We start from the raw sequence: 288358 nt of genomic DNA, 5'->3' as shown, positions 1-288358 counted from the left end.
GTCTTCATCCAGATAAAAAAAATAGATTTAGTATTTTAAATTGACATACATTTTGTTTGTGTTATTGATATATGGGGGGTTGGTGTTGCGTTGGGCCGGTGGTGGGCCGGTGCGGTAAGAATTTTCCGGTAGATTTTAGTGCCCCACTCCGCCCCTGCCTTGATCTGTCACATTCCATCTCATCTAGTCTCGATTTGCCTCACTTCTTCTAGTCTGAATTTATTGTCTCTTCTTGTGTCTTCTCACCTCTCCTTTCATCTTAAATCCCACTTAACTGCCCCCACAGTGCTTGTTTATCTTTTCCCTCACTGCAACACACACATATAGAGGGAGGCAGGGAGGGAGGGAGATGGAGGTCACTGAATTTGTCTGAGCTGATGTTGCTGTCATAACTGATTCCCTCACAGCAACACTGAGGATGCACATGAGGTGTCTGCTTTCAAAACATGTCCTGTATAAGGTATAAAGGTCAGAATGATTTCAGCACAGACCTACACCATGCACTTTCTTTAAACTGTTGTCAAACACTTTAAATTTCATACCAGGAACTCTCAACAAAGGAACAAAGTGGAGATTGCAAACATGAAATATAAAAAGCTGGAACCATTTACTAAAGTTTTCAATGCTTTTATGACCAACAGTTATTTAGAATTTAGTTTTCTCCCCACTTTGGCATGCTCAATTCCCAATGCGCTCTAAATAATCGTGGTGGCTTAGTGATTCACCTCGATCTAGGTGGTGGAGGATGTATCTCAGTTGCCTCCATATCTGCGACAGTCCGCGTATCTTATCACGTGGCTTGTTAAGTGCATTATCGCGGAGACGTAGCACGTGTGGAGGCTTCACGCTATCCTCCGCAGCATCCATGCACAACTCACCACATACCCCACCGAGAGCGAGAACCACATTATAGCAACCACGAGGAGGTTAACCAAATATAACTCTACTCACCCTAGCAACCGGGCCAATTGGTTGCTTAGAAAGCCTGACTGGAGTCACTCAGCACTCCCTAGATTCAAACTTGCGACTCCAGGTGTGGTAGCCAGCGTCTTTAATTGCTGAGCTACCCAGGCCACCATTAGAATTTGTTTTTAAGAAAAGCTTAAATAAACAAATACTCATACCCGCATTACTGTACAGCTGAAATCACTTCAACATCTAAGATTTCAAACAGGCTACCAAGACTTGAAGGTAGAGCCGTGAGAGACTTGGAGGGTGACACCAGGGAACTTGGTACCCAGAGAGTAGCCGGAGACTCAAAGGGCCAGGGTGGAGCCGGAGGCAGGGAGGACCAATGCGACGCTGGAGGCTCAGAGTAGCAAGGTGGAGCTGGGGGATTGGAAGACTGAGGCAGAGCCAGTGGGGCTGAGGACCACGGCAGAGCCAAAGGGATAGAGGTCCCCGGTGGAGATGACTGATCAGAGGGATGAGGTGCAGCCAGAGGATCGGAGAGCCAAGGTGGAGCCAGGTGACCGACAGACCAAGGAGGAGCTGGAGGGACGAGGGACCCCGGTAAAGCCAACAGGCTGAAGGACCCCAGTGGAGCTGAGGGAACGTAGAGCCGAGGCGATGTAGAGCGATCGACAGTTGGAAGGCAGAGTCCAAGTCTCGTAGGGTCCTGACGGGGTCGGAGGATCGAAAGTTCCCCTTACCAGATCATGAGGAAGCGTCCATAGGGTGGGTGCAGGGGCGGGAACCATCTCCAGGTCCAAATGCTCAGATGTGGCCATGACAGGGAGCAGATTCAGGCGTGGCTATGAGGTGGAATGGAGCAGGCTTAGGTGTTGCTGTGACATGGCATGAGCAGACTCAGGATCCGGAGCAATAGATGCCGCTAGCTAAGCGACCATGACGAGGAACTCTGGCTCGGCGGCCATGACGTGTAATTCTGGCTCGGCGGCCATGTCGTGGGACTCTGGCTTGTTGACCACTGAGGGACCTGTGACTGCCAGACATCAAATAGGAGATTGGCTCACTCAATCCAAAATGGAAACAGTCTTTGAGGGCAACCTCATTAAAGACAATCCGGCAGGCCAGAGCGCAGAGGTCCTCCACATAATCCTCCAGGGGTCAATTCCCCTGATGTAGGCATAGGAGTTGAACTGCTGGGTTCATGGTAAGGTCAGGTATTTTTGTAATGATGCTGCTGGTGCTGGCAATGACAAAGACGATTACAACGAAGTGAAGAACCCAAGTGCAAATTTATTCCAACTGTGAAATCCAAAAAACCCTAACTATAAATGTGAACAAAATGCAAAACATGAACTTGCCTGTAAACTTGAATTGACATAAACTAGACATAAACTTGACTTGAATATAAACAATGACTTGACCTAACATGTCAAGTTTACCAAACACAATACCTGACAAAGGAAAATGGAAATGAAAATGGAACATGTCAAGTTTACCAAACACAATACCTGACAAAGGAAAATGGAAATCATGAGGGCTTAAAACATGGACAAGGGGTAAAACAATGAAGAGGGAACCAATGAACAGACAGAACTGATAACAAGACAATAAACCAATGAACACAAAACACATGAACATAGAGGGAAACAGGAATCACATGACTAGGGTACACATGACATTCAAAATAATAGACATGAAATACATGAACAAACACATCAAACATTATACATCTCATCTCAATTTGCCTCTTCAATGTATGTAATTTCTTCACATCTCATCTAGCCTCCATATGACCTTATTTGTCTCATCTCTTCTCATTTCAATTTGTTTCTTCTGTTCTCTTCTCACTTTGTTTCATCTCATCTCATCTACTGTAGCCTTGATTAGTTTCACCTCATCTTAAATTGTCTCTTTACTTCTCAGTTGGCGTAATCTCTTCTCATTTTTTCACATCTCATCTAGTCTCAATTTGTCTTAATTTTATCTCATCTCTTCTTGCCTTATCTCAGATGGTCAGTTTGTCTTAGCAACTCTCCCAGCCCTTAACTTGGTCAGGCTGGAAGACCACCTATAAACAGCTAAGACCAGCTTAAACCAGCAAACCAGTTTAGCCTGATTTAAGTTTTTTTTTCATAATTTAATTCATAAGTGCACCATCATCATAAGCGAGAAACTCATCAAGTCAGATCAGTGGATACAATGTGATGCCACAATAAATCTCCAATGATCTGTGTGTTTTGGAATGGCCGTTCCTTTGATTTCATTTATTGAAATTTATATTTGAATTCCTGGATCATATTGTGTTTAGATCATTCCAGCTATAGAAAGAAACTTATTCCTAAGTTAAAACCCAGGTCACCTCCCCTTAATAAAATACAACATAAGTGATATATGCTGGGGAAGCAACCTGTTCACATAAGCCTGAATTTCAATAAGGATTTTTAAAAGGATGCTTCTCCCCATCCTCTTCTGTAGAGCACAACAGACAGAATGTTAGGCACTGACAGCCTCAGTCACTTTCATTGCATGGAAGAATTAAGCAATTAAAATGAATTGTGGCTGAGGCTAACATTCTGCCAAAGCAAGTTTAGGAAAAACATGAAAAACATTTTTGTGTGAAATATTTCCTTAAGTAGAAAATGCACTGACAGAAATCCCAGAGATGGCCACTGTTTTGTGTCAAATAAAGTGCAAGTATATGGGCAGTGTGGAGAAGTGGATAAAGGAGTTTTGTTTAGTGCAGACTTTACCTTGGTGCTGTTGGTGGCGATACAGTTGACTCTCCCCCATAAGCCCCCATTCCCCATCTCTGTACAGTCAGCATGGAAAACACATTGTTGCCGCAGGCAACCAAGCCGGTGACTTGGTGGGTGTTTTTTTTCATGGATGACTGAACGTGAATCATCTCTCTCCCACAATTTCCACTCCCTCTTCTCCACCTACAGGTTGCAAATTTGGACTGATCACTGTAAATCCAGCTGCAAAAGAGTGTCATCCCCATTTAAAAAATGGAATAAACATAAACATAACCAATTTCACAGTTGAAATTCTGCATACACTCACATAAACACAAATATATCAAAGATACATTTCAATTCTGTAGCAAATTTAATGGATAATAAAGTGTAAACTAAATCAGAATCTAAGTCCATGTCCACACTAACTCAGTTTTCAGTTTCCTAACTTAATCGTTTTACAAAAGTACTTTCCGGTAAATAAAACTCCTTTCTAATGTGGATGAGAGGCTTAAACATAGCATAATTAATGCGTTTATGATCAAAAGCGTATTAATGTGGATGTGGCCTAACTGAATCAGAATTTAATTGAACTGAATCAAAACGAATCAAGTAATGAGAATGTACTGTAAATGGGGAAATCAGTGCCCTACAAATCCTAATATTCATACCTAGACTCACTCACAATGTGAATCCAAAGCTTTTGTGGAACCAGTCTTAATGTAAAGGCTTGATTACACTGACATTTTAGACAAAGTGAAGCTTCATGTGTGTTGTGTGAAAAAGCATGAGTCAAAGAACATTTATGTATACCTGACATATGGCCTCTTTATGCACTGATTTATGGTTCAGCGAGCTGAAATGCTTGGCCACAAGCAGATAGAATTAGAGGCCTAATACCAGCCCCATTAAGACATAAAACATAGTGCTCATGTCATTCACCCACTCAGAGCTCTGCCAGAGGGTGTAAAGACCTGTCACAACATATGAGTACTCAGAAAACCTGTCATATGTCTGATGGGCTTTTACCAATTCCCTTTGAAATACTATATATAACATTTTGATGTTTGAAGTTAGTGCTTCACGAGTTTCCTTTTCTGAAGATAGGCCTTCTATGGTGTGCACGGTCTCATCTATACTTTACCGCCCTTCTGACCCAGGGCATGGCTTCAGATGGTTGAATGAGTTTTTAGGTCAATGAGAATCTGTGGGAGGAAAATTGGGGATGAAAACTCACACACAGGCTTTTGAAGTAATGTGTCACTGGCCATGACTCTCTTAGGCCCAGTGGTATGATTCATTTCTTGATAAATATTTCAACTGACTACTCTCTTCACTTATGATCAATGTAAACACACTCAGGTTATGTAGACCACACCTGTGTTAAAGAGCTATATACTATAGTGGTTCTTCAAGGATTTTGCTTCAGAACCCAGATTTTACCCACCACAGAACATAAATTGTTTATTATTTGCATATCCTTAGATTAAAACATTTAAATTAATTAACATTACTATCCACTACATAGACCCAACCATATTTAAAATGATTAATATGGCAGATAGGCTACATATAAAAATTGACAATTTTGTAAATGCATAAACAAAAGTGTGATTACAACATTTTTAGTTTGAGTGTTTGGTTTCTAAATGTCAATTACATCACGATGGTTTCATGCTCTTAGCAGCCAATAATTCAAAACACTGTGGTTGGGATAAACAATGTTTATCTTCGTTGCATGTGGAAGCGTTTTCCTGTCCTTCTGAAAAGTTGATAAATCTATTTATTTTACTATCTTACTTACACACTTTTACACTTGGTTAGTTTGCATTTAGCATGGTGTTTAGGTCATGTAAGTATCAACTTAAGTATCTAAAGTACAAGTAAATCGCATCAATTACAGCACAGCTAATTATACACATGACAACTCAATTGAGTGCCGTTGCAGTGCTGGAGTCTAAATTAGGAGGATTAAACTCAAGAACTGCTCTGAGCAATATAGTGAGCGAGTGAATGAACTACTCATCTGGTGCAAAAAAATAAACAATATGAATTAATAATGCATTTAAGTCATGTCAGAATTTTCATATTTACAAGATGCAAATGAACACCACCACAAATTCATAATTACTAGTGGGATTTTCTTGGAGCATGACTTTCCAAGTTGGGAGCATGACAGTCAAACTGTCATACTGTAACTGTTTTACAAGTGGATGTTGACTGTACAGTTCCGATTGTAAGCATTTTTTGTACTATTGATGAAGAATAAAGCTTGCCAGAATAAAATATTCATTTAGCCAGTCTAAGGCTTGTGCAACAACACTACATTTCCCATCACTACATGTTGTCGCACAAGAATGATAAAATACACAACTTTTACGCAGCTTTGCTCTTTATTTTGTTGCATTGGTGCTAAAAAAGCTTCCTGCCTTTGTCATTAAGACAAAAAGTGAGAAATAATTATGAAATGGCTAAACAGGCCCATTAATTCTTACTAAAATCACTTGAATGTACACTACATCCTTATTACTACAAACTTTGCATTAGGACTTGAATGCAAGCGACAATATAACAGAAATAGTCTTCATACTGGCTATGTGTTGCATGTACTGTATGTGGATTAAACATATGATATTTCTGAAGAATAAATTGTAATTTTCCATCACAAATTGGAACATTAAAGGAGGGACCTGAGCCATAGTGACAAGAATAGAGACTTGTGGTTGAGCTCTTTTCATTTGGGCCAGTAAGCAACCACCCAATAACAACCAAGAACACCCTAGCAACTGCATAGCAATATGCTAAAAAGCACTGAGAACACATTGGCAAGAACTCAAAACACCTAGTTTTGCTTAGGCAAGCACCAATTACATTTTGTTGAGAAAATGTACAAAAATTATTCACCTGTTACTGTATCTGTATCGGTTTAAAAGAGTTTTTGCAAATGTTATTGTTAGACATTCTCATGAGCACATCTGGTCATTATTCATACACATCGTATCTTTGTTAAATGTTAAAGGTAACTGCATTTGATTGACTTTTATATGAACAGGTCTCCAGGAAAGACAAGAGACTTATAGCACGTAACTTAATCATTATTTCACAACATTCATAATATTAAAGTGAAAGCATATCAAATTAATTCATAGTACAAAACACAGATTAAAATTTACAAGAGCACAAGGGCTCTTTCAGGTTGGCATGGGGTGGCAACTAAAGTAAAAGTATTGCCCCTCCATCTGCCACCCACCATTTGGTATCCCAATGTATAAAATATAAATGTAAGTATACTAGAGCTGATACTGACTTTATGTAGGAGTCTGCGACTGATTGTGTGACTGATTACAGCTGCGGCAAATCGCTTGTTTGGCAGCCATAGTTGTAATTGCCAAGTCCACAGTTGCTGGTTATGTATATGGGCTCTTCCAGGTTAAGGTTTATTGGGCTTATTTTAAGAATACAGTAATTTTTTGGGCTTCCAAAAGGGAAAATAGAGGTAAAATGTGAATTTGCCAGTAGTTACCACACTGTAAAATGTTTAAATAAAAAATCTGTTAAATTTACGGTTAAAATTTGGCAGCTATGGTTGCCAGAAATTCACAGTAAAAAATATGGTAATCACGTTTCAGGCTTTATGGGATATAATTTTGATGCCTGTATATTTTACAGTACATTACCGTCATTTATATTATTAAATAATAAACTTGATATATTAACCTTCTGAAACTGTAAAAATCAGCTTTTCACTTTATAATGTATTGTTAATCACCATATAAATTACTGAAGAGCACATGATGACATGCAGTTCATCAATAGAGGCCCTTCCAGGAGCAATGACCAATAAACATGTAGAGACAGTGCTCAGTGTCACTCACACAAACATTAAACACCATCAGGGTAACACATGTGAAATTGAAATAATGTAGTTAACATTAACAAAACTACATCAAATATAACACAGAACACATCAATTTACATAACTGATATTGAAAATGAGAAGAAACATAACTATTCCCTTAAAATATAATTAAATGTGATGGGTCAAGCAGGGAATTCATGGATTGCCCGATTATTGTTTTTTACCGTAATTTTAACAATAATTTATCATAAAAATGACATGTACTCTCTTGTTAAACATAATATAATTTTTCCTGTAAGTCATAATTTTTACATCTAAAAAAAAATATTTTTTCAACACTTTACCATAATTGTATTGTCTTTTTTTAAATATATGAAACTTTTTACAGTATATTTTAAGGTAACTGCCCTTTAATCAATTAAAAAAAAAATTATGTAGCACTTTTACAGTCTTTTACAGTTAAAATCACAAATTTTTTTTTACAGTGCAGGTCTTCACTGAATGATATGATATGATGCAATAATACAGATATGGCAGGTTCCATTTTTATACTACCCCCTTGTGAACAAAAGTTCAGTTTGTACAGAGAACATTTTTCCCTGAAGAATAACAGTGAAAATGTCAAATAGTTTTTTTGTAGCCAAGAATTCAGTGTATGTGGCTATACAGATATACTGTATAATTTTCAAAAATAAATCTACTACTCTGAGAAATATGTAATTTTTAAGAGTAAAAAGTGTAAGTAACATTTAGAATCTGTGGATGGATTTAATAAATAATATCTTGGTGCTCTGTAATTTATTTGTATTGTTATGAAAGAATGCAAAAAAATGCTTTAAAGTTATTTTAATGGTAGGAAAAAGATTACTTTGTGGCCTCTCTGTGGAAATGCAACTATTGCAAATTCATGGGCTTTTGTAATTTTATGAATGAGCATTTTTTTTCCTCATTACTGTATATTCCCCAATGAAGACAATACAACACCCACTGTCTGGTGCACCCTGCCCTTTTGATTTGCGAGAAAAAAATCAGACTGCTTTTTGAATATTTTTGACCGATTCAAAGCAATTAAATTAAAAAGTTTCTACTCAAATGCAACTCGCTTTTGGCACCATTCTGTGGACATTTCACCAGAAAACTGGAGCTCACACGTGCCCATACAATCAGCAACACTTCCTGCTTCAGCCATTAGGGACAATGGTTCAAATTGTTGTAAATACAGACGGATTTCAGCAGCAGAACGTTTGACCTACTGTCATTGAATTCACAGTGTTATCAGTCTGGTAAAAACACGTTGAATACATTTGATCAGATCAGAAAGCGTTATCTTCAAGGAATATTACAAGGAACAACTTTTGATAAATCTTCCACGGTCTTTTGCCCATTCTTCGTATTCACGCTGTCTCTAACCCCACAGGTGAGAGTTGCAAGCCTAATAGGATTTCATTCAATGTCCTATTTTGGATGTTGTCATGGAAACCTCCCCAATATCAGTATGTGAATTCTGTTTGTCGCCGAAGTATCATGGTAAGGAAAAACAGAAGGCCATTGTGTGCAGCCCTGGGGAGTGGCATTGATATTTGCTTTGCAGGATTCACTCTCATCTCTATTATAATAAGATCCATGGCAGAGTGCCTCTACACAATATCATCCTCACTTCTTTTGAAGACGTGTTGTCCAGGAGTGATTCATCACCAAAACTGTGGGGACTCAATAGGTGCTAGGTGGACAAAACTAAGCAGGACATAGCCTAAAAAGATAGGAAAAACTCAGATTCCAAAAGAGAACATAATTGGAATGTCTCATTGATGGTCCACCTTCCAATAGATGTTTTGGCTTCATGCCATGGGGTAATTTCCATGTCCTCCTTGGTGCATTTGAGATGTGTGTGTGTGGGGGGGGGGCAACAGGCACAATCCTGCCGCACACAGTGCAAACTGGTAACCAATATTATACAGGGTATACTAGGGTAAAGGGAGAGAGTGGTAAGCAACAGGACAAAGAGTCGAGCAAGGATCACAGAACAGAGTGAATGGCGATCAGTTGCCGCTCGCTCGCAGCAAGCTGGAATCAGATCAGCATTACCATGGAACAAATCAAGGCATCCATGGCAACGCTGATTACGCAAGCCAGTGACACCTGAACCCAACAGAGAGAACATGCAATCATAAAGTAGAACAAACCAGCGGACTCACAGAGACTGTGACAACATATAATCTGATAATAATTGCACCTGCTGTTATATAATCTGACCTCCAGTGCACTTGCTGTGAAGTGTAAGGAAAGATTTTTTTTATTACAGCGCACATTAAAGAACACACACTGGGGGGGTTCCTCAGTACAGGAGAATTTCACGTGCGAAAAGGTAAAATTTGGAAAACAACTGAAAAACACATTCAGAGTGACAGCACCTATGTGGGCAGTTCTTAGCCAGAATAAGCAACCAAGTGAATCAGACTTCATGCCTATATTCAACAGTCTGGCTACTTGAGACTACACTGTCTAAGAAACAGCAAGACAATTTCCCATTAGCAACAACCTTATTAAAAATATGAAAACCGATTCTGTTCATTTGGGATGAACCTTTCAAATTGTAGGTTATCATAGAACCTCACCCATCAATTTCCCAAAGTATATTACTTACATAACACCTCATATGTATTTGATAGGGCAAACAGGTGGTGAACAGCCCCTTTATTATTAAGGGACTTTGCTCAAATAAGGAAAGGTGTGTATGCTGTAAAGCCAGACTTTTACATGAGTGTTTATTGAACTCTCCTCATCAGATGACTCAGGTTGCCAGCTGTCTCTCTTCTCACCTTAGTGTGGACAGGTGTGGGGCCACCTGCCACGCACCTGCTGCTTACACTGTCCTGCTGTGCAGGTGCACTACCACTGGATGAGAATAGGCCAACTTAATTTCATTCCATCTCTCCATCTGTGGCTCTTGCTCTACCTGGACAACTTCTCTCATGTTTGATGTTTCTGTTATATCATACTGACATCTACATTTCACTCCCTTCTAATCTCAAATCTCTTTTATTGTTTCATTTTTATTAATATTATTACTTGCCCCCAACAACAGGTATGAAAAGTTCACCCAAAACTTAAAATTCTGTCAAAATTTACCCATCTTTGAACTTACCATGTTGTTCCAAACCTGTATGAATTTGCTTACCACACACACACACACTTAGAGGAACACAGATGTCAGTCTATCACACACAGATCTCCCTGGCCGCCCCACACAGATGTTCAGGTACATTACATTTCATGTTGACAATCTTGCTGTGAGAGCCCAGGTCTCTGACAGGGTCTCTCACATGAGAAGAACAGGTCAAGCTGATGGGAATCTGGGACACGTCTTTCCCTCAAAACACACCTGTGCTGCTGAAAACTCCCACATGACATCTCTCACACCTGGAGCATGGCCAAAGTGCCGGTCCTCCCTTTATGCAAACTATGCAAGTTGCGAATGGCCCCCGATTCGCCAGGGGGCCCCTATGCTGTAACAAATGTTTAAAGCTAAACTTCGTAAGATGTTTTGGTTCAAAATTAACAAATTTACATTACTAACTGAGTACATAAACAACCACTGTTCAAAACAATAACAAAATCATTTGTATTTGGAACAGTCGAGTTCAATTTGGTGCAAAATCGCTGGCTTATGACGAACATCCTTGCATCATTACATCATGTCCGTGAACGTAGGCAACGTATTTTAGTTTACTGTGATATTTTGTGCATTGCATAGACATACTGTTGTAGTACTACTGTTCACTTGCATTATCAACTGACACTTTAAAATAAAATATAAAAATAATAAAGTCTTCCATTGAACTCGTATCAGCCATATCATGAGCATTACCTCTTAAATTGATAAGTGTAGTACAATACAAACATTAGTTGATAAAACACTTAAAAACATTATATTAAAATATGAGTGCAGTGTCAGAAAAGTGCTATAAGTGTAAAATTCATTCATTCAAAACATGTGAATTTGAGTGTTGTTTATCTTCATCAAAGCAAGTCATATTTCAGTTTTAAATGTTTAATCGTACAACATTATATCAACATTATAATAGCACGGTATGACTCAGGATCTGAAGGTCATGATCACACACAGGCAAAGCTCAAATCATGAGATTCATTCGCCTGAAGAACAGTGCAGAAACACGATTCACGTAAAGTGTTCTTCTGCAAATTACTTTAAAGTTTAAGTTCAACCACAGATGTCACTAGATAGCACAAAGTTACATAGTGCAGCTTTGTGCCCCGGTAAATAATACATAACATAGAAGTAGACACGGCTATGTTTTTTATGCGAAGCTGCCCATCCTTTATGGGCATAAATAAGGAGGAAAATGTGCCAGGAATCTGAAACAAGAGAGCATGAATGTATTTTTCAGGCAATTTTAATAATTTCTTAAGGGATGCTTTTCAATTATGTTTTTTCAATGAAACTGCTCAATGAGTACATTACAGATACTATAGTATAATTTTCTCTAAAGCTGTTTTGAAACGACATGTATTGCGAAAAGCACTATAACAAAACATTTTAATTATCTATTTATCATATCCAAATTTCTTTACATGATCATTACATAATTATTGTACTGCTCATAATTCAGATGACCAGCTTCAATATTACAATGCCACATCCAACACAAGTTCTCACAATTTCAGGAGTACTCAACAAAGCATGCAAAATAAAAATGTGAAATATTTGTTTTAGAATGTAATAAATAAGTTTATACTTGGTCAATCATGTGAGCTATACTGAATATCATGTCAATGTTTGAAATAACAATATCTATTACAACTTTATGTCCAAAGTTTGCACCTTTAGAGAAATATTGAGGATTCTTGTATGTTTACATATTTCTTGAGGGAAAAAATCTTTCATGTATTCTGGTACAATTTGCAGTCGGAAAAAACATTCAGCTGTAAAAGCTGTTATAACACACACACAAACAGAGAGCAACAGAAAAGAATGGTTCAGTCTGATAAGTGAAGTTTTATGGCAGGCCAACAAATGTATAAAGTCTCTCACAGTACAATCAAAGTATAATGTCATCCATCATGATTGTGACATGTCAAAAGCGATTCTGTCAGCACTCTCATTTGAAGAAGTTTTATGCAAATAACCCCTTAAGGATTCAACTGAGATCACAGAGATTTTCTCAGATAAAGAGGAAGATCTGAGGGAAAAAATGAGAGACAGATGTAACTGATGATGACTAGACTATATAATGTTACTCTGACAGAGTGGGAGACACATTTAGTACAATAAGTCAAAGCACACCAACCAAACAATGAACAGAGAGTGATTAATATATGCTTTTTATATTGTATGTTCATAGCACAAACCCTAAGTATGAGCAATAGTGGTACTTGCCTTAGTAATACAGGTTATAAACAAAGTATTGGCTTTGATTGCTGTAAGTTTAGCAGGTAGGGATTTGAAGGCAGTCTTAGTTTCAGTCTTTATAGAGAGTAAAAAAAGTGACCATATTTTCAAAAGATGCCTCTTGTTTTTGCATTTTAAAAGACAAGGACTTGTTAACCTGTTAACCTGCACCCCCACTCAGGGGCTCACAGCTGAAAATGACATACCTGAATTAAAATAAATATAGCTCCTGAGAACAGTGTACCACAGGCACAATTAAGGTCTCTTTGGAAAGAAGACACTTGGCACTCTACTAACAATAAATCAGAGTTGATAATGCTCAAACAAATAAAAAGTTATAAAAGTTGAAGTGCCTCATAAATAATGTGAACTTCAAAAATGTTTTATTATTTCATGTACAAATATATAAAAATAGACCTGGAGGAATCCAATTAGGTAAAGGATTGAAAGCCACAAGTCTCATCAGTTTATATTTCAAATTTGAGGAAGATATAATGAAAAATGGGGTTCCTGCAAGCTTTTTTCCAAGACTATGTCAGTTCCCTTTCTCCCTTCCCCGCGTGAGGCACATCCCCAGAAATGACATCCCCAAACTAAAATAATTGTAGTTACTGAACAATTTGCTCTACATGCACAATTTAGACATATTTAAAAAGAAGACACTTTGGAGTTTATTACCCAAATGTAAAAGTTGAAAAAACTTACACAGACAAACATTTATAGAATTTAAAGTGTCTTGAAGATAATTTGTACTGCAAGTAACATTGCATTATTTTATGAAAAAATAAATGAAAACAAACCTGGAGGAATCCAGTTAGGTAATTGATTGAAAGCCACAAGTCTCATCAGTTTATATTTCACATTTGAGGAAGATATTATGAAAAATGAGATTTCTGCAATATTTTTTCCAAGACTATGTCCAGGTACCAAGAAGCCTCCTTGGATATCTCAAAAAGCAACCTAATGACCAAATGTTATGAAGGGTACTGCAAGCTATTTTAGTCATCATATACACTGTTCCATGCTTTTTCAATTATAAAATAATCCACACAGCTGTTGCATGGGAAAGAATGGAAAGATAATTAGCACCGCATGTCAAGTAAAAAATTCTGTATAGTTTTTATGTGGCTGGCCATTCAATCAACAATCAAACTGATGGGCAGTCGTTTAGACAGCATTCATAAATCAACAATCAAACTGATGGGCAGTCGTTTAGACAGCATTCATAAATCAACAATCAAACTGATGGGCAATCGTTTAGACAGCATTCATACTAAAGGTCGTCCATACAATCAAACTGATGGGCAGTCGTTTAGACACGTATAATGTGTGCATGTTACATAGCAACTCACCGATGTAAAATTGGACCATCTTTTCCGTCCTCAAGCATATCACCCTCGACGCTGTCTTCACTCTCCTCAATTTCGTTATCGCTGCTTCGAGTGATCGCAAATAAAACATCTTCAGCAGAAAAAACTTCTTTTGACGATCCATTTGATGAGATAATCCGTCCAGTAAGTAAGACGCGAAAACAGATGTTGACTGGGGAACCGTCTTTTTACTATGGCTTGTTTGTTGTCAAATGACGGGGTGTGGTCACAGCCTACGCCGCAGGTTAGCTCCTCAATAGAGAGTGGCTGATTCAAATAAATAAAAAACATCTTGTTCAGCGAGGAATTTAGACTTCCCGGTATCGTTGGAATCGTGCACTGCTTGGCTACATTTTCTATCAGTCATATAATTTCAATTCGTTCATTGGCTTTCTTTTAAAGACAAAATAATAGGATCAGCATATCATGACGTCAAAAAACTGACCGCAGTGTTTGGATATTTTGACCTATATATTGCCTATCTTTGTATTTGTGTGTGTGTGTGCGGTCTTAATTTGTTCATTACACTCTAAGCAACACACCCATATAACGCTCGCTACCGGAGTCTGTTTTTATTAATAATTTTATTGCATAACCGACAAGTATGATACTTCACCCTGAAGAAACTCGATGTAAACAAAGGAATAACCATCGATGTTACAACGTTATTGTTTCTTTGGACTAAAAATGCTCTATGGGATGTTATTCAGTGGACCCTCACCTTTCCATTCAATCTGGAACTTTTAGCAGTGGATGCGTGTGTGGCTCGTTATTACTGACACTACTGGTATGTACTCCGCTTTTGATTACGTGTGTTTTGATCTGTACTGCTTACATAAATGCAAGAAATACATTCGTTATAAGCTTTTCATCGAAAAACAGAGCTCTATCATCGATGCTTGAGGCTTACACCTTTAAAATTATATATAGTTTGCCAAGATTAATGATGTTCTTTCACGTTAAATCTATTCATAAACATTAAACTTGTGGGGGAAAAAAACTCTTCCGTGCGCTGGCGCTCTGGCAAAGGTTAACAGGTTAAGACATGCTGTCAAGACACTGCATTTCCTCATGGAGCAGAGTGCTTAGCTCAGCGTGTGTGCTTTATGACATCAAAAGCTCTACTGCCACTTATAGGACAGACAGGGAAATGCAGTAAGGGCAACCTTCATAACCTCAAAATGACTCCAGGACCTTTACCACTTCTTAAACTATTTCAGACAATAGATTTCTTAAAGGTGTTAAATTGCAAGCATATGAGAATCTTTAGCTTTTAAAGAAAGGTTTTTGTCAGGATTTCTGCAAGTGTGAGCACTGAAATGGATGGCATAACAAGAAAATACATGTTAGTGTAGAACAAGAAAGGAAATAACTGGACCCATGGGTGAATGAGTGAATAGCATGTATACCATTAGGATTGTAACACTTTTTTTTGTGCATATATATTCAAGGATCATGTGATAGAATGATTCAACTAGGTTCCAAAAACTTGACATACAGGTGAAACTCGAAAAATTAGAATATCGTGCAAAAGTTCATTAATTTCAGTAATTCAACTTAAAAGGTGAAACTAATATATTATATAGACTCATTACAAGCAAAGTAAGATATTTCAAGCCTTTATTTGATATAATTTTGATGATTATGGCTTACAGCTTATGAAAACTCTCTACGCTCTCTACGCTCTCTACGATCCTCCGACTCTAGCCTTCTTGTCGTCCCTCGGCATCGCCTTGTTTCGATGGGGGGCAGATCATTCAGTGTTGTAGCACCCAAAATATGGAACTCTCTACCCCGATCACTCTGTTCTGTTAACACTATCTCTGAATTCAAATCCATGCTCAAAACTCACTTATTTGCTGAATGTTATAACTCTTAAGTTGTACTGTTTTTTTTTTTTTTTCCGCTGGGTGCTGTCCCATCTACCTAACCTTCTCATTTTCTGTACCTTCACTGTTATCTACCTGCTGTTGTTTTGTCTGCTGTCTTTGTCCTCTGCCTTTATTGTTGCTTGTCTATTGTAAAGCGTCCTTGAGCTCTGGAAAGGTGCTATATAAATAAAACTTATTATTATTATTAAAACCCCAAATTCAGAATCTCAGAAAATTAGAATATTGTGAAAAGGTTCAGTATTGTAGGCTCAAAGTGTCACACTCTAATCAGCTAAACACCTGCAAAGGGTTCCTGAGCCTTTAAATGGTCACTCAGTCTGGTTCAGTTGAATTCACAATCATGGGGAAGACTGCTGACCTGACAGTTGTGCAGAAAACCATCATTGACACCCTCCACAAGGAGGGAAAGCCTCAAAAGGTAATTGCAAAAGAAGTTGGATGTTCTCAAAGTGCTGTATCAAAGCACATTAATAGAAAGTTAAGTGGAAGGGAAAAGTGTGGAAGAAAAAGGTGCACAAGCAGCAGGGATGACCGTAGCCTGGAGAGGATTGTCAGGAAAAGGCCATTCAAATGTGTGGGGAGCTTCACAAGGAGTGGACTGAGGCTGGAGTTACTGCATCAAGAGCCACCACACACAGACGGGTCCTGGACATGGGCTTCAAATGTCAAACGTCTTACCTGGGCTAAAGAAAAAAAGAACTGGTCTGTTGCTCAGTGGTCCAAAGTCCTCTTTTCTGATGAGAGCAAATTTTGCATCTCATTTGGAAACCAAGGTCCCAGAGTCTGGAGGAAGAATGGAGAGGCACACAATCCAAGATGCTTGAAGTCCAGTGTGAAGTTTCCACAGTCTGTATTGGTTTGGGGAGCCATGTCATCGGCTGGTGTTGGTCCACTGTGCTTTATTAAGTCCAGAGTCAACGCAGCCGTCTACCGGGACATTTTAGAGCACTTCATGCTTCCTTCAGCAGACAAGCTTTATGGAGATGCTGACTTCATTTTCCAGCAGGACTTGGCACCTGCCCACACTGCCAAAAGTACCAAAACCTGGTTCAATGACCATGGTATTACTGTGCTTGATTGGCCAGCAAACTCGCCTGACCTGAACCCCATAGAGAATCTATGGGGCATTGCCAAGAGAAAGATGAGAGACATGAGACCAAACAATGCAGAAGAGCTGAAGGCCGCTATTGAAGCATCTTGGTCTTCCATAACACCTCAGCAGTGCCACAGGCTGATAGCATCCATGCCACGCCGCATTGAGGCAGTAATTAATGCAAAAGGGGCCCAAACCAAGTACTGAGTACATATGCATGATTATACGTTTCAGAGGGCCGACATTTCTGTATTTAAAATCCTTTTTTTTATTGATTTCATGTAATATTCTAATTTTCTGAGATTCTGAATTTGGGGTTTTCATAAGCTGTAAGCCATAATCATCAAAATTATATCAAATAAAGGCTTGAAATATCTTACTTGGCTTGTAATGAGTCTATATAATATATTAGTTTCAACTTTTAAGTTGAATTACTGAAATTAATGAACTTTTGCACGATATTCTAATTTTTCGAGTTTCACCTGTATATGTGAAGAATTGCATTTTAAACATCCTAAAAAATGTGTATATTATTCAAGTTAATTTATGTGTGCATTTATTTATTTATTTAAATTTTATTTGACAGGGACAATGCAAACAAACATAGTGTCAAAACCAAGCATGTCACTAATGTGTTGCACATAAAGTTTATAGCTATAGCTAATTTTCAACTCCTGTCCCTGGAAGGGCTTTTATACACAATAAAATGTACATGATTAACTACTTAAATAAAAAATAAATAAATAAAAATAATAATAATAATAATAATATAAACATACATACATATCATGTACAACTTTTATAATAATTAAAAATGAGTACACTTTTGGTTTATTTTTAACCAGTTTTTAAGCCTGGAAGTGAACATCTTAAAGTCAGGCACAGTCTTGATTTCAAAAGGTAATGAGTTCCAGAGTTTAGAACTATTCACAGAGAAGGTCGTCTGTCCAAAGCTGGTCCTGCAGTATGCTATTTTACAGTCATGATTTGTGGAGCTCCTAGTGACTCGGATGTTGTCCTGCCTCTCAATAAATGTACTTAGTGGCTCAGGTGCTAAATGATTAATGCACTTATGTGTATTTGAAAAGTATTTGTGCTCTATTAAAAGTGACTAATTAAACAATGGCATGTCTGTCTGCATTTAAGTACTATAATATACTGTAATATCATACAAAATAAGGTTAAAGATATTAGGTGTATATGTATATACAGCATGTATTTATACAGTATACAGAGTGTGCAGAGTTCATATCAAAGATCTGATCTTTGGCATTATGAAGAGATGTGTTAAATAAGTGTATCTAAATCCTCTTTTAGCACTGACAATCATAATTAATCATATAAACCTGAGTTATTAACATATATCTGCTGGAATCTGTAGGGAGATGTGGAGCTGATGTGGCAGTTAAGAGCAGACATGGAAATAAACTCCTCACACCCTGGCATGCCTGAATGCCTTGCATCATATTTTGTCTTGTATTGTAAGGAACATGAGAGTGTCTGGCATTAAGCAGAGCAGAGTTCTCATCATGTCAGTTGCAGCCGTGTAGAGAATGAGTCTAAATTACACACATGCCTCACATAAACTCCTTCCACTGCCATAATAAAACACACCTAGCACCAATAACACTTGCTCATGGGAGTGTAAAGAGCTAAAAACCGCAGTGACGGTCACATCAAGCCTGACAGACTGCATGTGCTGTGCGTTGTAGGAATTGTTCACTCAAAAATTAACCCTTGTATCATTCCAAACCTGTATGCTGTTCTTTGTCTATTAAAACCCAACATTTATTTCAGTCAACAATTTTCGTCTGTTCCTCATACAAAGCTATGCATTAAGATGACTTAGAATATAGTGAATATATAAGTCATATAAACTACTTTTATGGTGTTTTTTGTCTGTTTTGGAGCTTGACAGATGTGGTCACCATGAACTGTCCTTGTATGAAAAAGAGCTGTGTGAAGATTCTTCTAAATTTCTCCTTGACAATTCCATGGGAAAATAGCAACACAGGTTTGGAATGAAATGAGGGGGAGCAAATAATTACAGAATTTCCATTTTTGGGTGAATTATTCCTTTATTCGTCCAAAACCTCAAAAAATTAATTGTGCTGAAAGCAATTTCTACAGCCATTCTTAACCATGAGAAGTGGGTCATATCCCCTATCAGCCAGCTGGACCTGGACGAGAGCCTGAAACCAAGGTTCTGATCTTATCGGGCTTGTGGCTAAATTACTCGCTCTCTTGGTCTCTTTTCGAACCACTTAAAATGATTGTTAAGATCCACTCTTTTGCCAGCGATAATACGATAAAAAAAGAATGACTTTGCTAAGCAAATATAAATCAATTTACTCAATAATCAAGTGGTGCCTGGTGCATAGAGATTAGGAGTGTGTGTAAAAGTTGACAGGAAAGAAGTAGAGGAAAAGGAGGGGGGCAGTGAGGTGAATATCGTTCCCAATCTGATCCTGTTTGTCATTAGGCAGTATTCTACAGTACATGTTAATGATTTATTAGTACTGGAGCACATTTGGGGCAGATGTCCAGGGGTGGAAAGAGTACTGAAAAATTATTATCAAGAAAAAATCTTTAAAAATGTAGTATGAGTAGATTAAAAGTACCCGTCTTAAAATCTACTCAAGTAAGAGTAAAAGAGTAGCTCATTTAAAAGTACTCATGAGTAGTGAGTATTGATTACTGAGTTTGCCCCTTTATAATAAAAACTCTATGCTGCAATTTAAGAATGTAGCACACATACCGTAATTTACATTCCCTTATATGGCTGTTTGCCAGAAAGAATAATATATAGGTATTTTATAGGTGTTTATGATTGACAACTTTTAAAATACATCACTTATCTATGATACTGTAAACACTACATGAATCTGAATTAAAAAATAAACAAAAGGGTGACATGATTACAGAAATAAACAGATGAAAGTTATTTTCAATATCAATGTATGAAACAATTATATTAAAATCAGTTTGTGTAAGATCTAAATGTTCCTTAATACCAACAAGAAAGTTAATGTTGTGCATAAAACATGTTCAAAACAATGCAAGTAATGCAAATAAAAATTAAAACTTATGAAAACCCACTAAAAAAGCAGGGTCACTTGGTGCGTTATGTCCCTCACAATAGAGGCGGTAGAGGTTGTTTGGTTCAGGGGCCACATCATGCTTCAAAGGAATAATTCACACAAATTTTCTCTTCATTTACCATTATGCTATCCAGGATCTGTATGACTTTCTTGTGCAAAACACAAATTAAGATTTTTAGAAGAATATCTCAGCTCTTTTGGTTCATACAATGTAAATGAATGGGTGCCAAACATTTTGATGCTCAAATTAGCATGAAAGTAGCCTAATCCATGTGACTCCAGTGGTTTAGTAATTTAGGAGCGAACCCGCATTAGCGCTCAAACAAACCTGTCAATCAAATAGCACGCAGCTACAGAGGTCAGGAAATAAAAAATCAATCTTTTGTATTTTATCTAGATCAACCAACCAGTGGTTATCTTGCTATTGTGATTCATGTAATGAACACCCCTTTTCTATAAACATAGGCTAAGTATAGAAAATTACTCAAATGTTTATCATTGATATTGATCTATCTTTTAAATTTTTTTTTAGATAAACATTGAGTGTTTTATCGCCCAGCCCTATTGATAACATTGCCTTAATCTCTCACATCAACCCAATAATCTCAGTGATGGATAGGTCATTTACAGGCTACATTATAGACACACAGAATCTAGAAAGCGGAAATATTAAATTTACCTCAATATATTTCTTCAAATTTGAGGCAGGATTAATGCTGATATCTGGCATGAGCAAGTTAAACTCACATGACACAGTCATACAATTTTCACTGCAAAAAGCCCTTTCAGGTCTACAGCTGCCGATCAAGTGTGTGATTTGATTTGACAGGAGTCACGAGACTCTCTCTAGCCAATCATGTTGACAGATTAAAATAAAATCATGACGGGGAAGTAGCAAACACAGACGGTGGAAAACTAGCGCAGCACTTAAAATTAACTCAAGTAAAAGTATAACATTTTTAAACGACTTAAAAAAGTACAATTCCTGGGAAAAACTACTTAATTACTATAAAGTGAGTATTTGTAATCTGTTACTTTACACCCCTGTAGATGTCTATGCACTGCTTGGCTGGCGTGAAGCAGATGTCTGTGTATGGCATATCCCTGAAAGTACTCAGAACTTTACCTTACCTTGGCAAAATCGCTTTGATGCTAGAGGGGTTGAAACTGTCATGTTTGCATACACAACATTGCAGCTACCTGCATCAACACACATAAAACTACACCTTCAGGCCTCGTCAATGAATGGCCACAACTGTGATTACATCAGCTGCAGCTTTCAGCTGCTGTCCTTGACTCAGATATGACTTGTTCACTGCCTGTGTCAACTCCTGGATTTTAACTTAATAGGGTTAGCTTAGACACAACTTATGTTGTTCCAAACCAGGAGATGTTAGAAGAAAGGGTGATGCACAGTTATGTGCATGAGCGGGGCTTATGATGTTTTCAGCACTCTCACAGCCTTTTTTTACAGACATGGTTCAGGTGCGGGTTCCTGGGCCTGCTTGCTGGTCTCTATGCAGGAACCAATTACATCAGGGGATGTAGGGGAGCAGGATAATGTTTCGTCACTATGGTAAAGTTTTCCCAAACAACAACCGTAGCTACTGTCTGCAGCAAGGAGTACTTCTTCACTCTATAACAACAATAAAAAACCAACAAAATTATCAGACATCAAAAGCATTCAGCTAACACGACGAAATGAGTGCTCTGCTTGCGATATGGTATTTACGAAGATCTGAGATAAACTAGAGAGATCGTAAAGGAAACAAAATACTCTACGAGAATGAAGATACAGCACAAAATGATGCACGGTGCCTTCATTTGGACAATTGACAAAATTATAAACAAACTGGAAAACACTTAAGGGAGGAGAGGGACCATAAGAAGGACATAAGCAAAAGTGACAGTGGACGGAGCAAAACATTTTTGGACTCGGACCAGCCTGCTAACTTTTCTTATAGGGTTGTCATGTTATTTTGTGCATTGTTTTGTTCTGTAAGGTAGTTTTTGACCTGGTACTCACTAAGTTTCGAAGATCGCGGCTATCTGTTAAGTAAAACGGTGGGATTCTCAATCAATAATATTATATGCTATGGCACAATTCCAAATACAAACTTCTGCTACACCAATGTAATAATGATTCCATTATAACAGTTTACAGAACTTAGCAAGTTATGTTATAGTTTGTACAATATAATGTAATTACATTACCTGTCATCTCTAGCGTAGATGTCTTCTCTGACAATCTTGAGCAATTTAAAAACGATGGATTTCATTAATCTGTATGTTAAAATGTGTCCTCAAAGACAAAACTAAAAGCTGTATACAAACACACTGTTAAACACCATGTTTGTTTATGTTTGAGGTAGTCACATGAAACTACCACATAGACAGTAAGCCGCTATGTCACTGTTCGGCTCTCAGGTCATTGGCCAGTTTACTATAGGCTCCAGATTGACCTGGCCTAGAACCAGCGGAGCTGAGAAAGATCACAATTTAAATGGAAAAGGGCTATCAGAGCAGTTTACATGTATTGAGAAATCAAAGTACTGCAGGTTCAAGAATTTGTGCAATTCCAAACATTAGTAAACTATTGTAACAGTTCAAGGATGGACAAGGAGGAGGTGAGAACCGGCAGAACAGTAAACATAAACTTTAATGTCAAACTTAACTTAAAACAAAAATAAACAGACACACATTCAGCAGCCACATGCATCTCTCTTGAACTGACACCTCCGGGTCCCCTTTATCTTGCTCTCCAACTGATCAGCTGATTCAGCACCAACCGGCCGGCTGGCCCGGCCACGCCCTCCTCCTCGTCACACTCCTCCCTGGAGAGGAGACGCTGCCCTTCCAGCCGTTCTGTCAGCTGGTGGTCCACCCAGCCTCCTGTAGAGGAAGAGATGAGGGGAGGCATGGGGAGAGGCAAAGGGTGAGTGGAGACACGGAGAGAGAGAGAGAGAAGAGAGAGAGAAGAACTTGCTCGCCGGCTCCCGGATGCACTTCAACCGCTCCTCAACCACTCCTCAACCGCTCCTCAACCCTCTGGCGGAGCGAGTCCTCCAGCCCTTGGCGGATGGAACTGCTTCTCCCCTTCTTCAGCGGACAGCAGCGGTTCCTCCGGCTCTCGGCGGCCAGCAGCGACCCCTCTGTCCCCATGCAGACGGCCACAGCTGATCCCCTGGCAGATGGCAGCGGAAAGGACTCCATGACAACATATCCCTCCTCCTTCTTGGGTTTCAGCACCACTGTAAACATAATGGTGATTAGCCATGATGTATAGGTTGGAAGGCGATTTTCAGCCTACATGCCGGAGGACAAGCTTAAGGCAGCTAAGATCGATGAGGTGTGCCTTCTGGATGACGGTCTCTCCTTAGATGGTCAGGATACGGAGTACCTGTGCAATGAATACAAAGATGGCTGTGAACATCTGAGCAACCAGAACTCGCCACTCAGCAATGGCACCAAACCAGACACTGCATATGGCTCGCCCCTTAGCGAAACCAGCAATCACCTGGCTGACTTTAAAAAGACCTCCTCCAAAGATGGGCAGGATAAAGAGGAGGTTGAAGACATGGAGACAGACGCAAGACTGTCCTTGAAGGACAGCCTGGCACAGATGAAAGCTGTCTATTCAAACCTGATTTCAGATGCTTCCTGGTCAAGTATAACTAGAGACATTATAAAAAACAAGGAGGTTAGTGCTAGCAGCACTACAAGAAGTACTCCAAGCAGCCACAAGGGGAACAATAGCATTGTAAACTGCCATGCAAGTAATGGTACTTGCAGTGGAGCAAGCTGCAATTTGACATAAACCACCACTTTAAACAATGCCAACAATGGAAATATTAATGGTGCTAATAGTGGGGGTGATGCATATGACTGGCACTAAGCAGCCCATGCTAAAACCTTACAGCATTCTCCCTACCACCTCATGCCTGAACCAAGCCTATTCACCATATTGAAGCTTAACGTCAAAACAATAAACTATATGGGCCTGAATATATGGATACCAGAAAGTTCAGATGTAAGGACTGTAGTGCAGCCTTTGACACACTAGTAGGTCTCACAGTGCACATGAATGAAACAGGCCATTATCGTGACGACGATAAGGATGAGGAGGAGAGGGGCAAAAATGTTCCAAGCCACGGAAGCGATCCTTAATGAAGATGGAGGTCAGAGAAGATGCTCATAAAGTCCTGAAATGCATGTATTGTGGCCACTCATTTGAAGCCCTGCAGGACTTCACATGATCAAAAAAGAAAGCAGACAGAGGAGAGAGAGACGGGCTCACCAGCCCCGGACACACCACCAACTGGCCCTCAGCTTGCTGTACTGCTTCCGACCGTGACGCCGAGCGATGGCACTGGACCCCTCAGTAGTCCCTTTCGGATGCCAGTTGATGCAGCGCTACAGCGCTACCGGATGAACACTCCCTCGGCATCCTACATTCAACATATTGACTACAAGTACTGATTGTCTGCTTCCCATCTTATCAACCCAGACCTTGATATGTGGCATTGTTAGGAGATGATCAATGTTATTTGCTTCACCTGTGAGTGGTCATAATGTTATGGCTCATCAGTGTATATATAATGTATATACAAATTAAATAATCAGCATTGTAAAAGACTGAATTAACATGAATTTCAAAATTTCCCAGTATTGAACAGAAAGTCTGTAATTCATAAATACTTGAACCTTTTACTCATATTATTATGCTGATGATTTGCAAAGAAAATATTTTTATGAAATAATAAGTAAAAAAAACTAAAAGATGGATTTTCACTAGAAAAGGATTTTGATTTAAAAAAAAAAAAAAAGCAAAAAATGACAGAAAATAATTTAAGTGCTCACAAAAAGTTAAATGTAGGCCTACAAATAACAGTGATATTTTCTGTAGTGGTCCAGTGGTTTGTTCTTTGCTTTTGATGCGAGTGGTCCCGTTTTCAAAACCCATTCAGTTATACATTTTTTTTTATAAACAAAGATAATTGAAACCCCATATCCAATACCACGAAGCAAATACAGATGTCTGCATGCGGGGAATGCTGTCTCGAGTCGCTCTTGAATATGCCACTTCTACCAGGGTACACTACTGAGTAGAGCGAACTATAAAACTATTTTAAAGGCTTAAAGGTTGAAAAAAAGGTTGTTTTGAGCAAGTACACTCACTAAATGGAAACAGAATGTGTGAAATGGACAAACAAAACTGGACCAGAGCATACAAGAAATGTAACGATTTGACAGAATTGTTTTATTTTTTTATATACCCTTCCAGACCAATTTACCTCCGAACTATAATCAATTTCTAATAGTGGCCAATAAACAACAAGCCACCTACCTACCTACTGTGAGCACCCACATACAGTAACAACACTCTAAAATTCACTAAGAATATCCTTCCAACCTTCTAGCAATGCCCTGCCAACCACTCACAACTCCCAAGCATGGTGGTGGAGAATTTTGCGTAGGCAAGCATCATGCATTTTCTTCTGAAAATTAAAAAAAACATGTGTTTTTTTATGTTCACTGATGCCCCTGTTGTCAGATTCCACTAAAGAAATTAATGAGATAAAATATGTATGGATTTATGGCATTTCCATATACAACAACCCAATACAGATTATTTGTTCATTCATTTCAGCTTTCCCTTAATGGGTTTTATATAGACAATTGCCATTGCTTGTTTATCCTTAGCTTTAACTAACCTAGCTGACATTTTCAGTCTTTCAATCAATAAGGATCATTTTAAGGCTTGAAAATGCAGGTTTCCCTCTGTGAATTCACAGAGTGAAAAATTGGCGTTCTAACATGCTTGTATAAAGTATCATTTATTAAAGAGTAATGGTACAAAATAATTCATGGGCACAGAGAGCGCTCCTCAGTAACCCGTAGTGTTGGACCACACACTCGGAGAGTATGGCAAACAGTGGTATGCATCTGAAACTGCTCCAAGTGAGACCAGCTCAAGGTTACACAGGAAGTTCAAACATTCCATTACAAAATGCCCTTTGTTTGGGAACAACACACTGGACCTGTTTGGATGAGTGCTGTGAAGTCAGAGACTAAAGTAGGGACATTTTAAGGAATTTTCCACAGTGCAACAACCACTATTCCACTTGTGGAATTATAGCTTAAGTGAAGCTAAAATTCATCCGGTCATAAATAGCCCACAAATCATTTATTTTCACACATATACACTGTTTCTATCACTCTCCACCGAGCAATTTATGTTAAATGAGCAATTTCATTAGAATAATGTATTCACAGATCATGTCTAAGCATTAGCATGCCAGTGAAAGTGAGTGGGGGGATTGTCAGGAATGTGGCTTTGAAGAGATACTCTAATGAAGTCTAACTGAGCCGAGTTTGCATTAAAAGCAAAAGTCCAGAGCAGTCAGACAGTAGAGTGAGCCCGCATGGGCTTCAAATCAATAGCACAGCTCACACATCCCTTTTCACCAAACCCAGCAAAAGGCACCCCACTGTTATAAAATTAATGAGGATTTTTCTCCCAACATTAACGTTTTGCAGATAAACAGATGACAAGCTCCAGAAAGAGAGAGCGAGGAGAGAAAAATCTAGTAAATTCTTCATCAAAGATATCCCACGTTCCAAAAATAATTGTCATTTTTTGCAGGCCGAAGGGCTAATGAAAGTTGAGAGAGAAGAAATAATCCATGCTACGCCTTTTATGTCTAAGCTTGGATTTGTGGATGGGCAGCTCTGAAGTAGGGAAAAAATAAAGTAATATATACATGTAAAAGCTTTAAGTCCAACAGCACTGACTTTATCTCAATATATAATATTCCGTTGACAGGGATAATGAGCTGCAATCAATCATTAGTCTTTAATGCTAGAACTCAGATTCTCAGTCTTTGAAATATGTTCACGATGAGTTAATGTGGATCATTCATAATTGAATGGCTTTACGACCAATGACACTCTGGAGAGTAGTGCATGCTGTATTTAAAGACAATGAATCGGCTTTGCTGGACTGATTGATTCATCCTTTGATTGATTGATTGATTGATTGATTGATTGAAGGTGAGACGTCTTAGTCTCTTCAAGTGAACAGCTGAGGGGCCACTTTACTTCCTTGAGAGGACTGTCTAATCCACAGCTTCAAATGTTACTCAAAATATTAAAGGCTCTGGTATATATCGCTTTTCTGCGTTCCAGACTGTGGTGATGACGAAATTTGAGTCACACTTACTGTGCGCAGAACGATCAGCAATGCAGTAACCAAAGTATACTTAGGCCTTACCACTTAAAGACAAGACCATTATGTTCAAATACTGTAAGAACATTGTCACATATTATCTGTATGCAAGGCAATATGAACTATTACTTAAAATGCTAATTTAAGGCTGGATTTGCCTTACTATGGATTTGCAATTATTTGAAGCTGTGTTGTTTAGCACTAAAAACAATGCAAGTTCTCATGTGACCATGTTTGCCACTGTGAATGAGCAGTGAAAACAATCGCTAACTCCCCTGAGTACTTCCACTTGGGGGAATCCCCGCCGCCATTTTGGAAGTGTGTTCCACTCCGTTAAGTGAGCCAGAGAAGCTTTGATTTTGACAGAGGAATTGAGCCTTCTCTGATGTACACTTCAGGCAGCTCCATATCCCACAATGCAACTCTAATGTATGGTGGAAGTGAAGGTAGGTCAATTAAGCAGTTTAGAAAAGTTATATTGAGACTTAACAGCATAAGCTACATTAAACTGTTTATCACACAATAATAGCCTATGTGTTTATTGCTATGTTAACATTTTCATTTGTGTAAATATTGATGAATCCTTTCTAACAATTCATTCTAATGAAAAAAAATAAAAATAAACAAACAAAAAGTATACTTAAGCCTCTGAAAACATAGTTTTCTCAAGTGCAAAAAAATCACTAAATAATTCCACAAATTGACATCAGCCTTCAACATGCTCCAAGTGATCAAGGATTTAGGCTGTTGAAGTTAAACCCATTGCATGTCTTCTGTCAGTAGTGGACACTAGCGGAACATATATATATATATATATATATATATATATATATATATATATATATATATATATATATATATATATATATATATATATATATATAATTTTTTTTTTTTTCCATGTTAAAGGAATGTTCCAGGTTCAATAAAAGTTGAGCTCAATTGATTTATTGATTGATTACCACATATTTTTGTTTGAATCGTCCCTCCTTTTCTTTAAAATAAAGTTACAGTGAGGCACTTACAGTGTAAGTGAATGGGGCCAATTTTTGAATGTATACTCACTGTTTCAAAGTATATATCCTCAAGACACAATTTAAACAACTTTAGCTGAAATAATACACACGTTTTAACAGAAGAACAGCAAGTGCTTTTGTAAAATGATAAGCCTCTCATTTTTGTTTAAACCCCCCAAAAATGTAAACCCAGATTTTTGCTTTATGAATGAGTCAAACCTTTTTTTGTGGTAATCAACATTATGCCACAAATGCTGTCGAATAAGATTAACTTGTATTGAACCTGGAACATTCCTTAAACTCATGCAGTTAAGTAACGTTAATGAATACAACCTTAGGCTACGTCCACATTAATCTATTTGATATTAATAATTAATAAATATATTTGAAAACTGCGTTTTCATTTTTCAAACACTCTGTTCACACTGCCTTTATTCAAGCATTTTCCAAAAGTTGCTCATCCACAATGAAATGTATGAAAATCCCTTTACTGTGCATGCGAAAAATCACCGTTGCATGTACTGGCTGAAACGCAATTGTCCTTGCAAGTGTTCTGTCGCCGGATTCCAGTAAAGTAAACTTCCCATCGCCTAAAGGAATGCAATGTGAAGGTTGTACAAAGCAGTATCTTTACCAGTGCTATCAAAGTGAATGTCAGCTATAACACAGTCTGCCATCTTGATTATTTTGGTTGAATGGATCACATGACTGCACATGACAACCAGTACCTCATAGTTTTCTGGATATCTCCGTCTTCTCCGTCCACACTACAATGTGAAGACAGAGTTTCAAATTTATCCACTTGGGAGAGCACTTTAAAAAAAGCTCAGTTTTCACAGTGTTTACAGACTGAAACATATTAGTGTGGATGTAGCCTTAGTGTAAAGTGTTACCCAAAAACATGCTTATTATTTGATTTGAAAAATTGTCTTATTCTTAATTCTTATTTTTGAGGTGGGAATAAACAAACAACGTTTGATGTTATTGACGTACTAGCCACCATATTTAATTTCAGCTCTTTATAAATGTTTTGATTTGATCTGATAGTGAGTAAAAAAATGTATTACTCGGCTCTTTGTAATACCTCATTTTGATTGGTAAATGGCGGCATCTAGTGGTGTGATATGTCTGAGAAACAACAGCACATCTTGGGATTAAGTTGTATCAGACCGGTTATCCGGGTATTGTGATTCATCTTTCCTACTTTCCTTATCATTCTGCGATCTCTACAAGTACATAAATAAAATAATTTCAACTCATATCAATATTTTATGTCCAGTTATTTATTTATCTGGCAAGCAGTCTGGTAATTATCTGTATAATGAGCAGTCATTTTCGCAAAAATTAACACCAACAGAACTCCGGACGTGGAATTCAGCTGTTTAGCTTTTTCTTTCTTCTTACATCATAACATAATTTCAATGAAAATAAACATTTAATGTCCATTTATTTATTTATTTAGTTAGAATCTGTGTAAGAAGAGGGATAATGCAAAGTCAGCCGGTTATTTTGGCAAAATGAACCACTTCAGAATGAAACAAGATCTGAAAACTATAAACTTGTAAACTAATAACTATAACTTGTCAAACCATGGTTACTGTGCAATAAATGGCGTGACCCCGAGGCCACAGGTATGTCATAACATACATTGAGACATATTTCCTCTGCTATTAGAAGGAAAAATAAGTAATAATAAAACTGATTATAATGAAAAATGACACAATGTACGAACAGTAAGATCATCAGGAATCTCTTGTACTGTATATAGACACAGCAGAGTGAGCAAAACAACAGCTGTCAGTATGAGAGAGGTTGTCAGAAAGAGAACGCCAAGCAAGCATACAAGGAAATGAAATACAGACATAAGACAGAGGTTGCTGAAAAAGCATCAAACTGTCCCTGGAGGGCACGCACGCACGCACGCACACACACACACACACACACACACACACACACACAGGCATTTGAGAAGTGCAGTGACCCAAATATAAAAAGGAGTAAAAAGAGCATTCAATAAGGCCTAGGGAGAAATGCCTAGAATCCTGGAACATTACACCCTTTCTGAACCTGACATGCTAATTTAACTAGGATACTTTAAACTTCTGTTTCTCCTGAGTGTGCTTTAAATACAGTCTCTCCCAGCAAACTGACATAAAACGTGGTGGTATGAGGTTGCATATGCACTTAAAATAATACATTTTCCTTCTCTTTTCTGTCTCTCGCTAATGCTCATAATGACGGAGCTATCTTTAATGTTTACAAAAATACAGAGAGCAGAGTTAGAACCAGGGGCGTTGGACTGGGGGGGGTAAAGGGTACCGAGTACCCAGGGCCCGAGGCAGGGGGGGCCCCTTAGAAGTCAGTTTTCTATACATACATATTTGGTACGGGGGCCCAGCAAGATGGTTTGTACCCAGGGCCCAAAATTTGGTGCTACGCCCCTGGTTAGAACAATGGTTGCTTTTCCTCACTTAAATGAACTGCCACAAAAACAATACATCACACTCCTTCGCAACAATCCAGTACACAAAATACAGCTTGAGTTGAAAGGGCAACAGACCACTTGATTTTCTCACAAATAAAAACATTAAATATTAAAATAATGTGCATGGAAATCAACTAGCACATTTGCAATTTTTTCCTGGACGATGTATTAATTAGGGGAAAGAAAATGATTGACAGAAAATATTGTCGTTCTCTATTAATTGCAGCTTCATTCTTTTTACAAAAAGTAGTGTTTATTAAAAGATTTATAGAAATTAATATTTCTTCCTGGACGCTGTATTAAAGCTGTTTTTATTGTAAGCGTATTAGGGGAGTTTTTTTTTTTGTGTTTGTCCACCCTGTTTTTCAATAGTTTTTTTTATGTAAACAAGCTTTAGGTGGACCTCTTAAACCACTGTGCAGTGTCTCATGTCGAAGCCCCACTGAAAAAAGTATTCCATATTTAAAGCTGAAATGTCCTGTTTTTGGCTGGTAGAAAGTTGGCAATCTATTCAGGCAACCAATGGGTGTGGTGTGGTATGTTCAGGAAACCTGTAGTGAAAACAGTCAAAACTATTTTGTTTGGTTATGCTAGTGGTGCAGAAATTAAACACTTGTCATTAAATGGATCATGACATACTCTTGTTGAATTTTAGTTAAGTTTTTTGCACCAAACAGTCCTAATTTAGTCATATATAATAATTTTTCACCCTGTCTCTGGCCCTCTGTCTGAAACACTCGGTTTTAATCTGCCTGGCCCTTTAAGACTTCAATGTAAATGCCCACTGTTATGAGCTAACATTGTGATGCTCTTCCAATACAGGCATATTGGAAATGCAATCTGAAGAAAATGTTCCAACTCCACACAACATTAAAACAAAATTTCAGGGTTTACACATAGCGCAGAAAAACCATAAACTATCAAACAGTCATGACATATGAAATATTAATATGAAATATTCAATAAGTTTTCCACTTCCTCACATGGAAGAAATGTTTGCAGATTTGAGGGGGTCAACTGTTTTTTCAACACTGGACCTTCAAAGCACCTATCACCATGTATTTCTTCATTAAGATAGTTGCAGCCTAACTTCATTCATTACCCATGAAGGCTTATTCCTTTACAAAAGAGTACCATATGGACTGGCGTCAGGGCCGAGTTGCTTTCAGAGACTGATGTCTACCATACTTAAAACTACCATACACTTACATGTGTTCAGTGTTACCTTGGTGATGTCATTGTTTCAGGAAAGACTGTTGAAGAACACGACAGGATCTTGAATGCAGCAATTCAACGTCTTGAAGCAGCTGGACTTAAACTAAACTTGGAGAAATATCACATAAGACAGACAAAGCTGTCATTTTTAGAGCACACAATTTCAGCTAAAGGACTTCAGCTGGATGCTTCTCATGTTCATGCAGTTTTACATGCACTACCACCAACTGATATTCCCAGTTTACGCTCTTTCCTTGGGCTCACATCGTGGTACTCAAAATTCATACCTGACTATGTTGCAGTGGTCGAGCCTCTCAGAGCATTACTTCGAGGATCATCTTTGTTCACCTGGACATCTGATGCACAGACCAGTTTTGAGCAAGTTAAAGACCTCATAATTAACTCTTGATTCGCTCTTTGACCCTGAGTTACACACTATCGTTACAACCGACGCCTCTAACTATGGTCTGGGCGCTGTTCTAACTCAAATGCACCTGGACGGGTCTGGAAAGACTGTTGCTTTTGCATCACGCACCTTGACACAGGCAGAACGCAAGTATTCTACAATTGAGAAAGAAGCGTTAGGGTGTGTATGGGCAACAGAAAAATGGAGAACTTACCTCTGGGGGCGACGTTTTACATTACATTACAGACAGACCACAGTCCACTCACAACCCTGCTCACTTCCAAGGGACAGGGACGAGCAGGATTTTTTGATGGCAGTGGCCTCTTTCAGCAGGATAATGCACCCTGCCACACTGCACACATTGTTTGGGAATGATTTGAGGAACAAGATGAAGAGTTCAATGTGTTGCCCTGGCCTCCAAATTCAGCTGGTTGAAGTATTCCCTTACCACACCCTCCACAGTTTTAGCATGTTTTAGCAAAATTTGAGGGCTTTTTAGACAGTCCCTTACCAACTGTAGGCATAATTCCCAACTAATATCAAGGTTAAATTAATGATCTTGAATGATTTTGCGGTGACACCATCGGACAAGCTTATATACTGGAACAAATTGCATCCAGTATTGAATCAATACGGGATGCTTAATTTCATCTTTAAAAATGGGACAATCCCATATTTTATGAGATGGGTGGCAACCCTACCGGTGTGCGACCACCTTAAGGATCAGAGAGCAGGTGGAAAATTGCCATGTAAAAATAAATGATAACTATTTTGGTAAAAAATCAAATAAAAAAACAAAAAAAAAACAGTCTAAAATGATAAGAAAGCTCCTTCAACATTTCTCAAAGAAATCTTTTTTTGTCCTTTCTCGGTTTGACACATTTGGTGTCACACCCCCGAAAACTGCTCCCACAATATAACACATAGACTGTGTGGAGCCCTTCACAGACCTCTCAGGACACAAACATGTTACATATACCCAAGTGAGCACAACAAATGATATTTGGGACACATCTGTTCAAATGGATAACCCACAAGCAACAAACATCGACAAATATTGCTGGCATGTGCTGTGCTGCTATGAAGATGGACAAGGTGAGGTGCTTAATTCCTTCATAGACAGAGATAAAGGGAGACAGATCCCAAACCACAAATCAATAAGCGATTCAAGCATGGTTGTGGAATGGCAGAAATATGTTTTAAAATTCCAAACAGTGTCAGAACAGGGATTGAGGCATGGAAGAGCTTAAAACGGAGTCCTCGGCTTATAAGCTTGATTGCAAATCATTTGCCCATCAGATTTGACACTGTCTAACCAATGATCTACTCTGTGTGTATGTGTGTGCGTGTTTCACAGGGCTGATATAATAAACTCACAATGTCATAAGATAAATACATGTCAAAAGCTAGAATTACACATCGCTAAGCAGGTACAACCGCAAAACTAATCTGAATATGGATGCTGGGTGACCGAGGATTGACAAACAGTTTGCTGATTGGTTGAGGCAGATTAGAAAATTGTTTTCTCAGCTTGCCTTAAACCCAGCCATATATCCCACATGTTATCATCTACATCTGGTTTATATAATGGTCATATTTTCACAACAATTTTCAAATTCTCTGGACATAAAAAACAAAAGTGAAAAAGTTAATGCACGAGAGTTTTGGAGCTGACTGCCAACCTGCACAGAGAGTCATATAAACATAAACATTATGAGAGATCCCTCAGTACATCATACGTTGACTGTTTTTCTTGACATGATGCAATTGTAAACAACTGATGACAAATACTTAATACAATATTACTTAAGTTAATCCAACATCACACAGTAAATCCAAAATCAATCTCTTGAGTACACTTAAATGCAAAGATTATGTTTGTGAAAACAGATGAGCATTAACAGGAAAAGTATGTTACAGTGGCAACAGCAATGTTGTTTGTAAAATGAGTGATGGAGAAAAATGTCATAATAGAGTCATGTGACCTGTATTTCCACTATACAGTGGCAATAAAAAGTATGTGAACCCTTTGGAATATGCTGGTTTTCTGCATTTATTGGTCATATATTTTTATCTCATCTTCATCAAAGTAGTGAGTATAGACAAACATAATGTGCTTAAGATAATAATAAGTGAACCCTTGGATTTGATAACTGGTTGATCCTCCTTTGGCAGCAATAACCTCAAACAGCGTCTCCAGTAGCTGCGCATTAGACCTGCACAAAGTGTACATTTACATTTACATTTACATTTATGCATTTGGCAGACGCTTTTATCCAAAGCGACTTACAGTGCACTTATTACAGGGACAATCCCCCTGGAGCAACCTGGAGTTAAGTGCCTTGCTCAAGGATACAATGGTGGTGGCTGTGGGGCTCGAACCAGTGACCTTCTGATTAACAGATATGTGCTTTAGACCACTACACCACAACTGCACATTTTTGACCAATCTGCATCAGCTCAGCCATATTCTTAGGATGTCTAGTGTGAACAGCTCACTTGAGGTAATTCCACAGAATGTTTATTGGGTTAAGGTCTGGGCTCTGACTGAGTCACTCCAAAAGATGGATATTTATTTTAAGCCATTCTGTAGTGGATTTAATTTGATGTTTAGGGTTATTGTCCTGCTGCGTCAACCAACTTCTACTCAGCTCCAGCTGGCAGACAGACACCCTGATATTATCCTGCAGGATATCTTGATAATCTTGTGAAACCATTTTTCCCTCGATGATGGCAAGCAGTCCAGGCCTCGAAGAAGCAATGCAGCCCCAAATCATGATGCTTCCTCCACCATACTTCACTGTTAGGATGATGTTTTCATGTTTGTATGTAATGCCATTTTTACGCCATTCATAGTGCTGCATGTTCTTCCCAAGCAATTCAACCTAAGTTTCATCAGTCCACAAAACATTTTCCCAGAAGCGTTGTGGAGTATCTAGGTGGTCTGTGCCAAACATTTTTGTTGAAAAGCAACGGCTTCCTTTGTGGTGTCCTGCCATAGACACCATGCCTGTTTAATGTTTCCTGTATAGTAAACTCATGACCAGAGTTGTTAACCAGTTCCAATGATTCCTTTAAGTCTTAAGCTGTCAATCTAGGGTTCTGTTTTTACATCATTGAGAATTTAGCTGTGTGCCCTTTGAGTCATCTTGGCTGGACAGCCACTTCGAGGGAGAGTAGCCACAGTACTAAATCAACTCTATTTATAGACTATTTGTCTAACTGTAGACAGATTAATATCTAAGCTTTTTGAGATAACTTTGTAACCCTTTCCATCTTTATGCAAAGCAACAATTCTTGATCATAAGTCTTCTGAGATCACGGGGCTTGGTCCACATCAGAAGATGTTTCTTGTGAGAAAAAAAATGCCTTAGCTTTTAAGAAATTTGTTGCAAATGAAATAAACTCTCACTCCTGGTTCAGGATTTCTTCCTCGAGTTCCATCATCATTTCATGTCAGTGGTCAAAACAGCTTTCTGTGCTTTTGCACCGCCAGTTGCACTAGTTGATAACTGCAGCAGCTCCTGACACATGATCCAAAGATCATATTTTATTGGTCTGGGCATTTCATCTATTGACAGAAACAAACTGATAAACTTATATAAATAGATATCCATTGTTTTGACAAAAAATGTTAATCACACCAAAATACTGTGGCGAATATTCATGTTTGGTGTGCGAAGGCCTTAACGCATTTATTTGTAATTATTGTAATCAGATTACAGTTACTGACATTTAAGTTAACTACTTTTAAGTACATTACTAGGGTTAAACATATTTCTAATTAATCTTTTTTTATGTAATTATTTACGTAAAATACATTTAAAACATGAATTATTTTCAGATAAATGTTTATTTGTCCCCCTAAGTTATTGTAAGTGAGAAATGAATGGTACTGAGTGTAAGATTTGTGTGCAATAATGAAGAAAGAGGAAGTATAGACATTATTTTGAAAGGTGCTATAGAATGTAACATAAAAGTAAAATAAGTAATATGATTTTTTTTAAATGAAGTAATCATTAAAGTAATCGGATTACAATTTTAGAATTAGTAATTAGTAATGTGTAGTGGATAACCTTTTTGAGTAACTTACCCTACATTGTTTATCACAATACGATGTTAATACATTTTTAATACATTTCCTAATGTGTTTCTAGCCAATAGAAACAACTTGGTTCATGAATAAATAGTAAAGTCCAGTGATTAGTGTCTGTACAGCCTTTTGGGTTTCCAAAAAAGAGAAGATTGTGTGAAATATATGCCCTCAGTTGCAATTACCATTCAGCTAGCAGCTGGTGCTATACAGTTCTGCACACAAATGTGACAGATTGCTGGAATGTTATTTGGATTGCATTAGCTGGCCCAGCTTAACTGACTTCACATCAAATAAATATGGGCAGGACAGCAAAAATGATTTCAGCCCCCTTCAATCCAAAGGATTGGTGTCACATCAAAACAAGAATCACACTAACACACGTTAGTTTTTCTATCATGGTGGAGACTTTCCATTGACCTCTAATAGGGCCATAATCCCCACAGACATTGAGTGGTACCCCTTGAATGGTTTATTTAGATTATTTACTTATGTATTATTTATTAATTATTACATTTGGTCACCCCCTGATGCTAATATGTGGGCACCGCCTTGACTTCTGTTGGTTTTATATTGCAGCTAATAAAATTTTCTATTCCCTAGCCCTGCTCATAAACTTAATCCTCAGTCAAACTGTCATTCTAAGAATCAAATAATAAAATCATTTTATTATTATTATTTTAATACAAATAAAATCTTCTAAAAGGGGCAACCTGCAATTGTTACCTTAAGAGATATTTCTGCCTGATCTAACCCATAAAACTTGTTTTTTAGGTGTAATCTATTGTTGATTCAGTGATGGTAAATCATATTTTCTGACTTTCATTTAGATTTTACAACATGAAGCACATTTTTAAAGGTTTACATTGTTTCCCTATTTTCATTATAAAACACAACTGTGCTCTTCAAAGGTAGTAAACCTTTATGCCTGTTGTAGTCTACATTGAATAGGGTATAATATGAATCACTTACTGTACTGAGATATACCCCCTATTTAAAAAAAAAATGTTTTTTACATAAATGTAAATATAATCCTATGTTTACCATTTCTAAAAATAAGTAAGCATACAGTGTCATATCAGATCCTGGGGAAAAAATATTGGACAGAATAAGACTTTAAATGTCTATTCTCTGCAGACAGACACAGGAATACTACTGTATCTTGAATAATGTCACACAACCACAATTATTCATTAGTGGCCTAAAAATATTTCCTCTTTCTACTTTCAGCTTCCAAATGGCAGCCTCAAAGAAAATCTGTATTCTGAGGCTTTAACAGACAGGCACACATTTTTAAACCCGCTACCAGTCAAGAAGCTGTTATGGTGAACAAGGCTCTGCCAACGAAACAAAGACAAACATTTTGACTGGAGATTACAGTTATAGGCTTGCTGGAAGTCTGTCACCATGGTAACGAATGGAAAAGGGTTGAACTGCCCCCTCTGTGAGCACTGAAGATGAAACAGACATTAAGCTAATCCTCCACCTTATTAAAATGTAAAGTCAGCAAAAGAGGAACACATGCCAGCAAAGACTGTGTCTGACTGGAACAGAACTCAATATTTTCAGTTCCTCTCCACCTCAATGCTTGTGTCTCTATATGTATTAGACAAACCTTACAATACATTACCATGGTTTTACTATAGTAACACTAATTATAACTATGGCTGTCAGTGTTTGAGATGTTGTAAATTATTAATACTAAATCTATTTGGGCATTGAGGGAAGCTACAATAGTATTTTTCATTACAAATAACATTGTTACATTCATCTAACCATAGCAATGAAGAGCCATTCAGAATTATACCTATATTTTTACTATGGCCTTACTAAAAATACCACAGTTACAGTATGATTACTATGCTATTGTATAGTTGTTTTTCATGAGGAAAATAATCACTTCAATTTGCCCTCACTAGCACTTCAATGAGCATTTGTAACCCATTTTGCCTCTGTAAAGTGATGTATATCGTATGTGATGTATGTACAGGATACTCAACAAGAAAAATATGTATGCAAGTTTGCATCCACTTTTGAGGAGGTTTTTGATAGGTATAAATACCCAGAATAGACATTATAAGCATTACATTGTCATAATAAATGAGCTAAGAGAAAACTGTAAAACATGTCAATAAGGAATGTTGTATATTAATAATCAAATACTCAGTGATAACCCCAGTAATGCTCCTATCTGATCCCTGCTAACCCACTGTGCCAGGGAGTTCAGGCTAAGACAGCAAGTTAACAGAGAGCTCAATCTACTCACCAAGGACAGCAGTCGGCCGAAACAACCCCCAGCCTGATCCCTCGCCACGAGTCTACAAAGCAGCTGTGCTCAAACCACTCTTTAATAGAGTAAGCAAGGTAGCAGTCTGGTCATCACAAATTGGCATGGATTTCAGCATTGCTTAGTAGGGCTATTAGGATTACCACTCCCTGTAAACAGTGTCTGCTTTATCACACATTGTCACAGCTGTTATCCTGCAGATTCTGTAGTTGTGTGGGTCAGACTATGTGTTTACACACCAAGTAAGAGGATCATAAATCATAACAGTTTGATATGTGGCACTTTTTAAAAAAAAAAAGGTTATATTTACACGTCAGGTTGTGTTGATCTGTATATGCATCTTATTCGAAGTCAACCAGAAATTGTGCAAATTCAAGTTTTCATTAGCGAAAACACAAAAAGAGTACAAACATGCCCAAGAGATACATTTTATTATCTGTATCAGCTAAATGGGGCAGATACATTTGCATAATTTTTATTTATGGGATAAAAATAACCTGGAGATCACACATGACAATACGTTCAACAACACTTCCAGCTTTGGCCACTGAGGGGAATTGGTTCAAATTTCAGTAAGCACAGACCGATTTAAGAACTTTTGACTTCTTGTTGCTGGATTCGTTTGATCAGTCTGGAAATTACACAATGTGATCTAAAGCATCACAACTGCAAAATGTCCCCAACTGAACTTGATTATCTAAAATTAATTTTAGTGTCATAATGCAATTGACATTTTCTGAAGAAGTTCAGCAAATACAAGGTAAAGAGGGTTAGATTTAAAATATTTAAATGTTTTAAAATTTTCAAAAGCTTTCAAGTTTTCTGAATGTGAACACAGCATTGGACAAATAGTTCAGATAATTTATAGTCTTGAAAAAAGTGCAGAACATTCTGATGATGTAATTCAGCCGACTTTTTTATCAATAGAACAGGGTAAGGCTAATTTAAGCTTGTCTAAAAATATAATTTGATTCCTTTTGGTAATTAATTTTTTGATTATTTAATGCTTTATTATTTGGTAATTTATTTAATTTAATACAGGGAATTTTTTGAAAGTAAACTAAACAATAATTTAATAGAATTGGGCTGTTAGTGTTCCAAAAAAGCACACTGATGTATTTCTCCTAGTACTGTGTATATTTATTTTTCATTTAAACATCTTGGTTCACAGAAATGATATGTTTTTTGTATTGTGGGCTAATTCTGTGACTGCCGACTATTATTTTGAATGGTGTATAAAAGCACCTTTAATAAATAAACGGATGTCTACCATGATTAAATTAATCGCAAAGAGTGGCCATTAAATTGTTCTCCGTGCACATGTCGATGTGCATGATACAAGATATTTGTGTTGGCACTCCTGGAAGTGTCATGTTTGCATGATCTAGGCCCTATATGCCGTTAAAATCAATCCATAAATAAATTGGCTTTCAAGGATGTATACCATCGTCATGATTTACACAGGCTTAATGATTAGGGTAAATTCTGTCATGTGACACTACATTTTTGCGTTATTGCCAATTTTCTCAAAAAACATCTTTCCAAACCAGTTTTTTGGCGACATTTAAAGTATCCGAGTTAAAATATTATGTCGACACTTGTGAAATTTTTGCGATAATTTAAGTAGTTTTTCAGTTTATTCTGTTTTGTTATTTTCTCTGTGTTCACGAATCTTCAATGGAGGATTCCTTGTGTCTGCCCGTGTGTCAGCAAAGTTTTGATTTGATTTGATTTGATTCTTTATTGTCATTGTCACAATACAACTAAATTTAAATGCTCACCAATCAGTACATCATTCATACATTTATAAAAACTACCCCAGTATACCCACATACCCACATAAAAGTACATTATATCATTGCACATCCCTTTTCCAGGCAGTTGTAAACAGTATTATTTCATAATAAATTAGCAGTATTAAGTGTAGTAATTGCTGTTGGATAAAAACTGTGTTTAAATCTATTTGACCTTGTTTTAACTGATCTAAAACGTCTGCCTGATGGCAACAGTTCAAACAGAGAGTGTCCAGGGTGTGAAGAGTCCTTTATAATGTTCTGTGCTTTTTGATGCACCTGGAGCTGTGTAGTTCTTCCAGTGTGGGGAGAGGGCAGCCGGCAATTTTTTGGGCCGTGTTGATGACCCTCTGCAGCGCTTTCCTCTGAGCCACTGCGCAACTGGTGTACCATACACAGATGCAGTATGTAAGAATGCTCTCGATGGAGGCTCTGAAGAAGGACACCAGCAGTTTCTGTGTGATGTTATACTTTCTGAGTATTCTCAGGAAGTAAAGTCTCTGCTGGGCCTTTTTCAGTAGCTCAAAGGTATTGGCGCTCCAGGTCAGGCCCTCCCCAATGTGGACTCCCAGGAAGCGGAAGTCTGTCACTCTCTCTCCACACAGTCCCCGTTAATGGTTAATGGTGGAATGTCCATTGTCTTTCTCCTGTAGTCTATTATGAGCTCCTTTGTATTTGTGGTGTTATGGAGCAGGTTGATGCCCCTGCACCATGCTGTCAGCCGCTCCACCTCGTCCCTGTATGCAGACTCATCCCCCCAGAGATGAGCCCCACCACTTTGGTGTCATCAGCAAACTTCACAATGGTGTTGCTATGGTGGACGGGTGCACAGTCATGTGTGTAGAGGGAATAGAGCAGGGGGCTCAGTACAGAGCCCTGTGGTGAGCCAGTGCTAAAACTCAGGGCTGTGGATGTATTACGGCCCACTCTGACCCTCTGTCTGCGGCCAGAGAGAAAGCTATATATCCACATACAGGTGGAATGTGGAAGCCCCAGGTCGCCCAGTTTTACCACCAGTTTGTGTGGGAGGATGGTGTTGAACGCAGAACTGTAATCCACGAAGAGCATTACATAAAGAGCATAAACTGACTGCCTTCCAATCTGCTGGCGTTGTTCTCTGCGAACCCACTCTTCACGGATCTGCCCATTGTGTGGCTATGGCGCGCACTCATCCCAAAACTCCTTCCTTCAACTGCAGCTGGTGCCGGAATCTCCAGTCTTCACCAGACAGTTAAAGTTATCATTTATTGTCAGTAAATCATTTAAACTGTTCCTCTGCTCTTGGGTCTCTTTGTCTCGCTCTCTGACAGACACTTGAATCATCTTTTTAACATGCTGAAAGTGTGCTTGACTACATAGTGTATCTGGATATATGCCTAGTTAACTCTTCTCCATTTTATGAATATTTGATGAATTTCTACTACCATGATCAATAAAAATTGTACACACACATTTTAAATTAAAATTCCGTTTAATGCCTGCTTCCCCTGATGGGAAAGTTAATTCCAGGCAAACTGCACATAATTTTGTGACTGAAGCGCAATCTATGAGCCTTATTTACATTGAAAGGAAAAGGAATGACAATGGCTTAAATTATATACTCTTGGTGTATCGCTATTTCAGTGTTGATTGCACCTGCTTAAATGAGATTGCAGGTAGTTTGTGATGTAAGATGCAGAATTTTGCGTTGAAATACCAGACGCAAAAGTGTTGGACTGTTTAGTGACTCCACCCCACATTCTCTTTCAGTCTCATATGCACACAGTTTAGCTGTAAGGCATAGATCTGTTTAATTGAAGTGTAATCTGTCAACTACTGTATCTCCAACAACACTGCATGTAAATGAATGAGCTATACTGAAAAATTGAAAGTACACCTCCTTTATTCTAAATTAGTACTTTTCTTGCTCCTTAATCCTGAGAAAACACTTCTCTTGTTTTTTTTTTTTCTTTTTCTGTCAGTCATTTTTAGGAATGTTAATTTTGCTGTTAATCTCAAAAAGGACAGCCTATATTCAACTATGACATAAAGTTATGTGAACTGCGAAAAGTTACACAAGCTACTGTGGCTAGTGTTGGCTCCTCATTGAAAACGCTCTGAAAACTCCAAATGTAAAGGTCTAAAAAAACATTTCTGGATAGTTGACAAGATGTTCATAAACTTTTTTAGTTCAACATCTATGTGGCAGCGCCCGTCCGGGAGAGAAAAGCGGTAAGGGCGCTTACACCTGAGCTAGATTATGTCTAACACCGGTGTCTAATTGCAGTAGCATGAGGAGAGCGGCATAAAAAGCAGCAGACTCAGAGCCTCGAGAGGGCGAGCCCGACACCAAGGCCAAGAATAGAGTTGTGTAACGTAATTTGATGAAGCTGTTCAAAAAATATATATTAAAAAGAAACCTTACCTTTGAAGCCGACGCTGTTTCCCGACTCTTCCTTAGTGGAAAGTTCTACAATCTAGAATTTAGGTTAAAGTTTAAACTATTTCATAAGGGAATGTATAGATTATAGGTTCTGAAAGTTTCTTTAGGTTTCTTCAGTTTTTATTCAACTTTTTGCTCTCAATACTTAGGAAACACCTCTGGTGTGCCAAGCGAATGTTTCAAAGTACAAATAATCCATAATTAGTTACTTTGGTAATTAAAATGGCATGCATAATAATTCTAAAAGAATTCGAAATAAACAGCAAAAAAAGAAACGTCCTCTCAATTTCAACTGCTTTTATTTTCAGCAAACTTAACGTGTAAATACTTGTATGAACATAAATAGATTCAACAACTAAGACATAAACTGAACATGTTTCACAGACATGTGACTAACAGAAATGGAATAATGTGTCCCTGAGTAACACTCCAAAAAGTGTTAGCTGGTGTGGCCACCAGCTGCAAAGTATCTGCAGTGTATCAGATCACAGACCTTTGCTGGCCATTGCAGAACACTAACATTACTGTCTTGCAGGAAATCATGCACAGAACGAGCAGTATGACTGGTGGCATTGTCATGCTGGAGGGTCATGTCAGGATGAGCCTGCAGGAAGGGTACCACACGAGGGAGGAGGATGTCTTCTCTGTAACGCACAGCGTTGAGAATGCCTGCAGTGACAACAAGCTCAGTCTGATGATGCTGTGACACACCGCCCCAGACCATAACAGACCTTCCACCTCAAAATCTATCCCGCTCCAGAGTACAGGCCTCTGTGTAACTCATTTCTTCGATGATAAACGCAAGTCCGACCATCACCCCAGGTGAGACAGTGATCCTGTCAGGTACAGCGAATGTGGGTTTGTGCCCATAGGTGACGTTTTTGCCGGTGATGTATGGTAAGGACCTGCTTTACAAAAGGCCTACAAGCCCTCAGTCCAGTCTCTCTCAACCTACTGCGGACAGTCTAAGCAATGATTGTGCGCTCCTGGTGTAACTCGGGCAGTTGTTTTGCTGTGATATTCAGATGTACTGATCATGTGCAGGTGTTGTTGCACGTGGTCGACGATCCACTGCAAGGACGATCAGCTGTCTTTCCTGTCTCCCTGTAATGCTGTCTTAGGCGTCTCATAGTGCAGACATTGCAATTTATTGCCCTGGACACTGGATATCTGAGATCTGTATTGTTTACAGATGCACAAACCACAGTTACATTGGTTCTTCTTTAAAGTTTTTGGTGCAAAGAGCAATACTTAGTCACAAGCTTTCAATCACCTGGGGATAAACAGACATAGAACTTAATTCATAGATCTAAATTATCACTAGCATTTCTTTGAATCATCCTGTTCCTTCAGCCCCTGTACCGCACAAATAATCTAAAGCGTTCATTATCCATGGAGCTGCAAATCAATGGCAACAATTAATTACCAGACAAATGGACCTCCATTAACCATAGCCATCATCAGAGCAGCCCACCCTTTTATTAGTTATGCTGATGATAATAAATGTAGACTCATCAGTCAAGCCTAACTCAAAGAACAGCTTCTATTTCCCCAGGGCATCCAGCAGGGAAGATCTATAGCTCAGGCTGAGTAAATAATGGATGGGACAGAGATAAACATGAAATATCGGTGGGTAAACAACTTTGATTAGAAGTCCTTCAAAGACCTTCAGTTGAGAGACAGTGTATGTGGGCATGAGTGGAAGCTAAGTTCTGTATCAAGTTCTTGATGTAAACTAGCCAATCATTAAACCTTTTGCAATGACTTTTGCCTGGTTAGTTTAGATGTTTTTGTACACTTCAAAACCTGGGTGACAAAGACATCTGAACGGGAATGCATATTTTATTGCTCCAACAAAGATTTGAGAGTTTATGGAACATGTGCAAATTCACCACTGATTAATTTCACATGCAAATTAGTCTTGTGGCAAACTTGCGGAAAATTGTACATTGTTGCAAAAGGTTTGCTGCAGGTTCACCACTACAGGTGAAGAGCTGCAAACTTCTGGTAAACATTTGTGGCGAATCACAAGTTCAATTGCATGTGAAAATAATGAGTGGCAGATATGCCGCAAATTTGTGGCAAGTTTGCCAGAACTCTAGATTTTTTTGTAAGGTAACCATGCCCTAAACCCACCCCTAAACCTAACCACCAGTGGAGTACAAATATAATCATAGAGAGAAAATGGAATGTCTGAATCACAATGGGGTCGATGTCATGGTACTGGAACATTCGGTAGCAGCATGTCAAGTTCCTATGTGATCATGTTGACTGGACAAACAGGCTTCTTTTGAAAATGTTTAATGCGTTAATTTTTCATAATCATGATTAACACATTTACCATTAATACAGCATAAACCATAATAATCCCACCTGGAGTCATTACACTGACGCACACCACAAACACACACAACAGCTCTTCCCTTTCACTGATTAGCATTAGTTGATGTAAAAAAACTAGCCCAGGATGGATCTTGTGATAGAAATCAAGTATTTTCATCCTATCTAATGCACATTTTCATTACCACAGAAGCACACCAAGTCTTAACTATCACCAAAATGCAAAATAAGACATTTGTCTCTGTGGCATCGGGCCGTGATCGAGCATCTGTCGGGAGAGAGAGTGGTAAGGGTGCATACACCTAAGCCAAATTATGACTTACACCTGTCTCTAATTGTAGTGAGATTGTTGAGAGCAGCATAAAAGGACCATGCCAGTGCCAGATCGAGAAAGAGAGACTTGGTCGAGAGCCTTAATGTGAAGCTAATGTGTTATTGTGAAGCTGATGTGTTATTGTGAAGCTGTCGAGTTAGTGTGAAGCTGTAAACCAGAGAACTTGTCAAATAAAAGTTCCCTACCTGTGTTTGAAGAATCCAGCTCCCGGTGTCCTTCCTTTTTACAGTATCCAATCATGTTTCCTGTGGAGTTCATAATGGCTCTTGACGTTTGCATTGACGTTCTGACACGAATCATAAATGCAGCTTCACGATTGCTGTAAGAAAGCAGATAGCCACAGTCTACCAGCAGATTAATATTGTGGAGGAGGAGTGTTTAAGAGTTTAATGCACATTGCAATGAATATGAAACCTATAGGGAGACTAGTTCTTTCAATTAGTCAAACTCCCACTTAGACTTTGGGAAACATTTAATGTTACTTGAACTGATGCTATTTTAGTGAATTTCTACATTTATCCTTCAGAAGGCTTTGTTTGGAAAAAGTTTATAAAGTATTTTATTGTTACATATTGTTTTGTTTTCTTTACCTAAGATAGAATTAAATGCATTTGACTGGAAAATAAGTATACAAGGTGTCATATTTCAGAATTTAAAAAATCTGCGATTAATCACGATTAACTAAAAAAGCCTATGCGATTAATCATGATTAAAAATTTAATCGACGGACAGCACTATTTAAAACTAATCGTCATGTGCTTTGGATGTGACATTCTTTATTTACAACCCCTAAAGCTAGCTAAGGAGATTGTTGCTTTCTATGTCACTATATTAATGTTACAAATGTATTAATTTGTCAGGCTGTCCCTTGTAAAAACAACGTTGCAATAGAAACAGCCTACCTACTGATTTCTCATCTGAGAGTTGACTACTTCCATGATGTTACCCTCAACTAAATTGAGGCTTTGTTCACCTTGGGTGCTTTAGTTTGTTTAGGAGAAAAAAGGTCAGCTTCTAGGCCGTTAGTCTGCTTTTCCTAATGACTGCCTTGCTGAAGCCACTGTACCTCCTACTGAATCTGCCTGTTGATGGAGGGCCCATTTTTGTCAAATTTTGTAGATGGACATATTTCTTATTGTTTGACGACATTCAGTTAGCTTCTTAGAATGTAGATTGATAGAAGCATTAATTCCTGTCACACACATGATGTGCTCAAACTCAAAATTGCTGTGGGAGTAACTTCACTGAATGTGAATCACGTTCACTGAGGGAGTAGGTTCTCTGAAACTGTGAATCACAATGGCTGTTTGACTGTCAATTGAAAAAAAAAATCGTTTTTTTTTTTTTTAACAATTTGATCAATAGAATAAGGGCTAAGTGTGGTCACCCATAGCCATTTTCCACAGAAATGCTACTGGTTCTCGTGCCAGAGCCTGTGGTTGGCAGGTTCTTGGCCAGGAGAATCTAGAGCTATTGCAAACCGGCCTGCTTTCCCCTGACTTGAGAACTAAATGTTGAAGTAACGGGTTATGTGGCTGCATGGAACACATGACTATCTAACCTGCCCACAAACAAACATAATGTGACAGTGTTTGTTTTAGTTTAAACATACAGATTAATTCAATCCAATGTTATTTGGATTCAGCTCAAGATGAGATGTAACAATTACATAATTTTGTATGAACTTTATAATATGGCTTAACTTGCTAAGTACTATAAAATGTAAGAGTTAAATGATTAATAACAATGGTGTAGCAGATTGTTATATTTGTATTTTTGCCATAGCATATATGTTTACGTCTTGACTCAGAATTCCACCAGTTTATAGTAAGCCTCGATCTTTCTAATTAAGTGAGTAGCTGGCTATAAATCACCTTACTGAAAAAAATGCACAAAATATGACAAGAAGATAAAGCTCACTAAGTTGGCAAATATAATAACCTACCAGCCATTCTGTGTTTGTCTCACATGTGTCTGTCACTGAATTCAATGCCCCGGTTAAATAGCTGGCTGGTCAATGTCCGAGCATAGAGTCTAAGACATTGCAGTGAAGAGTTTTATAGCTCTGCCCACTGCCTATTTTGCTAAGGTCCTTCTTCTGGTCCCTTTACTCCTTTTCAAGTTTTTAAATTAGTTTATGATTTGGTCATATGTACAATTAAAGCCGGTGTTCATAATTTCTTGTATCTCATCGTAAACAACTTTTTTCCCCCTCTAATTGATCTTAGATATCTATAGAAGACTCTATCACAAGTAAAGTGTTGGTTTTCTCCATGGAAACGGCTGAATGAAAAGTTTGAAAGTTTTTTTTGTTAGCTAGCCAAACTGTTGTTGTTTGTAAAACTTTGCCTGGTGATGACATATCATTCCACCCTCCGCCCCCCGGACAAAATTGGTTCCTGCTTAAAGACCAGAAAGCTTTTAGGGCTGGAGCAAAACCATTTTTTTCACCCCTGAACTGCCTTTTCTGCAGTAGATATGCATAGAACAGTTCAAGAAATGTCACTGGCCAAGGAACCAGCCCCCAAACTATTTTGGTGGAAAAGAATCAGTGTTCTAAATACTGGGACAACTTTAAACAGTCAACTTACAGTCAATGTAGTGTTGCCCTTGAGGGAATTCTACCAGGACAAAGACCTTGTGGGAATGTGTCCAGAGCCTGGGTACTTTGCTCCCAGCAGGTACTTTGAATTTGACAACTGGCTTATGGTGGGTAAGTCTTGTAACACCCACCTTTCCATCTAGGATCTTGTATTGTATGATTTGGCACCAAAGAGCAAAAACCTGTTTTCACTCATCTGTAGCTGAACAGGAGATTGAATGTTGTTGATTCTGTGTGGTCCCCCTGGAAAAAGCAATTTTTCCACATTCTGAGACATTTTTCATTTACCTAGTATATGTTCATCTGATGGTAAATAGCTTACCCTGTGCAGAGAACCTTCAAGTAATTTGCTTTTAGAGACAGCTAGTTTAAGTTTACTTTGGCAGGCAATAGGCCACAGTTTCTTCCAACTCTATATCTACCTGCAGACTGGTGCCTATTATATTGGACTTTTTAATGTCATGATCTCCCACTTCTCCCTTCCCAACCACTGGCCAAGCATCCACTGGGTGATTTATTTGAAAACTGTCTCTGAAACTTTCTTTGAATTGTTCCAGCCATCAGACTCAGTGTCAGTTGGTCTTGTGCAATGTTCTTGGTTCATAATCCCAATATCTTTTGAAAAGTTAACAGAGATACAGGATAATAACTATTATATTCTCCTCCTCTTACAGTCTACACTTTAAAACTGAACCCATATTACTAAGGATATACTTTTTCATAGAATACAACTTTCTAAAATGGCTCAGTAGAATTTTCTTATCATAGTAAATTACAGAATAACTTCTCTTTTTGAAAAAGTCCAGTAACCTACTTTCTGTTCCTCACTCAAGCACAAACCCCCAAAATGTTTAAATCTATGCAATTTGCATACACCATGTTAATAAGTATTCACTACAGGTCAGTTACGTAGGCCAGAAGCACCAGCATTGCCTGCACCCTGCATCTCTGTTGTGCTATATGGTAAGATACACTGCCTACAATGCCAAAGCAGAATAATATATTTTAATGTTAACCACCACGTAAAGGGATACTCCAAAAATTAAAAGACAAAATATGTTAGACAGGAAGACTCAGTCAAGGGTGTAGATTGGGGGAGTAGTGCAGCATGAAGCATTGAGCAACAGGGGGGGGGGGTTGCATGTTTTAGATTATTCAGGGGCCTCAGTCAGCATTCACATAAATTGCATGCAAAATGCAGTAAAAGTAAATGGTGACTAGTATTCTCCCTAAGATCTACTTTTGTAATCTCTTAAACTGGCTGGGTGATGTCACCACACGGCACCATGTTAAATGCAAGGAGCAACTTAGGGTGAACAGCCTTGCTCAAGGGGACAATGGGAATGGATTCATCATGTATTTATCCCCACATGAAACCTGTTTACAGTGAAAAAAAATTCCGTGACTTTCACAGTGTTGACATAGAACAGAAGGCCTACTATGAACATATTACAAGAGAAACCCCCCTTGATTTAAGTGCCTTGCTCAAGGGCACATTGGTGACACTTTATGACTCACACTTTATGTGCATAAAACCAGCAATTTGCCAGTTAACAGCCCTGAGATTTAACCACTACACCACAATTGGTAATTGTTTACAAATTTGAACCTGTACCTGGTTCATTTGTTAAAAGAAATGAATAAGTCAGGATTTTTAAATCCAGAAACTAACATGAAAATGTTCTCATACAGGTACATCTGCAAGCTAAAAAGTGTGAGTAGGGGGCAACCAGCACATGTGGAGCACTTACCTCAGTACGGGGGCCTAGTGACGCCCATACCGGGGCGGCAGTGAGCCTCTCCGAAGACTCAACGGCCGCTAGGCTAGGGAGGAAGAACGTCCAGGGTTCACACTTCCTGCGAACGCAACTGGGGAAAAAAGCGCACGTCTTCACCTCAAGGGAGGGGAAAGGCGCTATGCACAAGCAATACACCCGGCCAGCTGACCCGAACTTACCTGTTTGTATCACCTGATAACACACGGGACGAAACTGGCTCAACCCTGAGGTTATAGAACCTCGCAAAGGTGTTAGGTGTTGCCCAACCCGCGGCTCTACATATGTCTGCTAGAGAGGCGCCATGAGACAATGCCCATGAAGCCGCAACGCCCCTGGTAGAATGGGCTCGTAGGCCAGCAGGGGGCGGCACATGCTGGGCGTGGTATGCCATCGTGATGGCATCGACGACCCAGTGGGCGATCCTCTGTTTGGAGACAGCGCTTCCCTTCCACTGTCCGCCAAAGCAAACAAAGAGCTGCTCGAAGCTTCTAAAGCTCTGCGTGCGGTCCAAGTAGATGCGAAGAGCACGCACCGGACACAGCAACATAAAGGTTGGGTCTGCCTCCTCCAGGGGCAGCGCTTGCAGGTTCACCACTTGATCCCTAAAGGGGGTCGTGGTAACCTTGGGCACATAGCCCGGTCGGGGTCTCAGGATGACGTGAGAGTAAGCCGGACCGAACTCTAGGCACAGTTCGCTAACAGAGAACGCCTGCAGGTCCCCTACCCTCTTGATGGAGGTGAGCGCCGTCAGGAGGGCGGTCTTCAGAGAGAGCGCCTTTAGCTCTGCTGACTCAAGGGGCTCAAAGGGAGCTCCCGAAGGCCCCGAAGGACCACGAAGAGGTCCCACAAGGGAACGAGGCGCGGCCTGGGGGGGTTTAACCTCCTCGCGCCCCTCAGGAACCTGATGATCAAATCGTGCTTCCCTAAATAATTACCTTCCACTGCATCGTGATGTGCCGATATAGCGGCTACATACACCTTCAAGGTGGAGGGGGACAGCTGTCCCTCCAACCTTTCCTGCAGAAAGGAAAGCTCTGATCCAACTGCGCATCTCTGGGGGTCTTCACCACAGGAAGAACACCACTGAGCAAACAGACGCCACTTCAGGCCGTAAAGACGCCTCGTTGAGGGGGCTCTCGCCTGAGTGATCATGTCTACCACCGTGGGTGGTAGGCCACCTAAGTCTACCGCGTCCCGTCCAAGGGCCAGACATGGAGATTCCAGAGGTCTGGTCACGGGTGCCAGATGGTGCCCTGACCCTGAGAAAGAAGGTCCTTCCTCAGGGGAATTCGCCGGGGGGGCTGTCGCGAGGAGCGTGAGGTCCGAGAACCAGATCCGGGAGGGCCAATAAGGGGCCACTAAGAGGACCTGCTCCCTGTCCTCCCTGACTTTGCACAACATCTGTGCAAGTAGGCTCACTGGGGAAACGCATACTTGCGAAGCCCCGGGGGCCAGCTGTGTGCCAAGGCATCTGTGCCGAGGGGGGCCTCGGCCAGAGAGTACCAGAGTGGGCAATGGGAAGATTCCGGGGAAGCGAACAGGTCTACCTGCGCTTGGCCGAATCGACTCCAGATCAGCTGAACCACCTGGGGGTGGAGCCTCCACTCTTCCCTGGATGTAACCTGCCGCAACAGCGCGTCCGCTGTGCTGTTGAGGTAACCTGGGATGTGAGTGGCCCGCAGTGACTTGAGTCGGTGCTGACTCCAAAGGAGGAGACGGCGGGAAAGTTGCGACAAGCGGCGAGAGCGTAGACCACCTTGGCGGTTGATATACGCCGCCGCGGCTGTGTTGTCCGTCCGGAGCAACACGTGCTTGCCCCGGATCAACGGCAAAAGCCTCCTCAGGGCAAGTAGTACTGCCAGCAACTCGAGGCAGTTGATGTGCCAAGACAGTCGCGGGCCCGTCCAAGGGCCGGCGACTGAGTGCCCGCGGCATACGGCACCCCAGCCCGTTGGGAGGCATCTGTCGTAACCACGACGTTCCTGGAGACCTGGCCTAGAGGAACTCCTGCCCGTAAGAACGCTAGGTCTGACCAGGGGCTGAGAGAGCGGCAACACATATGCATGACAAGGACGCAGTGTGTGCCGTGGCGCCATGCTTGTCTCTCGACTCGGGTCTGCAGCCAGTGCTGGAGTGGTCTCATATGCATCAAACCAAGCGGTGTAACCGTGGCTGATGATGCCATATGCCCCAGGAGCCTCGGAAAGGATTTCAGTGGGACCAACGTGTTCTGTCTGAACATACGCAGACAGCTCAGCACTGACTGTGCGCGCTCGCTGGTGAGATGCGCCAACATTGAGACCGAGTCCAACTCCATACCGAGAAAAGAGATGCTCTGAACCGGGACGAGCTTGCTGTTTTCCCAGTTGACCCGAAGCCCCAAGCGGCTGAGGTGCCTGAGCACCAAGTCCCTGTGAGCACACAACATGTCTCGCGAGTGAGCTAAGATTAGCCAGTCGTCGAGATAGTTGAGGATGCAGACGCCCGCTTCCCTCAGTGGGGCAAGGGCTGCCTCTGCGAACTTCGTGAAGGCGCGAGGGGACAGGGACAGGCCGAAGGGGAGGACTTTGTACTGGTATGCCTGACCCTCGAAGGCAAACCGGAGAAAGGGTCTGTGCCGAGGAAGGATCGAGACATGAAAGTACGCGTCCTTCATGTCTACCGCCGCGAACCAATCCAGATGCCGGACGCTCGCTAGAATGCGTCTCTGTGTAAGCATCTTGAACGGGAGTCTGTGCAGAGCCCGGTTCAGAACTCGCAGGTCGAGGATTGGCCGCAACCCGCCGCCTTTTTTGGGTACGATGAAGTAGGGGCTGTAAAACCCCTTCTTCATCTCGGCTGGAGGGACAGGCTCTATTGTGCCCTTCTGTAGAAGGGAGGTGATTTCTGCACGCAAGGCAGCGGCGTTCTCGCATCTCACCGTGGTGGGACGGACGGCGTTGAACCTGGGCGGGCGCCTGGCGAACTGAATCTCATAGCCGAGTCGGACTGTCCTGATCAACCAACGCGACAGGTTGGGGAGCGCGAGCCACGGCCCCAAACTCCGAGCGAGAGGGACCAAGGGGACTATAGCGTCGGACGTACCGGCAGGCGGGGCCTCGCGACGGGGCGGAGCCCGGGGTGCTGAGTCTAGGGACATCGAAGCACTTACCTGGCTCCTTGTGACCGCTCCCGGAACAGCCTGGGACGGGGGAGGAAGAATTTTGTCCTCGTGGTCCGCGGAGACCGTCGGCTCGGGGGCGGGGTTGTGCCGCGGCTGGGCGCGTGGAAGCGGAAGACCCGGTTCCAGGGCGCTGTACCTGCCAAAGAGAACCGGTGGCCGGCCGTTGTGATAACGACGGCCGGGGAGACTGGAAGTGGAGCCCAGGGGCTGAGGAAACTGCTCTTTTTTTGAAAATGTGGGTAAAATAAATTTCAAAAGGAAATAAGGATTCTCCACCCGCCCCTCCGGCGGGGGAGGGAGTGGTCTGCTTACCAGCTCCCGAAGTGCAGTTCCCTGAGTCCCAGGGCTGCCCGTCTCAGGGGCGCTTTGAAGCCTTCTTAGGGTTCTTGGCGGCCGGCCGTGAGGCGGGGGGCGTCGCCGTCCTGCGGGTAGCTCCGCGCCGGGGCCGGCCCCGAGGGGCGTGCTGTGGCGGAGCTGGTGTTGGTACCGCAGGGGGATGCGCTGGGTGACGAGCAGACGGGGTGCGGGGCCTGTAGCTCCGCCTGGGCAGGATATGCTGTATAGCCTCCGTCTGCCTCCTTACCGTTGTAAACTGCCGGGCGAAGTCTCCAACGGTGTCGCCAAACAGCCCAACCTGGAAGATGGGGGCGTCAAGGAAACGAACCTTGTCAGCCTCTCGCGACTCGACCAGGTTGAGCCATAGGTGGCGCTCCTGGACCACCAAGGTGGACATCGCCTGCCCGAGAGCCCGCGCCGTGACCTTCATTGCCCGGAGGGCGAAGTCGGTCGCCGAACGCAGCTCCTGCATTAGACCCGGGTCAGGACTACCCTCGTGTAGTTCTCTAAGTGCCTTGGCTTGGTGCACTTGCAGGAGTGCCATGGCATGTAAGGCGGAGGTGGCGTGTCCAGCAGTGCTGTAGGCTTTAGCCGTCAGAGACGACGTCAGCCTACAGGCCCTGGACGGAAGCGTTGGGCGGTTCCGCCAGGTGGAGGCATTTTGCGGGCATAAGTGCACCGCGACCGCTTGGTCCACCTGGGGAATCGCCGTGTAGCCCCTTGCCACCCCGTTGTCGAGGGTATTGAGAGCGGAGGAGCTTACTGCTCGTGTGCGGGCAGTGAAAGGCGTGCGCCACGAGCGCGTAAGCTCCTCATGCACCTCCGGGAAGAAAGGAACGGGGCAGAGCGTGGCCGTAAGCGGCGCTCCGGCCCCAGGAACCAATCGTCGAGCCGCGAGGGTTCGGGGAGGAGCGGAGGGTTCCACTCCAGCCTGACACTCGCGGCTGCCCGGGCAAGCATGGCTGTCAGCTCCGCGTCAGCCTGCGAATGAGCCGCCGCACCCGAGGGTGGGAGCTCAGCCGAGTCTTCAGCGTCAGACATGACCAACCCGCTCTCCGATGCCGCGATCGAGATCTCATCGTCGTCAGGCGCTCCGAACGTGATCGCGGGTCCGCTATGAAGCGAGCCGGCAACCGCGCCCCAGCACTCGGTTGGAGCATACGAGCGTGGCGGGGAGTGGGAGGTCCGTGGGGTTGTACCCGGCGGAGAGGCTCCCACTGAGGTCCCCATATCGCCCCCAGCGCTAGCCGACACCGCCTCATACCCGTAGGTAGAAGGACCGAGTCGGGGAGCGGCTGGGGTGCCCCCGCGCTCTTACGAGTGCGAGGCGCGACCGCAGCGTAGCCATGGGCATGCTCTCGCAGTGAGAGCATGAACCATCCACGAACGCTGACTCTGCGTGGGTAGCACCCAGGCACAAGAGGCAGCGATCGTGGCCATCAGACTGGGAGAGAGAACGACCACAACCAGGAAACACACACAAATGGAAAGACATCTTGAAAAAGACGCTACATATACCAAATATCCTACAATATGCATTATTTCTCATAATTGGGGAAGAAAAATTTTGCTTTTATAGACACACAATTGTGAACAACGTGGCACAGACATCACATGATATAAACTTTCTTACTTTAAAGTGTGCATTTGTTTCCTCAGTCACGCACCCCACGTCTGTTGTGAGAGTGCTTGTGTAATCTGAGACAGCCTCTGTAAAATATAAGGTATTATTATTATAGTCATTATAATTGATTATTAAATTCCGTAATCGATACATCAAAGTTTCAGCATGAAAGTTCTGCATTTTTACACACCTACATACCATTATTGAGTGTAAAAAATAACTAAATTATAATTTAATATGGTGTGGCATTTCCATACCTTGGAACACCCTCTGCTCCATCAGAGGGGCACCACAGCAAAAGAGCATGAGCTCAAGCCTCTAGGGCCACCTACTCTGCACGTGCCTGGATGTAGTGCTAATCTGTTTCCAACAACCCTTAAATGCATGACAACCCTTTCACAGTAATGAAGTATGCCTCCCCACAGCTTCAGTGCAGGATTACAACTGTTGTTTCTTAAAAAGGTCTGATGCCTCAATTTAATATTTTATATTAATAATACCATGATTCGGCCCAAAGACTGTCCTTGTTTACATCTGTTAAGCACAGGGACATTTGCCTGTTGACCAATAAACGTAAATAAACTACAGTAATAAAGTATGTCAGTCCATGACCAGATGGAAATATGTAAGTTAGGAGAAACTATGATTGCCTGTTGTTCTTGTGCATGGAGTGAGTGAGAATTAGAATCATTCTGAATTCAATATCTTATTTAAAGTTTAAACATATTAAAGCACTTTGGAAAACATTCTTGTCATATGTACAAGCCTTGGTACACAGAAAGGTCTTTCTTTTTCTGGCTGCAACCCGACATAACCTCAACCTTCCATCCCCATACACAACCACGCTCCGCAGTGAGTGAGTAACCCAAAACATGTAAATGAAAGCTAAAAGAGCCCCTAGACTAACGTCAGCTTTGACATTCAGTGCTGCTTTTCCAAAGACAAGGGAACGTGACATCTGGATACTGGATACCCACTTCTGCTCTCTGGGTCAGCACATTCCAACCCTACCGCCCATTCAACATGGGGGTTCACGTCAAGAGCCTGTATCTGCCATAACAGGGTCAGGAAAGGTTTCACACTCATATGCATACACGCCACAATGAGGAAACAGCAAGGCAATGCCAAAAAAATGTTTTTTTTTAAATGTGAAGGACAATAAAGGAAAAAACGAGATACAGAGAGTGAGAGAGATGGAAAAATAAATTGAGTCATTGTTATTGAAGTGTCCATCTTCAAATATGAAGTGTGAAATGTCTAATTTACCAAATAGAATTTGGTATGCCATTGGTTGGACAAACACATTTTGGGATACGAGAATGTATTTTAACATCACAAAAATGGTTTACCCAAACATTTGAATTCTGTCATAAATTTCCTATGTCGTTACAAACTTGTATTATTTTCTTTCTTATGTAGAACATATAAGGATATTTTTTGGGGACGCATTCTTTACGTTTTCACATGAACATGAAAGCCACTGTGAACAAGCTTCTTGCATAGTGCTCATGCAAGTACAATGGATGTCAAGATTTTCACTGAAAAATGCTTAAATTTCAGGTTGTTTCTCACCAAAAGCTACTGTATTCCTTCACAAGACTTGGAATGTAACACACGAGTCACATGGACTACGTTTATGATACATTTGGATCCTTTTTTAAGCTGTAGATTAAGTCATACTGCAATATTCATTAAAACATGTTTGCGTTCAACATAATAATATATTATGACAGTATTTGCATCATTGGGTGAAATATTCCTTTAACAAACACAAATACAGAGTACAAAATAGCCATTCATATGAAAATGTGTAATTCAATTAGGGCTGTCATTGGTTTCAAAAAATTATGTAATTAATTACATGATATGAAGATTGAATGAATTGCAATTATTTGCATATAATCAATATTTGCAGAGAAAGGCCCCCAAATAACAACAATTCAATAAATAATGATTCAATAATTATATTTAAATCATTATACATTTATATAATAAATATAATCCATCCATCCATCCATCGTCAACCGCTTATCCTGTGTACAGGGTCGCGGGGGGCTGGAGCCTATCCCAGCTAGCATTGGGCGAAAGGCGGGGGACACCCTGGACAGGTCATAATAAATATAATAATTCACATAATTAAAATATCTTAAATTATTTTGGGAGAAAATTAAAGTATTGATAACTTTATTGTTTACCTCAAGCTTGAATGGCTTGTAAATGATTAATTGTGATATTTTTTTAATGCGTTATTTTTTTTATACAATTAAACAAAATGAATGAACGCATTAAATTGACAGCCCTAAATTAAATACATGAGATAACCTTACATTTTTAAAGATCAGTACCCTTGTGACTAACTTTCAGAGACCAGATGTGTAAAAAAACTTCAACATGTGACATTCACAATCTACCAATGGCAACAAAATTTGGCATTGTGGTAACCAGTCCAATAACATACAATAGGCAACAAATGGGGTTAGATTAAAGCTCCAGTAAGCCCCAGAAACACATTCAGATGGACAAACAGTGATAAATAGGTAAATATGTGATCATACGTACAGCTTAAGGTCTGGGGAAATAACTAAATGTGATAAGTGAAATCCAAAAGTAATGGAATGGGCAAGCAAGGGTAAAAGCAGGCTTTACAGGATTTTTCTCTCTGTCTCTGACTGACACACTGGAGATACAGCATTAATGCTCCCTGCACCATCTGGCCCCTGTGAAAAGAACAACACGTTTCTCAGGGGATTTCAAACTTATCTGCCCCAGGATTATAGGGTGCCATCTTTGATTCATATTCAGAGCTGCTTTCTAAATATTAATGTGCTTGTTATGTTATGTGTGACTGTGTGGGTGGAGAGGTAGAAGACAAGTGAAAGATCAGGGAAGTCATGGGTTCTTTATAGTCTGTGGTACAAGATATGATCGGTGGGGCAATCAGTACAGAACAGCACAAGAATGTTCATATGCTCGACAAATTGCAGTGCTAATTAAATACATAAACACTGTAAGTGTGGAATGATTGTTCAAACATTTGGTGATGTAAAAGCAAACTGTAAACAAAGCAATGCACAGAAACCTGATACATACTGGCAAATACTGTTAAAAGTATAAACACCACTAGCAAAAAAAGTAACCCGAAAAGAGCTATAGTATTACCATGTTTTTTTAGTAATATGCCAAGAAATGTTTTAATAGGGAGATGAGGCTAGCGTCCTAGAATCGCCCCAGCAAATTACCATAGTACTACAAGCAGATAAATCAATCTACAAGAAAAATTTTAATCTAAAAATGATTTACATCAGCTTTAATATGTAATTGTTTTGTGGTGCTGCTTGTAAATAACACATTGTTTTTGTCACAAGGCGCGAACCATGAACTATCAAAATTGTGTCTCTGAGCAAAACACTTAACCCCAGTTTACTCTAGGTGGACTATTACTGAAATAAGTGTACTGTAAATTGCTATGGATAAAAGAATCTGCAAAGTGACTTACTTACTATGTACTGATGATGTCAAAATTACTGGTGTCAGGATCCTGTCACCTTTGTTTTTGGTTGCTTTCCTTGCCATGTGCTCTTCTGTTTAGTCTGTGTTTCATGTTAAGAGATTGGTGCCTGGATCCGGACTCTTCGGTCTGGTTCTGTCTTGTTTCTGAGTCGTGATCCAGAAATTCAAGCTCCATGTCTTGTTTTTGTGAGTACATGGTTTCGTGTTTGGTTTCGGATCTCTTGCCATGTGCTCTCCTGTGTCTTGTCCTTAACCGGCCCCCTTGTTACCTCATTATTAGTTAATTTGCTTAACCTGCCTTCCTCATTTTCTTTCCTATTTAACCCCATTATGTATTTTGTCTTGTGCCAGTTTGTTGTGGATGTTCCTGTGAATGTTTCCCTGCCAGGTGTCTGCTTCTCGATTCCTGTCTGTCCCAACCCTGTGTCTCCAGCCCAGCCAGTACTCCCTTCGCCTGGACTGTTGAGTTTTCCCTTACTGGTAGTCTTGTTGGTTTTCTTTAGTTTTAAGTTTAAATAAAGCCCAACCTAATTTCTGCATCCGAGTCCTGCCTTTTCACCTACCCTAACCTGACAGAACGATCTGGCCATCACAGGACACAGCAGAGGCAACATTGTTTTTTTACCCTGCTCCTGTCCAAGAGGAATTGGTCTCCCAGGACACCGCCTGGGACAGACGCCCATTGGCATTTATGCTATTGAACTTGCCATTGGAGACATTACTAAAACAGCACTTTTTGTCTGGCTTGGACAAGTCGTATCATGCTGAGGAGCTAGTTGATTGTATGTGTTTTTTTTGTTTGTTTTTGTTTTGGGCCTTATTGGGATTTGGTTGACTACGTCAGTCGATTCTTGCAGAGATGGAGATTCTCCCCAAAAATTGGAATGGCAAATCTCACAATTCCTTTCAACCTGCACCCTGTTCTTCCCCTGGTTCTTCTCAGGCTTCATGGTACCGTAGGAGGAGGAAGCTTGCAGCTGACCACCAGGAGATAGAGGTGTCCACCACCACGGAGATCATTCCTTCCCTCTGTCAGCATCTACAACCACAGAGGTCCTTCCCCAGTTCAGCTGCCAGTGTTCACACCCACGGAGGCTATTCCCCTGTCACCGCCAGTGCTCACGAACAAGGAGGCCGTTACCTGCCAGTGGCCACAGAAGCCGGTGCACTTCCGCAGCCAGTGTCCCCGGAGCCTTCCAGGGCTCCACCCCCTGAGCTACTCCCTACTGCCCCCTGTCCAGCGGTCACCACCCAGTACAGTGTCACATTTGTCTTGTCTTTGTGAGCGCATGGCTTCGTGTTCGGTTTCGGTTCTCTTGCCATGCGCTCTCCTGTCTCTTGTCGGCTTCGGTTCTCTTGCCATACACTCTTGTGTTGTCTTTTGTTTGAGCACATGGCTAATGGTGGCCTCATTGCCATGTGCTCTTCCTATCTGTTGTTTTTGGTGTGAGCACATGGTTCTTATTCAGTTGTTTGCCATGTTCTCTCCTGTCTCTCGACCTAACACCACCCCCTTGTTACTTCCATCAATACGTATCCATCAATTCGATAAATGTCATACATGCATTTTACTATACACACACAAATGCCTTTCAACTGAAATTCTGAATTAAATTAATGTGCACCTATTTGTACAAATAGAGACATATTTGTGAATACAAATGTTCCTTTTTTGTTACATTTTTAGACTTTTATTTGCTGTTTTTACCATGGCCGACCCACACACAAACAACTACTAATGAATAAGTCCTAAATTCATCCATAAGTGTGGTTACATCTACCCATCAATTTGGGAAAACCTCATAAATCTTTATTTAGTTGCAAAAACTGTGATTAATCTGTACAAAAGGGAACATTTATATTCACAAATATGTCTATTTGTACAAATAGGTGCACATTCATTTAATTTAACAGCCACAAGTTGAAAGGCATTTGTGTGTGTAGAGTAAGATGCATGTATGACATCGAATTGATAGATAAGTGTTTATGCATTTGTGAATAAACTATATACTTCCCATATAGGACTGCTTTCAAATGGTCACACGCTTATTTGAGTGTGTTCTCCGTTTCTCATTTTATGCTGCAAAGGACAATTAATCTAATTACAATCCTGATAAGTCCCTGTGATAATTAATCTGCAAAAGGATGATTTCATTAAATATACATTCTGCGTGTGCTGTGTTCTTCAAAGTGAATGTGTGAAGCCGCTCATACTCTGAAAACACCACATTTTCAGAGAATTGCGTGTTGTGCTTTTTATATTACATGACAGAAGAAAGTGCACATTCACTTTGAAGCACACAGCGCCTGCTGATTATATATTTATGTAATTAAATCACAGCATTTTGCGCTTTAATAATCACACTGAGCCATATAAACAATGTCTTATCCAGAGGGGTGAAACTAATGTCAAGAACAAATAAAAAGGTAAAGCCTTCACGTCAAAATAAAAGCTTGACACGTGAAATTGAAGAAATCGCAACAGAAATGTATTACTACTGTATAATTGTAGTTCAGCATAATCTCACAAGCAAGAGTGCTGTACATACTGAAGTGCTCATCAATGTTTTAATTTATAATGTGATGCTCTGTTGTGTAGCAATTTATTTGACAAAATAAAAAAAGAACAATGTTGTGTTTTAGATTACGCTGTGTGGATCTTGGTATTGTGACAACCCTAAAAGTAATTACCTAAAAAAAAAAAAAAAAGTTTTATAGGTAATATGCAGTAAGTAATATACATCGAGAAGGTCATTGTAATGTACAGTGTTACCCTTTATGCTATCTGAAAAGCATATACTTTACATGTATACTCTGGATTGTAGACTATGTATACTATACATTTACAAAAGACCAATCAAATGTGAGCACCGTGAAATTAAACCTGTTTGTTTACTTATCTTTATTCATCTGCGAAAGATTTAATAACTAATCTAAACCAATTTTGTTTATTTTACCCAAGTTTGCATGGAACGATATACATTGACTGGCATTATAATGCAGCTAATTTCCCACTATTGCATTAATGTCATTTATCTGACATTTATCTGACATTGTGATGAATATGACAGACCTTTCAGGCTCTAATATCCTAACATCACAGGCTTTTGATGTTTGTTCATTGCACTCCGACCAAACAATTTCACTCAGCTCTTTTGAGAAACAGGCTTGCATTATTTCTTAATATCTGTTGTTGTGTTGGAAGTCTAATCATGAATGACATTTCTGTGTTGCAAAGGCTGTTGGGCTCCATGCATTGCAAGCCCCCCCTGAAGTAATCACCGTGTTAATTAAAACAAGGAAAAATAAATCATGCATTAGTATGTCTCAAGGTGTCTCCACAATATAATCTATTTTTAACTGCAACACAAAGAGTGAGACCACAATTAACCTTCATATGTACTTTGGACCTCAGAGCAGGCGATAAGGCAGCCCTAAGAACAGCTAGAGCCAAACTGTCACGGGCAATCAGAGAGGCAAAGCGCGCACACACCCAGAGAATCCACAGTCACTTCCAGGACAGCGGTGACACGCGGCGCATGTGGCAGGGCATCCAGGCCATCACCACCTACAGGACAACATCAGTTGCCTGTGACAAAGATGCCTCCCTCCCAGATGCGCTGAACGACTTCTACGCTCGGTTTGAAGTGCAGAACGACGTGATGGCGAGGATGTCCACCCCTCCTCCCAACGACCAGGTGCTCTGTCTTACCACGGCAGATGTGAGGAAAACTCTACGTAGAGTCAACCCACGTAAGGCTGCTCAGAGGATGCGCAGACCAGCTAGCAGATGTTCTTACCGACATCTTCAACATCTCTCTGAGCAGCGCCGTCGTTCCAACGTGCTTCAAGGCCACCACCATCGTCCCCATGCCAAAGAAGTCTTCAGTGTCCTGCCTCAACGACTACCGTCCCGTCGCACTTACACCCATCATCATGAAGTGCTTCGAGAGGCTCGTCATGAGGCAGATTAAGACCCAGCTGCCCCCCTCACTAGACCCACTGCAGTTTGTGTATCGTTCAAACCGTTCAACGGACGATGCCATCACCACAACCCTCCATCTGGCCCTCACCCACCTAGACAATAAGGACTCATACGTTCGAATGCTGTTCATAGATTTCAGCTCAGCATTCAACACAATCATTCCCCAGCACCTGATTGGAAAGCTGAACCTGCTGGGCCTGGACACCTCCCTCTGTAACTGGATCCTGGACTTCCTGACTGGGAGACCTGGCAGCAATGCACAGCTCCAAATCACATCATCAAGTTCGCCGATGACACGACCGTGGTGGGTCTCATCAGCAAGAACGACGAGTCAGCATACAGAGAGGAGGTGCAGCGGCTGACGAACTGGTGTAGAGCCAACAACCTGTCCCTGAATGTCGACAAAACAAAAGAGATGGTTGTTGACTTTAGGAGAGCACAAGCTGAACACACTCCGCTGAACATCGACGGCTCCTCTGTGGAGATCGTCAAAAGCACCAAATTCCTTGGTGTTCACTTGGCGGAGAACCTCACCTGGTCCCTCAACACCAGCTCTATCACCAAGAAAGCCCAGCAGCGTCTCTACTTTCTTCGAAGGCTGAGGAAAGCACATCTCCCAACCCCCATCCTCACTACATTCTATAGAGGGACTATTGAGAGCATCTTGAGCAGCTGCATCACTGCCTGGTTTGGGACTTGCACCGTTTCGGACCGCAAAGCCCTGCAGAGGATAGTGAGGACAGCTGAGAAGATCATTGGGGTCTCTCTTCCCTCCATCAAAGACATTTACAAAAAACACTGTATCCATAAAGCAACCAGCATTGTGGACGACCCCACACACCCCTCACACAAACTCTTTACCCTCCTCCCATCTGGCAAGAGGTACCGAAGCATTCGGGCCCTCACGGCCAGACTGTGTAACAGCTTCTTCCCCAAGCCATCAGACTCCTCAATACTCAGAGACTGGTTTGACACACACGTGTCCTGAGTTGCACTTTAATTACTGTCACTTTATAACTGTCTGCTACCTCAATAACTGCTATGTGCATAGAACACTATCTCATAGTATGTTATGTTTACGTTTTTAGAAACTGTCATCTTTTTGCACTACTGAGTACTGGTCGGCGCTGCACTGTCTATTGTCCTGTTCATTGTCAGAAATTTGTTGTACTGTCCCGTACTTTTTGCACATGTTTGCACATGCACTTTATATAGGTATATATAGGTTTTTTATATAGGTATTTTATTTCGTTGTGTTGTCTCATGTGGTCCTGTGTTGGTCCTTTGTTGTTTTTATGTAGCACCATGGTCCTGGAGGAACGTTGTCTCGTTTTGCTGTGTACTGTACTAACTGTATATGGTTGAAACGACAATAAAAACCACTTGACTTGACTTAAAGTATATGAACTGTTACAACAGCTGATATTAACACAGATGAGTGATAGAGAAAGAGAGAAGGTTAGGGATAGATGAATGGATAATCATAAAACAACAAATGGGCAACACAAAGGTGAAAACGTAGACACAAATTTGCCAAAAACAAATGGAAGTACAAAATTATGCAAACAAATTCTACTTGAAAAGTGACTGTTTTAGAGAGGAAGCACAACATGTCCACCTCCATGTCTGTTTGAGTGTCTAACAGGAAATGACTAATTAACAGACAGTCCTTGGGATAAGTCATTACTGAGAAACCAGAAATTCAATTTCTTCAGCACAATACGAAAGCTCGTATAAAGTAGAAAAGAAACATCCTGAAGAAGCAAATGCAAGATTCTTACTTTTCTAGTGCAATAAGTTTTAATTTTCAAAGAATCCAAATTGTTTTTTGACATAGACAGATCCAACATAGAAAAGAATAATGTTCTGCAAAGCTTAGGTTTTAGGCCTTGTTTCTGTTGAAATTAAATGCTGCATTAAATTACCATGTCATGTGTTAGGAATGCAGACGAGGAGTGGGGATTTAAATGCGGTTCTTTATTAATAAAAAGTGAAGGCAAACAAACAGGAACAAAAGAAACATCCACGAGGGGAAACAATGAAACAAAAACACGGAGACGTCCAAGACGAACACAGGCTGGAGAAACATCCACGACGGGCAAGGAAAACATACAGGCATCAAAAACAGTGAAACATTAACATTCATCAGAAACAATCGACAGGGGAATGGAGAAACAGCAGGGTTTAAATATACAGGAGACATGATGATGACAAACGACAATCAGGTGAGAACAATGACACAGGGCTAGCAGTGATGAGGGCCGGGAATCATGGGACGTGTAGTTTTTTACAAAGGGAATAGGCGTTTGAGACAAAGACTAGTGAAACACAGGGCAGACAACAAGGGAATCGTGACATCATGTGAATGAATAGGACTTAAATATTTATCTGTTTCTCACCCAAAGCGATCGGATCACTTTAGAAGACATGATTTTAACCACTGGAGCCGTATGGATTAATTTTATTATGATTATATTTGACTTTTGGAGCTTTAAAGTGCTGATCACCATCCACTTCCATTGTTTAGATCTAATGAGCTGAAATATACTTCTAGAAATTTTCATTTGAGTTCTGCTGAAGAAAGAAAGTCATACACATCTGGGATGGCAGGAGGGTGAGTAAATAATAAAAAAAAAAAAAAAAATTTGAATAAAGTCTGTACGTTAAGCTGTTTTGGGCTAATTAATTGCAGAATTGTATACTTTGAGATGGGGGTTTACAACAAATGCCTTACCAGAATATTTGAATAATATCAATGAAGTGCTGCATTACTAGCACTGTAATAAATTTCAACTTCCAACATCTTGCTAGGGCCCTAAACTGTGGCTTAAAACAACAAAAAGCAACACAAGACAAAATGAAAATCCTCTTCCACAGTTGGATCTTGAGTCTTTTGTCTTCAGTAGGACAGAAACAAACAAAAACACTTATCTACAAAACTGCTTCCTAACATGGAGTCCTTAACAGAAGTTCAGGAGGAGCATGTTCATTTAATCCAACCAATTAACATTGGAGTAAGCGTATATAAACTACCACTTACCTCTATCTGTCGACCATATATACAGTGAGATTCATGTTAAATCCTGAACACACAAACTAAAAGTGGCAGTTATAACAGAATGCACTGGGTGTGGCGCTATTGAGTGTGGACACAAGTTGATCACATTTGTTGCAGAAACGGTTTTGTCAGTACGTTCAGATGGACACCAAAAAAGCGGGTTATTGTGAGAAAGCTGGGTTCCTGTTTAAATGTACTGGATAAGCACCACACTTCACTCTCGTATATGTGCATCTCGTCAGAAAGCAGTGTCCCCGTAGCAACGTAATCCCCGTGATGCTTCTGTAAACAACAAACATGGCATCCGAGAAAGACTTTGCTAGCTGAGGTAAGGGACATTCCAACATTTAAACTGGTGTGTATTAATGAGTATAGTTTACCGAGCACGTGGATATGCTTGTTTATCTCAACAAAAAAAATTGTTACAATATAAACATGATAACTATTATATGTCAAGTGTTTATATTCGTCCTGTATGTTTACTGCACCAGTCTACTTCATTAGCGGTTTCTTTTTCTTCACTTTGCGTGAGCTTAAATTCTTTCATTCTATTCTTTTTTTGTTTAAATATTTTTTTTAAAACACAGGACATGATAAGCTTGTTTTGAATATAATTTCAAGCATGTTTTTTAACGGTGACTAAAACGTTTTTTTACAACGTCTCTTTCTGATTAATTACCTTCATTTAAATAATAGAATATTTGAATGTAAATTTTTTATGAGCTTAAATATTCAAATACCAAATTATTGATGAATTCCCATCCCTAATAAACACTACAAGAAAAAAGAAAAGGGAGACATGATAACAGAAATTAAGATTAAAAATTTATTTTGAATACACTGATCACAATTTTAAATCATAATGTATGAAACAATTACATTAAAATCAGTTTAAGTGTAGGGCCTAATTTTCCCTTAATGCCGACAGAGCGTTATTGTTGTGCATAAAACATGTTCAAAACAATGCAAGGAATGCAAAAAAAATGCTAAATAAGCAGGATAACTTGGCACGTCATGTCCTGCACAATAGAGGAGGTAGAGTAGAGATGGGAAAAGATGCTTGGTACAGGGGCTACATCATGTTTAAAAATGAAAATTCTCTCATCATTTATTCACCCTCATGCCATCCTGAATATGTATGACTATCTTTCTTCCGCAGAACACAAATTAAGATTTTTAGAAGAATATCTCAGCTCTTTTGGTCCATACAATGAAAGTGAATCGGTGCTAAAATATTGAAGCTCCACAAATCACACAAATCAGCATAAAAGTAGTCAAATCCATGTGCCTCCAGTGGTTTAATCAAAGTCTTCAGAAATAGAATTATAAAGTGTATTTGATCATTTAGGCGCTTTAGTGCTCTCGGAGCACACGCATGTAAGCGTACAAACATTAACCGCCTGTCAATCAAACAGTGCGCAGTTACAGACGTCAGGAAAAGTCCATTTGAACCTACAGCATACATTCCAACCTGTGGTTGTCTTGCTATCATGATCGCTGAAATGAACTACTTCTAGATGTATAACATAGGCTAAATATAGAACACTTCTCAAAAGTTTGATCGAGGACGTTTCTCTTTTTTACGATAAACATCTAGATCATATTAATCTCTCACAGCAGCCCAATAATCTCAGTGATAGATAGTTAAATTACAGGCTACATTATAGACACAGAATTTAGTAAGCAGAAAAATGAAATTTGCCTCAATATGTTTCTTCAAATAAACTCACATGACACAGTCAAGCAATTGGCCTTTTTCATAGCAAAAATCCCTTTTAGGTGCGGTCATGATATTCAGGTGTTGAACTTTGAGGCATTCTCCACGGATGGCGGCATGGTGCCAAATCTGCAGCTGCTGTTCAAATTTGTTACATGTGATTTGATTTGAAGGCAGACACGAGACTCTCGTAGCCAATCATGTTCATAGATAAAAAAAAATTCAGGACAGGGAAGTAGCGGACACAGACGGTGGAAAAATAGCGCAGTAAAAGTACAGTTACAGCATTTAAAATGTACTCCATTAAAAGTAAATGTATACAATTTTTAAACGACTTAAAGTACAAAGTATTATTATTGGTGAAAAGTCATTAATTACAGCAATGTGAGTAATTGTAATTCGTTACTTTACACCCTTGCAGATGACCTACTATGCGCATTTGCCCTCATCAGATAAGCTCACATTTTCAGCAAATCTGCCACAGCAGGTCACTATTTTCTTATTTTCGTGGCAACAGCGGCTGCCAATTGAACTATTGTTTCCGCCATGACTTTCTTTGTAATCTTTCCTCAATGAAGCAGACCCCGGCATTGAAGCTGCCTCCACAAGCGGCCATTGCTTCGCTGTATACCTGTAGTACAGCTCAATATGGTTGTATACAGGTCCTCTCATCTTAACTTCTACCCGGAGCGGTGCCTCCACGATTGGACGGTGCTCTGGCTTCACGTCACTTGAGCTCTATCACAGCTTTAATTTGAGGCAAGGGAATCAAAGATCAGCATTGATTTAAAACGTATCCCAACACACTCCAGTTTCAAAACGGTTCTCCCGCTCAGGCGTTCAATTCCTCTCAGCCCTAATTAGGCTACCTTGCTGTGCAGCCCATTTTAGGGTGCATTTCATTAAGAAGCGATCATCCTTACGCTCTTTTCCCTTTGAAGACTTTTCAATCCACTGTGAGGCTAAATGGTGTGGGGCTTTCGGAACTCACCTTTTAAGCCTTTTTATTTTCAATGTTATTTTAGCATGACTATCATGATTGTTCTCCCTTCAAAATGCCCTTTAGAGGGTGATTTATTCCATTCGCAATACAGGGCAAATCACGCAATAAGCAAACTTCCTTTCAAACGACCGCTACTCTAAATTACAAATATCTCTTAAAACCAGAGCGACCTTTTAGCATAAGCTCACTGCCACAGCAGCATTCACTCTGACCAGGCTACAGCTTCCTATGGCTGCATATAGCTTCTGTATGCGTGTTCTGTGTTCTGTAAGCAGTGTGTGTCACGTTTTGTATCTCAACTTAATTTCGAAAGGTGTCTCGCCTCCTTGTGGCATTTGCGATCACCTTGCCATGCAGCTCTGATAACCATGCAGCAAGCGCTTTCTTCAAACTTTACTCAAATGTAAAATATTTACGACTTTCCTCCCGCATACCAGGACGAATGTTTCACGCAGCACTCCACACAATCTTTAAGTAACATGTTGAAATCAGTGCCAGATGTATATGGTGTCCATAGTATATTTTAAAATTAAATTCTCAGGCACAAACTCAAAATAATTTTGTACATCCCCGTCATAACAAGATGAGTCATCTTGTCCCAAAATAATACAGAAATAATAAAATTTCTCACATTACGTTAGGAGATAATCTACTAAACTTAAAACCATACGTATAAGATAAATAATATCAGACCACGGACAGTCATTCAAGTACTTTAGTTTCATGTGCCTTTTAATTAAATGACAAATCACCACTTTAAATGATGTTGCATGTATGCACATACGTAAGTGTTTGATCGACATACGAAAGCCATCGCGTCACAAATGATCCATAAATGTAATCCAATGAATTACGTTTTTCTCTGTATCCTCTGCCCCTGCTTACAATTGTAAGAAAATGAGAATACTATCTTTCCACTACAATTTACTTCACCTCCTTTATACACCCACTTGGACCTAACGATCAGCATTATGGCTGCTCATGCACTTCTATTACATAAATGTTTAAATGTTATTCCCTCTATGGCCCGCAGGCCTCCGATAGCTGTTATTTATGCCTAATTTTGTAAACTGACCAAGGCCACTGAATTTAGCACTGCTACTCCACCAATAATTAGCAGTAATAATTTGAGATATCACAAGTGTCAATTTCATTCCCCAAAGGTGTCTGCAGATGCTAACATTCGTTTTTTCTCCCTCAACCAGTATTTTAACATGGCTACTTTATTTTAAATGTATCTGCCTTGCAACACCTAATCATGCTACACAATCTTAAAGTAATGTCTCATTAATCAACATTATCATAACTTAAATCCGATTGCTATACACCTTTTCGTCAAATTTCCTAAGTTTGACACATCTTTATAGAAATGCATCTACAGGGGATTCCACAACAGCGAAAACACAGCAGTGGTTCCACCCCTATCCCCCACCAGAGCTTCTTTTACCAATATCTCATTTACCATTCCAGATCAAACACTCAACCACTACAGCAGTGCTTTAAACTCTGCTCCTGCAGGAGCACACCTTTTACATTTCTGGCACAACTATTCATTAAATACCCTAATTGCCAGTGCCTCTTAATGCTAGGTGTTTCTACAAATGCATAATTTACAAATTACATTATCTGTAAATGCTGTATTATCCACAAACACTATTGCTCCAAGAAGCAGCAAGCAGTGGTAGCCATTGTGCCAATGTTTCTGATAATGGAGACACCCAGAGTACTAGGCTCGGCTGTGATCTCAGCAGAATGCATATGCATGCCCAAACTTGAGAGCCTGCTAGCCGCAATATTAGCTGCTGACTGACGTGATCTATGTTTGACCACGCTTCGGGTTTCTTTGGCCAAATTCATTAATGGTTCAAATACTAATCTACTGCCACCACAGTATTTTAACATGCTTCTGACAAAGCACTTTCGTCTATGCTTCACCGCAGCTATAATAAGCCCCAATTGAGAAGTGCTAATCCACTTCTCCTCCAATGCATATATACTACCCCAGTTCCTCACTGCAAATCCACTCCTCAGGCAGTGCGTTAAAGCCTGGTGACACCGCAACCTCAATGCTCCTGCCATTGACTCAATCTCTGATTCTATATCTCTGAAACAGCATAAACATTCTGTACAGGTGATGCAAACATATGCGATGAGTTTTTCTGATTAACCATCTCAGATTATGCCACTTCTGCATGAAATGAATGAATGAATCACTACCCACTTTAGTGATTGACAATTGGGCTGCTTCAGGTCGCCCATAAGCAGGCTTCTCAGCATCAAACATTTTCATCCGAATATAGTATAAGCTCTCCTGTCGAACGCTGTGCTTGAAGATCAAGCCCATGCATATCACAGAGTGAGCTCTCATTTAAATGTAGTGTAAATTATTTTACAAGAAAACATGGACCATTCCTGTCGTATGCTGTGCGGTCCCGTGCTCAAGAATTCTACCTTTTCGTATCGCAAAGCGCGCTTGTTTAATATACAGCATTAATCATTTTCACATGAAACAGGAGCTCTCCCATTGAAATTTAGCCATCTGTCAAAACATGATGTTCCGCTCATTTCCAGGGCTTCTAGAAAGCTTTCAATTCTGTAATTCGAGCACTGTGCTAGCTCTCCTTTTCGAGCATGGTGTGAGTTACCACACTCAGGCCATGGGCTCCCCTGTTCGAATGCTGTGTGATCTTCCAGGCTTCAGCCATGGGCTCTCCCATTTGTGCGCCATGTGGACTTTCACAATCTTGCTGTGGGCTCACCCATTCAAATCGTAGTGGGGGCTTGCCCGTTCAAATGCTTCCTGGGCTCTCCCATTTGAATCGCAGCGAGGTCTCTCCCATCCGAAGGCTGTGTAAGCTAACTCACGTTTACCTTCTCTTCATTCAATGATTACATGAACATGTGAACTCAATAGTTTGGGAGGAGCATGTTATTTTATTCCAACCAATCAACACTGTAGTAAGCGTATATAAACCACCACTTACCTCTATCTGGCGACAGTTCTTCTGGCATCCCTCTGCCACATCAACTCCAACTTCATGGTTAGTTGCCACTAAATCAGACATGGGATGCCTCAGGCTCGGGTCAAGTATCAAGCTCAAGCCCTCCAAGATGGACAGCGAGCCACATATGTTTACCTTCTCTTCATACAAAGATTACATTAACATGTGAACTCATGAAATGACATTATTGCATCCTCCATATTCATTGCATCTATCCAAAGAAGCGGTATTGGTACTGTATTATTTTAGAAGATCTGGAGCCATGCAGTCTCTTGGGGTTCGTACTGAGTGGCGGAGACTCATCCAGGACGTAATTGTCTCGAAAAGATCCTTCTGCTGCGAAAGCTTCTATGGTAGTGACTTGACCCTTCATCTCAATCACCCATTCAACAATGCTCCAAACCATTCACAATCATTACCCTCCATTACCCAGCAGCCCCTGCTGTAATGCTACCGCATCACATTCCAGAAGGGCTCACACGTGCACACACATACAAAAGACCAGGTGACATGATGACCTGTTAAAAGTATCTCATCACACAGCCTTTTTTAATATAGAGGAGTGTGAGAGGAGTGGGACTATAGGAGATTGAGGTAATGATTCTTTGAAGTGTCAGGAAGGTCAGGTGAAAGCAGTGTTTGTGACTCTACTCCATTCCAGCTGAGAGAGGATTCAATTATCTTCATCCAGACCAATTACATGCCTACTTCTGTGACCCGTGGACCTCAACTGCATTATTCAGATGTACTCTTAAACATGAGTGACACGATGAGCTAGAAAGAGAAGGATTCATCTGAAAACAGGGACGTATGCATGCCAGAGAACAGTGAAAAGTGTGATGCCTGAAAGAGTCCATGCGGGGGTTTTGATAATTATACCTCATGTTCAACAGAGCAGAAGATTTACATCCAAACTGATAGAGATCCAAATGATAGCCAACTGAAGACCACAGAGCATGACGGGTCAACCCGACATGTTGTAGGCAATCCAAACAGATCTGTGCTCAGTCTAGTCACAACTTCTTTTTACATTGTCTAAAGAAGATTAAGTGGTGGTTGCCTCCGCAGAACTCACCACCATAATGCTAGGGTGTTGTGGATGGTTGCCAGGGCATTCCTCTACTATGCAGTTGACAAGGTGTTCAGAGTGGTTTTTAAGCAGTTGCTAGGAGTTTGCTTACTGGCTTTAAAGTACGAATAAGAAGTACTCAGTATAATAAGATGTATAATAATCAGAAATTATACTTAAGTGAAAGTATGAATACTGCATGAAAATTTTACTCAATTTAAAGTCCCAAGTATCCAGCTGAAAACATACTTGAGTGAAAGTAAAAAGTATTCACTTTAAACTGTACTTAAGCATTAAAAAAGTTACTTTTTTCCTAGCTAGAATGAAATCAAGAGAGGAGATTGTGTGAGAGAGAATGTTGTTAAAATTGAGTTGTTAAATAAGTCACCTTTTTACTGTCTTTTTACTGTCATATTTCTCCCCCTGTGACATTCGCAACCTGGTCAGAGAATCACAACTACATTTTTGCAAAATTATTTTTATGTGACCTGTAGTACATAACACTGCAATTTCCTGATAGAATGAACACTAGAGGTGCTTAGACAACAATGACTTGTATCCCCTTCACTCAAATCTTAAGTAAAACAGCAAATTATCAGTTCATGAACACTTACTTTTCATCCTTTTCCTCACACAATGCTATCTTATCTAAACAATTTTACTATAGCGCATGACTGATTTTAACATTTACATTACATAATCAACTACATTTACAAGCTTGTTTAAGTGTGATCAAATTGTGCAGTAGCTCAACTGATAGTGTGGCATATGCAATACAAAGGACCAGAGTACAAGTCCTGAAGAGCATGCGAGTCGACACATAAGCCGAAAGTGTCATAGAAGCATCACAAAATGACGTGGTTGCTTCAGAAATTGTGTTTTCATGTCACATTTGCTTTTTCTGACACTATTAGAAAGGTCCTTTTTTATTTCGATAGAACATTAACCTTAAAAACCACATCTGTTCTGGAGAACATTTAACTCACTTTTATCGCCACACAGTGGACATTTCACCTGTGCATTGCCTTGATGCGTGTAATGAACAACGTAATTTATTTTGCAAAAACTTTGCCACAGTCGTGAAACATTGCATGGGAGAAGGCACTCACAAATTGCGATGTCAGGGCATCCAGCCAGAGAAAGATAAAAAACAAAAAAATAATCAAAATAGCTTTGAAGAAAATGTGTAATGTTTCTGGTTTTGTAAATGGTTTTCTGAGGTTTGCTACCAAACCTTGTTGTTGAGCAGACTGATGAATTCAATAAAATTCATAATTAAGATTTACTCAGATTATATCATTATTATCATCATGCTGGTTTTATAGTTATTATTATAATTAATAGTTGCCTAACAACAACTACAATAATAAATCAGCAAATAGGAAGTAAAAAAACATATATGTATATGATTTAAATGTGAAGGTAAGTGTAGGAATCAATGATATGTACACATTTATTTACAGAAGACTTTAATTTTTATATATATTTGCCACGAGAATGATCATTTTTGTCTTCATAACTGTCAAATATGTAGAAGTAGCAGGCATTCAGAATAAAGTTTAGGACAAAAACTGTCAATGTTTCTCACTTCCTGCTCAAAGTTTTGAATGAATTCATCACATTCAGTCGGGCGGTCACATACAGTCTAGTCGCACAAATATTTCAACGTATCTGAAGCTCAAATCAGATCCGAAATTCTGCCTCTGCCATTGGTCGGAACTCCCCACAGCCGTCGTGCGATACTCCATTTAAAATGACAGACATCTATAATTTGTTGGATGCAGTAAAGGGCAGGTTTTAAGTCAAATGTACTTTTTTTTCTTTGGAAATGTAATTAAGTAAAAGTACAAGTATTCCTTTTAAATTGCACTCGAGTAAAGCACAAATTCCCAAAAATAAAACGGGATCATCCAGTTTATAAAGATCAGATGGCGTCACGGCTAAAGAATTTAAGAGTGTTAATTTAACCTTGATATTTGTTGTAAATGTGGGTAAGGGACCATCTAAAATGTCACAGATTGTGCTAAAACATCCTTTATTCTACAGCTCCAAAATTGGCAGTCCTACATATAGAAGACGAGAGCACAGAAGTACTCTATTATATGCGTGGTTGTTCATTCTTTGGATCCCATTTGTGTTAAATTATTAAAATAATCCAACTATAATCTCCAAAAAGAGTACGCAAGTAGTGAGTAAATCGTTACTTTCACAAATTATGTAATGGATGTTAACTACCTACATTCCATTACAAAATACACATTTAACATGTATTGCAGAGTTATTATCATTATTATTATTAATGGAAATTCTGTCATCGTTCACCATCATGTTGTTCAATACCTGTATGACTTTCTTTCTTCCATGCAACACAATAAGGAGATTTTAGACAGAATGTTAAACTTGGTCACCATTTACTTTCAGTGAATATGTGTTTTTATATATATATATAAATATTTTGAAAGTGAATGGTGACCGAGACTGTCAGTCCCTAACATTTTGTCCAACATATTTTGTGTTACACAGAATACAGAAGGTCACACGGGTTTGGAACAACATATGGGTTGGGAAATTTTGGGAAATGTTGGCACCCATTCACTTGCACTGTATGGATCAAAGAAGCTGAGAAATTAATCAAAAAATCTTCATTTGAGATCAGCAGATGAAAGAAAGTCATACACCTCTGGCATGAGGGTGAGTAAATAGTGAGAATAGTTGGGTGAACTATTCTTTTAAGGGCTCTTGTCAGATCTGGATGAATTTGTCAATAAGGAAAGAGGTTTTGAAACCTTTCTATTAATTATTATGGTGGAAACGTGAACAATGTCCCACAAAACTATTTTTATTTTTCACGCTGCGGAGCATAGAATGTGTTTCACTTTGAAGAGTTTGATGTTGTAGCTGTGAAGGACTCGGCTTGAGTGATAGTCTGTGACAGCGCACGCAGCTATGAACTTCCGCTGTCGTAAAAGTCCCATTCAGTAATCTCTCAATAAATTAAACATTAATTAAAATTAAACCCAGTAAATTAACAACAGGACAACAGTCAATTCGCCCATTGTAATGAAGAAAAGTAAAAAAAAAAAAATAATAATTTTAAATTGACTGTAATATTTAATGTGTTTGTTCATATGTTTCGTGTTATGTGGTCCACTGGTCATGTGATTTCATATTTACCTCCATGTTTTCATTGGTATATTGCCAGTTTACCCTGCCTTACCGAGCACTTTTCCATTGCCATTGTTTCTTGATTCATGTTATGACCATTGCCTGTTTTTCTGGATTCACTGCTTTTGGATTACCCTTTGTTTTGTTTGCCTGGTTGGGTTGTCTATTTGGTTTATTGGATTTATCTGCCTGCTTTACGACTACATCTCTCTCTCTCTGCCTGCTATTTTGGATTGTTTGCTTGTGTCTATTTTAATAAACTTCCTGCACATGGATCCTAACACCGTCTCCGTGGCCAGTTCATTACAGAATACTTCGCCTCAGTGTGCTCCATGCCACGTACAGACAAGCTTCTGTCTACAGCGTGCAAGGCTCACCTCTGGCCAACGAACCAGCTTGCAGGCCTTGTTCATTCCAGAGCCATCTCACACTGGTCTATTTGAGGTGGAATTGGTTCCCGCCATTGTGCCCACCCTTAGTTCTCCTGAACAGGCAAGGGGAACTTGTAACCCTCTGACCAAACCTAGACCCTTCGATCCCTTCACCTGTCTATTTGGTTCATTGGATTTATCTGCCTGCTTTATGACTATATCTCTCTGCATGCTGTTTTGGATTGTTTGCTTGTGTCTCTTTTAATAAACTTCCTGCTCATGGATCCTAACACTGTCTCCATGGCCAGTTCATTACATTTACTTGAGTGAGAGTATAAAGTACCCACTTTTAAACCTATTCTAAAAGTAAAAAAATTTCAAAAAATTTACTCAAGTAAATATAATGGAGAAAATGCATTTGGAATCTGTACATTAAAGTAATAGTTCACCCAAAATTTTTTCATTCTCTCATTTGCTCACCCTCATGCCATCCCAGATGTGTATGGCCTTCATTCTACTGCAGAACAAAAGCAAAGTTTTTTAGCAAAACATCTCAGCTCTGTAGGTCAAAACAATGCAAGTCATCAGAGTCAAAATCTTTGAAGCTCCAAAAAGTATAAAAATGCAGCATACAAGTAATTAATACGAACTGAGTGGTTTAATTAATGTCTTCTGAAGTGATACAATAGGTGTATATGCTGTGTCTACATCAAAGTTGAATGTATTACTATACACGGCATAGGAAAAGGGTAAGAGAAAGAGAAGGGTACAGAATTAGTGATTGTAGACATCTTGTACTGCTGTTCTGTTCTGGATTGAAAGACAACTCCTCTCAAAGTAGTCTGGTGACATTCTGCCATTTATTTCATTTTAAGTCCGTCCTACATTACAACAAATTGCCGACAAAGTGTTCAGCATATATTTATTGACGATGCCCCATTTCCAGAATTATTTCTGCCTTGCCCTGGTGAGCCCAACATTCCATTCCACTTATTAACTTTCTCGCTCTTCAGTGCACCATCCACGGCAAATGGTTCAATAGAACACTTTAACAGGGTACTTAATGAGTGTGTACAGTCTGCTATTGTACAATCCAAGCCATGGAAATACACTGTTACTGACTTCCTTCAGGTCTATTGCTCCACCGTGCATGTCACCACTGGGGTCTCACTCATGAAGTGCTACATGGATGCTAAATGTAGTGCACGTACAGTTCTCTTTAAAAAGGGAGACATAGTTCGGGTGCACAAACTTTTTCATTTGCCAAAGGGACATTGCAAAATCTCTGACCCTATAGAGATTGAAGAACAAGAGGGTCCAAATCCCTACTTAATAGAGGATGGAAGGAAATGGCACTCCTTGCACTTGACATGAACGGATCATGTACCTGATCCTACCTCTGTCCTGCCATAGGAAACTTCTTCCTTTGATACAGTGGAGAACTCCCAGCAGAGCGAGGGTTATCTTGTAAGAGCACGCCGGCCTCCCTCATGGCTCAAAATCTACGAGACTTGAACACATACACCTCACATTACCAATACATGTTGATGTCAGTTATCTGTTATAGTTATGTTAAAATTCAAGCATTGTTGATGCTTTCGTTAAGTAGTTATGTAGGATTCCACTAAGAAATGTTCATGAGGAATATGCATGTTTAGCATAATGGTAAAGTACTGAATACATTATAAGTAAATTGCTTAACTATAGATATTTCTACTGTATAGTTTTGTTGGTTGTAATTAGTTAATTCCTCCCCTTCCAGGCGGCCGGGCTCCACTACGCCATATCCCTCCTCCTTCCCGGATTTTGGCACCAGTGTAAAGACATTTAGGGAAAATAGAAGGCGAGAACCGGCTTAACAATATAAATAATATTTAATTAAATAAAAAGACACACAAACACACACAGGGTAGCTACTCGTAAACGCTCTCTCTCTCTCTCTCTCTCTCTCTCTCTCTCTCTCTCTCTCTCTCTCTCTCTCTCTCTCTCTCTCTCTCTCTCTCTCTCTCTCTCTCTCTCTCTCACACCACCGTCCGTAGTTGGCCTTTATCCCTCTCGGAGGTTTGATTAGCCTGATAAGGGGCCAGTTGTGTAGAATCACGACCCGGCCCCGCCCTCCACCCGGTCACAGATGGCCACTATGGGGTAGCATAGGGAAAGGGTAAGTGAGAGAGTAGAGTAGAGAGTTAGTGATTGCAGACATCTTGTATTGCTGTTCTGTATTAAAAGACAACCACTCTCATAGTAGTCTGGTTCCATCCTGCCTTTTATTTCATTTTAAGTCCATTCTACATTACAACAGCGTGAGAGAAACAGATCAATATTTAAAACTTTTTCAACTATTAATCTGGCAAATATAACAATACTGTTTTTAGAGCTCATAAAGCACCAAACACAAGATGTATATAATTAAATTTGTTTCGAAGGGCTGTCATTCAAAGAATTTTAATGCTGAAAAAACCCTCAAAATGGGTGTTAATGTCAAGCCCTGCCAAAAATAATCACCCCCCAAAAATAATTATTTAATGTTGTTTAAAACCCATACTTGGAATAGTATGCACAAGTTCCATCAACTACTTTTATAATATTTTAAAGTCAGTATTCACTGTCATTGTACTAAAAAGTCGGACCGGATATTATAAAAAAATATCCTTTTGTGTTCTGCAGAAAGAAAGTCATACTTGTGTAACGGTTACCCTGTCTTGTCTCACTGTTGCCCTTTGTTTGTAATTTTGTCACTTTTGTTATTCCTTAGTTTTCACTTTTGTCACCCTTGTACCTCCATAGTCTTGTTTTCCCTCGTGTTCACTGTTCATTGTTTTCACCTGCCCTTGTTAATTTGCCTTTGGTTTCTGTTAATCACCTTGTCACCTAGTTTGTGTTCTGTTTGTTCATTGGCCCCTTTTCCCATGTTTTTGTATTTATATCCTGGTTTTGGTTTAGTCCTTGTCTGTCGTTGAATGCTGTTGTACGTAGTTTGTGCTCGCTCCCATGCCTGTGTTCCGTGTTCCAGTTCCTGTGTTTTCGTGTTTTGTTTTCATTTGCCCATCGTGGTAGTTTTGTTTATTCCATGCCTGTGTTCCCGTGTTCCAGTTCCTGTGTTTTCGTGTTTTGTTTTCATTTGCCCATCGTGGTAGTTTTGTTTATTCATGCCTGTTTGTTTCCTTCAATCAAATAAACCCGCATTTGGATCCTCATCCCTTGTCTGACTCCGACCTCATTCGTTACAGAACGACAGACCACACAATGGATCCAGCGGTTATTCGGGCCAACTACCGGTTGCTCAGCCTCAAACAAGAGGACCGCCCTGTTGAAGACCACATCAGCGACTTCCTCGCGCTGGCGAAGTATACGGACTTCCCGGACTCAGCCCTGGTGGTTTTCTTCAGGGACACTTTACACGGTTCAATCAGGGAGCGTTTGCCGCCGGCTACGCGTGATTGGACTCTCCACGACTTCCTAGAGGCGACCTTACTGGTCTGCGGCTTGCTGTACACCGTGGGCTTCGCCGAGAAGGACCCTACCTCTCCACCCACTGTGGAGACCCTTCAGCCGTCCAGGGCTCCTCCTGTCACACCTACCCCGGTCTGCAAGCCAGAGCCTACGCCTGCACTGGCAAGCGAGCCTGAAGTCACGCCGACCAGGAACAGCATTCCAGCGTCGCCCGTCGCCTTCCATGAGCCAGCGCGGCCCACTTCGTCTGCCCGGAGGAGGAGAGAAGACGGGCTTCCGCCTCCCGGCCCGCGCCAGCCCCGGTCTGCGAGCCAGAGCCCACGCATGTCACGGTGAGCGAGCTAAAGCCCACGCATGTCACTGTGAGCGAGCCTGAGTCCTCGTCAGCCACGGTGAGCGAGCTAGAGCCCTCGCATGTCACTGTGAGTGAGCCCTCCACCGTCCCCAAGCCAGTGTCTGTAGCCTCAGACGTCAGTGAGCCAGTGCCGTTAGCCTCAAACGTCAATGAGCCAGTGCCTGTAGCCTCAGATGTCCCTGAGCCAGCGCCTGTAGCCTCGACCGTCCCTGAGCCAGCGCCTGTAGCCTCGACCGTCCCTGAGCCAGCGCCTGTAGCCTCGACCGTCCCTGAGCCAGCGCCTGTAGCCTCGACCGTCCCTGAGCCAGCGCCTGTAGCCTCGACCGTCCCTGAGCCAGCGCCTGTAGCCTCGACCGTCCCTGAGCCAGCGCCAGTGGCCGTGACCGTCCAAGAGCCAGCGCCAGTGGCCGTGACCGTCCAAGAGCCAGCGCCAGTGGCCGTGACCGTCCAAGAGCCAGTGCCAGTAGCCAGGTCCGTCCAAGAGCCAGCACCAGTGGTCGTGCCCATCCTAGAGCCAGCACCTCTCGAGCCTTCCAGGACTCCTCCTCCCGAGTCTTCCAGGGCTCCGCCTCCCAAGTCTCAAGTCTCTCGAGTCTTCTAGGGCTCCTCCTCCCAAGCTTTCCAGAGCTCCGCCTTCCGAGTTTCCCGAGCTTTCCAGAGCTCCGCCTTCCGAGTTTCCCGAGCTTTCCAGAGCTCCGCCTTCCGAGTTTCCCGAGCTTTCCAGAGCTCCGCCTTCCGAGTTTCCCGAGCTTTCCAGAGCTCCGCCTTCCGAGTTTCCCGAGCTTTCCAGGGCTCCGCCCCTCAAGCCTCTCAAGCCTACCTGGGCTCCGCCCCTCAAGCCTCTCGAGTCTTCCAGGGCTCCGTCTCTCAAGCCTCCCGAGCTTTCCAGAGCTCCTCCTCCTGGGGCTCCGCCTCTCAAGCCTCTCGAGCCTTCCAGAGCTCTGCCCTCCGAGCTTTCCAGGGCTCCGCCCCTCAAGCCTCTCGAGCCAACCAGGGCTCCGCCCCTCAAGCCTCTCGAGCCAACCAGGGCTCCGCCCCTCAAGCCTCTCGAGCCTTCCAGGCCACCGCCCCTCAAGCCTCTCGAGCCTTCCAGGGCTCCGCCTCCCGAGCTTCCTACGGCTCCGCCTCCCGAGCCTCCTAGGGCTCTTCTCCCCGAGCCTCCTGCGGCTCCGCCTCCAAAGCCTCCTGCGGCTCCGCCTCCAGAGCCACCTGCGGCTCCGCCTCCAGAGCCTTCCTCAGCTCCGTCCCCGGAGCCTTCCAGGCCTCCGCCTCTAGAACTGCCTACGGCGCCACCACCCTCGGCTCCACCTCCTGAGCCATCCTCGGCTCCACCTCCTAGGCCTTCCTCTGCTCCGTCTCCTGAGCCTCCTGAGCCCCCCTCAGCCCCGCCTCCTGAGCCCCCCTCAGCTCCGCCTCCTGAGCTCCCAGAGCCCCCCCAGCTCTGCCTCCTGCTCCTCCAGAGCTTTCCATGGGTCCGCCTCCCTTGGCTCCGCCTCCTGGGCCTCCAGAACCTCCCACAGCTTCGTCTCCAGAGCCCCTCTCCACTCCGCCTCCGGGACCTGCCCCTGTCCTGAGGTTGCCTCCCAGGCCTCCTGGACCTGTCCCTGTCCGATGGCCACCTCCCAGGTCCCCTGAACCGGCCCTTGCCTTGTGGCCAGCTCCCGGGCCATCCGGACCGGCCTCTGTCCTGTGGCCACCTCCCAGGCCCCCCGAACCGGCCCCTGCTCTGCGACCATCTCCCAGTCCACCTAAACCCGCCCCTACCCGGTGGAAGCTTCCAAGGCCACCCGACCTGGTTCCCAGCACACACCCCCAGAGACTGCTAATCTGCCCTCTCGCCCTCCTTTGTCTGTCTCCGTGTCCCTTGTGCCCCCCTTGGCCTGCCTGTCCACCCCTCATTGCTCCCTGGACTGCCTGCCTGCCCCTCGTCGCCCCCCGGACTGCCGGTCTGCCTCTCGTTGCCCCCTGGACTGCCTGTCTGCCCTTTGTGCCCCCTGTCATTTGTCAGTTGTTCTTCCTGTTTTTTTTGTTTTGTTGATCGTCTGGTATCCGATCCTTGAGGGGGGGGGCTATGTAACGGTTACCCTGTCTTGTCTCACTGTTGCCCTTTGTTTGTAATTTTGTTACTTTTCTTATTCCTTAGTTTTCACTTTTGTCACCCTTGTACCTCCATAGTCTTGTTTTCCCTCGTGTTCACTGTTCATTGTTTTCACCTGCCCTTGTTAATTTGCCTTTGGTTTCTGTTAATCACCTTGTCACCTAGTTTGTGTTCTGTTTGTTCATTGGCCCCTTTTCCCATGTTTTTGTATTTATATCCTGGTTTTTGGTTTAGTCCTTGTCTGTCGTTGAATGCTGTTGTACGTAGTTTGTGCTCACTCCCATGCCTGTGTTCCCGTGTTCCAGTTCCTGTTTTCGTGTTTTGTTTTCATTTGCCCATCGTGGTAGTTTTGTTTATTCATGCCTGTTTGTTTCCTTCAATCAAATAAACCCGCATTTGGATCCTCATCCCTTGTCTGACTCCGACCTCATTCGTTACAACTTGTTTGTAATGACGTTAGGATGAGTAAATTATGACAGAATATCATTATCGGGTGAAATATTGCTTTAACAAATGGAAAGAGTGAGACATTATTTAACACTTTAAGCACTGAAGGTGTTTATGTCATAAAAAAAATGTATTCCATACATAAACAAAAATACTAAATTTGGATAAACAGTACATAAATGCATGGAATCATTTATATCCCTATTATTCCCACCCACCAAACCAGAATTTGTCCCTCCCCCACCCCAGTGGTCAAAATAAATACAAATAAAGGACTTAGATACGTATATAAAAAAACACAAAGAAAAAAAGTGATTATCCACATAGAAAATATTTTTAAATGACTACATACAATGAAACGACATCATCTCTCTCCCCTAACCATTATTGAAATCCTCCAGGAAGGCCAAATATCTGCCCCATTTCTTCCTGTCTGCCTCCATGTTACCTCATTTGCTCAAAAGCCTCCACCTTGCCCAATTCGGTGCACCACTCCTGAAAGGAGGGAGAACCAGCTGCCTTCCAACTCCTAAGAATTGTTTGCTTCCCAATCATCACACTGTATAGAACCAGCTTATTTATATATTTGTAATTTATATCAATGACTGTCCCATTCCCCAAAATACACAGTATTGGGCAGAGAGTAACGTCAGTATCCAAGACCTCACTGATGAAGTTCAGGACTTCTGACCAGATCTCCTGAATCATCGCACAGAACCAAAAGGCATGGTCTATGACAATACAAATGCTGCAACCGTAAATATCTGAAGAATTGAGACCTTGGAATCCCAAATTGCTTTATAATATTAACAAAAGATCTCAATACTTTTTTGTACATGTCTCCAAGCGTAGCAACACCCCTCTCAATCTACTCTGCCCAGCAAAAGGGGGACTTATCAATACATCATTTAAGTATTAACAATATGATTGAGGCAACATTCAAATAAATATCCGGATTGAACATGCGGGAAACCTTTGACCACACTGATTGCAAGTGCAAAATGACAGGACGAGATTTTACATTTGACAGGATGAGAATTTGTAATGGTGAAATAGGGGCAAGGGCCTCTAGTTCAATGCAAAACCTGGGAGGAGCCATCTCCAGTGGGAGTGTCCAATGTGCCAAATGTAGCTCACCTCACATCAAATGAAACCCACCTGTCCACATCCCTCGAAAACATTTTTATTAAAGAGTAATAATTAACTCTAATTAAATCAGTCACTTGATGGAAATAAAATTCCCAAATACGTACTGCCCTGCTTGGGCCACTGGAAGGTGCCCGGCTGAAAAGCTGCGACAGGGCAATATGCTGTCACAGCCAAAGCTTCGGATTTAGATCAATTAACACTGTATTCTCAGAACTTAGAAATGGAATTATTAATTCTGTGGAGGCAAGGCATAGATCTAGTAGGGTCGGAGATGAATAATAAAATATAATCTGCGTGAAGCAAAAACGTATGCACCACACCTCCCGCAACCACCCCTGAAAAATCATACACCTTTCTTATCGTGGCTGCTAATGGTTCCAGGGCAAGACAGAACAAATAGGGGGAAAGAGGACAACTCTGCCGGGTGCCCCTATCCAGAGTAATGGTATCTGAAATTAATCAATTTGTTTGTACCGCCGCTACCGAGGGTCTATAAAGTAAGTTAATCCACCCAATAATATCATTTCCGAACTCATACATTTCCAAAATCTTAAAAAGATAATCCCATTCTACCATTCATCAAACACATTTTTTGAGTCAAGTGAGATGGCAGCAACCGGAGTCTGATCATATACCACTGACCACATAATATTGATGAAACGCCTAATGTTATAAGAAGAGATGTGACCCCAAATAAACCCCACCTGATCTACATGTATAAGAATGTCATAACTTAATCGGTTAGCCACATTTTTGGACAATATTTTTACATCAAGCTGGATCAGGGAAATTGGATGATAACTCTTACACTTGCTTGAATCTTTGTCCTTATAATAAATCAGATTGATCCAGGCTTTTGTCATGGTTGGCAGAAGCTTTTCATTCTTTATTGATTCCATATAAACTTCTAACAAAAGTGGAGCCAGTTATGATTAAAACGATTAAAACATTTCTGTGGCAAAGCCATCTGGACCCAGAGCCTGTAGGCAAGGCCTTAATTTCCTCGCCATGCTCCTTCAAGGTTATCTCAGAATCAAGAGAATTGTTTTGCTCAGTCGTCAGTTTAGGAAGTTCTAATGGTTCCACAAAATGTCTAATATCTTCATCAGTAGACGAAGACGTGGAGCTATAGAGATAGAATTCTTTATAATTCATTAAAAGCATTATTAATATCAATAAAAATGTCACCACCAGCAGATTTCACTAAGGGAATATATCACTTCATATTTCTAGCCAGAAGTTTTCCAGCTTTGTCCCCCAGCTCAAAGTATACTGTCTTGGCCTGAATAGCCAAAAATCCACCTTCCGTGACTAAATACTGTTATATCTTTATTTCAGTCGGGTCAATTCTCTGAGGCCATCAGACGACTTTCAGAACTTTAGCTCTGCCTCTGCACTTTTAATATTCCCTTCCAACTCCACGATGTTTTGATGAATGAGGCATACTGTATGATCAGACCCCTAAGTACTGCCTTAAGTGCCTCCCAAGCCACGAAACACAGAGGATACTGAGGACCAGTTGGTCTCCATATAAACATTGATTTCAACCTTTAACATTTGTTAAAATGGCAACTAAATGATTTCTATTTCTCTGCATGTGGCAACACCTCTAAACTCACCAGGGTGTGATCTGAGACTAATATGTTTCCAATTGAGCAATCAACAACAGATAAAATGAGGGATTTAAAAATCTATTCTAGAATAAATCTTATGTACTGATGAAAAAAATGTATAGTCCCTATCAGGTGGGTTCAAAAGTCTCCAGATATCTGTAAGGCCAAGATGTTTACACATCATGTGAAGCGTCATTGTTGCTCTAGGGGGCATACACACTTTTGCATAACTATGATCAAGGACTGAGCCGATGAATAGATTAAAGTCTCCTCCCAATATTATATCATGAGGGGTGCCAGCAGCTTGCAACATCCCTTCAAGATCTATAAAAAAGCTGTGATCATCAGTGTTAGGTGCATAAATATTAGCCAAAATAAGACTTTGCCCCTGAATTTCTGCTAAATAAATTTAATGACTCTTCATAATTTATCTTTAATCTGTTTGAGACATTTGATTTGTAGATGTTTACTTATCAATGTAATGACTCCCCTGTTCTTACTTGTGCCAGCACTATAGAAAACACGTCCACTCCATATCTTCAAAAAAAATTCAGCCTCCACTATATCATATTTCTTACATTTAAGAAAAGAAATAGCCTTCCTTCTTTTTATGGGGTGCCCCAACCCATTCATATTCCATGTGGAGTCACACAATCCACTCAAATTAACATTTTACATTTTGACATGTTAGAAAAAAATTGATTGTGTGTCAAAAATGTAATGATAAATTCCACATTCCACATTGGTTCAACAAATAACCCCCAAACTTTCCCCAGAAAAAAAAAAAAGAAAATCGTGTGCATTAACCATGTGCACGACAGCAACAACCGGCATCCGTCTCTCTAAACTCAAACAGTCCATGTTATGAGAGCCCCCGCGACAACTTTACCATCGGGTTCCTCAAGTCCAGTGTTTCTATACAACAATTTACAAAACAGAATTACACAACAGAAGATAATCAATAAAACAAACTCCAGCCATTAGGAGGGATAAACACAAGGAACCTGTAAATTCATTCACATAACTGTCCCGAAGGTGTGTTCCTCCACAAAATAAACTCCAGCCTCTAGCGGAACCAGTACAAAAAAAATAAAAAAATGTATTAATAAAAAACAAATATAAAAAATATATATATAAGATATGATCCTACATCTGCACTACGGCCGCAGGCCAAATGCCATAGGTGTGATTATTGCTTATATACAACAGTTCAATGAACAAGTACATTTTTAAAAATTAGGAAAAATTTAGTAGTCGTAAAATACGCATTTGTGCATGGAACTACTTTTTTACGTGACGGATCAGAATCTGCTTGAAATGCGTTCAAGCCTCTGTTAGCAATTCAAAAATGTCACTTCAGAAATAGTATCACGGCTTGTGCTGTTTCGAACAAGTTATTGGATAAACAAGGATGGATGTGTGTGTGTGTGTGAGAGAGAGAGAGAGAGAGAGAGAGAGAGAGAAAGAGAGAGACGGAGCATGTGTGATCACCTGTTGCCACACCCAAGCAGAGATGCTGTCAGCTTTCTGAAGGTCAGATTTCTCAGTGGAAAAATAGCATCCAAGCAGGGGTATTTCTCCCTATTTCGCAGTGGCCGGTGTGCAAGAGTCGATCACTATAGAAACCGCAATGTTCTCCACCATTTTAAACAGCACCCATTGTGTAATTAATCTGTTGTGTCTCTCAGCTGTGATGAGCCGAAATGCTGAAGTTGTTCATTTAAAGCCTTTTAATGCTATTTCCTAGCTTTAGTAGTGTAGTGTAGAAAGTGTAGTAAGTGATCACGAAGAGCTGTTGTATGTAAACGGCTGATGCAAATTCACTTCACATCACCTAACTGGCTCATATTACACACAAAAATGATCTTTTGCCATTGACTGCTGGCTAACATATGTAATGTCATAAAAAAAGACAAACCATAGCTCTTAACAGATCTGCACTGCTTTAGTTTAGAACGGCATGAACACAAGCGGAGTGATACACACACAGTGAAGCGTCGGAGTGCTGATGGTGTCCATCAATGCTCATGGAACATCTCTCGTCCAATCAGATTCGAGGACTGGAACTGCTGTGTATATATTAGGGCTGTTAATCGATAAAAAAATGTTATCGAATTAATTACATGGTGTCCCGATTAATGAATTGCAATTAATCGCATTTAATCGCATATAAAAATATTTGCTGAGAAAGCCCTCATATAACAATAATTCAATATATAATTATGAAATAATTATACATGGTTATCTTTAAATATTTAACAATTTTCTATATATATATATATATATATATATATATATATATATATATATATATATATATATAATAAAAATATTCAGATAATTAAAATGCATTACATTCTTGTGGCAGAAGAGTTAATCATTGATAAGACAATAAAAAAAGACAATGTATTGTTTACTACCATATTATTGAACATAAGCCAATCATTGGCACACAGTTCACAGCAATCCATTTCACAATCAGTTAGAGATTTATTATGAGGGCTTGTTTAAGGACTCGTCAATGTACACCTGCGTCAGACATGCTTGTGTAGCGTCTCGGGTGCGTTGCATCATAAACATGCATTTTAGGTCACTGTGTCAAGTTAAATATAGTTTAATACTTAGAACATATCTTGAGATCCCTTAGTTAAAATTTGCGCTCCATCAAGTGTTTTGAAGGCAAGAACATAACGTCTATGTTGTGGTGTCTGCTGAAGGTTGTTTTCTTCACTGTATAAATTGTGCATTGCCCGTACAGCTGAAGTTTCACTTACTGCCATCTGGAGTAAACAGGTTGCATTGTTCTGAGACTCTCAGCCTAAGAAACTGCTTAAAAATAATAACAATTGAGCCAAAAAAATTACTTTTTCCCCCCTATTTTTTCTTATTTGACATTATATATCTTTGGGTGTAAATAAGGTGGCTCCCAAAAACTGCTTTTGCTTTGTTCGGAATCATGATAACTGTGTCTGAGAAAAAAGTTGTGTTGATATGACCAAAAACGACAATCAAAAGTTATAGCATTGCAAAAACTATTTATCATAGTGTCCAAAAACATCTCCATGCATCCAAATGCCACTCCAAACAAATAAAACATAATATTTGTAAATAAAAACAAATTGCACATGCGAACACAACAATGACTAAAGGTATGCATAGCATGGAGACATGATTTTAGCAATGCATCATTCATTTCCAAGGTGCCATTGGAATGCAAACACGTGTAACATTGTGTTTAGTGTGGATTATCTAATGATCGAAGCATCTGATTACCTTGTGTGTGGGCTTGTTTGAAAGATAATCACCTCTAAATAATGGTATGTGATATTTTATGTTCCATTTATTTTGTGTGAAGTTATGAGTAAAAATGCGACACAGAAGCAACACTGACATAATTGTCAAAGACATACTTAGCTATTACTTGTTTTATAGCAGATAAGCTGGTTGTATTCTACTCTTTGATAGCTTTCCAAAAACATAAGACTGTAGTTGTTAATATTTTGAAGATTATATATTTTTTTCATAGGCCCATCCGAGCTTAAAGGGTTAAAGAATGTTCACAGAATGGTTTTTGGCCCCCAGTGTTAGAAACAAGTGGTTAAAATGTATTTTTAAGAAGGCCACTGATCTTATCAATCCAACATTGATTTGAACAAAAGACAAAGTCAGAGATTTCAGGTTTCACTATACTTTTGGAGACATTAGGATCCTCAGAGTGTAGGCAAAACGTTACACACATTCACACAAAATGTAGAGAATGGCTCAGGTGGGCGTTTATGTCAAATAGAATATGCAAAAAAACGTATAATTAAACATTGACTAACACTAGCGCATTGTAGCACAAATGACCTACTACTTTCTAAACTGTCCAAATATGCAATAAAAGGCCAAGCATGTTATCTTTTAAGTTTGTCTCTAGACAATAGACAGCTGAGAAATGGTCTGCTATGCAAAAGACTTGAGCTGTGATTATTTAAAGATGTATATTAGAGAGCACATAAAAGGTCCACATTTATATGAGCAGGTAAAAGCTTAGGTTAGAACAGCCAAACAAATATGAAAGTCAGCCCTATCACTGTCCAAGCTAAATGCCACAGAGAAAAGCTGCTCTAGATGCAGGCGTCTTAGACAAGGTGATACTATACAAATACCATAAACTGACAACAAAGTCATAGGTTATTTGTGTGGAGAGTGTGTGTAAGCTTTTGGTATTGTGGTGTGGACCAAATGTCCCTACAAATATAAACTTTAAAGGTGCAATATGTAAAGAATGTCATGTAATATGTATATTGCCAATGTGTAAAAACAATTTGCCCTTCCTGGACTTCCTAGGTTGCCTATAAAAGCCTGTAGACTGATTTTCATGGGAAGGGAGCGGGTCGCTTTTGCCGTGAAAATCCAAATGATGTGACGTTTATGCGCACTCCCGAGAGCCTTGCTTCAGTAATTGCTTCTCTTCTGCTATTCAACAGTGACAACAAACTGCAACACTAGGTAACGTTATCTTAGAGATGGAATCCAGCAGACGTCCAGCTCCCAGCACAACACCAACTCCAACACAAACTCAGTTAGCCAAAAAAAATAAAATAATAATAATAAATTGTCTACTGAATCCAGTCTGGCTAAGTGGGAACGTGATCGTTGTCAAACGAAAACTAGTCGACAGACAGACAAACATTGGTAGAGCATTTGATTCCTGGAGATACCTTTGTTCAGTTTTGGGGATGAAATGAATGCTAGACTGTGTTCTATATAATGCAAAAAGCTCCATTCATTAGTGTAGCGTAACTTGGTTATACAGAAAATATTTACAAACCAGTATTATAAAACAACAACACATCGATTAATCAAAATGACAGTTGTGGTGGAATCACAACAAAACTGAATTGTGTCAACATATTTATAATGTACAGTCTATTTTATAAACAGATACTGTCATCATCCACCAAATTTAGCTAACAGCTATTGATAAAGCTGGCTAGCTAGCTAAGATGACATAGGCTATCATATAAATGAAGTCAATATATCATGCAAAGAAAAGTGATTACTTCAAACTACAGTCTTGCCTATATCCACACTTTGTTTTAGCCCTGTTCCAGCACTGGAGAGTCAAATATAATATACAGTCTCAAAGTTTGTAGTAAAACAATCATAACTGTCATTTTAATTATACTACCTCATCTGTCAGCACGATGCAAGTGAATCCTGTTGTCTCTTTGTATGTTACTTCATTGTTTTGGTCGATGCTCGCATCTCTATGGAGTGTGTGCATGAGCGCTGGCTGCAGTTCACTTAACGGCCACAGGTGTCATTAATAACAAGGGTTTCTTAATCGTACATATTGCACCTTAAAAGAAAACTTAATGGTCACATTTTAAGGAACAGTAAACCCACACATGAAAATGATGTCATCCATCCATCCATCCATCTGTTTATTATAGCTACCAACAAGTTCTCTCATTAATTCAATGGAAAGAAGGCTTGTTTTCTCAGTGTAAAATCCTTAATTTGCCAGAGAAAGGTTATCTTACAATAATATGTTTCTGTGACAGACTGGAACAAGCACAGGCATGATTAGAGCTCTTTAGCTCAGTTCGATATTCTGCCAAGACCTGAAGAAAAACAGCTGGTGAAATATTGAACTATGTAAATATGGAAAAAGAAAAGCACTGGTGTATATTTTAAATGTAGGGAAAGTCTTAAATTGATTGTTTTCATTCACCCTTGAAAGTCTCAGTGGTGCTGGCACTGTGAGCACAGGACACGTCTGGCTAATATGTATTTGATGAAACATTAATATTCTTCAGACAGCTTTTGGAGTGAGCTTCTGAGGAAAGAATATGACCTGAAATTGTGCTTAATAGCAGCTATGAAAAAAACAATATATGAGATTTAGTGGACTAGTGCAGATTTTCAAAATACAACTACATGAAGTATCTAGCCAGATATGATTATGCATCTATCTATCCGAATGTCTGGGGGGACAAAACACAAATGAGCAACAGGGCGTTGGGCCGCCCAAGGATCATCGATGCGCGAGGGCAACTAAGGCTATCCCATCTGGCCCGAACCGGCAGAAGGTCTACTGTGACACAAATCACAGAACATTTTAATGATGTTTATGGGAGGAACGTGTCACAACACACAGTGCTTTGCACCCTGCTGCATATGGGGCTGTGTAGCAGCCAATAATGTAATAACTACCATTAATGTAATAACAGCCAATAATGTAATAAATGTTTTTAAAAAAATTATTAACCCAGCCAATAATGTAATAGCCAGCCAATAATGTGAAAACTTATTACAATATGGGCAAAAGTTATTACGTTCTTGGTTCAGAAATTGTTTGGTCAGAATGCCCATGATGACCCCTTTCCACCATTGAAAGTGCCTACAATGGGCACGCGAGCATCGGAACTGGACCTCAATCCAATTGAGGATCTGTGGGATGTGCTGGGCCAACAAGTCCAATCCATGGTGGCTCCACCTTGCAACTTTCATAATTTGAAGGATCTGCTGCTAATGTTTTATTGCCAGATACCACAGGATAACTTCAGGTGTCTAGTAGAGCCCATGCCTCGACGGGTCGGCACTGTTTTGGCGGTACACAAAGGACCAATAGCATATTAGGCAGGTGGTCATAATGTTTTGGCTTATCGGTGAGTGTATGTAATATATTTAAGCAATATCACACGAGCAAGAGTACAATATGGCCCTCCATCAGCACTGTTGTGATTCGGCCGCAGACACAAGGCCGCAGGCAATCACAGCAGTGCTGATTTAGGGCCATATAGCACGATTGTGAGTGAATGTATATGTATATATATATATATATATATATATATATATATATATATATATAAACATTTGCAATTTATCTCACATTAATAAGATGTTCTCTTAAATTGTTTTGAAGACTAATAAAATCTTCAACAAAATTGTATACAAGGAGAAAAAGCTGTGTGGAAGCTACAAGATTGAAGTAAAATTAGTTATGCTTAGGGCCATAGATATTATATAGAGACTATATGATGTCTATGCTTAGGGCTGGGACAACGTATAAAAATACGTCGACGCAAAATATGCGCGTCGATTCGTCAGACCCAAAACAAAGATGGCGGCACCGGAGAGTAGTAGCAACACGAGTGGCTCCTCAGACTATCAGAAGTGCAAGGCGGCACGCACTCGTTCCTCTAAAGTATGGGAATTCTTTAATTAAAAGGAAACAATTCCGTGATATGTCATCTTTGCAAAATGGAGATGGCCTTCCATTCTAGCACCACGGCAATGCACCAGCACCTGAAGAGGCGCCACCCGGCACACACGCACACGCACACACAGTATTCTTAAAGAGCAACATGCAGGTTGAATTTATAACTGAATTAATACTTTATATTGTCTGCAGAGGTCTTTTAAAAACACATATGTAGAAATTACTAATGAAATCTCATTTGATGTAGAGATTTTGATGAAAATGTGCTAGGCTCTGGAATACGCCTTTCCCGCTATAGCAACGCATCATATGATGTAGGGCGAGGCAAATCAGAGCCTGAGGCAAATAAAAGAGCTTGTGGTCAGCTCTCTCATTGTTGGGTGTTGATGTAGTTAGAGCAGTAGTGAGAGACAGAAAGTTTTAGAGAAGCCATAATGGTAAATTAATGTGTTTGTGCTGGTTGCACAAATTCCAGCCTGTCAGGACATCGTGTCCATCATTTTCCTTCAAGGAAAAACAAGGCTTTTCGGTCTTGGGTGCGTTTTGTGCAGGTGAAGAGAGCAGACTTCACTGCCGCGTCTGTTACCACACACTCGGTCGTTTGTGGCGCACATTTCACACTGGAGAATTATCGACCTGGAGATTTGTTGGAGTCTCGGATGGGATTTCGGAGTAAGGACGATGCTGTTCCCTCGGTGCACTCGATGGAATCAAGTCCACCGTCAAAGTTTACACCAGATTTTGGCGCGGGCGGGACTGGAGGACCAAGTGCTAACGTTAGCAGACATTCTGTGCAACGAAAACGAGGACTTAGCAGAGTAAGTCTTACTTTTAATTATTTTAACTATTAATTTGTGTAATTTCGTAATAATAATAGTATAATATTTTTATATAATATATTTTTTATAATATTAAATATTTAATATTTATTTAGTATAATAATACAGAGAGAGGGAGAGAGACTGAGCTTTAGGACAGGTTGTCGTAACGTAATTGTCTGCCTTCTGAAATGAATTTAGTAGTTTGCACAATGCTATAGCTATTGGCAGGAAGCTAGCCCAACTCTCCCGTTTCCCCCGCATTTCAATTCAAACTGTTCTCCGCCGCCCTCCCGTCTGATTTTGTATCCCCGTGAGGCTAACGTTATACTCTCCAGTAAATTGCAAGGTCCAAATGTATTACTCATAATTATAGGCCTGTGGGCCATCATAGGCATGTTCGTCCACACTGGAGAACTCGGTTTCTTCATTCGCATCCATTGTAACCTGAGCTTGACCAGACTCCTTGGCCATCGTCACTTCCGGTTAGTGCTTTATAGACGCGGAAGTTATTTTATCACAATTTATCTCAAAATATCGTTAATGGCTAAATATATATTACTCCAGTTCAGAAAATCTAGTTGTTTTATCATCAACATACACTATGCTATATAGGGGTGTCCAACCTGCATGTTGCTCTTTAAGGTGAAAGGAAAGTGTCAGAGTGTAAGTTGTTATTTGCATGTGAATGAAGATGCTTTTTTTCAGTAAGCTAGGCCTATGTTCAACATAAATGTTGAATTCTGAATGTTTATTTTTATTATTTATTTTTTGTTGGAAAATAACTTTCTGTATTAGCTTAAACCCCCGAAGTTTACAATAGTTACTGTATTCTTTCAATAGCTCTAAGAAAGGGTGGCTGGGTGAGCTTTTTATTTTTTTTATTGAATGCTAGACATCAGAATGCATTATTTTGCTCTTGTACACTTTTACTTGAATTTTATTTTTGAGTTTTGAGTTTATGAAAAAGGTGAGTGGCAGAGTGTATTACTATGTTGTTGTTATTTTTATATGAATGAAGAATTAAAAGATGCACTTTTTTCAGTAAGCTAGGACTATGTGTTTTCAACATAAATGTTCAATTCTGTTGGTTCAGGAAGGACGCCATGACAGGCTGCTGGCTCCCACTGTCGCTGTTAATTTTTATTTTTTGTTGGAAAAGCACTTCTGTATTAGCTTAAAGCCCTCATGTTTACATTGGTTACTGTATTCTTTCAATTGCTCTAAACAAGTATTTTGGGTGACCTTTTTATTATTTTATTGAATGCTAGACATCAAGTTGTTGTTATTTTAATCTGAAAGAAGAATTACAAGATGCACTTTTTTTCAGTAAGCTAGGCCGATGTGTTTTCAAAGCTTCAAGGTTTTACTGAATGTTACCTCTGACTAAGAATGCATTACTTTGCAATATATGTTTATTGCTCTTAAAATTCGAAAATAAAAGACTATACAAGTGGATTCATGTTATGAATTCATGTTTTTTTTTTCATTCAGATATGTAAATCAACATGTATAAATTGCTACTAGTCCATTAATGGGGAGATAATCGAAATCGAATCGGACTGGAAAAATGAATCGTTAGATTAATCGATGCATCAAAAAAATAATTGCTAGAATAATCGTTTAAAAAAATAATCGTTTATCCCAGCCCTATGCTACACAATTATGTGAATTATCTAATTTAATCAAGGGGGAAAAAAAAAAAAAAACATGAGAACTCAAAATTATAAAATACACACTGTAATTCACAATCTGTCTTGCACTAGTTGTAAAATTACACATTTGACATGAAATGTTTTCAATTCCAACCAGTTGGCACTGTTTCTCTGTTGTGAATTAAAATATGACAGTTAAAAGAAAAAAATAAATAACGTGAGAACAGAAATTCAACCAAGCAGTGAGCCAACAACAGCACAAGATATCAAATATCATACCTCAGCTGATCTGTTTTACCTGCTTCTTATGCCATTACAGATCCTGTTTAATTTAAACATCAAACAGAAAGCAGACGATTGAATACATAATAACAGGCACCTCCTATAATAGCAGGCTGGCAAATTCCCATGAAAATGACTACATTTTATGTATAAACAAAATGTACAATTATTATACTTATATAAGTACAATTAAATGCCATCTTTTTCTTTTCCTCTCGCAAGATGAAACTGTCACCACAGTCAGCGGCAGTGCACGGCACACTTCAGGTCATTGGGATCTAAGCATCAAACACCATTATGGGATCTTTGTTGAAAGCACATTTTATTCTTTTTACCAAGAATGTGACTATTTTAGCTCTATAAAGCAGGGAATAAAACTGCAGAAAACACAATTTTCATGATTCAACGAGAAATGTAGAGTGGGTGTGTAAGACTAAGACTCTTTGATCATTAGATGTATTGTCTTTGATCATTAATGTGAGGCTATCTACATTAGACTGTATTTTGGGACTTTTTGTTGACAGTCACCTCAGTAATATGATGGAGAAAAATTATGTTTTCTTAACTGCAACCCTGATATATAATATAGCTCAGTTTTGGAAATCGGTCAGTAGACACTATATTCAGTGCCGGCTTGAGTGTTCATTGCAGGCTCTGCCTATCCACCTTATTTTGCAACGCAGAAGGAAGCACCGGCTGCATTTCTGGCAAATGTGACAAAGTTCCGCTGGAACTGACCACAGTGTAAATAACTAGAAAGTTACAATACAAGAATTTAGTGATATGGTCTTATAAACTATCACACAATCACAGGATGTACAGCAGAATTACATGCCAATGTTGGATAATTTTATAACGTTAGCAATTATAGTAAAAGAGTAAGTAAATCATTCACTTGTTGCTGTGTTGTTGTATTGAAGCAACGGTTATAAAATGTGCTTCTTTCTTTACCGAGATCGTAATGATGCAGTTTTTCTTGTCTCCGCTTAAACCTCTGTTCACATGTACCTGCATAACCTCCGATGATGCCTTTATTTATTTATTTATTTATTTCCAAAGGCTGTTTCATAAGCCATGCTGAATACGAGATCTGAGTGTCTATTTACTATACACCCCTAAGAAAAAGAGAATGCTTTCTGACAATTGTGCATTTATTATTTTGCCAATATGAAACAAGATGCCGTTTTAATGCAAAGAAATTTGAAGCAACATACTTTCTAACCAGCAGAAAATCATAATTAATGATAATAATATGTCACCATTTATTGCCAGACTGTAATATAAATCAGCATAATTGAGTATTTGTATAGCTAAAATAGCTGGAAGTGGCTTATACTGGAAGTGGTCCACATTCAAGGCTGATCATGGTGGTTCCCTAGTTTTGCCGAAAAATAAGGTGGATATTTTTGTTTAAAAAGGTAAATTTTCAAGTTTTGTTTTCATGAAAATATCAATATATTTAAGATGAAAAGGACTATAATAAAGGGACTTAATTAAACATGCACCCTTACAAGGATTCTTGTTTTAACCCTTTAGTGTATACATCAGGTCTTTAGTGAACAGGGATCTCATTCCACCCCCTGTACCTTGTCCATTTTTTGGAGTTATGCCCAAAACTCTTTAGTATTACTCAACCTTTGTCTTCAGAATAGTTAAAAAAAAATACTCAAAAAAGGAAAAATTGCAAAAAAAACCACATAAAAAATAAAATTATATATATATATATATATATATATATATATATATATATATATATATATATATATATATATATGATATTTTTTACTATATTAACACAAATTACTACTCTGTCATGTTGATTTTCTGTGTGGCAATGGTGAATTATCAATATACCCTATGCATGTACACATACAGAATATACATGCAATTTGTTAATCAAGCTGCCACTGATGTGTCAGTGATTGATTTGATTTTTATTTGACATTGCTATTTGACAAAGAAGCAATGTGGAAGGAAACTATAGTAAGTGAAACACATGAACAGGATGATTTGGATATTTGTATTTGGGTGTATTACTGAAATTATGTTTTTCCTCTATTAGACTAAAAAGTATCTAAAGACCAGAGTGTGTAATAATGTTTGGTGAAACACCTATGCATTTAAGGGTTAATGAAAGGCCACTATATAACTACAAGCAAGGTGAAATGTTGTGACCAGGTTATTGAGAAATGGGGTTCCAAGCTCTCATTGGTGTGGGATTAGCAGCATGACCGATCCTGTATGTTAAGTAAACAGGAGACCCCATGACTCATAATCCCCAGCAAGGGTCTCAGTGCCTTTGGCCACGTCTGCCCCAAAGCCAAAGGGACTCCAGCTGCTACCCAGATAACCAGTTAATCCCCTCAGCTCGTTAAAAACTCTTTTATCTTCAACCAGCTCCATTCCAAACAACTTCTCTCTACATTTCGACTAAAATTCAAAGCGAGAAAAAAAATCAATGGTTTGACCAAAACAGCACAACCAGCCATATCAGAGTACCATAAACATGCCCTATAACTATAACACACAGAAATCCTCTAATCCAGCAAAAGGTTACTGTCCTCTCTTTTCTGTTCCTGCCAATCCCCAATCAAAACCTGTCATGTTCATGCAAGTGACAGTCACTGTGCAAATCATTGGGGATCCTTCACATAATATCTATCTAAATTCACCTTAAATATTGTAGCCAACTATTATCTGTGTACCTTCAGACAAAAACTTTAAAATAGAGGTTTGTTAAAAAATCCTAAAGGAAATCAATGAATTGAGAGAAATATGATGCTTCTCTTATCAGCACCCCTAGAAGAACAGAGGACACACCAATGGCATTGAGGAGTCAGGATATAGTGGATCAGGCCAGGGAGGTAAGGTTTATAAACTGCTAATGCTGGTGCCATCTCATCTTTAATCACCTTAATACTGTCCTGCAGCACAGATAAAAGGAGAAAGTATTGAGAAGAGGAGAACTCTTCAACGGGGAACAGTGTGCATGGGACAAGAACAGAGGAAGCTGTTACATCACCCCAACCCACACAAAGAGCATTAATGCTAGATTTATGCTGGACTGATAAGGGCCATGTAGTCATTTAACCTTCTGCATGCTCACACAGTAGTAGAAGTAGAGCAGAGTAAAATTCACTTAAATTACAGTAGAGTATTAGAGTAGAATAAAGAAGAATAAAGCAGAATAGAGTAGAATAGAGAAGAGCATAGTTGAGTAAAGTAGAACGGCGCATTGTAGAGTACAAAAGAGTACTAGAGTAAAAAAAATATAGAATAAAGTTAAAAAAAAAGAGTAAAGCATAGAAGAATAACACAATAGTAGAAGAATTGCTAAAAGACCTTCTTACACCAACATGATTTTCCAAACTGGTCAAGAGTAGAGTAGAGCATAGTAAAGTAGAGTATTAGAGTAGAATAAATAAGAATAGAGTAAATAAGAGTACAGTAGAAAAGAGAAGAGCATAATAGAGAACAAAAGAATACTAGAGTCGAAAAATATAGAATAGAATAAATAAAGAGTAAAGCATAGAAGAATACAGTAGAGTACTTTAGCAGAATAAATAAAAAAAATGTATAGTAAAGCAATGTTGAGTAGAATAGAGAAGAGCATAGTTGAGTAGAGCATACAACAGTACAGTATTAGACTAAAAAATAGAATAAAGAAGAAGAGAGTAAAGCAGAGTAGAATAGAGAAGAGCATAATTGAGTATAGTAACATAAAGAATATCATAGTTGAGTACAGTAGAGTATTAGAGTACAATAAAATACAATAGAGTAAATCAGAGTAGAGTAGAATATTAGAGTAGAATATAATAGAATAAAGCAGAATAGTGAAGAATAGAATAGAGTTGAACTTAGTAGAATAGAGCATAGGTAAGTTGAGTAGAGCATAGTGGAGTACTAGAGTAGAATAAATTAGAATAAATAAGAATTCAGTAAAGCAAATCAGAGTAGAATAGATCAGAGTAGAATAAAGCATAGTATAGTTGAGTAGAGCATAGTTAATTACATAAGTAGAATAAAGAACAGTTAAGCAGAGTAGAGTAAATTAGAGCATAGTAAAGTTAAGTACATCATAGTAGAGTGCTAGAGTAACATGAATAAATGAAAGTTGAGTAAAGAAGAGTTGAGTATAATAGTGAAGAGAAGAGTAGAATAATGCAGAGCATAAATGGTAGAGTTGAGCATAATAGAGTACCAAAAGTGGAATAAATTAAAATAGAATTAAGAAGAGTAGAGTAAAGCTAAGTAGAATAGAGAAGAATAGAGCAAAGCATAGTAGAGTACAGTAGAGTATTAAAGTCAAATAAAACAGAGAAAGAAGTGTATGATTAAGCAGAATACAATAGAAAAGAAGAGTAGAGGAAAGTAGAGTTGAGTTCAAAAGACTAGTATATACCAACTTGAATGCCTGTCAAAACTGGTTTATGCTGGTTAATAATGGTTTGGTTCTTGTCTAGCCAGTGGGCTAGCATTGCCATGCTGCTCTCCAGGAAAACTTAGCTAGTTTTCCAGCATGGTGATCTGGTTAATCTGGTTGACCAAGTTTTCTTGCTGATTAAATTAGTAAAGGGCCATGACATGCCTTTTTTATTTTAATATCTTCCTTTGGGTTCACTTATAATATGTTTGGTTTTTTTGGCAAAAAAAACTGCCATATATTTGTAAAACATGATATTTTTCCATCCTCATTCTGACCCTCTGTTAGAAATGCTCTGTTTTGGTGCTACCTCTCCTTTAAGTGATGACAGTAAACGGTTATATTAATGTATGTTTAACCAGAACCAATGTATGTTAATGTCTCTGCTCTTGACTGAGCTGCTCTCTCCTTGCTATCTCAATGCTCACTGCTACTGGGCGGGCTACAGAAGTCATTAAAGGTAAAGTAGGCGTTGATGTGTTGTTGTATTGTTGTGGAGGTGGTCAGATGCAAATGTCTACCACAGTATGAAATCACAATAAGAAGGATGTAAAGAGTTGTTTTGGCTGCTTGGTTTCAACAAATGCTCTTTATGCAGTGAAGAGAAAGTTTTGAGTTCTGAAACTTACAGTATGTTTTTATAGTACAATGATGTCTTACATGTCAAAAGATCAAGCAAAATCGTATTACTAATGTCATCATGTCCCCTTTAAGCAGCAGGATCATGCTGTTAATGTGGTCTTGCTGGTTTAGCGATCAGTTGTCTGCAGTTAAGCAGCCTGGTAGGGACAAACCAGCACAGCAGCATTCTACATCTACAACACACTGGTCTTTTCAGCAAGGAGCACAGGGTAGAATCAAGTAATCCTACAAAATTTTAGTGTGCTACTCAGTTTGGTGTTTTGATTTGGTGAACAGTGCAGTGAGAGATATCTCTGAATCCTCATTCTGTTTTGACTTAACCCTATTTGCCTATCTCACACTTTTCATTTTCATATCCTCATAAAGCTTAGGCTGGTAATTGGCACTTGGCTAGCATGCATGGCTGAACACTTTGAGCAGAAGGAAAGCTCCAAATGGGACATTAGGATAACACACAGGACCTTCCATGAGTAATCAATCATGTAGTTCTCCTTGTAATGCAAATTATTTGTTTATTGGTTCCGAATCAATTAGCAACACTCATTAATTAAGAACAGGGTGATCCAGGCGACGCCAGAGCAGTGCGTAGATATGCAGACTGTGATTAATGGTTGTATAAATATCTACTCTCACGAGACACTGCCTAGATATGTGTGCTTTTGTGGTATGTGTTTATAAAAGTAATTGCGGACACTTTGATTGATTGGTATAAAAACCTGGTAGAGTTCATCCCTCTGCTCTTTTGTTCTGTAAACTGGACCAGCACTAACCAGCACTGAAATCCATACTGGTCTAAGATGGCCTTTTCAGCAGGGTTGTTACAAAAGTTGCACAAAAGATTACAACTTAGAATTAGCATCAACATGATCACCTAAAACATTTTAATGTTCACCAGTGTGTTTTATGCATGTTCATTTTTCACTTCAGAATTGAGCAAACTAGGAAGAAAAAGTACCTAAATAACAGTCTGTGCACCTATAGTAACCTCCGGTGACAGTTGCAATACACACACCCACAATTTCACTTCTCTGCAGTTTTTTCACACCTTACTTGTGAAAACTCTGCCTCCTCAGGCTACCAACTGCTCCCCTGCTGCAGAACAAGAGCATATCTGGACTGCCAGACACCACCACTGAGTCATGCTAACACTTACACATTAGCTCAACATTTCCTCAAGACAACATAGGCTGCTTCCTGTAGAGGTGGATGCACACAAGAGAACGATTTCTTCATTCTGGTTTAACATGCTGTCAGGTTTGAATAACTGGCCTTTGATCAGAGGCCTCTTGATCTTTGCACAAACACCATCGAGGTTTGTCATGCATTCCTCCCAAATCAAACCCAAAAGCTGCGTGTTAATTCTTAACCAGTCTAGTGAAATTCTAGCGGAAGTCCAAGCTGAAATAATTACCCCCTTCATTGAAGAAAAATGAACCCACCCCACCCCTTTGCTACAGCAGAAAGTACCACCAGGGCCTCAGAGTTCCCTTATCACCACAAGTAATAAACATTCCATTCCCTCAAGCTTCCTGTGCGAGTAAATGAAAAGCAGACAAAAAATAAACAATTAGAAAATATCATGCATGCTTTGAACTCTTTTTATCCAATGCTTTCTCAATGCTGATAATAAAGCAGAGGTATTACATGCAAAACAATTAATCCTTTGTCTGCAAAAGGGCTTGCCGATATATAGCTCCAAAAAATATTATGTTAAATATTTTTTCAGTCTTTAGACAATATTTCGATATATATCTCAACGTATCTTTGAAATGGCTTGAAAGGTTTTTTTGTTTGTTCGTTTTCTGTCAGAAGACCCATAATTTAAACCAAGTGGAATAGTCATTAGCCACGTTTTCACTATCGGGCCAAATTAGGACATGCTTGTGTGTGCCAGTTGCGTTCCCACTGTCACTTATGGCACTTCATCGTGCGTACTTGGGGCTTTTAGGGCCAACGGCCATCGATTACCCTTGGACCAAAGAAGGCCAGCTTGAGTTTCCCTCTTGATTGTGAACAGGGGAGGGGGGGGGGTTGTATCATTATCACTAAGGCGGTGTATTAAGGGTGGGTTTTAGGGCAACGCTGCAGGGCTATAGAGTGCAACAGTCTGGTTCTGGAAGTAAAAATCCCATTAATTTATCCCATAGACAAATTGATTTTCAGCGATAACTTATAAACCTTTAAAGGTAGACTTATCACGAACTACGAGGTTGTTCATCGATGGTATATGCTTCCATTAAAGCATCCGTCTGTTTTCAACTTCATTGTTTATAGATCGTGTTTCATAGTGGAATTCATGGTAAACCACCACATTACCCATGGTACATCAAAGAAAGATCCACCAAACAGGGAACTGCAGCCAACGAAACCCGTGAAACGTGCCTTGGAGCAACTGCACGCTCCCATGATGCACTGTGAATGACGGAATCAAGTTGGTGTGTCTTCACCCTTAAACTACTTATCTATTTGTACATATAAGAGTATTTTGTAATAAATGTAAAATATAGTGTTTCTATACATAATATCAACAACCTAAAGTCAAAAGTTTTACTTACTATCGTTTTTTTATTCAATTACATTCATGGGATTGTAGTCCATGCCCTCAAAAAGACTGTAAGTACACAGTCTTGTACCTTTGTCTTTTTGTCAGATTTTCCAAATACATTTTTGCCCAAAATAAAGTTCTTTAAGTTGTGATTCATCTTGGAGCTGGTCTGTTTGGTCCATGGTTTACAACTCTTTTATGAAGGATTTTATGAAAAGTCTATGGAAGAAATGAATGGAAAAAATACTTCCGTAACCCAGACGGATGAAAAAGTGGACAGGCACTGTTGCTGTCTATTAGTCCGATGGTGAGATCAATTCTGGTCTTGCAGCTCTGGCCCTGGCCTAATAATGGAAAAGCAGCTATTGATGGCAAGAAGAAATATTCAGTAAAAATTAGGGCTGTTGATTTAATATGTTAATTCAGTGTGATTAAAGCAGCACTACGTAACTTTGTGCACTCTTGCGAGAGATCTGTGGTTAAACTGCGGGAAAACACTTTGCGTCCGTCACTGCTCTTCTGGTGGATGAATCTCATGATTTGAACTTACCAGGAGACATCGCCTGTGTGTGATCATTACTCTGAGATATTCACTCAAAGTGCTTTAACATAGTGAACAGGGGACTCAATCATCACCAGTTACTAGTATATTTTAATATGTTTATTCAAGTGTTTTATCTACTACTGTTTGTATTGTACTACACTTATCTATTTAAGAGGTGAAACTGGTGACGGATGATTCGAGTTCAATGGAAGACTTTATTATTTTTATATTTTATTTTAAAGTGTTAGTTGATAATGCAAGTGAACAGTACTACTATAACAGTATGTCTATGCAATGCACAAAATATCACAGTAAACTAAAATCATAAACAAGGATTCAATAATGATGAGGATAAAATATACTTTATTAAACATGAACATTTCCAGCTTAAATATGCAATATAACAATTACAAGAAGTACATTTCAGATGTCCTAAATATTAGTAAACATGTCACAGTAACTTCCCCCACCAACGTAGAAACATCACAATCGGTTAGCACACGAGTAATGTTCGATTCATACAAGAATGACAAGTAATATTAGCTTCAACATCCCTACCATTTTCAAGCATTATAACAGGTAAACAACTTTAACAAATGGATAACAGACCATGCAGATTGCTGCCACGCTGTCCTGAACTGTGTGAGTGTGACTGACCGAACTGAATGTAGTTTCCCCAGACAGAACACGAGACAGCTGGTACTTCTTTCACAAATCTGACAAATCTGACCTGACAGCTCAAAATACAAATATTTTAATAGGCTTACCATTGTGAATTGGAGCAAGGTAACAACATTTTTTTGAACACTGATTGTTTATGTACTTCATCAATAATGGCAATTTGTAAATGTTTAACCAAAAAATCTTACATAGTGCAGCTTTAATTACATAAAATATAACGTGTTAAAATAATAATAATACTAAGAATATTCCTACAATCAGGGAAATTTAGACTTGAAATACCACTTGTTTTCAGCAGGGGGCAGTAAGCGAAACTCCAACTGAAAAGGCAACGAACAGCTGTACAGAGTTACAGATTACAGGTGCTGTACAGATTAATCGTTGTTGTATCATGTAATTATATTTCGAATTCAAAATTTGAATCGACTGACAGCCCTAGTAAAAATATAGTTAAAAATAATCAATACATAGTAATAAACTGTACCTACATAGATTTTAACCAAAATATTTAAAAGCATGTAAAATGCCACATCAGTATTACAAACTCTTAATGATAATTATATTATAGGTGTTTAAATCAAATACACTATTAAAACATCTGTGTTTACACTTTCATTAACTTGAGTTTTTAGGAACATGAAAGTGATAGTTTACCCAAACATGAAAATTAGTGTTGTTCCAAACCCGTATGGCTTTCTTTCTTCCGTTGAACTCAAAGGGAAATTTTATGCAGAATGTATGCAATTGCCATTCAATTTGCATTTGTTTTCAGTACAATGAAAGTGAATGGTGAGTGAGGCTATCACTTCATTTCAGTTCTACAAAAGAAAGTAAAACTGGGAATAATATGAGGGAGTACATGATGACAGATATATAATCATTTTAATGTGCAAATAAATACAACATTAGAATCATCACAATCTTGGCAATGTTGGTTTATATTTTGCAACTTTATATTGGCAGCAAAATAATTCCAAATACATTGTTAATATTCTATATATAACCCAGCGGTAGACTGCTCAGATCCTATTCACAAGCCTGTAATATAGCAAGTACTGGAATTAAGATTATTTTCTGCATGGTATTAAAAGAACAATTATTCAAATAATTAAAGCAACCTTAAGCAGTCTCACCTCACTCCATACAAGGGCACACAGTGCATCTATTCACACATGTGCATACGCTTTCATGCATACACACGTTAAAGAGAGAAATGGGAAGCATATGGCTTTTGTATGTGGCCTTGCAGATGGATAAGGCACTGATTATATTTGCAGGGGAGATGTGTTTTTCCTGTGTGCCTCTTTTCACACTGGTGCCCTATCTAAATATTGAATCATATAAAACTGTAAAGACACTATTATCCAGAGGATTCAAGGCAATTTGCATATTCATCAGAATTAATTAAAATTTGTTGCTGTCTCTATTTTTTTCTTTATTTTCAGCGCTCGAGGGGGGCAAAAGACAAAGAGGGAAACAATCAGAATTCACAATTGTGTGTGTGTGAGAGAGAGAGAGAGATCTGACATCATCACAACTGCAGTCTCGAGTCTAGGACAGGAAAAGTTTTTTTTTATTTTAATTTTTATTATTATTATTATTATTAAAAATCAAGCCCCGAATCCCTATAATGAGTTATATTAAAAATTAAGCAAACATAGTTTCTTTCTGAAAGGCTGGCTACTTTTGGAGATTTGAGAGAGTTTAGGTACCTTTTCAGAAGAAAATGTTAATTTCAAATGGTGCCCATGCCACATGCTAGCCACACAAAGGTGGATGTTGTGTACAGGCCGTGATGTATGAAGCAGTCAGTCAGTCTAGCTGAATAAAAAAACACTTAAAGTAAGGTATTTAGGGACACATGACAGGTATTGTGATGAGTTGATGACAACTCTTTGTCGCACTTTCTCAACAGATCTTTAAAAAAGTTATGAAGTTGTTGTTATAACACCAAGCACTACTTTTGGTGCTCTGTTTACGTGTGAGAATGTTAGAAAGGTCGCCATGTTATTTTGGCAGCAGGGCTTTGTGTCATTTTTCAGGTTTTGTGCAAGTGTACCATTTAAACGAAAAAGGCAAAGTGTCAACAATGGCGCTGCAAATTCTCAAGCTGCCTCAAGTGAACTCTTGTTCTTTCTCAAGAACTGTCAGGTTTTTTTCTGTGAATGCAGCTGCCTATATCCTGCTTAAAATCACAATAAATAAATACAGCTTAAACCTACCCAAGACAAGCTAGACCAGATGAGTACCAGCTTGGCCAGGCTGGGAAACCAGCTAAAACCAACTAGACTTGCTGAAATTCAGCTTGGCCATTCTGGGAGACCAGCAAAAACATTTTAAATCAGCTAAGGTCAGAAAGACCATCTGAAGACAAACTTGGCTAAGCTGATAGACTAGGTAGACAAGCTGAGCACCAGCTTGGCCAGGCTAGTAGACAACCTAGGCCATCTTAAACCAGCTAAGACCAGCTAAACCTGCTGAAATTCAGCTTGGCCAGTCTGGGAGACAAGCTAGAACATCTTAAACCAGCTAAGACCAGTTAGACCTGCTGAAATTCAGCTTGGCCAGTCTGGGAGACAAGCTAGAACATCTTAAACCAGCTAAGGCCAGGAAGATCAAATGAAGACCAGCTTAGCTAGGCTGACAGTCCAGGTAGACCATCTGAAGATCACCATGGCCAGATTGAGAGACCAGTTAGATCAGATGAGCACCAGCTTGGTCAGGCTAGGAGTCCAGCTAGACCATCTTAAACCACTTAAGTGCAGCTCGACCAGATAAAGTTCAACTTAGCCAGGCTGTGACACCAGTTAGACCAGCATAAACCAGCAAGACTAACTGAACGCCAGCTTGGCCTGGCTTAAATACTTGCTAGACAAGTTAAAGGCCAGCTTGCATGCTGGAAGACCAGCTAGACCAACCAGCATAAAACAGCTAAGATCAGCTATACCAGCTGAGCACCAACTTCTTCAGGCTGGGATACCAGCAAGATCATCTGAAGACTAGCTTGGACAGGCTGGGGAACAAGCTAGACTTGCTGAAGACCAGCTTGATCAGGCTGGGAGACTAGCTAGATCAGCTTAATCTAGCTATTACCAGCTGTAGGCTGGTTTTAGTTGTTTTATTTTTATTATTATTTTATTTATTTATTTATTTTTGTAGAAAGAGCTACCAGGATCCTTCCCCATGAATGCAGATACCTATAGCTCCACTATAAAGGAGTCAGCAGCCATTGTAAATGCATGTGGTAATACCATAGAGCCTTCTGACTAAAGCCAGTCCGAGCAGCCTGTAGTGTTCCAGAGAGGTTGTTGTTGCTGAGCCAATCTTTAGCCCTTTAAGTGTTATCTTCTTTTATTCATGCTTCAGATGTTTATTAGCCTTACAGCTTCTGACAAGAGTCTCTAGGGAAAGACAGAGAGGTACGCAGCAAGGAACAGAGAGATAGAAGCAAAGAAAGTGAACAAGCCATCTAGAGAGGGAAAAAATGAAAGAAAGAAAAGAGCAAACATAATATGTGCATTAGTCGAGCCCAGATCTCACAAAGGACAGTCATGTTCTGGGTATTACAGTCATGAATACTGCATTGCCTTTTTGTAAATGTGGCGTGCCAGAGAGTGTTGTCCTCTCTATTCATTCCAGCTCTCTATGCACAGGGGTGAGACTCAGTGCCTGTCCAGTGGGAAACAATGAAATAGTGAGTGTCAAAGTCTCGTGGTGAAAGCTCTAGATGCCCCTCTGAAACCCTGAGAACTAAGTTGAGCCAGAGAGTCATGACATTTGTAAGGGACTGAAATTGAGAAGGATCCCAGTCAAACAATAAAAAATGTTACATTTATAACTGAGGTTTAAATTATCTACAGTTGTTTTACAAGTACAACTATATAAGTGAGCTAGAGATCATTGATGAAGATCCACATACTAAATGTCTTTAGGTCAGGCAAATCCATTGTCGCCAAAGGATTGCCAGAGGTTCACCACTAGCGTTGAAGTGCTGCAAATTCTGGGAAATATTTGTGGTGAATCAAAAAGTAATTTGCATGTGAAAATAACGAAAAGTTTGCAGCAAGAAGGGCAGTGGAAAAATCGGTTAGTAGTGCATTAGCTTAGGTCTGCTTTTCTTTGCCATTATTGCATGTCTGGATTGAGTACTTGTCCAATATGTCTGTAACGGGGCACTCTTTTAGGAAAGGAAAGCCACAGAAAAATGCAGGATGGAAAGTTCCAGATAAAACACAGCTTGCAGAACACACACACACATACACACACACACACACACACACACACACACACATATATATATTCTGAAACCCGTAAAACACCACAGCACAATACATTCAATTCAGCTCTCATTCATTTGTCCAGACAATGTATCAAGAGAAATCGAGTCATGTACTTGAAAAATTTGACACTTCTTTCTAATTCCTACAATGTCTGTGGTATGAAGAGAATGGTGTGAGCACGGAGGGTAGGGGGAGGAGAGCTGTCCTCACATGACACAGGATTAGGACTTCTTTCTCCTTGGTTTTCTCTCCTTCAGTCTTGCTCACACTTTGCCTCTCTCTCCACCATTTATTTATGTTTTGCCTCCACCCTAGGATTGCTGGAAAGCGCTAGGCCTAATTTATGTGTTCTCCAGCACAAAAAACAAGCAGCACAAAAAAGCAAGACCGAGACAGGTCTTCTTGTGTTATCATCAACTCATTCATTGTCACAAATTTAGCTAAAACATGACAGATGACTTTACCAAGTGAAGAAACAAAGAATGTGCAATATTGTTGCCCATATGCAAGAAAGAAATAAAGAAAGACTAGTTGGAGTAGTAAGGGTCCAGGGAGCTTGTTTACATGGGAAAACTATTGAAAAATAATATGGGTGGACACAAAAATGTGATTGGTGTGAACGGCCCCTAATATGCTTACATGAAAACCACTTTAATACAACGACCAGGAAGAACCAGATTTATATCAATCTTCACTTTTAATAAACACTAATTTTTGTCAAAAGAACAAAGTTGCAATCAAAAAAGAAAGACATTAAATCTGTCAAGCATTTTCTCCTCCACAATTAAGCTTAAGCCTTTTATGTTTTGAAAGCTCAGCAAACCGGCTTTCCATTTAAAATTGGGAGTCATTAGTTTGTAGACAGTTTATGACTAGTGTGTTAAAAATAGTGTACATCACAAAAAATATATAATTTGGCGTTCCAAATAATTTGCCCACTGTCTTAGTGCAAGTCATAGCGCTGTCAACCATACATCATAATGGATTTTTATAGGAGAGAAAATGCTTAACATGAAAATAATGCATTTCTCCTTGGGTAGTGTGTCATAGTTTTGTCAGTAAACAGAATATCTCATAAGGGAAATTAAAGAAAATCACATTAAAGGAATAGTTCACTCAAAAATACAAATTCTCTCTTAATTTACTCATCAGATTACATCATTTATCCCAGATGTGTATGACTTTCTTCTGCAGAACACAAATTATGATTTTTATGAGAATATTTCAGCTCTGTAGGTCCTCACAGTGCAAGTGAAAGGGTGCCAAAATTTTGACTTTTCAAAAATCACATAATGGCAGCATACAAGTAATCCATACGACTCCAGTGGTTAAATAAATATATTCACAAGTGATATAAGTGTATGTGAGAAACAGATAAAAATTTAAGTCAATGTTTGCTATAAATTCTTCTCCTTGCCCAGTAGGGGGGCATATGCAAGAACAACGTGAATCATCAAAACACAAGAAGAAGAATGTGACAGTGAAAATTAAGTGGACATTGACTGAGCAGGGACCAGAATTTATAGTAAGAATTGACATAAATATTGATATTTTTCTTTCCCACATCCATCATCCATAATTTTTGAAGACATGAACTTAACCACTGGAGTCATATGGATTACTTTTATGCTGACTTATGTTATTTGTGAGGGGACAAATTAGGTACATGTGTTTCTATGATATTATCAACTTATTCAACTCAATGCTAGTTGGTAAATGTTTTTGAAATAAGGCAGTAAGTAAATGGATATAAACTGTACCCTGCTGAAAAGACAAGCATTGCTGGTCACCAGCTAATGTTGTGTTTTAGGTGCTGGTTCCCCAGCATGGAATGCTGGTGCGCATGTGTCCCCGCCAGGCTTTTAAACGAACTTAACCAGCTACATCAGAAAGACCATGCTGGTCAACAAGCTTCAACAGCAAGCTTAAGCTGGTGAAAAGCATGGCAATGCTGGTCCCCCAGCTAGTCCAGCACCAAACCAGCACTAACTAGTATAACCAGCCCAGACCAGCATGGACGTTGCAAAGTTTTCAGCAGAGTATATATAACACAATATATATAAGCAGGAAAAAGCTCAGACAGTGTATAATAATGTATAATAACACTTACAATGTGATTCTGAGAAACTGCAGCATTCCTTTGAGAAACATGATTGGAAACAGAACTAACTTAATTAAATGATCCTAATTAGATTTCCTTTACTCCACCTCTACTTTAGAAGAGCTTTATTTCATACTCCCATTTTGCCTTAAAGAATGAGAAGCACAGCTAAAATATTTCCCATTTTCCACAGCATGGTGACTCAAATGTGAGGACACTTCACCATTCGAGCCAGACAATTAGCCAATCAGGCTGCACATATCCTCTTCAAAATTACCCATTTGTCACTCAAAATCTTCCTGCTCCTCAGCACGCTCACGGTTATTTTCCACTCCTTCTCGGCCCGCTGCTGGGTCATGGTGCGGTTGCCAGCTGCTGCAGTTGTGGGAAGCACCGAAACACTCAGTTCACAGGCTGGTTTTTGTTTTTCTTTGCTGGTGTGACACAGCACATAAAGGTCACTTCAGAGTGTGTGCATGGGCAATAAAGTAAAGAGAGAGAGAGTGCTTTCATGCATATTCAGAGTCTAATGAATAAAAACATCTTAAACCAGCTTAAGCTGGCCTGCTATAGGGTTCCTGTAGCTCAACTGATAGAGCATGGTACTACCAATGCCAAGATCATGGGTTTGATTCCCAGGGAACACACAAACTGAAAAAATGTACACCTTTAATGCACAAGTTGCTTTGTGGGAAAAAGCATCTACCAAAATGCATAAATGTAAATAAATGTCTGCTGGTTTAAGATAGCTTTGCTTGGTTTAAGCTGGTCTTCCAGCCAGCTTAGATGAAAAGTGCCCCTAACCCTTCTAAAAACAACCAAGAGACCAGCAAAAAAGCTCAGGCTGGTTTAAGCTGTTTTTATTTTTCTAGCAGGATGCTACAAAGAGATTCTATGAAGTGAACTGCCAAATATTTACAGTCAATACACTGAACTTTGTTGCCAGCATGATTCCAAGAACTCCTACACCTGTTTGCTGGAGCAGAAGCAGAGATGTTACACCTTATTACACTGACAGCTATCTTTGATATATTGGTTCTTTCCTGTTAGCTTTTTGTCAGCCTGGCTTCATCTGGCTGCAGCATTCTGGGATTTTACTGGGGCATTAGCAATACTCAGCAGCCTGGTGGTGTTTACCTGGCAGTGGGTTCATTATCCTTTGCCAAAGAGGTCACACATATGGCAAACATTACTGTATTCTGACTGGCACAGGCATGTCTCAGCAGCGCCCATTCACACTAGTACACTAGCACTCATTCCGATGACACTGCATCAGGCAAAGAACCATGCCACTGTGCCATGCACTTAAATCTGGCATGTGTGTGTGTGTGTGTGTGTGTGTGTGTCTGTATTTGTGCATGTGTGTACGCATCTGGCAAGCATAAAGTGGTCAGAGTGCAAGGCATAAAAATTTGTAGATTCTAATAAAACAAACACCCTGAAATACAGCAATAACTGACGGGAACATGGAATGGCACACTGAAACCATGTGGAAAATCCCTCTGTGCCAGGTAGCCTCCATACCAACTCACTGAGCACATCGCCACCACAGGAGAGGAAACCAGGGCTGCTGTTTAAACACTAACTGACCAAACTCAATTACCCCATCTTGCACACTCACTGAGTCTGTTCTGATGTTCTTGTAGGGGAATTTGGAGAGGAACTTTCTTGCTCTTTCTATTTCAGTCAACCTCTTGCTGTATTAGTCGCAAACACCAGGGTTGGGAGGGTTACTTTTAAAATCTATTCCACTAAAGATTACAGAATACATGCTTATCTTCAGTAACGTAATCTAAATACTTTGAATTACTTTTTTTTTTAGCACTGGCAGATATTTTCACCTTTTTATGTCCTAGTGTGATGATTAAACCACAAATGGATGTGATTTTATTTTTAAAAATGCCTCCATAGTCTTCAACAGAAAGTGAATGTGAGAAGCCATTGCTTGGTCAATACAACCATGTGCAATATTCAATCCGTCATTTTTCCAACAGTTGTTTACAGACAGATTGTTTCACTTTTTATTGAATATATATCATAATTCCAGTGGGTCAGAAGTTTACATTCACTAAGTTAACTGTGCCTAAGCAGCTTTTAAATTTCAAGAAAAAAGCCTTTAGGTAATAAGCCAATTATCTTCTGATATGCAAAATGGAGTCAATTGGAGGTGTACCTGTGGATGTATTTTAAGGCCTACCTTCAAACTTAGTGTATCTTTGCTTGACATCATGGGAAAATCAAAAGAAATCAGCTAAGAGCTCAGAAAAAAGTCTGGTTCATCCTTGGGCACAATTTCCAAATGCCTGAAGGTACCAAATTAATCTGTACAAACAATAGTACGCAAATATAAACACCATGGGACCACTCATCATACAGCTCAGGAAGGAGACACATTCTGTCTCCTAGAGATGAACGTAATTTGGTGTAAAAATTGCAAATCAATCCCAGAACAACAGCAAAGGACCTTGTGAAGATGCTGAAGGAAACAGGTAGACAAGTATTTATATCCACAGTAAAACAAGTCCTATATCGACATAACCTGAAAGACTGCTCAGCAAGGAAGAAGCCACTGCTCCAAAACTGCCATAAAAAAGCCAGACTACAGTTTGCAAGAGCACAAACATGTCCTGATGTCTGATGAAACAAAAATGTAACTTTTTGGCCAAAATGTCCAACGTTATGTTTGACGGAAAAATGTTAAGTTGCAAGCCGAAGAACATCATCCCAATTGTGAAGCATGGGGGGTGGCAGCATCATGTTGTGGGGGTGCTTTGCTGCAGGAGGGACTGGTGCACTTCACAAAATAGGTTGCATCATGAGTATGGAAAACTATGTGGAAAATATTAAAGCAACATCAAGACATCAGCCAGGAAAGCTTGGTCGCAAATGGGTCTTCCAAATGGACAATGACCCAAAGCATATCTCCAAAGTTGTGGCAAAGTGGCTTAAGGATATCAAAGTCAAGGTAATGGAGTTGCCATCACAAAACCCTGACCTCAATCTGAAGCCTGTGTGATCAAGGAGGCCTACAAACCTGACAGAGTTACACCAGTTCTGTCTGGAGGAATGGGCCAAAATTCCAGCAACTTACTGTGAGAAGCTTGTAGAAGGCTACCAAAAACGTTTGACCCAAGTTAAACGATTTAAAGGCAATGCTACAAAATACTAACATAGTGTATGTAAACGTCTACTGTGATGTACTACTGTGTAGCACTGTATTTGACCATAATAATAATAATAATAATAATAATAATAAAATAAATACTAAAAACAAAACTTAACTAAAAACTCCAATGGTATGTTAAAAAGTAATTGTTCTGTTTTCATTTTTTTAATTCTATTAATTCATTTAGACATTTTATGATAAAATGTAATTAAACCTTAAAACTCAGAATTCAGAGAAAATAAAATGGAAAACAGAATTTGGGGGGAAAAAAATGTAATGTAATTTGGAAAAAAATTAAACAAATTTCCTAGGGCCCTATAAATATGTAACACTGTTACAAGTATTCCATTATTCCCCAACCCTGGCAAACAAAAAACCCATGCACACAAACAAAACAGAGTTAGCATTAGGCTTGATGTTGTTTTTACGTATCCATTATCAGAAGATTTCCCGATGATTATCGATAGTGGGAATTTTTCAGATATAGATAGGGCTACTCATTGCACAATAGTATTTGTTTTTTTAAACATATTTCTCAACACAACTTTGGTAAAGTGTGAGCGGCAGGATTGTTTAAAGTGGGTTGCACACCAGATGCATCTGGCAGACGATATGGCACATTCTAAAATACAAAAAATTATTTTCTCTTAAGATACATACACACACACACACACACACACACACACACACAGAGACTGTGGGCTCGCCGTCTCCGGAGGCTGTTAAAAATTCTGCAGCGTCACGTAGCTCGACTCTCATAGTTTTCCTTTATAGTCTACCCAAATCATTATCAAGATACAAAGATTATTTACTCTAGTAATTACTGGATGATATATTGTGTATAACTATCTTTCATAGAGACTACACAATGTATTTTCATTTACAAGTATGTATTTTTGTGGTTTGACAGCTAGAATGAAAGACCTATTCCATGCTACATACAAAGGAAATTGCATATTAAATGTTGCCATTGCCAAGGTTGGGGAGTAACGAAATACATGTAATGGGATTACGTATTTAAAATACAAAATATAAGTAACTGCATTCCACTACAGTTACAATTTTGGTATTTAGAATACAGTTACATTCAAAAAGGATTTTGATTACTGAAGAGATTACTTTGCATTTTGTCATTTGTTTAATTTAATATTTAGTTCTTACACACATAAATGATGCGATCGAAAGTGCATTTGAACAGTGGTGACACACTTTCTTATGATGTGTTACATTCATACCAGCAGACAGAGAAGTAACTTTAAAGCAGACAGAGAAGTAACTTTAAAGCAGACAGAGAAGTAACTTTAAAGTAAGTTTGGAGCACAAGAAATATAAATTAATCTTTGTGTAAATTGCCAGCTTTACGCTAATCTAAAATGCTATTTCTTGCCATCTAACATGCACATGTTACCACGATCATATTTTCTTTTTCTAGTAAGACCTTTGATATTTAGAGAAAAAAATCGGATACTTGATAATAATTGTTTTATTGTTTTCCTGTAAAAATATAAAAAAATCCTTAAAACAAGATCAATTTGCTTTATCTTGTTTTAGAAACAACACTGCATAAGATATTTAGGTTTTTCAGAGAATGTATTATTAACATGTGTATTTTGTCTTACTGTACTGGCAGAGTTTTTATAGTCAAAACAAGTGAAAAATCTACTAGTGCTGAAGAAGTAATCCAAAGCATTTAGATTACGTTACTGAAGATAAGTAATCTAACGGAATATGTTACAAATGAGATTTTACAGCATGTATTCTGTAATATGTAGTGAAATACATTTAAAAAGTAACCCTCCCAACCCTGGCCATTTCTTATTGTTCAGTTTGCAGTTACACCAGTTTCATACACTAACCTGCAAACTCATCAATGTCACTTTGTTAATTATTGTAGTACAAAAACCTAATGTGTGTGTGTGATATCAGATCCCTTTTACATAGTGGAGCCAACAGGCTTAGCCTAAAATAGCATAGCACAGCGGTTCCATAGACATTCTATTTGCAGTACATTGGTAGAGAGACAAGAGGCCATTTTATTTAATGGATGTCTATGGAGGAGATGCTTCATTATGCTGAATAAACTGCTTGAATGAATTGACCACCTGTCCAGTTCTCTTCAACATGTTTTAAACTAAGCAATACTTTTGGAATAAAGCATGTGTGGAGTTAACAATGATAAAATTGCTGTTTTAAATGAGAAGACAAAAAAATCTTGCGACAGGTAGGTATCAGTTTACGGTTCTCACCATTTGTTTGTTTGGTATCCGCAAACGGTGACGTAGTAACATGCTATTGACCATTACGCTCTCTGCAGTGTTAAAAAGGGGAGGTTGTTATCTCTTTATAGAAGATCTCTGGTGATATCTGTGCCTTGTCCATGCCACAACCAGCTTCAGTAAATTAGACCTCTTGTGGTCTCTCGAAGCTATTATTTCACACTATATTAAAATGGAAGGCAATTGACAAGCGCAAAGCACAAACATTAGGCTTCTAATTTTTGTGTTTTTAATAACACTTCTACACAGCTGAAATTAATATATTGATGCTTCAAAGATGTATCTTTGCAAATGCAAATAAAATGCAGATCAATAATCGAATAAGACATGTGTACAAGAATATTAACCTTGTGGATCTTTGGCTGATTATTTAACTGTGACTAAGGAACATTTACTATGTAAGCAGGTCCATTGTCCTTGCCATGTTATAAGGGTTATGCTATTAGTCATGTCTTTTCACCAGCTAAGGCTAAATAAACAGGAGTTGTAGGGAAATTATGGATGCATGACCAAGAATATTAAAAGCTACTTGCTACTGCTAGTAGGTGGTACTATGCTGTGTTCCATTCAAAGTGAGGTGTGGGATATAAATTGATATCTCTGTCTGACCATAGACATTCCATTGTCCAATGATAAGGTGACGTAAGGATACAAAACTCCAGTGCTCCCATTAGCAATGCTAGCATTTGTTTTATAGGTGTATGATTGTCAAAATAGAATAATTGATTATTATAATGTAAACATTTGCTTAAAAACTTATATTATATTGTGTATTGTAGGAACATTGACTCATCGATGCATTTTATTTGGATACAAATTACTGTTTATCATTAGCTCTAAATTTCCATGGGTGCCACTAGCATATAGCAAACAGTGTAAAACCCACAAAATCAAAAAAAAAAAAAAAAAAAAGGGGGTCCTTAAACCTCAAAGAAAACAGCAAATTGCTCTGTGATGATACTGGGAGATTTGCTTTGAAATAAAATTGCGTAACACCACCCACCACAGTAAATCGTCCTGACATTTAAGCTTGGCTGAACACAAGAAACACTCTGCAAGGGGCCATCTTCATGTTTCACAACAAATAGGCTGGCCTATATACAAACTTATATAAGACACTATGCCAACTGTAGACAGTTACTTAACATTTAAGAGAGAAATAAATTATTGTAAAAGAGTAGGCAGGAATAAGTGTATAGGTCAGCTACCACGTCTAAAACTGTCAGTGTGAGCAAGGTGTATGAGCAATGCTGCACGCGTTGACAGGGCACTATATTGGTCAAAGGGGAGTTAACACACAAGTTTCCCTGAGGCTTGTAAAGTTCAATGAGTGCTCAAGATATCTGTATGCTTTCTATCTTCCAGAGCCCTAAGCAACCTGCCCTATATAGACATATATACATGCACCATAACAGCCCAGAGTGTTTATACAAAAATAATAATTGCATTGAAATAAATGTATACACCTCACAGGCAGTGCATATGCCCTGTTGAGATTGTTCACTCTTCACTTTTCATGCTGTACCACCATAGAGCATAGATCAAAGAATAATGCTGCTTTTAATAAACTGCATCAGAGCCCTACAGGCTAAATATGCATTCTGCGTTCTGGGAAGCAAATCTCGATACACACCTTCAATTCTTCCTGGCTTTCCACACTCATTTCACTTGCAGGCACCTAAATATTGGCAGACTGGCACACTGCCAATGCCTTGGCTGGATTTCCATTGAGACTTTGTGTATTATCTGTGAATGATGCTCCTCATGATGTCTGACTACTACTTCCTCTTATCGGTTATAGCTAGGAGAAAGCAGATGACTTCTACCTGCAGATCATCCATGCAGTGCTCAATTATGTTTTTCCTGTTTATGAATTAATTATTTGACAGTTGTCTAAAAGGATTAAAATATAAAAAATAAAAAATCCAATTTGCTTATTTTTTTCTATTGGTAATCGATTAATAACCATAACTTATAAACCATTAAAGACAGACGTACCAGGAGCTCCAAGGTTGTTAATTGATGGTATATGCTTCGGTTGAAGCCATCAGTCGGTGTTAATTCACAGTATTTTTAAAAATCAAGTTGAATAATGGAATTCCTGGTGAGGAACTACACTAGCCATGATCATGAGGGGGTAAATCCACCAATGAGATAATTGTAGCAAACAAATCATTGCAACAGAGCTCTGCAGTGACTGCCCACTTCCATGACGCACTGCGAATTATGCAATCGGTCGTCCTACAGTACACTATCAAACTACATATTTCATTATATCTGGATATTTTGCAAAATGCTTTAAATATATTGATTCTAAACTTTTAATGAACAACTTTAAATCCATATTTTATATGTCCATAATTCATTATTTGATTAGGTCATGCACAATGCTTCATGGGATTGTAGTTTTTTCCCTCTTTAAAGACCAAGTACACAGTATTGCACCTTTTTCTTATCAAATGCTTTTTTGCTTTGAATCAAAGTTTGTAATGTAGTGATTCACCTTGAAGCTGATTGGTTTGGTTCATGCTTAGAACACTTTCATGATGGATTTTAATGCAATCTCTATGGAGAAATTGAATGGAAAAACGCTTCTGGAACCAAGATGGCTGAAAAGGTGGATGGCCACCATTGCACTTCATATCACACCTTTCCTCAAAAAGCCACATGATTTGAGATATTCATGTCCATTTCACAAATAGCGCAGGACAAGTTACATGCTGATCTTTGAAACTTAAGAGTTAGAGGTTTGTTCAAATCCCTAACCAATAGTAATGCTTGACAACATCGAAGCGTTGCTTCATGATACCAGGTGATTATTCACAATAAACAAAACAAAGGACTGATATTGATTTGTCACAAAAATCTAGGCAGATTGTCCAACCCTTGAACATTTTGCCACTCCAGTTCAATTACTACATCGAAATAGATGCAGCCATTCCAATGTACCAAGCAAATGGGGTGGAAAAACATTGCTATATTTTGTGAAGACAGAAATAAAATAGAGAATGTGTGCTGTAAAGCTCATATGCTCTCACTGTCAAACTGATGTTCAGATGCTCTTAGAGGTGGTGTTAAAAACAGTGTTATCGAGGCACCACTTCTCATCAACAGAATCCCCTCAGGTATGACCTGTGCATCTCCTTCATTGTAGATCCCTCTTGTGGATTTGACAAGTTACGCTTCCAAAGGCTTCCACCCTGAAGCAAAGGAACTGTCTCTGTGGAACAGCTCAATGAGATTCTCATTCCGGACCGTGGCACTCAGAACCCAATCTGAGCATTTATTAGAGGCGTCAGAGCAATCAGAAGACCTGTGATTGCAGCGAATGAATGAATAACTGATTTCCAGAGGTTGGGGTTAAAAGGCTCAGGAGGCCCTGTTGTGGGCGCCAGGGCCTCAGTGAGAGTTGCTATTGGCATATGGATTCGGAGGTGAATTTCACACTCCACTAGGAGCAGTGTCATTATGATTCGCTTACCCTCTCTCTCTCTCCTTCTCGATTTCTCTCTCTCTCTCTCTCTCTCCTCCAAAGCTTTTGGAGCTCCAGCTGAGCAGAAAAGCCTCAACCCAAAAGCTTAATTACAAATCTACCCTGAGGAGGAAAGGAAAATATACTCTTTCTTCCTCACACACAAACATAAACACACATGCCCACATTTATGGCACATATTTACACTGTTTGAGGCAGTTTTCAGAAAATACATGTACAGTGGGGTCTAAACATCATACACAGAATATATCATATGCTTCTTTTTTTAGTAATTATTTTATCAGCACAACAATTTGAGTGAAAAGTTCACTCTAAAAAAATAATTTTTGCAGGTCGTTCAGTATACTTAAAATATACTTAAAAGCAAAACAATTCTAGAACATTTAGTCACAACTTGATATCATTGCATTCCATCCAATTAAATGTGTAACTTTTAAGTTTACTTTATCAATTTGAGTTGGGACTACATAAATACTTTTTGTATCATTGATGAAACTGGGCAGGAGATTTCCATTTCCCAGCATGCTTTGCCTGGGATTGGCAGGGGTGAACAAATGTTGAAATTAAGTGTTATTTGATGCATTTGAGCAAAATGAGAACAGGAGATTGACCTGGTATATACTAATGATTAATACAATTAAATTAAATTGGAACAAAAACAAAGTATTAAATAACACATTTTTTAAATGAGTTTGACTAACCTAATGAGTAAAACTACTATAGTACATTGATTTGACCTAATTTAATTAATTTTTTTGGGCTCAATAAAAATGACAATTTGAATGAACCAAATTCAATTGCTTGTAAAAACTCTCAAATTCAATTAAATAAGGGTAATGACTTCATTTTATGAGTGTTAGAGAAGTTTGACTTGCAAAACAACTAAATGATCCATGTTATCGCAACATGATTTCAGAGTGTTCCAAAGAGCATCTTGTGTGCTTCAATAAAAATCTGACCTTTTGTTCAGTTACCAAGATTAATTTCACAAATTGGCTTAGATTTGATTAGTGACCTAAAAATAGTGCCGGAACTTATTTCTTTTTTATCATAACATGACATGACTGTTTCAAATGGTTTTCATCCTATTTATTTCTAGGTTTAAATTAAATTTTTAGTTAACCAGATTTTCAATGTGGTTGCAGACTTTTGGCCCCCTCTGTATCAATGGGTATTGCTTAAAGCAAATACATTGATTCTTTTTTTTATTAATATGGAGGCCAAATCAAAACAGAAACTTTACCACACCAAAACAATTTCAACATTTATTGTGTGAAAATTATTTCTATACATTTTTCTAACATTAATACTGTCCAACAGTTGTGGCATCATTTTACCACACCAAACAGTTTTGCCTCTAACAAAGTTATTTCAAGGTTAGTGTACTTGTTAAAAAAGCCAACATGAGTGTCAGAGAGCATGCTTGAGATTAGATGGAAGACATGAAAACACAAGAAAACAGAATATTTTTATCATTTTGAATCAAGCTCTAATTTTGCCAAATTTCCTAAAAAGGGAGAAAATATTATTTAGTTGTACTTAGGACATATCAGCTACGAAATTAGCACTAAAAAGACAAAGGAGTAAGAATTAGAGATGATGTGGAAATGACACTGTGGTGGGAATATCAGAAAAAAAATGACATCTGTGATTGAACTATACTGTTAGACATTTTTAGTAGACAAATTTACAAAAACACAATAGTGAGAGTGTTTTAACAAGAGTTTAATTTCAAGAAGTCCACAGTGCTAAAAGTGCCCAAAGTTGAAGAAACATTTAAAAACATTAGAAAGCCTTCTTAAAATGTCCTCTCAAAGACAGCTAAATTAGTTCAGGGATGGACTGGTAATTTGGCATTTTCTCGGTGGGCCAACGCACTTTGGGGCCGATCGGGTGAACAGAGCGGGCCAGCGGGTCGTCCGCGAAATGGGCCGAATGGGCTGCGATAAGCTAAAACGAGCCGCCATGTTATGCAGAACAGACCACAAAACGGCGCTGTTTTATGCAGAAAAGGACAGTGAACACACCACCACTTTTGGGCCAGTTGCTATGTAAAATCCCAGGTCCAGCCCTGAACAAGTTTATTCCCCAGACCCAGCCTTGTGACTTATTCAGACAGTGACAGCAAAACTCAGCCTTCACATTAACCAGTAGCAAACCCCAGACGATTTTATCGTGGAAAACTGTGAACTTTCCCTGCCAATGTACGCATCTGCTTCTTTTGAGTGAGATTGATCGTGCTGATGAACGCAACACTCATCATAGCCTAGCCTAATTTTTCATCCTTATGAAAAGTATGGCAGAAAACGTAGACACGCAAAAAGTGACTTGATTGGGAACAGCTTGCACATCCCCATCCTGACAGCATGCAAATGTATTCTCTGGGTCATAACGATACTTTCCTTAATGAAATTAATTGCAATCAGAGTCTGCTTACTCCCCGCACAAGGACAAAGGCAATTAAGGTCACCTAGCAGAGCAACCTCGGTCAAGCAGCTCCCATGCAAATTAGATGCAAACTGAAAACTAATTAATTTGGCCTCTTGACATTACCAACAGGAATTGGGAGGCAACTGTAGGCAAATGGAATGCAAATGACCAGATCAGGGACCACTTTTGAAAAAAGCTAATTTTGTCTCTGTGGTTCTCAGGTAGGGCAGGAAGGTGCTTATAGACACCACACAGGAAATCCAGGTTCATCTGCCTCTGTTAGTGCAACTGGAGTGTTATGCGTGCAACTGGAGTGTTATGCAGACAACAGCTGGTCTGTCAGCACATCTTATCACTTAAAGCAAGAAAGTGCTAGTTTCAATGAATGCTACCTATATGAAATACATTTTCGCATAAACAAAAAATGAAATTCTTTGTTTCTCATGCAGATGAATAGGCATTTAAAAACTCATGTATGATGGCTTTACATGGTCACTAAAGTTTCAATAGCATCATGTAGTAGTAGCCATCTAACTTGGAATAACTATTCTACAGCACCATTCTTTGATGCATTTAAATAAAATTGATCAAGAGCCAAGATCCATCTTTTCATTGAATTGCCTTGGACTGTTCCAAAGTTATGAACTGGCCACTCACCTGGAGAGTGCTGCATTTCTGTGGCATTACAATTTAAACTGGCAGTCACCAGCTGCTGCTTATGCAGGGGGCACACATTACCTCATCTTCACACATTACCTCAGAAGGGCAGGGTCTGTGCATGAAAGAGAGATAAACCATTATGCCAAATGTCAAGTGCCCTCCAAAAATTTTAAAAACACCTATTGAGCCTATTTGAATAGTGTAAGGAATAATGATTACTGTAGAATTATAATTTTACTTTGCTTACAACAGATTTCATGCCCTATAGCATAGTTTTAAGATATAAGAGGGCTTCTAATGCATCACAGAAGGAATCCTGATCAGGTTTTAAATAGTTCAATCCAATAAGAGCTATTGGAGGTCGTTCTGAAGACGCTTCGAAACTCAACCCCTTGACATAACTTAATTACACTATATATACTAAATACACTCATATACATACATACATGCATACATACATATACACACACACACATATATATACACACATATACACACACCAATCAGTCACAACATTAAAACCACCTGCCTAATATTGTGGACATCCCCCTCGTGCCGCCAGCATCAACCCCGCATCCCAGAATAGCATACTGGAGATGCTATTCTTCTCACCATAATTGTTCAGAGCGGTTATCTGAGCAGGGTTGGGAAGGTTCCATTTCAAAAGTATTCCACTAAAGATTACAGAATACATGCTGTAAAATGAAATCTGTAACTTATTCCATTAGATTACGGGGGCTTGAACTGGGGACCTACTTGGTGTGATATAACAGTGCTACCCACTGAGCCACCATGCCACTCATCTGAAAAACAAATCTGTTTCAAGAAATCTTAAACAACTGGAGAAATCATGGAATTAATTGTGCAAAAAGGGAGGAAACACTGGTTGTCCCAAGGGAATTCATCACAAGGGCTCCATCACAGTAACTATATTGTTCTGAATCAAATGTCCAAATGGATGTTTTCTCTAGCAGTGGGGTATAATGGCACAGAATGCCAATCCATGTTAACAATTTTTATTTTTCCTGGGCAAAGCCAATTATCGGAACCATGAGCAGCATAGCATTTTTAGAAATAGCATTATAATTTTGGATCTCAAGGTGGCGCTGTCCTGAATCTTTGAGTCCCTTCAGAGCATGATGCCAAAAGACACATACTGAGTTTTGCAACGTTACGCCAAGTCGTTCGTAAAATACGGCATTTTATGACTAAATTCAAAATGTCCGACGTAGGAATTTTTCATATCGCTGGACTCGCTATACCCCAATGAATCTAATGAGACCATGATGATTTTGACAAACTGTCCAGAAGTTAAGCAAAAATTAGCTTTTTCATATCTCGTAACCACTAGGTGGCACTGTTCCAAAAATGAGTAGGCACCCTTGAGTCACGGTGCCTATGACAAATAAGTTTGGTATGAATACGCTAAAGCAGTGTTTCCAAAACTGGGGCAGGCATACCCCTGGGGGTACAATGGGGGTACACGAATGACATTGAGATTTAACGTTCATTCAATTTCATCAGTCTAAAATAACATTCAAACCCAGTTTGTGTATTTCTCACTGGCAAAAATTATTTTGTGAGCCCTCTAGAGTAGAAACACCAAAATGGTTTTGTCATAAAGTCAGAAAAATATGCAATGAAATAACCAGATATTTTGCAGTTAAAAAATGCATTTACTCATGCGTCGTGCGTCACACAAGTAACTTTTTTCGTCAGCCCAGTCCAGTGCACACATCCATTTTGGCGTGCTCTTCATCCAATTTGTTTAAGCGGCATTTGAAAACGGTATGGTTTATCAAAATTCTGTGAATAACTTTGTCGAGAGTGCCTCGATGCAGGCCAATTTTCGTGCAAATCGGACTAATGGCCTAGGACAAGTTCGAAAAAGTATGTTTTTCTGAAAACTCAAAATGGCGGAAAAACTTTCATGAAGGAAAATGAATTGTCAATAGGCAATCGAATTGTCTTTAGCCAAGGAATAAATATTGTTTCTAGGACTCATGGTTCAAAAGTTATTTACATAAACATAAAGAGTAAATTTGGGCAGTTGGTGGCACTACAGGGTTTGAGGTAGAGACCCAAATTTGCTGTGGTAACAGATCAGACTGTTCTCTATCTGTGTGCCAAATTCCATAACTTTCCCTCAAGTTCTATGGGCTACCACAGACTCAAGAACGGAAGAAGCGGAAGAATAATAATAAGAAAACAATAAACCTAACTTGAAAAATACACAAATGAGTCAAAACATTATGACCACTCACAAGTGAAGCAAATAAAATGTATCATCAAACAAGGCAACATGTCATGGGCTGGTTAGATTAGATGGTAAGTGAACAATCAGTTCTCATAGTCAACTTGTTGAATGCAGAAGAAATGGGCAAGAGTACAGACCTAAGCGACTTCGACAAGGGCAAAAACGATATGGCCAGATGACTGGGTCAGAGCATCTCTGAAATGGCAAAGCTTGAGGGGTGCTCACAGTCATCAGTAGTAAATATCTACAGAAAGTGGTTCGAGGAGGGACAAACCAAACGGCAACAGTGTTTTGGACGCCCAAAGCTCATCGATGAGTGAATGCAACGAAGGCTGGTTTGAACCGACAGAACTGTGGCATAAGTCACATAAAATGTTTACGATTATTACAGGAGGAATTTGTAACAAAACACAGTGCATTGCACCCTGCTGCGTATGGTCTGTGTAGCCGCAGACCGGTTAGAGTGCCCATGATGCCCCCTGGCCACCATTAAAAGTGCCAACAATGGGAACGCAAGTGTCAGAACTGGACCTTGAAGCAGTGGAAGAAGGTCACCTGGTCTGACGAGTCCCATTTTCTTTCACATCTCATGGACAGGGATGGCACAAGGATGCACTGTGGGAAGACAAAAAGCCAATGGAGGGAGTGTAATGTTCTCCTGGGTCAGGCCATTTATGTGGACATCGACTTGACATGTGCCACCTACCTTAACATCGTTGCAGACACGGTACACCCCATCATGGCAATGGTATTCCTTGATGGCAGTGGCCTCTTTCAGCAGGATAAAGTGCCCTGCCACACAGCACACATTGTTCGGGAATGGTTTGAGGAATATAATGAAGAGTTCAAGGTGTTGCTCTGGCCTCCAAATTCCCCAAATCTTAATCTGATTGAGCAGATGTGGGATGTGCTAGACCAACAAGTCCGATCCACGCCAGTTCCACTTCGCAACTTATTGAAGGATACTTGAAGGATCCGCTGCTAATGTCTTGGTGCCAGATACCACAAGACACCTTCAGGGGTCTTGTAGAGTCCATGACTCAGCACTGACCTGCCGTTTTGGCGGCACGCGGAGAACCAACAGCATATTAGGCATAGGTCATAATGATTTGGCTCATCAGTGTATACAACATAAGGATAGTCTAGTGTCAACATAAAACAAAAATGTTGACAATTATTTCCTTTAAATGAGGCAGAGCGTTTTTGTCAATAATGCTAAACAAGTGGGGTGTGGAGTAATAATTTATGTGACAAGCATTCTAAATATGTAATTTAGTCCACAAATCAGGTATCTGTATATAAAGCAGTCATTTGTGCATTTCACATAAACGATGAGATTAAAGAGCGAATGAACGCTTTTCATTTGTCAGACACTTATCAGAAGCGACTATTGCTGGAAACAGATTTTTTTTCTCCTAAGAAAAAGACCCCAGTTATCTCAAGTGTCTCCTCAAAAGTTAATACAGATGTATTTTGTATTTAATGTGATTACAATGATAAATTTGTTACAGTCCTGTTCTGCAGTGTTTGCATAGCAACAACAAGCTGCTGTTATTTGTACTGTCCACGACAGACACACAGTAGCAAAAAAGGATCCAGTTAAGTCATCTGACACACTAGTGAAACTCAGAAACAGAGAGAATGGAGGGCAGCCTGCTTCTGATTGGCCACATAAGATATGGCAAACCGCAGCGTTGCGCAGCCCTCAGCCAATCAGCTTCCATCAAAACATGGCGTGTGCTTTTATGAATGAGTTGCAGCGTATGCAGTGCTTGTGCGCACGTGCGTGATGTCTCTACACTGTATAAATTTGAGATGTTTCTCTAATGGATTAACTGTAGAAAGGCATTCAGTAATCAAATATTGTAGTCTGTCTGCTCCAGTACCCCATTAAACTACATGTTTTTTTTTTTTTTAAACAATCCCTCTAAAAGAGTAGATCATGATACAACAGTTCATCAGGCACATTGCAAAAATAGATTTACGTTGCTGAAATTTCCCACTGGAGTTTGTGTGGACTACAGCAGCCAGTGAATCGAGCATTACCTCAAATGCACACATGTTAGTTTCCACATAACAAATGAGAACAGTTGCAAGTCATTTGTTTCAACTGCTGGATGCATAGCAGAATCTGAATAACTGATAAAATCTGTGACTTTCCATGAACCTGGTGTCTGGCAAGCAAAACTGGGGAATTAGGTTAAGTGTGTCTGGGTCCTTTTTGATGTCTCAACAGTGCCCCCTACAGGCATAATCGGAATTAGACACTCAAAACTAATTACATCATAGATTGCCAGCCCCATTCAGACCCCCAAGTTGCCTACGCTCAGACAAAAGACCAGACAGCTACAGAGCTGAGGCGCTTTAATCAAAGTGTGGAGAGATAAGGGACATCTTTAGAAGAACAAGTCAGTCTGTTTTGTCTGACAACACTGTCTGCTCTATAGTCCTCACACAAAAAGTGAAATTAAACACTTAAAATCACCCGCACTTTAGGACACAAACAATAAATGAATGTCTGTCTTTTTTTAAGGTATGTAGGGGATCAAATGAGCAAGCACAAAATAACTTTTTGTATTAAAAAAAAAAAAAGTGCAATTACTGCAAGGCTGACGATTGCTCATTGTTTTGAAGGCAGCAGTCTTGAGATCTAAATGGCATTGATTTGGAGCCTAGACCATTTTCAAGAATGTGGTGGGGAGACATCTGTCTTTTATATGAAGAACGTGCCATCTAATGGCAAAAAAGGGAAGGACAGTCATGACTAACTGGCATCATTGATTAAATGTAATGAGTAAATTGAGGCATAGAAATATATTATTTCCTTTTAAATCGGTTCAGCACATAGTATTACAAAACATAACTTGCTCAATCCTCCAAATAATTTAAATCCCTCAACATACCCTTTCAAAAGCCACTCTCCTCCATAATGACATGGCACACTACAGGAAGTACTCCATTTGTGCACAAACACTTCAAACTTATAAATCCACATCTATGATTATGTAGAAATCTACATAAATAGAGATTTTGTTTGGAATGTGCATTACAAGCCCATGTAGATCAAATACAATTGGATGAACAAATTCTGAAAGACAGGATTACTATGGAATATAAACTCCGCAAAAAAAGAAACATCCTCTCACTTTCAACTGCTTTTATTTTCAGCAAACTTAGCCTGTAAAAATGTGTATGAACATAAAGATTCATACATATTCATAGCATCAATAAAAGGGGAATGAAAATGAAGTCTTTATCTTAAATACTGCAGTGCATATCCTCCTCATGGACTGCACCAGATTTGCCAGTTCTTGCGGTGAGATGTTACCCCACTCTTCCACCAAGGTACTTGCAAGTTCCCGGACATTTCTGGTGGGGGTTGTCCCTAGCCCACACCCTCCGATCCAACAGGTCCCAGACGTGCTCAATGGGATTGAGATCCGGGCTCTTCACTGGCCATGGCAGAACACTAACATTACTGTCTTGCAGGAAATCACACACAGAAGGAACAGTATGACTGGTGGCATTATGCTGGAGGGTCATGTTAGGATGAGCCTGCAAGAAGGGTACCACATGAGGGAGGAGGATGTCTTCCCTGTAACGCACATCACTGAGATTGCCTGCAATGACAACAAGCTCAGTCTGATGATGCTGTGACACACCGCCCCAGACCATGACGGACCCTCCACCTCCAAATCTATCCTGCTCAAGAGTACAGGCCTCAGTGTAACGCTCATTCCTTTGACGATAAACACCAGCCCGACCATCACCCATGGTGAGACAAAACCACGCCTCGCCTGGCAAAAAGTGCTCTTCACTGACCTGTCTGATCCAGCTGAGGTGGGTTTGTGCCCATGAACGACATTGTTGCTGGTGATGGTTGGTAAGAACCTGCCTTTCAACAGGCCTACAAGCCCTCACTCCAGCCTCTCTCAGCCAATTGCGGACAGTCTGAACACTGGAGGTGTTGTGCGTTCTTGGTGTAACTCGGGCATTTGTTGTTGCCATCATGTACCTGTCCCGCAGATGTGATATTCGGATGTACCGATCCTGTGCAGGTGTTGTTACACGTGGTCTGTGTGCGCGAGGATGATCAGCTGTCCTTCCTGTTTCCTTGTAGCGCCGTCTTAGGCATCTCACGGTTGCAATTTATTGCCCTGGCCACATCAGCAGTCCTCGTGCCTCCATACAGCATGCCTAAGGCACGTTCACGCAGATGAGCGGGTACCCTGGGCACCACTCTTGTTGTTGTTTTGAGTCAGTAGAAAGGTCACGTTGGTGTCCCAAGTTTTTCTAACTGTGACCTTGCCTATCGTCTGTAAGCTGGTTAGTGTCTTAAGGACCGTTCCACAGGTGCATATTCATGAATTGTTTATGGTTTATCGAACAAGCATGGAAAACTTTGTTTAAACCCTTTACAATAAAGATCTGTAAAGTTATTTGGATTTCTACAAAATGATATTTAATATACAGTGTCCTGAAAAAGGGACGTTTCTTTTTTGCCGAGTTTATATTACACAAGGTATTTAAAAGGTTCAGCATGCCATTTCCAAGTTTTACTTTGCTCTACATTCTTAATCATCTGTTATTCTGAAATAATTTCAGTCAGCCAACCAACTCATAACCTTTTCACTGGTTCAGCCAGTTGCAACGGACAAAGTAAAAACATTTCCTCGTGGTGATGCGAAGTTAATATCCATTTAAAATAACGTGTTATTTACCACTTTGATGAAGCATGAGAACAAAACCATGTAAAAAAAACTTTTCTTTCCATCTAAAAGGACTAACCAATCAGGAGGCTTGAATGTGCAGAAATGCATTACTTTATTAAAAATTTGCAAATAATGTGCAGGTCACAATCCACATATAAAACACTTCACAAAATGTTCACGCACACAAACCACCTCCAACTGAAATAAAATAAAAAAATACATTTCTGACTCAAGACGAGCCCTTGTGTGAGAAGGTACAATGCTACAGAATCAACTTATTTGCTTGTCTAATTTGTTTTCTCATAATACCCACTTTTTTTTTTTTTTACATTTCCAAAATGAACAAACGCATTACTATTAGTACACAGTGGGCCTTATTCATGAAACTGAATTGTGCAAATCGTTCATAAATCCACATCCATTTAAGTCAAGACAATTCCTTCACAAATGATTTCATATATATATATATATATATATATATATATAGAATTGTTTGCAATCCACATCTGAAGAATCCCAAAGATGTGTTAAATCAATTATAGAAGTTATGCCACAGATGACTATGATGGCTTTAAATGACTAGAGTCTGAAGAGCAAATCAGATACTGAAATACATTTTAATGGGGACCTAGATTAGAGCCATATTTAAAATTCAACTTAGTCTAAAAAAATAAAATCCAAAATTAAAAAGTACAGGAGAACTCGGAACATTTTAAACATGTACCCTGCCATGGATAAGAAATGACCCAGAAGACCGAAGTTCTTTGCCAGTAGAAATCATTTTGGTAACAAAAGGAACACTCCTATATAGCTCAGGAGATGATTGTGGGAAATCAATTTTCCTTTTATATTTCGGTTTTCATTCTAATCATCAGATTAAAAGCACAAATCATTCACTTTTAGAGATATACCAAAAGCATAACAAAAAATATAGCACCAAATTCATCAAAGAGATGCAGGCGCCTGCACTTTGGATCATTCACTTAAACAGCACACTGACATTTCTTTGATATTTAGCTACCAAAATGACAAGAATTTCCTCTCTCTATGGAAGAGTGACAGATTATGAAGTCATAAATGTCTAAGTGCAGAGCTATTCAATATACAGTTCTTAATCATGGTTCTTGGGACCAACAGCACATTTGGGATTTCTTCCTTATCGGTTATGCAAATCAGTTCATTATGCCTCTACTAAGAAGCTGAAAACTTGCATTAGGTGTTTTAGATAAAAGATGTTCAAATTGTGTTGTGGATCAGGATTAAAATGAAAGACTTCACCTAAAACTGATAATGTTCACGATTTTCTCATGATTGTCTGAAACCCATAAACCTTATGCGGAAAACAAATGTAGATATTTTAAAGAACGTTGCAATGTGGATTTCTATACAATAACAGTTGATAAGGACTCACTTTAAAAGGCATGGCGAAATTCTGAAGGCAAAACAGTAATCTCAATGGGAATCTGTGTGATTATGAATTTTGCGCGATGGACTTCCAGTGGCGAAAAATGTCCCCTCACAGATTTTGTGGAGTTTAAGTTTAGTCAATTTTGACAGGCAAATTCACCACGTTCAACATTAGGAAGTTGCTTGGTTTGGCAGTGCCCTTTGTGTGGGTGGTGCTTCCTACATAGCTACACTGAACATTCACAATGGACAAGGATCATTTTAGTGGCAAGTTTTTTTAAACATCACTCTCACAGCATAAAGTCCAGCATTAAAAAGAGGCTGCTTGGTTATCACTTTTTCTGGTTTAACACGTATTCATTTAATTTTGCCATGCAAACGTAAATGTGCATGCAACTTAAAGCTTTAAAAGCACCCAAAATCAAAGCAAACTGGTTCTCGTGACAGAACGCTTGAACAAAAAACACACAAGCACCAATGTGATTTGATGTTATTGATGTGCCGCCATATTTGATTTGTGCATAGCCTACATGAGTGGAGTTATATTTCAGGTATCATTCTGTTCTTTATACAAACTAATTGTATGCATTTAGAAGACTTTGAATATGACGCTCAAGCTACAGGGACTACTTTTATGACACTATTGGGGGATTTATGCTTTAAATTGAGGCAATATCCACTGCTTTGATGGAAATCGGCAATTGTGACATTGTGTTCAGCAGAAGGGTGGGCATATGGATTTGAAACAACATGAGGGCGAGTAACTAATGAACTTTTTTGGTGTGAAATATTCTTTAAAGAAACAGGTGTAGAGAAACATTCTTTAGCATTATTTGCAGAGATTAAAGGAGGCAGGGGTTGCCAATCACAATAACAGTATGGTATGACAGCAAGTTTATACACAATCACACAACATATGTAATTTGTAACGCTTAAAATTACATTGTTACACTATCTGGGTCCAACTACCCATACGCAAATATCACAGACAAGTGTCCATGTGTTCTGTACCAGCAAGTTTAAACAAGATCCAAGTGTAAACAGTCAATATCACATTTGGAGACAAGGAAATGCAGGGGGCAAAACAAAACATGAACACTAAACACCAAAATCAACATTCAATTAACCTTTAGCTCATTATCAGATTCATATCTGCTGAACCCATAATCTTATCCTTGGATCTTCACAGGTTTGATACAACAATTCCAAAGCACTTGCAACCAACCTGAAACCAGGTCCCATTCTTGGTGTTGAGCTCCAGGAAGGCTCATATCCTGAGCAAGTCATCCAGCGCTAACATGTCCAGGTCACAGGAGTCAAACAGATCATTTATACCCTGCTCATCACCCAAGCTCAGCATGTATTCATCATTGAGCAGGGCAGGTGATAGTGGCACAAACGGGACAGACTCATCTGGCTGTTGGAGAATGGAGGACAGCGAGGAACTGAGGGGTGACATTGGGGCACTGCCAGTCAGGGGACCATACCCGTTGATGCTACCATTGTAGCTGCCGTTCATCTTGACACCATCAGCCGTTCCACCTGAAGAACCTTCTAAAGAGATTAACAAAAATGGAGGTAATTATACTTTTGGGTAGGGGTGTAAAAAAAGTACAGAGAAATCCACTCACTGCTCTTGGCTGGATACCTTCTGTAGCATAGTATACATTTATTTTTAATATGAAAACAAAGTCTTATTTTTCACGTGCTTCAATATCAGAAAATGTATTTGCACATACTGCAGTTAGACTTAAATTACAAGTAATGGAACAAAGACAGTGTTTTTCGTATATCATTGACCGTGCTTTATGATTAATTGCTTGATAACATAACATTCAGAAGTTTACTAAGAAATGTGGAATAAAAATAGTATCAATCATTTTGAATTGTGGTAACTGTATAGACTTAATATTTGGTAGCCACCATCCTTTATGGGAATGAATCATTTGAGGATCAGATTTATCAGCCAAATATACAGTAATGCATAGGAGTAAATATGGCAGTACTTACCTTGGGAGACTTTGAAAAAGGCTGTGTGATTTCCATTCACATCAAGGCCATTGTGCAGCAGGCTGCCTGAATCACCACCATCAGTGCAGAGGAAAGCATCAATGGGACCCTTGGAGCTACTCAAGTGGACCTGTAAACTCTGAAATGTCATTGTAACAAGGGTATAAGTAAAAAAAAGAAAAGAAAAAAAAAAAGAAAAAAAGTTTAACATTTAATGAGAGAGTTAGTGATATATCGAATACAGATTATGCTTAAGCTTGGCATAATGGCTATTTTGGTCATTTATTCTACTCAAGTACGAAGGGGTAGTGCCACACAGACATGTTCTAGTGTCTCGCATTATCATTATTATAGGCCATTTTAATGTAGTTTGTTTCAACAGGTGCAAACAAAATGGCATAATCAAAACACACCGTTCAGTGCCGATTTGGCTGCATGAAATGGTTTTAATGTTGTGGCTGGTTGGTATATAATGCAAAATATTTTGTCATCATGTCAACTTGCTGGCCAACTCAAGACTGCTCTGAAAGCTCTCTGCTTTTCCTTCAGGTTACTGTAATTTTATTTTATTTTTTTTTAAATAAAGTACACCACTGTTCGCTGTGGCTGACTGCATTTTAAAACCATCTATAATACTGAAATACCAATTAAATAGTCAACATGTTAATATTTTAAAGTAAAAAATAAATACAATTATGAAAACCCTGTGTTCGGTTCAATTAAGTTGTACTCCATCCAGCAGTTTAAAAGGAAGACCTCGTCTGGTGTGTGCGCTTTGAGCATTCTCTGTCCCAGACAGAAAGTCACATTGCACTGTGTTGGAACCGGGTTTGGTTGTATGACGATTTTAGGGTCACTGTTTCGATATGGATCGGTACTTGCCATGTTCAGAAAATAAATAAAATACTACTGTAAAATCCAAAGAATATTAATTTGGTAAACATTTTAACATATCTTTGGCAAAGAACAACCCAAGGGCATAATGTTTTTCATATGGCTGTCCGCACGTCATCGCAGTCGTAAACGGCTCTAATATTCGATGTATTAAGACTTTACGGCACTTGCGTCAAGCAATACCTGCAAACGATTTGGACCATTCGCTGTTGTAAATTACTGCAAATCAAAAATGTTTCCAGACAGGAGATATGAGTGATGCAGAGGGATTCTCTCACAGTGGCTTATCTTCTCCGCTTGCCATTAACACACCAACACATGCAGAACTGTGATATCATTAACCGGTTCAACTTACTAACAGTTAATTGGAAAGCTACTTTTTGTAGAAAGTTGACCATCTACAGAGCAACTGAGGTGCATTAGCAGCTGTGCAGATCTATTTGACGCCATTTTCTCTTTACCAAAACATATGCTCCAGATAAGTCATTAGACTTGGAAACCGTAGGTGGCAAACCGCACAGTTAGCTTTTATATTTAGAACCCCTACACCCTTCAAAAATACGGATATTTGCTCTACTCCAATTTTGTGTTGCATGAAAACACCATCGGATTCTCCAATGTGCGCATGCCTGTTGATGTTTTGACGTCTAAGCAGAGAATAACGATCATTGAAGATCATGTAATTTGAGTAATCAGGCATTTGAGAAATTTGGTAGTAGAGTACACCAACCCACAAAAAACAAATAATTAATTAGTTGTAAATTAAAGTTAAAATAACATGATATACGTTAAATTTACAAACGTAACAAAGGTTTCAAAATATGCCAACTTCAAACTATGCTTTTCTTTTTGGAGAACAATTAAATTAAAAATATGCATTACAAAAAAAACAGGAATAAACATTTGCATTCACCCGAACCTTAAATAGAAACCAATACTGATGGCATTAGGCCACATAAACTTTTCATAATAGTTTCAAAGCAGCTTTATGGAAAAGTATACTGTATTGCCTTAAAGTCTTGGGAGACTTTGTAATTTCACATGTTATCAAGGAAAACAAGTGTTTGAAAGTTGGCGTATTATAAAACACACTGTGTCATGTTAAGAGATTTAATGCACACATACTGCTCTGACAAGCATCCGAGGTTTACCTTGTAATTTTTGCCATCATTAAAAACCAAAAATCAACTATGATGTGGCCAGGAGGAGGAAAAAATAAATAAAACGGGGGAAGCCAAAAAAAAAAACAACACGGGCCCACCACTTGCAAAGAGAGAAATAGGGGACCGGTACGATGGTCAACAGGTAGCAGGTGAAGGCAGGACCTTGGTTACAGAAACTGGCTTTTAAAACATGGAATCGGACCTCACTGTTGGGGAAGGAGCCAGAATTGGTGTGCGAGGTTGAGATACCAGCTAGATCTAGTTGTACCTCTACACACTGTTCAGGCTCTGGAACTAAATTCCTGGACAGGGGTTGGACTCAGTCCTTCTCCCTCATTGCGACTTCACGTTGCAGGGGGAAAGCTCTGACTGGTCTGTGCTTATGCACCAAACCGCATACCAGAGTAAACAGCCTTCTTATGAAGGAGCTGGGCCTGAATGCAAAGCTCTCAATTTACCAGTCGGTGTACATTCCAACTCTCACCTATGGTCATGAGCTTTAGGCAGTGATTGAAAACAACACTCATTTACATACACGCCAATACACTTAACTAGCAAGAATTAGCATATTTATAATTATTTCCAGTACATTCAGAAAGTATTCAGACTAGGGTTGCAAGGGTATGATTTTCATAGTAAGATAATGGTCTCAGAAAAGATCATGGTTTCACATATATGGTTTTAAACAATTATTATAACTTTACAATGACCCTTAAAAGGGGTGTTTATTTTTTATTGAACAAATGCTTTATTATAATTGATTTTTATTGAAGAATGTGTAAAAAAGGTTTTGAAAATAAATGGAATAAATAAGCTAAAAGAATTATAATAAACCAAATAATAAACAATGATAAAAAAGCATGCAACTATACCATGCTATGTAAATAAAGCATGTTAGTTTACATGTTAAATTAACTACTAAATTAAAAATAATATCAATTGTATGAGCTTTTAAAATAATGTCCCACGATTATTAATAATTAATATATACTGTAGGTGCACGACAGCACTGCCAGACTGCTCCTGTCTGTACCTTTAACTCAGTGCTTATCAACTGGTTTTGCAATCAGAACAGATTTTACAGTGGAAATCAAGTGGTGACCCACCACAGTAAAAACTTAACCTGTATTTAATGTATCCTGGGACGCATTGCCTTTTGTTGCATAGATTTGTTCATGGTTTTAAAGTACAAGGACATGCATCAAGTGACATTATTTTGTTGTTGACAACAAAAGCAACTCTTTATAAATTGAAGAGCATATTTACTAATATGAGCCCATTTATTATCCCGTTTGTTTCCCAATTTCAAACATCATTCAAACAGAACATACATATTAACACAGGATTAGGTCAGTACACTGACCTACACATTACCATGGTTAGGTCAGTGTAGCTAGTCTTAAATAGTAATAAATTATAGTATTTATGAAAAAAAATAAATACTAGCTGAAACACATCTTGAAACGTTAACTACAACTGCCACTGTTGATATAAAATGAGGTCTAATAGATTCTACCTTTAGATTATTTCATATGAAATAACAACTGTCAAAATATAAGTTTCATTTACTCATGTAAAATCGAGAAACTATTTTGTAAAGGTGATGAAGTATAATAAATAAAATAAATATAAAACTAGCACATAGCACAGTGTTACTCTTTTCCTCAGTGCTGTTTGGCATGTCAGAGCTGCTACGGTTTGAGAGGTTTGACTTGACTTCCTCCGTAACGCTTTAAACTAGAAGTCTCTCTAGAATTGAAATCGGTCACGTCAGTTTTGAGGGAAGCTCAATGTTGCACGCGTCAGAGAGCAGATCATGAGCGCAATCTGGTTCCGTTACACTCGTGAAAGTGCAGATGAGAAGCCTTTAGCTGAATGTGAAATCATCATTAAATCTGCCTGTGAAGTCCTAAATAGGTTATAACTTGGGCGGCCGTCGAAATATGTTCAATGGGAGAACCATGGCATTGTTCTTTCCCTGCGACCCACCAGTTGAGAAACACTGCTGAAACACTGCTGAAACACACACACACACACACACACACACACACACACACCCCCCCTCGCCCCTTCTCTGATATTTTCTCCACAGCATGTGTGGTGCAAGTTGACTAGTCTAGAGAGGAAAGGAGATGCGCACGCAAAGGTTAGATTTTCCACTTGTAATTAAGGCCAAACAGTTCAATCTTTGTTTCATCAGACCAGAGAATATTGTTTCTCACAGTCGGAGTCATTTAGGTTCTTTGTGTCTTGCACGGAGAGAGACTTCCGTCTGACCACTCTACCATAAAGCCCAGATCAGTGGAGTGTTGCAGTGATGGCTGTCCTTCTGCAAATTCTACCATCTCCACACTTTATCTCTGGAGCTCAACCAGTTTGACGATTGGATTCTTGGTGACCTCTCGAACCAAGGCCCTTCTTCCCGATTGCGCAGTTTGGCCAGGTGTCCAGCACTAGAAAGAGTCCTGGTTTTTCCAAACTTCTTCCATTTAAGAAATCTGAATGCTACGGTGTTCTTGGGAACCTTCCACGGAGCTGAAATGTTTTCGTAGCCTTGCCCAGATGTGTGCCTTGACATAATCCTGTCTCTGAGCTCCGCAGGCAGTTAATTCAACCTCATGGCTTGGTTTATGCACTGAAATGCATGTGCAGTTGCGAGACCTTATATAGACAGGTTGACTCCTATCAAAGTTTAGAAACATCTCAGATGATCCAGAGAAATGGGATGCACCAGAGCTAAATTTCAAATGTCATAGCAAAGGGTCTGAATACTAATGTCAATGTGATTTCATTATTTTTTTTTTTTATAAATCTGCAGTTATCAAAAAGCTGGTTTTGCTTTGTCATTATGGGGTATGGAGTGTAGATTGATGTGTAAAAATAAATTAAAGCATTTTAGCATAATGCTGCAACATTCTGAACGCACTGTACATAAGATTTTAAAATAGTTATTCACTGCTTTCGAAGTAAAACCGTGAAGAGGCATATGCACAACATTTACATACATTCGATAAGCCATTAAGACAGACAGTTAAGGCGTTTACGTGCAACACGAAATCGCTATAGGTTTTAAGCATAATTGAGAACACTGAAAATTAAGGACCATAAAAGAAAATTATGGTTAGCAGTAGATTTTGCCTGGTACTAGAACTGACTAGGGATGTCACAATTATACTGTTTTACCATTAAATGCAGTTAAATATAAATAAATGATTGTGGCAAATTTTCTCACACACACACACACACACACACACACACACACACACACACACACACACACACACACACACACACACACACACACACACACACACACACACACACACACACACCTTATTCATACGATTATCTAACAAGCCATTCATGTGGCAGCAGTGCAATGCATAAAATCATGCAGATACTGGCAAGGAGCTTCAGTTAATGTTTAAATCAACCATCAGAATGGGAAAAAATGTGATAGTGGTTCGACCATGCCATGACTGTTGGTGCCAGACAGGCTGATTTAAGTATTTATGTGAATGCTGATCTCCAGGGATTTTCACGTACCACAGTCTCTAGAGTTTTTACTCAAGAAAGGTGCCAAAAACAAAAAACAATTAAATGGCCAGACTGGTTCTAGCTGATATAAAGGCTAACCACTGATATAACCACTGATATAACTCAGCTAACCACGCTGTACAATTGTGAAAAATGTTCGCAAAATGTTCACAGCATCCAACATGTGTTTTCTTCTGCAAACAGTTTGTCGGACACCTCACCATTACAAATAGGCAGCAGACTCCATAAAAATACCGTCCTTTCATCTGTTCACAACACCATAAACCTGAGGACATTGCATAATAACAGGAACATTGTACAGAAGGTACTTTAAAGTGTGATATATTAAACTCACTAGTCTATTTTTGGAAGACTAGTGGAATGCCCCATCCCATTTTTAGGATGTGTACTTTCATGACTTCTGTCTTCATGTATCAATTTCATCATCTTTAGTAAATCACAGCCCTTTAAACGCACCCAAAATGATTTGTTTTTTTTGGAGCTCCACCGCTGAAATTTATCATGGTTTATTTACATTCATTAACATGTCTTGATGCAATGTAACGCTAGCAAATTGGGTGGCATAGCAATCACTTCCACACGTAATCTGCACACACGTACATTGTGGTCCACGTGATGTGAATGAAAAACGGGACTAATTGGACCAGGCAACCTTCCACTGCTCCAAGGTCCAGTTCCGATGCTCAGGTGTGCATTGTAAGCACTTCTGGCAGTAGAGAGGTCATCATGGGCACTCGGACCGGTCTACAGATACGCACCCCTATATGCAGGGTGGGACGCACTGTGTTGAGAAACATTCCTCCCATAACCATTATTAAAAAAATTAAACCATGTTGCCCGTTTGTCCCGCCTCAGGCCACTGCCGGTAAGAACTAGATGAGTTACCCTAGCAACCAAGTAACAAATCACATATCTCTGCACCAGGAAATTATAGAGACTTCTGGTTCATTCATTTAACTCAGGGTAGCAAGGAATCTTTTGTGTATTACATTGGTAACTGCCTAGCAACAAGATGGGGTTACCCTAGCAACCAAGTAACAAAACATTTCTCTGCACCAGAAAAATTGTGGCTGACCGGGAGCACCCCACAAGCCTTGCCTTTTCAGATATGCTTTGACCTAGTTGCCTGGCCATTACAATTAGGCTTTTGTCAAAGTTGCTCAGGTTTTTACTCCTGCCCATAACACATTGACTACGAGAACGGATTGTTCGCTTACCATCTAAAATCTACACGGACCATGACATGTCGCCTTGTTAGGAGATGATCAACATTACTCGCTTCACCTGGGAGTTGTCATAATTTTTTGGCTCATCAGTGCATCATCTCACGCAGCAGACCCCTTAACTCGATAAAAAGCCGTGGAAATTGAGAACAAGACGAAAAGCCGTTCAAGTCAGGAAAATGGTTAAGAATTTATAAAAATGGTAAAGATAAAATAAATTGATTTAAATACACAAGAATTGACTATCAAAGTGGGATAAGCAAGTTGCTTACAAAAAAAAAAAAAAAAAAAAAATGTAATTGCTCTGTACTGCAATAACTTTCATAGTTCAAACTGAAATTATTTGGCAGAACTACAGTTGCCATGGTACAAACTGGATGGAATTGATTTGCTTAGTTTCAAGAGATTTCTCCATTTCTAAAATTCGAGAGTATGCATGTTTGTGTGCTTGTTCAAATGTTTAAATTTCCGTTAACATTTTCAATTTTTCCAAGGTACACACCAAATGTCATATTTGGACCCTGGGCAGAGAATGTTTAATAATCCCTGATATGGGGTGCCAACTTCACTGAGGTACAAACTTAGACTAAACTGGTGAAAATTTGTCCTGTACACTAATCTTGTTGTTTTTAGATTAGTCTGAAAGACTGGCCAACTAAAAAAAAAGTATAAAGAATGGATGAGTGACCACGGAGGAGATGAGGTCAGTAAAGCAAAGTAGGGGAGCAAACTAGTCACATTTCAAGATGAGGGGATGTTTATTTTGGGTGCTAATGTATAAATGCTTGGCAGTTATGAGATGGGAATCAGTGGTATAGTACGGTGTTTCATTAGTGTTGATAGTTATGAATGCATGTTCTGATGAATAGGTTTATTTCATCTATTTGCATTTATGTTTATTAAAAATATTGCAAGTAAATTTGTATCTTTATATAATGTTTTTTGTGAAAAATTTTTAACTGCAGATTCTAAATTCCTAGTTAAATTAACTGACATTTTTAAATGCGATTAACAGTAAAACAGTATAAATCACGACATCTCAAGTAGCATGTAAAAGAACACTGTGCCTTTTTGTTTTGCTTCTGGTATGAATAGGCCTGTCATCGCTTTTTAGTTCATATAGCGAGTTGGCCTCTACATTTTCCCATAACCAACCCGAATAAATAACAAATAAGAAGCATTACCTCCTTTGGGTCAGGCACCTCCAGCTTTGTTTCAGATGGTGCTTTGACCGCTATGACGGTTTGGTCTTTAAGGCTTTTTATTCTTCGGATGTCCTGATAGGTTACATAGGCATATGTGCAAAACGTTAAGGACAAGCCAAGCAATTACAAGGTGTATATTCCTACTTTTGCTTTCACTGCCTTTAAGATAATTGAAACTGCAAGTAAAGGATATTTTTGGTTATGGATCTCTTCAGTCATCTGCTGGACGTTACGTGTGCAGGTCTGTATTAGTTCATCTAGGCGTCTCTCCTCCTGCGTGAGTTCCAGCATCTCTCTGGCCAGACCGTGACTGGACATCGAAAGAGATGGCAGCTCTCCCTCTGATGGCAGACTGGGGCCTCTGCCAGAATTAAAACATGTAAACCCTTATAGCTTGACTCATCCCACACTTTAGGGCTCAAAATTAAATTAAAAAAAAATTCTGTTGGCCCAATCAGGCAAATAGTTGTCTGCTTCAGGGTTCCCACTCTTTTCAAGTCTAAATTTTCCACGGACATTTCCTTGACGTGTGCATGGCATTGTGCGATCCTCGTTGTGATAAGTCTGTTCCACGACTGATATTAGGACCTTGAATAATGTGTAACATGTGAGGAAAGACAGCCGGTGGAGTTTCTGGTGCCCCCCTAAGGAGATGGTGCCCTTAGCAGACTGCGTATGAATAGGGAGTGGCAGTACTGCATTTGTGTTTTAACGGTAGTTTCTTAACTCCAAATAAGCAGTATGCTGCATGGCCCAGTGTGATTATTAAACCGCAAAAAGCTATAATTTCATTAAATTATATAGTCAGTATGTGCTGCGTTTCAGGGCTGTCTGTCATACGTATACTACACATACAAAGAGTTTGATGACCATGATTAGAGCTGCACAATTAATCGTATTTTTTTTTCTCGCAATCACAGTTTCTGCCTCACGGTTAAGCATAACATATCCATCGCAGATTTTGCATCCAGGTAAAGTGTTCAGTACAGGCGGTTTATAGATGACAGACCAAATCACAAGCTTTTTCAAAGTCCATTTTCAACACCGCACACAATGCGCTCTTCAGAAATTTGCTACGGACCAATAACTTTCACTTTGGAGCATGCTCTGAAATATTTGGCCGCAGAAGTTTACAAGTAGCATGGGCAAAACATGACTTAATTTTGGCCAAAACCATTCACCCAGTAGTTTGTACACAGTGTTCAACATGAGAGCCGCTGTTTATTGTAATTTGTTATGCTTTGTTCCCCATTTTAGAATTAATATACAAGCAGTTGAAACAGAGATTTCTTTTTTTTTTGTCCAAATCGTACAGCCCAGCAAAAAACTAAAATCTCAAATGACAGAACAATCTTGATTATTTGTGATTAAAACTTTGAGAAAAATAAACTTGACTAATTTTTAAACAATATCATGCAGACCTAATCATGATGTCTTTTCAGTGTAAGAGTGGCCTGCTTAAATACATTCATTTTGAAGCCTGGTGCACATACGGATTATAAGTATAAGTGGACTCCAATCATTGAATTATTGAAAAATACACCTGAGGTGTAAAGAGTGCATCACCACAATACCACCACAGGTGTATGAATTAACTTTCAAAAATATCGGTCCATCTTTGCTGTCTAAAGTTGATAACTCAAATTGGGTTTTTTTTTCATATTTTGCACTATATCAATACTTAATTTAGTGAGAGCAAAGCAGAGATGCCAGCAGATGAGCAGAGAAAATAGCTGACGGGTTCATTCACGACTAGGGCTGGGTATTGTTAAATATATTTCAATATCGATACCGGTTCCTACACTATACTTTTCAATACCAATTTTATGAAATCAGTTTTAACAAGATTGCAAAGATTACCTCCAAAAAAAAAAATTTAGTTTTATTTTTTCATTTTGTTGACTCAAAGACTCATTTCCTGAGCCTTCTGGTCTCCTCATGCCAGGGTTGGCAGGGGCAGAGGCTATAACATTAATGTGAAGAGGAAAAAAAAAAAAACTAACAAGAAATCTAAACTGTTAATTCAGCCAACCCTAAGGATAAGCACGGTTTAAAAAGATAACTAGTTTAAATGTACATTAAAAAAGCATTTTTAGCATTGATTTAGCTAGCTATCTATAGCCATACATCCAAACAATGTCTAACGTTATGTAGGTCCCAGTTTATAGGACTATGTCTCTGCGCAGAAAAACATTAATTTAACAAGTACACAACTTGTACCACTACAAGTTAATCAATTTGGTTAGTTGGTTTGTTTTGCTTAAATTTTTAACCTTACCTGTCGGTGTCCCAGTCATAGCGCCGCTGCATTCATAAGTAGTTTTGAAGGAGCACTTGTGTGGTGGGCATGTTAAATGAAGCTATGTGGCAGGAGGATGCTGAGAGAATGACAAGACTTTCTTCTTGCAGTCGAAGACGGAGCAACTTTCTGCTCTTAAGTTTATTAAAGTGTCAAGTGCTTCATCAGATTTGTCGTGTTGCCGGTCTTGGTAGCAATGATCTTGTCGCAAATACCGTATAGCATGCTTTTGGTATCGAGCCTGGTGAAATGTGGCCACACTTGATCTTTCCACATCTTTGGGGGTTTACTGCATACACACTACAGCCTCACGTGTGAACCGCATCTCTGGGCGTAACTGGTGTAAATAGTGTTTTTCCTTGATGCCTAAACACAGCCAATCACCGTCACTTTTAGATTTGGGCACATCTAGCATGCTACATGCTTATCACTGACGTTGACGAGATTAACCCCTTAGGTATCGAAATGTAGTACCGAACGACAACACATTTTTTGATACTCGATTGTTTAGAGGCAATTCGGTCGGTGCCTAAAATGTACCGAACTCAATATCCAGCCCCATTTATGACAGTTATCTGTTGATGTTGTGTCACAACACGCAGCCACCGATAGGAATGTGTATGACACCTATCCAGAGTCCCAATCGTTGGAATGTTTTTGTACATGTAAAAAAAAAAAAAAAACCTTGTCAGTGATAATCAAATGGTTTTAGTTTACAAAAAAAAAAATTCCCCAAGACATTTAGGCATTCTTATAATCCATGACATTTCCATAACTTGAAAACTGCGTCGCAAAATTCCAGGTTTTTCAGGACGCGTGGGAACCCTGCTACTTGCCCTGCCAAAATATGTAACACTGCATTTGTGTGCAAAGAAAAAAACATTGATAGTTTTCATTAAAAAACAATTCTCCATAAAATAAGACATTTGAAAATAATTGTAAGCAACATACAGCCATTGGATGTTGTTCTTTGACTTCTTTTTGATGAGGTGCACACCCTCCAGCACGTTGGTGATGTCATAAAGACGTCTCTTCTGGACATTGAGCACAATCGCAGCTTTATTCAGATCCAGCACTCCATCGGAGGACTGGGCCAGCAGCTCACAGAACTTCTTTGTCAAGAACCCCAAGGATGTGTCATAACGGGTCTTCTCTGGTGGAGTTTTGGGAGCTGAAATAGAAGAGGTCATTCAATCAGACATTATTGTCCACCAGGAAGGGGCTATTACTGTTCTTTAAACACTGGATCAAATGGGATTACATGACAAAGGTATAGCTCACCCAAAATGGAAATTTGTCATTCACTCAATCATGTCGTACCAAACCCACATGAATGACTTTGAGCATAATTCAATGAGAAATTTTGAAGAACTGTGCTGGTCCCTCTTTTCAGTATAATAGCAGTCAATTCTGCTTTCCTGCTTTAAAAGGTAAACTCAGTAATGATTTCGTCATTATTTTTTTTTTACTTCCATAGAAATTTATAGTAATTTTGAAACACAAGAACAAGACTTCAGTCATATCAGTAACCTTAAAAAAAAAGTTGCATTTTACATGGAGAGGGTCCACACATGGGGGCTGCCATGTTAGGATCACATGACCAGACAAACATTGCTCTCAATCTTAGTAACTGCCCTGTTAATGGACACTTTCACTCACATGTTAAATTAATCATGTGAAGTGTGAATTTTTGCAAATGGCATTGGTATCTAATAATTGTTTGAATGATGCTGCATCCAGGAACCTAGATGCCAGTGCAAGACGAAGACAAAATTACAGAGTGCATCTTTAAAAAGGACGGAATTATCAGTCCTCTTATGAACGTACAAGATTTTCACAGAATAATGTCTTAAATTTTGGGTTGTTTTTCCACCAAAACAGATCTTGGAATATGTAGAAATCGTATGGACTACTTTTAAGATACTTTTGCATCTTATTTTTTAATCTTAAAAGCAGAATCATCATAAACTGCCATTGTATTGAAAAGACAGGCAGAAACAGCACAGCAGTTCCTTTTTGTTCCACAGAAAGGTTCAGAACAACATGACATGCCATCTTCCATGAATATTTTGATGCCGAACAATTTTTTGGGTGAACTACTACTTTAATATATAGGTGACAGTGCACTTATAACTACGGCATGACGAACTAAACTTGATACCTTTGGGGATCATCAGTTTAAGAGCTCCTTTGCGACTTCTAATTGTTTTAGCTGGCTCACTGTATTGATGGTCAGTGATGTCCAGCTCCAGCCTCCTTTTAGCCTACATTTGAGGGAAAAAAAGGTGACCCATTAATGTGTAAGATTTTAATATCTTTCATGCAAAACTAAAGTTATTATAAAATATACAGGTTATCTAAATGGATCATCCCATTCCATCAAACTCAAATGACAAAATACAGTAAAGCCAGCGTGACGAGAAGCTGTCTTAAAATCATTGTCAACCGATATGGGTTTTCCCAACAACCAATGTTCTAAATAATGCCAAAAGATGCAGAGCCTATAAAGGCCTACCTATAAATGCTCATGACATTAAATGATAACAACAGATAACTTCAACAAAACTGCAGAAACAAAATGAAGGCTTATTTTACACAATATTTACACTCCTTTAAAAGAGAAAATATCCATTAGCCACAAAAGAAAGTCTGTCTTGAACCTGACACACTGTTAATATGCCAAATAATTATGATTGTCTGGTAATCTTAAAGTAGTAATACATATTTTCAGTCATGTCACTATCAATAAGAGAATCAATCAAGACTAGGTAGAGCATCATATCAAAATACCAAAAAATAGCTTATTTTCCAGGGTAATAACATGATCTGACATAAAAGCAGCAGGCATTAGATTGTCATTACTTTTCTATTTTGCTTGGTAATATAAGTTACCAATTCAAAAGCAAAAGTCAACACAGGATGAGGGTAGCAAAATGGCTGTCCACCATTACCAGAGTGTAAACTTAACGCCATCTAAGAAACTACCTCTGACTCGCAGAGATAAATATAGACAGGTCGAGGATTTATTTTTATGCATTTTGCTTATAGCAAAAACACCGCTGTGGTCTTAATAGGTGGGAAACGGGGCGCAGTTCGAGCTCTTATTAGCGGGTTAAGTTTTGGAGCATTTCGAATGCCATCGACGTTATTTATTCCACATTAATCTATAAACAAACGCCAATAATACAAAAAATAACAATAAAAAACGCAGCTAGCAAAGCATACGGCTTAGCACAAGGTCCGCGAGCTCAGAAATGCCTCCATCCCCCATCCTAAGAAAACAAACCAGGGCCTAGACTTCACAAATGCAATATTTTACTTGGAAAGCAAACTCCCAAACTCATATAGTCCATGTCAAGACTTAGAATTACTGCAAAAAAAACTCTATGTTTTCGAGGGGGGGAAACGTATGAAATCAAGTTTTAAGATAAGCAACTGTACAACGAAGAGAGTTTAAAATATTACTTTAGTATTCCTTAAAGTCAGAGTAACAAAAGGTATTGAAAAATCTCGTCTAATACGGTTATACATTTATTGACTGATGCAATTAAGTGGAGTTATTTCGCTAAACATGCAGTTACTACATTGCGGAAATATGCATGTCTGTGTTTGCAGTAAACAATCGTCATACGTCCAGAAGCATTTTTGGGGGAGGTTCTTTAAAGGTCTTAATTTGTTAAATACATGAAATATACAAGTTAGTTCGGAGTTGCATAATTAAACTGCCTGCTTTAGATATTGTATCTAAATTGAGTACTCCAGAAGTAGCCACAGAAGCAGGCTAGGAGGACTTAGCCTACCGACTTAACATTTGCAGGATTGGATGTGCATGTAACTCGACAAAACACAACATTTAAGCAGACATTTACCGGCGGTCGTCCTAATGTGGGTCGTAGTCCAGTCCCGTGCGTCGGTACTTGTAGAGGAGTTGTGTACACGCTGTCAACAGAAGCCTCGGGTACACAAACTATATTACTGGACGGCGGTGTGTTAATATGTATACGACTTGCACTGGAATAACCTACAAATTGCCGATCGGAAACCACGTTATAAACACCGTTTTGCTCACGGGGAGAAGCTCTAACCCTTGATAACATTACTTGTCCTGGGAGCGAGGAACCCCCTTTTCTCATGATCTTCAGATGCGTAGGTTCCCTTTGTCCCGCCTGTGATTCAAGGCTCGTTTTCTATAAAATTCCGTGTGCGTAGATTTAAAATGATCATAAATTATCAAAGAGCACAGTGTCAGGAATACACTGTTATAATATGAGTGAAATTGCTCAATCCTAAAATAGCCGATGTAGGCGATTAAAATGCGATGCAGACTCCCTCCCGGCAGAGCGAAAAATGGCTCCAGGAAGCGGACAATGAAGTAGGGGATGAGGTTTACGCGCGAAAGGTCCTCCCGCGAAACTCAGATTTCCCGGGAAACTTTTGAATCTGATTTGCATATGTGAATTCATTGGCCAGCGTTTTTTTTTTATTTCCCGCCCCAAGTGATGACGTTTGCCTGCAGTGGAGCCAATAAAAGCGTTCGATGAATTTGTAATTACACTTGCTCATTCACTAGAGGGCGATATATATACGACCAAATGTTTTCAAAACAGTTTTTGGCGCTAAAAATTAATTAATCCTTAATTGAAAGATAATTATTGCGAATGAAAGTTAATTAAATTTATTGACTTCTTGTATTCTATTGAATAAAAGGAAAATAATGTCTACTTGCATTTATGTAAATTGAACTACTAAGCACGTCGATATGTTTAAACTAAAATATGGGGAAACCAACCCTGTGTTCCAAACGACATAAATTATGTCTTCGGAGAGCACTTCGAAGGGAGTTTAATCATTATAGATAAGCTGTAAGGTCGTTCCAAAATGATTTATCCCCACACTTGTCAGCCCTACAAAACTCTCATAGTGGGTGATAAAGTAATCAAAGGGAATTGGTCTTATGATCACTTCTGAATAGTACACACCCCAATGAAAATGTTTAAGAATTCGTCTTTGAAAAACCCACATTGATTGACTTCTATTCTGCATATGGCAGAGGACGTGCCCCCCTCTATGTCTATGGTGGTTACAGCCTTGTGTACAGTTACAAAGATACAATTTTGACGTGAAATTAGGATAAAAAGACAACATCCTTAAAGACCCAGTGCAATCAAAATTAAAGGTGCACTTAGTATTTTTTTTTCCTCATTAAAAATTGTTAAATCCTAAAGACATGAATTGTAATTTTGCAATATATGTAGGAAATCATGAGCACTCACATTAAAATGAAGACTCCAGTCATATCAGTAACCTCATAAATGCTGTTTTATTCTACATGGACAGGGTTCTCACATGGGGGCTGCCATGTTAGAATCACATGACCAGCTGAATACTACTTGCTTAATCTCAGTAACCATCCTGTTATTTGCAGGTTCACTCATTGAGTAATCATGGCTTACTTTGAATAAAACATTTCTACAATGGCATCTGAAATTGAAAACTAATGATTTTAAAGGGTAACTAAACCCTAAACCAACTTTTTTTAGTTAATGATCTGTAAGCATGGGGCTTTATTAGTACTGGTCATTGATTCAAGTAATTTTTTTGACATTTGTGTATAAAGTGTTTTAATTCTACAATATATGGTGTAAAAACGTCTGAGTGCTGCCCTCTTCAGGTTGAACGGTGGCTACTGCAGTTGAATTTTCCTATTGGCTGTTGCGGTACTTCGTGACGTAAGCGGTGACAGCTGACGTAAGCAGGTTCCAGCTCACCACGCCAGATTCATGTACATGTCGTCTTGCGACCGTGTGAGGAATAATAATAACATAGAGTCTGACAGCAGCTGTCAATTAATCCGTCACTACGAGTCTCAGGTGCCCCCCGCTCAGCCCCGCACTCGGTTCGTTCCCTCTATCCCCGCCGGGGTCTGCCCACTTTTCCTGCATTTTCAAATATTTCTAGTGGGTGGAGTCAGACTCTGAGCAGGCGTTTAGTTACCCTTTAAATGTTGCTGCCTCCAAGCCGCTAGGTGTCAGTGTAAGTCCAAGATGACACAAAGACAAAAATTCATGAATGGAAGTTTAACATTTTGCTGCATTTAGACCAAATCTTTTAGCTTTAAAGTTATATGTTAGTGTACTTTTAAATGTTGTACTTTAAATTTGTTTTCAGAAGATACAAGCATTTAAAATGCTATCTGCAGTCTCGCTCATCCAGATAAAAAGACTCAGCAATATCCAGGACTCAGAGGTTGTAAAATCTTGTCCAATCAAAACCTACTAGAATGAAAACTCTCTACAACTGTTCAGCCATCTGGCTGTATTCTAATTGGCATATCATCTTTTACTTCGCACAGAGCACTTTGAAGGGAGAACAATCCATGCTTTAGGGTTGTTTCTGACAGAATTTCCAATAAGACACACTTAAAAAGTGAGTTCTGACTGACCATTAAGAGACTTATTTCTCTGCAGAACAAAAATGGGCTTTTCCCAATCAGTGGGCATTTTCAAAAAGCTTTACATGCTTTGTCTACGACATCGATATTCCCTACTTTCATTGGATAGTAAGAAATGCCCATTCTGGTTTGGAAACAGCCACAGATTGGGAAACACCATTCATTATTCTGCAGAGACATATAATAAGACCATTATCACCCTTTAGAAATCTGAAGTCTTTGGAAAGGCTGGCCGGCACTGAGATCGATTTTCAAGTTTCGTCAGTAAGCAGCTCTGACATCAGCAGCATGACTATATGACTAAACTTCTGACTATATCACAATTCCAGTGGGTCAGAAGTTTACATACACTAATTTAACTGTGCCTTTAAGCAGCTTGGAAAATTCCAGAAAATCATGATAGCCAATTCGCTTCTGATAGGTGGTGTACTGAATTGGAGGTGTACCTGTGGAGGTATTTTAATGCCTACCTTCAAACTCAGTGCCTCTTTGCTTGACATCATGGGAAAATAAAAAGAAATCAGCCAAAAAATTGTGGACCTCCACAAGTCTGCTTCATCCTTGGAAGCAATTTCCAAATGCCTGAAGGTACCACGTTCATCTGTACAAACAACAGTATGCAAGTATAAACCATGGGACCATGCAGCCATCATACCTCTCAGGAAGGAGACACATTCTGTCTCCTAGAGATGAAAATAGTTTGGTGCAAAAAGTGTAAATCAATCCCAGAACAACAGCAAAGGACCTTTTGAAGATGCTGAAGGAAACAGGAAGACAAGTATCTATATCCACTGTAAAATGAGTCCTACATAACCTGATAGGCTGCTCAAGAAATAAAAGCTGTAATTCTGCTACTATTATCCAGACATTTCACATTCTTAAAATAAAAGTAGTGATCCTAACTGACTTAAGACAGGGATTTTTTTTCTAAAATGTAATGTCAGGAATTATGAAAAACTGAGTTTAATATATTTGGCTAAGGTGTATGTAAACTTCTGAATTCAACTGTATGAGATGTAACAGGAAATGAACATAGGCTTTAAACAGTCCTTCATTTTATAAAACCAAAGATGAATTCCATTTTAATTCCATGTTTTAATACAAATTAACAGCAACTAGCTTGAAGAAATCCTTTTTTATAACAGGCAGACATGTTTAAAGGTGTCATGAATTTGAGCAGGTCCAGCTTAATCATCGTCATCAAATTTGATCTTTTTCCCCTGGAATGCTGTGATTTGTGACTGCTGTTCTTTTCTTTTCCTACTGGCCTCCCATGAGGGATGAAGGGCATGCTGAGGTGGATTTGAAATATTGCCTGATGGACCCCTGGTATTTTGCTTCTGATACTGCTCAAACTGTGAATTTCCCCTCCCTGCCCCTGAAGGTCCACCTTGCCTTTCTCCTGCAACTTTAAATGTCTTGGTATTGGGTTTAAAATGACCTGAGTCTGGACCTTGGTATAGAGATGCTTTCATTTTGCCCTCAGGACCTTTCCTTTGGTTCTGGAAATGAGGAGGTCTTGGACCATCATGCCAAGAGCCATGCTTTACGTTCCGAGAGGAGATTCTGGATTTGGACAAGGTCGAACAGAACACTGATTTAAAGTTGCCAAAGTTTGGCCTGTGAGGTTTGTTGGTGGCCCCCTTTGGATTCTGTAACTCGTCAGGTTTTTGAGGCTCACCCTTTTTCTTGTGGACTCTTCCTTGGTAACTTTTCCTTTTCTTGAATTTGCTTACTTTGCCAAGGAAGAAGTCATCATCATCGCTCTCTTCAGACGGAGATGATTGTTTACGGAAACGCTCCTCTGTGCTGTCGTCGAAGTATTCCTTCTCGTCATCGTCATCCGATAAATCACTTTCCTCAATGTCGTCTTCTGTCTCAGGCCTCTCGGCCTCAGGAAGGTCCTGTTTCTTCTGTGAATTTATGGTGGTACCCTTTTCTTTGTCTGATTTTACAAGGTTCTTTGGAAGCTTAGACTCTGTACTGGTTACTTTTGAAGACTTTTCAGGGGAATATTGAACAACTGAAGAAGTGAGATCAACACTCTTTGATTTTATGTTGGGCTCTCCGGCTTTTTCAGAAGATGTTGTGTTGACCTTGGATGTCAATTTTACAGTCTGAGAGTGTGTACCCTCTTCAATGGAAAGACTATTCAATTTTTCCTCCCCCACTTCATCTTCCTTATCGTCGTATTCTTCCTCCTCCTCATCATCATCCTCCTCCTCTATACTCTTTGGCTGAACCAAGACTGGTCTGTCTTTCTTTTTCTGTTCAGCTTCAGCAGCCTTTATTCCATCTCTGGGTTTTTCCAAAGGGGTAGGGTTGACCTTGGATGATGTCAACTTTACAGTCTGAGAGTTCGTACCCTCTGTTGGCTCTTCAAGGCCAGATTTGTGGATTTCAATGGAAAGACTGTTCAGTATCTCCTCCCCAACTTCATCCTCCTCATCATCTTCATTGCCATTGTCTTCCTCCTCCTCTTCATCATCATCATCATCATCATCATCCTTCTCTTCTTCACCTTTCTTATTTGACTCAACCAAGACCTTTCTGTCTTTCATTTTCTGTTCAGCTGCAGCAGCCTTTGCTCTTTCTTCTTCGATTGCTCCTGTGATCTTTCGGAGTTTGTTGACGAAGTGGGAATGTGTGATGATATGCGCAATGGCTCTGTCCAATGGGTTTGCCTGAGGGCCCTTCAAAACATTCTCAAGCTCAGTGTTCTCCTGAAGTGCTATCATTGTCACCTGATCTGGTTTAAGGCTCCTTAAAGCCTGGATTTCTTTCAGTATTCCCATCACCATCTCTTGGCTCTCCTTCACCTCAGATTCCTGACCCTTTCTCTTCTTCAGAGCAGCCATCTGCTGCGTCAGCTCTCTGATGATCAGCACCCTCGTTCCCTTCACCTCCTTCCTCATCTTGACCATCTCATCTGGGATATTTTCTGTTTCTGCTGAGTTCTGTAGGCAAAGGCACATTTTTTAGAATAATCATTATGTTAAGGGAATCTTTGCAGAATATTGTCTAACACAAATCAGTCAAAACTCGGGAGTATGGAAGGAGTACAGAATAGTAAACATTTTGTGAACTAATCTAGGCTACCCTTAAACAAATTGTTCACCCAAAAATGAAAATTGTCATATTACTCACCCTTATTTAATTCTTAACATGTATGACTTTTTTTTTCTTATGTAGAATACATAAAGGAGATTTTTTTTATATTAATATTTTGGATCATATTTTCAATAAAATGGCAGCTAATAGTGACTGACTTTAAAGCTTAAAAAAGGAACCAACATTACTATAAAAGTAGTTCATGCAACATATTCCAAGACTTCAAAAGTTATACAATAGGTTTTGCTAAGAAACAACCCAAAATGTACATAATGTTTCAATGAAAATGTTGACGTCCACTGTGCATTCAGGGCCTAATTCAAAAAGCAGCACCATCTTTAATTTTGACGGGAATGACAACAAGACTGTGAGGGATGGACTTACAGTACCTTTGATGGGTTGTACTGTGTTTTGGGATGTTCTACTGTCAAACATTGGATAAAAAATAATCAGTAGACGAAAAACTCTTCATGCTGTACTACCCATTGAAGACAATAAGTTTATCACTAACAGCCTCGCTTTCATTTCCATCAAAATCAATAACTGTAGAGTGAAAAAGATCTATGAGAAGTTAGTTTATGCATTGTTTTGTGCTAAAAAATAACGCTAGTTCTTGCATAAACGTGTGCTACCTTTAAATTCTCCTTTTGTGTTCTGCATGAGACAGAAATGTATAGTTTTTCCTCTATAAATGACATTTTGTTATAATTTGACGGAATTTACACATGAATGCCCCCTCAAGTCGTTATTATGACTGGGAAACTCTGAGATAATTTTGATACCCGAGTTTCCAAATTGTGAGGAGAGAGTACATTTTCAATCCTGAATTATGGTTTTATAAATTTTTCTAAATGCAGCTACCATATTATCACTTGCCGTTTCAGTCAAATACATTTACGCATATCAAGAACTATTTGATGCTTATGATAAATTTTTTTCACAGAGCAAACAGCATGTATTTGACTAAAACCTTAGCGTAAAAGGTTCCATTAACCTTAGCCACTTGGCTAGCATGTATGATGGTGTCAAAATAAGAGTTCCTTAAGAAATATGCAGGAATCTGGCTTCCTTCATGTTTCTGACAACAAAGCACCTGAAAGTGACATGCTCATAATTAGGAATCCAGAAGTGGGAAGTAGGATAATTCTGATAGCATGTGATTGCAGCATTATTCATACACTTACATTGGTTGTTGAAATCTCTTCCTTCTGGCACTGATTAGTTTGTTCATTTAACATCTCCAGACTTGTCTTCTGGCTCACTTGTGAGGAATCATCTTGCTGTTTATCTGTATTTTTCTCACTCTCTTCCTCAGTCAGTTTCTCTTCTCCATCATCTGATTTTTCTAAACCCACAACATTTTCATCACTGCCTTCTTGTACCTGATCTAGCAGTGTGACATCTTCAGCATTAGTTTTTGCTTGTTTCTCAGTATTTCTTGCATTTATTCTCTCCTCTTTGAATGCTTTGATTGCTTCTTTTATGTTCTGGATTTTCTTGCTGAACTGTGGGTGTGTAGCAATGCGGGCAATTGCTCGTTCGGACAGGGAGCCCTCCTTATTCTGGCACACCTTCTCGAAGCTGATGTCCTTCTGTAGAGCAGCCTTGGTGATACTGTCTGGCACAACAACCTTCAGCTCGTGGATCTCCTCCCGAAGTCTCGCTGCTCGCCTGCGGTACTTTTCCAAGTCCACCTCATTTCCTTTCTTCTTCTCCAAGACCGGAATCTGACGGATGAGTTTCCGGATGAGGAGCACCTTCACCCTTTTCACCTCCGCCCTCATCTTGACCACCTCGTTGCTGAGGTTCAACACTGTAGGCATCTTGGTATATTTTCTGAGGGCTGAAATGACAAAGGCAACAGGTGTTATATGTACGCTTATAAAAGGTGCACTAAGTAACCTCATTTGTTTGTGTTTTGCTGGCCTCATTTAATTGTGTATATTTAGTATAGTAAAAAAATTAACTCTGCGCATACACAAGCAGTTTACGCATGTGCACTAAGACTGCTTTAAGACTCGGGACTATTTCTCTTCAGGAGTTTACACCCATAAAGATGTCTTTATAGTCCTTTAGACTCGAGTTATACAAAAGCAGGTATCTCCAGACCTCCTCACATGTACTCTTGCACATCTGCGGTTGTTGTTGTTTTTACCTTCATCTCCCGATGTTTAGCAGCGATTACATCTAGCGTTTCTTCGTGACAGTAAATGCTCAAATGTGAGTGTTGCCACCTTGTGGAGCCACTAATTAGTGCAAATAATTCCAGGCGCATTCAAAGAAGTGCAGTTAAAAAAGACGGGATGCGAACATTCAGTGATCGAGCACTCTGCTGATGACGAGATTTGTAACACGCATCCTGTATGCGGACACTCAGCGTTTGCATCTGACCGAACTATACGTTAGGCTTAACAGTGCATGGTATATTACTTCTGAAATTGAATCCAGTACTGATTAAAAATTACACAATTTAAATTGTAATCTGTTAAGTAATATTTTAGATGACCCTTTGTAGGTAATCTAATCTTATTACTTTTGGATTACCCATTGCATATTTAGTTGAAAATCAAATCATTATTTTAAATGTGTTTAGTAGCAATTAATTAAACTATCATTAAACATTAGTAAATATAATATCAAACACAAACTCGCTATATTTCATTTGCAGAGTAAAAAAAAAGGTGTTTAAATGTTCATAAAAATTAATGTTACTCAAGATAGAAGACAATTATTATGCTTGTGTTTAAAACTTGTTAAATACAATAAAGAATTGTTGTTATTTAGGAAATTAGGAATGGTGATTGAACTTTTCATTATCCAGATTTGAAAGCAAATGATGTAGAGATGTACTTTTTTTACCTCCTCATAATTATTCAGAAGGTGTTGCCTTAACCTAAAACAGTCTTTTATTTTTCCATCCTGAAGTATGGGGCTGAAGTGCATTTGCACGGTATAAAAGATCAAAGCTGCATGTAAACGGCACCTACGAAAAGTTTTTTTTTTGCATTGCAATGTGTTTTTACAGAAGAGTGTCTAGAATTATGGACAGGTGGATGAGGGCTTGTTTGTAATACATTATTTTTAATGCAGAGTGCGAATACAAACAGATTGCCATTTATTTGTGCATTAATTTAGAAACTAAATTTAAACAGAAACCAAATGCCCTGTATGTATTTGTGGATTGCATTAAGCACGTTCAATACAGTGTATCACTTTCTATAGCTTTTATGCACATATGACTAGATTAAACAGAGGTATTATTAAAATACTAGAACATATATACAAATACAGAGAACATACAAAACCTACAAATGCTTCTTAAGATTGGATGTGGGGTCTTTTTAAATGGATAGGTTTATAATTTTTGTAAGGAAAAGCGCAGCATTCATAATGGTATCTAAATGCGCACAATTTTAAGCAATTGTTATAAGTCCTGCTGTTAATTAAGGTGTTAAAAATACAGTAAAAATACTATTTCACATTTAATGACAGGCTTAAAAAAACATGTTTACTGAGCCAAATAACTTTTTAAGTATTCAGGCATCATGAAAAAACAGATAAATTCTGTGTTGACTCTTTGGTCAGTTTGGACCATGTAAAAAGTTTGCATAGGCGTATATTTTAATAATATCATGAGTACCGTGTGCAATACAATGTTAACTAATCAGACATAATAAACGTATTACAATGTTGACATAATCAGATGAATTCAACTGTCAGTATATATTAAGATTATTACCACGACACACTCAACTTTTTCTTCACGTTCAGCTCACGCATGGCAGAGAGTGAAGGCATGTGTTGAGTGAGCAGAGGTGGTTTATCACAAACACATAGTCTACATAAAATGCCACCACTTATACTTGATTGCTATTATACAAGAATTCATATACACACAGTTAATGTCCATGTCAACACTTACCTTTACAAAATATACATCAAAATCAGGCAAAAACTGTCGACTTCTCAGGGCGCCGCCATCTTGTCTAGCGAACGTAATGTGGAGCGTACGACGTCCTGATGTCATGAGACGTTGAGAATAAAAATGGGAGGGCCTCGCGGAACTTGTTTTTATTTATTTATTTGTTTCTACCAGAAGTCAAACGGTGACATCCTCGCATTCGCGTAGCGATGCGCATCAGTATTAGGTCGCACACGTAGTTTCCCTCGAGTGCAAAAAGTTACAGGGTGGAGAATGAAGCGGCGCAATGCGGACTGCAGCAAACTCCGTCGCCCGTTGAAACGGAACCGAATCACCGAGGGTATTCACAGCAGGTACAGACGGAGAACCTCTCGGGTATCGAGAGCACCGTAATGGCGTCTCCCAACTGAGCCTGGCTGTATCGGATGCCTTAGCTGTCACAGGCAGATACAGATGACAGGAGTTCAGATCTGTCTAATTATTCACTTCGAGTGTTTAGCTTAGCCCGTAATACCTGATGACTCTTAATAAACCTCAGAATGTGTGAATGTTTTGATTTATGTGGGATCCATGCGCTTACATAGTGCATATTATGGGGGGAAAAATAAGCGTCCCATTTTGTGCTTCCCATGTCACGAATATTCCTCTGGCTGTACAGTTGCCTTGTATAGCTATCATCACTTCTTCTATAGGTGTAGCGTTAACTTTATTAAGGCAGTCCTAAATAGACTGAAAATATGTCCATTTTAGACTTTTGATGCTCTAGAAATGTGTAACTTTAATCCCATGCAAAATAATCACACAAATGATTGTTTATACCAAATAACACTGTTGACTGAGGCCTTTTGGTATGTTGTCTAATCTGCAATAACTTCTTGAAGACATACTGTGCACAGAAATAATGTACTTTGCAAAGTATGTTTGCTTAAAGATTTGATAAAACATCTCTTTGTTTGATATCCTCATACGTTCAAATATTATTTCTCTGTGACCCGACAGTACCTTCCTGTACCTGAAGTTCCTGGTTGTTTGGGCGCTGGTTCTGCTGGCCGATTTCGTGCTGGAGTTCCGGTTCGAGTATTTGTGGCCTTTCTGGCTTTTCATCAGAAGTGTGTATGATTCCTTTCGATACCAGGGACTAGTGAGTATTTGATCTCCCAGCATCAGTTCATTGAGCAATTAATGATCTGCTGTCTGCTGCCTGGATCCTTTGTAAATATAATCATCTTTGACATCTTTCTTTGATGTGGCATATGGATGACATGTTTAATTGACAGTTACCCCACTTCTCTTTTTGTTTCATAGGTGTTCTCTGTGTTTTTTGTGTGTGTCGCGTTCACCTCAGACATCATCTGCCTCCTGTTCATCCCCAAGCAATGGCTGTTCTTTGCCGCCAGCACATATGTCTGGGTACAGTACGTGTGGCATACAGGTAAACCAGCATTGCTCAAGTTTAGTGTTTGATGAAGATAATAAAAGCTGGAAAAATTCAGAATGTCTTTGGGGATATTTACACTGTAACATTTATACTGATCATACAGTGATTCGATCATGAAAAGACCAAGTGCAAATGCTCTCCAAGACACATTTACTGGGATTTGTCAGGGATTTGCCCATATTGTTTGGTAAAATGTTCTAAATTTTCCTTATTAAAATCACTTTGAAGGTTTACTTTAAGATTAAATACTTAAAGCTTTAAATACAACAAAAATCAACTGAAAATATACATCTGGAACACCTAGTATTATTTTCTCACCTTTTTCACCTCTCATGAGTTTGCATCCACGCACTGAAGATGGACAGCAATGTGATTACTCAAATATCAGAAGGTGGTTTTAAGACACTGACTTGGCCAAGTGTAAATGCATCAGGTTGTTTTGGACTACATGTGCAAACTTTACTCCTTCCAAACTATACTATGTCAGCATACGACATTTGAGAGCCCTGCAATCAAAGATGAGTTACATGAATGGGGCAACCGAAAAACTTAAACACTAATTATCATGTGCTTGAAGTGATCATTCAACAGAAACTGTCTCAAACATTCGAAACAAAAATTGAATCCGTTTTCTGTGTAAAAAGGCTCTTTGAGTTCATCTAGAAATAACAGTTGCACAAGGTATCAATACAGATTTCCTGATTTGATCCAATTTTGATTCACATGCTGTTTATTTTGATTTGATGTGATTCTATTCTGGCTCATTGGGTATATTTCATTACAAAATGTCAATTGTACATACATATCAAAGAAATTCTCTCTGCTAATGCTGGAAATTAAACTAGGAACATTCTAACTTGGTACATTATGTTAATATTAATGAAAAAAATATTAATATTAAATATTAATTTTAAATAATAACAGGGCCCAAACTATGCAGTTCAGTTGCTTTTTATTTAACAGATATAATAATCAACACACCCAAAACTTGGAAGTAAAAATTGTTCTTTTTAAAATTGATATTGCGATGTTTAAATGAAGATTGTGATAAATCAGTAAATCTATGTTTTTACCCATCTGTAGCTTACACTCTTGATTTCTCTATATTTCACTATATGGAGAAATGGCGAGGGATTGCAAAGTGAAGCTCCATCATGTGACAGAAAGTTGAGAAAATTTTAACTTTTGCAATTGTAAAAAATTTTACAAATATTTTTGCAACGTACTCCGTAAACATGCACATTAGAAGTTCATTTTCAGGCAGACTAAAATCATATTTTGTCTTTTTAAAATGTGATGATGTAGTGATTCACTAATCACTAGGGCTGTGAATCGATTAAAACGTTTTAACTAATTAATCTCACAGATTTCTTTATTAATGGCGATTGATCATGTACATTAAAAAACATTAAAGTATAATCAAAGATATTTACTTTTATACTTTCTCGAAGAACTTGCAAGAAATTGGTTAGTCATAAGTTTATTTAAAATAAACATTTTGTTTGTTTATTTTGCATATAGAGTTAATCAGACATATTTTTACAGGTATAAAACTTTAATGCAAGTGTAAAAATGCCACCTTGCTGGCCCAATTGCGGAATCAAGCGAAGTGGTGAACGTTCGTCTTTTTCGTGCACGTGTGACTGTAGCATCAAAACTATTTGATTTAGTTAAAACCGAATCTGACTCTATTAATAATTTAATCTGACACCAATTAAATTAGACCTCGAATTTAGTTTGAGATTCCAATTATTATTGATTGTCAATTGACATCTTCTCTAGATTTGGATACTTGATTATTTTAGTTAATTCTATACTTTTACATTGCACTCCTTTGTTTGGATTCCTGTTAGTAGAGTCTCCACACCGGCAGGGTTATAAGTGATCATTCCACAGACTGGTCAGTTTTGGATCATTATAGAGCGGTAATTGACTAATACTATTCAGTCAAGTTGCTCCCTGAGTACTTTTATTTGAATAATAGTTTTGTTTAGTCCCCCCTAGATCTGCATACACTTAATTGAAAAAACACTGCTCTCAACCAGAGGACTGGCTTATATTATCTAGCTAGGCCGACCAACGCCACGTATACAGATAGTACTTTTAATTAGTCTCCATACTTTCCTATATATCCTTGGCCAGAACAATGTTAACAGTAATCAAATGTAATGACTACCATTATTTAGACGAGTCAACCAACATTTTGTTGTTCTAAATAATTATTATATTTAGTCCGTACAGTCTAGATACACTTGGTTAACGCCGAGTAGGTAGCCAGAAAGCTAAGGTCTCAGAAGACATACCCAATGCTGAGCTGTTTGTTTGTACTAACACTGATCGCAGATTTGTGTCAACAAGGACCTAATATAATCTACTAAAGGCAAGAATTTTTTTAATAGAATCAAGTCTAACAATGTATTAGTCAGGTAAATATGTATCAAGCCAATTACATAATCAATGCAGAAATAATCTAATGCTCAATGATTACTCTTAAGAGTAACAGATGCATACCCGACTTCAGCAAAGTACATAGTGTAAGCACCACAGGGATTTCGGGCTACAGAAAATTCCCATGAACAATGTGCTAAATTTCCTTAAATACCCAAACCACAAACAAATGGAATGACGATAAGAATTTGGGGATGAATAGGTTTGGAAGCCCTGGGGTCACTTCTTATCTGCATACAGGATGTAGGCATGCTCCAAGAATTCGTTAGAATTCCTCTAAATTCTCCAAACTGTGTTATGTATTTTACAGTTGGGGTAATGAGACCTTCGTACCAGTCACACGGAGACCTTTTCAATTATATGAAATATGAATGGTCAGATATATAATTAGACATTTGTTTGCCACAAGATTTAAGTGTCTTTTAAGGTGATTTTGAGCTGAGAGCGACATGGGGAGGAGGAGAACGAACAGATGTAGAAAGACAACAATGAGGCAATTCTTGCTCCGTTGGGTGTTAGATGGTCTCTTTGCAAGAAAGTTTCTATGCTGATTTTCTCAGAGATCATACATTTGCTCTTTGCCTCCCTTGGGATGCAAACACCTTGGCACCCCTCCTTACACAAGTATATGTTTACATGCCATAAAATGAGTGGACATGCTGTAATTAAAAGTTGGACAAGTTCTGCTGTATTCAAGTGGGCTTTTTTTAATAATAAGATCGAATGGGCAGATTCTGTTTACATCAAACTTTATTTGGCTAGCGGATGTGTTTATTGCCAATACATTAGTAGACACTATACATACAGATATAAAACAAATTTAATTCTGAAGTTTAAAATCTCAAAACTGTTATTTTTACTGGTTGCCATTCATTCCCATACATTCCAGTGCACACACTGGGTCTCTCTCATGTTATTTTGCATTTGACAGTGGCTCAGATGACAGTTAGTGAGCATTTTTGGGTGATGTGAAGATATACATTAGCTTGCACATATCTCTCCCACACCTGGCTCACCACTTGTGGGTAAAGTCTGCATTCTCCATACAGATAACCTCATGAAGTGGGGAAATTTAGTTAAAAAATGAATTACTACATTAATTGCATTATTTTTTACGCATTCTGTCAGCTGTTAATCACTGAAATTGAGGCGTTAAATTTCACAGCCCTATTTAAAACATTTTGCAAAGTTGGACTAACGGACCTAGGTAAAGGTAGCTCGGCTTTGTGAAGCACGTATACACATTAAACTGAACACAATTGGCCTTGGCTTTGTACACATGCTACAAAAGACATAAGTGACACGCTATATGTTTTTAACACTTCATCAGCTGTCATTCGTCCTTCAAATATACCATTATGCATTGTGTCATTTGTACTTGGACAGACAGATTGACTATGTAAAAACCTGCATTGGCTCAATTATAACTGTCCATGTAAACATAATGATTAATGTAGGCATCTGTTGACCAATAATAATTTAAGAGGCAAGTCCATTTGTGCTTGGGAAACCAAATTTCCTGTATTCCTGTTAAATTTCAAACTGGCCTTGCTTTTCCCAATCCATCAAAATTGATCTTGCACATTCATATGTGCAAATGCTTCATAAGAGCTTTCTCTAGTAAGTGCCCTAAAGGCTTTATCACTGATTATTGTGTGGCATAATTTAGTAGCATTTAGATAATATTATGCAACTGTCAAGTTTTCTGGCAGTTGGCTACCAGCGAGAGAGGAATTCTCTGGAATTAATTCTTTCTTTTGAATCTGTTTGTGTGTATGAATGAATAAGAGGAGCAAGTTGCATCTTTGTCTTACTGCATTTTCAAAACACTTGTTAGTAATTGAGATGACATTGTAGCTAAAGAATCTTCTAAATGAACTATTGAAAATGAAAAGCACAGTAATGATTTGGAATCAACCATGTCACACATAATACAAAAACATTAGATTTCAGTTATATTTTCGAATATACTTCAATACATATAAAAAAATGTAACTTGCTTTTACAGTTAAACGCTAATTAAAAGTTCATGATCAGCAGAGGTCTTCGTTGGGTTGTCTAGTACTACTTTCTGTTATAATGTAACATTTTCTCAGGTGGACTCAAGTTATGACTCAGGAAGGAGAGGGGAGATAAGAATTGCTGGCACTGAGTGATAGTTCCCAGAAAACCGATTGACCGTGCCTTGAGCTGTGGCTGTGTTTGCCCTGCTGACATACAACTCACAGCATGTCTCAACAAGAGAGTGTGCTTACAGAGAGCTGAGAAAGAGTTTTGTTTGCAATCTATGGCTTGTTTTGTGAGACCTGGGCTGTATGAAGTGTGATGTTATTGATCTTCATATAGTTGATCAATATGTGCTGTAAAAATATGATAACTGTTCTTAACAAGGCTAAAGTTCACTTAAAGGCTCCTTGAATTCATGTCTTATTGTTTGTCCAGTTATATGTTTTTAGAAAACCTTCCATAGTAACCGTAGTTTCCACCAAAATACAATAGCATCATGAGTAATTGTTACAGTAGAACTGTGGTAACTTGGTATTAACACTCTCATCAAAAGCATAAACAAAATGATAGAGATTGTGAAAGCTTCCTGTACTGTTTGAAAGAGATCCCATATTAATTTATTACAGTGTTAAAGACGTGTAACCGTAGTAACCATGGTATTTCCATGGAAACTATGGTTACCATAGTAAATGTTTGTAAGCATTGTTAATGCTGTTGTTAGATTGTGATTAGAGATTTTTGAGATTGAGACACTTACTTTTTGGCCAATATAAATAATTTCCCACTCTTTATTAATTTTATTTCCTCTTTCAGAGCGAGGTGTGTGTCTGCCCACTGTCTGTCTGTGGATTCTTTTCGTCTACATCGAAGCAGCCATCCGATTCAAGGATCTGAAGCATTTTCATGTAGACCTTTGCCGTCCATTCGCTGCTCATTGGTAAGGCTTGGTTTTACATCTTGTTAAACTTTAAAGGATTATTCCAGGATCAATACAAGTTAAGCTCAATAGACAGCATTTGTGGCATAATGTTGAATGCCACAAAAAATTATTTTGACTTTAATCAATATTATAGTGAGGCACTTACAATGGAAGAGAATGGAGAAAGGTTTAAAGACAGAAATATGAAGCTTAGAATTTTATAAAAGCATTTACATTAATTCTTTTGTTAAAAATCATGTATTATTTGAGCTGTAAAGTTGTTTAAATTCAATGAGATGGAATATGGGTGGTTATTTGCACTCGCTGTCTGCCCTTCTTTAGCACCTGATTCACTAAAAGAATTATGCAGATCAGGCCATGGCGTAAATGTGCCCGCAAAATCGCTGCAGAACGCAATTTAAACACGCAATTCCAAACTTGCGGGCCGATCCTGACCATTATATAGCGGAGGAAGAAGCAGACCCCTGTTATCTGAAACACTCTGTTGGGACTGAAAAGCATTACTGACTTCTGTGATTTTGACACCTGAATCAACTCTTTAACATGCAAAAAGTGCACTTGACTACACCGCGCATGTGGGTATATACCAGGTTATAACATCTCCATCATTTGATCATTATACAATGAATTACTACTGATATGATCAATTGAAAATTTACACAAACATCTGTTTTGAATAAAGTTAATTTTTCCGCCTGCTTTCAACTAGTGTTAGCGTGCTGTAAATTGCAGGAGGCAATATTTGTGAATGAAGGGCAATCTATAATTAGCCTAGCTCACATAGAATGGAATGACAATGACTTAATTAAATATATAGTGCAATTTTAGCACTAAGGGTGGTTGGTGATTAAGACGCAGATTTTTGTGCTGGAATACCACCGGTTTATGGTAAATTCGCCCCACAGTGTTTCAAAGGTATAGCTACAAGACTTTAACTCAAACATCTTGGCATGAGACGTGTGGTAGAATAGCTCCTCATTCCTAACCCTATCTGTGTAAAATTGTGTCCAATCTTTCACTTTAACAATGTGACCATGTAATTCTGATTAACCCATTAACTTTTGCATGATGCGTTTAATGGTACATGAAAGGGACAAACTTTTAACAAACTTGGTAACATGTAACCAGAAGTTATATGTAACCAGAGGATACTCTCCTCAAACAGGACGAGTTGGTAAGATGTGGCAAAGAGTAATTCTTGCAAGTTTTGAAGCAAGAATATGAGCTTTTTTTGTTGTTGTAAGGATTGAGTCTGAATTATTTTGGAGCTAATTGACATTATGCTTTAAATGATGATGATAATGGTTTGAACCTAGTCAGATTATTCCAAATGCTCCCTTCTCTCAGATGTCTTATTTACAGGGACATAGAAAACCTGGAACTATCAGGTCATTTTAATTGTGATTTCCAGTCCTGCAAATAATATCCCAAAAGGTCATGGAAACTTCTATAGGCAATATAATTTACTTGTTATGCTTAGCTGTAAAATATTTTATCAGCTAGAAATTGCCCCTCTTGGGTGAAATATCTATAATTCAGAAATCATATACAACTGAAAAAAGAATGGAAAAGCAATGGAAATTCATTAGTCAAAAGGTGTGGGAATCAATAACTGAAGCCTCTTCTACAGTTGCAGTTACTGATGTAACTGTACCACTAGTAAAACAGCAGGTAGCTTTATATTTGTAAACACAGTGGTGTCTCCATTGCAGCATATGGGAGTGTTGCCATTATCTGAAGAAGTCTAATGTTGAGTCATCACTATCCCACTAGTTGTAACACTCATGTTCATTTAAAAATATGTTTTAGCATGTTGTTCTTCCCCTTTCATTGCAGCATTGGCTATCCGGTGGTGACGCTGGGCTTTGGCTTCAAGAGTTACGTCAGCTATAAGATACGTCTACGCAAACAGAAGGAGGTACAGAAGGAGAATGAGTTCTACATGCAGCTTCTCCAGCAGGCCCTGCCTTTAGAGCAACAGATGCTCCAGAGACAAGAGAGAGACACAGAGGAGGGTAAGATCACTGATTGCCATTTTGATTGTCTTTGAGAACTATTACAATTTGGAATGTCATGTAATCTTATGTAATTGAGGAGCACGGCATTTACATCAAATGGTAATTAATTTACACGGACCGGAAACCCAAACCTCAAATTGCAGATTTTAAACTGCTTAAAGTAATTGTTCACCCAAAAATAAAAATGTAATTACACTCATCCATGTAGCAGTCCGAATCTGTGTGACTTTCTTTCTGTGAAAAACAAAAGAAGGAATTTTAAAGGATGTCCCGTTCACTGATTTCTATACGATGACATGAGAAAGGGCCCAGAAATTACCCAAATGTGTCATAAATTTCAGTTTGGATCTCAAAAAAATTGCTTTAAGTTGTTCTACCATGAAACGTTGTTTTATTACAGTGACTTTTATATATACAGTATATGCTATAGCTCTCCTTTGTGTGTGTGCATTAGTGCATGAGAAAAGCTTGTTCACACTGACCACATTTACATGCACGTAAGGAAATGGTTTATTCCAGGGTTTTTTGCAGTATGTGGCATTCTGAAACATCATGTAAACGAGAATGCTGGTTTCCTTACGCTGTTTAAGGGATTAAGAGAAACACACCTAAGTGTTTCCTCAAGAGCATGACTTGATGCGGTCATGTAAACAAATAAACGATGTTCTGATGGGTGTTTGAAGAGTGTGCATGAACAGACCGGATAACTAGCATCATAGGACGGAGCTCAACAAAAAGTCAACACAGCAGAAAGAATTCAACAATTCTCAGAGAACAGTTGGAAAAGCACATATACTATACACTGTACCCATTTATACAAACCAATGTAAAAAAATGTACTGTCCTTTATGTCCACGTATAAGCATTGTACACTGGGGGAATCCCAGAATTTTACATATGAGAGGAAACCACACTGTTGCTGCGCAATTCCACTGCAGGTCTGTAAAGTTGAGAAAACAAAATCAGCAACAACTCTAGAATATCTGGAAATAAAGCTAAGCAACAGAAAATAAAATGGCAAAGTCTTCCTCGAATGCCATGTTTGTTATTTACACAAGCGTCATGAGGAAATTACATTGTTGTGTAGAAAGCTGCTTACTGACTGAGCCACGTGTATACGGGAGTAAAGAATACACATCTTAAACAGTTCATGTAAACCAGAATGCTGCTTTCTCACAATAAACCGTTTTCTGGTGTTCATGTAAATGTAGTCAATGGCTTGCGCCTATACCTCATGAAATCCGCACAAGATGCGAAAAAGCGCAAATTCTGCATCAGAGACTAGTTTGCAGTGCGTTATGATGCCTTAAATTTAGCCCAAAAAAGCAGCTTACTAGATTTTTGAACAGAGCTATTGTACATCAGTTGTAGTTATACCAGTTAGACAGCATTATCTTCTAACTTCAAAATCTTTGTTTGATTGATTTGGCAGCAACCTCCAAAAGCATGTCTGAAGCGGAGTCTGTGGTGGTGGCTCAGAACGGCACTGCTGTTACCAAGAAATTGCCCACCTCTCTGCCAGAACTGGAGTACAAGGACAAGGGCAAAGATGGCGGAAAGGACAAAAAACAGCAGCAGCACAGTATAGGAATAAACAACAACATTCTACAGACTGTGGATGCAAAGCTGCAGGACATTGAGTATATGGAGAATCACCTAAACTCTAAGAAACTCAACAATGAGCTCAGTGGCAGTGCAGAGAACCTGTTTCTCAAAGAGGAGGTGGGTGGAGGAGGAGTAGGCTCCGCCCCCTCCAAGCATTACAAAAACTCCTCCCCCCACAGCCCCAATTCCAATGGCAGTGTTCCATCCTCCTCGTCCAATAGGAATGAAAAGAAACAGAAGTGTGCAGGGAAGAACCTTGCTCCTCACCGAGATCTGATGGAGAATTATATACCTAACAACCAGCTTAGTAAGCCAGATGCCTTAGTGCGGTAAGAGTCCTCATGATTCAGACAGTAGCACAATTCATAATTGTAGAGCTGTTTACTCAATATGCCTTTCTCTCTTTGTCTGTGCTCAGGCTTGAGCAGGACATAAAGAAGTTAAAGGCAGACCTGCAGGCGAGCAGACAGGTGGAGCAGGACCTGCGCAGTCAGATCAGCTGCCTGAGCAGTGCAGAAAAGAGCATGCGCTCTGAACTGGGGCAGCTTCGCCAGGAAAACGAGTTGCTGCAGAACAAGTGAGAGAGAAAAAACACCTAGAGCTACACAACTCCTTTAAAATGAAAATGGTTGCAAAGATGTATAAAAAAGTTGACCTGATCTGCTCTGCGATATGATAGTAAGTCATGCTGTATACTCGGTGTGTCTGTGGTTCAGTTGGGAAGCAATACAATTTTACTTTGGTAGCTGCCGAAGAAGTTTTCAATGCAAGAACAACATTGCCACAGTGTCCTAACCAGACACAAGCAATTTTTGACACTACATTTTCTTAGTCGCTGACGTTTTCTTGATTACTATTTCTGATGGGTAGCCCCACCTATGCCTGTAGCGATTTATTAAATAATAATCTGATTGCGGTTAACTGCCAATTGCCGTTATTGTGCACTTTAAATTCCAATCATATTTTACTGTCCAAATAAGGGAATGAGTGGTGCATTTGAGCGTCTCATTCAATTGAACTCAGACCATCTCACTGAGCCACACTGCGGACTACACTGAGTTCAGCTCCTGAAGACCATGTGAAGAGTAACCGCTTATGAACCGGACTCTAAGTGCCATGATGCACGCTCCAGTGACACATTCATTTAACGATTATGTAATGGCAAATGTTATTTGTCGTTGTGGGTTTATACATGCAGGAACCCAAGTTGATAGAATGAAGAAACGCAGAATCTCAAGGTCTTTCTTCAGACTCTTTGCTTCAAAAAGAGAGACTGATATTTTAAGTATTTTGATATTTAAAAATTTTTTTTGTCATTCATACGTTTTTAAAGGAAATCATGCAAAAGTTAAATATAAATGAATTACTTTGTAAGATTAATGAAGCATACGTACACCCAAGACAAAAGCATGACAATTTGAATGACAAATAATCATCAACAGATTATTACAACTCAATAGTTCTGTGATTTTATTGCTTTGCACAACATTTTTGAGGATGAAAAAAATAACTTGACACTGAACTTTTTACCTGGTTAGGACTCTGCAATGTTTAAATCCTCTTATGCGGCTTCCATGTGACTCATTTGGACGTCAACGCTCCACTCAACACCAGCGACAAGCGCAGCATTAACCTCCACGTGAAAAACAATGCAGTTAGCGTTACACGTTTGCCATGCACAAAAGCAGGAGGTGTGCGCGGTAAACCATTTAAAACATGTAATACAAATATAATCTTAATTTAATCATTAGGAGTTTTCATATAATCATTTAATTTCAGAGGATTAGTACTAGACGTCGATCAATAGTGAATTTTGCCAATACCGAAAACCAAGGTGGTGGAAAAGGCCAATAACTGATTAATTGACTGATAGTTTTTAAAAAATAAATTCATAGCATGATTAAATATTACTTGGTCTTTCCTTACTATGAAGAGCACAGACATTGAGGTACCAAGAGTCCAAATTGAATAAAATCCCACAAGCAGATTATTGTGCAAGCAAAATCCCAATAATAACCAGAAAAGTACTATTTGGTGCTTAACTTGGGACTTTTAACTATAAACAAGCCTAAAATACACAGAGGACATGGCTCCAGTAAGCCTGATTTATACTATGGAAGATGCAACTTTTTTTTCTGTTGGATGAACTAAAGCACCGTAGTTGAATGAAGCCAGAGTTTACACTATGCGTGACATCGTTTTAAAATTAGTTAGTTTAGGGTGACGTGATGGAAGGCTGTCAACTCTCTGGTGGACGACACAACACATCAGGTGCAGTGCTTTGGAAATGTATTTGCCCCATCCTGATTTCTTCTGTTTTGTGTATTTTTCATACTAAATTGTTTTAGATCTTCTAACGAGAAATAACATAAAACAAAGACAATTTGAGTAAACACAAAATGCAGTTTTCACATATAAATATATATATTTTTTTATTGATGTAAAAGTCTTCCAACACCTATATCACCCATGTAAAAAAACTGCCCCCTTAAACTTAATAGCTGATTGTGCCACGTTTAGCAGCAACAACTGTAACCAAATGCTTCCGATAACTGGAAATCAGTCTTTCGCAATGCTGTGGTGGAATTTTGCCCCACTCTTCTTTGCAGAACTGCTTTAGTTCAGCCACATTGGAGGGTTTTCGAGCATGAACTGCCCATTTAACGTCCTGCTACAGCATCTCAACTGGGTTCAAGTCAGTACTTTAATTAGGCCACTCAAAAAAAACAAAAAAACACCTTTTGCTTCTTTTGAGGCATTCAGAAGTGGACTTACTCCTATGATTTGGATCATTGTCTTGCTGCATAATGCAATTGCACTTGAGCTTCAACTCTGACTGATGACCGATATATATATATATATTACACATACACACACACACACACACACGCTGGCGGCCAAAGGTTTGGAATTATGTACAGATTTAGCTGTTTCAGAAGGAAACTAGTACTTTAATTCACCAAAGAGGCATTCAGCTGATCACAAAGTATATTCAGGACATGACTGATGTAAAAAACAGCACCATCACTATTTAAAAAAAGATTTCTAGAAAGGCCCAATTTCCAGCAGCCATCATTCCAACTCCTTATCCTTGAGTAATCATGCTAAATTTCTAATTTGGTACTAGAAAATCACTTGCCATTATATCAAACACTGCTGAAAGCTATTTCGTTTGTTAAATGAAGCTTAACATTGTCTTTGTGTTTGTTTTTGAGTTGCCACAGACAGTATGCAATATTAGGTCAGAAATGGCAAAGAAAAAAGAAACGTCTTTCTCTAGAAACACGTCAGTCATTCATTGTTTTGAGGAATGTAGGATATGCAATGCTTGAAATGCCTCAAAAAAAGATTTTCATACAAATGTGTCCACTACAGTCTTCAAAGACAAAGGACAAGGACAGGAAGAGATGTGGAAGGCCAGATGTACAACTAAACAAGAGGATAAGTGCATCAGAGTCTCTAGTTTGAGAATTAGATGTCTCACATGTCCTCAGCTGACAGCTTCATTGAATTCTACCCGCTCAACACCAGTTTCATGTACAACTGTAAAGAGAAGACTCAGGGGTGCAGCAGGCCTTATGGGAAGAATTGCAAAGAAGAGGTCACTTTTGAAACAGAAATCAAAAAGAAAAGGTTAGAGTGGGCAAAGAAACACAGATATTGGACAACAGATAATTGGAAAAGAGTGTTATGGATCTTAACCCTATTGAGCTTTAGTGGGATCAGCTAGACTGTAAGGTGTGTGAGAAGTGCCCGACAAGACAGCCACATCTATGGCAAGTGCTACAGGAAGCGTGGGGTGAAATGTCACCTGAATATCTGGACAAACTGACAGCTAGAATAACAAGAATCTGCAAAGCTGTCATTGCTGCACATGGAGGATTTTTTGATGTAGTTTAAGAAGTTCTGAAAACAAATTTCAAATTGTAATAGTAATTTTTCACGTTATTAATGTCCTGACTATACATTGTGATCAGTTGAATGCCACTTTGGTGAATAAAATAATTTCTTTCCAAAAGGGCAAAATCTGTACATTTATTCCAAACTTTTGGCCGTGTGTGTATGTATGTATGTATGTAATGTACACATAGTTGAAATCAGAAGTTTACATACACCTTAGCCAAATACATTTGTACTAATGTTTGCAATTAGTCAATTAGCCTATCCGAAGCTAATTGGCCAAATGCCTAAAGGCTTGACATTTATTGCTGCTTAAAGGCACCGTAAACTTGGTGTATGTAAACGTCTGACCCACTGGAATTGTGTTCTAATAAATAAAAAATGAAACTCCGGTAAAAAATTGTTGTAAAAATTACTTGTCAGATTTCCTACATGACTTGCCAAAACTATAGTTCGCTAATATGAAACATGTGGAGTTGTTAAAAAAATTTGTGAGGAATTAAAAAAAAAAAAAAAACCTATGGAAACTATAGTTTAAAAGCAACTATTTGCACAGATGCACGGAAATTGCAATCTGGACATTCCAGAAATCTCTATGTCATGATTACCGTGTTATCCGGAATCTAAATCACGTTTTGTGTATCATCTCAAAAGTCCTACGACTTGTAGTCCGAAGCAATTTATTTACATGATTTATATGTACAAAATATCATCTGGTCAAGAAAACTACACTTTAAAACACATACAGTACTGTGGAAAAGTTTAGGCACATGTGAAAACAGTTGCATAGTGTGGATGTCTTCAAAAATAATGCCATAAATAGTTTTCATAGATCAACTAACATCATACATGCAGGAAATGTAAAACAAGCTAAATCAATATTTGGTGTGAAAATATTTGCCTTTAAAACAGCACAAATTAACATAGGTACACCTGGACACAGTTTTTCTTGGTTATTTGCAGATAGGATGCAGATAGGATGGCTAAAAGCCTGCGAGTAATATGAAAAAATGTATATGAAAAAATGTTACAGATGATTATGAAAAGAATATGAAAAAATGTAACGCATGATTTCGGAGCACTTTTTGGCACATTAAGTGGCTGAAGGGAAGTCAGGCAGCTGCTCCCGGGTCCTAGTGCCAACCGCATGAAACCTCTGTCAGTGCAACTTATACGGAGATGCGACTTATCTGATTTGTTTTGTTTTTATCTCTCAACATCATTATTTTTAGCAGGTGCGACATTATATTCAGGTGTGACTTTATTTCCGGAAAAATACGGTATATAAAATGCCTTTACCTGATCGGCACTGAAAAAGGTAACAGTATTGGACAGTGCCATCTGTACAATAATATACACCTGAATAATGACACTGATGACATTTTTAATAGCCATTGATATCGAAATACACAGTGACGAGTTTTAATTGATTAATTATTATGAAGACCATTCATTACAGACATCATCTAAACCACTAAGCCCCACCCATTTTCAGGGAACCCTGTTTCATGCTAATGACCATTCTGCATTTCTCACAGTTCTTACAATTCCTTTCCACCAGCTGCAGTAGCTTGTGCGGGTGTTGAGCATGTGTGTCTCTGTCATAGGCTTCATAACGCTGTGCAGGCCAAGCAGAAGGACAAGCAGACAATTGTACAGCTGGAGAAGCGGCTGAAGGCGGAACAGGAAGCACGAGCAGCCGTGGAAAAGCAGCTTTCAGAAGAGAAGAAGAGGAAAAAGTTGGAGGAGGCCACAGCCGCACGTGCTGTCGCTCTGGCTGCTGCTGCCTCCAGGTGAGATGACATAAAACCATGGAGGTCATTTTATTTTATGATCTTTGCATGCTGGTGGGCTGACTCTCACTTACCTCCACAGAGGGGAGTGCACAGACTTGCTGAGGACTCGCATACGTGAGTTGGAGTCAGAGTGCAAGAAGCTCACGCATGACATGAAGCTGAAGGAGGAACGGATCAGAGACCTGGAGCTCAAAGCGCAAGTAAGACAGCACTCTGACATCATTTCCTGTGGGTAAATCTATATCTTCAGAAGTGATATGATGGGTCTAGGTGAGAAATGGATCAATATTTAAGTAATTTTTTTACTACAAATATCCACTTTAACTTTCTTCTTTTGATTTTGGTGATTCGCATTATTTGTCGATTTCGCCAGCTGTTGGGCATGGAGGAGAATTTAGAAAAACTATACCAAGTCTATACCTTCACATGCGTCCTCGCCTCTTTTGCTGTGTGCAGGAGTTGCGCAAATATAAGGAAAATGAAAAGGACACCGAGGTTCTAATGTCAGCACTGTCAGCCATGCAGGATAAGACCCAGCACCTCGAGAACAGTCTGAGCGCTGAGACCAGAATCAAACTGGATCTCTTCTCAGCACTTGGAGATGCCAAGAGACAGCTGGAGATTGCTCAAGGTCTGCTCCTCACACACTTTCATGTCTTTAGTATTTTCCTGTATTTCAGTATCGGGTTTTCCTTCTTCCTCTCTCATTGTCCTGCTATGTTTTTGGCCTACGTACAGGTCAGATTTTGCAGAAGGAGCAGGAGATAAAAGATTTGAAGCAGAAGATCGCAGAGGTCATGGCGGTCATGCCCAGCATTACTTACTCGGCCGAGACCAACAACATGACCCCTGTCATTCCTCACTACTCCTCCAAGTTCATGGACACCGGTCCATCCAGCTTGGACCCCAATGCCTCCATCTACCAGCCGCTCAAGAAGTGAATGTCCAAACAGAAACTTTGCTCCATCATTTGTCTAAAAGTTCAGTATGCAAACCAATGGTATGGGGTAGAAATTTTTGTTTGTTGTACCCCCTTCTCTGTTAGTATGACTCTTCCTTGTTAGTGATTAAAATAAGCGGAGTATAAGAGGAACAATAAGGGGAAAAAAAGGGCTATCACATTGACCAGAACTGCCCTCCTTGTTTTTAAAGTGATAGTTCACACAAAAATGTTTTTCCAAACCAAACTTCTTTTCTTCTGTGGAACATAAAAGATGCAAGGCAGAACATCTAGCTATTATTGACGGACTTAATCACCATTTACTTTTGTTGTATAGAAAAAAGATGCAGTGAAAGTGAAAGGTGACTGAGACAAACAAAATAGCCACTCCTTTTGTGTTCCCCTGAAGAAAGTCATATGGGTTCTAAACTACTTGAGGGTGAAGAAATGCTAACATAATTTAAGTTTTTGGGTAAACTATTCCTTTTAAAACCCTTTCTTGGTTATTGCACTTCAGACTGTTGTGGCTATTTTGTTGTCCTCCACCCCTTTTTTGAGGTCTTAATTCAAATCGTATATGATTTTATTAGTACCTCCTCATCTTTTTGTTGAATATAAGCATTTTTATGTGCCAGAAGTGGTGTAATGTCATCTTTTACTTCCCTCATATAAATATACCATCTTTAAGTTTATTGACTATAAAAAGAAAAGGGGAGAATGTATTGCAATGAGACAAAAGTATTTGTGATGGAACAATATTGTGTTAATTGCGATGGCATGATTGTTTAAGAATGCATTTCAAGTCAATTATGACAATAGTATTGTACATCCTTTTTTTTTGAGGGGGTGACATGGAATCTGATTTGGATATATTTTGGGGGTTTCTGAAAACTAAAATTCTCCATTCCTCCCAATGCTGTTTTATAAGTTACTAATTTGTCTGTATTTCCAAGATGGTGAGGACACAGAAAATCCACATATTTAAAAAGGGACTGATCTTCACATTGTATTTGTTGACAATATGATGCATAAATATATGGAATGTTGTTGTATTTTATGGTCAATGCAAGTCCTTTTTGTTAATGGACAAATTTAAAATAGAATTTAGTTGAACGCAGTTGCAAAGCTGAACATATGACGTATTGTTAACTGTTAGGTTTTTTTTTGCCAGTTGTTATGTAACACAGTGCCTTGAGATATCTTATATGAAATATCTGTTTAATATATTCTCTCACACACCTCCCAGGCCATGTCCTCCCGCACCTAGAATCCACCTGATTTGGCAACGTACCACATGCCCCATTTATTTCTCCAAAGTGGCATTTAAAATCAACTGTCCACTTTTCATACAAACACACTCACTCTAATGCATTATTTATTAATGGCCCTGCTATGCCTCTAATTTACATTAACCTGGCATTGTTGTTGAATGTTCTAATTTTGGTCAAATGTGCCAATTTTTCCTCCCTTCCATAATTTAATAATATTGAGGATATTGCAACCTGTATACATACATTGGCAAATGCACTGGAAATGTGTCACTTTTATAGTGGCATCATTGCAGTGACTGGGATAACCTGCTTCATTACAAAGGTTTTCACTTTTTTTTTTTTTTTTTCAGTGGTTTAATATTTGTGTCATGATGCAAGAAGAATATGCTTGTTTGGTCTAGTCCTTGTTTTTCAACAGGAATTTTTTATTTGTATTTTTTATTTTTTTGTCTAACTTGGGAGAGTATTACTGTGGATTGCATTGGTGTTTTGATTGTAAAATTTGTGCAGAGTAAAGAATAAGTTTTTGTTTCTAATTGTTTGATTTAGAAAAAAAAAAAAAGTCTATATGTTGGGAGTGGGACTGTGCCACTCCACATTGGAATGGTGTTACAATTTTTCACACGAATATCGAACATTTCGCAACAAAAACCAAACCAAAAGTGCCAAAATTAAGCCAGATTTGACCCACACCTTTTTGCTATCTGGGAAGTTTTAGTGGCTGAACTGTTTTTATATTTAACATACAGTGTACAATATAATCATGAAATTACAATGCAGACCCTGAGAAAATACATAAGGGACCATAAACATGTTTTTGTGGCCGTCCGCACTTTTTTTGCAGTTGTTTTTCTGAGTAAGCGCACTAGACAGATATTTCGGACCGCTGTGCTGCATCTTCCACAGAAGCACTGTATTTTTTAGACACCAGGGCAAGTTAAGAAGAACTTCAGTCTAAAAACATGTCTTGAGACACCGTTCTGTTAAATTGTTACACAGTTCATGTAATTGTAATTGCAGCTAGTAGTATTCAACTAGTCATGCAATTCTAAAATGGCAGCCCACATTAGGGTACTCCTGCCCAATTTAGAATAAAACAGCTTTATAAGGTTACTGATATAACTGGAGTCCTCATTTCATGTGAGTGCTCATGATTTTATTTGTATGTTTTAAAATTACAATGCATTTCTAAAGTAGTAAAACCTTTTAATGGGGAAAAAATGACAGTTGCACCTTTAAAATGTACTTCACAACATTGATCATTGTTAGACATTCAAATAGGCCAGTCTTTTTCAAAAGTAATTAATCACGAGACGTTTCTAAAACACATTTTCTCCTTCCAAAAACTTCTGTTATGTTCCACAGAAGAATGAAAGTCAAATGAGTTTGGAACAACAAGAGGGTTAGAAAAACATTACAGAAATTTTGATTTTTGCTTAAGCGATGCCTTTAAGAATGCTTTAGCCTTGTTTAAACTGTATTAAATGTTATGTTGGTAAGTTTAGCTGTTTCGTAAGTTAAGACTGACTAATCAAACTTTAGTTTTCCTAGAGTTCAAATGATAAGGCCAAGAAAGAGTACGAACCACTGAAATTTTGTCAAGACATCGTAACTATAATGTTCGCACGCAATTCTCAATGGAGAATAATATATCTCTTGTAGCTAATGAGGGCGACAAAGCTGAAATTAATTATGTGTCACCCAAAGTCCACCCAAACAGCATTGTTCGTGTCTCGCTATTCTGCGGGACATTTAAAAACACATGTCAGAGAATCTAACGGCTGCTGCAGGCTTTTCTCAACAGAATTTCCGCTGAATTCCTCAATATGGGTGGTGCGTCTCTCGCGCGTCATTTTGATTGACAGATAAAAACACCGCCCAGGAGACGCTGTGACTCAAACATTCCCACCGATGTCGGCATCGAAACGGCAACAACAAAGTTGAGAGTGGGAAGAAAACTCAGCTCATGGCCAACACCACAACCTGAAGACGCTCCTCCGATTAAACCTCATCATGGATGTACTGAAATCAGCCAGAAGGGCTTTTATTCGCAGTCCCAGCCAGTCCTGGAGCTCAGGCAAACACCAAAGTGAGTATTGCATTTATTAATTTATTATTATTGTTTTTGTGTGTGAGTCAACATGGAGACTTAAGTTTGACGCGTGTGTTTGACAGTCTGTTAGTATCTGCAAAATGTTTGGAGTAAACCCAAAACATGCTGTTTGCCCTGTATGAAACTTCAGTGACTCAAATGCGTATTGCGGATCCATAAGTTGTTCTCCATTTGTTATGAACGACACGGAGTTGTTTAGAACTATTGTATTTTAAAAACCGTTTCACAAATTATATTAAACTTTAAATTAAAAATTAAATCGGTTGTTTTCGGGGTTCATTAATGGTTGACTCACAAAACCTGTTGAACTGTCAACCTTGACAACCGTTTTGGGCATCACAGGTGCCTAAACATACTGTCTATTTAGGCTGCTGTCTGGGTTTTGAGACACAGCCATTGTGTGGCTCATGCCAACTAGATGTGTTTGTTTCTTTTTAAATGGGGATTTTTTTTTTTTTTATGACGAGGCTGAGAAGTTACCAGAAACTGTTTGGTGAAACAAAAATGATGCAAAAGCCTGCAGTGTGGTTTGAGATTTTATCAATATCTAAAATCTCTGAAGTGTCTTTCTCCTTGGCATCCATCCTGGACTATTCTACAACTAGGCACTTGTTTGCTGGCAGTATCTGAGACATTCTGACTGAGGCACATTTGATTTAACAAAGACTTCAAAGTTAGAATGGACGAAGACTGAACCAAACCTTGAAAGCAGGTGAAGTAGGTCAGCCTGGGCTTCGCATAAAGAATCCGCTTTAGCCGAGTGCAATGAACTTTTTCTTTAGTAGGATCAGAAAGTTTGCTGTGCATTTTCATTTCCCCTTTAATTCTTTCTTGACTCAACAAAAGCTGCTCTGTTCATTGACTGTGAGCTGCTTATCTTCAAGACCTGCAGCCGGTTAAAAGAAACTATTATTAGGGGTTTCTTGCTACAAGGCCCTGGAAAACAAGAAGTTTACAAGTGAAAGGTTAAGGTCATGTTCATAGTTCAGTTATGGTGAAAAGGTTTCCAACATCAGAAAGCTATCAACGTTAGACTGGACTCTCAACGGATGAGTGATCAAGTATAAGACACATTTGTCTGTGTTTAACATTCTTTTGCTGATGTACTGACCTACTTTTGGTTACATTACAGACCTTATTGCAAGTCACATAATTTTTCCTCCTTTTTGTGGAACCCAAACAACAATTCTCCCTCTGTCTGGCTGGGTCACAGTGGCTCGTCTTGCCGTTTGGATTGTGTATGTTCACAATTTTAACCTATGGTTCTCAACTGGTTGGTGTCAGGGTCTGTTCTTATTTCCTTACCCTCTGCGCTACAGCCCGTGAAGGGCCTTGACCTGCTCCACCAAATTCATCCATTCGGGCATCTCCAGCCATGGTCTCCCAACCTCCGTAGGTCCTATTCCACGTCATCCAGCCAGCACTTCCTCCGATGTCCTGGAAGCCACTTTTCTTTGGGCTTGTGCCTGAATACCTGTCGAGCTTCTCCAGTTGGCCGAGCCAGTGTATGCAGGCTTTCTTGATTTCCGCCGTAAAGCAGGGATCTCCATACAGGTGGTGCAACTCTCTGTTAGTCTGTACACACCATTCGCTATTGATCTGTACTGAACTGTACACCTTCCGCAAGATCCTTCTCTCCCAGGTGTTCAGGAGGTCTTCTGCTTTCTGCGTCAGCACACATGTCTAGCACCCATAGGTGACCACGGGTCTAATGACCATTCTGTAGATGGTCTTCTTGGTGTTCCGGGGGAGTGACCAAGATTTCATTAGATGGAGGACCATGAAATAGCAGCGGTTTCCTGCTGCTATCCATTCCTTGATCTCTGCCAGTCTCTCGTTCGATTCCATCAGCAGGGATCCAAAGTTTTTGAAGCTTCTGACACTTTTGAAAGTCCTCCCTGCAAACCTTAGGTTGTCGTTGGCTCCCACACCATCCTGTGACATCAGCATGTATTTATCAACAGTGTCTGGTCTTCTTGGGTTAAATGAAAATCAAGTAAAGCCAGCTCCTGTGGTAAAAAAAGTAGTTAAGAATCACTGCTTTAAACCTTGCCGTTGTTGTAATGTTTAGCTTGAAGATGTAACCCATTATTTTTGTTCTTTCTAATGGCAAAATTATGAACTAACGATCCATCGTTTTAAAGTTCATTACGTTCCCTCCTCTTCCACACCTGATTCCTCAAAGTGTTGAGAAATGCCCTTCTTGCTGCTGCCAAAGTCATATGACTGGAAGGAGAAAGTGCAAAGCTTGCAGCAAACATGGCTGCATTGTAATGAAGAGAGACTCGAGTGGAGTTTTTATGGTGTTTTATAGTGTTAAGATTTATCGCCTGTGCCTCCAGGATCTTTAGTTTGTCTGAGCCCTGCACATACTTAAGAGGGTGGCAATCTGATGCAGAGTGAGAGGGATACATCCAACAGCAGCTGTTGAGGCTTTTCCAGGGAGGCAATTTGGTAAAAGTATTCAATATTCACCTCTCAAGTTGCATGACTTGTGGCATGATTGGAGATTTTCCAAGTCTAATTGTGTGCCGGTAGAAAGAGCCAGCTTCCTCCAGGAATTGAGGTTTGTTAAAATGTACTTATAAAAAAAAAAATTACTTTTATGATAAATTAGACCTTATTCACAGTAGTGCCATCTTTGATTTTTGACAAATTAAAGCGAGGCTGTGAGGGATGGACATGCAGTCTCTTCTATGGCATTTAATTTTCCACAACATATGTTTTCTGGAGTTTTGTTTTTTGTCTACTGACATTTTTTGGAAAGATATTTTTCTGTTTCATCAGCTGAATGAGCAAAACACTTTAAACAACAGTACAATCCATTTGAGGGGTTGAAGTGACTGCTCCCGTATGTTGTGTTATTTGTATGAAGTTAAACTTTTCTCATGACAAGACCAATCTTAGAAAAGTTTAACATTGAGCTCTATTGCCAAGTATGATTACACATACAAGGAATTTGTCTTGGTGACTGAAGCTTCCAGTGCACAAACAATACAGCAACAAGATGATAATAATAACCATAATAAAAACTGCAATGTTTAGCCTATACACAGTTTTCATGAGATTCACTCATCAAACTTCTAGATCATATGGATGCACCGGTCCTCCAAAACCAACCTTTTTAACTGGATCAGGTATCAGTCAGACGAGCGGATACAGTGTGTTAGACATGGTCATTACTGTCAAGCTCCAAAAATAACATACAAGAACAATAAAGGCACCAATAAAGTAGTACATGTGATTTTGTGCGTTTTATTCAGTTTTTTTTTAAGATCAACAATAGCTTTCTGAATCACAAAAGGCTGCGTTTAATATATAGTCTGCAATGCGCAGCACATTTTAGTGAATGCATGCTGCTCTGACATACTGCGTAGTCGTGTTGGGTGTAACGCATTTCAAGATTTCATGTGCTCCCAACCAATCTCAGCAAGCTCTGTGTCAGCATGCTCCCAGCCCTGGCTGGCCCGCCGACAAATCTTCAAATATCCGCGCTGTGCCCCATCACCACGCATCTCACTCGGGTGTGACGCTTCCGTGGGAGGAGAGTGGATCGTATCGGGTGTATAAGGAAAACCGCGCTCGTTCATGTCTGACAGAGGTATACATCACTCACAAGGTGGGAACTTTTGCAGAACGGCATCACGAAGCAAACAGCGTTTTTATGTAGTGTACACAATAAAACACAAACGCAACACTATAGCTATATTACCTGTAAAGCAGGACTTTCTTTCTACATCTGTTGACCGTTGGGCGTTCCAGTTTCTCTCTTTCATTTTAATAGAAGTCGCTCATCTCTGCTAAATAATCTCTGCCCCCACTCACTTCAGTGCAGTGTATTTTGAATTTTGGAGACAAGCAGCAGTCAAGTCACTCCACCCTTGAATGGTTCTCCAGGGACCTAGTTAAGACAAAGTAGTACTCTTCCCCGTGACTACGGGCCCTTGGGTGTGTTAAATGATAGAACATCAATAATTTAAGCATGACATTTTATTTCTGGAGACGTGGTCAAAGTAATTATATAGAAAGGTCTCCCGTTGTGTCTTTAAATAATCACTGTGCAAAGCTAAAACTAGTTTTGGGTCTATGTACATATGAAATGTCATCTGGTGAACATCTGAATCACATTAATTTTGCCGTTGTCATGACTATTAGTGCGCGTCTTGTTTTCGGTCAGCTGTACGTGATAACCAAAGATGTGTTCTGTAATTCCCAGGATTGTGAGTCTTGTGTAAATACATTTATCTGTGTGAACACCTTCTATTGTTGAAACGACTTCTGAAAGCTGTTTTTGTTGAGGTGAATGGAAGAAAGACAGTTATAGGAATTTTCCAGTTCCAAGTTGTTAAGTCTCTTGTGAGGAAGGATCTTGAGTAAACACATTGGATAGGACTTTTATCACCAAATTGCCCCATGGGGAAATGTACATGCAATTCTGTTATTGCATGTCACATTGGATGTAAAGTGCCTGCTAAATGGCCGGTAAACAAAGGAACCATTTTCCCAAAGCACAAGAAAAACTTTACATGGAATATATAATGTACTGACCCATCTGGGTCATCCTTTGAACTTGTCACAGAGAAAGTCTGTTTAAGGAATCCCACTTCAATTTTAGATAACTAGAATATTTTTGAACAAATGTAGACATTTTGTTTTTTAGTTTGATGCTTGTCAGATTTGGTTTTGTGCCAGTGTGTTGTAATTCCCAGGATTTTTCTGCAGGGATTTTCAGAACTTGTCTTTTAACATAATGGCCCCAGTGCCAAAGGCAATCAGGTGACTGTAGCGCAGGTAGTGTGACAGGAGCTGAACACGTGAGTCTCGACAGAAATAATGATGGTGTTTATTTGCATTCCTGTGCATGTTTGACTATGGCTAACAATTTAAGCAATATGTGTATGTATCTTGTGTAATGGACATCTGGAACCGTTATATTTGGATTGGGAAATGCAGATTGGGTTGGCAGGCTCTATTTTTATCATGTGATTTGTCTAAAAACAAACAAAACAAAAGAAAAATACCGTAGAAATATACATTTACATATTGACATTTGATAGATTTTTAGAGCAGATCTGTCAACCTCTGAAGTTGGCACCTCATATAATTGAAACTTTATCAAATCTATACCATAATTTTGTGCTGCGTTTGTGCCGATTTGGGCTGCAAAACTGAAAAGTTTGTGCTGGTTTGATATTTGAGATATTAGACAATTAATTTTTTATTTTTTTTTTTTTTGGCTGTCACTTTCCACCCCATGTTGTCCAAATCACTCCAAACCGGAGTCTTTGTCTGTTTTGTCTTTGTTTGTTGAATACTGAATCAGTATTCAACAAAGTGTTGCTATTGACCATAACATTCTCTTAGATGGACTGGAAAACTGGGTAAGGCTCTCTGGGATGATCCTTGGCTGGTTCAGGTCATATCTAGAAGGGAGTGGTTACTATGTGAACATGGGCAATTCTGAATCTGAGTGGACAAGACGTGTGGAGTCTCACAAGGCTCAAATCTTGCACTGCTCCTGTTCAACGTTTTTATATGCTTATACTAGGCAAAATTATGAACAAAAACAACAAATTTCAACAAACGACTACAGCCCCATAGACTGTGCTTGTGCATTGATGAAATTAACAGTTGGATGTGCCGAAACTTCCTTCAGTTAAACAACGACAAGACCGACGTCATTGTATTTGGCAAAAAAGATTAAATTCCCAAGGTAAACACATACCTTGACTCCTGGTGTCTAAAGTAAAAACAAATCCAAGTTATATTTATTTTTTTATCCAGCCACAGTATTTTCACAATCAATGCATGCAGTATTCATTTGTCAAGTCTGCTTTAAGTCGCACATTTGCTCACCTAGCCACAGTATTGCCAAAATAAATGCGTACAATCATCATTTGGAGTCCGTTTAAAGCATTGGTTCCAGCAAAAACGTTAGCAGTATCTTCATTTTGAAACTCATATGAAGCTTACTGATTGCAATGCATCTTTCCATTTTATTATTTTTTTTTTATTCATTTTAATGTTTTACATTTATTCTATTACTCTTTTGTTTTAATTGGTTTAAAAATTGGTTTACCATTTTTATGTAAAGCACTTTGAATTGCCATTGTGTGTGAAATTGGCTATATGAATAAACTTACCTTGCCTTGGCAGCAAATTCACAAAACGGCACACAAACCTGCATCTTATTCTTCAAATGATGGAAAAGAGCGCTATAACCAGGAACTCTGACCCCCAGCTTAGCTGGGATATGTGAAAACTAATACATTTCAGTGTATATGCAAAAAACTGTGTGTATAATGTGTGACCAAAATAAAGGATTCTATTCTATCTATATCTGCATATGCACGATGTGGTAAAGTGCACTTTCTGCATGTTTCAGAGACTATTCTTATGTCGATCCTTAAACCTCATATGATGCTTATCATGATTTAGTGATGCATACCACACAGACTAGACTGGCTTAATGCTGGGGCACAAGCTACCCCAGACTTACAGAATTCTCCAAACCAAAGACTTTAACTATTTTCACTCATCTGTGGAAAAAAAAGTATGAGCAGGCATTTGAAAAGGTATTTGGGTCTTTTGAGCAATGGTTTGTATTACAAATATTTACTCCGTCACGCTGTGTAGGTCAGGTGTCGTTATGAAATATTAAAACGTAAAAACACAGACTAAGTACTTTTCACTTTGGTTAAAATTGCTTACTGTTTTTCTATACTGACTTTGTTTAACCACATGTGGTAGTTTCTTATTGTAGTTGTTCAGCTTTGTCTCAAACACTTCACTCTTTGTTTGCCTTCCCTATGTACAGAGCTCCCTGAGAACTGGACCGACACGAGAGAGACTCTGATGGAGGGCATGACCTTTAACCTTCGGCACCTGGGAATGACTCTGGTGGATCAGCCCAAAGGCGAGGAGCTCTCTGCAGCTGCTGTCAAAAGGATTGTTGCCACGGTGTGTTCCATCAACTGGCCTATTTGTATTAATGTTTATATCAGATTCCAGATTTGCATTTTATTTATTAAATTTTTTTTTTGTGGCATTTACTAAGGCAGTCATCAATATTACTAGTGCTCATGCTTTGGGTTAGGGATTTATAGCAACCCCTAATCCTAAGGGTTGTACTCTGTGCATAACTCATCCAACACTATTACAGACATGAACATATTGGACTTATCATTCAGTTTGTTGAAAGAGGTGTGTGCTATTATGTTTTTCAAATATTGTTCTAATGGTCTTTGCCTGGCAGATGATAAAATGGGTGAAAAAATTCCATAGACTTACACCCTTAAATCACCCAGAATATCATAGGATTACGGGGGTGAATCACATTGCTCACATTTTCATCTGAAAAATGCAAGTGATGTTTTGTTATTGTGTATTGTTAGGCCAAAGCCTGTGGAAAGAAACTGCCTAAAGTGGCCCTGAAAGTGTCTCCTCAGGGAATCATTGTGTGCGACAGTGTGTCCAACCAGCAGATTGAGAACATTTCCATATACCGGTGAACTCCACACACTTTAGCACTCCTTACTTTCTCTTAATTTTCAACTGCTTATTAAATATTCACTACTCTGCACTAAAATATATTCGATTATCAGAAGAATGTTTTTCCTTTTTTCCCAGAAACAAGTGTGCGGTCTTGCCTAAAGCAATAATGATTTATCCTACCATAGTGTTTTACCACATGGAGGGTGTGGTGTAACCTCCATGTTTGTCACTAGGGACATAATACAGCACACTGCAGGTGACCAGCAGTAGTCTCCATAAATCTCATGTTCCCAGTGTGCTTTAGATAATCCTACTGTCCAAATAGAAACATGCTCTGTTCTCCAATTTCCATATTTGTTTAAAGAGAAACAGTATCCATCAGTCCTTCATTGTTACAAAAGTGATGCATGAAAACATTCCCTGAAGTTCCAGTACAGACAGTCGCTGTCTGCTTCACATCTGCCCTGCAAAACATCAACGTATCTTTATTTACTCTAAACCGACTGCATGTGCTTAGCGCTGGTCTGTTTTGTGTCCTCCTCCTCCTCAGGATCTCATATTGCTCAGCTGACAAGATCCATGCCAAAGTGTTTGCTTTCATCGCCCAGAACCAACAGAACGAGGCGCTGGAGTGCCACGCATTCCTCTGCGCCAAACGGAAAGTGGTGAGATTTTGACTGTTTTCTAATGAAAACACTGAATATTTTACAACCACAAGCAAACAAAGCATGAAGAAGATTAAGAAATGTTAGAACAAATGTATAATGTCTTTCTGAGCAACAGCTGACCAGCTCCGTATACTCTTATTTGTCTACGGATCTAAGGACGCACTGTTCTGATCCGTCATAGCACTAGACATCTATCTCTCTAATCATTCAAAATATGTTAACATGTCTGTTGAAGCTAGACACTGAAGTTTTGATGTGAATGCTTTAACACTTTGTTTTTTGTGCATATCATTTTTAGTTTTGGTCCATATCGCAAACAAAGCATGTATTGTATTTATGCCAGTGATTTTGTGTATGCCTGCCATTCTACAAAGTGGCACAACCATACCACTGTGGATGTTTATTATACTGTATAGTAAGTTTTAACACAGCTCTCCGGAATACTAGATTCTGATTGAAAACAGTTCACGGTTTTCACAGGACTTCCTACATAGATCTGCTAGATTCATGTCATATCCCATATTATTCCATGGTCTCTTCTAACAATGAGCGTGTTTACATGCATGTTCTTACACCGATTATGCTTAATAAGCCGACTATGCTGGCGGTCATGTAAACGCAATAAACCGCTTTCCTTTATCGGCACAAAGGCCAAAAACGGCTTATGAATAACCCAATCAAAATGGGTAGATATTTGCCCATCACGCATATTTTGCGTGCCATCTTGCGCTGTGTTCTTACCGGCTCATCCAATGCGCGCACGTGTTCAGCGCATTTCTATTTACGATTTGACGTCAAAAGTAGAAATAATAGGTATTCTGTCATGTAATCGCAAAAGATTTGTTAAGCTGATTTTAGAGAGTAATCCGCATATTGGTGTGTATGTAAATGGTCTCATTATCAAATAATTTAAACTCCAATCACTATTTAAGCACATTAATAATGTACAGTAAGCCAGTCATAATCACAAAATAAACCAGTACATTTCAATACATTGTTAACAAATAAAAATGTATTTCGATGACATATGAAATTTACAGACATTGATATACCTTCAAACATGCAGGTCTCATATTTAATTGTACATTTATACAGGTGTGTACACAGTGGCAAGAAAAAGTATGTGAACCCTTTTAACTCGGAACAAACATTATTGTATCGTTTTTGTGACTGTCTGAATGATGTATTCAATATGTACAATGTATGTTGTGGAAAAAAGTATGTGAACTCCTAGACATCAACAAAAGCTAATTAGAGAAAAGGTTACAAAATTATCTCAGAGCTTAGATATTCATCTGTCCATAGTTAGACAAATTGTCTATAAATGGAGACTAGAATTGGCCGTCAAGCCAAGATGACTCAAAGGGCACACTGCAGAATGCTCAATGAGGTAAAAAAAGAACCGTAGAATGAATGCTAAAGAGTTGAAGGAATCACTGGAACTTGTTAACCTCTCGGTTCATGAGTCTATTATATGGAAAACATTAAACCGTCATTGTGTCCATGACAGGACTCCATAAAGGAAGCCACTGTTTTCTAACAAAAAAAATTGCTGCATGTCTGAAGTTTACCAAAAACCACCTAGAGACTCCACAATTCTACTGGGAAAAAGTTTTGTGGACTGATGAAACTAAGGTTGAATTGTTTTGAAAAACACACACAGCACTCTGTACAGTTGAAATCAGAAGTTCACATACACTTCGGTTGAAGTCATTAAAACTAAAATGTTTTTTACCACTCCACAGATTTAATATTTGCAAACTATAGTTTTGGCAACTTCGCATGACACAAGTCATTTTTACAACAAATGTTTACAGATGGATTGTTTCACTTTTAATTGACTATTACACAATTCCAGGGGTCAGAAGTTTACATACACTAATTTAACTGTGCCTTTAAGCAGCTTGGAAAATGTAGGCACATTGCCAATTAGCTTCTAATAAGAAGTGTATTGAATTGGAGGTGTAACTATGGATGCATTTTAAGGCCTGCATTCAACTCTGTTCCTCTTTGCTTGACATCATGGGAAAATCAAAAGAAATCAGCCAAGGCCTCAGAAAAGAATTGTGGACCTCCACAAGTCTGCTTCATCCTTGGGAGCAATTTACAAATGCCTGAAGGTACCACGTTCATCTGTACAAACAATAGTATAAACAACATGGGACCATGCGGCCATCATACCACTCAGGAAGGAGACTCATTCTGTCTCCTAGAGATGAACGTAGTTTAGTGCAAAAAGTGAAAATCAATCCCAGAACGACAGCAAAGGACCTTGTGAAGATGCTGGAGGAAACAGGTAGACAAGTATCTATATCCACAGTAAAACAAGTCCTATATCGACATAACCTGAAAGGCTGCTCAGCAAGGAAGAAGCCAATGCTCCAAGCCCACCATAAAAAGCCAGACTACAGTTTGCCGGTGCACATGGGGACAAACATCTTACTTTTTGGAGAAATGTCCTGTTGTAATGAAACAAAAATTGAACTGTTTGGCCATAATGACCATTTGTTATGTTTGGAAGGAAAAAGGGCGAGGCTTGCAATCTGAAGAACACCATCCCAACAGTGAAACATGGGGGTGGCAGCATCATATTGTGGGGGTGCTTTGCTGCAGGAGGGACTGGTGGACTTCACAAAATAGGTTGCATCATGAGGAAGGAAAACGATTTGGAGATATTGAAGCAAAATCTCAGCCAGGAAGTTTAAGCTCTGTCGCAACTGGGTCTTCCAAATAGACAATGACCCCAAGCATACCTCACAAGTTGTGGCAAAATGGCTGAAGGACAACAATGTCAAGGTATTTGAGTGGCCATCACAAAGCCCTGACCTTGGAAATATGTGGGCAGAACTCAAAAACCAAGTGCAAGCAAGGAGCCTACAAACCTGACTCTGTAACACCAGTTCTGTCTGAAGGAATGGGCCAAAATGTCAAGCTTTTGGAAGGCTACCCAAAACGTTTGACCCAAGTTAAACGATTGCAATGCTACCAAATACTAACAAAGTGTATGTAAACTGTGTTATTCTGCTACTATTATTCTGACATTTCAAATTATAAAAATTTAAGTAGTGATTCTAACTGACCTAAAACAGGGAATATTTTCTACGATTAAATGTCAGGAATTGTGTAAAACTGAGTTTAAATGTATTTGTTGTATGTGAACTTCTGACTTCAACTGTATGGTGTAAAAGAAAATGGCATCGCTTACCAACATGAAAACATCATCCCAACGGTGAAGTATGGTGGAGGGAGCATCGTGGAGCTTTGCTGCTTCAGGGCTAGGACCGCTTTCCATCATTGAGGTGAAAAATTAATTCCCAAGTTTATCAAGATAATCTACAAGATAATGTCAGGGTGGCTGTGCACCAGCTAAAGCTCAGTAGAAGTTGAGCGGTGCAGCAGGACAATAACCCTAAACATCAAAGTAAATCCACTACAGAATGGCTTAAAGAAAATCCACCTTTTGGAGTGGCTCAGTCAGAGCCCAGACCTTAACCCAATGGAGATCCTGTGGATTTTCCTCAAGTGAGCCATTTTACACCAGACATCCTAAAAATATGGCTGAGCTGATGCAGTTCTATAAGGAAGAATTGTCCAAAATTCCTTCTGAATGTGTGGAGGTCTAATGCGCAGCTACTGGAAATGCTTGTTTGAGGTTCTTGCTGCCAAAAGAGGATCAACCAGTTATTTAATACAAGGGTTCTCTTCATTTTTCCACAGCACTGTACAAGTTTAAGGGGATGTGTTCAATAAAGACATTAAAGATTATACTTGTGGTGTTAGCTTAAGCATATTGTGTTTGTCTATACTTGTGACTTTGAAGATATAACATTGTATGACCAAGCAGAAATGCAGAAAGCCAGCTAATTCCGAAGGGTTAACATACTACTTGCCACTGTATATACTGTGTACATACCATGTCCCTTTTTTCTTTCCTATCTGACTGTCTCGTTGTGTTGTTTCAGGCCCAGGCTGTCACACTCACGGTGGCTCAGGCCTTTAGAGTGGCCTTCGAGTTCTGGGAAGTTGCCAAAGAAGGTACAGTGTCATATCTCTCCACTGAGCCCCTGAACAAAAGGCTTTGCCAAAACAATGTAGTGGCCATATACTATAAATGTCTTGGAAGATCATAGGCCACAAGAAGAAAATAATTTGTCATGTTGCACTTTTGAAGAAAATGTCCTCATGAGGTCATTGTTGCTGTCATGATGGATTGTAATCTGCAGAGGATTCGCTGTTGCCTCTTTCACAGAACAAAATGTTTTTGTATTTGTTAAAAGGGAACTATTTAAAGGACCACCTTCAAAGAATATCTTGTACTTGCTGAATAGTTTCTAAAGTGATGTGATAAGACTGCCAAGTTGCATGATCCTACTTGCCTAATGAGTTTAATATTGTGGTGATGTCATGGTTATTTTATAAATTTTTTTTTTTTTTACCCTGCCTTTAGAGAGAGAGCAGCAAGAGACATCCAACAGCACGGAGTCTAAGAGATCAGTCAGTCTGACCAGCCTAAAAGGAGGTTGTATAATATGTGTATATACACTTTATTAATATCTGATTAAAATGTATTAAAATCATTAAAGGTATAGGTTACCTAAATATGAAAATTATCATCATATAGTCATCCTTTTGTCATTCCAAACATGTTTGACGTGACATTTGTCATCATTGACTTCAGACCTGCTAAGTTTAGTGTTAAAGTTATACGGCTTTGGAAGACTTGACACACAAGTCATATGGACTACTTTTATGGTGCCCAGTAACAGCATGAACATTTCAGCCTAACTTCTCATTTTGAGTTCTATGGAGGAAGTATAATCATCTTGGTTTATAACTTCATGAAGGTGTGTAAATGGTGACAGATTTTTCATTTTTGGGTAAACTATCCCTTTTTAAAGATTTTAAAGGAATATTGTAGGTTCAACAAAGTTAAATCGAAAGCATTTGTGGCATAAAGTTGATAACCACAAAATATAAATTAATCCTTTAAAAAGAAAAATGGAGGGTTTAAAGGCAGAAATGTAAGGCTTATAATGTTCTGAAAGTACTTTCATTAATTATATTACAACTCATGTATTATTTGAGCTGTAAAGTTGTTTAAAATGTCAATCATGTTAACACTCATATTGTTTAAATCTTGTGGCTATACTTTTGAAGCAGACCGTATTTTAATGTTTACGGATTGGCCCTATATACTTCCATTGTAAGTAACCCTAATTTATTGATTTTAAGAAAATTAAGGGCCAGTCAAAATAAAATCAACATTATGCCACATGCTGTCGATCGAGCTTAACTTGTTGAACCCCAAATATTCCTTTTAATGTATCAATGGGCTGTGTGTCTTGTTTAGCTGAAGCTACAGAGAGCCTGTTGGACATTGATGTTATCGTGGAAAACGTGAACAACCACACTGAACCCAACAATAACAACCCCACAGTATGGGTAAGATCTTCTCAAAGGCAATTTTTGACATGTTGAAAACTGCACCTCTGAAAAGTAGCATTCCATACTGCTGACTACAATGTTTGTGCATCTTTTTAAAATGTACTTGAAGAACCACTTCCATTTTGTTTGTCCTTTCAGGAGATGGATGATGGTCTGGAAGAAGCTTTTTCAAGGTATGAGGCACCCAAAGCAGCTCTTATCTCCTCCTCAAAGTTAACTGCATGTTAAAACATGCTTATAACCCTCCCACAAATCAAATTGATCTCAAAATGCAATCTTTCCATGTTTATTCTGAAAGATTGTGTGGTAATCACTTTAAATGTTTCTTACGGTTCACACAGAATTACTTCTATGCCTTTGATTTAATATACAAACTGAAAGAATTCAGCAAAGGTCTTGGGTCTCTTGAGACAAATTCTTTGTTTGTTTGTTTGCCACAGAGCCAAAGCAAAGCTTTCAATAACAGTAGTTTGGCAGGATATAAGTCACACTGGAAAAGCAGTTGGTCTGGATTTATTTCTAATGGCATATAAAATAAACCTGACCTGAATACTTGGGCATTATGAGTACAAATGCTTTCAATTTTATTTGATTGAATCCACAAGAGAGGCTGAACATGAAATGTTTGGAAATGCTCTTTCAACAAGCTTCTATAATGTTTCATATTTTTGTTCTGTCTGCTTTTAGTCTCGAAGACCAATATTAAAGGGGAAAGGAAATCTGTGACTCTGTAGACCTGACCTTATCTTTACACTAAAAATATTTGTGCTGACCAAAAAGCTTATGTTTTTTTGCTCTTAGAAGTGGGCAAGTGACTACGATTTTGGCTTTTTTGAGATTTGACCCTATGTCGGATAGTAAAACATAGCTTTTATCCCTTTTTATGAAACCCAATTTAAATTGTGGTGACCGAGAAACATCCTGTAGCACCAAAACCCTTGATTGTTGTGCTTTCTTTTGTTCCTAGCTGCAGTCTGGATAGCTATGAGTACTCTCCAGGTAACATGTACAGTTCTACTCCTGTACTAGACCAATCCAATCTCGTCTAATACCAACCCCTTACCTAAATCCCTTTTTAGCATATTGTCTGTCAGTTTATGTAACATCATTCCAGAACCCTGCCATTGTGCATTGATCAAACCAACGCAAAAGAAGAAAAAGCCTTCTGGATAGTAACAGGTTACAAACAGACAGATGTTATTGGGAATTTCTTGGCAGGGTTCTGCACTGGTCCATTTTTAGTTTGCAAGACTTGGAACAGAGTATTTTTGTTGTTCCCTCATGGTTTTTTGTCTTTCAATTTCCCTTCATCTTTAACCTAGCCAGTTTTGTATCTGTTATTTGTGTAGCTTGTGATTTTTCATCCTAATCAGCCACCTATTTATCCATGAGCATAATTCTTAGTAAGAAGTATAATAGAATAACATTGATAAAGCATGGCCACTAACCTAACAAATAAAACGTATAGTTGTGCATATTAGCAACATTGTAAATGGCATAGCTACTGAATGAACCACAAATATGGCCTTTTAATGAAACTTGTAACCACATATGGACAATTACAATATTATGGATGTTGTAGGGTCCCCCCCCCCTTTTTTTTTTTTTTAAAGAAATTATAAGTTCTGTTCCTTTTGGTAAATACTTTATTTCCATGGTAAGGCTGACATTTGCATGACATTGCTGATATCTTAATCACTATAAAAATACCTGATATACAGTGGGGTTCAAAAGGCAAACCATTTGTGAAAGTGATTCTATTTTGCTTCTTTATTATTATATAAGTTCTATTTTTATATTATTTTTGTTATTTGCTGAAACTAAAATTAATTTTACATCATAACGTTTCCTTGCTTTACATTATTTTTTTTATCAACCTTCTCTTTGTTTGCAGGTTTAAATCGATTATGAGAACCAGATTTTCAATCTGAATAAATACCTTTGAACCCCACTGGTAAGTTTGTATCACCGTAGAGTTTCAGGTTTATGTCCTTCAGTTTTTTCTTCTCTCGCATAGGCTCGCCGTGTCTCGTACTAACCCCCAGGTCCTGGACATTGGGGTGACGCCTCAGGATTGGAGCTCTGATTCCGACTGGGACAAGACCAATGGAAACTCACCAAACAACGATGATGTCGTTCGCCTTTGAGCACAGACAGGTTTGTGTGGATGAAGTAATCCCAAGAACATGATGCAGACGACTGTTGTGGCGCACAGTGTTCAGTCAAGAGAGTGGCTGACAGTTCCTTCTCACTCCAAACATCTGGTCCAACATCTTTCTCACCAAAGCAATAATAGATGAGTCTATTTTTTCAAAAGTGATATGTTATGAGTTTACATGCTTAATTTTTATCAATCAATTTGTATAAAGAATAACGTGTAGACACCAGAGTCAGTATTGTTTTCATATATGAAAAGAAATGAGTTTATCAAATAAAATGTGACATTCTGTATATTAATATACTGTAGAGTTACTATTTTGATGGACTAACCCTGGAGTACAGCTGATATCTTTAGCCTCTTATAAAGACTAAGTCATATTTCATTGGTATTTACATTTATTTAATCAGAATTGTACCGTTTCGTGTCATAACGCACCAAGGGGCCATTTAATATGTATTTAAAAACTCTAATAAATCTGTTTATATTATGTGAGAATTTGCGTTGATCAATTCTTTTTTATCATATGCACAGTGGGGTACAAAAGTCAACATAGAAAAGTTTTAGTATTTTGAAGAAGCGATTTATGTTGAAGCAAAGTTTGCACTATTTTCATCTCACTAATCAAATATAAGCAAATTGTTATTGTGACATTTCCATGTTAAATTCCTTGTTACATATGGTCTGCTGGGATAACTTGGATCATCAGACTTTATGCAAATCTGTGAAGTGCATGTTGTCATTAAAGGGTAACTAAACACCTGCTCAGAGTCTGACTTCACCCACTAGAAATATTTGAAAATGCGGAAAAGTGGGCAGACCCCGGCGGGGATAGAGGGAACGAACCGAGTGCGGGGCTGAGCGGGGGGCACCTGAGACTCGTAGTGACGGATTAATTGACAGCTGCTGTCAGACTCTATGTTATTATTATTCCTCACACGGTCGCAAGACGACATGTAACATGAATCTGGCGTGGTGAGTTGGAACCTGCTTACGTCAGCTGTCACCGCTTATGTCACGAAGTACCGCAACAGCCAATAGGAAAATTCAACTGCAGTAGCCACCGTTCAACCTGAAGAGGGCAGCACTCAGACGTTTTTACACCATATATTGTAGAATTAAAACACTTTATACACAAATGTCAAAAAAATTACTTGAATCAATGACCAGTACTAATAAAGCCCCATGCTTACAGATCATTAACTAAAAAAAGTTGGTTTAGGGTTTAGTTACCCTTTAAAGCAAAGGGGGGATGTACCAAACACTACAATATTTAATTTGTCAAATGTTTGTTTAACATTTTCACTCAAAGAGCAATGCATATACTACAATTAGGAATAATAATAATAATAAATATAATAAGAAAAATACTAAATGAAAGCATTTTTTTTTACTGTGTCCCCACTCTTGTGTAATATTTATTTATTTTGAATTAGAGACCATGAGAGGGCAGTGTTTCCTCATGTCTGGCTCTGTGCCTCCTTTTCAGGCCTGTGTGTAAGGAGGATACCTTTCAGTCTTTACATACTAGACCCAGAAGGCAGCAAAATACACTTGACACATGTAGAGCACCTACAGCCGAGTCTGTCTGCAGTGACACAAGAGAGCCGATTTGCTCTTGTCTCTAGTTTTATTGTAGGATATTACACACCTAGAGAAATCCCTGTACTCATTGTTGTTGTGATGGCCATTGAAAGCAATATATTGTTGGTATGCTGTTTATGAAAACCTCAGATCTGTAATTTAAATCCAAATGAGTCCCATTGCTGACTGCTTATCGGATAGCAATTAAATGGGTGTGTAACCCTAACAATATGGTTTAAGATTAGTAAATGCATTAGCTATCATGAACTAACAAAGAACAATATATAATTATATATTTTTTTTAATCATTGATTATGTGAGTGCATAGTGCATCAACTAATGTTACCATATACACATTTTGATTAGTCTTAGTTCATATTAACAAATTGACCTATTGTCAAGTGTTACCAATTAGTGAATCTTTTTAAGAAATGTCTGGACAGGATATACACTTTCACTGTGCCTTTCTGCTCCACTGAATATATATATATATATATATATATATACACACACACACACACACACACACACAGTGCCTTGCAAAATTATTCAGACCCCTGACCAATTCTCATATTACTGAATTAAAAATGGTGCAATGAAATTTAATTCTGTTTGATATTTTATTTAAAAACACTGAAACACAAATCAATTATCGTTAGGTGACATTGGTTTTATGTTGGAATATATATATTCTCTGGAATATATAAGCTCTGGAAGCTTCCAGGTTACACAGATTAAAGAAACTGCCCTAACGAGAATAAAATTATATTACCATTGGCATCCACATGTGAATCATTGAAGTTGCAATCACATTTTCTGGATAAACACCCATTGTTGAAGGATCTTTGGTCAGGATGTGAATCTGAAGGAAAATTAAGACAAAAGAGCATTCCACAGAAGTGATAAAAATGCATAGATTAGGGAAAGGGTTGAAAATAATATCCAAATGTTTGGATATCCTATTGAGAACTGTTGGATCAGTAATCAGGAAGAGGAGGCTGCACCACACCACACAGGCACTGCCAAGAAAAGGGTGTCCCTTAAAACTCAGCACTCTAACAAAAAGGAGATTTGTGAGAGAAGCCACTGAGAGGCCAACAATCACTTTAAAGGAGCTACAGAGTTCAGTGGCTGGGAGTGGAGCAATGGTGCACCAGTCAACCATATTAAGAGCACTGCATAATGCTGGCCTGTATGGGAGGGTGGCAAGAAAGAAGCTGTTACTCAAAAAGTACCATCTGAAAGCATGTGAGTGACCCAGCTGCGATGTGGGAGAAGGTTTTGTGGCCAGATGAGACAAAGATAGAGCTTTTTGGCCAAAACTCAAACCGCTATGTATGGCGCAAACCTAACACTTCCTGTGCCTCAAGACACACCATCCCTCAAAGTCCTGATCTGTGGCACTATTTGAAAATTGCAGTCCACAAGCCCAACCAACCTGAACAACCTGGAGCAAATCTGCCGAGAAGAATGGGCCAAAATCACTTCATCACTTCGGGTTGAATACTTATGCAAGCAAGATATTTCCGTTTTTTATTTTTCATAAAAAATATTTCCCAACAAAAAAACAATGTCAACTTACAATAACTGATTTTTAGTTTCAGTGTTTTAAAATATCAACCAGAATGAAATTTCATAGACCATTTGTATTTCTGTAATATGAGAGAATTGGTCAGGGGTCTGAATACTTTTGCAAGGTACTGTATAATATATATATATATATATATATATATATATATATTACAATAATCATAGCCAGAAACTCTCCTTGGAGAAAAGATGGTCTTCAATAATACAGGGGGGCTAAGCTTATAGAAATGAACCTGACTGGTCCACTTGCACGGTGTCTGTGGGATTGTGTGTTTTTGTTGCATACATGTGTAAAGACAGGTGTGCGTGTGGGTTGAAGCATGTGACGCAGTTCTCCAGATAACCCTTGACGAACACTTACGCATGCACGCTCACAGAATCACAACAGAAACGTGTCTGAAAACGTGTGGGAGGCATTGAGCTTCAGAAAAGCTGGGTCATCTCTAGTTCCTCTCCACAAACACACTGTATTCTCTTGCCCAAAGTCTCTCTCCCTCCCAAACTTAATTTGCATTCATTATTTGCACTGCTATAATGTGCCCTCGAAAATGTATGAAGTGTTCATTTCAAGTCATATATAATGCATTCTCAGTACTGTAATGTTAAAAAACATGTGGCGAATACTCCTACCCTGCAAGATGTGTCTCTAATGTCACATCCTTTTGAGTGTATTAATGTAATTACTACTCAAGGGTTACATATGGATAATGTTTACTCATGTTTTGTGCTTACACAGTGCATCGTGTAAGCATTCAACTGTAGTTCGGCTACTGGGGACCAGTTCAGAAATTTCAGAGAGCAGAGAACAATTTTACATAGTACATCATGCAACGGTGTGCAAGCGTTCGACTGTAGTTATCGTTCAGCCACTGCAGAGCGATTCAGAAATTTCAGAAAGCGGAGACCGATTTTAGCGGACCAAAAAAATTGCATAGTATGCCATTAAAATAAAATGCGCAGTGCATCTCGCAAATGTGTGCAAGCATTCAACAGTAGTTCCAGTTTCAGCCACAGGAAAGCAGTTTTGAAATTTCAGAACAGTTATAGGAGACAACAAAAAAATTGCATAGTGCATCATTAAAAAAATGCATAGTGCGTTGTGTCAAGTCAAGTCAATTTTATTTGTATAGCGCCTTTCACAACACACATAGTTTCAAAACAGCGTTACAGAAGATCAGACATTAACACATGATAAAACTGTAATGTCTATAATGTCGATGAATCATCATTGTGTAATTAGATAAAATACAATTGTTTATCGTGTTTAAAAATAAGTAATTAAATAATAATTGTATTAATAACAATTATGTGTGTAAATGTGAGGGTCGAAATTTTCAGTAAGAAGAGAGATTTTAGCAGATAAAAAATGCATAATTCGTCATTAAAAAAAATGCATAGTACATAGCACAAATATGCGCAAGCATTCGACTGTAATTCCAGTTTCAGCCACTAGAGAGCGGATCAGAAATTTCAGAAAGCAGAGAAAGCATTTTAGCAGACAAATAAAAATTGCATAGTATGCCATTAAGAAAATGCACAGTGCGTCTGGCAAATGTGTGCAAGCATTCAACTGTAGTTCCAGTTTCAGCCACAGGAAAGCAGTTCAGAAATTTCAGAAAGCAGAGACCGATTTTAGCAGGCAGAGAAAATTAGAATATTTTTTTTTTTAAATCATTAAAAAAACAAAACAAATAGTGCAAGCATTCAACTTTAGTTCCATTTTTGGCACTTGGAAGTGTACATCCTGGTGGTATTTATTACTGAATGTAATTTTTACTGATTATATTTACTTATTTTAATAATTTTGTGTGTGTGGACAGATATAGTGACGAGAATGAGATCTTTTTTTTTCATATGTTAAAATAACCAGAATTATGTGGAATATTTTGCTTAATTGTTATTAAAGTAACGCAAACAAATCTGAACAGTCCTAAAAAAATGGCATAATTTTCATTATGTAAAATATAATTTCACAATTCTTTCGATTTTAGGGTGAATTATGACATGGGCATTTCTTTGCAAGATTCACCCATTATATTTCTACCTAATTTCATATATATATATATATTCCAAAACTTTTCCTCTCCAATCTATATATAAGTGTATAGTGTGAAATTGTGTGCATTGATTTTACAGTGGTCTCTAGCTCAGAACAACTGAAGTATACACTTCCCAGCAAAAAATAAATAAATAGATTAAACCTAAAGGGCACACAGCCATGAGGCCACTGTCAGTGGATGGCTGATGGGATTTTACACCCCAAATGTGGCAAGGTTGAATACGATTGATGGCTTTGATCATGGAGAGTTGGTTGAGATTCTGTACCCCATTGATTTATATTTATTTTTTACCACAGAAACTCAAGAGCAGGGAATTATAGATAATTGCAGAGAGCAGTCACAGTGAGTTTGTATTATTTCAATCTGTGTTCCTTTGTGTGTGTTTAACTCAGATAAATAGTTCTGACCCCAGATGTCTATAAAAATAAATATATTTATTTTCATTAAGCTAGTTTTATGTAGACCTTTAATGTGTTAGTTGTAGCTGTGGTGCATAACACATTTTTGTTTTCCTCACCTTTTCTTCCCAATTTCGTATGTTCAATTCCCAATGTGCTCTAGGTCCTCATAGTGATGTAGTGACTCGCCTCAATCCGGATGGTGGGTGGAATAGGGTGGAATCTCAGTTGCTTCCACGTCTGAGACAGTCAATCTGCACATCTTATCAGGTGGCTTGTTGAGCCAATTACCGCAGAGACCTAATGCATGTGGAGGCTTCACTCTATTCTCCGCGGCATCCACGCACAACTCACCGCATGCCCCACCAAGAGCGAGAACCACATTAGGTTAACCTAACGTGACTCTACCAACCCTAGCAACCGGGCCAATTGGTTGCTTAGGAAGCCTAACTGGAGTCACTCAGCATGCCCTGGATCTGAACTGCGACTCGAAGTGTGGTAGTCAGCGTCTTTACTTGCTGAGCTACACAGGCCCCCGGTGTGTAGCAAATTTGATTCAATTAGCATAAAGGCTTTTTTAAATACACTCAGTCATGCATTATTTCATTAGTCTGTGGTGTCAGCTTATTTATGTTTTACTGAAGAAACAGAGTTTGGAGGGACTCCATGATTAGATAATTTGATGCAACAGACAGTGTTTTATTGGTTAACATGAACACGGTGCACAAACCATTGGTTTACTGAAGCCACTTGTGTTGATAGTTTGTAATGTAATGAAATTCATACATTAAGTTTGGTATAGGTGTCCAAATACCTTTGGGGCCACTGTATAGTCCATTATAGTCCATATATACATTTCTGAACAGTATTGCCAATCAGACCACTAGAGTTGAATAAAAAAAATTAAAAAAAAGAATCATACACATGTTTGAAAATACATGACCCTTTATTTTTTGTGGTTGTACATAATTAGACATTTATATATTTATGCCCATATAAACTGTATAATTCTGTGTAGAATAGCAGAAACATGCTAGCCCTCATGAAGCATTGTTCAAGAACAACAGTTAACATAGATTTGATGGATTACATAAACCATTCCATCTGTTTTGAAATCCATGCGTTATAGCAAATAGGTGGAGCAAATGATATTGTCATGACCACACTAACTCAAGTCATCTTGTCTACTATAGTTTCGTCTCTCTAGTTTGGGGGTTCTTTAAGGCATGATCTCGTCGCTTTGCCTTCAGTAGACTATCAGGCTGCTTTACTGGATGCTAAGTTGCCACAACACAGAACTATGTAAAAGTATTTTTAATTGGAAACACTCCAACAATGTATCATAATTATAACCTGGACACCTTAATTTTAACCTTAATGCATTTTTTGTATATCTGTATGCAGTTGGCTGAGTTAAAGCATGAAATCTGAGCATGTATATTTCACACAGACTGTCAATACATACATTATGTCCATTCACATGCCAATGCATAGTTTCACAAAAGCATACACAAACTGTACCATTGTATCCGAGGCTGATTGTTCCTCATCATGGTATGGGGCCTATTCTGTATTTAGTTTTAAAACTGTGAGTGATAGATGTTGGATTATACTAGACTGATAATTTCTCAAAGATACATTCTTTTGATTATTTAAATATAAACTTAAAGCGTCTTAAAGGTGCACTCATTCATTTTTTGTTGCACTGGCCGATGCCTCAGACATTTGGACTTACTGAAACCTAATGGCTTGTGTGTAGCATCCCTCAAAAGTGTAAAAACAAGTTATTCACAATAAGCCACAATTAATATGTATTCGGTGAACGAAAGTGTCCAATAATAAGCAAGTAATATTCAGCTGGTCATGTGATCTTAATATGTTGGTGCCATGAGGCGACACTTCATATTCAACCCCAATTCCGAAAAAGTTTGGAAAGTATGAAAAATGCTAATAAAAGCAAAAAGGAATCATTTGTAAATGATATATATTCACCCATATTCACCCATTGCTATATTGAAAGCACTACAACTACACAGTATATTAAGGTTTTCCTTGTAAATTTCCTTGTTTTTTCAAATCAGATGATTGTAATATGCAGTTTGGAGCGTGTTGCAATCATCTGATTTGACATTACTGTACATAAAAAAAAACCTATGAAATTCACAAAGTAAAGCATCATATTATGTGTAGTTATAGTGAATATAATTTACAGATCAACTTAATGTACTTAACACGAATTACCTTACTTGAAAGTCAGTAACTAATCTTCTTACAAGAATTTAAAATGTAATGTGCTACACTACTTTTTTACTTGAAATTAATTTGATTACAGTAACATATTACTTTGATTTTTACAGCCTATTAATAGTTCTTAATGTGGAAGAAATTACTGAGTGCATCTTTAAGTAACTTCAATCTAATGATTGATAGGTCTTGATAATACTCCAAATAAATATCTAATTTATATTTGTTGGCTAGTAAATCCTGATGGTGATTATATTCTTATGCTTTTAACTCCAAAATGGGAGAAATCCTGTCTTAAGTTTTGAACCAGCAACATATCTTGGATCATTACTTTTCATTTACATTTGGCAGACACTTTTATCCAAAGTGACTTACAGTGCACTTATTACAGGGACAATCTCCCTGGAGCAACCTGGAGTTAAGTGCCTTGCTCAAGGATACAATTGTGGCATCTTGGTTGTGCTGGGGCTTGAACCCCTGACCTTCTGGTCAGTAACCCTGAGCCTCAACCACTGAGCCACCACTGCAACTTTAGTTTCCTTAGTTTTCCATGAATGAGCATGCTAATGTTTGATACATCTTAATAAGACTTCAAAAAATTCACAATATTGTTTATGTTTGCCAGGCATTATTTAACTTTTCTACTCCACAATGAGAGAAAATATTAAGCTCTTTTTAGCATTTAGACATAGTTTTTGACTACCTTTGGTACCTGCTTTTCTTCAAATAAGTTCAGCTAACCATGTTCATGTCTGTTTTAGTCTACATCATAAAACAAGCATCAGAAACCCGTCCAGCACTTTCTAACAGATGACACAAGTGCGAGAGCACAAAATGTGATTACACATTTCCTAAATCTCTCCAACTGTGTGGCTTACAAAAGCCATCCCAAGTGCCACTAAGAGGAGAATTATGCTCTTCAATAAGTAGCAAATGAGCAGCGTCTCTGAAATCCAGACATTTATCTCTTTCTCTTGGAGATTTCACTTTGAAATTACTGAAAAATAGGATAAGCTTGGATTGCGGGAGGGGAGTACATTGCTCATTTTGAAATGTGAAATTGGGATCCTGATTGCATTATGCTCTTTAATAAGGGTCGACTGCTGGCTTCAACTTTTGAGGGCAATATATTAGCAGATTTTTAGATTATGTTTGGAATGGCATACTACCATACTACTTTTACTATTTCTGCAGTATTCAGTATGCACTGTACATGGTGTACAGTATGCCAAGTTTAAGTAGTTCTGCGTTGGTGAATCTCACAAAAATATTTCCAGGTCACATTTCACCCCAAAATCAGAATAATTTTTTGGACCCACTTTATATAAGGTGTCTTTAACTACTATGTACTTTATACATTTTATACATTGTACTTATGATGTACATCCATACGTGTTGTAGCATCGCACTTACATTTAAAGTACCTGCATTTATTTACATCAGTAGTTACATTGTTAACCTTACCCCTAATACTAAACCTAACACAACCTTTACCCTTACCCTAAACCCTAACCGTACCTGAACATTAGCAGCAGAAAATGTGAACCTTTTGAGAATTTTGCAAAACAACATGCATTACACAATAAATACATGTATTGTACGTATTTTATTGTAAGTACATAGCAGTTAAATAATATAAAGTGAGACCATTAAAAAAGATGTTTTGCAAAAAACATTTCAAAATATTTTGCATTGTGATATTATTTTCATGACAATTAAGCACATAATACATTCTGAAATTTTCAAATTCATTTCAAATAATAATATTATTTAATATTATTTGATCAGGCTTGTAATTGAGATACTGAAACACAAAAACAACATTTCTGAGATATCTAGATACCGGTTGCTGAATTAAGCATGAAATGCAATTCAGTCATACGACAATGGTATAACGTACTAACGTTAGAAACATCATTGCATACCTACTGCTTAGAATATAATTTTCTTAAAAAATAGGCCTAGTGTGCAGTATATGATGTATGCTAGTATTCCATTCCAAACTCATATCAATGTGGTACTTGTGTCTATTTCTCATTCAATTGGAAGTGCTTCCAGTTAACACAGAATAGAAAACACAATGCTGGTCCTCTCTGGTACAAGCCAGTACTCAGACCCAACCTCCTTCCTTGCCTTCTGTTCTTTTACGTAAGTTGCTCAGACAGAATATTGATAGCAGCCATTTTTCACCCAGCGGTCTGCCTGCTCTCTCCCCCATGCCCAAGGTTAATTAGCAGTCATTAAAGAAGAAATATACGCTTTCCTCTGCTGATAAGAATGAAAAATGAGGGTGCAGATGATGACTTAGATGGCTGCGGAATGAGAGGATAGTCCGTTAGGCTGTCACCATGGTGATAGAGATGAGGAGCTAATGGTTACCAATGCAGTATGTTAGATTTTGCTGAGATTACTTCAGGTTGCTTTCAACACGGTTAATCTGGGCCGCTAACCTGGGCTTAAGAACAGCGCCCCCAACTCACAGGGGGCCCCATTCGCGACATCCACCGCCACCATATTATCCACCTTCGAACATTGCAGGAGGAGCGCATATAAAGCTTTCAGCTGAAACTCTGATAAGGATGCAGAGACACTGCGCAACAGCAGCTGACAAGCAGAGGGGTAATTACTGGCATGCGAGCAATATGAGAGAGAGGAGTATGGATTTTATTAGATGAAGTCCCTAACGCATTTGCATGCCCATCCACCTCTTGATGTAATCCCTCTTTGTGATCACGTAGCATGTTTATGTAGTTATGTCTGAATGAGATGCCAAACTATAAAAGTGTGACGGGACTAATCAAAAGACACACTCATCAACAGACGAGCACAGCACTTGCCAAGTATTGTCGCATCACAAGCTGGTGATAGGCTGCTGTAAACGCATCCACTTTGCGTCAGTTGCAGGTTGAGCACATTCAGCCTTAATTGTAGATTTTCACTTAAAAAAAAAAAACACGATGCAAATAAAAACAAACACTATCTGTGTTTGAGATTTTAAATTCATATTCACATATTTTAAACCACAATGATAGGGACTAAATGCATTAGCCTATTAAGGGAAACAAGCAAACACAAACACACAAAGTGGGGAGTCTGATTCCAAATCTAAATCAAACATGGAAATACATGTTCAGGATATTGAAAAATGTATGACAAAAAGAATTACAAATATTTAGGATTCCACAATTTGTATATCACTAAAATCAGTCTTAACAGGTCATGTTTTCTTGCTTTGAAGAAGCACACAAGATCCAATGTGGAACATCCATACATCTTGCCTGTATAACATGAATAATTGGGTTTTCCACAAATTTTTCCTAAAACTGTGATGCTTATAATAACAGAATTAAATTAGAAAAATACAAATAAAAAAATAATCATTTTCAGGAGAGTACTCAAAAATGTGGATTTAGGGGAGAGGGTCGGCACAGTGGAAAAAACGGCATTAACAAGGAAAAGACAATTAAAAATGGACAAGAATTGTCAAAATTGTAAAATATTTAATTGTAACAAAATAAAAATAAAAAAGGATGTTATTCCCTGGTCTAACACAAGTTCAAATAATAACGGTCTGGCAACTGATACAGAACCTTAATGCGGCTCTGCGGTTGAGTAACAGTGCAATCCATCTAATGGCACTTTTCCAGTGCACGTTATGTTCGACTCGCTTCAACTCAACTCGACTCGCTTTACTTTTCAGAGCTTGCATTTCCACTGCAGTTTAGTACCACATCAACATGGGTGGGATTATAGTCTGACTAGTCTACTAGCTAATTTTGCTGCATAAAGCAGTTGTTGCATTGTGATTTTACACAAGTGTAACAGTTAAATTGGCCTGGTTGTTTTAGAAGCAAGCTTCCAGTAGCTGGACAACTAAATAAAGTGAAGCTTTCAATCAGAATATAGAGTTAACAAAATGCAAAACATACCATCCTCCATCGTGGCTGAGTCCAAGGCACTCTCCCTCCCATTGCTCGCCGTTTAGATAGCTTCCATTTGTTCGAACCACTTCCACTTTTCCTTGATGGTTCTGTAGACAGTTTTCCCTACACTGTTGGTAGGTCCGGTTGTAGCCGTGTGCGGCCAAAAGCTGAAACATTTCCAGAGAGAAATTTTCGTTTCGCTCAATGCCAACGAGCCTTGTTTATTGACCACGGCGTGGTTTTGCACACAGCAAAAATAGTTTTTCACGATTCACGATTCTCTCTGACCAATCAGTGATCTGCAGGATTTTGACGTCACATTTAGTATCGGCTAGGCTTGCTTGGAACCTCGACCGAGGTGGTACTAAAAAAAGTATCAGGTACCAGGTACTATCCACAGTGGAAAACCCCAAAAAAGCAAGCTGAGTCGAGTTGTACCGTGCAGTGGAAAAGCCCCATAAACAAGGACTTCTGAATACAAGCGGCCACCTAACCTGGGTAGGGTTGCACCAGCTGTGCGCAAGTTCTCACGTAAGTTATGAGGTAAAGTTCACACTAATGGCTTAGTTTCTACTGGTTAGTTTGTAACTAAGTCGGTGCTAAATTTTACTGCACCACTTGTTCTTAAGGCAAGACTTAACTAGTAGGTCGTAAACTCTCGATTAAGTAATGCATAATATGACGTTACCTGTATTGATCCAATCAGCAGCCTTCAAATTTGTACACAGAAGTGTTAAAAAGCCATGAATTTCCGTTTGATCTTATTATGGTTGATGTTCAAACCTTGTTTGCTCACTTAACTGTCAGCTGTAATAAATTATATTCCCATTAAAATACGATGCGTAATAAAACAAGATTTAATTTAGCTTATGTAAATAACAATATTTAATTCTGTTTCTAAAATTAATAAGGGACAATAAATCAATAATTTCTTATAAAACAGGCTGAAAAAGCAGACATTTATTTATTTTAATATCTTAATATAATATATATATATATAATATAAATATATTGTATATGTTGAAACTTGACACTGGGCGGCATACACAGGAAAGTGCACCGTTAGAATGGTTTCATGCTGAAGAAGTACATTTTTTACATAATGTTTTCTCCCATAAATGTAAACGAGTGTGAATGCGAACATCATCATTTTTGTCTAAATGATTGATGCATGTCACGCAAAACATGAGCTCATTGATGTCATTAAGTGAGTCTGTTTTTTTATTACATCCATAATTCCTGGTCGGAGGCTTCCATAAATATTTAGTTTATAAGTAGGGTTAAGTTCTAACTAAGTTTAATGGTGCAACGCTCAAATATTTAGTGCCCATTTACAACACAACTAGGCTAAGTTGTAATGTTCGTATAACTGGTGCAACCGGCCCCTGACCACAAATCTCAAATCCTCAAGCACACGTTACAGTCCTTTTTATTTAAAGGAATTAGAGGTATTACCTCTGCTTTTACACGGTGTTGATGTCTTGGAGATGTTTTGAATACTGAGACGGCTCTATTTCAATTCCACTGTTCATTGTGTACTTATATAGGTTGGTTTTAAGATTAATGGGAGAGACTTTATTCTTATGATAAAATACTTTAACAGTATTATACACGTCCTTGAGATATGCGCACGGTCTGTCACCTCATTAAAGTCGGGCTGTTGCAGTGTCACCAAGGCTAATGTATTGAACTCAGATCATGAAGAGTCCCAAATGTCCCTGCATTCCCCCAATTCTTTTTTCTTGATACATGGGAACTAATTCAGTTTGCCCTAGAGTATAGCTGTTAAGGACAGTATTCCCATTCACAGCAGCATTCTAATGGACAAACTCATCTGACAAGACAGTTTGCTGTCAAACCATTCCCCCTGATTTAACGTACAGTGTGCTTAAACTGTCAAAAATTAAATGTGCGTACTCAGAACAACCCATTTTACCTCCCAATGGCACGAATGTCTGACGATTGCAATGCAGGACTTGATTTTAAGTGTAAGGAATTGATTGGATTGTGAACACTGGTATCTGAGATCACCTGATATTGATTTTTATGACCACTAAAGATTATTTTTGTTTTAGTATATGTAACTGATAATCTGATTCCACAAAAACTGATTTTTGATTATAATTTTACTTCTGCCTTTTGACACAATAGTAACTAAATAATTATTAGACTACAGCAATAAAAAAAACATACAATTCATTATGAGTTTATTATTATTATGGTAACTCTTTACAATACATTTTTATTTTCTGTTTGTTAACATAGTGAATGCATTAGGTTTTATAAACTAAAAATTAATAATATATTTTATACACTATTTAATTATTTTATGAATCTTGGTTATGTTAATGAATTCAAATACAATTGATAATTATTGTTAGTCCATAATGCATTAACAAATGTTTACATAAACAACATGTGTTCAATACAAAAAGTGGTTGTTTATTTTGAAAATAACATTATCCAAGATTAATTAGTGCTGTAAATGTATTGATCAACTTTAGAAAATGTATAGATAATTAATGTAAAGAATATAACCTTATTGTAAAGTGTTACCATTATTATTAATTTCACTTAAAATGCTACGTGTCAACTTTGAACTTGATTTTATTTGTGAACAATTGATTGGAACATGAAAGGTAGTCTCTATATGACAGGTGGCTTATGGGGATGAGTTGAAAAAAAGATATGGTTTGTAAAGTCAGCTGAAAAGGAAAGTCATTTTAGAAGCAGTTTATTAAATATCGAGGAAAAATTATGAAAAAACAATTTGTTATTCTTTGAAATAACTTAACCGATTAATTGTTCATGATAAGACCAGGTTTTAAGAAAGTAAATGGGGTTGATTTTGATTTCATGTTGACTTGTAAGATTAAGGTTTTTAGAGGGGAAGTATGGCAAAAAGAAAACCCAGTAGAAAAAGGCACCCGACTCTACTTTGTAGCAACACATTAAAGCGATAAATAGAATAGTCATACTCATAAAGAATAAGCAAATGAATGTAATATGAGGACTAGAACCATCACTGTACAGTAATGTGCTCAGTAGAGACAGCAAGCGGTTGAATTACTTGAGACACACAAGCGATTAAACACATTTTCTATCACTATTATAATATGAAGATCTTCATCATCCAATGAGTTTGCAGTTCAGTCTGAGCAGTGTGATTTGGCCACAGGTGAGTAAATGAGACGCGGCCAGCGTGGTCCATCGTTTGTTCTGTTAGTGTTTTCCAGAATGCCCTGAGAGCGAGAGTGCTTTGAAGAAAGATTCCACTGCACCAATTAACAACACAAGTGTCTGGGCGGTTTCTCATTGGCTGGATATTGGATTAAAACGGGAAGGGACTGCATAACCAGTGTTGGGTGGTAAATTACTCAAAATTTGAATCCAGTATGAATTACTATTCTTTAATATTATAATCAGATTACACTACTCATCCCGCGACCCTGTACACAGGATAAGCGGTTGACGATGGATGGATGGATACACTACTCATTACTTCATGGAAAAATAATCACATTACTAACTACTTTACGTTAATTTCTAAAACCCCTAACACTTTTCACAGAAAAGTGTAATTTTTTTTTTTTCGCTCAAGGAATTCAAAATATTTAATGTTTTTATTTGTCCTCCTTGTCTACTGCAATAGAGTCAGCACCACACGGTCACAGGAACACAAACGATGTGCATATTAACATAATTATGTTTTTAATGTATAACACGTAAATATTATTTTAGAAATGGGTTACATATGTACAGTAATGTAATTGTAACATAATTGAAAGTACATGTAATCTGATTACAAGAATTTTAAATGTTGAAATTCTTTCCACTACTTTTTGACTTAAAAGTATTTAGATAACAGTAAATAATAACTTTGTAATCACGTTACACCCAACACTGTGCATAATATTTTGAAGAACCACCTAGTGAAAAGAAATCAAAACTGGAGGTGTGGTGAAATTGGGAACCAAATAAATGAGAAAGTGATAAGGGGTAAATAGAGAAGGTATGAAACAGATGGAAAGATAGTGGAGTGAAATGTAGTATTGTGATCCCTGTCAGTGACAGAGGTTCAATGATGGTCCTGATCCTGTTTCAGAGCTGATTACGGTGGTGAGCTCAGAAAAGCACCCCCTTTTTCTTTTCCCCAAAACACACCATTCTCCTTTATGTAGGACATGCCACATTGGGGTGACAGGATTCTCCTTATCTCTGTGAAGCTACACATGAGCCAAAGACACTCCTGTTGGCAAGTTGCCTCTGGTCTTCCACCTCACAGTGGAGTTTCAGTCCTTTAGCTGAGGTACCCTTTCAAGGCTGGAGCTGTGGATCGAAACGCAATGACTCGCTTTAAAACATCTAAAACTTCCAGTGTGGCAGCTCTGGAGTTAATTTGTCCACTTTGTCCTCAAGTTTGTGTCAATGTCCAAAACACACAAGCACCAAAGAGTTCATGTTGGATGATGGGAGTCCTAAAAGGTTGTTTGATTGGAGATGAAAGGTGGGCTTCATGACTTTGTTATTTGATGGCTTACTTGTTTTGTCTCAGAGCACTTTTGGGAAGACAAAACAAAAAGAGAGTTGAAAGAAAATGTATTTGCATATCCCGAAGGAAACATCAGTGCTTGCAAGGCAGCAAAAGCTTTTAGACTTTGGTCCTGTGTAAATGAAGTGCTAAACCTAGCGAGCTGCCTCTGTAGTCAGCATTTTAAGGTGTCATATGTGTCCTGGTTCCAATAGATGGGTAGTTTAATTATCCTCCCTTCCAAGTTATTTTGTTTTGGACAAAAGGCTGGATCACGAAACCTGACTGCAAAAGTTAATTTAAGATTGCGGACATATCAAGGGAAATGTCAATTGGAATTTACTTCAAAAAACATCAATCTGAGGTCATAAATTATGTGATTTTTGCTAGATTATATTACATGGCTTTTTACACGTATTGCGGCACTTCCAAGGTTAAATGTCCACTGTGTGGCTCTAAAAGAGAGTTAAATGTTCTCCCAAATAGAATTTTTTTTTTAAGGTTAATGCCATTGCAGTGTTTCCCTATCGAGAGGTCTCTCCTATTGCGTAAGTAGCTTACGCTATGGGAAAACTCAGTTTCTCGAGAAATATTGAAGTCTTTATGTAAAACGCATTGCAGCTGCACAGCAGACAGCGATGAGTGAGGCAGCTCGGTCATCGGCTGTGCCGCGGCAACTGCTCGAACCAATGACGGGGCGACTCTGAACGCGCGACCAATGGGCGCGTGCCTCGCGTCGCGCGCTCAGAGCCTGCCGAAATTAGCATAGGCAGGCTATATAATGGGCACCCCGTCATGCGAGTTTCTTTAGATTTAATCTCCTTCAGCGAAGACCTTCTCTTCGCTGGATCCTCCGGATTGTTGGAGTCTTTCGCCGCTGTTGACAAGCTTACAGCGGGACTGCTAAGAGGACTCCGGCGCCTTCAGCCGCCTTCGAAGCCTTCTGCTACGCCATCCGGCGCGCATCGCATATCCTTTACTGCAAGCGCTCGCTTTTAAAAGTAAAAGAGTAATTTTCCAAGGCGTTGTTTCAAATGCCTTCAGCCTGCGCCTCGTGCAGAGGCCCTCTTCACGACGGAGATCGGCACATCATCTGCACTCGCTGCCTGGGTCTGGACCACGCAGAAGCTGCACTCATTCAGGGCGGATGCCCCGAATGCGACTCCTTGGGCCTCGCCGAGCTGCGCGCTCGCTTTGCCGTTTTCACTGCAAACGAGCCGGCTTCCACCGTGCTGCCACCTCCGTTCGAGCCGCGCAAGAAAAAGCGCCGCTCACAGAGGCTGCCAGAGCACGCCGACTTCGGTGACGTCACGCCGGCCCAGTCCCCGCGTGCATCACCGCTACCAGAAATCTCCCCGCCGCCAGTCCATTTCACGAGAGCAGACCTGCACCCCTCCAACAAGGCGGTGGGTCTCGTCTCGTTCGGCACATCAGGGGACGACGATGGAAAGGATGACAGCCTCTCTCTTGACGCTGCATCCGACGACTGGCCGGGCTCGTTCGACCCCGCGCCATCGACATCAGTGGACACGAGCGCGGGCACCAGCATGGACTCGGAAATCGTCCGTATCCTGTCAAAAGCCGTGGAAGACCTCGGGCTCGACTGGCGGTCCTACAAATGTTTCAGGCCAAACTCCTCCGCACCATGGGCGAGTCTGGACCTGAACCCGAGGCTTTCAAGGACCTGCGCAGCGCTACGGACGTAGCCCTGCGAGCCACAAAGGCCACCGCCCAATCCATCGGCCGGGCCATGGCTAATTTGACCGTCCTTGAGCGCCATCTGTGGCTAACGCTAACGGAGATGAAGGACGCGGATAAGGCACCATTTCTTGACGCGCCTGTCACTCCAAGCGGCCTGTTCGGACCGGCGGTGAGAGAATTCACTGAGCGCTTCACTGAGGCTCGGAAGGATTCGCAAGCTATGCATCACTTCCTGCCCAAGCGCTCCAGCTCGTCTCAGAAACCGCCCCAGCAGCAGCAGCGAGCCAGGGCAGAGCCGCCCGTCTCCCAGCCGAAGAGCAGACCTGAAAAGGACGCTCGACACCGCTCGCGTTCGCTGGCCGAAGAAAGCCGCGACGAGCAACGAGGTCCTCGGCCCAGAATCACTCTGAACATGGAGCCTCGTAAGTCTTCCTAGCAACAGGAAGAAAAAGAGAGAGTACGTGTCTCACAAAAGCCGGACCGCTCTCTCTCAAACATCTAAAACATTACCCAGTCCCCTTACAGGCGGCTGGAAATGTCTATACAGCAGTCAATGGGCCAGTCATAAAACTCGCTCACCTGCAATCAAACGCCGTTTTTACGGCGACACACAGAAATCACGAAAAGAGTAATTTTCTGCCTGTGTCACTAAGGGTTCACATGTCCACACTAAAGTGTGCATTCCCACATATCAATACTGTCCAAACAGTGCCAAATACCTCCCCAGTTCAGGCTGGATGTCCCAAAAATGTAGATCGTGTGCCTATTGTCATGTATGCACCACTACACACAAGCACTGTTCCCACAGTTATAAACACTTCCCCAGCAAAAACGGGAAATACTATAAGTGTAGCGCGCGTGCCTGCTGTACTGCACGCACCCCTACACAAAGCTACCCATACAGTTTCAAACAGCTCTCTATTTCATGCCGCAAGCATCACAGATGCAATGCGCGAGCAAAGAAACTCCCCGCTAAATGCGGAAAGCTTTATGAATGTGGCACGCGTGCCTATTATGATGTATGCACCCCCACCCCAAAACACTGTTCATACAGTTTCAAGCATCTCTCCGACTCATGCTGTGAGCATCTCGGAGATAGCGCACGTGCCTGTACTCTCACACGCACCCCTGCACTCGGCACTCAATACGGCTGCTCAGCGCGCACCTGCGCCTCTGAGAGCCGTAGACTCTGTGTTAGCACAAAGCGATTTGCCGGTGGGGACCATACGTCACTGCGACACGCCCCCAGCCAGCATTCAGCCCATATCTGTGCGAGCAGAAACCTGGGAAAAAATCCCGACATGCCGAAATGGGTTTTGAACATAATAAAACACGGATACTCACTTCAGTTCGCTCGCAGACCACCCAGCTTTTCAGCGGTGGTCGAGACGAAAGTGAGAAAAGATGTGTCACATGTTCTACGCACCGAGGTGCTCAAACTGATAGAGAAGGGCGCTATAGAAACTGTTCCTCCCTCTTTGAGCGAGGCGGGTTTTTACAGCCGCTATTTTCTCGTCCCGAAAAAGGACGGTGGCCTTCGCCCCATCCTGGATCTCAGACATCTGAACAAAGCTTTAATGATTCGCTCATTCAGAATGTTAACAACCAAACATATCCTCGCGCAAGTTCGCCCCGGGGATTGGTTTCTATCAGTGGATTTGAAAGACGCTTACTTTCACATTCCGATAGCGCTTCATCACAGGCCCTTTCTGAGATTCGCTTTCGAGGGACAGTCATACCAGTACACAGTACTACCATTCGGCCTATCATTGGCCCCCCGTACATTCACGAAATGTATGGACGCGGCACTTTCCCCCCTGAGACAGCAGGGAGTGCGAATACTGAATTACCTCGACGATTGGCTAATCATAGCACAATCAGAGGACCAGTTAATGACGCACTGATCTTGGATTATCAGCCATCTAGAATGCCTGGGTCTGAGAATCAATTTTGCAAAGAGCGTGCTATCCCCCAGCCAGAATATCTCTTTTCTGGGAATAGTGCTAGACTCAGTGCAGATGACAGCGCGCCTCTCATCAGAGCGCGCTCTCTATTCGACGCCTTGCAACATCGTTCAGAACGGGCGCCGACGCCCCGTCAAACGATTTCAAAGACTGCTCGGTCTCATGGCCTCGGCATCAGCTGTACTCCAGCTAGGATTGTTGCACATGCGTCCTCTCCAGCGCTGGCTCAAGAGCCGTGTCCCCACTCACGCGTGGTGCTCGGGCCACTTTTTGATCAGAGCGAATCACGGCTGTATAAAAGCCCTGACGCCCTGGAAAGCCATCAATTGGTATCAAACCGGCGTGAGTCTGGGCGTGAGTACGCGGAGAAAAATGATCATGACAGATGCCTCCAAAATAGGATGGGGGGCCCTTTACGAGGGCAGGCCTGTCTCCGGGTTTTGGTCAAACCCGGAAAAGCGCCTACACATTTCCTGTCTGGAAATGAAAGCGGTCGCCTTGGCTCTCAGAGCCCTGCTTCCGTACCTAAAAAACGAACACGTCCTGGTCCGAACGGACAACATGACGGTAGTTTCGTATATAAATCGCCAAGGTGGACTCAGGTCGAGCTCCCTGCACTCTATGGCCAGGGAGCTCATCCTATGGTCACAACACCACCTGCGCTCGCTAAGGGCAGCGCACGTGCCAGGTGTCCTGAACCAAGGAGCGGACATGCTATCCAGAGACAAGGTTCTCCCAGGAGAATGGTCTCTCCACCCTCTGACGGTTCAGTGGTTATGGCAAACCTTTGGCGAGGCAGAGGTCGACCTCTTCGCCTCCAAGGAAAACGCCAGCACTGCCCTCTCTTCTTCTCAAAAAGCACGGACGCGCTCGCCCAAGTTTGGCCGAGCCACCCCTTGTATGCTTTTCCCCCGATCGCGATGCTACCTCAGGTCATCAGTCGGATCAGGGAGGTGAAATGTGCAGTGCTCCTGGTAGCCCCACTCTGGAAAAACCAGACGTGGTTTCCAGAACTGATACAGATGATGCAATCTGCCCCATGGCCGATTCCGCTGAGGCAAGACCTCCTCGGACAGGCCAGCGGGATGATTCTTCATCCCTGCCCCGATCTGTGGGCCCTCCATGCATGGCCCCTCAATGGGTTCCCGAGAACCTCCCCAATGGAGTTTTGAGAACCATTACTGAGGCGCGAGCGCCTCTCTTGGTATCACACCAGTGTTCAGTGACTGGTGTGATACCAAGAGTTTGAACCCCAAAACGTGCGAGATACCAAGTGTACTCGCCTTTTTGCAGGAGCTGCTGGAGGCGGGCCGCACACCCTCCACGCTCAAAGTCTATGTGGCTGCCATAGCGGCGTCACACAATCCTGATAAAGGACATTCATTAGGGAAAAACGATCTGATCGTTCGTTTCCTAAGAGGCGCTAGGAGGATGAACCCTCCTCGCCCACCTTCGGTGCCGATCTGGGACCTGGCCACGGTCCTGGACGCACTCAAGGGTGTCCCATTCGAACCTCTCCGAACCGTGCACCTTAAGCAGCTCTCGCTCAAAACCGCGCTCTTGCTGGCGCTCGCTTCAGTTAAAAGAGTGGGCGACCTGCATGCGCTGTCATCAAGCGCTGCTTGCCTGGAATTTGGACAAAACGACTGCAGAGTTGTCCTTAGGCCAAAGCACGGGTATATTCCTAAAGTGCTCTCTACACCCTTCAGAGCACAGGTGATATCTCTGGCAGTGCTATCGTCCCCAGCAGACGAAGGCGACGCAAATTTACTCTGCCCGGTCAGAGCGCTCAGAGTATATTTGGAATGTTCTGCCCTGTTCAGACAGACGGAACAATTATTCGTATGCTTTGGCGGCCGAACTAAGGGTCTCGCTGTCTCAAAGCAAAGAATATCGCGCTGGATAGTGGATGCTATAGCGCTGGCTTATGAAGCCAAGGGCCTTCAATGCCCCTTAGGCATCAGAGCTCACTCTACGAGGAGCATGGCCTCCTCATGGGCATGGTCGAGTGGGATACCCATTGAAGATATTTGTGCGGCGGCAGGCTGGGCCTCGCCTTCGACATTTATCAGGTTTTATAACCTACAGGTCCCCTCATTGCATTCCAACATTCTATCAGCCTGACTATAGAATGGAATAGAGTGTGTGTATGCTGGGCATCACCTCCTCCCTTATAAGGTCCGTCTCTGACCGACTTAGAGGATTTATTATGCGTACCAGTACATAAAAAGCTCAGTACATAAGATGTGTGCTTGTGTTTGTACAAAGAGCCTCGCCTTGGGCAAGGACGCTCTGTAATATCCCAGTATATAGCTCGCCGTTGACCGGCTCGGGGAATAATCACTTTGCTTTAAAGCTCAGGCACCTGCCTCTGGTTTTATAGAGCGAAGTCAGCACGCACAGCGTTTTACATGGTGTTCCCATAGCGTAAGCTACTTACGCAATAGGAGAGACCTCTCGATAGGGAACGACTCGGTTACTAGCGTAACCTCGGTTCCCTGAGAGGAGGGAACGAGTATTGCGTAAGCTGCCGTGCTTGTGCTTGGTCAGTTCGCTTCAGTCGATTGAACCTAAAGAAACTTGCATGACGGGGGTGCCCATTATATAGCCTGCCTATGTTAATTTCAGCAGGCTCTGAGCGCGCGAACGTGAGGCGCGCGCCCATTGGTCATGCGTTCAGAGTCGCCCCGTCATTGGTTCGAGCAGTTGCCGCGGCACAGACAATGACCGAGCTGCCTCGCTCAACGCTGTCTGTTGTGCAGCTGCAATGCGTTTTACATAAAGACTTCAATATTTCTCGAGAAACGGAGTTTTTCCATAGCGTAAGCTACTTACGCAATACTCGTTCCCTCCTCTCAGGGAACCGAGGTTACGCTAGTAACTGAGTCGTTCTCAATCCTTACCTGGAGTACCACTAACACTTCACATTTTGTATGACTCCCTTATTTGACACACTCCAATCAGGTCACTCTACTAATTAGACAAAATGGGTAGTGTTAGTGGCAGGTCAGAAATTAAACGCTAAAAATATTGTTCAGCAAAAATTCAAATAAAGATTGTGATGTATGTATTTGTAATTATATAAGTTGTTTTTCATAGAAAAACAGGAACTTGTTGTGGGGGCATTTTTTTCCCCTCTTATTTTGAATTTCAGGGGCATTTTAGTCCATTTTGGTGGCATTTTTGCACTGAGCCCCCATTCATTTCTGACCACAGTTAGAGGTACTTCAGGAAAGGATTAAGTAACACTGCTCTATGGAGTTTTAAACCAACAAAACCTACCTCCCTACCCTAAACCTGACCGATAGTGTCATAAAAAGCAAATGTAAGATGAAAAATGCAATTGCTGAATCAGCAAAGTAATTTTGTGGCACTTCTATGACACTTTAGGCTCATGTGTCGACTCACATTCGCTTCAGGACTCGTGTCCCAATCCTTGCTTCTGAAGTGCAATGCTCTTATCAATTGAGCTTCTGTGCAATTTGATCACAAGGTGTCGCTAGTCTCTGTAATGTGAAGTCACAAGTGGGCTTTCCTGCTGCTGTCGCTCTAATGTTATTGGTGGACTGCAAGTCTTGCCATAGCTTTAGACAGTCTGATCACAGATGAGATACTGCCGGTAAAACTAAGATATTATTCTAATTTGACAAGGAATCAGTTCTCTTGCTCCTAAAAATTAACATTCTGCAGGGGTATGTAAACTTCAGCATTTTGCCTGCACTCGACAACCGTATTTCACAGAAGACAGGTGACGTGAGCTCCACTGTCTTCATTCTCATTTGCATAAAGTTAAACTTTTCTCAACCTTGTCATGTTACCTGCCACATCCACATCTTGTCGCAGGAAGTCACTGTGCTCTCATTGAAAATTAATGGCATCCTGTCATTGTATGTCGCTGGTAGTGTGAATGAGGCTTAAAAAAAATAACACTTTACAAGTTGTGCACTATAGTCTTAGTAGTGTTTAGATGACAAAAGATGTTTATGAACTGATAATCTGCAGTTTTACTAGTGACTTGTGTGAAAGGGAAAACTAGTTGCTGTTCTAGCACCTCTAGTGTTCATTTCACCAGGAAACTGGTGCGATACGTACAACAAGCCAAAAAAATTTTTTTCCAACATTTTGATATACTAACGTGGTTCTATGAAACCAGGATGATAAAAATGAGCAATAGTGTATTTCCTTATCACACTCTTATCTTACATGCTAAAAGCAAACTTTCAAATCTCAGTAGAGTCTTACGTGCTATTCACGCGAGGAGCGCTATTTGTATGACACATTTTTGCTGTCAATGAAGAGCATTCCAAATCGGTCACTTATGAGGCGCTATTTCAGTTATGATGCGGTCATATAAGGCGGTAGGTTTTCAAATAGAGCCAGCATCACAGCAGTGTAAAGAAAGCTATGAAAGCTTACATTTAAATTTAAATGGAGTCTGTATGTTAAGCGGTTAGGGCTGAATTAATTGCACAAGTTTAATACATTGGGTTAGGGATTTGGAAAAAACCCTTAATAGATTGCTCGAGGAATATCTATACAGTGCTGCCGTGCATGCAGTGTAATAAAACTTTTCATTGTTTAAAGCATTAACAACTTAATAGTGAGTAGGGCAATTTGTTTTACAAATGCAAACAATGCAAAGGAATAGTTCACCCAAAAATTTGAATTCTGTTATGTTTACTCACCCTCATGTCATTCCAAATCAGTATGGCTTTCTTATGCAGAACACAATAGGAGATGTTTTAATGAATGGCTTATGCGTTATATTCCAAGGCATACGATAGGTTTTATGGAGAAACACCTGAAATTGCAATTTTTCAGTAAACATATTGACGTCTGTTACACTTTCATGAGCAGCTCATTATGTCACGCAAGAATTTTGTTTAGCACTAAAAACAATCTCAAGTGAACAATGTCCCAATTATTTTTGGGTGAACTTTTACCATTACAAATTCTATGAATTCAGCTATCCAGCTTAAATATAGCCAAATTCATGCATTTTGAACATTTATTTTAAAAAAAAACAGGCACATAAAAATGAACATACCTGTCCTGAGGCTAAAGCCTTTTATTGCCGACAGGGGAAGGCGTAATTAGACCTTGCTGCGCAGTAGTCCCCCCGTAGGGTGCTCTGGGGTACTGCACTCTGACGAGTTCTTGGCTTTGTCCTTGTTATTGTTGGGCTCATTGTCTTTGATGATGTCATATTGGCGACAGAAGAGAGCTATCACACCTGTGTGCAAATGGGCATGAGAAAGTTAGAGAAAGAGGGTTCAGAGAGTTGAAGTCAGAAGTAGAGAGTGTGGTAGTGATGGATGGGACAATGTCGGAAGGAAGAGAGGAAAAGGTTTGAAGATGGATTGCGCGTTGTTTCTGCCCCAAATAATAACATACCAATTATAGCTTGGCTAGAACAGTATGATGAACATCTCTGTGGCCTTGAGTTTAAGCTGTGGTACAACTGTCCTGTTTGATGATTTATTCGCTAGTCTTCTCACAGGCTAGATGTGGATTATAAACAGATAAGGAAGACCCCCCAAGGCCCAATTATAACATTAGAAACTCTTGTATGTTTCCTTTCTCAACTGAAAACATCCCTACAAATATGAAACATACAGACCCTCTGTATCGGTGACATTTTATAATAACTTTCTTTACAAATGTTTTTACATCAAAAGCAGATCATTGCAAATAGTTAGAAATGTCAACTATTTTTCACAAACAATTTTTTCATATATACACTCACTTAACACTTTATTAGGAACACCTGTATACCTAAATATTAATGTGATTATCTAATCAGCAGTGCAGTGCATAAAATCATTCAGATACGGGTCAGGAACTTCAGTTAATGTTCACATCAACCATCAGAATGGGGAAAAATGTGATCTCAGTGGTTTTGAACATGGCATGATTGTTGGTGCCAGATGGGCTGGTTTGAGTATTTCTGTAACTGCTGATCTCCTGTGATTTTCACGCACAAAAGTCTCTAGAGCAGTGGTTCCCAACGCTGTTCCTGGAGGCCCCCTACACTGCACATTTTGTGGATCTCCCTTATCTGACTCACCCAATTCAGGTCATGGAGTCTCCACTAATGAGCTAATGAGTTGAATCAGGTGTGTTTTATTAGGGAGATATCCAAAATGTGTATTGTTGTGGGGCCTCAAGGAACAGGGTTGGGTACCACTGCTCTAGAGTTTACTCAGAATGGTGCCAAAAACAAAAAACATCCAGAGAGCGACAGTTCTGCGGACAGAAACACCTTGTTGATGTGATCAACGGAGAATGGCCAGACTGGTTCGAGATGACAGAAAGGCTACAGTAATCAGTGTGTACAATTGTAGTGAGCAGAATACCATTTCAGAATGTATAACGTCAAACCTTGAGGCGGATGGTCTACAACAACAGAAGACCATGACGGGCACTTAATTAGGACCATCGTGTTCCTATTAAAGTGCTAAGTAAGTTTATATTCATACACTTTGAAAACACCTTTGCAACAACCTAAGCATAACGTAAGCTTAGCAACCACTCAGAATATTTTAGCAACCACATAGCATATTTCAATGTGCACAAACTACTGATGTGTTAAGCATTATAAAAATCTTTGCTAATGACTTTATAACATTTTTATAAAGTGTGAAAAAAAAAACAAAGAAGCAATATTGTCCCATTATTTTGGTCCAAATTCTTATCATTCCTATCAACTAATCGGATTTTAGGGTTAGATTTAAGTACAGCCCTAGGGCTGGAGGTTTTGTTGGGGCTTAAACAACATTCTTATCACCCTATCTCGATCTGATTTTAGGGGTAGTTAATGGTTTGGGTTGGGGTTAGAGATAGAGTTAGACTATGTTTGTTGGACAAGAATGTTGTTCCAGGTCCAACAAAATTCAGGAGCATGTCCTACTTGGCAACATAATGGTCATTAGCTAGAAACAGTCAGTATCACCTACAAACTGGTCGATCATTAGTCTTTGGTCTTTTCAAATAAGGTTCTTACCTGCCCACATAACGAGAACCACGACAATGATGATGAGCTCCCCAGCCCTGAGCTGGGCAGCCTGGCCAACCTCCTCCATTGTTACTTCATCTTTGTGGAGCAGAATTGAACAAATACGGTTATAGGCCACATATTTTTTGACAAAAACATACAGTATAAACTGTGATCAAAAAGTCTGAGACAATATTGAAAATGTGGGACTCAAAATCCAAGGTAAACATGGAAATGGAAAGAAACAAAAATGAACAGAAAAACCCACATTACGACAGAAAACAATTACAAATTATTAAAGTTTCTGTAAGATTTCTAGGTCATTTATCAAATAAGCAAATTTGTGACACTGACCATGTTAACTCTATTGTACAAAAAGTGAGTGTCATATATTCACAAATCATGATGGATAACATGGATCATCAGGTTTGACACAAACTTGTGGAGTCAGCTGGAGTATATTTTACATATTCATTTATTCATTTGGCAGGCAATTTTGTCCAAAGCGACTTACAAAAGAGGAAAACATAAGCAAATCAGAGACAGTGGTATGAAAAGTGCCATACTACAAAGTTTTACTAGCATCAGAATTCAATAGCAAAGTATTCAAAACAGATTAAAGTGCAACAAGATTTTTTTTTTTTTGTGGCTGGTTAAGTGCTCATGAAAAAGATGTGTTTTAAGTCGTTTTTTTGAAGACAGAGTGTGAGTCAGCTTCACGGATGGAGTTGGGAAGGTCATTCCACCAACGTGGTATGATGAAACTGAAAGTCCGGGAGAGTGTTTTGGTGCCTCTTTGTGTTGGTACAACAAGGTGACTTTCCTTAGCCAACCACAGGCTTCTGGTGGGCATGTAGCTCTGCAGAAATTACAACATGTGCTCTTTTTGGTTCATTAAAGACCAGACATGCTGCTGAATTCTGGATCATTTGCAGAGGTCTAATTGCACTTGCAGGGAGGCCTGCAATGAGAGAGTACAGTAGTCCAGTCTAGTTATGACAAGTGACTGAACAAGCAGTTGAGTGGCATGTTCAGAGAGGAAGGGTCTTATCTTCCTGATATTTCAGAGTAAATCTACATGATCTTGTGGTCTTTGAGATGTGGTCTGTGAAATTTAACTGGTTATCGATGGTTACCCCTAGATTTCTGACCGTTTTGGAAGGCGATACTGTAGTTGTACCCAGCTGCATGGTGATGTATGGCTGGAAAGACAAGGAGTTCGGTCTTGGCTTGGTTGAGTTGCAGGTGGTGTTCCTTCATCCAGTCCGAGATATATGCCAGGCAGGCAGTGATTCGAGCAGTCACTGTGGTGTCGTTGGGCTGGAAAGACAAGTAGAGTTGCGTGTCATCAGCGTAGCAGTGGTAAGAGAAACCATGTGACTGAATTATGGGTCACAGTGATGTTGTGTATATAGAGAAAAGAAGTGGTCCAAGCACTGTTCCCTGAGGTACCCCAGTAAGTAACTGATGTGGCTTGGATACCTCACCTCTCCAGGCTACCTTGAAGTTCCTACCTGAGAGAATGGAATTAAACCATTCAAGCACAGTTCCTGTGATGCCCAGCGAGGAGGGGGTGGAGAGTAGGATCTGATGGTTGACTGTGTCAAAGGCTGCTGAAAGATCCAGCAGAATCAGGATGGATGATCTGGATTCAGCGATATATGTATATAAATCACACACATTAATAACTACCCCTCTCTCTCCACTGATCCACCCCGAGACCCCTCCAAGAATGCCAAGTATCTACCCCAATTCCCAACAAACATCCAAATTCCCCAGTCTTCAATATGAAACCTCTACTAAAGCTGCCATCCTCCCCATCTTTGAGCACCTCTCCTGAAATGGGGGCGCTCCAGCCAACTACCAACCCTTCAAAGTCATCTGTCTGGCTACCATAACACTGTATAGAACCCAATCCTCCACATGTTTATTCCCCACATTGATGACCACCCCATATCCTAAAATACAGAGTCTGGGGCAGAACTAAACCCTAGTGCCCAAGATGTCACATAAAACTCTGAACCCTTAACCAAAACCCTTGAATCTTTACACACACCCCAAAAACATGAACTGTGTCTCCATCCTCTGATTGGCATCGCCAGCAGGTGGATGTGTCTTTAAGAACAAGCCTATACAATCTAGAGGGTGTCCAATAGAATCTATGTAAAATCTTGAATTGCATCTAGATACAGACTTGACATTTTTTAGAATCCTAGCCCACACTCCCTCCTCCAATACCAAGTTTAAATCTTTCTCCCATAATCTCTTGATAGAAATTCGAGCTCCATCCCCCAGAAACTGAATTAACAGGGAGTAATATGCAGATGACTCATGACCTTTTCCAAAAGCAGTAATCACCTCTCCCAGAGTACCTGCTACTTTAGGGGGTGTATGCTACCACCAAAACAATACAGAGCAGGTAAAGCAGTTGTAAATACCTATAGAACTGAGATCTGGGAATCCCAAAATGTTGAACCAAATTACTAAAAGATCTCAATACTCCACTCTCATATAGAGTCACCGAGTGTAGTAACGCCCCCCCCACCCCCCACAATCCACCAGAAAGGGGACTTATCAATACATAACTGGGTTCAACCATATGCTTGAGGCAACATTAAAATAATTGTCAGAATTAAACACTCTGGACAATTTAGTCCATACCGAGTGCAAATGTGAGATAACAGATTTAACTTCTCTGATTAGTTTAATAGAAAGGCTTTGCAATGGTAAAATAGGGGCAATAACTTCCTGGGAAAGAATTTGGAAAGCTGTTACAGGGCTGTATGCTGTCAGAGCCAAAGTCTTTGGATTTAGATCAATTAACTCTGTATCCTGAGAAATTAGAAAATAAATTAATAATTCTGTGGAGGCAAGGCATAGATCTAGTGGGGTCGGAGACGAATAATAAAATATAATCTGCGTAAAGCAAAAGCTTATGTGCCACAGCTCCCGCCACCACCCCTGGACAATCATCTTCCCTTCTTATCGTGGCTGCTAATGTTTCCAGGGCAAGACAATAATGGGGAAAGAGGGCAACCCTGCCGGGTGCCCCTTTCCAGGGTAAAATAATCTGAAATGAATCAATTTGTTTGTATCGCCGCTACCAAGTGTCAACAAAGTAACATTATCCATCCAATAAAAGTATTCCAGAACCCTTATATTTCCAAAATCTTAAAAAGATAATCCCATTCTACCATATCAAACCCCTTTCAGCATCAAATAAGATGGCCATGACCAGAGTCTGATCATTCGCCAATGACCACATGATATTGATAAGACGCCTAATGTTGTCAGAAGAGATGCGGCCCTGAATAAACCTTACCTGATCTATATGTATATGAGATGTCAAAACTTTACTTAATCGGTTAGCCAAATTTTTTTTTACAATATTTTAATGTCTAGCTGTACATGGAAATTGGATGATAACTCTTACACTCACTTGGATCTTTGTCTTTTTAAGAATCAGACTGAACCGGGCTTATGTCATGGTTGGTGGAAGCTTTCCATTCTTTAATGATTCTGTGTAAACTTCTAACAAAAGTGGAGCTAGTTCTGTAGCATAAGATCCAAAAAACTCAGCAGCAAAACCATCTGGCCCTGGAGACTTGCCTGTAGGCAAGGCCTTAATTAACTTGCCATGCTCTTTTTTTTTTTTTGCTCAGTCATCAGTTTAGGGTGTTCTGAAGGTTCCACCTTCCATGATAAAATAGTATTATATCTGTATTTCAATCAGGTAAATTCTCTGAGGCCATCAGATGACATTAAGCACTTAAGCACTGCCTGAGCACTTTTAATATTCCCTTCGAACTCCACGAGTTCTCGTGCTTTGGATTTTCTGAAGAATGAGGCATACTGTAATCAATTCTTGACCCTGAATTTCTGCTAAAAAAATAATGACTCTTCCTAATTTATCTGTTTAAGACATTTGAATTGTAGATGTTTACTTATCAATATAATGACTGCTCTACTCTTACTTAAGCAAGCACTAAAGAAAACATACCCACCCCATATTTTCCCAAATTTTTCAGCTTCCTGCAGGGAAAGATGCATTTCTTAAAGAAACACAATATCACATTTCTTATGTTTAAGAAAATAAATAACCTTCCTTCTTTTTATGGGGTGCCCCAACCCATTCACATTCCATGTGGAGAGAGACAATCCACTCATAATAACATTTGACATTTTGACATATTAGAAATAATAGATTGTGTCAAAAATAAAATTATAAAGACCACATCCCAACATTAGTGCAACAGTCCAACCATGAACTTACTCCGAACCAAACAAACAGAAAAAAGAAATACACGCACAAGAATACCAACTGGCATCCATCCCTCTAAATTCAAACAGTCCATGTATGCCTAGGAGAGCGTCCACGACAACTTTGCCATTGGATTGCTCAAGTCCAAATTTTGTGAGACAGAATTACATAACAGAAAATAATCTATAAAACAAACTTCAGCCAATAGGTGGAATAAACACACAGAACGTGTAGATTTATTCACAAAACTGTCCGAAGGTGTGTTCTTCCACAAAACAAGCTCCAGCCGCTAGCAGAACAGTCAAACGAGTGTTCAGTGAGCCGGCTGTTCATGAGTGTAGCAGATGACCTAATCCTTCCAATGTCCTGCAAAAAAATGCTCCACAAAATAAACTTGAGCCAGGAGAAGGCAGAAACACAAGGAACATGGCGATTCATCAAAAACTGTCCTGAAGGAGTGTTATTGCACAAAACAAACTCCAGCCGCTAGGCGGAGCAGCCATCCTTTGCAGCCATCCTTAGTATCTATTCTCAATTTGGCTGGGAACATCAGTGCATATGCGAACTTCCGTTAAGGTAAGAGTTTCTTGCATTCCTTGAATCGATCACATTTCTCTCTTGTTGAATTTGTCAAAGTCAGGGAACAAGAAAATGCTGTGGATCTTCCCAGAAAGCTTTCCTTTACTCCTCACGTAACACAAGATCTTTATTGGATGATCTCAGAAATTTGGACAGAATTGATTGGGGCCTGTCTACCTCAGCCGATCTCCGAGAAAGGTCTCTGTGAGCTTGCTCGATTTCATGCTTATGGGCTGTTATGTTGAGCAGACTTGAGAAGAGCTTGTCTAGAAATGTTACCATATATTGGCCTTCCTCATGCCTAAGGAATTCCAATAATTTGGATGTTGTTTCCCAGATTACGATTCTCAAGGTCTTCCAATTTTTCCCAAATGCGTTCCAAATCTACTTTGGTCACTAGCAGATTAGGAGCTAACTCCCTCTCTGATGACTGATCCTCGATCCATTTCTCAACATTCCCGGTTCTTGTGTCCAACTCAGAGAATTTCGCCTCTGCTCACCAGTTGACATAGAATTTCTCCCTCCTCATCGTCCAAACTGAGTCTCTGGTCTGCTGCCCTGTCTGGGGTATCAGCTTGAGCACATAAGTGTCTTTTAATATCGCAAGAGCCTGAGAATTTTGAATTCTTTGATATGTTGACTTCTTAGAACAGTACCAGGGTGTATCGAATCTCACCGGTATAAGACTTAAAAACTAGCAAAGTGCGCAGAGCTCGCCGTTCATATGTCCGACCCCCATATGGCGCCACACGACTCTGAATATCTAGTTAATTATGCCCATTAATTAGTCTCAAGTGGATGTAGCCTGAAGATCTTATGAGGACTTTTGCAATGCCCAGTCAACATTAGAACATTGTTCAGAGTCTGAAGCTCTGAAGATCCCCACTAGGTTGAGGTCTCCTAAGCCTAATGTTTCACATCACTAGAAGAGGTCACTTTCTTGGCAGCACATTTAACTCATCTGGTAATTAAGGCCTTGTTAACTAAAAGAAATGTAGCATTCTGGTCTGTGTTCACTGATTAACCACAGAGGGAAAAACTAAGTTCCTCAATTTTCTGCTTATCAGAAGGTGAAGTAGTGCCTTTATAATGACTGGGAGAAGTTACGCTCTTCTACAGTATTTGTGTGCCTCTCACTCCTGAAGAAAACATTGATACACTTTAGGTAAAACTGGAATTTTATTGGATGTGTCAGGCTTTTGAGTGTGGGGAAAAAGATGGAGCATTTTTTAGCACACCCTCGACATCAATACATGCCATGAGTCCAGTAGAAGCAATAGAGAGGGGAGGCCCACAGAGAGAAAAATTAACTGTCTGTGTGTTCATTAGCTGCTATAATATTTAGTGAAGTGTAATGGACCTTGGTGGATTAATTATAGTGTAACACGAGCACTAATGTCTCATGATTAAACTTTTTTTTGTGTGTGTGTGTGTGTGTGTGTGTAAATGCTCTTGTGATCTAACGGACACATACATCAGCTAAGAGCCAGCTGTCCATTAACCACTATCTGCTATGCCTAAGTACATTTCTACCAGTCCTTGAGTCATCAAAAATATTTTGAAAGTCGCTTTGGATAAAAGCATGGCTAAATTAATCAAAGTAATTATTGTTTAGACATTAGCTCAGTAATTTCAATCATTAATATATCTTGTAAAATGAAGCTTAAGGATTTTGGAGGTGAAGTGTTTAATTTTTACAATGTTTAAATTCTTTCTTGTATCCCAGAGACATCTACTGTAAGTAAGCCATTTGTAGGTTGACTTCCCGAAGAATGTAATTGCTGTAATTAGTTCCATAGCTCTTTCAACATAGCCCTGTATGAGTGGTCCAACATGTCCACCTGCAAAACTCTAGCATCCACCAACTCTTACAAAAAATCTAAACTAGCCGAAAACATCCCGCAAATTTGCAGCTTGTTATTTTCACATGCAAATGGCCTTTTGATTTGCGCAAATGTTTGCCAGAAGTTTGCAGCTCTTTGCTTGTAGTGGTGAACCTCTGGCAAACCTTTGGCTACAAAGGACAATTAATGGACAACAAAGCTCATTTGCATGTGAATATGAGTTTGCGGCAAATTTGCCATGAACTCTCGAATTCCTTAAAGGAAGTAAACATTAAAAAACACCTTCACAACAGCCTAAGCATAACATAAGCTTAGCAAACACACAATATTTTAGCAACCGCATAGCAACCACCTAAATACCAGGTTGCAATTCTGTTGCTGAAGTATTTTGTGTAGCTGCTAAGCTAATGCTAGAATTAGGCTTTTGCTATTTTCAGTTCTTTCCAGGTGGTAGCTAGGCGGTTGATGAAGCAAACCTTTGGCTACAATGGACTATTTGCTGCTACTGGCAAACACTTCTATGGCAAACCTGTTTGAACATTTGCATGTTAAAATACAAACCCATATGAGAGAATAGCAATCACACAGAATACTTAAGCATCCGTTTAGCAACAAACCACTGAAAACACCAGCAACAGCCTAAGCCTAGCAACAGCTTAGCGACCACCAAGAATATTTCAGCAACCACTTAACAACCCCCTACCACTAAAAGCACCTGAGCAACACTAAGCCTAGCATTAGCTTAGCAGCTCTATGTCTATCTATCTGTCTGTCTGCCTGTCTCTGAGTTTCACAACCCTTAACACTGTATATAGTAGATTTTGAAGCATTTAACACATTCAAGTACATAAGGCTTTTAAAAGTGTTTTAAACTTTCATGCAAATCAACATCATTGTTTTTCTTGTATTTTACTTTACTAGTTATGTAATATTTAGTGGCACAGACATTACACACTTAGCCTTTTTGATTATTTGAAACCTGATGATGGCCTTTAAATACAATAACTGATAAATGTACAGGTCAATATTGTAATTATCTTTGAAGACCATTATTAATTTTCTGGCATTGTGGTAATGTATACCCAGAGTACTCACATTATTATGGCTTGCCTGGTCCAAACCAAATGTTTCCACGAGGCTTTCTTTTTTCTTTTTTTATGTAATGACTTTTTCTAGGACATCCTATGAATCTAGAACGTTGGGTAGTTCCCTGTTCCTCAAAAATATGGATGTGTGAGACAAAGGTGTATCATGTACTGAATGCTTGACATTTCACTTATGTTTGAGGTAAAACCTCAATCAAAACCCTGTGTGTAACCTGCCCTGAGTCTCAACTGCATAACTGAGGATTTGACACAAAATGTCAACAACACTGTCCAGAGCCAAGGACTCTTGCTCATCCGTTAAAAAGGCAAGTGCTTCTGGAGCATAAGACTCCCCTGCAAATGTTTGTCACAGTAAGCGGGATTATAAAACATAAAATTGATTGTACTGTGGGTTGTTCTTAATAAGTCAAGCTCTTTAGAAACAGCTAATTTAATGGGAAAACACACTTTAAAAAGAAAAGTACTTTATGCCCTGAATTATGACACAATGTCATTGTTAGAGTGGTTGAATAACTGCCAGCTCACTGTGGGTCTTTTTTCCTCTATTGAAAGTGATTTTGCTGTTAGTTATCATTCAGATGAAATCTATCTATATAAAAACTGATGTGTTTTATTTGTATTTTATCTCTGAAAATAGGTCCAGAAATAGATACAATAAACATATTTTTCTATTTAAATGTCAGACGCTGGGTGTATTTTTGTTTTCAGAGTGCAATTTCATACAAAAAAAAAAGTGTAGGTTTTTATCAATGAAGGTAACAGATAGTAACGCCATAGTACTTTGATATATGCACTGTAAAAAGTGGTAAAAAAATGTTCTCTTACGAGAGGTTCTCTCGTATTGCGTAAGCTAGCTTACGCTACGGGAAAGATTCATCTTTTCTGAGATGTTGAAGCCAAAAAATTATCCTTAATTTTGTATCATTTGTCAACGCAGTGCAGCAACTGCAGACCTTGAGTGGGCTAGCTAGCGAGCTCATTGGTTGCTCTGCGGCAACTGCTGCAGCCTATAGACGAACTTGGGCGAACTCGCGTCCAATGAGAGGCATCCGCGTGCTTACTGCATCAAAGCCCGCCAAAATGGGCGTGGCTAGAGTGCATATAAGTGTAGTTCATAGGCTGGAACCCTGATTTTCATCTCTTCAGCGAAGCTCTTCGCATCTCTGAACTGGAAGCCGCGTCGCCGTTCAAGGGGCATCTAGCAAGCTTGGACAGCGCTCGAAGAAGCCGGCCATCTCCGCCACCTTCAGCCATCCTGCGAGCTATGCCATCCGGCGACGTATCCTTTTTTAGAGCAAGCTAGTTCTTAACGAACTTCACAAAATAGTAACGAGCGTCTTTTTTAAGATGCCTCGCACCACTTGCGCTTCATGCCGCGCCCCTCTCTGCGCCGGAGACCGCCACATCATCTGCGCTCTCTGCCTGGGACTGGGGCATGCAGAGCTCGCCCTCGTTGAAGGCGGATGCGACCTCTGCGAGGAGCTTCCGATGTCGACCCTGCGGGCTCGACTCGAAGCGCTCAGCACCGAAGCCGTCGCGCCACCTTCCGTTCCGCCTCGCAGGAAAAAGCACCGCTCCCAAAGGCTGCCAGAACCGGTGAAAGAAGCGACTGCCTCGCCGGAGCCTCTCCCTCGAGCATCGCTCTCACCCTCCCCGCCCCCCCGGGACGCGCAGTTGCCGCCCAGCGGCCGCACTGCTGCCATCTCGGAGGACGAGGCGGAGGATAAGGGCTGTTCCATCATGACCCTTCGCGCCACCAAAGCTGCAGCCCAAGCTCTAGGGAAGCGCATGGCCTCGCTGACTGTGACCGAGAGACATCTGTGGCTAATGCTAGCAAACATGGGAGAATCAGAGCGCTCCACGTTCCTCAACGCACCGCTCTCTCCGACCGGTCTCTTCGGCTCCGCGGTGAGTGGCATTGTTGACCGCTTTTCAGAAGTCCAGAAAGCCACCCAAGCCATGAACCTCTTCCTGCCGCGTCGCGCTAGCTCCTCTGCAGGCCGCCCACGCGACCAGCCTCCTGCACGAGCCTCTTCACAGCGCCCAGCTCAACAAAGTCAGACTTCTCAGCGTCGACAGGGCGGCTGCCCTCGATCGCGCTCAGACAGCCGTCGCAGACCGCCGCCCCCCTGCGGGCCTCGGTCTAAGGTTGCGCTGAAACCTGAGCAACCGAAGTCCTCCTAGCCTTGTTGAAAAAACGACGGCTCAGTCCCGCCGCGGCCGGACCACCGTCAAAGCTTCACCCCCTGTCAGTCCCCCTCTCTCAGGCTACTACAGTGGTGGATTCAGCAGCCAACAAGCCGGTGATACTGCCCGCTTGCCTGCACTCAAACGCCGTTTTCACGGCGACCCAAAGAAATCTTGTAAAAAGCAAACATGCCTTATGTGTAGAAAATGTGCCCACAATCCAGTGTTCACCCCTACACACAAGCATTACACTTCCCGTGTTCCTATCAGAGCCCACTCACATAAAGCGGACACAGCCCGCTCGAGTGTTAGAGTCAATAAATGCGCCCACAAATCCGTGCGTGCGCCCCTTCTCTGGCCGCTCTGTCACACGACCAGCCTTATGTGTAGAAAATGTGCCCACAATCCAGTGTTCACCTCTACACACAAGCATTACACTTCCCGTGTCCCGATCAGAGCCCACTCACATAAAGCGGACACAACCCGCTCGAGTGTTAGAGCCCATTCTCTGCCCGCTCTGTCACACGGCCAGTAAACACTTCTCTGTATGTAAGTCCCGTGCCCGTGACTATGCTCGCGCATCACTTAACAGATGTGACTCTTTCCCCATTCACCTCAATCGGGAAGTCACTCACAGAACAGCCTGTCCCTGCTGTCTGCGAGCAGTCATGCATAAGCACAGTAAGCGCGCTCACACATTCTGTTCAGCGCGCTGTGTGCAGCAATCAGGGCGATTTGGCCATTCACCCTCTAGCGTTACGCTTCAAAGCGTGGGAAGCTATCCCAGGGATATCCAAATGGGTGTTAAGCACAATAAAACAGGGCTATTTGCTACAGTTTGATCGCCGCCCTCCCCGCTTCAGAGCGCGGCTCGAAACGAATGTGAACATGGAAGCAGCCTGCATGCTTCGTTCAGAAATAGCAAAACTTCTGTGCAAAAGGGCCATAGAGAAAGTGCCTCCTTCGCTGAGCGAGTCTGGGTTTTACAGCCGTTATTTTCTTGTTCCCAAGAAAGATGGCGGCCTCATACCAATATTAGATCTCAGGGGTTTGAACAAGGTGCTTGCAAAAAGACCGTTCAAAATGCTTACAATCAGGAAACTCCTCGCGCATACGCGCTAGGGGGACTGGTTTATCTCTCTCGATCTGAAAGATGCCTACTTTCAGATTCAGATAAATCCCCGTCACAGGCCATTCTTGAGATTCGCCTTCGACGGCCAGGTTTATCAATACACCGTCCTTCCGTTCGGCCTGTTTTTAGCACCCCGTACTTTCACGAAGTGCATGGATGTGGCGCTCGCACCCCTGCGGAGTCAGGGCTTGCGAATTCTGAACTATTTGGACGACTGGCTGATTATGGCACAGTCACATACGGAGCTTCTGTCTCACAGAACAGTTCTCCTCAGCCATCTGAACAGTTTGGGTCTTGCAGTCAATTGGACCAAGAGCTCACTACAGCCCAGTCAGGCAATTTCCTTCCTTGGAATAGAACTAGACTCCGTGGCAATGACGGCTCGCTTATCTACACAGCGCGCGCGCCGTGTTCAGCGACTAGCCGCGTCCTTTCAGATGAACAGCCTCATGCCTCTGAAAAAATTTCAGAGAGTGCTAGGTTACATGGCCTCAGCCGCAGCAGTACTTCAGCTGGGTTTACTGCGCATGTGCCCGCTTCAGCATTGGCTAAACACCCGCACGTCTCACCGGGCTTGGGCCACAGGCCGCCAGCCGATCAAGGTGACTCAGACCTGTATTTCAGCTCTGCAGCCCTGGACAGTGGCCGAATGGTATCAGCGGGGAGTGACGATGGGAGCTGTATCTCGCCGAAAAGTCATCTCGACAGACGTGTCCAACACGGGTTGGGGCGCGGTCTGCGAGGGCTCTCCGGTTTTTGGCCTATGGTCAGTTCAGGAAAAGCTCCTTCACATAAATTGTCTGGAAATGATAGCGGTCGAGTACGCGCTTGTGCGCTTTCTTCCTTTCATTCAGGGTCACCACGTCCTGGTCCGTTCGGACAACAGATCTGTGGTATCCTACCTAAACCGTCAGGGCGGTGTCAGATCCAGGAACCTCTTCCATCTGACGAAACGAATACTGAGTTGGTCCCAGTGCCACCTGCGCTCGCTGAGGGTGACGCACGTGCCAGGCCACCTGAACGATGGCCCAGACAGACTGTCCAGAGACAATATTCCTCCAGGGGAATGGTCCCTGCACGCTCAAACAGTCCAGAACTTATGGCGCATATTCGGCAGAGCAGAGATAGACCTCTTGCGTCAGAAGAGAACTCTCACTGCCCAATATTTTTCTCGAAAAGCGAGGACGCGCTGGCCCAGGACTGGCCCAACCGCCCGCTTTACGCCTTCCCTCCCGTCTCGCTATTGCCACAGGTAATGCAGAGGATCAGGGAAACACGTCACTCGGTGCTCCTCATAGCCCCGCGTTGGGAGAATCAGACATGGTTCCCGGAGCTTACGCAGCTGTCACTGACAGCGCCGTGGCCCATCCCAGTGAGAGCAGATCTCCTCTCTCAAGCTCGCGGCACGATCTGGCATCCCCACCCAGAGCGCTGGGCGTTGCACGCGTGGGTGATCAACGACTACCCGTCGCTCTGCCAGAAGGGGTAATAAACACCATCATACACGCTAGAGCCCCTTCCACGAGAAGACTATGCGTCAAAATGGTCTGTGTTTTCAAAATAGTGCACCGACAGAGACCTGGACCCACGGACATGTGGGGTGTCGTCGCTGCTCGTGTTTTTACAAGAGCTGCTGGATAAGGGCAGATCCCCATCCACGCTCAAAGTGTATTTGGCGGCCGTCGCGGCGTTTGCTGAACCCCTGCACGGCCAGTCACTGGGAAAAAAACAAGCTGGTCATCCGCTTCCTCAAGGGAGCTAGAAGGATGAACCCCCCGCGCCCCCCATCGGTTCCTATCTGGGATCTTTCTATAGTTCTCGAAACTATGAAAGCCCCCCTTTCGAACTGCTTCAATCCGTGGATTTGAAATACCTTTCACTCAAAACCGTTTTTCTGACTGCCCTGTCATCAGTCAAACGTGTGGGAGACCTTCACGCGCTGTCTGTCAGCGCTGCGTGTCTTGAGTTTGGGCCAAGTGACTCCAAGGTCATTTTAAAGCCTAGACACGGCTATGTTCCCAAAGTGATCGGTACTCCTTTCAGAGCACAGGTCATTTCCCTATCGGCGCTGCCAGCATCCGATAGCGAACGCGACGCCAATCTCCTTTGCCCAGTCAGAGCACTGAGATTGTATACTGCGCGCTCCGCCTCTTTCAGACGCTCTGAGCAGCTTTTCGTTTCATTCGGAGGGCGCACCAAAGGTCTCGCCACCTCGAAACAGACACTGTCTAGATGGATAGTGGACGCGATTGCTGCCGCATACGCGTCAAAAGACCTGCCATGCCCATTGGGCATTAGGGCTCACTCCACTAGAGGCATGGCCTCATCGTGGGCATGGTCCAGCGGGATTTCCATTCACGACATATGTGTGGCAGCGGGCTGGGCTTCCCCCTCCACCTTTGTCAGATTTTACAATCTGGAAGTGCCCGCCCTGCAGGCAAAACTACTAGCGGTTTAATACGCTACAGCTCCCCTGGTGAGCTGCACTGATGGGACTCATTCCACACAGACCGGCACCACCGCTCTGTCGTTCCCTTCCCTCTTGCCGGCCAAATATTATTTCCCCACTCACAAGGGCTCCCCCGGGTCCCCCCACCCCCGGGGCTCATGCAGTGGATGCTTGGCGCGCACAGCGTTGACAATGGGTTCCCGTAGCGTAAGCTAGCTTACGCAATACGAGAGAACCTCTCGTAAGAGAACGAATCGGTTACCTAACGTAACCTCGGTTCTCTCTAGATGAGGGAACGAGTATTGCGTAGCCGGCCGTGCTGCGCCACGAGCAACTTTCGCTTCATTCAATGAAAACCAGGGTTCCAGCCTACGAACTACGCTTATATGCACTCTAGCCACGGCCATTTTGGCGGTCTTTGATGCAGTAAGCGCGCGGATGCCTCTCGTTGGACGCGAGTTCGCCCAAGTTCGTCTATAGGCTGCAGCAGTTGCCGCAGAGCAACCAATGAGCTCGCTAGCTAGCCCGCTCAAGGTCTGCAGTTGCTGCACTGCGTTGACAAATGATACAAAATTAAGGATAATTTTTTGGCTTCAATATCTCAGAAAAGATGAATCTTTCCCGTAGCGTAAGCTAGCTTACGCAATACTCGTTCCCTCATCTAGAGAGAACCGAGGTTACGTTAGGTAACTGATTCGTTTTTTCTTAAATTAGACATTATTTAGACACTAAATCATATTTTTGACTTGAATAAAACAAGTATATTTAGATGTTACCACATGAAACATCTTTAAGTAAAATCTTTTTTCAGTGAGGGTATTTGATGTATAACATGAGCACCCACAACATGATTTTAAGTTAAAATTTACATTAATGTTATAGAGAAAGTGTATATTTTAGGTGCTACAAATGGTCACCATAAGTTTTTTCCATTTTAATTAAATTTTTGTCCTCACTAGCTCTTCTTAAATGGTTCTGTTGTGTGACAAAAGGCTATAAAAGCTGCATCCATAATAATAAAATAGAAATAGCAATTCTGTTTAAAATAGTTTTAGATGGAGCTCAGAATCATATAGTTGGCCATCCAAAAGTATTTCATGTCAACTATCCAATGGTACTGAATAACTACCAATTATATGTAGCATAGTATTTACGTAGTACTCCAAGGTACTTCAAAGAATGTATTAACATGGTAATGGTACATGTTAAAAAAATAAAACCATGGTATTACAATGGGACCATGTAAAAAAGATGGTAAATGATACATTTGGTTAGCGCTGGCTTACCTGGGCTTTTGGAGGCCAGTTTCTCAGACTCTTTTGGTGTGCGGAACAGAACAGGTTCACTGGGAGGGCTGGTGCCACTCATGCTAATGGACTGCACATGGACAATGTACTCTGTGTCTTCCTCCAAATCCCATAATGCACATGAACGAGTGGTGGTGTTCACTTCTTGGATGAATCGCAACATGCGAACGTCCTTCTTCTGTAATCATCAGAACAAAATAAATCTGAGAGATGAGAGGCTCGTACTGTGTAAAGAAGGATAAATGTACATGTGATTAGTCAACATGACATCAAAATTTACATGGTTTACTTTCTTAATACATTATTCAACGGTACACATTATTCCAAGAAAAAAGGTTTGTTCAGAATTTTTCATCATGATGTAATAACTTGAAGTCTAAAATGACTTCCATTTTTGGCTGACATCACCAAGCCCTTCTAATTTTTCAAGCCCTCACCTGCAACCACATGTCATATAGAGACCAGTTTTCATGATCCAATCAATTCACTGATAAAATCCATTCCTGCCTAACATTTTATTCTTGTCTTTGAATATTTCATTAAATATGTTCTCGTCATTTCCCATTGCATGATACTAGTAACACCAAGCCATGCAACTGAAACTGAGATCACATACTGACAAAATGTATACCTTGAACGCAATGTAAGTCAATTAGGATAAGTGTCATCCAAATGTGAACATGTAAATTAATATACTGTAACACTCACAAATACATTAAATACATACATATGTAAAATGGGTTGCAAGTTGTTTCATGCTGACTTTAAACGCATACTGCAGAAACTCTGTTTTGGTCTTGCTTGGTTTGGTGACAAGCTCTAATGGCTTTGTACTCTAGCAGATGGTCACTGCAGTCTTTGTTACTGCTTTCCTCAAATCTGCTCACACCCACACAGGCACTCACTAATGTATGCATGCATAAAAAATTAAAGAAAACCACCTAAAATATAAACAGACTGTACCCTCCATGAGAAAGTAGATCACTCTATATCGACCCATAACTAACATGCTTACGCAAGCATTCACCCACAGCTTTACAACATTAAACTTGAATTACGAGGTGATTTTCCTGTGTTTTGCACATGTAATGACTCTTAATGGACCATAAACTTGTTCAGTACCTGCTGGGTGATGGCAAACCCAATGACTGGGTCTCCTTCCAGAATTTCCCATGTCACTATCGCTGAATTCCCCTCCAGTGCTTTGATGGTCACATTGAGCGGAGCAGATAAACTATCTGATGAGGACAAAAAAACAAAACAGTAAACACACTGTTAGAACCATTTCTCTATTAACAATTAAACTGTTGCGCAACATGACACACTTACAAAAAAAATCAACAAAAAATTTTGCATTCACACTGACAGCATTTTCCAATGAAAAGCATCCTGAATTAACTTGATTTCAAATACTGTTGGTGATTTGTAGCGACAGCAATGTCTGAAGCAAGGATATCTGAGCCCCCTGATTGGTCTGGGTCCCTTTCATATTAAAACTGAAAAACTCTTAACACTAGAATCATTACCACATTTCACACCATTAGCTACGGCCCTGACAGTGACCGATTACGATGAAGTGAAGCAAAGTGGAGTTACATTTTATGCAAATGAGCAGCGATGTAATGCAGCAACTACCAATAAGAATGCAGAAAATAACCAGAGCATAAACAACAGTAATAGTGATGCTTGCCTTTAGCAAGTGCCACTTAATAGCTAAGCTCATCCCAACTATATTTTTGCAACAAATAGAACAGAATGATGATGTCTTAAGATGCATTTTTAAAATGGAGTTGGAGTTCTTTTAACTTCACACAACGTCAACAAATGCAGCGCTCCAGCACTAGACACTGAAAAAACAGCGAGACATGGCGTAATAGTCAAAAACCTCTGTCAAGTGCATTTACATAGAAAAACACTGTAGGTAGAAGCAAAAATGTGTTAGGTGTGAATGGCCCCTTAGACATTCATGTAGATATTTAGATCTTATGTATGTGAAATTACCAGAAAAAGGTAGCACAAAATGAGTTTCAAGTTTGCAGTCTTGTCTCAGTCTCTAGCTCTTTTTCTGATGCCAAAAAGGACAGCATAGATTGGCTGCTGGAAATGCCCTGATGCTCAACTCTGTCTATGCTTGCTCTAGATCAGTGGTTCTCAACCTTTTTTGAACAAACGCCCCCCTGACCTCTTCATGATCCTCTTAACGCCCCCCTAAAAAAAAAAAAAAAAAAAAAAAACACTTCAGAAATACTATTACAGCCAAACAATTGCAACACTGATACCTGAAGCCTGAGTTTTTGTTAAAAAAAAAAAACTGAAACAGAAGTTTCTTATTGTATAAACTACATGTAAAAGTCTCAAGTTGAGTAATATTGTGTTTGGAAAAAAATGCAAAAACACATGGGTTGTTTGAAAGGTATTTCAAATGTATTTAGAAATTCAAACAAATTCAGGTTCATTTAAGATGAACCAATCACGTGAACAATAACGTAACTAACCTAAATGGCCAATGAAAAAGCAGCGGTCGTTCGCGCACTCAATTAGGCAATATATACTAGGCTTCAAATTTGAATAGCCTACAAACGGTCATTTCTACCACTCTGACAGCTGCGGCATTTGTTTTTAGGCGTTGCTATGGAGATCATTTGCCGGTAACTAGCCGAGTGGGTTATTAGCAACATTTAAATATGAATTCATTAATTTGCACAGACATAATTTTATTTTACATTCAAATGAACATTGTATGTGTTGTCAGAGGCTTAAACGTTGTGATGAATAACAGTGAGTAACGTAGGGTGACCACCTGGCTATTGCTCGTTGCAGGTCAGCAGACCTGATTTTGCGGGACACGAGGGAGAGAACTTAAGTTAATATTAATATACTAGGTGAATAACTGCAAAAAGACAAATAATATCAAATCAATATTTATATTATTATGACTTTATTATTCCCATCGGCCAATTACACATTGCTGAGTAGATGCGCGGATCAGCTCTAACGTCACCCGAATCAGCTGTTAAAACAAACTCACCATCACCAATGATTTTCTCCGATTAGATATCCGCACCCGATCATCACATTACAATTTATATTCTCAGGGCCAGATGTACTAACGCTTTTGCGCCCACTTCAGGCGTATTTGTTTCGCAAAGTGCGCATAAAACCATGGCGAGGTATGTACGAACGGGACACACGAGATGAAAGCGCAGATTGCCTGTCGCAATTGAAAATGGCAAAATGCGCTTTTCGTGTCATGCATATGAATTCATGAGATGGACAAGGGGAAAGTGGGAGTGTCACATAAATTGATGGGAGGGGAAGCGTAAACTGCGCCTAAAGGTGCGTACACACTGCCAGCGACATTGCGCGCGACAGCAACTCAATACCATTCATTTTCAATGCGAGCACAGCGACTTCCGGCGACACGAGCTGTCGCGACCTGCAGCGATAAAGTCGCTGGCAGTGTGTACTTAGCTTATTTATGTATTCCGCGTTATGTACAGAAAAAGCCGGTTAAAGCACGCCTCTATTTTGCGCTGAAAATTCTCCGCCTATTAAAAGCATGTGTAACTTAGGAAGCGGCTCTCCTGGCATATCCTCCTGGTGAAGTGGCAGCAGTAATCCGAGCAAGACGAAGACATAGGCTAAGGAGAAGAGCTGAAAAGATTTTTGCGCAGGCCGCCTGTTGAGTACCTCTGAGTAACGCCCCCCATTTGTGCCTGAGCGCCCCCCCTCTCTGCTGCCTCGTTCACACCGCCCCCCAACACTGTCCAAACGCCCCCTAGGGGGCGGTACCGCCCCCGTTGAGAAACGCTGCTCTAGATCAATATTTCTACTGCTCTTTACTTTATTTACTGTGTGGGAACTCTTAAATTGTTATCTGAACCAACCTCTTTGTCTTTGATAGTCATCGAACAAAGAAAATGGTCTGAAACAAAAGCCAGCTGCCATTTGTCCATTTTCTTCATGATTTTAATGGAAATGCACCACAGTGACTTCAGGAGACTCCATGAGTTGTGTTGTGTGTCATCACATGTCAGGATGATAATGTGCCATCATATAAATCAGTGCCGTGAAGATCTAATCATCAGTAATGTTTGTTGACTACAAAGTGAAATGGTTGTCTACTTATCATCATCCATCACCATGTAACAAATTCACACCCTGCAGATGAGGAAATTATGTATTTAAAGGGGGACGACAGACAGAGAGAGCCAGTCATCCCTGAGGACACAATATGTCTCCCACTAGGAGGGTTGTGTTTATAACAGCCATACATTACACTTTAAAAAGGGGAGTAATCTAACGTACATTTAGATAACTTGCAACATGCCTTAGTAGTTTAATGATGCCTACAGTGGTGTTCTTCTGAATTTCAATTTCATGGATTTCAAAGTTAAAATACTTTCTCCTATGCCAGTTTTTCTGTTTAAGCAGCCTATCATGTCAAAGTTTAGCCGTGGTGATCTTAGTTAACGTAGCCTTTCTGTCAGCTCAAACCAGTCTGGCCATTCTCCATTGGTCACTCTCATCAACAAGGCATTTCTGCTCACCTGGATGTTTTTTTTTGGCACCATTCAGAGTAAACTCCAGAGACTGTTATGCATGAAAGTCCCAGGAGATCAGCAGTTACAGAAATACTCAAACCAGCCCATCTGCCAACAAGCATGCCACAGTCAAAATCCCTGATATCACATTCTTTCCCCAATCTGATGGTTGAAGTGTACAATAACTGAAGCTCCTGGCCCGTATCTGAATGACTTAATGTACTGCAATTCTGCCACACTACTGGCTGATTAGATAATCGCATGAATAAGTAGGTGTACAGGTGTTCTCAATAAAGTGCTCAGTGAGTGTACATTACATATTACTCTTTGAACATTTAAATATTTTAGCGAAAATATCACAATATCAAAGAAAGTGCACAATATCACATAACTATCATGCGATTCATTCAAGTAACATGGTCTGCTTTCTTCTACATGAAAATGTACATAGAAGTCAGTGGACACACGGCCCATAGAGCCCTTCTGAAGTGTGCTTCAATGGAAGTCTATGGCAGAATGTATTTTTGTCCCACCTGTAAGCTTGGCTTCTCTATATGATGACTGGTCAAGCTTTCAAATGGCCAGTACTTGAAATGGTGATTTACAGTGTATGAGATGTTATAGCACAGCTGTCAAGCGCAGATTGTTCAGCCTATGTTTTGAGCTTAATATCTATCATGAGTTTGATTGATGGGGGAAGGTTTGGAGACAATCAATATTGTTACATTTTCATTTGGTGCTACCAGTGGCACAAAAATTGCACATTTACCAAATGAGGTGATGTGGCTTATCATTCGCACCACATTGGAAAAAGGTGTCCTGCTTAGTGCCTGACAGGCAGTTGAGGCTTTAACCCTTACAAGCCTTTAATAAAATGTCTACACCTTTTGTCCAATAAATAACCATGTCAGGAATTATCATGGGGAAAGTAAGAGAAGCTCACCCAAGCACAGCTTCTGGGCCGCATTGAGAAGAGCATGCGGCCCTAACAGGCAGACAACTGTTGAGTTGGACAGAGAAACGGACCCATACTTTGAGAGCTGATGTCTGCTGGCTTCAAAAAAACTGACTGTTTATTTAAAAAAAAATAAAAAACCTTGAGAGGGAAAACATCAAAGAAGAACTGGATAGAAACTAACAAACTAGGAAAACAAACCGAGGACAGACAGACAGACAGACAGACAGCACACACACACACACACACACACGTTGTGTTTCCATGTTTTATGGGGACTTTCCATAGACATAATGGTTTTTATACTGTACAAACGTTATATTCTATCCCCTAAACCTAACCCTACCCCTAAACCTAACCCTCACAGAAAACATTCTGCATTTTTACATTTTCAAAAAATTAATAATTTAGTATGATTTATAAGCTGTTTTCCTCATGGGGACTGACAAAATGTCCCCACAAGGTCAAAATTTTCGGGTTTTACTATCATTATGGGGACATTTGGTCCCCACAAAGTGATAAATACACGCTCACACACACACACACACACACACACACACACACACACACACACACACACACACACACACACACACACACACACACACACACACACAGACACACACACACACACACACACACACACACACGACACACACCATGAGGAAAACACAAAAAAGAATCCAGCACAAGACAAGAGACACAAGGAGAATATAAAGGGGGAAAAATCAGAAGGGCAAATGAGGAGGGCAGGTGGAGCAAAGGATCAATGAAATGAGGGGGCTGGGCTATGAAAGAGACAGGGAACAGAAACAAGTATTGTATACAAATCAGAGTTTCCGCTAGAAAAAAATGGTGCCGGTCAAAGTGACCGGCAGAGGTTTCGTTTTACGGACATTTTGATGATATGCCGGTCAAATATATCGCCTCTTAATTAGTCAAGTTGAGGAAAACTGGAGGCAGTCTATGTAACTTAAAAAATGACATAATCAGGCCGTATAGAATGCAACATATTATTATTAGCTTAACTTTCAAATAGACGAAAAAAATACATGAACGTCCGATTGGCGTCAATCAACGGCAATTGTTTTTTACTGTGGTTTCACACACATTCACTTTTTGAAACATTGAGGCACGGATGTACCTAATACAAATAAATAAAACATCTCCAGTTAACTAGCAGATCATTCATTTAGTCCGTTATTAAATAAGAGATCTAGCGCTAAAATCTGTTGTTTTTGAAATCAAGCTGAGCGCTCGTGTCCGCTGCTATCAGTTGCATGGACGACGCGCTGCGCGAGTTGCGCAATCTTCACTAGGACGCGCGTTTCAATCTATCGCCGTTGCGGAGACTCTCTATTAATTCGGTGAAATCACAAAATAAAATGCACACAAACGTGTCCCTGCTTGATATAGACTGTAACCATGCACTGATGAACATAGGCTATTCAGTTTTGATGATAGAGAAATAAAACTGCACGAATGCGCGGATTAGAAGCACTGATCTATCTATAATGAGATGTTCCTGATTCACCATCGTCTGGCCTCTGAAAAAAGCTTTTAAAGCTAGTCTGCCTGGGCCTGGCCATATTTGAAACGTCTCACTCAATCGTTCGTTGTTTAGGTCTATATTGCAGCCGTTTTAGGCGTGCGCTTTATTTGAAATGCAGCATGCGATGTTGTTTCATAACTTTCAAACGATAGAGCCTGTTCCTTTATAACATAGCAAGAGATCGGTGTATTTTTGCTTTATACATTTTAGGCTTATTCTCAAATTCAGATTGTGTTAGGGGGACGGGATTATTAGGCAATTTTAATCGGACAATTTGACCGGAGAGATTTAATTTTGTCGGACATTTAATTTTTTTACCGGTCAATGTCCGGTAATTACCGGACAATGGAAACCCTGATACAAATGTGTGTCAGCGTTCTCAATCCCAAACCAACATGATTACACTGAAAGTCAGCCTGTTATTTCCAAGACTTCCAGTACCCTAGGATCGGCCCCACTCATAAAAATCTCTGCATCAGCTCATTGCGTCAGCAGTGTGGGAGACACAGGTTTGGATCCTGCGTTGAAACCAAGTAATCATATTTGCATAATTGGTGACAAGCACGATTTTTTTGCTGCTTTGTCCCTCTAACATAAACTTTTTCTCCACTTATGGTTAGGTGGAGTAAACCTTACTCTAGAAAAATGGAGCTCGCATATGCCCATATGCCCAACAACACTTACCACTTTGGCCACTGGAGGGTATGTTTCAAATTTGTAAGTAAATGACAGATTTCAGCTTAAGAAAAATCCACCTACTTACTGTTTTCCATTTCACAATGAAATCAGTCTGCCCCAACATCCTCAAATCAGTATGTTCTCTGTTTGACAATGATTATCTGGCTCCTGCACAAATGCACTAAATATATAGGACAAGGAAAGGCTCATTTTCCCCTCATTGTTTGGAAGGAAAATATTTTTTGGTTATATATGTATTCTTATTTAAAATGAAATGTATCAATGTATATTAGATGGCCATTGCTATCTTATGTGGGTTGATATTCTCAAAGATATGGGCTTTAGCAGATCTAAATATTCCTCTTAATTTTCATAGTTTGTAAATGATATATTAAAATAATTTTGAATGTTATGTTTTTATTTTCAAAGTATAGTTGATCCAAGATAATTTTTTGGTTATGGTTAAGAAGTCATGTTTGTTCTTCAGCCAGATCTAAAGAAGGAATGGCTAGACCCTAAACATTATATTATTGGAATATACCCCGAGTGGTGGTGGCGTAGTGGGCTAAAGCACATAACTGGTAATCAGAAGGTGCCCTGTAAGACACTGTACTGTAAGTTGCTTTGGATAAAAGCGTCTGCCAAATGCATAAATGTAAATGTAAATACCCCTGACTATTTTAATGCAAAACACACACAGTATTAACAGTATTTAGATTTATGTCATAAATTGTTCTTCCATTGATATGAATGACTCTTCTGTACTGACATGTGCAGGGCTGCATGGCAGTTAAACCATGATGCCAATTTGTAGGCGAATCCGGAAGGCTAATACGCCATGGGATTCCTCAGGAATTTTCAATGGGTTTTTAGAATGGGGTTTTTCAATTTATGATGAAAAAAGGTCTGTGGTAAACATTAATTGGAGATACAGCACTTGGACGTTTTGTTCTACAACATAAATTACACACAGTCATACCTTGAATTCTGAAGCCGCTGTGGTTTAAATAAATGTATGATGCTAATGTAAGTGACAAGATAAGGACTACAAATACCACAAGAATCTGAGTGAACATGTCTGATGAGATGGAAAACCATAGTAGTTCTTAGCTAGCATCTTGTTATTAACATACTTTTTTTTAAAACACAGCAGCTACAAAATGTACATTTGCGGTATGACTGTGTGTAATTTATGATGTAGAACAAAACATCCAAGTACCTTTCAGTAATGTTTACCAAAGACCATATCTTACTCATAAATCAAAAACTGTAATTATAAAAACCCAAAGGAAAATCCAGAGGGACACCACAGCTGGAAAATGGTAGTTCTCTTCTGGGTTTTTTGCCACAACCTGAATAGCGTTGTTGTCAAAAGTTTTTCATCCCTTCAAGAGCCTGTCATGAACACAAACCTAGCGGCAGAGATAGTGAAGAGGTGTATTTGCTGTTTCCCTATCTGTTTACACTAGCTCTTAGACATGAACTGCCCCCACTTCTGCATCAAAACACCAAATGGAACTGCGTTCGTCAAGGCACTTCACTGCGAGTGAGTGGATGATGTAATGCCATGATCCGAGGTTAGTTACGTTAATTTCATTAACTACTTAAGAGTTGTTATGACTGCCAACAACTGCACAATTTGAGCCTGAACTAATTTTCACTCCAACTAACATTTAAATGGTTATGAGGTGAATCTCCAGGCTTAGCTTGACTGCATCTTCAGTCCCTGGCCATGGCAGGCCATGTAAATATGTACCTTAGCTTAACACCACTTTCTATTAGGGTCAATTTTGATCAAGAACCTGCACCAAAACCTGGGGCAGAGTTTGGGGATCTATTACTTTATAAATAGCAACCTGAAGCTCATAAGATGGAGAGAAGTTGGGCTGTTTAAGCTGAAGTGTGTAATTTCTATGCCACTAATTTAAATTGCAGAAATATTGATTGTTTTCAAAGGGCTTTTTCCAAATACTGTCCTCATCTGAATTTGGTCAAACAGATAGTCCCGCCACCAAAACTTATGCCACTGACAGAGCCAAGATACTCAAATCAGCTTTACAAAATCAGACCACTGGTCTGATTTCAAACAACATCAAAAAGCTACATGGTGGAGGTGCAGACCAAGTAAACTTCACATTAAGTATTTTACAGTATCTTTTACTCATATGCTAATATCTTATTTTTCTTTTTTTTAATTCTACAAATATAGTGCAAAAAGAATCGGTGAGACTTAAACCTGGTGCAGCTGCATGAGCAACAAGGCTTAATGTGTCAAGACAACATACACCAACCACAGCTCTGACCACATGATATCGCATTAAAATCATTCAAGAAAAGTGTAAACAAAAATCTAAATAAAAATAGAACATTGTATTTTGAAAAAAAAAAAAAAAACATTTATAAAGTACAATTGTAAGAGTACAAATGTAAGTGCTAGAATTTGTTGTACTGATTTTATTTTATTTCATTTAAAAAAATTATGGAACGAGGATCTGAATTTCATTATTGTATTACAACAATGAGATTTATTTATTTTTTATTTTTATATTTTTATTACATTACTTATTGCAATTTTGCATTAATTTTTTGCATTACAGTCATGACAATCTGGGGAAGAAATTCGAATATTCCGGGTTCAATAAAAGTTAAGCTGAATTGACAGCATTTGTGGCAAAATATTGATTGCCACAAACATTTATTTTGACTTGCTCCTCCTTTTCTTAAAAAAAAAAAAAAAAAAAAAAGAAGCAAAAATGTTGGTTCCAGTGAGGTAATGGAAGTGAATGTTGACAATCAGTAAATGTTGAAATACTCACTGTTTCAAAAGTATAGCCACAAGACATAAACTATATGCGTGTTAACATGATTTTAGTGTGATAAAATCACTTACTAACCTTTTCTGTGTAAAGTTATAGCCAATTTTACAACTTCACTGCCATGACAATGCCAATAAACCCTAAAATGGCTGAAAAATTACGATTAAAACAACATTAAAGCTTATACTTGTGTTTAAATAGAAGAATTAATGTAAGTGCTTTAATAAGCTTCACATTTTTGCTTTTAAACCCTCCAAAAATTGGCCCCATTGTAAGTGTCTCACTGTGACCTCGATGTATGCTTTTTTTAAAGGGGCGAGTCAAAAATTTTTTTTTATGGTAATCAACAATATGCAACAAATGTTGTCAATTGAGCTTAACTTGTATTTAATCTGGAATATTCATTTAATTTTCATTAAAATAATGTCACAATGTAAAAATTGTCCCAAAATAGGCTTCATTTTTAAGGCTTTTTTTATGCCAGATATAATTCCTTGGTTTTATGGTGAAATACAGTCTGGATATTTCTTGTCAGATTCGCCCTGTAGTCACTTATTAGATCAGATTCCTCATATTACACTATGGACTCTCTCATCCACAGCTAAGTCTGAGAATATTACACCCTTAAGATTCAAATCCCAGTCTCTGATCCCCAGATCCATGACATCCCTTGAACTCACGGGAAGTGATGCGGCAGTCCTCCAGCATCTAATAACATTTTAACTTGGAGCTTACTGTTGACCTGATCATCTTTTATTTTTGATTAGTTTAATATCAATTTCGTGTGAGAGGAATATCATTGTCCAGTAACTATCTACCACTTCTGCACCTTTGATTGATAAACTGGTAGATTTGTTCTAATATGTAATGCACACGGTTGATTGCCACCCAGAACATCACTAAACAACATCAGACTCATAAAATATTCAAAATGTCCTCGCGTAGCTTTGATGAGATGCCTGACACTGTCAGATGAAACAAACATGTGAGATCTCAGGAACTTCGCATTTCACGTAACAGGGGCACCTCTGCTTTTCATCACATGCTGCGTCATAACAAAGCACAACAGGCCTGTACAAAGACAAAGCCCAGCGTACAACCTCTAAAGCTGATCAATTATTTTCTGCCATGTATGATATACTTCCATCCTCTGTTGTCTTATTTAATAAAAAAGATGTTTTCAAAGTGTTAATGCCATAATGGTATGGAAATGTTGCTCGTTTTGTGCATTACTATTCCTGTGCCTGCATCAAAGATGCAGACAGAGGATTTGTTCAGGATCTCTACTTCACATGAAAGCAGAGTGAAATAGTTTAGAGGGCTTGATTCTGTTAGTCTTAAACCACATATGCTCACACACGTGTATCCTCCTCCTCATAGATGTCTATTACAATTAACCTGTAAATAATAAGAAGCTCAGAACAGTCACTAAATTGCAATAACACTGCACATGCTGTAGTCTTATAGTAGTTTAACCCTCAGATGCATGGTGTCTACTACAATGAACAGATCTTTAAAAGGCATTTTTAATTGTAACCATTCAAGGTACAATGTTACTGTATATGCAATGTTATAACCACCATTGGTGATTCATTTTGACATTTACTTATAATTATATTTGACTGCCCAGTCCTCTTTATATATCACTGTTTTTTTAATTTGACTCATGACACCATAACATCAACATGGCTGGTATAAAAGGTGTTGATGCACCAAGTAACTGTTGATAGTCATGCTTTGAAGTAAAAACAAAATAAAACAAAACAATGATAAATTAAGATATTTCTTTTGTGATTTAATAAATTATGCATCAAAGTCTCCAGATCTCAAATTTAACGTTTTGCAGATACAGTACATGGAAATGGCATATAATTTTGCTTTTACTGCTATAATAAAAAGGCTCTGTTGAATATTTGTAGTCTAGTATAGTGGTATATAATTTTCATAACAGATGCTTCCTAAGTAAAATAGTAGGCTACCCTCCCTCACCAAACAACTGTAATAGAACAAAATCACAGGTGACTTCCTAAAGAAACTTTACATTTACTATGCTCTAGTTATCCTATATCTAGGCCAGAGAAATATATAGGCTACTATAAAATCACCTGTATTAAATGATATTGCTTTGTAAGTTTACAATTAATGCACAAAAAAATGCAAATGGGATTGAAGATGCATTCATTAGGCATCTAATTTGATAACCAAAGCAGTTAACCATGAAATAGTATTTATTTAGTTATAGTAATTGTCTGATTATTTACCATTTAGCAGAAGCATTCTTATGACAGTAGACAACTATATTGTATTGTGTCTCAATGCATGTCAATAAATCGTTTTTTACCAGACGACCAGGTTTATATTAGCTCTATTAATATATGTTAACAGAATCAATTATGATCAAAAGAATTGCACACAGCATTTACATGCAGTCTGAACGAATATTGGAAACGCACGAGCGTCTTCGGCTACCCAATGGAGAACTGAACAGGTAGTAGCGCATCATTTATTCATCTGATAGCCGCAACTGTCTGTTCTATGCCCATGCCAATATGTCAGAATGCATTTCATTGTGCATGTTGTTTGTAGATAAAAGACAAAACCCTTGACATCATCTGTTCATTCATGCAAATTCAGCGCAAGAACGGTTGATGTATTTTTTCATCGGCTTCGGTCCACGAGAGCTTAAAAAAATGGCCATTATAACAATGACCATAAACAATAACGGCATTAGCCTACTGAACAAAACGAATAAATTCACGCAAACTTACCGGCATTAACCGAGGACACGGAGATATAAGCCATAAACAACAATAACAGCGCAGAGCATGAGCCTTTAATTCCCCACATCCTTCAAGGAATTCTTTACATTCTGTTCGGCAGACGTTGAATCCCATTTACTCGCAACGATCTTACACTTTAAGTCGGCGACTGTGTGTTTAACATTCAAGTCTGGCTGCGTCTGTTATTCCTGCATCAGTCAAGAACAGCGCTGGATCTAAACTCCTTACTTGCCGCAGAAAGTCCACACGAGAGGACTGCATGTTGCCCATTGGGCGGCATATGACACTATATCCAATATATATATATACAGCATTTATCTCTAGGGGGCGCTCGCAGGCTCAAAGCGCCGAATCCTGCTGTTATCCGCATTCAAATCTCAGGGCGTCTTGGAGGTGTATTTGTTCACTAGAAAAATGTATTTTTTTTAAATCTTTTGATTCCAATTATTCGTGTTATCGTTAAAACAGAAAACCAGCGCAGAATTCTGTGTAAAATGACTAAATTAAGTGTGTTATCCTGTAATCACAAACAACTGTTATTGGTCCTTTCTGACCAGCTCTGAGAAAAGTGACACATGCTAACACCATCTATGTGCTGCTCCACAGCTGTCAGGACTATGGTTTACAACTGAAATATTAATAGGCTATCTGTTGCATTGAAAATACATAAAGAAGAGTTAAAATAGGTGAAATATTACTAGACAACTTCTGGGCCTATATAGCTACCTGGGACATGATAGCATCAGCTTTAGTACGCATTGACATTTTCGGTGAATAGCCTGGTGTGTATAGCCACAAATCAGCTCAAGATGCGCTGATTAAAAGCTGAATGGTTGGTTCAATCATTGCTTCTCAATAGTGAAGTACTGCTGGACGTTCAATCTCAATACTGCAGAGTGAAAAGAGCTGGCACCGTCTTAAATCTAATTCATACTGTTCATTCATACCCCCCCCCCCTTCTCTCTCTCTCTCTCTCTCTCTGTCTCTCAATGTCTGTTTATGCCAGGTTTCTCACTGAGGAACCACACTTTCAGGGGGCCTTTCCAGCTCTATCATTTGTGTATCTGTGCCAAATGCCGAGGACGGGAAATATGCCTCTGCATACTGAAAGATCTTCCCACAATGAATTCCCACAATGCACTTTTCATTAATACTGTCTGGCACATTTACACTATTCTAACTAGAGTAATTTTGTCAGCAGTCCCAATGCAATATTTGAATACCAGATTTATAGGACATTTTTGCTCTTGTAGTGTAATTTAAACAAGCGTAGTCAAAGTTTGTATTTGTAAAGACTGTGCCAGCCCTCTGCATAGAAAGAGCCGTTCTAACCTTTCAAACTAGCTGACCTTAGCTTCTTCTGAAGAACAAGTTCAGCGCTTTCTAGTTTAATGACAGAATGAGATGTAACGAGAAAAAGATATGTGGAGACAGCAAGTCCCTGAACATACAGTGCTGTTGTCTGTTTGGGAACTCTTTGTCCATGTACTGTACCCCTGAGGCAGTTGTAGGACATTTCAGGTACAGTTGACAGTTTTTGACAGTTTGCAGAGTTTTTTGTTTTTGTTTGTTTGTTTTTCAGTACACTGAATTGACATCAGATGTTAAGCATTTTTTCTCTGCCTCTGTCACTATTTGCAGGTGTACTTATTGTACATTTGTGTGAAGGTGTGTCTTGTTGTAGCTCATAAGGCCACTTGCATTGCTGCATGCAGAGTATGTAGATGATTTCAAGAAATAGTCAACCTAAAAATGAAAATTATGTCATAATTTACTCACTCTCATGCCATACCCATATGACTTTCTTTCTTATTTCTTATGTCTCGTTGCGTCTCACTAATTTATTAGAATATACTACACTTAATACAAGTTTAAATGTTACCTCTGTGAGGTGTCATTTATCTAATGAGTCTTTAAATATTATTTAAACTAAAGCAAAAAGGTCCCACTAACTTTTGTCTCAGCCTCAGATAGGCTCAAAAATCGTGCCTTTAACATGCACTTTAAAAGGTGGCGTGCCTTTAACATGCACTTTAAAAGGTGATTAAAAAAGTTGAATCATTAATTTATGTTGTTTAATGTTTATATCTATTTCATTATTAACTTGATACCAAAGCACAAAAACGTCTCGGGTTACATGTGTAACCCTCGTTCCCTGAAAAAAGCGGAACGAGATGCTGCGCTTCTAAGCGCTAGGGGAACAACTCTAGCTGTGACCCGAGCTGAAATAGTGTGTAACACGTCAATGAACATTGACCGGAATTTATAGCCTCGGCTGATGTAATCATTAGATGCACCTGCGGCCAGGCTATAAATGGATACGTCACCAGGTGTCGTCAGATACTTCTTTTTGAAGAGCAGTCCTGGGACGTCCCAGTGCGGCAAAGCAGCGCAGCATCTCGTTCCGCTTTTTTCAGGGAACAAGGGTTACACATGTAACCCGAGACGTTCCCTTTACAAAAAACTTCACTACGATGCTGCGCTGCTAAGCGCTAGGGGAACGCAATACCCACGCCGCCACACTTGGGGCTGTCCGGACCCCTACGGTTGTGCTGTGTACTCACAAAAACGCGAGAGGTCTCAGACATGAGCTTGAGATGTCGACTCAAGGGCATAAGAGCCCGGAGTAGCATAAACATCTAAACCATTCAATTTTGATGAATGTGTGCGGAGAGGACCAGCCTGCCGCATCACAAACTTGTTTAGGCATGGGCTGAGATGTCGAATCAAGGGCATAAGAGCCCTGAGTAGCAAAGCATCTAACCCATAAAGTTCGATGAATTTGTGCAAAGAGAACCCTATCGCAACACAAACTTGTCATAAAAACTGATGAATGTGAGCAGAGAGGACCAGCCTGCCGCATCACAAACTTGTTCAGGCATGAGCTGAGATGTCGACTCAAGGGCATAAGAGCCCGGAGTAGCAAAGCATCTAACCCATAAAGTTCGATGAATGTGTGCGAAGAGAACCCTATCGCACCACAAACTTGTCATAAAAACTGATGAATGTGAGCGGAGAGGACCAGCCTGCCGCATCACAAACTTGTCCAGACATGAGCTTGAGATGTCGACTCAAGGGCATAAGAGCCCGGAGTGCAGAACATCCAAACTAAAAAAGTCCAATGAATGTGTGCGGAAAGGACAACCTGCCGCATCACAAACTTGCTGCAGAGGGAGACCTCTAGCCAAGGTTTTAGAGGAGGAGAGCCCTCTGGTAGAGTGCGCCCTGAAACCTACTGGCGAAGCTTGACCGCGCGCCTCGTAGGCCCGGGCAATAATGAGGATGCCTCTTTGAGGGCACCCCGCCCACCAAGCCGTGGCAAACTGCAGTGGCCACATAGAACCTGGCAGTGGCGAGGCAAGTGCCCGCTGACAGTTCTTTCTACAGAAAATCCAGAACTGAAGCAAATTGGCAGTTAGCTGGTTCTGTAATAAGAACTTTAGTAGAAGGAAACGCATGCAGGCGCATTTGCGTTACTACGTTCAGCCCCTCCCGAGGGGGGGGGGGACTGGGCGACTCGGGGAGAAGTAGAGGAGACATTGCGCTATCAACAGAGGCGAAGAGGTCCTCTTCTGCCCTGTAAAATCTACCCAGATCAGTTCCAAGTGGAGGGAGCCCTAGCACTTGAAATGGTCTCGATAACCTCAAGAGAAAACCCTGTGAACCTCATTTGGTACCCTTAGGGGTCAGACATGAAAGGTTTCACAATTCGGGCCAAGGATGAGAAGGTCCTCCCTGTTCGGAATCACCCAAGGCGAGCCGTCGAGGAGAGGAATTAACTCCGAGAAACATATCCTGTTCGGCCAGCTCCATTAATAGGAGGCAAGACCCTTGCTGGTGAACATTGCCAAGACTCCCGGGATCAGAGAAACCGGGGAAAGAAACGCATACAGACACATTCTGGGTCATGTATGTGTCTTAACGTCCAGACCCAAGGGGGCTGGGTGATTTCAGGGAGAAGTAGAGGAGACATTGCGCTATTCATAGAGGCGAAGAGGTCCTCTTCTGCCCTAAGATCTCACCCAAACTTGTTCCAAGTGGAAAAAGCCCGGCATTTAAAAAGGTCTCGATAACCTCAGGAGAGAGAGCCCTGTGTCCCTCATTTGGTACCCTTAGGGGCCAAACATGAAAGATTCCACAGCTCGGGGCAGGGATGAAATATTGCCCTGTGCCTGAGATAGAAGATCCTTCCTCTTCGGAATCGCCCAAGGCGAGCCGTCGAGGGAAGAAATTCGCTCCGAGAACCAAGCCCTGTTCGGCCAGCGCAGTGCTATCAGTAACAGGCAAAAACCCTTGCTGGCGAACTCTGGCTAACTACTACCTTAGGGTGGAGTTCTTAACTCCCCCGTTGGTATTTTCTGTCTGGACAGTAAATCTGCTCCCAAATACGGGCATTCCAGGGATATAACTGACCTGAGTGACAGGAGCTTGCCCTGGGCCCTAAGGAGAATCCGACATGTCAGAAATACAGCTGACAGGAACGTGGGTCTCCTTGATGATTTATGTAAGAGGCTACCGCTGTATTGTCCACCCGCACCAAGACATGGCAGCCTCAGGAGGAGGTATTTCAAGGCCAGAAATACAGCCATCAACCCGAGACAGTGACTGTGACAACCGAGCTGACGACCCTCCTATCCCCTTAAGCTGGACGACCACTTAAGGCCGCTACCCCGACTGATACTGATAGCAGTGCAACCTTGACCTAGCCTGACTTTGCTCAGGGTGATCTGAATGGACTCAATCCTAGCGGGAGACAGTTGTGCCCGCATTGTGATTGAACTCCATACGATGCCCCGATAGACAGTGTTCTGAGTGGGAGAGAGGACGCTTTTCTTGGCGTTGAGCCTCAACCCCAGAGAAACAGATGAGCTAAGACGATGTCCCTGTGCTGAACTGCCAGTTCCTGGAACTGCGCTAGGATCAGCCAGTCGTCTACATAATTCAGAATGCAGATGCCCCGCAGTCACAAGGAGCCAGCGCTACATCATGCATTGTGAATGTGCGGGTAAAAAGGGCTAGGCCGAGTGAAAGAACCTGATCCTGGAAGACTTCGACCCCGGAAGCGAACCTCAGGAACTTTCCATGTTGTGGAAGAACTTCTAAATGAAGTATAGAAGTGCGTCATAAGATCGATGGTGACCAGCCAAACGAGTTGTAGGGCTTGAGACATGACCGTCTTGACAGGCATCATCTTGGACTTGAACACCCACGGGCAGTTCAAGCTTTAAGACCTAAGCCAGACGCCACCCCTCACCCTCCATGGAAAACGGGAAGTATTTAGTGTAATAACCTAACTCTCTCTCTGGAAGGGGAACACATATCATGGCCCCTTTAACCAGGAGATTGAGGTTTTTTTTTTTTACATAAAAAAGAAATCCGGTTTACGGTAGTGAGAACACGCCGTGGAAACACGGAAAAGAGGCGAGCGGAAACACGGAAAAGAGGCGAGTGAAATCCTGACGCCCTTATAAGACCCACAGAAAAGAATATATCTGGCAGAAGTTTCCACACTGCCAGGATCTCTGAGATGGGTATTATATTTGAACACTTCCTGTTGAGGGGTTGTCGAGTGTTTCGCGTCCTGAATAAAATGCAGGAACAGCGAAAACACCTAATTTTGACGGAAGCCTCTGCAACCCGAAACACCAAGAGGTGGCGGGAATGGAGGGGCTTCGAGGGGGTACCGGGAGGGGTGAAGTGAAGCACGCGCCCCGTCCCGAGGGGAGATACCCCCTAATCTAGGCGCAAGACCGTCAGGGTTTTCTCTTACTAGAAATGATAGCCCTGAGGTCTTGCTTCGGGGGCTGGCGAGGGAGGCGAGACTGTCCCCAATCCCTGGGAGGAGGAGCACGACTCGCCACGCTTTGCTTTTGAGCCTCCGTTCAGACAGGACTGAGGCGGGTCTGAGGCTTGCTCGTCAAGAGCAGAACCCACTCTCAGGTCATCCGGGAGGTCATTCTGGTACGCCTGTAAAACAGCATAGTGTGCAGAGCAGCACCAGCCTGACCTGCTGCTTGATAAGCCCTTCCCACTAAAGTGGAGGTTGTCCTACAAGGCTTTGAGGGGAGAGAGGGCTTCTTAAGTGACGATGCCGAGCCCGGCGAGAGATAGCCCGCAAGCGTCTCTTCAACCGGCGGCATCACTGAATACCCCCGTGCCTCAGCACCCACGATGGTCGAATATAATGACGTCGAGGGTATGTGAACACGGGAAGAAACAACGTTCACTGCACACTGCCTAACTGATTCTAACTCCTAACAGAGGAAAGAAAGTTTTGACAGGGTTTGTGAAACACACAGAAACAGAATCGCTCTGAAAAAAGAGTTTCTGACGACACCTAGTGACGTATCCATTTATAGCCTGGCCGCAGGTGCATCTAATGATTACATCAGCCGAGGCTATAAATTCCGGTCAATGTTCATTGACGTGTTACATACACTATTTCAGCTCGGTTCACAGCTAGAGTTGTTTCCCGTAGCGCTTAGCAGCGCAGCATCGTAGTGAAGCTTTTTGTAAAGGGAACTCATGGCATCCCTGCAAGGTGATAAAAACATTTGGGGCTTTACTAAAAACATTCGGGACTTGAGCCCTGGTAGCCCACCAACAGTGCAGCACATGGTCATAAGCCTGATCGTGTGTTTTTAGGATGATGTGTCAAGAAAAGGCAGTTTTTGTTTGTACAGTACAAAGCTGTGCCTGTGCTGACTGCCCCCTACTGTCATAGATTTGCTCAAACATCAAAGTGCTCAGATAGTAGGAAAATTCATTATTAGAGAATTTATGTATGGTCAGGGAGCATGATTAGTTGTGTTAATGTATATAATATGTTATATTTCAAATAATGAATCATACATTACCATGTTTTCATGAATATCTTGGTCTGTCTTTTCAATAAAATTACATGGATAATGTCTCACTTTAAAAATGATGAAGTATCATAAAATTAGTTTATGCAATTTGTGCATCAAATCATTTGTCAGATTTGTTTGATTTTATTAAAAACATATTCTTTTGTTGGTTGTCACAAAAGTAATATTTAAATGGAATAGTCTTTGTTGTTTGTCACTTTATCATATAAGACCTGGTTAGGAGTATGGTTTTAGAAGCTGAATGAGGCTTTATTATCAGGTCTCCACGAGTGATAATGGTCTGTGGCTTGAATGTGGACCTCAGGGAAATTCAGTATAATTGGATGTGCCAGTTCATTTTTAAACCAGTATCTTTCTACAGTGTTTCTGCTGCCTAGAGACTAAATAATGGTTATTGAGTAGTAGATCAAGAAGAAATAGCTTTTAAATAAAAAAACAAAACAGACACAATTAGCATTTTTTTTTTATTATTAAAAATGAATAAATTAGAAAACCTAAATAGCACTTGAGGTAAGTAGCAAGACTTGCTGACTTTTCTGTGAAAGAAACATGCTTTTTTAGTAAAGTTTCCCCTATCATCAAGTGTATCAGAGTGAGCTGATAGTAGTCTTCGAAAGCCTTGAAATGAGACATTTATGTAATGGCATTATGACTTCTGTAAAACGTAGACAGCCAGTCTGATATTTTCTCCGTCTCTTTCTTAAAGGAATAGTTGACCCAAAAATGAAAATTCTGTCATTATTTAGTCACCCGCAGGTTGTTCTAAACCTTTATGCTGTTATTTTTTTTCCACTGAACATAGAAGTAGAATTTTTTAAGAATCTTCATGCATCTCTTTAACATACAACGGCAGTTCATAGTGCCAACGTTAGTCCAGCTCCAAAAAGAAAAATCTATCAAAGCGTTTGTTGGATGCTCTCGTTTTGAGAGAGGGAAAACACAGGAAACAGGGTTGTGATAACTCCACAGGTAACAGGGTTTTTAATATTTATAACACACTTTATGTACAGCACTTCTAAGTCTTTCTTGGGAACACTGGGTTCCCTTGTCACTCTCTCGCCCCACTCTGGAGGTTCTGTGGCTGCTTTTATGCCGCTCTCCCCATGCTCACTGGAATTAGAGACAGGTGTTAGACATGATTTAGCTCAGGTGCAAGCGCCCTTACCGCTTCCTCTCCCTGACGGGCGCTTGACCACGCCCCCGCTGCCACAGCGTTGTGCGAGGAATAGACTGAAATTAAAATTGTTATTCATTGAAAATCTACCCTAACTGCTGCAGTTCTGTCAGAATGTCATTCTATCCACCTTTTTCCTGACCACGGAAGAGTTCCACGATTCAACTGTTTTCAATTTCCGGTCTCCAGTGTTATCACACCCATCGGCATATATCCTTAGTGGTATTGTAATATTTAAGGTAACATTTTTCAAAAAATATATGGCAGTATAGTGCCGATACTTTACTGAGTCGAGATGACTGTTTTCATTGACAGTGAGTGTGTAGATGACGTGAAGCGATGGTCTGAGGTTAGTTACGTTGATCACTATGAGTTGTAATGACAACCAACAATAGCACAAATTAATTTTTACTCCGGAAAAACTTTTATTCGTTTTTATTTTTAAAGTGTGTCTCGAGACCAGAAACAGAAAACAGGCAACTAGAATCATCATAGTGCCGCCCATTGTTTGCTCAGAAAAACTGTGGATATTCTGTATATTCAAATTGGCATGTCGCGCTCAATTACCACACATGAGAACCATGTGAAGCATGACATCAAACCTGGTGCCGTACATTAAGAAAAGCAAATTAGATTTCAGAACTTCAGCGGAGGGTAAGAATATCAGTGAACATCTTCACTGAAAGAGTTTTGTGGAGATTCTTCAAAAAATTATCCTATTGAGTTCCTCTGAAAAGGATGAGTAAATAATAACAGAATATTTTCTATTTTGGATTAACTATTACTTGAATCGCTCTCTCTCTCTCTCTCTCTCTCTCTCTCTCTCTCTCTTTTTTGGGTTTATTTCTCCTTTTTATGAAAGTGTGAGAAAAGCTTGGTGTGTGGGACAAATCAAAAGATCCTTGCCCTACAAGTCTTTACAATGGTTTTTAGAAGAACCTCTGATTAATGGTGCACGTTTGGATTTATGTGATGATACAACACCGTGGTTAAAACAGGTTTGACAAATGCTAAGATTGTGAAAATGAAGAGCCTAATGGAAGTGGCTGGTAAGACTTTGGACAAGGCTGATGCATTTGCACAGAAACTTGGCATAAGATCAACAAGGACAATTCATCTTCTGTTGAAAAAATTTCGAGAGACAAGGAGTAAAGAAGATTGGACTTTTTTATCGTTCGAATTGTCCCAAATGAAATGGATCGCTTTCCAAGTATGGTTATAACTAAGACTGTTTTAGAAATGGTGAATTTTTCAGCCACCTCAAAGATTTTAAGAGATATTGTCTTTGATACAATGGGGGGCACGAGTTTATATCAAGTGTGTGTACGAATGATAAATAAAGACAAATTACAACGTGTGGATACGCCATGGAGAAGCCACTTAAATGTTGAGGATGGTTTTAAGCCTGTTTGGGGTTTAATTTACAAGCCACCATTGACTAAAAAAGTTGGAGATCTGCAGTGGCGAGTATTACATGGCATTATTGCAGTTAATGCTTTTATTTCAATAAAAAACCCAAATGTGCAAGATAAATGCCCTTTTTGTACTGACAGAGAAACAATTTTTCACTGTTTTACCCATTGTGAGAGACTGAAATCTCTTTTTGTCTTATTGGAAACTTTGTTTTCTTCTGTCAATGAGAGGTTTACAATGTCGGTGTATATTTTTGGTTTTGAATATTGTAAAAAAAAGAAGAGGAAAGGACTGTTGTTAAACTTCATTTTAGGACAAGCAAAAATGGCTACATATGTTAGTAGAAGATATAAGATTCTTTATGATTCAAATTGTGTAGTTGAATTGTGTTTCAAAAGGCTTATAAAAGCAAGAGTAAGGCAAGATTTTATCTTTTATCTATCTATGAAAAATGTGGAAAAGTTTAAAGACATTTGGAGTGTAGAAAAATTGCTGTGTTGGGTTGATAATGATGTGTTGTCTTTTGCCAAGAGTATGGGATAATCTAATGAAGGGCTTTGTAATGTTTTTTTTAGAATTTTGTATTTAATAAAGGTGTTATAAAATTCAAAATTCTCTCTCTCTCTCTCTCTCTCTCTCTCTCTCTTTATCCCTTCCTTTGCCTTTTGATCCATTCCTTCTCATCTTATAGTATACAGATCCCTTTTTGAAGACAAAACGAGAAACTGGGGCAGTCATGCTACACACAGTTCAAGGCTGTGAATTTGTGTCTCGCTTTATTGGGGCTGATCCTGAGGGATGAGTACACATTTTTGTGTCTCTGAGACAGGAAGTGGGGTCTGACTGATGTGTACAGTAGATATACAGCACCTCCCATTTGGTACGTAAAAAGACCAGCATTGCTGGTCACCAGCTGATGTTGCATTTTGTGTGCTGGTCCCCCAGCATGGGATGCTGGTATGCTGTTATGCTGGTGTGTTGATGTCCCCACCAAGCTTTTAAACTAGCTTAACCAGCTTCATCAGAAAGACCATGCTGGACAACAAGCTTCACCATCAAGGTTTAGCTGGTTAAAAAGCATGGCTATACTGGTCAACCAGCTAGACTATCACCAAACCAACACTAAGCAGCTTGATTTAAACACTAAAGACAAGCATTTTAAAATATAATTTTATTTCGAAAGAGCACCACCTATTGTATATTTCAATGTGGTACTATTCTTTTACAGTAGCTATACAGTAAACACTTATTTGAGAAAAATGCAGACTGATCTTAAAATAAAATTGGAAACAGTATGTTGACTCTTCTTTAGGTAAAATTGGTCTTGGTGGCCAAAGCGATAAGTGTTTTTGGGTGAATGGTCATGTGTGAGCTCCATTTTCCAGGTGAAATGTCCACAGAGGGGCACCAAAAGCAAGGGAAGGGAGTTGTTTTCTGCTGTACACAATGTAATACAGTGAAGAGGAATGTCTGTTTTATAAAAAGTACCCCCAACCCAATCCCCAAACCTAAAATTAACCATCAAAGAAGTAAAAATATAATGTTAGAGGGAAAATGCACCACTCATCACTGGTTATGTGAACGTGATTACTTCCTGGTTTCAATACGGGATCCGAATCCAAGTCTCCCACACTGCTGATGCAACACGTTTCCGGTCACACCACAAGGAAAGGTCCTGGAGCCAATGAAAAATGTCTGAAGGGAGATGGCACTTGTTAGTGAGTCGGCATAAAGTGATCATAGGGTACCAGAAATCTTGGAAACAACATGCCAACTTACCGTGTGATCACGCTGCAAATCAAGAGGATATTAGAATACTTATAAATTGTATCTGTTTTGAATGAATACATAATTATGGTTTTTATCTCTATAAATTATTATTATTATTTTTTTGTAGATTATCTGCCTAGCAGATGGAAAATTTGGAAAAAATGTCCATTGAAGGTCTTTACACACATCTAGGGATGGATCAGGATGTGATGGAGACGTGTGGATGATCCATATTCCTGTAAGGAACAATTTAGTAATTTCCTAGCAGTAATTGCTTAAAACACCTTAATATTGCATAAATACAAGTCTCATAAAAATGTAATACAATCTTTTTTTACTTCTTAACTTATTGATGTGGACAATCCAAAAGCATTTTGACCAAATGCAAGATTAAATCTGCCCTATGTAAGTTATTTTGGTTAAAAATAAACAAATTGCCATTATTGATTGAATACATAAACAATCAGAGTTTAAAACGATGTCCTTACCTTACCCCGAATCACTTTGATAAGCCTATAAAAATATTTGTATTTTGAGCTGTCAAGCTTGATTTTGCAGGAAAATATCTAGCTTATGACGTTCATCCTTGCGTCATTACATCATATCCGCACACACAGGAAATAAGTGCCGGCTGTCTCATGTTCTGCTGGAGAAACGAACTATGCTGTTCAACTCAGATCAGTAACACTCACACAGTTCAGGACAGCATCATTGCAGCATACCTGTCAACACTCCCGTTTTTCCCGGGAGTCTCCCGTATTTCACACCCATCTCCCGTCCCCCCTCCCATTTTGTTATTTCTCCGGGGAAACTCCCGTAATTTGCATGGCCCAATTATTCCATTATTATATGAATAATCACATCAATATATTATTCCAAGGTTGTTCAGTTGCCATATGTTGTATGAAACGCATCCTACTCACACAATCGACACATCATACAAATTTCAACCCATTTGTGACCTCAACCTGGCAACCTACAACTCAGTTGCACTGTTGATATTTGAGCAGGTAGTAGAAGCAGGAAGTTGAATCAAGCATCACAGGTAGATGGCAGGAGAAGATTCAGGTGGTGCTCCGGCGAAAAAGAAAATATACATGTAAATTTATCAACAGCTGGACGGAAGAATTTAATTTAATATCTCTAAGCCATATTGAAAATGGCCACGCCTTTTGCAATGTGTGTTGCACTGATATTAATATCGGACACAGTGGGGAAAATTATGTTACTCAGCACATTTAATCAAAATGGCACAATTTGTATGTATTTAGCCTGCCTGTGCCATCCAACAACATTTAAATGTAAATGTATTCTGATTACCAACAATTAAAATTGTAACTATAGTGGAAAACAGTTACTAATATTTAGTATTTTAAATATGTAATCCGGCAACATGTATTCCGTTACTCCCAACTCTGTCCGTGAAATTGAGACTAATCCTGCAGGGCTGAAGCTTACTGAGAATTTTTTGCCAATATGTTTAAATACATGCTTATGTTTTATGTACTTTAGAATATGTGACTGTGTTCGTGTATTTTGTTTAATGTTTTTCTACTCCTACAAAAATGCTAAAGTAGATGACGGCAAAGTGAAGTGAAATGTTTTTTTTTTTATGTCTGGACTCATTCTAGACCTCCCATACTGATCTCTCATCAACAAATCATGTTCATGATCAACAGGTTTACAAGATGCTGTTTGCTTTATGTTGCATATGGCCATGCTGAATCACTGAGTTGCAGTGGAATGTTGTGGCAACAAGACATGGAATGATTGATAGGCAGAGGTGGCACTTTACTCTGCATGCAAATTAATAATTTTCTCCCTTTTCCTCTCTCTCTGGCCTCATATATACAGTATATCTCTTCTGTTCCTTCTGGAAGTGTTTCAGATTATTCATGCACTTTAGAGGAGTTCACACATTTTAGAAGCTTTAATTGACTGCTCCAAAGAGCATTATAAATATTGAATGGTGATCTGGTGGTCCTTATATTTCATAATTAAGCTTCAAGTCAGAAAGTTCACTGTCATCCACCACAAAGCACATTGCTCATTTCAACATAATACCAAATACTTGGATCATGGGATTCTGCTTTGTCTGAATGTTTTTCCTATAATGCTTCAAAGAATGCATTGGATCCAATTTTCTAACTTTAGCAGAAGACCAGAATAAGAATGACCATCATGTAAATGTCAGTACAGAAGAGTTAGACTAGATGCAGACACAACACACCATTTGCTAAATGATAGTTATTCAGATAGCTAGTATATCTAAAAACCATCACAATGCTATAGTGTATGAGGAATAGTAACAGTGACATATGCCTTAGCAAGCTCCACAATACCTGTGGGCACTAAAATGATCCTAATATAACCATTACATGAAACTGTAATTATCTCCCATTAATTTGTCTCTAGCAGGCTTCAGTGAACAACATCCAAACGAACGTTTAGTCCAAAAGTGTGCACATTAGGAGAGGCTGCTGTTATAATTTGTCAGGCTAAATATGTACATTTGAAGAATCACACATACCTCACATGCAGGTAAAATGACAGTGACTTTCACACACCATGCCATGTTATAACATTCGTAAGCATAAAAATATTGTTTCGACTGATGAAACATGTATGCTAGTAAATACATATATTATTGCGCCAATATTTTATGTTTATGTTTTATAGAAAAGAGAAAGCTGTCACAGCAGCTGTTGTTTTCTCCACACTTAGTACAGCTGCCCCCTATAAGCAGACTACGCAGTCTGCGTAGGGCACCAACTCCCTGCCTGGGGGGGCACCAACTCCCTGCCTGGGGTGGCACCCCCCCCCCTGCCTGGGGGGGCACCCCCCCCCCTTCACGCTCCCCAGCCTGGAAAAATTCTTAAACACTATCATAGCAATAACTTACCTTACATTCTCTTCTTTTTTCTTTAAGATTTCCTTAAACTGTTTTTGAAACTTCCCGAACCTTTGTTTTGAACTCTATTAAGAGGCATACTGTATCTCATTTTGGGCATATGTGTGAATGGCTTTTGCCTGCAGACAGCACATGAGTGAAACGTATCAAACAACAGAGTGAAAGGACACTTTAGAGTATTTGAAAAGATTTGATTCCTTTTGTAGACTAATTAAACAAACAAACAAAGAAAAAAAAGAATCAAGTGTCTCTATCAAAATATCTCTACGCAAACTATCGTACAGATGTACAGTAGGTACATTTGCACTAGCTTGCATGCAACTGTTAACTGCATGACAGTGTTTTCATGTTTACTGATCTTAACTGACTGACTGGGAAATAGTTGTCGGCCAAAAAGTAGGTGGAGCTTCAGGTCACAACTGCGGATGACGTGGACCAACGGCAGTAAGATGGTGTTTAGCAGCCAGTACTAAGTTTTCCTGAGGTTTGTACTGGCGAGCTGTTGTGTGGCTAGATTTTGTTCGAAATTATGTCAGAACTGTCCATTTCTTCGATATCGTTTGAAGTATACCGGGGCCTTTATGTGATGTAGGAATGCAGAGTTTGCATTGTCAGCTAAAGGGGAACTGTCTTTGTGATAAGGACACTGGTGCAAATACCGTAGCTAGAAGAAGTTAGTAAATGCCCCTCCATCTGACGTCAATGCTTTCCTTCAGCCTTCAAAAAAGCACATCCATAAAAATGCAATGTCGAGGTTTCAATCCCCATAATTACACAGCAGAGGGACCGGTCTGGCCCTGTTCCATCATCACTAAACTTTAACCACACAGGCTCCCCTCATTAACCTCCCAGATTCTAATCTCCAAATGCATGCTCACACATAGACTTCACAGTGAAGGACAACACTGATCAATGTCTTCTTGATAACACACACACACAACACAAGTAAACATACCTTAAGTCTGCATTCCATTCAAAGTTGGATGCATGATATTCCTGCTTGATATATCTGTTTGTTGGTTCCAAAGGATCACATTTAAAGAAAGAAATAGGCAACGCAAGCATATGTTTTGCAGGTGTACAATTAGCAACGGAGAAGATAATTTACTGTGTTTTACACTTTTGTCTTTGCAAATGTTTGTTAAACAGGCTAATGTCATGTAATGTAGAAGCTTTGACTCATTTGGAGCATTTTATTTCATTTTATTTTTAAGTTGAATATTTATCATTGTGGACATTTTCCTGTCCTAATTTTATCATAGTGCTGTTGCTGCATCTGCATTGTACCTAACAACACCCTTTAAACTTGATGACCTAATGCACAACCATTCATGGCTCGTTGGTTTATGAATATATTCACACAAACATTATCGGTTTTGAGTCATATATACAACAAAAGCCTAATCCTTGCTTTGCCTATGTTCCATTGCATAAAGCTGGGCAGTTTGAAGGCACAGGCTGGGCGGACAGACCTTCCACACAGATGGAGCCAGATCTCCGTTTGATTGGTAAATATTTACCCAGCCTGTCAGTGAGTGCAACAGCATGCAGATGAAAGTCAGCCTTGCTCACTGGATAGTGTGTACATGTTTATACGACATTGTGGGGACCAAATGTCCCCACAAGGATAGTAAAACCTGAGATCACCTACATTGTGGGGCCCAGACAGTTTAAAAATCCAAAACGTTTTCTGTGAGGGTTAGGTTTAGGTGTAGGGTTAAGGTTAGGGGATATAAATTATCGTTAGATCTGTATAAAATCCATATAATGCATGGAAGTCTATGGAGAGTCCCCACAATTATATAAAAACAAGTTTGTGTGTGCATGTATGTGTTTGTGGGCTGGTTTGGGTGGTTTATGAGGACTTTTTTTAGGTTACAAACTGGTAATTACAAGGGTATAATGCTATAAATGTGGTGTTTGAAGACATTTCTAATGTTCCCATAATTCAAATCGCTTAAAAAAAACATACTAAACTATGATTTTTTAAAATGTAAAAATGTAAAAAATTTGATTAGGTTAGGTTTAGGGGATAAAATCTATAGTTTGTAAAAATCATTATGTCTATGGAGAGTCCTCATAAGGATAACCGCACCGACATGTGTGTGTGTGTGTGTGTGTGTGTGTGTGTTTCTCACTGTGCACATAGCCCTGCATCCCTGTGGAGAGATTTAGAGAATTGACTCTCCACTCTCATCCATTCAACACTGTAAGTTTTCCAAAGACCCATAGGAAGCACACATACACACACGCACGCACACACAGACACACACACACACACAAACACTTTATGTAACACTCATGTTTAGGCTGACTTTATCTCATTTTTGGAGCTTCATAGGCCTGATCACCATTCAATTGCCTTGTATGGGCCTAGAGAGCTGAGATATTTTTCTAAAAATCATCGTTTGTGTTCTGCACAAGAAAGAAAGTTATATACATCTGGGATGAAGTGAGGGTGAATAAACATTGAGAGAATACAAATTTTGGGCAGAACTATTGCCCAAAGAGTGGAAACAGGATGGCGAAAAGTGGGACACAAGGTAGAATTGAACCCGAGTTGTCCACAATAAGGAAAGCACATCCTCAGAGTAGATACACCACGCCACTGCAGCGACACTGGAGTTGCAGTTTGTCTTTGTTTTCACCAGACATTGGATAGGGGTTAGTGGCGATGTGTGGCAGGTGCTATTTACACTGTAGAGCAGAGGAGGGTGGGGCTAGGCTGGAATGACGTATGCCCGGTCCCCAATCAGCCTGATGGGGCGCACAAGGGATAAAGGCGGCCGGAGACGACAGTTCGAGGGAGAGAGAATTACGGGCAGATGCCCTGTATATGTTTGTCTTTTTATTTAATTAAATATAATTTTAGATTGTTAAGCCGGTTCTCGCCTCCTCCTTTCACTTTAACCCCCTTACACTGGTGACGAAACCCGGGAGGGAGGAGGGATGCCCGTCGTAGATTCCTCGACACTACCGTCCACCCAGGGGAGTGCCGCTGCCATCCGGGGGACGGAGTAGCCCGATGGCCCGGACGCGGGGAATGGACAGGACTCCCCGACCACCTGGAGTGATGGGGACGCTGCCAGGGTCAGAGGAGTGTCCCCATGTGCCGCCAGAAAAGCAGAGGGGCGTTGTGTCCGCTGGGGGTCGGAGGTTTGAATCCGGTCTGCCCGGGGAGGAGTGGCTGTCATCCGCCTGAGAGCGTGGAGGAGTGATCAGGGACCACGCAAAGGCGCATCAGAGAACCAGTGAGTGAGCTTATTCTCTCTCCTCTCTCTGTGTTGGCCTTTCCCTCTTCTATTTAGTTTTATTTGTTGTTGTTTTTCACCTCCTGTCTCCAACCAGGTCGAGGAAGGCTGGGATGACCAGCCCGCAGACAGGGCACAAGGCACGCCCCTCCCCAAGAAAAGGGGGTGGTGTACATCATGCCAGGGGCTCCCCGGCCTGAGGCAACGCTGGGAGGAATGTAGAGCGGAGGAGCCCAATTAATGTGCAGGGGTGTTCTTGACTATACAAACAATGGCTCTATCAAAAAGATGAATGCCACCATTTCTAAAGTACTGTAACCATACTTTTCTATATGATTTGTCCCATTGATATGTATGGAAATGGCCTCTTCCTTAATTGCAATGTCCCTGATAGGCTACACTGTGAGAAGATCACATTGAGTTCCACTCTGGACACAGTCTAAATGGACCAGTAAGTGGACAATAAAAGACTGGAGAAACATTGTCTGACAGCATGCAGACAGGTACGGTCATAATTGGACCTAAACAGCATCTCAACATCCATCCTGCCTTCTGTCAATGGTTCAGACTTGTGGTAATGGTGTTATGGAGTGTTACTGACATCACACATGGCACAACACGTCTTAATGTGCCTAGACTGAATATGCCCAATGGAATAAGATTTGAAAGAGGGCAACATGTTAAGTGAATAATGACATAGACAAGCCTTTGTATGTCTTCAGACAGTTTGGAATATAAAGTATAACATATTGCCCTGCTTTAAAAAAAAAAATTGTATAGCTGGTGCTTTGAATATTGGTCGACAAGATGGGTACTGCATTGGTGTTTCAACAAGGATTTTTGACTAATGTAACCATCAATACTCCCTTGGTTAAACAGCATTACCAGAAAAATCATAGTCATTGATCTTCACCAAATGATTGTGTATGGGAAACTGCAGAGTGAACATTCTTCTATCTTCTAAAATGGCAGTGGGCAGGACTGATCCATTGGTAGCTGCTCTCATATATGCATTCTTCATAAACTTTTAATATGTTGGAGATTTATGAGAACTTATTGATCCAAAAATAGCAATCACACATCACAAAAACACTTTGGACTTGGTCAAAGTATTTTGCTCAGGACTTTCATCTGGTCTGCTAGGGAAAATAGGACTACCTACATACAGTACAACATCTCATCAGGGCAGATCGCCAAAGAGGGGATCTGCTTATTATCAAGTTTGGCCTGCATTTATCGGACAACATTCATCAATGCCTGGGCCCAATGTATAGCACTAATTCGAAGCAGAATCCCCTACGATCCATAAATTCACCATGGTGAGTGACTACCTTGCTTTACATGTACATACAAATATCAACACTATAAATACAGATTGTGATTACTCTGATTACTCACCTGGTGTCACTGTCTGTTCTCCGGGCGTCTTGGAGACCATGTCAAGTCAAGTCAATTTTATTTGTATAGTGCCTTTCACAGCACACATTGTTTCAAAGCAGCTTTACAGAACATCAGGCATAAAACTGTAATGTCTATAATGCCGATGAATCATCATTGTGTAATTAGATAAAATACGATTGTTTATCATGTTTAAAAATAAGTAATTAAATAATAATTGTATTAATAACCCCAGTGAGCAAGCTGAAAGCGGCAAGGAACACAAAACTCCATAAGATGTTGATTAATGGAGAAAAATAACCTTGGGAGAAACCAGACTCACTGTGGGGGCCAGTTCCCCTCTGGCTAACATTGTGAATATAATGTAAATATTCCTTATGTATAATTAAAGTCATGGTTTAAAATTATTAAACTAAATAAGTGTTAAGGGTCAGTGTTTAAACATCAATTTAGTTTGAACTGTAAGATTAATGACCAATGTCTTTGAAGTCCAGCCTGGATTAACTGCAATTGTCCTTGTAAATTGGCTGATGAAGGCTTTTGTTGATAGTCTATGCATTCCATTTCAAGATCGTAGTCCATCAATAGACCGAGGTGATGCAGGCAGAGATCAGGGATGTGAACCGCAGTTCAACCTGGCTGGTAATTTCGGTGAGGTTTGGTCCATCCTAAATCCAAGGTTCAGACAATGGCATATGATGGTTGGAGTTGGCATCAGTTCATCCTCTGAAGTCTGAAGTGATGTTTGGCTGGCACTGGCTACATTTAGTCATCATCATTCAGAGACATGTAGCAGTGGAGCCCAACACAAAGCAGGAATGGTGCTGGATCCAGCCGGTTCTGGTGACCTCAGGATAGGAGTCCCGAGGTTGAGACAGGGAAACAAATAAAACAATATAAGCATAGATGCCATTCAATGAATTGCAGAGATATAATCATGATAAATGTTTCTGGTTTCTGGTTCCGGCAGACTAAACTAAAGCAGCCTAATTGTGGGTTGGAGGATAAATTAGGTGTATGCCTGGCTAAATAGATGAGTCTTTAGTCTAGACTTAAACTGAGGGAGTGTGTCTGCATCTCAAACAGTGTAGGGAGACTATTCCATAGCTTAGGAGCCAAATATGTAAAGGATCTACCTCCTTTTGTGGGTTTTGATATTCTAGGAACTATTAACAGGCCAGAACGTGATGGAATATAGCGTGTTAGGAGGTCACTTAAGTACTGTGAAGCTAGACCATTCAAAGTACGTAGTTAACAGAATTTTTAAATGAATATGAAATTTAACTGGTAGCCAATGTAAATATGATCAAATGGGGCTAATATGATCATTGGTCAAATAATTAGTACCTCTGTTTTGTCAGAATTGAGTAGAAGGACATTTCTGGCAATCCAATCTTTTATTTCATTCATACACTTTGCTAATTTGGAGAATTGTGAAATCTCATCAGGTTTTGAAGAAATATAAAGTTGTGTATCATCGGCATAGCATTGGAAACTTACTCCACGATTCCTGATAATATCTCCCAGGGGAAGCATATACAAAGAGAAAAGCAGAGGCCCTAAAACTGATCCCTGTGGCACTCCATATTTTACTTTTGTTTAGTTTGACAATTCCTCATTTACATAGACAAAGTGGTAGCGGTCTGCTAAATAGGACCTAAACCATGCTAATGCAACTCCACAAATGCCAACATAATTCTCTAGCCTATTTAAGAGAATGTCGTGATCTATCGTGTCGAATGCAGCACTAAGATCTAAAAGCACTAGAAGAGAAATGCAGCTGCGATCAGATGATAAGAGCAAGTCATTTGTAACTCTGATAAGTGCAGTCTCTGTACTGTGATGAGGCCTAAATCCTGACTGAAATTCTTCGTGTATATACTATTTCTCTGTAGAAATTAACATATTTGGGAGGATACTACATTTTCTATTATTTTTGACATAAACGGGATATTTTAAATTGGTCTATAGTTAGCCAGTTCTCCAGGATCAAGTTGTGGCTTCTTAATAAGTGATTTAACTGCCATTTTAAAGTTTCTTGGGACATGTCCTAAGCATAGCAAGGAGTTAATAATATTAAGAAGAGGTTCTGAAATTACCGGAGATACCTCTTTTAAGAGCTTAGTTGGTATAGGATCTAACAAACATGTTGTAGCTTTTGATGTTTCGATAAGTTTTGTTAGCTCTTCATGACCTATGACAGAGAAGGATTGAAGTTGAATGTAAGGAAAATTATTATCAACTCCATATGAATCAACTCCATATGACAGAATTAAATCTAGCGTATGATTATGGCGATGAGTTGGTCCTGTTACATTTTGTTTGACTCCAAGAGAGTTGAGAATATCGATAAATGCTAATCCAAATGTATAATTTTCATTATCTATGTGAATGTTGAAGTCACCAACAATTAAAGCTCTATCTACAGTAACTACAAGATCTGATAAAAATTAGCAAATTCACCAAGGAAATCAGAATAAGGCCCGGGTGATCTATACATTGTAGCAAGGACAAAAGACGACAGAGATTTTTTTATTTCTATCTGACGGTGTCACATTAAGCATTATTAGTTCAAAAGACTTAAATTTATATTTATCATGTCGGCTGTGGTTGCCGCCCGGCCTGAGACCCAGGGGCCTGTCGGATGGGGTGGTTGCTCCGGTGGAGGGTGGGGCACCTAGATGGTGGGCAGCTGCACCGATGCCTGGGGATAAGCAGCGATGGTTCTACTGCATGGCGAATTCTCGGAACTCATCAGCTACGGAACACCACAAGTTTAATCCCAGCAATTAAGAAATTGTGAAAACTTAGTTTTTTAAAACTGTTAATAATGTCAGAGTACTGTGGGATCCTCATAGGAAGCCCAAAGGTCTGCTAGGACACCTGAATATTTGTATTATTTGTAAAAACTGATCAAATCAAACAACTTCTAACAGATTCTAACTTAGATTTTCTATGTTTATCAGAGACATGGAAGGCTCCATCATCAACATTGCAGATTCCTGGTTATAATGCCTTCAGAAAATATAGAATTGAGGGTAGAGGTGGGGGTTTGTTGTTTTATATGAAACATCACATAACATGTAAAGAGATTCATTGCTCTTTTGAGAATGATCTACAATGTATTTGGCTTAAAGTCACACTGTCACCACAAATGTCTTTTATCCTCATTGGAGTGTACAGACCACCCTCTCAAAAAATTTATTTCTTGAGAAATTAGACGCTATCCTTAGAAAATGCAATTCAGGGAAGGAGGTAATTATTGTGGGTGATTTTAATATCAACTGGGATGACAAGTTAGGTAAAAAGGAACTGTAACAAATCACAAATAAATTTGATCTCACACAGCAAGTAAAGGGACATACTAGGATAACTTCTTCATCTAGAACTCAAATTGACCTTGTATTCAGTAGGGGTGTAAAGCGAACATTTAATCATGATACGATCTTGTATCGATTCTCTTGGCCTGTGATGCAGTATTTGCTGATTCTTCAATGTCTGACGCAATACAATTTCAATTTGATTCGATTCAGGGCCCTGCAATCGATATTCAGATATTATGTGCCTATTTTACACAATCAATTCAATTTTATTTGCCCTCAAATGCAACCAAAACTATAATTTGAATATTTTATTGAGCTCTCTGAAAAGAGCAAATTTAGTATCCACATTGGGACATCCACAACAAAATAAGGTACTTCAGATGTTGAAAAAGAATTATACAGATAATAATAAAAATAAAATAAAAAAATAACATCACACACAATGATCATCAATCGTTTGATAACAGATTATTTTTCAGTTTAATCCAGTCCAAAGTACTTACCCATGACTTGTTTCCAACTATCCATGCCGTCCATGGTTTTCTTGGCTATAAATTACACAGTTGTAATGAAAAATTATGTTACAGTTAACTGGGATAAATGTTAGTAAGGGTGTAGATGTGTAGATGTGTAAATTCTTATAACTGATGCTAGTGCTGAGCAGGGGTTTCTTTGCCTCATTAGTGCTGTTCAGAAAGTCTGTGTTATCAAGATGTTTTGCATGATGGTTGAACTACTCCATGATACTTTAAAATAGCAATATATCATGTAAAATTCAAATGGTCACATGCACAACAATATCGATAGAAGTCCGAATTAATCACGCATGTGAGCCGCCCTGCATTTGTCACAAGAGCTCACATTTTAATGAGTGCCCGGTTGATGTGCTCGCATGGATCCTGTCACTGAAGCTTGCATTTGGTACGAAACCTGGTTGATGCGTATCCACACACACGCATGGATATCAGAGCACAATTTGGATTCAAAGACCCCACGCACATCCATGTTCCACATGAAAAGTGTATTTATGTAATGAAAACGTTTGTGAAATGAATGTAATAAAGTTGCTTCATCACCTGACAGAAATGCATACAGATGTGGCTGAGTATTAAAATAAAGGTACATCTTAAAAAATGTCTATATCGATATTTAAGCATTGTATCGATAAGATTGGATTGTTGGTTATTGGATTAATGCATTGATCCAGATCGATGAATCGTTTGTTACACCCCTAGTATTCATTAACAAACCTGAGAGGGTAATTCAATCTTTCAACATGGTTAAAGGCCTGTCTGATCATAATCTATTCCTCATAGCCAGAAAGTTCACAAAGAATTGGTCCTACCTGTCTTCTAACACAAAGCATTGTCAACTCAGAATACCCAAGAGTGATTTATGCAAATTTGAAAATGTAATCAAGAATAATAACTAGAATGAATTACTGTATGGTACCAATGTAGATGATGACACACATGATTCTATACACAATTCAAAATACCAACAAAACAATTTCTCAAAAAAAGAAAATCTAAATGTTACAGTAAATATATTCTCCCCTAGATCAATGGTGTCATACGGAGACTAATGAAGAAGAGAGATCATGTCCTGCAAACTTTTCTTAAGACTAAGTCATTGATGACAGACACATTTTCACCTCTCTAAGAGACAGGGTAACAAAAGACATCCGAGCCACTAAAGAAACTTCTTTGTTAATCTGATAGTTGAAGCCAAGGGAAAACACAAACAAATCTGGGACAATCTAAAGATGTTAACAGGGCAATGGCACATAAAATTATAAAGCAGTAGGAGATGAGTGAAAACAGATCCTTGATTAAAGGACCAGTAGAAACTGCAACTTTCTTTAACATCTACTTTGTGAATTCAGTTATGATGAGAGTACACACCAATCACATTGAACCTCTAGATCCATCAACATTTGAAATATTGCAACCACTTTTCTCTGCAAAAGAAAAGTCAATACAACTCTGAACTCCATGTTTGGATTGGACTCTTTTTAAAAAGACATGCATTTATTCACTGGCCAATTACCAAGATAATTAAGATAATTAAAGAAGGGAAGTTCCCAAAGGACTGGAAGTCAGCTAAAATAAATCAGGAGACCCAACTGATGTGAGCAATTGCAGGCCTATTAGTACATCAAAAATGGACAAAGGAGGTGTTGTTGGGGCCATATTTTTAGACTTAAAGAAGGCATTTGATACTGACAACCATCAAATACTCATCTGTAATCTAGCTAAATGTATTTTAACTTCTAGTGTTAAATTGGATGAAGTCTTATCTTGAAGGCTTTGTTAAGTGTGTAATGGTAGGTAGTAAAACATCATCCCTCTTGAGTAACGAAGTAGGTGTGCCCCAGGGATCCTTCCTTGGACCTCTCTTGTTCAGCTTATACATAAATTATGTACCATCAGTCTGCACAGGATGTGAAGTTCATATATATGCAGACGATACTGTTATTTATGTCAATGCGAAATCCAAAGAACAAGCAGCTGCCAAACTCAGTGCAACAATGTTAAATGTACACAAATAGCTTGTTGATTCAAACCTGTTTCTCAATGTTAAGAAGATGGTTTGCATGTTATTTACAAAGACACCATCTGCATCTGTTTGTGATCCAAAAGTCTACGTATCTGGAAATATCATCCAAGCAGTCTCCCATGTTAAATATCTAGGTATTATCCTTGATTCCACCTCATCATATAATGCAAATAACCAAATACAACCTGGAAAATATTATATACATAAGAAACTGAAACAAAAGAAACAAGAAACAAAATCAGCAGCAAAATGATATAGGCAATGCTCTGGGGCCAGATGGCTTTGCTGCTGATTTCTTTAGATTTTATGCTACAGATCGGGCTCCACTTTTGCTAGAAATTTATAAGGAAAGAGACTGGAAAGCTTCTGCCAACCATAACACAAGTCTGGATCAGTCTGATTTTTAAAAAGAACAAGGATCCAAGCGTGTGTCTGAGTTACCATTCAATTTCCCTGATCTAGCTGTAGCGGTTTTCCCTGATCTGGTTAACCGATTAATTCGTATCAACTCTTATACATATGGATTTGACTGCATTGCCAGAAGTGGAAGGTAAGGTTAGGGCCTTGCTTATGAAGTACCAGACAGTGTTCTCTGCATATGATGGTGATTTGGGACGAACAAATCTCATCTCTCATGATATCCTGCTGTTAGATGAAGCTCCTGTGTGGCAACGTTATTGCCGTGTACCTTATTCAGAGTATGAGGTTGTGAGGGCCCACATTAATCAACTGCTTGTGTCTCAGGAAATCAGGGAGAATTGTAGCCCCTACACCTCCCCAATTGTTTTGGTTAAAAAGAAACATCTTGCTGCTTGATCCGGCGAGGCAACATTCCCCACAGAATAATCGAGTGTATTAGTAAACCTCTCATCTGTAATCGGTTAAATGTTGATTCTGTGAATATATGTTTACCTTTTCTTTGTCAATTGTTTGAATCAATAAAAACTGTTAATCAGAATAATTATATATGAATGCAATGATCTTATCCCACTGAAACTACTGAACTCTAGCAAAAGGTACAACACAAAAGATGATTCTTAATCTGTACAAGCAGGCTCTCAAGGTATTAGACAGAAAATCAATTGTTTAACACCACTGCAATATTCTTGGCAAATATGACATTCTTAGCTGGGAAAATCTATGTAATACGCTGACTGAGTTTAAGATCCAGAATGGTCAGGCTCCCCCACCACCAGTACATTTATTAAGCAAAAAAACTTAACCTGTTAACCTGCACCCCCACTCAGGGGCTCGCAGCTGAAAATGACATACCTGAATTAAAATAAATATAGCTCCTGAGAACAGTGTACCACAGGCACAATTAAGGTCTCTTTGGAAAGAAGACACTTGGCACTCTACTAACAACAAATCAGAGTTGATAATGCTCAAACAAATAAAAAGTTATAAAAGTTGAAGTGCCTCATAAATAATGTGAACTTCAAAAAATGTTTTATTATTTCATGTACAAATATATAAAAATAGACCTGGAGGAATCCAATTACGTAAAGGATTGAAAGCCACAAGTCTCATCAGTTTATATTTCAAATTTGAGGAAGATATAATGAAAAATGGGGTTCCTGCAAGCTTTTTTCCAAGACTATGTCGGTTCCCTTTCTACCTCCCCTGCCTGAGGCACATCCCCAGAAATGACATCCCCAAACTAAAATAATTGTAGTTACTGAACAATTTGCTCTACATGCACAATTTAGACATATTTAAAAAGAAGACACTTTGGAGTTTATTACCCAAATGTAAAAGTTGAAAAAACTTACACAGACAAAAATTTATAGAATTTAAAGTGTCTTGAAGATAATTTGTACTGCAAGTAACATTTCATTATTTTATGGAAAAATCAATGAAAACAAACCTGGATGAATCCAGTTAGGCAATTGATTGAAAGCCACAAGTCTCATCAGTTTATATTTCACATTTGAGGAAGATATTATGAAAAATGAGATTTCTGCAATATTTTTTCCGAGACTATGTCCAGGTACCAAGAAGCCTCCTTGGATACCTCAAAAAGCAACCTAATGATCAAATGTTATGAAGGGTACTGCAAGCTATTTTAGTCATATACACTATTCATACCGATAGTCGCCCATTCAACATTCAATGGCTGGTGATGGCCAGTGATACAGACAGCATTCATATGGATGGTCAGACATAGAACCAACAAACAATCACACTGATAGCCAGCCATCAGACAAGCCATTTGTTTTATATTTGGTCTTTTCAGACCACAATGCATTTACCATATAAATCAAATGGGAAAACAAACACAACACACACACACACACACACACACACACACACACACACTCTCTCTCTCTCTCTCTCTCTCTCTCTCTCTCTCTCACACACACACACGTATAATGTGTGCATGTTACATAGCAACTCACCGATGTAAAATTGGACCATCTTTTCCGTCCTCAAGTATATCACCGTCGTCGCTGTATTCACTCCTCAATTTCGTCATCGCTGCTTCGAGTGATCTCAAATAAAACATCTTCAGCAGAAAAAAAACTTCTTTTGACGATCCATTTGATGAGATAATCCGTCCAGTAAGTAAGACGCGAAAACAGATGTTGACTGGGGAACCGTCTTTTTACTATGGCTCGTTTGTTGTCAAATGACGGGGTGTGGTCACAGCCTAATTCGCAGGTTAGAGTGGCTGATTCAAATAAATAAAAAAACATCTTGTTCGCGAGGAATTTAAACTTCCCGGATATCGTTGGAATCGTGCACTGCTTGGCTACATTTTCTATCAGTCATATCATTTCAATTCTTTCATTGGCTTTCGTTTGTAAAGACAAAACAATAGGATCAGCATATCATGACGTCAAAAAACTGACGGCAGTGTTTGGATATTTCGACCTATATATTGCCTATCTTTGTATTTGTGTGTGTGTGTGCGGTCTTAATTTGTTCATTACACTCTAAGCAACACACCCATATAACGTTCGGCTACCGGAGTCTGTTTTTATGCATAATTTTATTGCATAACCGACAAGTATGATACTTCACCCTGAAGAAACTTCGATGTAAACAAAGGAATAACCATCAATGTTACAACGTTATTGTTTCTTTGGACTAAAAATGCTCTATGGGATGTTATTCAGTGGACCCTCACCTTTCCATCCAATCTGGAACTTTTAGCAGTGGATGCGTGTGTGGCTCGTTATTACGACACTACTGGTAAGTACTCCGTTTTTGATTACGTTTGTTTGATCTGTATTGCTTACATAAATGCAAGAAATACATTCGTTATAAGCTTTTCATCGAAAAACAGAGCTCTATCATCGATGCTTGAGGCTTACACCTTTAAAATGATATATAGTTTGCCAAGATTAATGATGTTCTTTCACGTTAAATCTATTCATAAACATTAAACTGGGGGGGGGGAGGGACTCTTCGGTGCGACTGCGCACTGGTGCAGGTTAACAGGTTAAACAACAGATATACAAGATCTATTCCAAGAGGGGAATGTGTAATCCCTCTCAGGTTCAGTTCCTTCAGTCAATCATTTTCTAAATTATGGAACATCCAACCAACTGAAATAAGCAACTGTACTTCTTACCATACCTTCACTCGACATCTCAAGGCTTGGCATTGAACAAGTCATACATGTGAAACATTTTAATCGATAAAGTACATTGCTAATTTAAATATTATCGTAGTTAACACTGTTTTATCTGCTGCTAACATTTCCCATGTATTTAGCCCATTGTCAGGAGGGTCAGCGTTCCTTGACTTGGATATATATGGAATAATTATTAATATTTTGTAAACAATCTGCAATGTTTATTTATAATTGGGTCCTATAACTCTATGTTGTTATAACTATTGTTTTTTTGCTGTTCTGCGTGTCAGTTTGTAACAAAAATGCTTGTGATTTGTATTGCTTGACTATGTTTTGTTGTGTTTGTATTGTTTGCATGACTACATGTGCAGAAATGGTGTTGTTGTTGCTATGTTATTATGCTAATGTTTTTGCTGCTTTTTTGCATGGCTTGTGTTTCTGTCTTTACAATTCTTGTTTATTGCTTTTGCTGTCTTTTAATGCATTTGTCTCTGTTTTTATATTGTATCACTGTAATGGTTCTCATAACATCTAGCAAAAGGACTGCAGTTGAAAAATAAATAAATAAAGTAAAATGAAGTATCTGAGCTCAGTCTCTATAAAAAGGCTTTACACAGTACACGGCCTCAACACTGAACCTAATTTTTGCCCCATGTATTGCATGTCTGGTTGTGTTGTATTAAAGAAGATATATGAAACTCCATCTCCAGCAGAAGGAATATGGACTGGCTGCTTCAGCACTGGATGTGGATGGGATTTAATTATCTTATCGGTCCAGAGGATGCAGAAAAGACATCCTGGGATTAGCAAATTGCATTCTTATGCTGCCAGCATTCTCCCATGTCGCGTCTCATTTGTATTCATGGGTCTTTGGGAGGGGGAAAAACAAATCCTATTCCCTGGCGCACACTGTATCTCAGTGTGTTGTGAGTAAAATTAAGCCAATTGTTTATGCTGCTAGATTTTTATCATAGTGGGGTTAGAGGGGCTAAATTAAATGTGTGCTAAGTGTTTCGCTTTGTCTGCTCTGCATCTGCTCAGTCTTTTTGACAGGAAAGAAAAAAAAACATATTTTCTTCCATTTTTCATCTTTAGTCAGTCTTGTATGGTATGTTTATGGTTTAATTGAATAGTTGACCCAAAAATATAATTCTGTCATCATTTAACCCTGATGTCATTCTATACCAATGTGGCTTTCATTTGTTGAAAGCAGTCAGTAGGTTTGAAATTAACAATGCAACCATCAATGATTGTTCTCATGTGCGTTGTAAACAATCATGGCACAGCGAGTTTAAATATGTGTGGAAGCAAGAATGCCATTTGTCCTCTTTGGAACTTTGCAGCCACTGGTCACCAAATGTTCATTGTATGTAAAGTAATGCTGGTTTGAACAACAGAAGTGCAGGGACAGGTTAACCATATGGGCAATTGGGTACATGCCTACTGAAAGAGGTGGTTCTAGGGTCAGTGGATATTTTAATATCACAAAGCTATCATATGAGTTTAGAAAATGTGTAGAATGTAGCAGCTCATTGACTACTTTTATTGAATAGAATCCTTTATTTTGGTCACACATACACACAGTTTTTTGCATATATACAGTGAAAAGTATTAGTTTTCACATATCCCAGCTAAGCTGGGGTCAGAGTGCAGGGTCAGCCATGATACAGCACCCCTGGAGCAGATAGGGTTAAGTGCCTTGCTCAAGGGCCCAACAGTGGCATCTTGGTGGTGCTGGGGCTTGAACTCCCATCCTTCTGAGCCTCAACCACTGAGCCACCACTGCCCCTATATTGAGCCTGGAGCTTTAGGAGCAAGGTTATTCACTTTAGATAGAAAAAACAGTTGGACATTCAGCTAATTGTCTCCATTTGTGTTCTACAGTTGATAAAAAATTTAGAAGTTTGAAATGACATGGCGCGAGAAAACAATGTTTATATTTTGTTGTTCACTTTTGTTTAAATGACATCCTGGAATGGATGGTTGTTATATTGGTAACAGGTGGCATCAATAGTGTTAAATCAGAGTTGTGTAGCTCTGCCATGTTTAAGCTAATTATTTTTTCCATTGATATTATTTTCAGATATTGTACTGAATTTGTTAATTCAAATGTAGATTTAACTTACAGCCTATTGTCTTGTGTAGACATATCTTAGGCCACGTCCACTCTAATATGTTTTCATTTGAAAATGCATTAATTTCTCAACATTTTGGCCTTCCGTCCACACTAAGACGAAATTTCTGTCCAGCAAAAACAGAGCTTTTTTGCAAATGCTCGCCCGAGTGGACAAATTTGAAGAGGCCATCTTTGCGTTGTAATGTGGAGATATTTAAAAAGGATTATGTATTTGTTGTCATGTGATGCAGTTATGTGATCCATTCAACCCAAAATAATTAAGATGGGGGCCCATGTTGTAGCTGTGTTGTTGTGCCTGTTATTCAATTTAATAGCATTGTTAAAGATAAATGTTACTTTGTACAACCTTCACATTGCATTCCTTCATAGGCGACAGGAAGTTTACTCGGAATTGCTGTCCAGCGATGGAACGCGAGGAAAATTGCATTTCAGACAAAAATAGAAATGCGCAGGGCAACGCTTCTTATGTTTTTTCCGATGCACAAGGGAATATAATTATTTTCCTACGTTTCAGTGTGGATGAGAAACAAGGTTTCAGAAGTGTGGACAGAGAGCGTTTCAAAAACGGCAATTTCAAATATTTTTGGATTTATGCGGATGTATCCTTATTTGTAACTATTAGTACCAGTAACTCCTATAGCGTTCAGGTCTGCACACTGGCAGTTTGTTGTTAATCGTTGATAAAAATGCTTGTTATTGTGTGTCCTTGTGTGTTCCCTGCATTACTCTCTGGTCTATCATCTTCCATTAAAAAAAACAGCACAGACAGACGCAACCCCTCAGTCCGGTGCCCTTCTTGAAGGAGTAAATTATTACATATTTTTCATTTTTGGGTAAACAATTCCTTTAATGTTGCTGATTTGCTTTCTCATTACAGTTATCAGTGGTTTCTGAAAATGGTACATCGAAGTGTTGTTGTTTTTTATTTGCATGTTTGCTATTTAAGTTTTGATCTGTTATAAGTGTAATCAGTCTCATTACTTGAAAGGTAATGGCACTCTCACTCCACATTAAGTCCAGTTTTGCACTACTGCCCACACCAGTCCACACTAGCCAAGTTTTAATAACCTGTACCACAAACACTCCATCCCTCATCCTCCCTTACACACATACAAACACAACACACTGCATAAACATTTAAATTTGCCTCCTGAGGGGAATGAGAGCTTTTGCACTTGTTTATGTGGGAAGAGGGCGAGCAGAGGAGAGAGAGTCAGGGTGAGTGCTTGTCGATTCAGGACCTTGTTGAGAGCAGCAGCGCTGATGTGTGGACTCAGATACATATTTATAAATGTCAAGGTGTGGCCCAGCAGCTGATCTGTGTGGATGAGTGAATTAGATCTCCGGAGACACCAGCCTTTTACCCACAATTCCCTCTCATCCTAATGTACATTATAAAACTACTGGCATAATTTGTTAACAAGTTGTTCCTTAATTCATTTTTTTGTCGTGTCATGTACATCTGAAATGTATCAATATATGCCAGTATTTTAAAGGGATAGTTCATCTTTAACTAACCATTAATTTTTTATTTACTCACCCTCATGTTGGTTCAAAGCCCTATGACTTTGTTTCTTGAAAATGAAAGTGAACGCTTACCAGGGACAGAGCAGTTCTGACATTCTGCACTTATGAAAGAAAGTAATTCGGGTTTGGAACAACATGAGGGTGAATAATTTATCACAGCATTTAAATTTTTGGGTGAACTGTCCCTTTAAGACCAGTGTTCAAATTGAGTTGGGATTGGTGGGATCCCAGTCCCTTCATAAGCGTCAAGGGAATCTAATTTAATTAAAAGAATTCTGTTGAAATATTGCCCTGACATAACATAATTGTTTTTCGTTTATCCAATTTTTTTTATTATTGATCTGACATGTATTTTCCATCAGGAAGTTCTAAAAAAAACACCACTGGTTTAGTAAACAGAGTAAATGGGACTGACACTACGGATCCTCGTCTTTACACGATAAGAGTACATTTACAAATGCTATTTAATTTATGACTGTTTGTAAATTTGAGTTACTATCCCTTCTGTTTAACTTTATGCTGAACCGTTGCATTTATAACATACTAGCTGGCATTTTTAGAACATTTAACAACATTATTAGTGTATTATTATGTTATGTAGAAGGAAACAGGCTACGGACACTGTTGAAGACACTCAGGGCTGAGTACCTTTTTTTTCTTCTTAGTACATTAATTCTCATATTTCACCTGCTAAAAGTCTTTGGATCTTTTGATCTTGCTTTATTGCATGACATCTAAAGCATTTAATCTGTGTGCAATGTATTTTGAAGGAACCTAACACCTGTGTAATCTCTGAGGATTACACTCGTATTGGTACAGATGATTCAAGAGCTTTTCTAGTGTTGGTTTAAAACAGATTCAGTGAGTTCTGGCTGAAGGGGAGAGAAATGGAGGTAGCGAATTGGCTTGATGAATAACTGCGGTACTGCTACTGACAGCACACATCACACATTAGAGGTTTGTTTGCACTCCTATTGATGTTTGCGGTTCTGTTTGTGTGTGTGTGTGTGTGTGTGTGTACATCGAGCTATCCGCCACTGCTGAAAGGAAAGGCTGTGGATGCTGTAGATTGTGTTATTCAAAAACCTGCACTGAGTTAAGTGCTTTTTAATGTGTGTACCTATAAGTGGATCAGGTTTACCAACATTTTGGGGACCAGCCAAAGGTCCCCACAAGGAAAATAGCTTAAGAAACAGAATATACTGTCTTAATGAAAACCTAAAAAAACATTTGTGTGATTGTTATTATGTTTAAGGGTTATAGAAAATATCATTGACAATAACATTAGAAGTCTGTGTGCTATTTGTTGTCTTGATTTCGATTATTGGTGCATCTGTAGTAGGCAGCTGAGTGGATTGTGTCACAATCCATACACTATGCACACATACATGCACAAAGAATTGTCAACACATTGCTCCAGTATCAATTGCAAAATTCAATGAATATTTGTGTGATTATTTAGTGACGTTGCATCTCAGTTTCCACAGCTCATTCAACCCACTGCTAAGATCAACAGCCACCTACCACTGATGTATTCACTCCCAGTGGGAAATACACACATTTAGCATGCTTTTATGTGGGTGGGTTTGGGTGGTTTACGAGGACATTTTTTTAGGTTACAAACAGGTAATTTCAAGGGTAATATGCTATAAATGTGGTTTATGAGGACATTTCTAGTGTCTTTGCAAATTTTTTTAGGATGCAAATTTAATAAAGTTATATCTTTTTGCTAGACCCTTTTCAGTCTGTTTTGCAATTCAATATTTCGCGGTAAGCAACTTTTGGTTTTTGACATTTATAGTGTCCCCAAAATTCAAATAGTTTAAAAATGAGACTGAGTCTAACTCCATGCCGAGAAAAGAGATGATCTGAACCGGGTCGAGCTTGCTCTTTTCCCAGTTGACCTGAAGCCCTAGACAGCTGAGTTGCCTGAGCACGTTGTCCCTGTGAGCGCATAGTAACTCTCGAGAGTGGGCCAGGATGAGCCAGTCGTCGAGATAGTCGAGTAAGCGAATGCCCACTTCCCTTAGCGGGGCAAGAGCAGCCTCTGCAACCTTCATGAAGACGCAAGGGGACAGGGACAGGCCAAGGGGAGGACCTTGTACTGATATGCCTGGCCGCCGAACGCGAACCGTAGGAAGGGCCAGTGTCGAGGCAAGATGGAGACGTGGAAGTATGTGTCCTTCAGGTCTACCGCCGCGAATCAATCTAGCTGTTGAACGCAGGTAAGAATCTGTTTCTACGTGAGCATTTTGAACGGGAGTCTGTGCAAAGCCCGGTTGAGAACTCACAGGCCCAAGATTGGTCGCGACCCGCCATCTTTTTTGGGTACGATGAAGTAAGGGCTGTAGAAACCCTTATTTATCTCGGCTGGAGGGACGGTCTCTATCGCATCCTTGAGAAGCAGAGTCGCGATCTCTGCTTTTAAGGCGCTGGCTTTTTCGCCATGTACAGAGGTGGAGCGCATACCGCCGAAATGAGACGGGAGCCGGGCGAACTGAATCACGTAGCCGAGTCAGATGGTCCTGGCCAGCCAGCGCGATGGGTTGGGCAGCGAAAGCCACACATCCAAACTCCGCACGAGGGGCACTAACTAGACGATCACATCTCGACCATGTTCAGCCAGAGGTGGCACTCCTGGACCACGAGGGTGGCCATCGCCCACCCGAGTGCCTACGCTGTGACCTTTGTGGCTCTGAGAGCAAGGTCGGTGTGCAGAGCGCAGTTCCTGCAGCAAGTCGGGATCGGGAAAAACCAGGTGCAGATCTTTGAGTGCCTTGGCTTGATGGACCTGCAGGAGAGCCACGGCATGCAGGGTGGAGGAATTCTGTCCGGTGGTGCTGTAGGCTTTGGAGGTCAATGATTACGTCATCCTACAGGCTCTGGAGGGGAGTAACAGGCGGTCCCACCAGGTGGCCATTCTCAGGGCACAGGTGGATCGCTGTGAGCTGTGCCTGGAGCCGAGGTACCAGTCGTCAAGCCGCGAAGGCTGTGGGGAGGATGGAGGATTCCAGTCACGGTAGCCCAGGCAAGCATGTCGTCCATCTGCACGTCTGCCTCAGACTGGGCGGGCTGGCCTGAAGGCGGCAGCCCAGTCGAGTCCTCCGCGTCAGACGCCTGGGGTCTCTCTGATGCAGCGCCGATGTCATCATCCAATTTCAGTGGCTCAAGGGAGAATGCCTGCTGGCTGTGAGGTGAGTCGCACTCATCCCGAACTTGGACGGAAGCGAGCGTGTCGGGAGGCGGGTGGTTCGTGGGGATTTACCTGGCGAAACTGAGTCCGTCGTCATCCCCATATCGCCTTCATCGCCAGCCGGGTCATCCTCAATCCCGTGGGAAGAAGGAGCGACGCGGAGGGCGGAGGAGTTCACCTTAAGGAAGGAGAGCCGCGACAGCAACGCTGCCATTGTCATGTCCTCGCAGTGAGTACATGAACCATCCATGAACGCCGCCTCAGTGTGATCGCTGCCCAGGTACACAAGGCAGCATCTGTGGCCATTGGTCAAGGAGTGAAATTGACTGCATCCAGGAACTACACAGGGGCAGAAGGGCATCTTGAAAAAGAGGCGTCCTAAAAAGGACCTTCAACGCCCGCTGTGTATTGCTCTTTTATGAGTGGAAAACTCAATCTCTTTTACAGGAAATGTAAATCTTTTAGGAGGAGAACACTCTTTTAAGCAGTGGAAAGCGCTGTCGAATCGTCCAGGGGCCTGGACTGCACAGCGTGCAGAGAGAGAACGCCAGCTGGAAACGCGCCGTAGATCCAAAAGCAGTGCTTCTCGCTGATAGAGGTGAGTGAAACAGTGGTGAACTTGGCTGTTGCACAACCGTTCGGCTCCGAAGAAAAATTCTGACTGACAGACACTGCCCCGCTTACCTTTATACCCATATGTCCGGGGCGGGGCATGCAAATTCTGTCTGCCAATTTGACATTGGCGTTTTCTCAAGTTCAGAGGTACGTTTGGCGTCCCAGGAAGACCCCCTGTGTCACTTCATTCAACACAATTCTAGTGAGTGATAGAAGGGGAAGGATAGCTGCAACAACATGTGTGTGTGTGTGTGTTACAGGATCAAAGGAAGATAGATTGAAAGACAATATAGTCGAGAAAGAGAGAGATATGCTATCCATGTTCAGTGTATCGATCTTTAATTTTACTGGATGTCAAAAATGGTCTCTTTCTATTTTTATTTTTATTTAAAAAATTATAATTTTCTCGAATAGAATTATTACATTGGGGAAAGAAATATAAGCTTCATCTTTAAAGGAATAGTTCACCCAAAAATTATAATTCTCTCATTTACTCACCCATATGCTGTCTCAAACTTTTTTATTTTAATTTTATTTGGAACACAAACAAAGACATTTTAATGGAAATAGAATGTCTGTTTGTCCATTCAATGTATGTCAACAGGGAACAATACTGTTAAGCTCCAAAATGGACATAAAGGCTGCATAAAGGGAATCCACACAATTCATGTGGTTTAATCCATGTCTTCTGAAGCAATATGATTTTGGGTGAGAACAGACCAAACTGTATCTTCTTTTTTACTAAAAATCTTTTAGTAAAAAAAACTGCCATTTGCAGTCTCCCAGGCTTAGAACTTGGAAGTATTGGTCCCCATTAACTTGTATTGTGTGGATATATTCACATAATTTCTCAATCAAAATATCTTTGTGTTTAATTATATAAAAAATGGAAACTGAAAACAACCAATGTACTGTACAGTATGTTTAAGTTTAAACACCATATTAAACATACGTATATGGGCCACAAATGCATTCTAAGGGAAGTGATGCAAATTCTATTATAATTTGAAAAATATTCAACTAAATGTTTATTCACGTGGTAAAAGACACCTTAACTGAGGAAAACCTGGAGTGGCAGATGTAAAGACCACTTCATGTACAAAGTAGTGTGGATAGCCGTGGAGTTTTTGACCCACATATGCATTTTATGGTTAAATCAACAATGCACTTTTATCATTTTGTTTTTAAAATCAGTTTCTATAAAATCTGTCTATCGTGATATGTATTGTTGTTGACCAAAACATTTGTTTATATCACCCACCACTTTTACAGGACTATCTGATAGTACAACCAATGGAAGACAGTGGGACTGCTTGGAAAGCCTGTTTAAAAACAATATTTGCAATTTCGTTTGCTGACAGCAGTGGTCCAGAAACATTTAAATCTCCAGAGCTATAAAAGAACAAGCTCTAAACAATAAAATGTTCCTCTGGGTAACAGTTTGCCAGCAGCAGACTGCAATCACAACCTCTAGTCATTAGTCATTTAACAGTAGTTTCTGGACCATACAGCCTCATGTTCACTGAATCATTCTGCCCCTGTATGCACTCATGGGAAGAGGGTTCTGAAAATCCCCTTTCTCTTTGTCTCTTAGCTTGGTGCTCTGCAGCCACCCTGTCCTCATTAAGAGGAAATGGGAGCACGTCTGCTATCTCAGCTGGATGAAGGAGCAGACCTCTCTCCTCCCGCATTTTTCATTCGCTTTTATCAGCAAGCTGTTTCATTTTCTCTTTACCGCCATACTCTGCCTCTTTCTTTTTTTAATTTCCATCACCAAGATCCTCTTTCTTTCCCCAGCCCACACACAAGGCTATGTGTCATCTGACTGATGATGCATATAGATGCGAGGAGATGACGACGGTTTGCATGTAAATATAGTAGATCAATCTAGTAGACTATTTAAAAACCTGAATTACATAAAAGAATTATGGTAATTCTTTATAATAGATTTCATTTGTAATATTAAGAAACATTATGACATTATGTTATATATCATTAGTTAGTTAATGTTATTTCATTAAGTAGATTATTAGTTAATGTGCATTAAAACATTGTTTAATTGTCTTGAATCTTTGAATCTTAAATTCATATATTATAAGTTATCCCAGAGGTTTGTTATATATTGATATGTTCTCTAATGTATAATAGACAGACAGCTATGCTATGACAGACTGGCCATTATTTTACTTGAGTGATTTTACCAAAGCTAAGGGGTATTCTTAAAGAAATAGTTAATTCGTTTACTCACCCTCATGCCATCCCAGATGTGTAGGACTTTCTTTCTTCTGCTGTAAACGAAGATTTTTAGAGGAATAGTTCAGCTCTGTAGGTCCTTACAATGCAAGTGAAAGGGTACGAACATTTTTAAACTCCAAAATGCACATAAATTCAGCATAACACTAATCCATAAGACTCCAGTGGTTAAATCCATGTCTTCTGAAGTGATATAAGAGGTGTGGGTGAGAAACAGATCAATATTTCAGTCTGTTTTTACCATAAATTTTCCTCCCTGGACAGTAGGTGGCGATATGCAAGAAGAATGCAAAATCACCATATTCAAAATAAGAAGAATGTGAAAGTGAAAGGAAAAGTGGAGATTTATAGTAAAACATTATCAAAGCAAAACATATTAAATGCCATGGATAAATATTTACTGAGTAATCCATTATTTTATAGAGGGGATTTAAAAATGAACATTTTTGTCTATGATTTAAAGCAAAACTACAAGTCAATACAATAACCTAAGGTGGCAGCGTCATTATGTTATTTTTACACAGAGATGAGTATGTTTAACACAAAAATCAGTTGACTTTAGCACCTCTTTTGCATCATATGCCAATTGTGTGAGTCTGCAAATTGGAGGGGAAAAACAAACAAACTTTTTTGTGTTATTTTTCCAAAGTTGGAGTGCCTATAAGTCCAGAGGAATTAAGGAGATCTTAATATTCTTTTTGAGAAAAGTCCAGCGGGGGCACCAAAAGTGAGAGAAATGGTGTCGTAATCAGCCAAGGTTTTTCAGGTGAACATTAGTCTGAGGTTTTATTAAGTAAAACGTTCCTCCCTAACCTAAACTTAACCAATATAATTTTAAAAAAGCAAATGAAAGGTGAACATAACAGACATTATTACTCTAAACCAACACATAAAACAAACCGATCGTGTTGTATAATGAAGTACGACATGAAAAACTAATTTTCTGAAGCAACCACGACATCTTGTGTAGCTTCTATGACACTTTTCTATGACACTTTTGTCTCACAGTCTTGAGCCGTGGTCTTCTGAATCCAATATCTAACAGTCTATCAGCAGAGCTACCGTGCAAGCTAATCACATAATTGTTATAGTAAAGGTGTTTCAATATCATAACATAGCAGAGTGTGAGTAACATTCAGGCTATGAAACTTGAAGTTTGGTTATCTTGGTCCTCTTGGTCTGGACCAAAAAAGGAAATGATACATTTAGTCCTTGTTTGCTTAGCGTTCACACTGGCATTTTTAACTCTGATACAAAACCAAAGGCATCAGGAAAAAGTCACAACCTGATTGGACAACATTTATGACTTATATATTTTGATGGAACTTGACGATCATCCAAAACAATGCTGGCTGATGGGCTAAATATACTCGTTTTATTTATATATGTATATATGGTGGTATTTCTACCTGCTGAGAACAAACGAAGAGCTAATAAACTGTGTAAAGGAGTCAAAACAGCACCAGGAATTTCTCCGTTGCACACACAAACTACGTTATGCTGCAAGGACAGCTGACGGCGGTTCCGACGCCTGTACCGAACTGTAACGGGCAACATAGCTCCTATGATGAGAAAAACAAGGAATGCTTGATTAGGTAAATTACTACCTGTTTTTGGTCCGATTAGACATCTTTGTTCCATGCTGCATTCATATATCAATCGAACTGCACCAGAGTTCGTTTGGAAGTGGACCGAGACCACCCACTATTCTGCTTGTTTGGTGCGCACCAAGGTTGGGGTGGCAGCGTTCACACTTGTTCAAACGAACCGCACGAACAGAGCAATCGCACCAGAGTTCATTTTAATCGAACCAAACCTGCCAAGTGTGAACCCACCCTAAAGTAGGTTGTCAAAAATAAAATGTGGGCCACATGGTATGAAGCTAGTTTTTCTTGTTCAACAAAATAAAAGTTTGAAGTTCAAATAACTAGAAACTAGAAATGTATCTTTTTTTTATTCACATAAAAACAAGTCATGACAAAATCTTGATTTTTGAAAGTCCAAATTGGAATTAGCCAAAGTTAATCAGGTTAGAGTTACCAATACATTTTGAAT

General features: G+C 39.6%; 5 protein-coding genes across 10 annotated transcripts; 2 read left to right on the top strand and 3 right to left on the bottom strand.

Annotated features, from left to right (window-relative positions):
* Positions 1–132155: 132155 nt before the first annotated feature.
* On the bottom strand, positions 132156–147756 carry LOC127620177 (transcription factor E2F3-like). 2 transcript variants are annotated; one of them, XM_052093299.1, is made up of 7 exons: positions 147296–147756; positions 145588–145690; positions 144378–144597; positions 141321–141488; positions 141107–141221; positions 133085–133223; positions 132156–132628 (listed from the first exon to the last, which is right to left on the bottom strand). In XM_052093299.1, exons 1-7 carry the CDS (start codon positions 147557–147559, stop codon positions 132342–132344), a joined length of 1296 nt encoding a protein of 431 aa, XP_051949259.1. In that variant the 5' UTR covers positions 147560–147756; the 3' UTR covers positions 132156–132341. The 2 variants fall into 2 exon arrangements, with proteins under 2 accessions (XP_051949259.1, XP_051949260.1); XM_052093300.1 differs by having other exon boundaries at positions 133085–133214.
* Positions 147757–148739: 983 nt separating this feature from the next.
* Positions 148740–157018, bottom strand: LOC127620174 (serum response factor-binding protein 1-like). The gene is made up of 3 exons (XM_052093295.1): positions 156911–157018; positions 154173–154831; positions 148740–152834 (listed from the first exon to the last, which is right to left on the bottom strand). Exons 2-3 carry the CDS (start codon positions 154809–154811, stop codon positions 151065–151067), a joined length of 2409 nt encoding a protein of 802 aa, XP_051949255.1. The 5' UTR covers positions 154812–154831; positions 156911–157018; the 3' UTR covers positions 148740–151064.
* A 68-nt stretch (positions 157019–157086) lies between these two features.
* Positions 157087–176080, top strand: LOC127620175 (macoilin-1-like). The gene is made up of 11 exons (XM_052093296.1): positions 157087–157263; positions 157910–158051; positions 158216–158342; positions 163617–163740; positions 165580–165758; positions 167194–167695; positions 167785–167943; positions 172874–173059; positions 173142–173262; positions 173519–173693; positions 173801–176080. The coding sequence occupies exons 1-11, from the start codon at positions 157184–157186 to the stop codon at positions 174001–174003; spliced, it is 1998 nt and encodes a 665-aa protein (XP_051949256.1). The 5' UTR covers positions 157087–157183; the 3' UTR covers positions 174004–176080.
* A 1069-nt stretch (positions 176081–177149) lies between these two features.
* Positions 177150–194442, top strand: LOC127620179 (low density lipoprotein receptor adapter protein 1-like). Of its 2 annotated transcripts, XM_052093303.1 has the most exons (10): positions 177150–177362; positions 184204–184346; positions 184781–184893; positions 185431–185545; positions 189511–189583; positions 189996–190067; positions 190899–190990; positions 191132–191166; positions 191961–191992; positions 193011–194442. In XM_052093303.1, exons 1-10 carry the CDS (start codon positions 177287–177289, stop codon positions 193055–193057), a joined length of 798 nt encoding a protein of 265 aa, XP_051949263.1. In that variant the 5' UTR covers positions 177150–177286; the 3' UTR covers positions 193058–194442. The 2 variants fall into 2 exon arrangements, with proteins under 2 accessions (XP_051949263.1, XP_051949262.1); XM_052093302.1 differs by lacking the exon at positions 191961–191992 and having other exon boundaries at positions 177154–177362; positions 193011–193992.
* Positions 194443–207538: 13096 nt separating this feature from the next.
* On the bottom strand, positions 207539–248568 carry LOC127620180 (fibronectin type III domain-containing protein 5). Of its 4 annotated transcripts, none has more exons than XM_052093304.1 (6): positions 248319–248568; positions 236128–236243; positions 234985–235183; positions 220150–220239; positions 218194–218379; positions 207539–209509 (listed from the first exon to the last, which is right to left on the bottom strand). In XM_052093304.1, exons 1-5 carry the CDS (start codon positions 248395–248397, stop codon positions 218240–218242), a joined length of 624 nt encoding a protein of 207 aa, XP_051949264.1. In that variant the 5' UTR covers positions 248398–248568; the 3' UTR covers positions 207539–209509; positions 218194–218239. The 4 variants fall into 4 exon arrangements, with proteins under 4 accessions (XP_051949264.1, XP_051949267.1, XP_051949266.1 ...); XM_052093307.1 differs by lacking the exon at positions 248319–248568 and adding an exon at positions 238034–238167; XM_052093306.1 differs by lacking the exon at positions 220150–220239.
* Between the last annotated feature and the right edge of the window lie 39790 nt (positions 248569–288358).

Source organism: Xyrauchen texanus, chromosome 26 (genome assembly GCF_025860055.1).
Source record: "Xyrauchen texanus isolate HMW12.3.18 chromosome 26, RBS_HiC_50CHRs, whole genome shotgun sequence".
Taxonomy (NCBI): Eukaryota; Metazoa; Chordata; class Actinopteri; order Cypriniformes; family Catostomidae; genus Xyrauchen; species Xyrauchen texanus.
Note: the sequence above shows the minus strand (reverse complement) of the source record. Positions and strands in the feature narration are given on the sequence as shown.

Excerpts from the sequence above, each read along its gene's own strand:
- LOC127620177 (XM_052093299.1), bottom strand. The coding sequence starts at position 147,559 with ATGAGAAAAGGGGGTTCCTCGCTCCCAGGACAAGTAATGTTATCAAGG. Across the intron at positions 133,224-141,106 it reads AGGTGCCTGACCCAAAGGAG|AGTTTACAGGTCCACTTGAG; the intron begins GTAATGCTTCTT and ends ATGACATTTCAG. Across the intron at positions 132,629-133,084 it reads CTTTTTCAAAGTCTCCCAAG|AAGGTTCTTCAGGTGGAACG; the intron begins GTAAGTACTGCC and ends TAATCTCTTTAG.
- LOC127620174 (XM_052093295.1), bottom strand. The coding sequence starts at position 154,811 with ATGCCTACAGTGTTGAACCTCAGCAACGAGGTGGTCAAGATGAGGGCG. Across the intron at positions 152,835-154,172 it reads AAGAGATTTCAACAACCAAT|AACTCAGCAGAAACAGAAAA; the intron begins GTAAGTGTATGA and ends CTTTGCCTACAG.
- LOC127620175 (XM_052093296.1), top strand. The coding sequence starts at position 157,184 with ATGAAGCGGCGCAATGCGGACTGCAGCAAACTCCGTCGCCCGTTGAAA. Across the intron at positions 163,741-165,579 it reads CGTCCATTCGCTGCTCATTG|CATTGGCTATCCGGTGGTGA; the intron begins GTAAGGCTTGGT and ends CTTTCATTGCAG. Across the intron at positions 167,696-167,784 it reads AAGCCAGATGCCTTAGTGCG|GCTTGAGCAGGACATAAAGA; the intron begins GTAAGAGTCCTC and ends GTCTGTGCTCAG.
- LOC127620179 (XM_052093302.1), top strand. The coding sequence starts at position 177,287 with ATGGATGTACTGAAATCAGCCAGAAGGGCTTTTATTCGCAGTCCCAGC. Across the intron at positions 184,347-184,780 it reads TCAAAAGGATTGTTGCCACG|GCCAAAGCCTGTGGAAAGAA; the intron begins GTGTGTTCCATC and ends GTGTATTGTTAG. Across the intron at positions 185,546-189,510 it reads TCTGCGCCAAACGGAAAGTG|GCCCAGGCTGTCACACTCAC; the intron begins GTGAGATTTTGA and ends GTGTTGTTTCAG.
- LOC127620180 (XM_052093304.1), bottom strand. The coding sequence starts at position 248,397 with ATGTGGGGAATTAAAGGCTCATGCTCTGCGCTGTTATTGTTGTTTATG. Across the intron at positions 220,240-234,984 it reads ACTGGCCTCCAAAAGCCCAG|ATGAAGTAACAATGGAGGAG; the intron begins GTAAGCCAGCGC and ends TGCTCCACAAAG. Across the intron at positions 218,380-220,149 it reads GGTTCTCGTTATGTGGGCAG|GTGTGATAGCTCTCTTCTGT; the intron begins GTAAGAACCTTA and ends ATTTGCACACAG.